Source organism: Larus michahellis, chromosome 4 (assembly GCF_964199755.1).
Source record: "Larus michahellis chromosome 4, bLarMic1.1, whole genome shotgun sequence".
Lineage (NCBI taxonomy): Eukaryota > Metazoa > Chordata > Aves > Charadriiformes > Laridae > Larus > Larus michahellis.
In genome coordinates, this window is record NC_133899.1 from 8,526,633 (window position 1) to 8,814,990 (window position 288,358).

Genomic DNA, 288,358 nt, shown 5'->3' on the forward strand with positions numbered 1-288,358 from the left:
TTCACAGCAGCCATCTCCCCACAGTGTGTTACCCCACAGGGTAACATGGCCAACTCCACAGTTTCTGAGGGAGAGAAACTGCAGGACACACCAGGCTGAGAAAACAAAGAGCCAACAAAACACCGAGCACAGTTACACCGGCACCGAGTGACCGGCTCGTCAAAGGCCCTTGAGAAACCAGAGCGTTCACCGCCCGCACAGCAACAGCCGCCACCAGCTGCTCCCTCTCCTACCGAGCTTCCAGAACATTCTCGGTTGCTAGGCGGACTTCACCTCAGAGACACCCCCGCCCACGGCGCGTGCAGTCTTCAGCCAATCCCGCTCGGGTTGGAGGGCGCGTTTTTTTTCGATTGGTGCATTCGGACCCTTCCTTTCTCGTGCCTCACAGCCGCCCCGCTGCGGGCTTCCCACCCCTATCCAGCGGCTTTACCGGCCCTACGGGGAGGGGAGCCCTCGGCTGCTCTTTCTCCGCTTTTCTACATCCCCGCAGGTGAGGCAGAGGAAGAGGGGGAGGAAGGGGCCGTAGATATGTGGGGGAGGAAGGTATGGAAGCCCCTTTTTCCCACCAGGAGGAGCAGAATATGGAGCAGGGACAGCCTTTGTCCCTCAGCCATTTTCCTGTCGTGTCAGCCTGCCATCCCGCTATGAGGGAGCACAGTGCTAGAGGACAGTGAACGTGCCCGGCTGTCGTGGGTCTCTTCTGCTGTGGCTTTTCTCTATGGCGTTTTTGGGGCAAAGAATTTTTAATTTATGGAAAATTCATGCAAATGTTAAGATTCCAATGGTATCTCCTAGACGAGAAAGGAGGAAATATCCAGTCCACGTATAAGAAAACTTTCAAAGCAAAAGATTGCCTTTTGTCCCTCAACACAGGCAAAAGCAAGAGCCTGCTTTCGGAGCTGCTTGATAAATCTTTTGTCCTGTCTTGTCTCCCACTCTTCTCTCATCCCCCAAATCAGAGAGAAACATCCAAGCTGGAAACCTTTTAACTTATGTAATTGAAACTTGCTGAAGTCAGAATCAAATCGAAGTAGTTTCTGGTAGAGAACAGTGTCAGAAAACTTTAATGGTCAGTGACTCTGTCTTTCCCTGAAGTAGATTTCATCCTGCTGAAAGATCTAGCAGGTATGACAAGTGTCCAATTCTCTTAAAGACTTAGAAGTATTACTCAGATCAGTGAGGAAAAAAGTTGAGAGAAGGATAAATAGAGAAGATAGAGCAAAATCAGCAGTTGTTAGGGTTCACTTGAGGGGATTGTAACTTCTTGGCCTCTAAATGAAACTTAAAGGGATTTCCAAGGCATTGGTCCTGGTTTTTATATTTGCCTATGCGACATAAGCTAAATAGATCGTGAAGAAAGGAAGCAGAGAGGCTGCCAAACTTTTTTTTCTATTGGAACAGCAACAGTGGTGATAAAAGATCAGTACAGATTTGGGTGGAAACATGGAATTTATGAAACTAGAGGAATTTAAAACCTCAAGTGAAGTGAATGATTTTTGTCAAATATGCCAGTGCACAAGGTATTATTAAGGTAGGGCTTGATCAGGCAATGTGCAGCTCAAGAATGAGGAGATGGCCAGGCCACTTCTTGGCTGCTGCTAGGTGCTCACAGGACTGGAAGGTAGACATCTACTCCAAGTTAAGTCAGCCTTCAGACAAAGATGAAATCTGATTTCCATCATTGGGCAAACATACAGCTCTGGGGGTTCAGTCTGGCCTGTCCATATTTATATTGCCTGTAGTTGAATAGTTCAGAGCCATAGAAAAGGGCTCAGTGTAGAGCCATAAGAAGGGGCTCGGTTTCACAGGTGGACTTTTCCTGAAAATTAACAGGGATTAAGCAATACTAATAGATAGGTAATTGTGTAGTTACAATGGAATCAGCTAATTAAAGTGATGCCAAATGGGAAATATCCACTGTTCTGTTTTGGCAGGCAACACAGAAAAAATTACCCACTGCTTGTGTGTATGCCTGAGCCATTTATATCGCTAATTCCAGACCTTTTCTCTGACTGAGTTAAGGATTAAAATCTCTTATGAAAACAGTGTTAACAGGAGAAAAGCAAACAGGAAAGCTTAGTTTTGAGATGACAGTTACATTCTGAAATTACGGTCTGGAAAGTGGTATCCTCCCATCCTGATCAAATTTGATCTTTACAGTTCTTCAGCACATGTTTGTTTGTGGCAAAGCCAAAGTTTCTTTTCACTAAACAGTGAAATCAGAAACCAAGTTAGAATAAATTAATTTTTAATCGCTTTTTATGGTGTTAGCCTTCTAAAACAAGTATGGAGGAGCAAATGGGATTCTGTCCCATCTTCAGACTCAGTATCAAACATTTACTGAATCAGCTATACAATTTGTTGAGGATTACTGAAGACGCAAAAAAAAAAAAAAGTAAATTTATTTTGTCCTTTTGCTACTTAGAGAATATTTGGGACGAGCATGGTACATCCTACTTTCATAGAAAAACAGAAATGGTTTGGCTGGAAAACAGTTCCAGTCTCTGGGCCGTGCTTCCTGCCTGCCCCCACTGGTGTGAAAGATGGAGGAAAGACAGAATAGATGAGAAAGCAAAAAATTAAAGAAATTTATTCAGTAGGTTCACTCATTTCTATGAAATGTGGTCTTTTTTATGAAAATGTGTGTTGGCATGCAACAAATATGAAGTATGATTTTTTTCATCACTTTTGTGAAGGGGAAAGGGAGTCATCACTGTCTGTTTTAACCTGTAGAGTTTTTAGCAGCAAGAACAGTCTCTAGAAATAATAGGATTATATAATTATAATAATATTAAAAAGTCTTTTAGTGGAAGCAGAAGGTGTAGGGAAAACGTTGAAGAAATACTGGAAATCCATTTTCTCAAACTTTTTAAAGGTAGCCAGACAAGCCATTAGTAAAACTAATGTAAGGCATAATCCTACAATAGCAAAAATGACTACATGACTTAATGCATCCTTTCCTTTTTTCTGTCTCCCACAATTCTTTTGATAATCTTATCATTGTGTAACCATCACAAGCAGCATCACCAGAAGTAATGGTTAGCTATTCTCAGACCACTTTTAAATTATTCACAGCAGCTATGTTTCCATTTTTCTGACTCATTCTTTTAGAAATAACAGGAAGTAGAAAACATGGAAATGTAAGAGTTATGACATTACATTTTTAGAAAAACAGAAAGCTAAAAATTATCCAGTCTGTTATTTCTTTTCTCAGCATTGCAAGAAACGTTGTCATCTTACTGAACAATGACCCACTGAAGCACTGAAAAAAACCCCCAACATCAGAACTTGCTCAATGCTGGACAGATCCATAGGTTCTTTTCTGCTACTTTTACAAGGAAAGGGATGCAAGTAAGTACGAAGCTTTGCTAGGATAGAAACAAGATTTGGGTGCTTTTGGGTTTGTTTTTTTTTTTTTTTTTTAAATTTTAATATTAATGAACCTCTATGGTAAGAGTAGCCCCAAAAGGACAATCTTGGCAGACACCCTTTAGTGCATCTTGCACAAGAATGCTTTTAAATGTCACACCCCTTCTGCCCTCCCCAAATACTTCAATACTACTTTCTGGTTTAAAAAGAAAAAAAAAGTTATCAAAAAAAGAATAGTCATTTCAACTTAGGCTTTTTATCAGAGATCATCAAGTAATTTACAAAGGTCAGTTTAATTATCCTTATTTTGTGGAAGAGAAGTCTGGGGCACAAAGAAAAGAGTCTTGGCAAAGAGTTACAGGCAAAGAAACAGAATTGAGGTCTGAACCCCAAAAGCCTACACACCAGCTCTCGCTACCATCTGGAAACTGGGCGGGTTTAAAAAGAGAACAAGTTCTCCACAGGGCATTTCACTGTCCTCATTATTTTTAATTCTTTTTGATAGTATTATAAAACAAAACTCTAACAAATAAGTAAGTAAATTGTTATTTCTAGAAGGTGTAAGAGAGGGCGAAGACAACAAACATGACAAGGGGATGGCCACTCTACAGCCCTTGTCTGCCACAAGAGTATTCCTCTGTTGGAAGAACTCCTCTAAACATTTTGTAAATTGGCTTCAGGGCTGCTCCCTTATACAGAAATACAGAAAAATGCAAGGGAAAAGCTTCTAAAAGGATGATCTGGCTCAAGATATCTATGGTAATAAACTATTGGACAGAATGTCTTACACAATCTTCCAAAAGCAATTCAAAATTACTTGGAAACAAGCCAGCTGGACTGGAAGCCGGCTGAAGAACTGCAAACAAATGGTGATGTTACACAGTAATGTATCAAGTTGTCCGCTCAGACACCAGAAAGAGCAGTGTTCTGTCAGGTCTTATTTAAGGCATTGCTCTGCACTGGAAAGTGACAAGATAAAATGGCACCTTCTTTCTCAACAAGTCTGATCTATGTATGTATCCAGTCATATCTAATTAGTGACAAAAGTTTATTGCTATTACTCCTGCAGAGCTAAAATAGTTTAGAGTTAACCTGAAGGGTATTGCTGCCAGTACCTCATTGAAATAGTTTTGTAGGTTCAAGTCAGTTATAGCTGTACAATAGGGGATACAGAGGTGCCATTATTTTTATTATTCTATTATTATTTACTATTTCCTTATTTATTATTATTTTCATTAAAGTAGTTTAGTTCTTTTTCTGAACTTGCAAATCTCCTTATCTCTTCCTCTCCTTTCTTTGGAGAGGGGGCAGGGAGGGCCATCTGTCCTTCTTATTGGCCAATCCGTCCAAAACCATGACAATGCTTTAACTGCAATTATCTCAAGTGATAAAAAAGAATATACATTGTGATTGGGCACTCTTTCTTAGCCACAATGCTAGTGAATGTCTTGGAAACAGTACCAAATTCAGCAGGTGGTATTGATCTATCTTAAAATAAACTAAGCTAAATAATAAAATAGTCTAAGGTAAACACATGCAATATACTACAACATAGCATACCACATATAATGGATTTCTTGTGGTTCGTGAGTAAGCGTCAAGTATTGACTGCTCATAATAGAATCTAGCACAAATTAGGGATACAGGAGTCTCGGCAGAGACACAAAACTTCCTTACAAAAGAATGAAAAAAAGAACGAGAAATAAAGAGAACAGTGCTTTCTGGTAGATTTTGATGTAATGACTGATTCATTTTTATTAATAAGCAGAAGATTGACCCACCCAATTCTGGATGATACAAGAATACTGTTTCTAGCAAATACGCAGGAAACAGGAATGCAGCCTAAATTGTTTTTTCCCTTATCCTGCCACAATTACTACTACAGAAAGTCACATGTAATCCTTTGCAAAATGTGCCTGGCAAAAGGACTTGCTTGGTGTTTGCATTTTGAGATGCACATTTGCTAGGAGAAGGCCTTACGGATGGCTTCTGTCCTATGGCCAACATTAAGAGAGCATGTCACATATCCTTAATTTGCCCTTACACTCCCCAAATGTGAGACAAACTGTTTCTACAGCAACCAAAGACTAAAACACAAAACCAAAAACAACAGTCAAAACCAAAACCAAACATCCCTTACTTAGTCATATGAAAACTTAGCAATACAACTGAGTTGTTCCCCATACTGTAGGATGTTTTCATAAAAAAAAAAAAAAAAAAATCACAGTTCATCACACAGAAAACCCTCTGAATACAAACTTCATTGTTTCTTGCAGAAATTAACTGGTGTTAACTTTCACCATTTTTCATACATTTCAGCATGTTCATACTACTCCAAACTTTGGAATTCATTCCATTTTTCATTGTGACCTGCAAAATGAGACTGAGGCCTAAAGGTTACTACCATGTAGGATTATAAAAAGAGGCTCAATAGCAATATCAGCAGTTTAATTAAAGATATTATTTCTTCCAGCACACCTCAGTTCTCTTACATTCTTACACCAACTCTCAGTGTGACTGCTGCACACTTTTAAAAAGTTATGCATCTGCTTAGAATAGCCATATGGCTGAATTCTGCATTTTAAGTTGTGACATGCTTACTTCTATTACTTCAAAATTAGTCCTAAACCCAAGATCTTCTTTCAGGAATCCAAAAGACACTGCCACCTTATTCTAAGGGACACAGATTTTCTTGATTATAACTGAAGCCCAGTAAACTTCACCTTATTCTCTCACTTTGTTGCTTGTCAGTGCCCATGATGAGTTGTTGTCACTAAAAAATGTGACTAAACAAATGGTGAAATGGGTAAAGAAACTGGCATTTTTATAACTACTTGTGAAGTGAAATCACACTTTGGAACACCTTATAGTGGTGTTTTAAATATTTACATACATGTACTTCCATTGCCTAATTTTTCTCATTGTTAAGGATTTTTTTTCCCTAATGTCTGATTTAAATGTTTTCTTTTATGCAGTAATTTCACGCTATTGCTCCTTATTATGCCAGTTTTAGCCACTGTCAATAACACAACAGGGATTCTTACTGCTCAATTATTTGTAGACATTTATGTCCCTATCATAGTCCCCCCTTTGACTCCTTTTCTCCTGGTTGTGCATATCAAAGTGTGGTTCTGTCTGCAAAGTGTAAAGTGCATATAATGGGATATGGTGTTTATCATCCATCATTTGCCTTTGTACCAAAATGATACAAAATTTGCATGTCAAAAGCGTTTCTCCCACTTCTCCAACTGCTTGAGCAGCAAACTCAGTCTGGGATCTGAAAGTCAAGCTGTGTTCCTTCTGCTTCATACATCATCTTTCTAATAAAAGTTCTGCAGTGAGACCCAGCTGCAATTCTGCTGATGACGCATGCAACAAAATACATAGCAGCTCGTAGTACCGTTGGCTTGACAGTCATAACAGAAGTAAAAACTAGATGCCACTCAAGTGATTTGTGAGTGACTTGAATTAATCACCTGGAACAGAGTGATGTCAGTAGCATATGCCCAATATCTAAGCAAATGTCTTTCATTTAGATGTAAATTCTGAAGTCTAGCATTGTGTACAAAATACTATCATTCCAGAATATGAAGTACATAATCTTAAAACGTTTTCACAGGTTTAAAGTAGTGATTCATATTTCACTATTTTCTATCAAGTTGTTTTCCAAAAGTCCTTAACTGTCATTAAATGTAGTTTCTTCTTTAACGTGAACTCTCACTGCAGGATCTAGATAATGTTCTACTGACATGTGAGGGGAAAAAAAGAAAATCGAAAGCTAATTTTGAGTTTCAGCTGCATAACAGCTTGTTTAATTTAATCCATTTGAGAGCTATCCAGAATTAAATCCTACAGTATAGGACACAGGTCCTTGCATAATCTTTCTACCAGGGTGAAAGTTGCCAGCAGTCATCCACAGCTAGTGTTCAACCCATGGCAAAATGGTGTTTCACTTCTGTAGGTTTTACGGGCCCTACGTTACCTCCCAAATTGTCCCTTGCACATTAGTGAATTAAAGAACTAGACCTCCTGTCCATTCTGTGAGAAACTGACCTGAATAGACGATTGGGAATTTGGTAATTTTTGAGATTGTCTGATCCATGCTAAGATACATCAGAAGGTAGGTACAGACCATACCCTTCTTGCAGAGAAAAATCCATGTCCTCGTTTGCTTCTTGCCAGTCTGAACTTAGATTTGCCTTTTCATAGAAGCCCAGAAAAAAGTCATAACCTTTGCGGAGCCACTACCTTGACAAAAGCTCTTGCTGCAAATAAGTGGGCTTACATTCATGTTGTGTGATGAATTAGAGTAGTTTTATGTAACATCGTATGTCCCACAGGGCATTTTTTGTATGTTTACCATGAATTTAAGCATAATGTCAGGATTTAGGCCTGATGTTGATAGTGCTATTGGTTACAGAGTCACCAGACTTCTCAGAAACCACTGGCTTTTATTAGATTTGTGAAGTTAGTCTGCCATTGATTAAGGTCATAAAGGAAGTAAGTTACTTAAAGTTTGCCAACTTGATTGGACTATGGCACAGAGACTTTAATGCAGATTTCACAAATTACATTTAGTTCTTTTGAAAAGAGCATCGTTTCACTTGAATTTACAGTATCGGGGTTTGCTCTCTCCTACCCACCAATATCTAGCAATATAGACTGAAGTGGGGAAAAGTTTATGGGGTTTTGTAGATTTTTTTATTTTGTTTCCAAGTAAACACCTGACTCTCAATTCTGTTTATTTCTTTTCCGGAAACAATTGACTGTACAGAGTTCAGAAGTCCTGAAAGCAGCTTTCTATGTCTCTGCCTATCCATATGCAGTGTAAAGAGAGGCCAGAACAAGCACAGAGAACAGTGAGTAGCAGAAGCAGCTTTTCTTTGGAGTTGTTTTGATACAAGTGTTTCTCAGGCAAAAATGAGGTATTGGAACAAGGGAAAATGATAAATTGGGACTGTACTATGTTTCTTTTGTAAGGACAATATTAAAAAAGAACGCACAGAACTGAGGTAAGCTGAAACACACAATGGAGCAATGACAGAGTTCTGAAAGCAAGCAGCAATTTGAATCAAAACAGAACAATTAATAGACTTGGTATGAGAAGACTAATACTTAAGACTGAAATACTTGAAAAGATTAATACAAAACAGCAAAACATGTAAAATGCCGAGTCCCTGTGATTGTAACTAGAGTGCTTGTACACTTGTTAGTGCAAAACAGCATCATTAGGCATGCTAGAAATCTGGTCTACTTTAAGAACATTGGACATATGATGTCACAATGTATTTATTTATTACATCACACCATGCTCAGGCTGACAGATTATTTGAAACAATACTACTATTTTCAAAATGCAGAGATGGAAACCTTTCTTAAAGTTGTCTTCTCAGGTTATTGCTTTTTAAATATATTTAATAAAAAACATTAGTTAATGGAGACTGTAAATGCACTACTGTGCTACTCTCTATTTGTGGTATTTTAAATTTGATTGAAAACAATTAGCAGATGAGAGAGATGCCTGTGAGCATTCATTAAAATGAGGCTTGTGGATTGTGACTGCTGAATTTCACTGTGCATCTGGAGCTGTTTACACTGATGGCACAGTTTTCCATCATAATAAAAGAGGGACTGTTCCCTATAAAGGTTATGCTGGCAAAAAATAAAGTGTATTAAATTTTTCCAAAACTTCCCATTGAAAAAGCAGCAGCTTGTCACCCAAGGGGAATTTCTATATCGGATGACGATGCTCATGGACAATTTAATTTGTTGTTTAGTTTAACAGCTTGTAAATCCCTCTCCGATAAATAACATGCAGTTGTAAACGCTGACTGCTAATGAGATCATTGACCCTAAAGGTCATACTGGCAGAATCCCTCATTGTTTGCTTAAGGATATAATTTTCATTTCATCGAACTGAAAACTGACATTCAAGCATAATGTGATGAGAAATTAAACAAAAATATTGCATTACTAGAAAAACTGTGCTATTGTTTTATCTTTGAGAAAAAAAATTGTGAGGTTGGACTGAAATGCTACTAAGGCAGTCAGCTGATGAATATGTGGCTGTCAAATGGACTGTAGGAAGAAATGAATATGCTGAAAAATATCATACTGAAAGTGAGCATGTTCTGAACTTGAACATTCAATTTTGTTTTTCATTAAAAACTGGTTGAAATCCAAAACTCATCTGAAAGTGAGGTGAGTGGGGTAAGGAGTGGTTTTATTAAGGTTTTGCTTTTTATATATTAGAAAATTTTGTTGCTGCCTGCTTTTTTAATATTGAATGGATAGAAGAATCCTAGGCATGATTTAAACTTAATGCACTGGAGGACAAATAATATGGAAAACAGTCGTAACATAAAAACAGCCAATATGGTAAAAATCTTTAGACTTGCTTAACCCATTCTACATACCCAGTAGTCTGAAAAAAGCACAGAATTAAGTATGAGGCTGCTGTGTTACCGTTTACTTTCTCAGTATGTCGTAGTAGATGTGCTCCTATTTTATTCTTTCTCTGCACCGAGTGAAATTCGTGCAAAAAAACTCCAAATTAGTCTAACATTGATTAGCTTCTACCAGCTGTATATCATCTTCAGTGTTACTTGTGTGATTTCAACTACACACAACTCAACAACTGGAGTTGTGAAGGATCAAAAAAGAACACTAACAAAGTTAGCTCTTGGGGCAAGATCAAGATCCCTCTTTGACTTAGATTAGCAATAGGAGTTGTCAAAAATTCTAGACATGCAGTAACGTGTCATTACAAAATAACTACTTGGAGAAGTCTGGAGTTCAACTTATTTGCTCAGCCCTATCCTTAGTTTTCATACAGTTTAGTTATCATTTACGTACAAGGAATATTTTGAGCTTCTGTGTCAATGTGTGTCTTGAATCATGAATTACTTGGTTAATGTCCAACAGTATACCCAAAAGTGAAATATTTAACAAATACAGGAGAGAACATGCATTACTCATCTGAGTTAATCCAGGAAGATAAATAATGTAAATGAAGTACACAATACATTATAATTTTCAACACATTAATTTGGGATAATCATGGTGATTACATAACCAGCTATCTGATCAAGACACACATGAACAGATCTGTAATGATACCTCAGATACATCAAATATATTGATGGATATCTCAGTACCTTTGTAAACATCTGATAATCTACTGAGGAAAGTATTTCCACAAGAAATACTAGTAGTTATTCATATATTGTTATTATGAAAACATTAGTTATATAAAAAGCTCTAAATCATAGACCGCTTGGCAAAAGTACACAAGATTGTACACAAGATAACTCTTTGCACTACTACAGCTTTTGCATACACATTTGAAAATTCAAGGTACTTTAAAAGGGCAATCTCTGCCATTTAGTTCATAGGAAATGTAACATGTACTAACAAAAAGACTAAAATTAGCACTAATACTCACAAATCAATCTGAAGAAAATTATAGGCTGTATGTAGGTAGATGATACCTCATTTTTATATTTATGCATATTCAAAACTGAATAAGAGCCATGTGCTCTGCATGTCCCATTTACATCTCTAAAGGTTCAAGAACAGGGTATTCAGGAATTCCAAGGTCTCCATGGCAATGCTGTGGGTTGAGCATCTGTTCCCTCTGAATAAAAAGTGATGACCATATTTTTATTCTACTTGGCATTGGTTATCTTTAAGTATAGTCACAGCTCTGCTTTTTATGAGATCTTCACATGCCATCATATTTTCCCCTATTCTTAAAGGAGAATTTGAGAGATCATAGTAATCGATAGGAATGAAAAACAAAGGTTGCTTGCTGGACAGAAGAAAAAGTGAGGATTACAAGTTTTCAGAAAAGACCTGGTTATACCCTTGCATTTCTAATTTAAAAATAATGAAATATTCAAATATCTTTAAGTTTCTTTTTAATTTGGAGCCCTGCACTGTCAGGCAAGCAGTGTAAGCAAGAAGGAGTTGTTATCTGCTTAATGTCCCATTCTTAAACCATTTTACCTGTCTTTTTTTTTTTAATTTTAAATAAAAGCCAAATATGCTGCTCTGCAGACATCAAACTACTATTCAAGAATTTAGTTTTCAGTGTATATCAGGGCATTTACTATATCATCACCTGGTTTTACTCCATGTTCTTTTTAGCCTACAGCACAGACTTGTACCATCTTAGTTAACATGGATTCAAACAACACCATTTTCTAGTGTAGGGAAGCTGTCGCAGAACAATGAGGTAAACATCATTTATCTACTATAGACCACACTGTTTGTAAGTTTAATGAAATGGGGACTTTTTCAAAGAAGTAAAAGAAAGGTAAGTTTTGTGATGTAAAAAATCCCAAAAGAAGAAATTAAATGTTAAGCAACAAACACCCAGCCACACAAAAAGCAATAAAGCATCGCAGTGGTAATTCTAATTACAGATGCTTCAGGATTTGCCAGATTCCTGTATACAAATACAGTGTTTAGAGGTTACCCATCTAGAATCACTCTATTTTCTTGTCTGTTGATCAGCAGCAGGGCTGCAGATTTCCACTGGTATGTTCTCCACATTGGCATTTTGTTTACAAAGTCTGTAGAAATGCCTTGAATAGTCATAAGGCTATTATATTAAATGTACTTCCCAGACCCTCTTGTCAGTTTTCTTCTTAGCTTCCTGGTGTCATGCACAGCCAAGATCACTCATTGTCCTTCTGTTTAGGGCATTACGATTCCCTCTCTGAAGACTGCTGCTTATGATTAGCTAGCTAGCACTGGAGCATCCATTGCTGTTTTATACTAAAACGGCTAAATTTTTACTCCTCAATCACCAAAGAAAGCCACAATCCAAAAACTACACCTTGGGCTTTGCATGAACAAAGGCTTCACTGCAATGTTTTCAACAGCCAGCATCCATACAGGAAGATGTCATGCTGTCCACGCAACAAAGCTGGAGCTAAATGACAAGCTCCATCATCCAGGCAACATTTCACATTACCACTTGATATATCCAGCCTTTATATAGAATTACTTTGCTGATACAAGAGGTAAAATAGTGTTTCTCCATCCTCTTTTTCTTCCTCGTTAATAAATTGAAAACTTCCTTATTTAATCCTTTAAAGAAAAAAAAGTGAAGATGACAAGGAGTTGAGGAGGTTAAGTGCATGAAATTTGTATTTCGCAGCTTAAAACTGGTGAAAAAGAAATTGAATATTTTTTATTTCCTTAGAATTTGTCACAGTTGACACTTTCAGTGCTGCGGAAACATGAATACAAGGTTTTGTGGACTTTTGTCTTGGGGGGAAGTAAAGAGCAGCAGGTGAAAGTATTGCAGGCATATATACAGGTTTTCACAAAAGAGTAAAATCTGGCACTTCTTCTTTACTGCCATTTGACTTACAAGAAGCTTTGTGTTTTCTATCAAAAAGCTAAAAAGCTTCAACTTTGAACAAATTTCTGTAACTTCACTTATTAATTTTAATGAAACACCGCTAGTAGTTTCTGTTCCTCTGCTATTGTGAATATTCCATATACATGCCACTTTTTATTCCCTAGCCACTTAATTAAGTCTCTGCATGTGTGTTTGGAGCGATGAACATGGATGATTGCATTTATGCTAGTACAGGAAACAACATATAGTATGTTTCTTTACACTATTTATGAAACCACAAACTTCTATACATTGTATTTATGGCAGAGACTTATGACTCAACAAAGTGACTGTAAACAATACTTAAATATCTTCAATAAAGAGCAATTGAAATCTTTACATGACAAGAAATAATTGTTTAATGTTACTGGAGAACCCAGAAGAATTAGCAACTTGCATGTAGACCTAATTGTTTAATACATGTGAGAGATGGCAAGGTGCAACGAGAAAGAATTGAATACTGGATTATTATGACATACTGGCTTTATGATTCTTTACAGTACCAAGAATTTACATGAAATTCCAAGTCACCAGTTTCTCTTTATCCTCCAAAATGGAAACTAACTCACCTTTAAGTTCTCTATCCAGTGTGTATCTGAAGATGCTCCCATGTCTTAATCATACCAGCGCCTTCCTAGCAAACGCACCTCAGCAGTTTCATATGGCAGCACTTATAGACAGGAGTATATGAACAGAAGGACAATAGAAATTTCTCTCATATCACAACTGTAGGAATATGATTTCCTCATGTAAAAGCAAGTCAGATCAAGATGGGGTCATATACCAGCTTTGTAGGCACATTGACAGTAGGTAGAAGAACCCATCTAGTAAGTTGAGCTTATTTTAGTCACTCCATTCCTACCAGTTGGAGGTGCTGCTTTGGCTTATAAGAACTCAGTAGACGGGACAATTTTAGATGCTGAAGTGCAACATCGCTATGTAAATTCTGTGAACTGTTCACAGAGCTGTTCTTTGCTTTCTTCAGAAAGAAAAGCATCTACCAGTTAAATCATACTGGCCATGGTCTTTTGGGAGCAAAAGCTGTCCAGCTGTTAGCACTTTTTAGAGTACACACTGTTAACTGCTTTATCCCTGCTGGGGAATGCATGATCATTCTCAGGTCAGGGCTTGGATTTCTAGATCAGAATTGAATACTGAGAAACCTAAAGAACACAATAATGGCATTTAAGGCTCGACTATTGTGTATCAATGAGAAAATAAGCGTCTGTGGCTAGAATAATTTTACTTTATTCATAGGCTGGCAATGCAGGGTAGTATTCTGTCTGAAAGAATTGCACAAAGGATTTTATTGGACTAATCAGAGCCCCTGGTGAACAGACCTAATTACTAAACTGCCATGGAAACATCAGCACAGTTCCAGGTGATTGATAACTTTTGTTATTTCCAAAATGCAGAGAACAGGGAGAAGGAAATATTTAGATAACAAATAATGCATAAATGTAGAGGGTAATGTCATACCTTTAAAGTACGTGGCTCTTTTATGGAACTACTGTTATCTCATCCTTTTATCCATAATCATCATAAAAAGCAAAACAGAAGTCATTTGCAGACATTCTCTTCAGGCCTACTTTTTTTCCTTAAAACACTGAAGGGAAAAATGCCTATGATCTCTTATCATATGGGATAAATAAAATAGCAAACAAGATGAAAGCAAAATTTCTAATGGGAATTGTTATACAGATGTTACCTAGGAGCAATGTCCGTATGTGGGCATGATTAGTAGAAATCGAGAAGCAGGATATTAGGCAAACCCAGTGATGTCAGTCCTTTTCACGGGCTTCATCTGACTGTGGATTACCACTTCACGGAAATTACTGCAGATTCACATTGGTGTAAAAAATGATTAGATGGAGGGTTTATGGAATGTCATTACCTTCTGGATCATAACTATCACTAAAAAGCTCACCTGCCTAGAAAGCCACCTGTTTGTTTAGTTGACAGCCTGACATATTGTAATAAAAAGGAAGAGTAACAGGGTTCTGAAGCGTACTGCATTTCAAGGATTTGAATGAGAAATCTGCAAACTTTCTTCCAGTTTTACAGAGAATGCGTTATTTCCTTTCACAAGATGCACCCTTCCATTTTTTCCCCAAGATAAGTTCCCCTGTGTTTCTTCCTTGCAATCTAGCTGAGAACAGACGATAGTGGCCATTTGTCCAAGATCTCCACATGTCAAAGACACTCATTCAGAACCTCGTGTGAAGAGTAGCACCTTGCTGTGTATGCCTGTCAACTTCAGAGCATATGCTCAGCATGGCCAAACTACCCAAGGATGCACCACACTTACAGTGCGTGCAGTATAGAGCTAAGCTAAACATCACCGACGTTCACAATCCTCTCCTCCAGTCCCAGCTCCCTCAGGAACATGAACAACAAACCCATAATAAGCACTTTTATTCCCTAGCTTGCCGACAGCACATTCTGGATTCAGGGCATGCTCAAATCACTACTTATCTCTATCTGCTTAGATCTAGAAATACAAACATATAATTGAAATGTAAAATTTCTGAGCATGGGAACAGCAGCCTGTGCCACATGATCTCCACTGAGATTGCTGTAGAGTGAATAAAAGCCAAATTCAAACTAATGTCAGAAAGAAATAATTTTAAACAGAGCAACCTTCATCTTTATTTCATCTCACTGATGTGATACAGAAAAGGCCTTTTATGAGGGAGGGATGATTCTAAAATTTTTGAAGGTTCATTTCAAAAGCCTTTTGAATGATTATCCAAAGCATCCCTTTGGTATAAAAAGCAGACTGGAGTAATTTTTCATCTCTTGAGACTACTCTCCCTATTTGGACTACTCAGAAATGTCTTTCCCCACATAGTACTTCCATTCTACTCATAGGTACCTCACAGGAGTGCAGAGACAGACATGCAAATTATTAATTTACAGACCAAAAACCCACAGGATTTTGAACTGAGTAAGAAATTCTAGTTCTGTCCATTTAAAAAGATTTTATAAAAAACTAAGGAATGAGGCAGCTCACTCATCTGAATGTTGACAAATCATTAGTTGCTCAGTTGGTCACACTGACATTAGACCCAAGGGAAGGTTCTTGTTTACTTCAGTAAAAGCTGAACAACATCACAACTACGTTAAGAGATTGCAATCAAACAACAGAAACATGAAATCTGGTATTTTCTATTACACTTTCTTCAGTAATAGTGTATTCTGTTAATTTGTCTAAGCTACTGTATAGTCTGCTGTAATACAAAGAGGAAAGAGGGCTATCCTGGTCTGAGAGGATGTGCATAGGCTTTAGGTTAAGGTTCCTGTTTATTACATTTTCTGTGTGACCCTACACAAGTCCTTTAGCATCTCTGTTTCAGTTCCTTAATTTGCGGAAGGTGGTTAATAGCATATTGTTACAACATACATGTGTTCTAACTGTTAAAAATGGCAAGGCATTCAGCTACTACAGTAATGGAAACATTTAATAATGTACATCAAACAGACAGAAGTATATACCTCCTCTTCAATTCTCTTAGACTCTTGATGGAATCAATCTCTCCAAGAAAAAATTCTTAGTGTCTTGAAGTCCTAGAGTCTCTAAAGTCTGGCTATTAATTAAACTATTAATGTGTTCTTTCTCTGCTCCACTATGGAGGCAAATAACCAGGCTAATGCTTTAGGAACCTCGTGTGAATAGCAGCAGGTTTTTTTTAATTTCCATTATAATTCTGTCTCTCACCAATACATTCGCTCCTTTTTTCCTTCTTTCCTACCTTTCCACTAACCTCAGGCAATATAAGGGCAAATTGTTCCTGTTCTTTCTTTATTGATGAGATAGACTTCAGGAATTATCTAGCTTGAATGTCACATTTTAATTTTTTTCAGAGACCCTGTAATTTAAAACAAGTTCATCTTCTGTTCTTTTCACACAGATATCCATAAACACAGTACGAGTTCCTGAAAGATACGCTTTTTTGGCACGTAACACGCCCGTTTAAATGAATGAAGTTATGATTAAAAAAATCACTTATTACCCAGAATTCAAACACACCTCAAAACATGCGATGAACATACAATTCATCTATACCATTCCAAAGGGGGTTATAATTAAAAAAAAATAACTGACTAAATGACATTCACCTTAGTAAAATACATCTACTTTCATGTCAGAAAACAGAGAGGAGCTGGGAGAGAAGAGACTTGGCAGAAGGGTTGATTTTTTTTTTCTGGTCATCCCACATCAAATAAAAAGTTTGGCATGCAACACGTTCCACAGGAACATCATCAGCAAAGCACACAGACATAAGTCAGGAATATTTTTTGAGAGAATAGCACATAAAATAAGACAGGCACAGAGTAAAGGGTAATGAGAAATTGACCATTGTTCTGAAGTATCTGCTTGGGAACTATATAAATCCTCTTTATTGATCCATGTATTACAATGACAATTCCTACTCAAAAATTCAAGTTATTTATAGTATCATATGACTTCTTTAAGCTTATTGCATATTTTTACAAAACAAGTCCTTTTTTCTGCTCTCAAGAGGAATTATTCTTACAGGGAACTAGATATTTTATGTCTAATCTTCATATTTTGTGGGTTTGATTCTAAAGCCTTTCTTTACTCACACTTAGTAATATGTTCAGTATTACCATGAAAGAGCAAAAAAGTCATACTCTGATCCTCTGATGAGACAGAATAACACTTTCTGATAAACCTGAGCTCATTTAGGCTACACCTAAATAGATAGTCCCAGGAATGCATCCAAAGCATACGTCGACATATAGTGTTTCCTCATATACTGGTTTTCATGGAAAGACATTCCAGACTCAAAGGGGAAAGGAAACCACTACAAATCTTGGACTTATTTAGAACTTCTACCAGCAGGGGAGCAGATCTCTAAATATTTCTCAGCATCTTTCAGTACCTCTCCTCACATTTATTTGAGGTGCAGTCTTCATGAAATTTCTTAGTTAATTGATTCTTACTGTGCTTTTTTAAATACATGGATAATAACAGTCAGATATAGCCAGCTGATCCAGAAATATTGGGGGGGGGGGGTGTTAGTGATTTGTTGTGTTGGGGTTTGTGGGTTTTTTTGTTTGTTTGTTTGTTTTTTCTTTTACGTTCAACTTAAAAAAAAAAAAAGCTAAATGCTGAAGTCAGCCCATGGCTGCAATCACTGAAGCTCTCATGGACTTCAACTTAGCATATTGGTTTATGCCAACATCCACCCCAGGGTCTTTACCATTTCTATTATGAATATTCTTTCCTTCTATCCACTCAGAATTGCCTTTGTTGCAAGTTGTGGTCATTGACTCTTACCCTTTCCCTGGGTGCTTTTGGGAAGAGTCCGACTCTCTCTTTCGTTATTATCCCCCTTCAGGTATTTGAAGACTCCCACTAGGTTCCCCATTATCCATCTCTTTTCCAGACTAAACAAACAATCCTTTTCATTCTCTAGCGCAGTTTAGGCTTGTTACTTTTCACAGCAAACATAATAATTTTTCAGAAATATGGAACTAAAAAGGATGTGTAGATGGTTAGATGCACAGAGAGGCTATGGAATTTCCATCCTTGGATACTTTCAGAATTTAATTGTACAAAGACCTGCACAACGTTGTCTGCTTTTGAAGTTAGGGCTTTGAGAATGAGGTTGGACTAGAGACCTCAGGAGGTGTACTCCAAACTATTTTTTTCTATGATTCTGTGGAAAATATGAGACTGCTGTCTGGCGTCATGCCTGTGTGATATTCACTGCCTGCTAGACAGCTGTGCAGAGTGTATGCTCATTCCCAGCTCAGTCAGTATTGGCCACAGTGTGTGTATCACACTGAAGGATTGACTGGCAATCAAATTCAGGCTTAAACCTGTGACTTCAAGAAGAACTTCTGAGTTATTTAGCTCTTTTTTAACATCAATACTAACATCATTGGGATCACTGCAGTTCTCTCCCTAATACACGTACAAATTAGTGGTGATGGGCAAATCCATTTGTTTTGGAAAATGGTCTCTAAAGAAAAAAAAAAATTACTATGTTCCTTTGTTGCTGTGAAATTCTACTGAATCCGATGCTGTTTCTCTGAAATTGACCTGGATGGTTCCTTTTTGTAAAAAGATGATGACCTCACATATCTTTCCTTCAGTTAGCAATAGGCAAAGGAGCTGTATAAACATCATCCAATCAAAGAGATGAAATATTGCAACACCAGAAAGAAATACTGTAAGATGTTTGATTGTCTTTCACCTTTAGGTGAAAGGCAATCTGAAATAAGAAATTTTATTTAAGGCATAGTGAAATGATGAGACATATATTATTGCTCAGATCATGGGACTCTGATGAAGATTCCTTTTATAACAAGAAAAAATAAAGTTGCTTGTGTTGCAGATAAGAGTAATGAAAAAAATAACCTGAGTAGATGTATAAGTTTTCTAAAAGTTATCTCACCACAGTAGACATGCTTGAGAACTGTATAAAATAGACCATTAATCCTTTTTATAAAGACTTGACTTTCAGGGAGTTAAATATCCATTGCAGACTGTTTTTCAAAATTTTGATAATTTTGTTGTCATTCTCTCCCATACTTCACACACATACTCTGTCTCATGTTTATAATGTATTTGGGAGAAAGAAATTCTGGGTTTTTTTATTCTCATTTGTACTGCTTTCTGCTTTGCTACTCATCCCAGAAATCACTACATTCCCAATCTGATTTGGGGTTTACTGCATACATACTAAAAATAATTATACTCAGGCTCAGATTGCAACACAGTGATTTGATTATAAGTGACACTTTATGTTTTAGCTACTCATTCACTTTCAACTCTTGTACATTATTTGAATTCTCACCAGCTGACTGGTACAATTTTGAACGTTTTCAGCTTACACTGCACTACGGAATTGTAAAGCCATTGGGTACAGGCATGAAAGTTACAATGATGTATGAGACTGCCAACATAATGGCAATAGCCTGCAAGTTTGAAGCCTATTCTCTATGTTTGTGTCCTCAGAGAAAATCACTGCGGTGCTGAGGGCCATATTTTGTGGGTTTAAGTGTTAATTAAGTGGTATATAGGTCTCCCTCTAGTTCCCTGCACAGGGGAAGCTTTTACCCTTTGAGCTAGGTGAACTATTCACAGCAGCAATTTTTTTTCTTTTTTCAGCTGTACCCCTTTTTCATCATTAGCCCTTCACAACTTCTAGAAACTTGTTTGAATGTTTTACATAAAGCACCAAGTGCTATGAACATAAATGACATTCTATAAGTACTTCTAAATATTCATAATTTGAATTTCAGCTTTCAAAGAAAAAAATATTTGGGTTCCTAGGACGAATACAAAAATGATTGCTATACACTTACCTGCTCAGGTATTAGGTTAGATGAGGATGTGTTGTATTACATCTGACTTAGTGCCTCAGTTTGTTTCTTCCTTGTTTTTTTGTGCTTCTCCTTCCACCTAAAAGCAATCAGAAACAAATGCCAAAACAGAAATAGCCAATTAGCCCTTCTCAGTCTACAGCATTCACACCTGGTGCAGCAGCCACTTGCTAGGACTAAGCAGGTCATTACCCCTTTAGTGAATAGTACGTTCCTTACTCACAAAAATCTCTACAATAACGTATCGCACTGTATGGAGCCTCACACACTTCCTTCTCTACCTTAGCCTACTGTATAACAAAAGGGTTGCTTACTTTCCAACCAAAGTTTGTATGGCTAGGTCCAGTCTCGGAAATGCTTTCTACTGTTTCTACTGTTTTCTAGTCTCATATGAGAACAAAAAATTAGGATGAGGAAGCATTTAACAGCATAGCGCTAAAACCTGGAACACAACTTCTGTCTTCCTAACAACTTTTCTTACACTGTGTAAGCCTCCTGTTCACTCTGAAGTTCTCACATTGAATGTATGCAAGCTCTTCATGAGGACTACCGCTCCCATAATTCCTTGTTGAAAACTCAAGAGATATCAGGCCATCAATTTTCATGATCCACATGAAAGGACCACTTGCAGCAATAATGTGTCTTCTCTTAATAGAAATAATTTTTCTATGACTGTCAGCATATGTATTTGTTTCCACAAAATAGTCCACAAAGCACTGAAAATATTACTGAAATAAAATGTTACAGCTACTGCTCAGTTTTTCATAAGGACAAACAATAGATTTCAGTTTGCCAAAGTTCCGTGTATATTGGTACTTAGAATCAGGCTTGAATGATGTAGGAAGAACCCAAGAATGTTCAGCAGTGGAGACAGAGTTTTCAATGGAAAATGTAACTTTCTATCAAAAAAACACATTATATCAATTCCTGAGTGGAGAATAAGGATTTTATCCATGTACTGTAAACAACGTAAACATTCAGAGTAGCATTTCCTGGGGCTAAATCCAGCCCCCTTTGTCATGCAAAGCTAGCTGGCAGATGTTGATTTCAGTGCAAGTACCTTTAAGTACCTTTGGGGATTATTAGAATCCATATGTGGTAAATGAAAATTAAAGCTGGACTGAATCACTTCGAAAATTTAGGAAAAGATATCTGGATTTATTTTTTTAATTTTAAATGTCTTTCTTTTTTGTTTCTATTCTCAACTAGAAGTTGGTTTGTGACAACAAAACTTTCCCATCATTGTGTACTCATTTGACCATCATGATAAGTAGATTCTCAAAATTAATAAATTCTGTTTGTGTCACATTAAGGTTGCAAAAACCTCAATCACCTAATTCGTTTATGCATCTTTAAATGATAAAATATATTCGGCAACAGAAACTGTGGAAAAACTTGAAAAGCAGTTATTAAGGCAATCACAGGTTCATAAGATAATACTTTTCTTCTCTAAGCTGACATTAGCACACTACCTGAAAGGAAAGCGTTCTTTCTTGAGTCAAAAAGCTCTCAAACAAGCTGCCACAGGGACAAGACCAGACACAATGCTAAATTTAATTAATTAATTAATTAAACAAGCCAAAAGGATTCATGAGGATGGGACAGAAAGAAGAGGGTAATGTAGTCTTCTGCTCTGGTCATATATTAGGCTGAGTCTATGCAATCATGGGCTGAAAATTTCCTGTTTGTTTTCTAAATTATAAAAAAGAACCAGCAGACATTATGACAGTTTAAATAAAGCCCCTTTATCATCAGCTGTTACTTTTATTTAAGGAAGAAGTATTATATACAATAAAATAAATGGCTGCTGTTTCTTGTGAAATAAGAGGGTTGGAAAATATCCATTAAAACCCTGCAGCATTTGATGATTCATACTTGACCTTTTTCTGCAAGGATTAATTGTATCTCCTGCTCAGTGTTGCAATGACATTTTACCTAACAATACCCTGCCTTTATTTGGTATAACAGGTTATACTGGGTTGCTACGGCTTGAAACAGTTAAGACCTGAACCTGCAGAAATTGAAAAGAAGCCAGTGCTGACTGGAAGACTGTAAAAGCTCTTGTAATACAAAGACTATAAAGCTACATCTACCGTTCTGTAGATGACAGGCTCTTGGCCACCTGCCCCACTTTGCCATGGAACTTACCTGGCAGGAGGCTGGGATAACCCTGTGCCTCGGGTAACCTGTGAAATACCCATGTGCTTGATAGGTGCAACAAGACCCCTTGGTTGTGTGAAGGAGGGAGGTCATATCTATTGCCGAAATAATCTGTTACTTACCTCTAATCAGCTCTCCACTTGCCTGTATCTCACAGGTGAGATACTGGACCAGGACTTTGAATTCAGCTCTGGGTTCTATTTGTGCATGTGTTTTTGAGCATAAAAAACCTATTCTTTCCTTGTTCATAGGTTTAAGTCATTACATACTTTTTTTGATAAAATATAGGAAGCTTAACCTTCAACAGTATCTAAAGAGACTGAGGTATTCCCTTGCATGTAAAACTCATACCAACTGCATGTGAATACAGGTATGCCAGTGGATTTGCCAATGACTCCAAAAGTGGTCACATCTGTGTCTGGGAATGTGGGACTGTTGGAGTTTATTTTAAAGGTGATTCAACTGGTTGTGCATTGCTTCCAATTACATAAATCATATTTCAGTTTTTAAGAATGTACATCTTTTATTTTCATATTAATTGTTAAAACTGTCAGCTTGTGAAATTTAGCAGAATGAACTGTGTCAATGTTGCCATCAGTGAAAGTTCCATTGACAAAGAAAGAAATGACAAAAAGACCCCCTACACCTTCCCCCCAAACATAAGACCTGATTTATAATTCAAAAACCAAGTTGTTAGGAAGAGCAGGGAATTGACTTTTTTCTGTTAAAAAAATATTTTGAAGGTAAAAAACAAAGGTTAGACCTAGACAACATGAAAATCCAAGTAAGGTACAAACTCAGGACCCATTCTATAAATACCCATTTTTTTTTTAACCATCAGTTATCCATGCTGTGTGCCTTCCGTCTTACTGGCTGGTTATATATAAACTTCACAAATCAGAACCTTTCCACATCAGTAAAGAAACAAATCTATGTGTTCATAAGCACCATGGAGTGAGTCTGTATATAGGTATCTACCACAGAATAGATGGCCTGCGTTCGTTTGATGAATAAGAATTTGAGATGCCGGTATCAGACTTTAAGTAGTTCGTTGGGGATGCATAGAAGAAAGAACAGTTTGATTTTGTACAGATTGAGGAGGATCTTTCCCTGGATTATATGTGGGGTGATGAGAATGCACTAGGGGAACATCTGCAACATTTTTGTTTTTACGAGAATTGAGGAGAGGGTACTGCTGTCCTCAGACCATAAACGCTTCCTCCGTTCATGTAATGAAACAGGTAGCCTCTACTCATCCCCTCTGTCTGCCTGTTATCATCATACAGGCTTCATTTAAGCCAGCATCTGAAATAGTGGAATGAGAAGAAAGAGAATTTTGTCAATTACTATATATCCCCTCTGAAGAGAAGGCTGAAATTTTCATTTTGATCATTTTGCTGGTTTAATTTTTGCAAGGGGGGGTGGTGGGGAGGAGGAAAATAAGGAGTAGTTGTGCTGCAATGCTAATGAGCACATTTACAAGGCTCTGCCAGAAACTCTGTGTTTCAGCTTGCTTTTATTAGCTGTTTTGGAAGATGTCTTAGTTGCAGTTGCACAAAAAGCATTGTCAGGGCTTTTATATTTTCTCGTTTAGAATACTATGACATTATTTGGAGAGGGACTAGTTCTGCAGCACATAAGCCAGTATCAGTATTGTATAATACAGCAGCTAGACTCATTTTGCAGTGTGATTACAAAACCCATCACAGTGAATTATACAGCAAGTTAAATTGGTTTCCACCTTCTGCAAAGCCAGAATATTATCTTGCACAAATAGTGTACAAATGTAGAAATAATACAAGTCCAACTTATCTGAACGATAGACTACAGAACGCTTCCACCGCTCGCTCACTCCGTCAATGCTCTCTATTTCTCTCTGCTGCTAATGACACCTGATCCATTGTGAAAGCAAACTCTAATAATGGTGAATACTCCCACTTTTTTTTTTCCCTTTTACTAAGCTTTAATTTGCTAGGACATCCTGCCACTGCTAAAAAATTTCCAAATCTGAAAAGTATTTTTTTTTGTGTAAGTGCTTTTCACTTCTTTTGATCAGAAATACTTGTGAATATGTGTCCCATTTCTAGGATTCAATGACCATGCAGGCTGTTAAAAAAAATTGCCACATGTACATGTAACTGTATGGATATAGTATAATCAATTATTTTTCTCTGTGTATTAAAATCAGCCGAGCCATCCCTAGCAGAGCTGTACAAAAAAAGTTATTTCAGACATACTATTTTGCAGATATTCTGTCTGTTTGCCAGATTGAGAATTGTTACTGCTGCGCTGCAACATAGTTGATGGTATTTGGAGTTGCCATAGTGTTAAATGTTTCTCCTGTGATCAGCAACTGCTGATTTAAATGAAAATCTTCAGCCATTTTTTCTCCAGTATATTTCACAGTTATTTCAAATTCATCATAGACAAAAAGGTACAAATGATATCAGGTGAAAATGAGCTTTCCATGATTTGATTTCAAGGTCATAGCACACAAATAGCATATGCTTTCAGCTACTGTCAAGGACAGAACATGTTGAAGACCTTTAGTCATCTGAGTTATAATTAGTAAACATGTACACACATTCACTTCACATTACTTGCATATTTAAATGTGTGAGCTGAATTTTGTGACTGGACGACATCCAGGCCAAAAAATTAGAATTCCAGCTTTTATGTGTGGGATGATTTACTTTAGCAGTTCTGACAAATGAGTATGAGACATAGCTAGGTGAAGGCAAGCCAGAATCAATGGGACTCTAAGGCGCTTGGCACTTGTAAAAGATTTTGAGAATTTAATTCTCAAATTTATCAGTATTAATAATTCTAATTTAATGCATTTTCCTTGTCACTTACAATGAGTCAATTGCTAATTAAATGTTGTTGAAAAAGATGAATTACCATTTTTACATGCTTAAAAAGAATGTCGCTAATATGTCTAAATCTAGATGTGAAATGTAGAACGATATGATTCTAATCCCCCTAAATACCGTTGTTATCCAGAACAATTTTATACCGAGTTAATTTCATTGTCAAAAAAAGGAGCAAGTCCTGTAAAACTGAATGATCAACATTTAACCCTCTAACATGTATTGGTAGAAATTTTATATTCAAATTACACAGAATAACTTTGTAGAATGAATCATTTCCCTTTGGTGGAGCAGCAATGACTGCAAGAAATAGCACATTGCTATTGACAGATCACAAATTCATTATTTTTTTCTCCCCTTTGCATTGTAGATATTCATGTTTAAAACCTGTATAAATGCACAATTTACAGCTATGCCCAGCAGTAGTAGCTACCAGCTCTTTTTGACTGACAATGATGAGATTTCTGTCATGCTTTGCCTCTCCTACAGTGCCAGTGATGGGATTTTTTTTCCTGAAAATCTTATTACTGAATGCGCTGTCGTGGTCTCAGATGGAACTTTCAATCAAAAAGGCAATCAGAAGGTTATCCATTTGTGAGTTTTCCTACAAAAGAGCTTTGCAAACCTCTACAGTACAAACTATAACTCATAGTCAGAGCTACTTGCCCTAAACGCTTATGTGACTATAGACAATAATGTGATCCATATCTCACAGCACCTTCCTTTGCTCCCAGGAGTGGGATGTAGACTAGAAATTGGCTCAGTCTAAGTTTCGAATCAGACTTTTGCATTTACACTACTATTAGATTTGGCATGGCAATTCAGAACACCCTGGCACTTGGTGCAAGTGATTAGTAAGAATGTGTTTCACTGTCACTACAGACTGTTACATAAATATGTTTGATTTCATTGAATCTTGATGACTGCTTCTTTTCTATCTTAAGATAACTTCACTGTTTAGTTTATAGTATCACCAAAATTACTAGATAAAGTTATTCAGAGGCATTTTTTTTAATGCAGTGTAACTTAAATGAACTGGATACTTCATTAATTTCAATAAAATTTTTATAATACATATAGAAGTGGTCTTACCATATTAGTTGTCCACAAACTACAATCATTAAAACCAGCCATGCCACAGCTAAAGCAAAGTAAATGTTTCCATTTTGAAATACAAGCAAAATTGGGGGTGATGTATTAAGACATTTTTGTTTGTAGAACAAACATTACTGAGGAGCTTAAAGAGAGGGGATTGTTTTTTCTAGCAATACTTCAACAAAAAAAGTGTGAGGTTATTTTTCAGCATGGCGCAGTGAATTAGACACACATAACTGCTGTGGTCACAGGCTGCTGCATATCTAATTCTGCAAACGCTATCAAAAAATGCTTCCAGAATTATCCTTTTTTATTTTGACTGCATTCAACTAATAAATAAATGATTTTGAAGGAACTACATTCCTCAACAAACTATGAAGTTATTCAGGCAGATTCCTTTCTGCAGTGTACAGGTAAAACTGAAAGAAAAGCAATAACAAGAAAAGTATTTATAAAAATATATTTCACAAAGTAGGAAACAATACAGGAGTTTCTCTGAATACAATACATGGAGTAAATAAACAAACAATAATATAGCTTCAAAACAAAGTAGAAAATTAAAATGATTTGCATGTAATACGTAGTTTTATTATACAATTGCTACTTCTAAATGGCAAGTTTGCATTACAAATTGAGTATGCTTGCAGCTTCTAGTGTTGTTCTTTCTCTGTGTGCAAGAGCCCTGGTGCATCACTATGAATATTATAGAAAAGAAACGCTAATAACATAAGCAGTAAAATTATGTACACACTGGTTCCTGCTCTAATACAGTGGAGAACTATAAGCATGTTTTTTACTGTACTGTGTTATGTGTGGATTTCTAAAAGTCTATAGTTTAAATATTCACATGAACCAGTTTACTTCCAGCTGTTTGTGCTTGTATTAAAAACACCAGGTACTAGATTTATGAAGAAGATATAAAACTGTCAAAAGTTTTCTCTGGGAAAGTTTTATTCTTGCCAGCATTCTCTTAAAATTCAGCTACTGCAAATGGATAGGTTACTGCTTTAATCTGCAACAATTTGTCATTTTTCTTTTCAAAATGTACATGTATTAAACATTCATTATATATAGAAAAAAATCTAACGGATATAATTTAGTTTTCTTCATAATCTTACTCTATAGATTATCAGTCTTAATAAATAAAAGCAGTAATGGACATCAATAAAATATTTATTTCAAAGATTAAACAAATAAATTCGATCTTTAGCAATAAAATCAGCCATTCTTTCATATATGTAAGTCCATCCCCCTTTCACAGTTTTTTCTTTCCTTTCAGAAGACGAAGCACAGGATTGATCCTTCTTCTAGAAAAGATCCTTTTGTAAAGCAAGGTTTTGTAGCCCTGCCTCTGAATCTCTGCACATTAGTAGGATTTATTACCCATCACTGGAATGGATTAAGAACATGTGAATATTTTAAGGCTTGACACAATATTTAAGGATGATATTCAGTCTGTGGTTACGTGGCCAACAATTACTGTATGTACAATGTATGGTCACTGCACAGTAGAAGCCAGTAGGAATTTACAATGCTATTTCTATTCAGCATTGCTAAGAAGACCAAGATATTGCTTTTAACATTTCTGTGGTGGGATCTTTGTTGGCAATGCAGAAACAAACCATTAGCTTTACACATACTGGCAGGAGCTACTGTTCAACAGCAAAATCCCTGCAAGTCCATTTTCTAAGAAAGCACCAATTTCTTTTTATTCTTTTCACTCACTGAAGATAATCAAAGATCCAAATCTCCATCTTCAGAGTGGTCAAGTGAATATCAAATATCCAAAGACTTCTGGACACTCCACATACTTTACTTCACACTCCACAAGACTTAACCTCCTAACATATACTTTTTTTTTTTTTGGTTCAACATTACAATGTAGTTGATTTTATAGATGACTGGCGCTAAACTTGCCTCTAAAACAAAAAGCCACATTAGTTTTAACTAACAGCAGTGGCCCTAGAATATTACATGATCATTAAGTCAACAGTGAAAAAGTTTGTAATCCACTGTCAAGTTTCTTTGTCACTTTCTCCAACTGAGTAAAGTTCTCCAAGTCTTTTAAAGCGAGGACCCCATTCACTGAGGTAGTCAAAATTCTGATCTGAGTCTGATGTAGAGGACTCCAATGAGCTAAGGGAACCAGCCGCTGACCCTCTTCCTTCATAGCCATAAATCTGGATAGAGTCATATGGTGGAGCCGTGGGATCATTATCGGCTTCATGAAGCCTTACATTAATAAATTCATCAACATCAACACCATTAGGAACAGGTGCAAGACCCTGCCTGGGCATAAATTGAAGATCAGGCTTAATATCCTTACGAGGCAAAAATCCATTAATTCCATCTGGATTTTGCAAAGTTGCAATGTCAAAAGCTTCTGTGTCTTCTTCTCCACCTCCTTCATCATCATAGCGAATAATATTTTCCCTCACATCTTCATCATCTTTGATGATTAGAGGCTCATTCTTGTGTCTTCTTAGTGTTACAAACAGCACCACAATGACTGCAAAGAAAGCATCACAGGCTGATTAGGTGAAATTTTCCAATCAAAGCACTACATGTTAAGCACAGTTGTGGAAGGTGTTAGTTGCTTTTTGTGAAAATAAGAGTAATAAGGGGAGTGAGAACCTGAAAGACCTACAACTTCAAGCCAAATCAAGTGATGCAAATTTGTTTAGAAGCTCTTGTTAGTCCTCTAGTTTTCTATTATCAGCTCATATTTACATCGGAAATTCAATTTTATATCAGCAATAAGATTTCACGTACTTCCATTTTTAAGCCTCAAATTTAGACAACTTTTCCCTTTGGAAAAGTTACAAACCTAGGTGAAGTCAAGCTATTGTGATTCATTGAACATAGTCTATAATGATCTACATTATGGATGGAGTTCTCCAAAATCAGAGGATGTTTCTTCTGAAAACATAGCCTTGGTGACAGAAGGAAATTGGTTTCTTTTTTTTCACGTTTTGCAACAGGCTCACACAATATAACTGAAAAGAGAACGAGACAGTAAGGGAGAAAGAAAGAGCTTAGATACGTCAGTTTTAGAATCATGGACAGATGCATAAGAAGCTCTAAATTGGTTACGCTGTTGTTTTTGCAGCTTAATGCTGAAATCTCAGTTACTGATGTAAATCTCAGTTACAAAGTGAAGCTGCAAAGCGCAGAAATAGGCCTCTTCCTTCATTGTTCTCTCCCCTACTTGCTTGATGTCGTATACAAATTTTGTATGTTTTATTAAAATATACAGTGCTTCTTATCTTGTAAAACTGTAATGTCTCTTATGCCATTACAATCCAGAGCAAACTCATACAAGTCTTACAAGATATAACAAATCCATTTTCCATCACGCGCAGTATATACTGTGTTCACCTTGCTGCTTAACATACCTGATTTGATTTCCTGTTTTATATTCCATACCTGTTTACTATGTACCTTGTGTGTAAGACTACTCAGGATTGGGACTTTGCTTTATATGATTTTGTTCTTAGTACAGCAGGGATGCAGTCCTAACAGTAATGCAGATTACATTCTGTTCGATTTTATGTCCTTCTGTGTGACTTCCTTGCTTACTTACAGCCACACAGGAAATGAGAAAAATTTTGAACACCAGGCTGTGAAATGAATACATACCTAGCAGCAAAATGATGCACGCTAATATTGCAATTAGGGCCCCCATACTGAGTCCAATGGGAAGTACGTATGCTTCAACGTTACAGGACTGGACAATACCATCACTGCTGCAACCACAGACTCGAATAGTGAGAGTGCTAGTGCTGCTCATGGGAGGATTCCCACTATCGCTTATTACGATTGGCAGTAGATATACTTCTTGCTTCTGCCGGCTGAATCCACTATGCTTTGCCAATATGCTGAGAGTATTATCTGAAAAAGGGAAAATGTGCATTGTTTCACCACATAGAATAACTGCTAAAACCATAGCTTTTTCTTAATGTGTTCAAAAAGCCTCTATACAAACACATACATACTTTATTATACTAAAATGCCAGGTGCATGTGACACAAAAATCCTTCCCCTTTCTGACTGGCTGCCCATGCCCCAGTTGAAGGGGTGCAATGTACGCATTTTCTCGTGTTACGTGGTATGATCGTAATGGCAACCCCTCACTTTCTTCTCTGCATACATCCCTATAGTTGCCTTCCCGTCATGATTCATTACTGTTTTTCAAGTCACACAGTCATAAAAATTCAACCAGTACAACAAAGAGAGAAATGAAATTAATGTTAAAGTAACCCAAACTTAATAAAGCACGTTCATCAATTAAAACAAATGTTCCATGCATTATAAGCACAAATTGCACAATATTTTGCCAGCTATAAAAGGTTCTTTTTTTTTATTGGTGAGCAATATGAAGACAAAGAAAGGAAAAGCTGAATGTATTAAAATTTGTAGGCCTAATTTTCAGCATTCTAAATGTTTATTTGGCCTCAATGATGAAAACAGAACAAACCAAAACAGAATGTGTCTCCTATGAAGGCAGCCAGTGAAAATGAGTCTAGGACATTCTTACCTCTGCACACAGATGCAGATACTTAACTTCAGAAACATATAGAGGCATATGACTGCATGATATCTACCCAGACATAACATTACACAGTTAAACCTCTTATAGTTGCCCTGTTTACTTAGAGTAATCATATAAATTCTATTGTGTATTGTTGCAAAAATTATAGCTTTTAGCCATCTAACATCATATGACTGTCAAATATCAATGATCTTCTATGTGCCAGAATGCTCAGGTATAAACAATGGTTAGTGAAATCTGCAGAACACTTTAATTTATTTACATACTTAAATATTCACTATAGCTTTTAACTGCTTTATTCTGTGGAATAAAAAAAGATTAATTCAGTATTATAAGTTATATACTAACAGAGTGCATATTGACTTGGTACTAGTTTGGGTTTGTGTTCTTTCATCAAAAATAACACCAAAAGTTAATAAAAAGATTCTGGCACACACAAAATAGGAATGTGTGTGTTACTGAAGAATCCAATGACAAATTAAAAATAAAGCTGCACATCAGATTCCAGAGAAGGAGACTGTAGCTCCTTTCATTAATCTCTCTTCTCCTGTGCTAACAAAGTTAATTTTGCTCAAGTATTGCGAACAAAAGTAAGCCTCCTGATATTTTAGATATGATAAAGACCCAATTATTGAGTTTAATTCAAAAAAAGGTATCCGAGTGCATGACAACATGTATACGCATATACATGTATTGACTGTAAGAAAGCTTTGTATCTACTTTGATTTTGGTATCGGTCAGGTGCTCAATCAAAAGCATGAAACAGTTTAGAAATGTTTAATTTGTACTAACTGTGATCACCAGGAACATTTCTGGTGGCTCATGGTATTTGTGCAGCATGTATCACTGCCCCAACATAAAAGACATGTATATGTTCAAAATAGCTGGCAGTCTATGAAGTATAAAAGCCAGAGAAAGTTGCAGGGAAGGACAAAGAGGAAAATGTTAATGAAGTGAATACTGTAAAGGCATTTTTCACATCCAAAAAAAAAAATTTAAAACACAGTATTTTATTATTGAAGTCCTTCGTAGTAAGGAGCCATACTGATATGGAATAAAGGTAGTTACAGAGTATAATGATTACAGAATGAAATATCATTAAACTTTATGATGTACTGAACCTATATCAAGATATCAATCAGTAGATAAACTCCTATAGTTAATTCATTCCTGCCATAAAACAAAAGATGAAGAAAGATTATTTTATATTTAAGCACATGGGGTAATTGTCTCCTACAAGAGCACAAACGCAGCTTGTTTTCCCATTCAGTGACTAAGAAACTGAACTTCAAGCAGGCTCTTCCTGAAGTTCAGGGTCTTTGATTTTGCAGTCTTACTGTATCCCTTCCGTGGTGGAATCACCTACCAATCACACTTCTGCAGCCTAGACATGTTCTTACTATAATTTATATTGCAGTTTATGTAATCATTTCAGCATTTTTCAAAGCATTTCGAGTATGTAACACATGAAGATCAACCCAAAAATGAATTACTTTATAAAGCAGCATAAATATGGTCACTTGATAATATCTTTGAAGAACAAAAAGGATTTCTAATGATTTTTCGTTCCAGGAATCCTGAGTTTTTATCTATTCAAGTTGGAAACAGTCACATCAAAACTGATGGCACCCTGGAGCTAAATAAATAGTCTAGTCCTTCCTTGTGCCCTTTTTAAAATTAAAGGAAGCATATGTGTTTACTGAAGATAAATTTCAGATATAAGCTCTTAAGAATTCTGACAACTCAAACAGGACCAAACTCCTTGATGATACCCAGTGTTAGATGTGCCACTATGATGCAGTGGAAAAGTCAAGTATGTTTTAAATCAACAATTAGCACACCTTTAGAATTAAGCAAAAACTGCACTCCTCCTCCTTGGTTGAATGTGTAAGAGATTTAAACCCACACGTGTACAAGTTAAACCACTTCACACTTGCTCTCTAGCTGAACTGCAAGGAACAAAGGGAAATATTATGTGAGTAAAATAATATTGTACCTAGTTTTCCTGGATGTTGGTGTGTATAGCTTTACCAAAGTAAGAGTGACTACCACACGTATTGTAACATGTAAAAGGTACTTTTTTTTATCTGATAGCATTCTTTTCCTCCTCCGCACCACACCATTTTCAAATACTGAAAAATAAATTTTTATGTACATTTGACTTTTTCCTGCAAAATTAAAAATATCTCAGCATAAATTGCATCCTTAATCCTTTTGCTTTAACCTTTCAAAGGAGAAAATATATGTGGGGCTCAGTTTCCAGCTCTTTCTGTCTTTGAGGCAAATCCCACTCAGAAGCGTCACATCTGTAATCAGTTATTCAGAACTCCAGAGACTTTTACAGTTATATTATTACATAGTGACTTCTTGTGCTCTAGAAATCTGTACTGATACAGCCTGTTCCTTCCTATAAGCCTGGTACAGTCCTCTGTCCAAGCTGGAGGAGGGACTGATATGCTGAGCCCTAGCATCCCTGCCCTTTACAGAAATGCAAAAGAGGTAAGGCGCCTGCTTTAGGAAGAAATGAAGAAAAGAAGCTGCTCTTGTTGGTGACAACTTCGTATCCCTTCCATCTTTCTGACACACTGCTACTCTGCCTAGTTCAGAAAATTCTAATAAACCAGAATCAGAAAGTAAAACAAAGTAAAAAAGGAAGAGTACTATAAAGAGACAAATGGAAGAGGGCAGAAAAAAACAAGAGGAAGGAGGGATGGAGAAAATAAAGTGCCCGTTTCTGCCAATCAGTGAAGCTACTGTGAGTGTAAGAAACCAGTAATGGTTATTAATTCAAGTTCAAAAGAAATGAGATAAGGTAAAAGATAAGCAATGTATGTGGGACATTTAGCTGAACTATTTAAGTGTAAAAGGAATTGAAATGGCTGAATAATTAGTACTATGTAAGAAATGCAAGACAAGGAGAGAAGAGAATAACCTTTCCTTTTTTACACAGGGTTGTTTTTTTGTTAAAAACTGCTGTGTTAGACTAAAGTTGAATTTGTCGTGCCTGAGAAGAAACTGGCAATCAAAAGTAGTCAACAGGAAAAGCAAAGTGAAGTGGCCGAATGGTTTTGCCAATGGATGGCAAGTACTCAGTTTTGCCCTGGGAATTTTGTTTAGCAAGAAATTCCTTTCCCTTCTTTGCTATGTCCTAAAATAAATACACCTTGGTATTCCTGGAGATGTAACTCTTGAGTGAAGAACAATGACTCCCTAACTGATGTTTTAGTTGGTTCCGACAACTTGGAAATAAATCTTAGCAGCTGATTAGCAATAAAGTCTGTTTATCTCATTGCTTTCTCCTCTCTGTGGACATTCTCTTTACCGGTAGCTGACAAAACAGCAGGAATCTCCTCCAGGAACAACCTCCAGCACGGCTGCATGAATTAACTTGGCAGCAGGTGCTCAGCAGGAGACGGGACAATCACTTTCCACTCATCTTTCCAATTAACCCACTGATCCTCCATTATAGCGCTGTTCAGGTTATTTATTTATTCATGTTACTTTTAGCAAAACAAGGAAAATTAAATGCAGAAAAAAACCCAACCCTCTCTGTTAATAAAGCTCTGAGGTAACATGCCACAGGCAAAGAGGGACATTAAATCTTTACCTCCAGTGAGATATATTCAGGAGATCCTCTGGCACGCTCAATCAAAATGAGCCTCCCTGAATTCTGTACCCTTCTGTGTGAGGAAGGGATTGAAATTAATTGAAATGCCAGAACCCTATTAAAAACCATTTCACTGATGATGTACCAACTACACGGGATGGACTAGGAGCTATATTCTGTCCTGCAGGCTTAAGGAACAGTATAAAATAAGTGATCTTATTAATTATGTTAACTCATCACAAATTTTTGCATCAGTGTAAAGTCAGAGTAACACAGCCACAGGAATACGTAACTACAATGTAGATATAGAGTTCATTTTTACCTATTTTTAAACATAAGACGAAACCAGTCATTCAGATCACCACATGACTCTCAGTTTCTGAAGTTTACAAGCAGATTTGCAAAACAACCATAAAAAAGACTGTTATGGGAATATCTTCCTCACAGCTGGAACAAGGAATGACAATGCAGAAGGTCTTTACAAGACAAAAGTAGTTTGAATAACCACAACTGAGGACATGGTTACCACAGGGCTAAGGGCTTCCTGCAGATTCCCAACTTTTCCCAAGACCCCCTCATCTCGTTTCAGACTCTTGGATAAAAGATTTTGAGAAAAAGTAAATGTAGTAATTTTAATACAAAGCTACTTTTGGATTTGCTGGACATGAGTGACTTTAATGGCCATCAACATCAATCTGGATGTGAAATTAGCAGACAGGAATCAACGTCATCTTCCACTTTGTACAAGAATGCATGTTGCAATTTTAAGTCAAACAATAAAACGCCGGAACAAAAGTAAAAATCAGAAGCAGTAAGTTTACATCCAAGTGTCATTTTCTCAGCACATACTATTGGAATTCTTTAATTCCCTCACGGTCTCTGATATTTTGAGATCAGTGAACTTCCCTGCTGTGTAACCTTACACCTACATAGCTCTTTTTCTGTATTTCTTTTTCTATCCCTTTTATAATGTTCTTAGAAAGATCAAATCATTAATGGTATTAAAGACTTTGTGGTAGAAATTGTTATCTATGCTGGATATGTTACTTATGTGAAGGAAGAATTTTAATTGGAAACTTTACAGCTGGAAACACTAGAATAACAGAAATATATATTTCTTCATGTTTATTAGAGCTATCTTTTTGTGTACACTTTTTAGCCTTAAACAGATTATCTGTGATAGAGAGTCCTTTGACACAAATAGAAGAGCAGCAAGAATATCCTTATTGTGATACTCCCTGCTTTTTTTGATAATGAAAAGACAAGGACAGCTTATTCATTTCCTTTCTTAGTTCATAAATGGCATCTGTTCTCACATAAAAACTTTAAATAACTGAGTAATTAAGTTATTATCATCAAGGTTTCAGTGGAAACTACCAAAGTACAGGCAGAAAAAACAAAACGTAAGACATTATAAGAAATGTTAGTTATATAGTACTTTGCAGTCATCTGCAAATGCACTAGAAGGGAACATTCAAGAGAATGCTAAGATAGCATTTCAGCTCTTTGCTGATGCGCTGATCCAGCTCTGTGCTGGATGCACACCAAATACATTTTTATGTGAATTCATATATGTATATATGTTAATATATATATATAAATATATAGATATATATGCAACTGTGTCATGTGTAATATTTTACACATGTACCAGATTGTCCTTGATGAATGAATGTCTCAAACAAAATCCTGTGGAACCGCAGTTTACAAGAAAGATGACCCTTTGCCTAATCTGTATGGTAAAGACATGAATGTTCTATTCAAGTAGAAGGCTTATAATACGAAAATAGAGAGAGACCATTTTTATAGTATATTTTGTCTGATTTATGATAGCCAAACCATATGGGCACTGAAGCATTCACAGGTATTTCAAACTGACCTGCTTTTCATGAATGTCAAAAATTTGTGATGTCTTCAAAAAAGCAGATTGATGACTGCTATCAAATTTGATAGCAGACATCAGGTTCAAAAGAAAAAAGTTTTTGCGCTATAAAAATTCAGCTGACTGATCAAACTGTCTCTCCTGCACCATAGTAAGTCACATGCCATACTGCCATATATAATGGCAATTCACAAAACATTCCTGTGACACATTAGCAAACACTTGAATGAATTTTTGTTTTTCTAGAGACTTGGATTTTCTGGAATCCCTTAAAACACCAAAAAGAACATACGAAAAATGTATTTCATGGGCAAAAATGTACTGATGAGGAGAAGAACTGGAAAATGTCACATATTTTGTATCTTTGATTATTTTTTTCTTTAACAGTCGGACTAAATAATAATAGCTTATGCCAGAATTGAACTGCTGAATCAGCTAATCAATAAAAAAACTAAACAAGTTTCCAAGTCTTGTATTCCTTTGCAGAAATAAAAAGTGCTGCTGGGAATTTTGAATCATGAGCAAAGTAATAATGTAAAAGAATACATCATTCTCATATGTAAAACTTCTTGGAAATGGGAATAATCATGTTAATACTACTGTGATACCAAACTTGTAGTAAATACATTCTTGACAGAATAAAAACACACGAATTAACAACGAAGTGATGGAATAAGCATTTCCTCCTACCTTTTTCCTTTGAAAAACGTGAACTTTAGATAATAGTCTGTGTAATTTCTAGTTCTATTCCTTTGGAAAAGTCTGAACTTTAGATAATTGTCTCTTAAGTATTCTAAAACTTTCCTTTGACCTTTAGTCCAGCAGAGCTATAATCAAACATAGCTATATGGTCACTTACAGTCTAGCAGCAACTCTTATCTTTTGTACCTTGGGGTTTTAACCCATTGAAGGAAGGATAGAAAATCCCTGCTGAAGAAATAATAACGTAGAAGGATGTATTGAGTCTGAAATAACAGTAGTTTTATTGTTAACAGGGTAGAGAAATAATTAGGACATACTACCTCTCTCTTTTTAATTTACAGATAATTTCTGCAAGTCAAACCAGGAAACTTTGGGCTCTGGATCTGTTTAAGCTATGCTGTTACCACAGTTGTCTGAACTGTACCCAACATACCTGATTTTAATCTCACCCGCTGTGATGTTATGCCCGTTTATCTCTCTTGAATCCCATGGTGCCGGTTATGATTGACATTCCCATAATCTCAAGTAAATTCAGGCCAGTGAAGATGTAAGATATGCTAAAACAGCACTGGCTCTTGCCTCTCATTTTTCTCTTCTGTATTCAACAAGCCAGCCACAAACTTGTTTACTAATAATCACATTGCTTTGACATGCTTTACTTTATTCGGATCACATCACTACATGGCATGTGCATTGAATGTTACATCTGTAAAGTGTAAGAATTAATGCAGGTTGCCAAGCTCTAGTTTAGAAGGAGAGATGAAATGGCTGTCAAATGTGCTTAGCATTAAAAATACATTATTAACACAGCAATTTGCATAGACTGATGGATCATTTTTGAAATCTACATATTCTAGTTAATTCTATTATCTTGTTATTTTAACCAAAAAGTTTCAGAAAGTAATACTGTGTTTTGTAATACTTTGATAATGTAATGGCTATATTTTGCATTTGAACCAAGATATTTCCATTATAATGTTACCAGATTCCAAGAAAATGCTGCAAAGATAAATAAAAAGCTGAAACATCCAAGGCTTTGCCATCTGTATTTCTCTTTATGGATAATGGATTCTTATTCTTTCTATGAATGCGTACTTACTCGTGCAGTCTAGAAGGTGAAACTGATGAAAGATGGGTACCTAAACCCCTTAGGTCACTGTGAGATTTACAGTTTTACGCATTACATTGATTTGGGGTTCTCTTATGTGTAAAGCTAAATCTCAAGCAGATTCAGTGAATTTTATAGTACTTTTGTTAGGTGATGGAAGAGTTCCAAGAATTCCGTGCTATGTTATTCACCCTCCTCACTTCACAAACATCCTACAGTTCTCACTTCAGTGGCTTACTTCTAGGGTCTGGAAAAGTTCAGAGTCTTCACAACTATGAAGACAATCACAGATGTCTGAAGTGAATCTTTCTTTCTCGAATGTAAACTATGAATACCATAGTAAGAAAAAACAGACTTAAGCAGGAACATTTTAGTTTTAAAATGTGATGTGTTCTTGGCATTTAAATGAGTTTCACACTCAGCAACTTAACATCCAATTCACCATGCCATGATAATTGTCTTTTCTGTTCCAATACCATATGGAACATATACACACACGCGCTAAGAATTTAAAGCTATTTACCAGTAGATCATATAACAGTCCTTTAAAACTGAATCTGGAATCAGACATATCAACCATATTGAAGTTTTGTTACAACAGCTAGAGAGCCAAATTCAAGCCATGCCAGTGTATTTCTAATAACTGCGATTTTTTTTTAATAATGTTCACTTTGAAATAGAGTGGCAGAAAGCAACAGTGTCAGAAATCAACCGCCAGACTACCACAACAACCAACCAGTGTTTATTTGAATGCCACCTATTTGTACTGGTGTAATAAAGGTTCTTGTCAGCACTTCTATTAGAAAATGCCAGTTTTCAGGGGTTTATAACTCTGACATAGCAACTTACTACGAGAAGAAATTCAGAATGTGTACTGTCTGCCAAAGAGCATTGAAAGTTAAGTACAACGTACATTGGCTGAGGCATTTTAAGTCAGAAAATAAATTAAAAAAAAATTTGACTTAACATTTTCTTGAGCTGGTGCCACTTAAGAAAAAAATGAGGCTTTGATTTTAAAAAGTGATGGATCCTGCTGTTCTTATATATGCAGAATTCCCTTTAACTTCACTGAGAATAATTTCTGTGAGAGAACTGAAAGGAGTGCCATTATACATTTTTGTAAATGTCATCAAGAGTTATATTAGCTTTTTGTAATTTGAAAGACTGAAATGCTATGGTATAAGATTGCCCCTGGGCACACAGGCAGCATGATAATGACTTTTTGAAGACATTCTTATATGCAGATTACATATAACAATAACAATTTGTTATCATCAGGCCATTAATGGCAGTAATTTATGCCTCTGTCTTACACCCAAAGTATACACATAATGTCTTATTATATGCACACCTCTCAATGAAGATGTCTCTCCTATGGTGAAGACTAATGGTCATTTGAAATGCAGGGAACAGCAAAATGCATCCAGAGAAGGAATTTCAGTAAGTGAAAAAAAAACAATTACCTGTCTATAGAGTGGAATAGATTGTATAAAGTTTTCCCAGATACTCTTGGGAATATTTCTGCACACCACGGAAACATTACATAGAGAAAACTTGGCATAGCCAGAAGTTCCAAACTAGCATACACAGTCAGGTTACTAAGAGTCAAAGCAGGTCTACAGGAACACACGTGCATATCCATTTAAATTTCAAGACTGGGACATACTGCAAGACCCTAACTTTGCTATATATGCTCCGTGACACAACACATAGCTTGGAAAGAAGCAGTACCCAGGGAAAGATGTTGACATTTGAAGTCTGCCTCACTGCTGTAGAGATATTACAAGGTCAATGCTTATATTAGTAAATATCTTGCAAACTATAGAATCAGTTCATAAGATGTTTTAGAATTTTCATAGAATCACAGAATGTTGAGGTTGGAAGGAACATCTGGAGGTCATCTGGTCTACTCCCCTGCTCAAGCACAGCTACCTAGAGAGCCCAGGACCATGTCCAGGCAGCTTTGGAATATCTCCAAGGATGGAGATTCTGCACATAGTAAAACATTTGTTAGTCACAAGTGAAATACGTGTGTGACAAAACAGAAGATGCCTTATTCATTCATTCTCTTCATATGAAGTGGAGAAGTTGTAAGGTACAAATACAGAATGCATAGCTATACTAAGAGAAAAACTTGCATATCACAGTGAAATTGTCCCTGTTGTCTTCTAATTCACGATGAAGAGTCTGACAAAGTACAAATTAAGCGTATAGGCAGAAGCTGCAAAAAAATCTGAAGCAGGATCAAGTAAAAGTATTACAGGAGACTAGGCAATTCTACTGGAAAAGGAGAATGAATCTTAATATACCAAGAAAACCCTCAAGATCATGAAAGAATACCTAAATAGTCAAAAAAGAGTCCAGAAACAAACACTTTGAGAAAGATACATGTTTCCTCACTGGGAAAAAGAAAAGAAAAAAGATTAAGAAAAACAATTTTAGTCTAGAAAAAGCTAAGTTCTTTATACAAAGTTTTGAAGCAAGTAGTTCTGCTAGACAGACTGCATTAGAATTCTATAAAGTTTTTAGCAAATACATCTTTTGGTCTTGCATGTTAACAGACGACAAGCACAAAATAAGGGAAAGTCAATTTGTTATAAAAAATATTTTTCTAATTTTGAAATAAAAAATAGTAGTAGAGACAGAAGTTGTAATGTTGTGGGATAGATAAAGATGATATAGAAGGAGACGTACGGTGTAGAATTGAGTCTAAACTACCTTCCTCTATACTTAGTATTCCAGGTTGTATCAAAGATACAACAATGCTTTAGCTACAGCTGTCATTAGAGTGGGCTCCACCACTTCCTTCCCTGAGCTACAGAATAACTTCTACTTTTTTTCTAACTGGGAGTTTCAGAAGAATCCAAAGAGACACTGTAATGTACTCTTGAAAATCTCAGTCTTTACTAATCTATAGGGAGCTGCTAATAGGTACCATTAATGTCAAATGTGAGTATCAGATGAATGTTTTAAAGGAACATCTGCAGTGTATGCACGGCACAATGACAGGCACAGCAATTAAATGACTTGTCCAAAATCATACAGGAAACCTGTAACCAAGCTATACAAAACTATTCCGAACCCCAGAACAGTTCTTTAACCAAAAAAACCCAGTACTCCTGTAGAGTGCTCTGTCCGATTTTCAGCTGGGATAGAGTTAATTTTCTTTCTACTGGTTGCTGTGTTTTCAGATTTGGTATGAAAGCAATGTCCATAATACATATTGGTGTAGTTGTCGCTAGGTGATGTTTATACTATTCAAATACTTTTTTCAGCTTCCCATAGAAGCTGAGAAGGAGCAGAGACAGAACAACTGAATGGCTAATGTAATATTCTATACCACAGACGTCATGCTTGGTATATAAATGGGGGTTGGCTTGGTGGGGGAAGGATCTGTAATCACTGCTTGGGATGAGCTGGGCAACCAATTAATCAGCTGGTGAGAGTGACTTGTGTTGTATTACTTTACCTTGTCTTGTATATTCTTTTACCATTATTATTGTTATTCTCCTTTTTCTATTATTGTTCTATTAAACTGTCTTTATCTCAACCCATGAGGCTGGGTTGATTTTTTTTCCTTTCCTTTCCCCTCCTTTTCTCCCTCTTCTCCCTGCCCTTCTTGGGGGAAGGGGGAGAAGGCGCGAGCGGCTGTATGGTCCTGGCTGCTGGCTGGGGTTAAACCACGACATGCTTTTAGTTCACAAGGTCTTAATCTTCAGTGGGGTGAACACTGTATAATTTACAGAAGGGTCATATATAATGGATGAAAACATTATAGAAAGTGACATGACAGAGTTAAGCGACAAGTTCAAAAAGGCTACACGAAACATTTTAATCTTATTTCTTAATATTTCCTATAACCTAGATTTTAGCTTTAATTTTAGGTTAGACTGAATCAAAGTTTCCTAATAAAACACAAACAACCCCAAAAACTTCTATGTGTTTTTATGAGAGCAATTTGAAACTTATGTCATTTATTACATTCTAAAAATTAAAGAGAAGAAAAAAAGTCAGTGTTCGTATTCAAGAGAGTCCAACGTTCTACAGAATACAACAGAGTACTTTCATCAACATATCTTAATATATAGCTACCACGACTCTGCTGATTCACTGCAATCTACTCCGCATCCATCCATGGTACCTTCGAAGGACCCCACTAGCTCTCCCTCTTCAACACCATCAAGCAGACATCTGGTCCTTTTCTTGAAGTTCTTCTATTTATCTCTCCCTAACAAGCTGGCTTATTATCTCACTTCAAACAGGGGGCCATCTTCACTCCCTCTATAATCAGCACTGATTACCAAGTATGCACATCCTATCATTTGAGGATATGCAAACTCTTTCCCCACACTAGACAGGTCAACTTACGCGTTTCATTTATTTTGTACATTTGGCTCAATATATAAGATCTTTGGGTTCAGTAAAATCATGTACTCTACCACTTTTAGGCCTCTGAATGGATTGCTTTCTAGGCATATTTATTATATAAAGTACTAATAATTACATAAATATATCCCTAATTAGTGGATGCTTGCCAAACAGAATACATCCTCATTAGACAGAATTAAATGAAGACCAACAAAGTGATTTATTTTACAACAAGGCCACCCATACAAATTACAAAATCAGAAGTTGATGGGAAAATACCATAAGTGGTACAAAAAAACCCCCAACCAACAGAATAAAAGCTTTGTCTCCCCTATTCTTTAAAGCATGATGTGAGAAGTTCTGGTCAAAATGATTAAAAATTTCAGATTTCCTTCATTTTGCTCTTGCCAGGGAAATACAGCCCATTCTTGAACAGTCATCTTCTTAAAAGAAGTAAGGAGGAAATGAAAGGGTACGGAATAAATGTGACCACACCAGACAGCTTCAGGAGAATGTATAGACACAGAGCTCACATAATAATCAATGTAATGGTCACATTGTAGGAAGAATGACTGAGATACCAAAAATAATTACTTCCTTCCCATACACCACTTGTGTAATTGGTTCAAAACAAGATGCAAATTGGAACATGGTATTTGTCTTTTTAATTCACATTATAATGTTAGTTGTGCAATAGTTTATCAGACGAGCCTTGAGGCTAAGTGTGAAAAATTAATACCGTCTATTTTAATGGAGGAACCATGTACAAATAGTCTGTATACTTTATATCTGTTATAATGACAAAAGGAGATTTTTTACTAATCAAAGGAAAATTTAACAGCTAATATGTGATGATTCCTGCTTATATTGTTTTCATTTTTAGCCTGTTCAGATTCTTCCTCTAGTAGAAGCGTTGGTGTTCTTTTAATCTTTACAAATGAAACTTTAAAATGGGACTCCCATCTAATTTCTCATTAATTGACAAAAGTACAATTAGAGCAACTAATAAATTAATTGTTATTCCCCCTCAAAAGATTGTACTTAGAAAGCAATAAACCAAAGAAACATTCCATAATGACAGCAACCAATAAATTCACAAGATGCAAAAAAATGAAGAAAAACTGTCCTGTGCCATAATTACCCATTAGGTTCTTAGAGAGAAAATCCAAATATTTGAAACAAACCAAAACCTACCAATGAGGTCAAAAGAGGGGGACTTCTTAAGATGCAATATGTCTCCGTTGGGTAATATATTGAGGTGATGAAGAGGTAGAGGCCCTACCAGAACCTTCAGCTCTAAGACATCATTCCTCCTACTTTAATTAATTTAATTAAACCCACTTAGAAGAAATCAAACATAGTCAGTGCGTTGGCCATGAACACTTCCACTACAGGAACTGTTTCTTGCAGAAAACCTGGAGGAATTAGAATCACCCATGAAAACAGAACTGGTACTTTGACAGAAATCTCTTAACATATTTTCAGAAGATTGTTGATTAAAAATCTGGAAACTTGTATCCAAATATTCTATATTCACTTAGTTATAAATACTACTATGAAATAATTTTAAAGTCCTAGAATATAATTATCATGGGTGCTGTTGACATTCAAGGAGTTATGGTTTTTAAAGCACCTGGGGAACCTTTGAAAATTAAAGGGCTACTGGAGCAATGTTTAATTGGAAGACAAATTCCAGAGAGACGCTACTGCGGATCTTACTGTTGTCCTTATAGCACTTAGTTGAGAAGTTTTTTACTCATTAAGAACAACGCCTTTCTGTCTGCTAAGCAGTTCAGTTTTGAGACCCTGATTTAATGTTTATTTTCCCCATTATGTGTCTGAAATGAAGTCACACTGAAGATTCAATTTGTTCTTATCTCTGTTATTTCTTTCATCCACATTCCATATTATTACTAAAATAAATTTATTTTCATGCTAATTTGCTGAACAAATTCTTTTCCTCTTCTGTTTTGTTGTCATAACCTTTTATCCCTTACTTAGTCTTTTAAAGTCATGGCAGTGTTGCTCCTTTTTTCTTTAGTTTTATTATGAAATTAAAGAAATAAAGGGGAAAAAGATAAGTATGTTACACTATCTGAGCATGATGAAAGTCCTACAGCAGGAAAATTCACAGCTGTCCAATCCATCTCCTCATCATGAGTAAGCACTGTCGTACATATGGTGCGCAACACTGACCTCAGACCTTTTTCACTCAGATTGCATCTGGTTCTTAATTAGTTTGATTTATAAAATGAAACATAATTGACGCCTTGGCAACATTATGTTGCTAGCAGCACAAATAAAAAATTAAGGAGGAGTGAAGTAAAAGCCTCTTTGGTCATGTATGCATAATGGCATGCTGCGTCTATACTGTATTATCCTGTATTTCATCACTACATTTCGTGTTGTTTTGGGCTGGGTCATGTTTACATAAATGTCCTGAAAGAGCTATGTAATTGTGATTGATTCATATGGTTAAAAAAAAGGCGCTCTCTGCAAGGATGCGATGCTGTGGAAATTAGTCTTATTTTCCAACATGCATATATAACTGTTCTGTAGTTGTCTGAAAGTTTTTATTTGTAAGGCTTTGAAAAGAATTGTCATCACAGAGCTAAACTAAAACAGGACTGAAAGGTTAAACAGCATTTGGAACAGAAGCGCTCCCAGAGAAACGCTTTGCCAGCTACAAAACTATAAAAAGTACAGACGTGCTGGGGAGCACGGCAGAGCTGAAGAAGAGCCTAAAGATGCCTAAAAGAGGACAATCAGCTTACCAGATGGCCCCCTCCTTGCCGGTTCATTCATCAGGTTGGCCTGTCCAGTCGAATGAAGACTTGATGGATGACATCTGGCTTAGGGCGGAGGAGAGAGGGAATCTGTCTGGAGCCCTGCATCCTGAATACAGGAGAGGAGTGAGTAAGGTTTCAGATGGACAGAACAGACAGAATGGTCAAAGCGTGGAGGAGCTTGGTAGCTGAGTTAGCCTTTGAAGAGCTGATTCTATTTCTCTGACATTCAGTTTCAGCTAGAGCAGCTACGTGCACCAAGAAGGATGCAACTTTTTAGCCTTCGAAGTGGTGAAAAGCACATAACCATTGTAAGAAGGTGTAAATCATCCAGATAGGGTTAAAAAGTACGTTTGCAGAGGAACTGCACTTAGTCTTCACCTGTTCTATGGTACTAATTAGAAGGGAGTCCAGAAAGAGCAGTGATCTGCATGCAAGAAGAAAGATGGGAAAGACAGCAGAAGCAGGTGTCAGTGAAGGAAGTGGCACACAAAGGACCGGAGTGGAAAAATGCTGGTTTCCCATCTACATTCATGTAATCTTCACTTCAGAAAATAACATCACATCCTTCTACACCAAGGAAGTAGTTTTAAATCGCACTCAACTGATATTCAACATCAAGGAAAAACAGAACATCAGGGAGTAACAGAACATACTCAATAGTGATGATAGTAAAGAAAGAAGGGGGAAAGGAAGCAGAAAGGTATAAGGTATGAAAGATATATACTGAGAATATTATTTTCACTGACGTTCTCGGACTAGATGGGACTAACACTACACTGCTGTACCATGGAAAAGTGTAACTTTGCTAGGACCACAAAATGGTATAGTAGAAAGAAACTGAATATATTACTTCAACTGCAATGTGAAATCGTACAATGGAAATGGAAATGCATTCAGTGCCGGGCAAGACAGAACTTCTGACCGTTACTGGAATGTATTGGGGTTCCTCGGTAACATCATTAACTTAAAATGCTAACAGTCTTCTAGAATTTAAGACTAAAGATCTGCAGCACCAGTTTCCACCTCACGTTGCTTATCACTTTGTCACTAGCAGAAAGGACGGCTCTTTTTGAGTCTTTAGACACAACCTGTTAGTTCACAGGATGAGATTACATTTTAGAATTCTGTCAGATATGTAAATAAGAAAATTGATTACTTTTCTTACGCAGAATGATCTAACATATTTTCTCATCCAAAGCATTTTCAATCAGGTCAATTGTCTAAGGACGAAGGATGAAGGAACCCAAGTATAATAAGTAAGAAACTGTATTTCCTCTGTTACAAAAAAAAAAATTATTTCAGGGACGCGACACTTACCACCTAATGCATAACCACTTGCTCCAGGAAAAGTATTTGCACTGCGTGAATACTTTTTTGCATATTATTCTAGAGGAAGCTAGAATCTGTCCTTTCCTTTTTAAGGCCCTGATACCCCTGCCTGCCTGCTCCAATCATGAGGGAGGAAAGGTAGCGTAGTGTTCTCTTATCCACACGGCTGGACCAGAATTCTTACGTGCTTCCCAGCACACAGACCAGGACACACTGGAGACGTCTCGGATCCAGCAGTGCAATATAACTTGTAGATCATAAGTAGAAAGTGGTAGTTCAGGCCTGTAAATCCCATTTTGTTTTTAACTGAGAAAGGTAAAAATACATCCAAAACATAATTAATGGTTTTCTGAAACATGATTTCATGTCAGAATAGTCTAAATCCATAGAACTAAACCATTTCATGGAGCTTAGCTACCTTAACTATCACATGATTTATTTTGATAAAACTTAGACCTTTCTACTCAGCAAAATATCATCTTTATGCTTTCTTGTTTTAACTTCTGTAACTTACAATCTATAACATAAGCAAAAAAGAACTTATTGAACAAAATCTTTCAACCACATTAAAAGGGAAATATTTCAATAATTTTATATTAACAATTTCATTATTAACTATGTCATTCATTAAAAAAATCAATAATCTGAGGTTGTTCTGGTATCCTCAGTTTATAAGAATGTTGAACTTTGCTATTTAAACAGCTCCACTTTTAATGCCATGCTGAGAAAAAGATTGATAGTATGATATTTATAATACGTTTTTTCACACTATGAACACTCCTGGAGAAACATGATGTGTGCTTGTGGATGGCAGATTTTGGGGACATAAGTGCCAGATTATAGGTTAGGTTGTGTTTGTTGTTTTTTAATACATTGGAATACTTTATTTTTAACTCTACTACTTTCACACTGAATGCACCTTGCTATGCAAGGATTCCCTCTGATTTCTGGTGACAAAACCATGCCTATTAAGACAGATGCTGATCAATGCTGTTTTCTAGATTATGCAGTATATTCTTTTACAATTTTAGATGCAGTCTTCTAGATGTTATTCCATACCACTAATATTGGCAGACATGATAGAAAAATATTTATTTACAGGCTGCAAGACACATCTCTGATCATATCACTTACTTTTACTTTTCAAGAAAACTACTAACAAGGATGTGATTTGGTATGTTTTAGAATTGTACTTTGAAAGTCTAATTATTGATATATAAAAGAAATGAGGATGTTAATTAAACACATTAGAAGTATATAAGCATGTGCTTTCCCTCGAGAATTGCCATTGTGAAACACCCTCTGGCGTAGATGGCAGCTGGGCCACAACATTTCCCGAGGCTCTTGAAAAATTGCACGAAACTGCAAAAATGAATGAGGATTTACTGCTCATATCCAAGGGACCATATGGGTGCTGTTATTCTAGATGTTCATTGTACATCCATCAAGAAATGATGGGTTTAATGATGTCCTTGCTAAGGCAATTTGTACCTGAGGTCAGTGGGTTAACTTTGAAATTGGGCAAACTGGAAGGAGGGCAATGAAATAGCAGTGCCACCTCTTAGCTCTCTGAGGTATATATTTGGAAAGAAAAGTCAATCAAAACACAGAAGGAGCTTTAGCTGGCAGCTGAGACAATGGCAGAGCGACTTATCAGGAAATGCCAAAAGAAAGTGATTCAGGGAAAGAAACTCATTTTAACACATGAGAGTTACTCTTGTGGGAACAAAAGACTCACCCTCCAGGTATGCATTTGACAGATGCTGCTAAAAATATTTTTCAGGAAAAAGATGTGGAAAAAATCTACATTAAAGACACAGTGACACAGAAGTACTTTCAGAAATGAAGTAGTGATGATCGTTTGTTTTTATTATTTGGGATATCTAAAAGAGAGGTTGCATGTAATTATCTTCTCTGGCTATTTCTAAATAGTTTAGAAATATTTGTTTATTAATGGTAAAGAGGTGATAATAAATAGCAAATATTTAAAAATAAGATGTGCAATAGTATACAAAGGCATGCAAGCCAGTTTGTGACTGAAGTGGTTATACCAGGCTATTTTCTTTTGAATACATGACACATTGCCTACACTTTCAAGGCAGCACAATGAGGACATAAGTGACAGATTAAACTTGCTAGATGGAAATAACAGAAGAAATGGACATTTAAACATGAACATTCTTGGAGCCATTATAGGTATCATAGGTATAATAGACTAAGCGTGGCTGAGAATAAATATGAAGTTCATTATAGAGAACCAACAGAACAGTTCATCACTGAAGTACATATAATGCTTCAAGTTAAAAAGAAAAAAAACCTCTTTACCATACACTCACTAAAATCCGTTTGGCCCAAATTCAGAGCTCAAATCACCAGATGGACATTGAATATTCTGGGGAGAGAAGAGGCTGGTTACTTGTAGGGCTACTGGGCTTCTGCAGGGATATGACCGCAAGCCATTAAGATGGTTCTGTTAACCTAAAGATGAGGCCTGCCCATGTTCTGTCAGCTCGGGGATTGCTTCTACTCCATAAGCCCTAGTAAGAGGGATGTAATATCACATCGATACAGTAGAGATGCACCATTTCTTCTGGCAGAAGAGTTACTGCATCCAAAGGCACTGTAGAACATTTGATTCGGGGTTTATTCCATCAGGAAACAGAATTTGGCAAAAGAATAATGGAATCGCAACGGAAACACCTTTTGGGAAAAACTTTAAGTCTCTACTTTACAGCAAAGATGTGTTTGCTAGTTTTTGAAAGTAAAAATTGCACTGGCAGCATATCAGAAGGTTTACATCTGTGAAAATGCTTTTATCACAAAATTCTGTTCTCACTTGAACAACCTAAGGAAACCATAAGAACATCAGGAATTCAATGCTGAAAACAAGTATTGCTGCGAGCGTATTGTTTGGGATGCAGGAGACGACCCATGTACTGGCATTAGATTTTAGGTAACGCTTTGTGAAGATCACTCACCTGAGAAAAGACTGTCAACAAATGCTAATTCCATTTCCAGAGGCCTCATTTCAATTTACTGATGCCATGACAGTACAAAATCCTTATCGGTTGTCTAAATTCCTGTCAGCTTTTTGTCATTTATTGTGATCCTACAGCTTTTTGGAACGGTTAATTCCATTCAGCTAAGGAATCTACGACACATTGCTGGAGTGTATCAACACCTGCCTAAACACCAGATATTTTCATCTGAAGTTTTAGGGTTTTTCTGGTTTGAAGTTTGTCAGAAAACATTACACAAAACATTTATTTTCATTTTTCACGTTTCTGCTCTTCTGCACAAAGACATGAGAAAGGGAAGTGAACGCACAGCCAGCCTGTATGAGTTTATGCAGTCAAGGATTTGTTATGTCATGGAGCCACAGGCTTAGTCACCTGGACTAACGCAGAAAACATTACCTGATTTTCGTGTTGCATTAACTTCTTCTATTTTTATTACATAATTTGTTTATTTCTCTTGTGAAGGGATAAACGTTTATGCATCTGGCAATCTAAATGATCAGTATTCCTTGCATTACAGTTTGAGAGAGTAGGATAGCTGTACTTCAGATTATCAGTGGCTGCTGATTTAGCCAAGGCATGAAGCCTAAGGAAAACCACTCAGTAACAGAAATTTGAGCTCAGAAAAGAACAGAAAGAACAGATCAGGGAATATGAAGAACGAAGATTTCTAAAGAGATGATCTAAAGACATTCAGTGAGATGCATGATGACATTTAAATTTACATTTTTACATTATTTACATCAGAAAGGCACTACAGCCTCTACAGTTTTGGGCATCTTTTGGGCAATCAGAAGGGACTGTGAATATGCAAAGTTAACAGACCAAACAAATAAAGGATACTAGTATATCATTTCAAGGAACAGATTCTGCTAAGATCACAGGATAATTTCTATAATATATAATATAATATTAGGAGAAGTGGAGCTTTTTGTGGTTTCTGATGAAGATAACACCATTGTGTCACTCAGTTAAACGTATTTGGCAATAACAACGTAGCCGATCATAATATTTGTAGTATATTTTGGGCAACACAGTTAATTACTGAAGTATCATGTGAACTTCCCTTAGGGCAATCTGGAAAGTTCAAACAATAGAATTAGCCTGTATGCAGCAAACTAAATTAATTAATGGTTATGCTTATGTTCCATATAGGAAGAGAAAATTCCCGTATACATGCATCTTTTATATTCCTTATTATAAGGGAGAGAAACAGAACATCACCATCTTCACATGGCAGATGCCAAACTGGGTTGTTTGCATACTAGTGCCACCAGATCAGTGGTGTCACTAGTCATTACTTCGTGAAGTAGAGAAGTAATTGCCAAATGCTACAATCTTACCTAAAGCACAAAAGAACCCCAAAGGGTAATATAATTTCACAAACGCTCTTGAGGAGGGGTACTTTCGTTTATCGCTGCACTTGAGAGAATTTTGGAGAAAGGCAAGATATCAAAAATCATGTAAATAAAGAAAAAAATAATTGCTAGTTCTAGCAAATAAAAGATTGGGTTTCTATATTAGGTTTCCTGAGAAAATGAAATCCATTTATAATATCCATAAAAGGATAGCGTCTCTTCAGCAGCCATCAAGGCAGTCTCTGCTGCCTTGAAAAATTTGTCAGGGCCAAGAATATGGGAGGGAGCTGAGGCTGAGGTCACCGGCAGGAAGGTGTCTGTGATTTTGCCCACCAGTATGAGGAAAAGGTTTTCTGTTCCAAGCCTAAGTGGGTTGTGCACCTATCTGAAACAGGATTCTCCAGAAAGTAGGGTTTGTTATAGGCATTTTCTTACATTGCTTCTAATAAACCACACCAAACTGGCTTTTGGACAGCCCAGACACTCATTAGTACAACTAAGGAGAAATTCGTCTTGCAAGTTCAGTTTTTCTAGGAATACTGGAGTTTTTTCAACAAGAACAATCACTCGTGCTTATCTAGCTGATATATGCAAGACAAAGTCATGGTCAAGTTCATTGTTTAAGTGGCATAACTAAATAAAGACTTACTAAAGATTTATGATGTTTAAATGACACGAAACCTCACCTCAACCAGATTATACCCTGATTTTGGCTTTGACAGGAATATTTGCTTCCCGTGGGAGATCATGTTCTAGCATCAACCACCGACTGCATCGCTGGCTGAGCAATCTTGATAGAAAAGGATGGTATGCATAGTTGGAATTTTATTCTTGGATACTGCAAGATTAAATCAAAAAAGTCTCTTCACGTGGCTTTTTAATTTCAAGAGATTTCAGTTGTTTTTTTAAGAGGATTTAGACATTTAACTGATGCCTTCAAAACTGTAAAACTGAGTAGCGACGTTGTAACAAAATTGGACCTATTTTTCTAAAACATGTTATAACGAAAGGTTCCTCACTCCCGTTTAGAACAGGAATCATTTGCCATTGGCTGTGACTAGGAGTAAGAGTGGGTCTTAAAAGGGTAACAGATTGGAAGGACAAGGCAAATCAGTGATGTGACCTAAGTATTTAAACATGAAGAGAAATGCTAAGACCTTTTTTACATTGTCATGCTGTGCAAAGCAAACCACCTCACGTTTAGGATGTTTAATTCAATTTGTGTTACACTACTGATGATTATGAAACGCATTTTGAAGAGATTTGGTTTATCTTCTCCTGTGAGTGCAGAAAACGTACAGAGACGTATTTTCTACATGAAAGTACAAATATAAGTAGAGACACACTTCATGAATGCTATAAGAGAAAAACATATATAACGAAAAGAAAAATTCAGGATATATTTAAGCAGATTTAAGAATTTAGGTTTTTATAGTATCATTTAACAAAACAGTGGCAACATTCTTCTTGGTTGGAACAGCTAGAATAAAAAATGAAAACAGCATTTTCCCTTTATTTGACATTTCATGTGTTACTTTTATACTCATGCACATACATCGCACACATACATCTTCCTATTAGTAATGGACTAAATAGGGATATCCTTCATTATCATTCAAATAAGAGAAATAAGAGACTGAATTTGACTAAAATTCCTGACAGGGTAGTGTTTTATTAAAAAGCCAAGTTGGGAAAACTTTGTTGAATATTCAAGTAAGTGCAAACACATAAAGCACTACTTAGAGCATTCTTGTGGTCATTCCTAGCTCTTTCTCACATGACCTTCAAATATATCTGTGTGCCAAAGAAAAGGATCAGGGTAAATTTATCGCTCAACGCTATTTAATGGGTCTTTTTTCCCCATCACGCATCAAATTCCATTTCTATAGTACTACAAAATGACATTATGCCCTTCCAGAAGTGCTCTAAAGCTTAGTGATACAAAGTGCCCTTCTGGGCTTTGCTGACCTAGCAGATTTCGCTTTCTAGTAGAAGTGCCTAACTGGAATACTTTGGAACCTTTATAGACACAACAAACAAGCTTAAAAGGTGTTTCCTTTGGGGGATTTAGTAGATACTTGATTTTATGCTCCCATCTGTGTACAGTCAATGTAGGATCAACATTTATTTATCAACATAGTTTCAGATTTTCATCTTACAGCATGTCTCTGGAATTTCAAATTAATAGAAATAAAGCAGGCAGTAAATCCATCCTTTCATTTTATTTAAGCCAGTGAGCTGTCTTCAGGATCTAAAAATCAGTATTCGTTTTACTTTCTTCTTATCTACTGTAAAGATATTGGAAATAGCTTAAGAGAAATATTGAAGGTACCATTAAACATACTATTTACATTGTAATTGCTAAGGGACAAACTGTTAAAGTAACTGGAAGTCAACAAAGCAATTCAAAACTAAGTTGTTCAGATACATATTTTATATTTACCTTCATTTTTCTTGATGGTGAAATTTGGATTGTTGACCATTTCAGGAAGAAGACTGTACAGGAAATAATGCCCATTTTTAGGATCATCTTTGTCAATGGCACTGACAATCTGAATTACCTGCAACAGAAAACACTCTCATTAAGTATTCACACTCCTGATAAACATACAGTATAGAAAAACCCATTCCATTCTATCGGACATATTCTCATTTGTCTACATGCCAGACTAAAAATGCTGATTTATAATCTTGCAAGGCTTTTACAGACCTTAGACTGAAAGTCCAGGGAACAGGGACTGCATCTGGCCCATTTAGACTGTTTCCAGAACAAGGAGGCAGAGAATAAGGAGAGACAGGTACATAAGAGAGGCCAGTAAAAACTGCTGATGATTTAGGCAAGTAATAAGTAATCGTTCAGCAATAAAGACGAAGGAAAACTGTTTCAGAAACACTTATGATGTCTATGGTAGCCTTCCATTCATACAGCCATGCTTCTCACTGGACCAAAATGTATAATCGATCTTTAATAATTTCTCCTTTCCTCCACCACCATTGTTAACTTCATTAAATAACTTTTTTTTTAAATTCAACTTTTTGTGTGAAGTTTTATATGATAAATAATCTAATCTGAAAAAAAAAATATTTGGATTTTTTCCTTGATCTTAATGAAACCTCAGTTATTCCTGTACTAGGAACATAGGTTTGTTTTAAAATACCATTATTAACAAATGATTTCCAGAATAATGCAGGATACCAAAGTTAGAAGACAAGAGGGTGTTTGATTATCTGGGTAACTTTGAATAATCAAATAACTTTGTATGAAGCACCTCATATGATTTACATGACCAACTACAGTATCTGCAGCGTATTTACCTCCATTTACCTCTGTTACTTCCAACATAACTCAGAAAGATACTGCAGTTGATCATCTTCAAATCATACAGAGCTGCATAAGAATATGAAAAAAGGAAACATTATTTTAAAATAATGTGGAGGTCTGAAGGTTTAAAAAAATATTTGGTGCAATTTTGATTTCAAGTATTTTCCAGAGAAGTAGAAACAAAGACAACTATGGATCCAGATCCTGCACTCAGAGTTGAATTTCAGTGGTAGTTAGTTTATGCTAGATGAGGTTTGTAAGAAATTTAATGAGATTTATTGACCTTTCCCATGCCCATTGAATTCAGTAATATTTTTGTATTAGGTGGTTATTTTTGTAATGCCTAAAGCAACTGACCAATAATTTCTTGGACAATTAAATTCAAATTAGGAATCACTACAAATTTCATTTTTAAACAGTACAGTAAAAAACGAAAACAGGGTCTGAAGCTGTCCAAATTCAGAGACTTATACTTTAAATTTTCAAAGTTTCACTAACAAAATGTTAGTAACTAATATTTTATACTGTAAGAGAAAGGACTATCAATCTGTGTATGTTACGTATATGATCACAGTCAATATTCCATTCTTTCTTCTGTGTTCTTCAAGAGTCAAAGAAAGAATAAAATCTTACTAGATAACCACAAGGAGCAACATAAAAACATAAATATTTGAAATTATGTATGTAAAAAGATGTTTGAGCAGGTATTGATACAGGCATACATAAGACTACCCACGAAGGAATTTGAGACAATTAATTCCTTGCCTAATCATATTCTGGATAGGTCAGATTTATTATCAAAAATCTACTGGAAAAGGTTTTAGATAGTTTAAGTACCACTTTTATGTGGTATTATTTTTTTTGGTAACAAGGTGGAAACCTTGATTGATAGCATTTCAAACAAGAAGTATGGTATTGGAAGAAAGGGACAAGAAAAGGCCTAACATAGATTTTGCTTAAAGAAGCAGGTCTCTAATTTAATAGCTGCATAATGGATCCTAGAGTGCTACACAGTGTGAGAAAATATAAACAGCTGAAAAATATTTAAGCAGATGTTATCTATCCCACTGCAGAGATAGTCCCGTTTACAGATGTGGAACATTTTCAGCTTCCTCTTTGCAGAGGTGAAGGTGGCACAGCAGCTACATGCGTTGGGTGCAGGGCTGGAGTAGGTACTAGTAATTCTGCATCACAGCTAAGTGCAATTTCGAATGGAATCCCGAACAATTATCTTTAAACAGATATATTTTATGATCGTTCCTTTTTTGAAACGCTGCTACAACAGGAAAGCAATAGGGGAAAGGCATAACGGCACAGTGAAGTCTGGAAGGCCAACTGGTGCAGTTTACCAGATGGTTACGCAATTTTGTCTCTACTGGCTACAAAACTGTTAATTCTTTCCACTATTATGTAAGAGAGTTGACTGTAAAAATTCACTGCACTGTCTCTAGGTTTTCAATTAATATACCTGAAAGCCAGTAGCCAAGATCATTAGTAATATGGGTTTTCAGCTCACAGAAATTTTATGAAATAAGCTTAGAATATCACCTAGATTGGAAATTTTCAACAAATAGAAACTGCGAATTTTTTGTCCTTCCCCCCGCCCCCAGGAACTATAGATACCTCTTAACATCCTGTAGAATTATATGAAAAAAATTACATTTCAGTTCTTTCCATCCATTCCTTCCATTGTTTACCAAATCACTCTTTCTCTGAAAATGCACTGAAAATTATATGCAAAAGACAGGCTCAGTGGAATACTACATTTGTTGTGTTACACGCACACATCAAGGAATTAAGAGTGTTCCCATAGCAACCTTATTTCTTTGTGCGTTAGCATTAAAATAAGCTCTTTAAAAAAAAAAAGAAAAGGCATAACATATATACAGTGCTACAAAGATGCTGTATCTTTTACTCCATAGGGGTGAAAAAAGTCCAGTAATTCTCATTACCACATTTTTATTAGTTTGCTGATGAGCATACCTTATTGCGCAGTGTTGTGTGATCATGTAATGGAACACTATTGAAGTCATTCTCCAACTCTGAATTTGTGGCTTATAACATGGTAGAGAATCTTCCAGGGCTGACCTGCCTTACCTACCACTAGAGATATTTTTTCTTTCCCAGTAATAACATGCATAACAAAGGTGTTCCATGTAACAAAATTGGTCAATAGTAGTAATAAAGGAAACAAGAACTGATTTTTTTTCACTGCGTATCCATAAGCACAACAGTGAAAGTTAATAACCCTTTGGGTGTTCAATCTTGAAATTTCTGAAATTCTTCCATGTAAAATTTCAACTTTGATGTTGTATTAAAAATTCATGCATATATTTGATTCTGTACATACACTTAGTAGACACATAGTAGTAAATCAGCATATTTTGCATAACAGGCAGCTCTGGACTGAAATGAATTGTTAAATGATCCCCTAGGACAACTTGGCATTATCGTCTGCAGGTTTGTATTGTATTGTTACAAAGCCACATATGACTGAAAGAGTATTTATATTTTATAAAAGATTACCAGTGTAATCATAATGAACGATGTAGAAGGATAAACAGCAAAACAAAGTTCTCATCAATGTATCAGAGCTTTATGTGTGGGATTTTAATATACAATACTGTTTACAAGTCTTTCCCTGCAATGCAACTTGGTAACCTAACTCGGAATGGTTCCTTATCGTTAGCAAGGATATTAGTAAGTTCTGTTCTTCCAACTCTGAACAAAACTTATGCAGTTACACTGATGTTCCTGGTTATTTCTGAAATACTTTGCAGACTCATAATACCATAAGCAGTAGACTCATCACAGCACAATTTTAACTTTGCCTTTTCAGCTTAAGCCAGCCCTTTACTGCTAGAACCTGCATTTTGCCATTGGAATGAGCTTTGGCTCTCCAGAGAGACAGACATCTAGCTGAAGATTTCTTCCTTTAGAAAAAGCTGATTCTGTTAGTAGAACTGAATAAAATAGAGACAAATTGTGAGAGACTGGAGGAACACTGTACTCAGTTTTATATTGCTCTAGTTTGAACACTGGCTTGAGCACTGATACGTCATTGTCTGCACTACTTAACCGTTTGAAATTTTGTAGCTTTGTTTTGAGCCAACAGCATTTCACTGGAAGTCTGGGTACGGACTGGGGAACAGTGAGCGAGGCACTTTTCTTACTCAGCAAAGCACATGTTCTGTTCTAGGAATACAGGAAAATAGTTTAGCTGGGCTGCAGAACAATCAACTCTACAGCTATAGCCAGCAAAACCATGAACGTTCTAGCTCTAGTAAGTGGAATTATGTGAAAAAAAGGAATAATAGGGAAAAGCATGAGCTGATTTAAGGTTAACTTAGAGGTACTGTAACACTACATTCAAATCTTTTTTTTTTTTTTCCCCCTTTAAAACTGACAAAAAACATTTCCAGCAACTTTCTGTTGTGTGTAAAGATGTGCAAGGAGCACATAAATATGTGCATGGACAAATACATTTCCTCCTCCTCTCCCTTTCCTACTAGCTAGCTGTAGTACCTCTACTGTTAGAGGTAGGTTAAAGCAAAGAAAATGCATCTGGCAATGTTATACATCAACAGTTTTTAATATAGTCTGTCACATCACCAGCAGCTGCACTTGCCACTTGCAATTATATCAGAACCCAAAATAGAACACTTAGAAACTGAACTGGAATAGATGGTTCAATGTATTTAGGGGCTGCAAATAAGGTTTCATAAAAGGTTCAAATGTAATCTCCCTTATGGTAATTCAAATTTGATTTAAACTTAGATTTAAGTTGAACTGCAAATGTAAATAGATTGGAATATCATAACACAATTGCACCTTTCCTGCACATGTAACATTCAGGTTTAAACTTTGGAGAACTATCCAAATTAGGCTTTTACCATTACATAAGAGAGTAGCGTCTTTCTCATATTAGCTTTTTCGTAGCTGAGACATACTTAATTTTTTAAATTCTACATCTTGACAGATTAATATGATTTATTCCAAAATTTGAATTTAGAATAATAAGCATAAGAAAACCCAATCAGGTAGTGTAGATACTAACATCTTTACAGGAGCAGATAATTTTTGAATGACGACTTAAATTTAGAACCTAACCTTGGTGATCATTCTGGACTGGTTACTGTTCCAATAATATTATTTGTTTAAAACACAGAATAAATTGCAGGATCAGTGCCACCTCATCCATGCTGGCAGTCAAATATTTAATAACCATCTGTAAAGTTCACACAGGGATTCATGCTCAAGAGTGACATCTGCCATCAGATCAAGAGTGTAAAAGGTGATGGTAAGATGAAGAATATCATGGTTTAATGAAAGTTTTCCATAAGTGCTAAAAAAAAGCCTCTTTTACCGGCTGAGTCTTAATCATCTCATTTATTGCTTTAGTCCAAAATGAAATGCGAACATTTTTCACCATCTCTTAAACCACCTGAAATTTGATAGGAATATATAGATACGTATGTTCAGAAAACACTGTGCAACACGGCTTCCTGATTTCAGGGAAGCTTACTGAGCCCTGGATAAAGGTATACTCATTAGAATTTAATATATCCTCGAAAATGTAACTACTCAGTATCTGAAATCCACCCTGAGCTAAACAGAAATCCATTCTGAGCTAGAAGAACTTAAATACCAACAGTAACATAACTGTCTGCCCATAAGGGCACATTTCAGTAATCTGTTCTTCATCAGTTAGAGAGAATTCTCACTTCTGAAATGACACATTTTTGACACCTTTTTAATAAACAAAAAGGGGTGCTAGAAGTCAAATCATCTTCTGTAATAATCTAGTCATGGCAGAAGTAGGTTGTCATATTCTACTATATAGGTTGTCATTTAAATACTACTAAAGGAAAATGATTTCTAGTTCTATTGTCAGGTAACCTTCTTTGGAGAATAGCGAATTTAATGCCTAACACCCACATGAGACACAGGCATAGTTGGATTAACAAGACTAGTGTCATGCTGTCAGCTGCTGTTTATTTAAATAAAATGTCACAATCTAGAAATAAATTAGAAAGTTTAAAAACAGTGAATTGTTGTAACATACAGTGTTTCTCAGGCTAGTTAAAAAGTTAAATCTCATTTACACTGCATTACTTTCTAAAAGTCTGGACATTTTCTTGAATCTTTATCCTGTCATTTATGTGGCGTATGAGATATTCTTCCCTATTTCTGTACATTTGTGCTTCAAAATGGATGCCTTTTAAGAAATCTGTTTAATTGTCTTTGAAAAATGCTACACAGGTTAAATCTTGCTTCTGATATCTTGCTGTGTTTAGTTCACCTTGTAGAGTGTTGTGTAAATTACTTTGACAACCCCTTTATTTCATTAAATCAAGAAGCAAATAACCTGTTAAGTCTTTTTTTTTTTTTTTTGGTGAAGTATAATGAAAACTCGAACTCCCCTTCTCCAACACCCCATCCCTCTTTAGATATTTCACATGCAGTTACAATTCACTTGACTTTCCATCAAGCTCTGGTTTGCTTTCTTGTTTTTTCACAATTGTCATAGAAAAGTGAGTAAGAACTAAATAGATAGAGGTTATAACTGAGGTATGGGTAAGGGGTAATGGTTTTATTGTTTTAAGTATTTCTTCTAAATTATACCTGGGACCAGCTGCAGTATAGTTCAATAACTGAACTGGATTTTAAATTGGATTATACTATTTACGTTGGATTATACTTTTACCTGTGAAGTGATGAGCTCCGTCAGAGCGGAAGCAGTGGGAGCTTAGAGACACTCAGCATTTTTTCTGGATATTGTCCCAAGATACCTACCTTTACAACCTATACTTCAAATATATATATGTATGTCCATATAGAGACAGACGTACCACAGAATACGATCAAAGGTTTATCTTAAATGAATGTTAAGAGTCGTTAGCATGAACATAGGCACATATTTTGAGAATAAGGATAAGATGGCAGGGAGAAACTGCTCCCCACTCACACACCAGAGTACACAACATAAAACCACGGAGATACGTACTTGTCCAGGCTTCCCATTCTCACATAAAAAGGCTTCGTGCTCTGATGCAAACTCAGGAGCATTATCATTTACATCAAGAACTTTGATAGCAACAGGCACCCGGGACACTTGACTGTGGTTCCCTAAGAAAAGAAATCAGAGCATAAAAGGTAAACATATTTAATGCGGGACTGATACATAAATGCTTACAGAGTAACCATACTCTTCCTGTCTTCTGTCCTTGCTTAATTGGGTTGTCTTATCGGTAATGGATCGTAGAGTTGGAGCACAAGATAAAGAAGGATGGCCAGTATTTTATGGTTGAAAACAATAAATAGATCCCTATTGCAAACAGCATTTGTTGGAGATTAGCTCAATGAAGACCTTTCTTGGACTAAATTGGTGAGATTTTTCTTTGATGAAGTTTGTATTGTTTTATTGATAAAGTCCATTATACATGGAAAAGGGAAGGCTGTAAACAACATAGATTTATTTCTTTGTTTATCTTTGGCAGAGCAGAGAGTATTTTACTCTATTAGTTGTTCTGACTGCACATCTATTATTTCTTCATTACAAATACGATTAATGCGGAGACCCACATTGTGAGAAAGACAGATGGTAGACTGACATAGGCAAAACTAGATAGTACCTTGGACTATTAAAGCACTTTGATTCATCTGCGACTGACCAAAAGTATGACTTGTGAACTTCTTTCTTCACCAAAGTAAAGCCTTATTATTTTAGAGCTATTTTGCATGAAAGTGTTTATCACTGTAAAGAATAGAATAACCTGGTTAATCTGTAAGGAAAGAAAAGCTAAACCAACAGTTCTCAATCTACATCGAGTAGATTTCACAGTCAGTTTCTAGCGTCTTTCCTTCTATTTAGTACAGCTAATATACTTTAAGAGATTATTCATAAATATTATATAAATATTTTTCCCCAAAAGTGAATAATTTTTCCCAAAAAGTGAAAACATGAATTCAGTTTAAACTGAGGTGACCAGCTGACCTGAAGAGTTTAAAACACTGTTCTATAGCACGTGCATACCTCTACAAGTAACTCCATACTAGTTTCAAAATCCATCTCTTAGTAAGTATTATTTTACAACCATAGTGTTTTATCTTGTTATTTCATCAACAATTTGAAGAACTGCACACTGTGCAAATTAAACTCTGGATCTGACTTGTAATTGAACTACGTGCTTTTGCCTGAATTATTACTGCAGGCAAGAAAGCTGCTACCGTAAGTCAGGGTATCAACTTACTCACAGGTGTGAGAGCTTAGCAGCTGCCCAGAGCTGTCGTCAGCCCATGTGGGTTCTGTTCTCTGGCAACAGAGAACTGGCTTAGGGGAAGGTAAGACAAAAGTTCCTATTGCCTGGTATTCAATGTACCTCCTGTAACAAATGTCTACAAAGTAGAAGTAGGTCGTGCTCCACCAGTGGGCAGGTAGCTCCTGATGGCAGCCATATAAGTAGAAGAGATGATTAAAGGAAGAACATACACTGTTATTTTGTGTGGTTTCCATCAAAGTTATTGTTTTGTGGCCTAATCAAACTCTACCTCTTGCATCCTTTTTTTTTTAACTTGTATGTGTAAATTTCAATTGCTCTACTAACATTAATTTGAAAGTTACTATTTCGAAAGACACAAAACCAGGCTATCACCAAATGTACTAGTGCTATAAACGAAGGCTTATGTTTGCTGAGATATTAAAATTCCACCCGATTAGGATATAAGATTACAAGACATCAGACTTTAAAAGCTTCCTATTTGAAGCAGTCAAAAGTTTTAGTTCAGAAAGATGTTACAAAAGAAAAAGAAATCTCCACCAAAATAATGTAAGAGTAATATTCATGTCCATTTTGAATCATATGATCTTCCTTATTAACAGGTGAGTTGAACACTTATGCCATGAAATAATAATGTATTTGAAATCAAATAAAAGTTAATACGCAAATCATGAATCCCAAACATTTTAAACACTTTTTTTATCTTAACTTGATAAAAATACAGACAATGAATCTTGAGCTTATCAGAATTCTTAGCACTAGTGTCATATTTAAACACTAAAGATTTACTTTTATCTAAATTAATGAAATGATGGCAGTTCAAATTTTAAAGACATTACAGAGAAATGTAATTAATTAGATAAGCTTCTAAAGAAATTATTCATGTCCCTTGTGACTGTCCCCAAAATGTTTGTCTTTCATCAGAAATACAAACATTACATTTAAAGATATTATAATTAGAAACTTGATGAGAATTCATTTAAAAAATTAATTTACTAAACACAAGAGGGACCCAACTGGTTCGGAAATCTCCAAACAAGGGGATACCCACCGCCTATTAGGGTTCTTGTGACTATGCTGAAAGTTATTGTTGAGAAAGAGAGAGAGAGATGGAGAGGGAATTTTATCTACTGCTTTACTGCCCACCACGCTGAATACATTGCATTATTTTGTCATTGCAAACTTTTCAATTAAATTTCACTTTATGCTTTTTCCCTGTAAATAAAAATCAGCCTAAGCACACCTATTCACAACCAAAGTAATGAATTGCAAGCAATTGAATTGCAATTGAATGAACTAAGCAAATGCAGGTTTCACTCATGGATGAAAACTCTGTCAAGATAGAGGAGTTTCCTCTGTCTGTTTTCACACTTCTAATGTCTGCAGACTTCTCAGTGGTAAAACACACACACAGAGGATGTCCCTCTCAAGTTTAAATCCACCTCTGTTAGCAATGCCCCATATCCTTGAACTTAAAGTAGAAAGTGGTGGAAGTGGATCCCCTCTGATCCACGGAGTGCACAAACTGTTACATTTGCACGGGCAACTGTCCTTCATACAGCTGGTCTTCGTACTGATTAGTATTCAGCATTCAGAATTCTTCCTCATTTGCATGAATGGAGAGTCAGTTCTTTCTAAACTAGTGACGAAACTGAGTTTTAATCACTGAGGGGTTTTGTTTGTTTTCGGTTTTTTTTCCCCCGCTGAACCACCCAGTCAACAGAATTACGGGAGACTGAGTCTTCTTGCATGTACCACACAGATAGTGAGACTGATTGATTACATTCCAATCAATTATTTTATGCAAAATCATACAAGACTGTAAGGTTAGAGACTCTCTAAGGAACTAAACAAATTTCTAAAAGCTTCACCACGTGTATCTATTGTGACACACAGTATAAAAAGACCTACCTTGAATTTTGCAATACAAGTATATCATTAGGACTGTCACTTGAGAAACAACGGCTTGGTTTGAAAATTTAGCACGTTGAGGTGCAAGATTAAAAAAAATTGAGAAAATTTCCACTAGTCTAGTTTACTGAAATTCTTTTCAGAATAAGGCTGCACAGAAGAGTTTTGAATTTCAAATACATTCAATTGGTCATTTGTGGACACCACTGCCACAGCAGAGCGCGTAGCTATAACACACACATGCAAATTGTGCACATAATTTCCTAGAAGTAGAGCTCTTTTCTGTCTCTGCTGAAGTCTCAATTACTGCCCACAGTTCTCAGATCCACCAGCCTGCTGCAGATGAGCACAGCACACACACAAAGAAAGGAACATCTAGACAGACAGAAGCAGAGGATGTCTCAATAAAAATAACTAGTGGAACTTACTAGGGATGGTAAATAAATTTCCAAAAATAATGGGAAGTCCAGCTGAGTTTAGAAGTGCATACTGAAAGTTTAGAAGAATTGTAAGGATCTAAAAAGCTCTTCTGCTTTTCTCCCCAGTTTTCAAGATTCTATTGGAACATTAGATTCTTGAAATACACACTTGCTGCACTCAAGTAACGTACCCACTGAAACTTACTCAGGATTTAAAAAGGCTGCAGAATCTCATTCAAAAATGAAGAGGTAGATGAGATAATCAAAGTCAAATTTAAAAAATCCCATTATAAGGCTATTTAGTGTCTCCAAACATGAACTTCTGGAGGCTACAGACCCATGCTGTTGGGATCAACTCGTTCCTTCCTTCCTGGAAAAACCCTACATGTCTGAGACGCGTGCGTATCATTGGAAATTTGTAAAGCAAAGCACCAAGCATTGTTACCGTTGATACTGCAAGGCAGCAAGAAATACTAGGAGTAACTAGAGATTATAAATCAAATTTTTGGTCTTGTGCCATAACTAGCAGAACATAAACTCCCATAAACACTTAAACACTTCATAAACATGCTTAAAACACTTCTCCACTCTCTTTCCTTGGCAAATGGACATAGAAGTGGTCTTAAAGAGCAGTGGTCTTTAGGAAAGAGGATCATTGGCTGCACAAAATTAAGTTAATCTAATCCAAAGAAATCCAGTTTAACCCAGTTTTTATTTAATTAAAGAATCCAAAATCACTTCAAGGTTCTAAAGTACTCAGTACCTGAATAGAAAGTAGACTCCTAGAAAATAAGACATCTTTTATTATTATCATCATCACCACATGGCTTGGAAATAGCTATTTCAAGCTTCTCTGATTCAGTGAAATTCCTACTATAATAATATTTTAAATTAGAAGTAGAGGAAGTCCTAGTTCTAACAGAGAAATCAAAACAAAATCTGAATCACTGACTTAATAAAAACAACAGCATTTGTTTTACATCCCTTATATTTCAAACTTATTAAGTTGTATTTTAACAGATCCAATCCCCATGACTTTATCAAGATTTTATCTGATGACTTTACTAAGATAATCCACATGCAGGACAATTTTATTTCTTCCCTTAGGGTTTATGTTGTTGTTTACTTTGTGCAATCCTTTACCTGAACAACAACACAGTTTATAACAATTTTTTTTGCCATGTAAAACTGACAAATCGAATTTCAAGAATCCCGAGAAAGAGAAATGCTATTGTGAAACTGAAATTTTATTTATGTTGACGTTTAAGTATAGAGATCACATACTGCAGCAAGTACCATGTTCATTTGTCTGAAGTGTTATGTCATGATCTGATTCAAGAGAGACCGAGTGCCTGAAACGGACTCTGAAGTTGTCAGGAAAAGCCATCAGTAACTGGCAATATTTCTGTTGAACATAACAGAACATAAGCTATTTCTGAATTAGGATAAAATTCAACCAACCAAACAAAAAACCCCAACAGGACTGGTCATCATGGACATTTAGATCCCCCTTGAAATTCTTGTATCTTTAAAGGATGAGAAAATACTAAGAGTTGTGGAATATCTATACAGTAATATAAAAGTTATAAATAAATAAGTAAATAAATAAGTAAATATAAAGCATAGCAGAAAGGCTTTTGTGCAAGTTGCGAGGACAAGAAACAAACACTGCTTCAAAACTAATGTTCCATTTATATTTATTTCAGCACACTGGAACATATTAGAGGAGTACAGATTGTGGCAAGTCTCTGCGTGCACATGTGTGTGGGAGGCAGGCAGAAAGAAAAAGATGTGAAACGTATTTCTCAGGTTTGTTCCTTAAGTCATTCTTTGGGAGAAAAATACTAACGGAGTTGAAAAGTTTTGTCTCCTTTCAGTAGATCACTCGCTGTATTTGATTATGGTCTCCAGAAGAAAGATGAACAAGTCAAGAGCAAAGATACGTTACGTTCTATTTTTATTTCCTCACTGATAGACTGTCACGAGTTTAACCAAGGACTTGCTCAACATCTTCCACCTCTTTCATTCTTGTCCACTTTTCTACCTCTCATTGCCATGAAAAAGATGTCAGACTCTTGCAAAACGCATGCTGCCACAGGCATGGACAAATGCAGAAGAACCATACGTACCCGCTAACCAGGTGGAGTGCGAGGAGGGAATTTCCACTGCGTATCCTGGAAAGGAGGAGGGGAAACTGAGGACAGACTACATTTTCAAGTCCTTGATTTCAAAGCTGAATTTTTAGTTAAGAGGTTTCCACGGTTTAGCAACTCCATCTGTAAAGAGGTGACTAAGAGAGGCCACATACACCTACCATATATACCATAAACCACCCATACAGAAGATGTATAGCTTGAGACTAAAGGACAGATTCTACTTCCAGGTTGCTGACAAAACCAAAAGAAAAAACAGAGTAAAATTCCTGTGACAGACACACAACTATGCCAGAAAATGTTAATTAAATAAAGCTATATTCTTCAGGCCCTGTTCAGACAGTTTTCACTCGCCTTCATTTTCTGTTGGGTTTTCTTTGTTTTTTTGCATTAGTGCATGTAAGACTTAAGATTTGCTTAATGTAGCCCAGAACCAATAAGAACTTTGAATCAATCACCTAAAATTTGCAGAAAAATGAAACACACCTGCAAAAAGACCAAATGGGTGATTTTTTTCATCAGTGACATTCCACCCTGCCCTGCCCCGAGTTCTTCGCTTGCCATTGTAGTAGCAAAGGACCGTAACCAGACCGTGTTGGGCTGCACTTCCCTTCTCTTCAGGGCCTGATTCACCTTCTACTGAGGTTAGTCAGATCTCTTCTACCCTGGAAGTTTAATTTAGTCCCTGACCTTACAAATTTAAGATTTAAAATGTAAATGTAATTTAAATTAAAACAGGGGGACTTCAACTGGGTACTTTGTTAACTTTACAGTATTAACATTGGTTTATAAAACTTGATAATCAAATTTTATTTTTAAAAAGTTAGTATATTCCTTTAATACAGATACAATACTTATTGATGGAATCAGCCTTCATTTTGCTTATCTGAGGGCAGGCTATAACTTGACGTTCAAATGCAACCTCTTTGTTATTTTTCATACCATTAAGCCGTGCAGTTATTCAGCAGTCTAACGAATAGCTACTCTGTAATTACCTCTGATACTCTGTGAATTGGAAGATCCGTTTGCAAAACTGGGAAATGTTTGTAATTTTTTGCAGAAGTATCATATTTTGTTTGGTGTATATGCATGATATTGTCTTGTCTGAATGCACAGACAGATCAAAAGGGCTTGGAAAGGCAAAACTACATCGGAAAAGCAAAACATCCCCTCAAACGTAGTTTACAGCTGCGAAGAGGGTCTCTTCTACCATAACCCTGCTTATAAGGGGAAATCAAAAGACACTGTTTTGTTTAAATTTAGCCATGCATGACAAGAGAGGAAAAGTTATCTGCTGCTACAATGTGATTGAGAACAGTAAGCGAGCTGCAGTTTTGTCCTTGAGGGAGTAGAGGATGCTGAAACTAATTTGTCTCCACCTCAGAGCTGGAGGGGCATGGGAAGCACAGGCCATCCCCACCCCTCGCGCCACCCTCCCAAAACCCAACAACCCAGAAACAGAAGTGTTTCTGGTTGTTATAAATCACTTTGAATGACGGTCTCCCTTTAATCGCAATGTTAATGTTTCGAAAAATCCACCTTAGTGTCACAACCTCCTACTCATTTTCATGGAGCCCCAAAAGAAAACGCTAGGAGATAGAGCAGATACCAGATGTACTGGGTGCCACAGGCGTGCTCACCACATGTAACCTACATATTGCTTAAGGAGTGATGAACCTGCATAGGAGGAAACAGAAGGGGATATTAAGGTAGGGGGAACAAAGAGATGGGATGAGGCTTGAAAAGAGCTAGAAGGGGCGTCTGAATCATAAACTGTAGCGCTTTTCAATTATTGAGTAGCGATTACAGGTACTTGTCTCTTGTCAGAAGCTCTGGATGCAAACAGCATGTCCCTAGAGACTGTTCTGCGTATCTAATTTTGACCACAGTGAGCTTTATATTCATCGTGACACATAATCAAGATATATGTGACACATCAATATTGAGTAAACAAATACATAATTCAAAATAAATTATTAGTATAGCTGCTTGAGCAGGTTGTATTGGAAGCTGCTATAGTCACGTCAGGTTTATGACAATGAAAACAATTCTGTTTTATTCACAGATCCTAAATAAATCCTTAGGGGAAAAAAAAGAAAAAAGTGCATTGCCAACATCTTTCCACCCACACATCTACCCAGAGACCAAAGTGAAATAAATGCTGACAGAAAACAACCTGTATTTCTGATACAGTACTGTGTAATTGAGCCTTATTTGTCCCTAACGAGGATGCAAGTCAGGCCGTAGTTTGCAGTTATGTCCCTTTCAATAAAGGAACCGTGTTACGTATTTCACTGGTGTACTGTTATGAATGCAAAAATTAAAAATATGGTTTCAGTTTTAGCAACTAATAGCAGTGGACTTATAAACTATAAAGAACGGCAAGCTAGAAATGTCTGAAGTTAGACAGTTACATTTTTTGCAATAAACAATGCAAATTAAAAGAAAAAAGTTATACCTAACTTCAAGGATAAGCAAGAACAAAACAGCATTTGCAATCTCTGTAAGCAGCTGCAACTAGGAAGCACTATTCTACAGAGCCATCATTTTAGCAAAAGTCAGAATCTACTAAAAGCTTTTGAAAAAAGTTTCTTCCACATCCTTGTGGCAGCTACCAATAAGAAGGGAAAAAGAGTTAAGAAACATGGAACCACAGAAAACCACAGGGAACCACATCTTTCTGTTACCTTTGTTATTATTGCTAGTGTATGTAATAGTGTGATGAAATGCTGCTACACCTTTACTTCTTGTGGATTCCAGATTTTCTGGGGCACCGTAATGCCTTACTCGTTGCGAGGAAGTAACAGGTTTTCATCTTTAAGTATAACAATGAGAAAAAGTTTCCAGAAAATAAGATGGTGCTATTAAGTGACAGAAAAGGATTTGCCTTAAAAAATAAACCAGTGAACAGGCATGAAAAAAACTGACTGAAGACAAGTTTTAGGACACAACCAATATACCGGGACATGATTTGCTGCTGTGTTGCTCAATTCCAGCTTAATCGAGGGAGTTGCACTAGCATAAAACAGTCAGGAATCTGGCCCACACTTTAAAGCAATTATATTGTTAATATGCTAATACATCATGCATATTAAAATGTTATAAAATATTGACTTAGATATGCAAGGTCTTATTGTCAATTATAATTAGCAATGAAATTTTATAATGACTAGCAGCAATAATAACAACAAGCAGACCGATTGAGGATAAGATGCCTGAATTATTTTGATTTTTTTATTTTAAATGATTTCGTGATCGAAATAAAATACTTAATAGCTCAAATGAAATCCCTCTCTTCCTTACTGATAGAAAAAACATCAAAATGCTTTAATAAAACTTTTATTAAACACAAATTTATTATAGAAACATTCAAATGTCACTCACTTTATGGCTCATTTCTTTTCTGGGACTGGTTTTCTTAATATTGCAATTTAATTACTCTTATGTTTCCTTCACAGATAAAATATTGCCGGATATGCTGGATTTGAATCAGATTCTATGAGTTTAGCATCAAACCATTCTTACTTGCATGCCTTCCACAAGACTCAAAAAGATGTCCCCGATATATCAGTATGTACCTTTAAAAAATTCTCTATGTTTTTTAGCCAGAAAATACTGTCATTCTTTGCTATCCAACAACTCTACCAGAAGCTCAAAGCGTGCTGCTCTGAGTAGACTCGTTAGTCTAGGAAGTAATGTGCTTGAAGAAGATTGACTCAAATGATACTCAGTTACAAACCTCTTCTCTGACCTACTCTCCTGCTTCAGCCTCACGGAACAAACAGCCGAGATTTCAGATAGTCACATTCTGCTTAGAAGTCCATGAATTCTATTTATCAAACTCGATGAATACTACACAGCATTTTTAAGATCAATCACATTTTCTTCAGAAATTCTAATTCGAATGTTCCAAGTGCAGATGGCCAGATGTTAGTTGTTCAGTTTAACAATGCACTCACTTTGCTAATACAACATGTATATATGCCTCCGGTTTTCTCAAAGTAATTAACAAACATGCTTCACATGAATTAGTCAAGTACATTTTCACTAATGACCCCTGTATTCCTTACTTGAATCCTTATCTGTTTGGTGCCCCAGGAAGCCTTATTCCCTTCTAAAAGACCAACTAGTATTTGTGTTTTAACCTTTTAACAGTGTTCTCAATTCCAGTATGTTTTTGTGAAATCAACATTTGTAAACCCAGAACTAAGATGTCTGTAATGCTTTAGAATGCCCTGAAACCGGAAATAAAAGACAACTGTTCACGCATAGCTCTCTCATTTTGCTTGCAATTATTATGTTTATTACCTCCTCTGACTTTTTTTGCACTGAATTACCCAAATGCTGTATGCGCAGCTGCCTTACATGCTTTCCTCCAAAATCAGAGGTTGCTAACTTCCATTCAGCATCCCATACCTGAATTTCAATGCCTGCTCCTGAACTACCGAGACCATTTTATCTAGAGATTGTTTCATAAGAACGTTCCATTGAGCTGTGAAAAACACTAATGAGAATGTTTGTGATATGTCTGAATGCACTTTCCCAGCTGAGAGCTGCAAACGGGCCTTACGGGATATACCAGCCCTCCACTGCCCAATGGCAAATGCTCTGCGACCCGTTAGAATCTATGGACTTCCACATTACCCCGTATTTATGAGCAAATGAATAAGAACCACCTTACTAAATTCTGTGTTTCTGTGCAAAAATGATGGACTATCTAGTTTGAGTTCCACTAAGCCTGAGAAAAAAGGGTCAAGAGAAAAAGTTCATATTCCTGAGCTTTTCCTGTTTAAACCTCCATAAAGGCTTATTTCCTTCTCTTTCTAAAACTTTGTGAAATTTACTCAGCCCTAAATTAGAGGTAATTATATGATGCACCAACATATCTTCCTAAAATGTTAGAATTACTGCTAATAATGCCTATAGTCATTTTTACAATAAAAGGCTAAATAAAATTAAATAAATGAAAGCATGAGCAAAGGTATTCATAGCATTAAAAAGCACAGTGTAGCTGAAGGCTTATTCTGAAGAGTAATTATGGCGCTCTTCCTTTTTAATTAGTGTCCTTGTATTTTTTAAAGGAATATACAATATAGATAACTTTAGTAGAGCATGTGCCGAGTGATGATTCAATTATTGTATTTATACTCTTGGTAAACCATAAAGAGTCTTTCTGGCTTTATGCCCTTTCCCATTAGGTGATAAAATTGCCTCATACTTCTTCATTTCTGAAGAATGCAATTGGTATGGGTAATTACCTTTGTCAGATAGAGCCCACAGCTTTGTCCTTGAGATTCCTATGCTCTATGCCTGGAAAATATTTCTGGTCGTCAAATCAGCATTTCCATTTCAAGATCTTGTCTATATTTTCATCTGTTGCTTTGACTAGTCATTCACGCGAATTTCTACTAGTCATGGCAGTTCTGGTACTTTCCCACGTACTCGCGCAGGGGGGTTAGCTAGCCACTGGTATGTTTTTTCCTTTAGCAAGTGAAGCTGAGTACCAAGAATCATTTGATAAAGCAGTCAATCAAAATGAAAACACTAGCTCCATGACTGCAGTGCCTGGACAATAAGGAAAACAGGAATTCCCTTAAAACCCTTCATTCAGAGATTTAAAGCTTGGCTAAAAGCACTGCTGTAGGCTAAGAGAAATACCCTCTCCCAGGCAGTCCTGCACTGGCTCTGGAATTCCCCAGCGGAATGATTTCTTGCATGTCTCTGCATGTGATGCAGAGTGTGAGAAGAGGGAGAGGTTTTAGAAGAGCCTTCTGCAGCCTGACGCGACAGGGCACACGGATGGACACTCCATCTCCCTAGTTCCCGTGTGTCTGAAAAGGCTTGAGTCTATGCTCATTATAAAAGAGCCTGCCTGTGCTTGAATATGCTCACCGTAGTGCCTCACAAACCGCAACCGACATTCCACCTGACTGCAGTCTGAGGAATCCAGTGCTGCACATGGGCATAGGAAGAAAATATAAATCCTGAGTACCTCACTCAATGTTATGTCAGGTGAAAGAAAGCTTGGGGACTTTTAAGGGATCATCATTTATCGTCTTTAAAGTTTATGAGCCGTGGTTTCTGTTATTTGCTGGTGTGTTTTTCACAAATCTCAGAGGCTGCCAAGTGGAACATGTTTAGCAGTTCTTTCTTGTTGAAATCTATGGTATGTATGGTATGATTCAATGAATTTTTACTATGTAATACCCATAGTCTTGAGAAAAGGATTACCGCACTTTTTTAAAAGAGAATTCCAGATAAGCATTGCTAATAGTGAATGCTTTCTGTTTTCAAGTATACTTTTGTTTTCAAAGAATTCACTAGAATCCTCAATCTCAAGCAGATCTCAGGTACAGTTTAGGAGGGACGAATATGCAAATATCAGGATATTCATATTTCAATTGGAGGAATGTTATGCAGTTAAATTATGTTGCTAATACACTTCTTTCTTGCCTAAGTTAAAAGAGCTTTTCTGAGATAAGTCTTTGCTTTGGTTTCAAACTACGTAGTTCTCCATTTATTACTGCTTTTGTTATATCAATTAACCAGCAATGACTGAAGTATAGGGCATTTCCTTAGTATTAATGAGGCACGAAGTGAGGATGCTGGAGAAATATCTGCAATGTGGCTGTTACGGCCATTAGAAGATGGAAATGGAAATCCATGGTGCTGGGGGCAGAAAGAAGATAGAGTTTAATTATTATATACCTTACACGTGTACGACAATCTGATAGCTTGAATGATCCGTGATTCTGGACTCCAGTCAGAACCTGTGCAAACTGTAGCAAAAACGTTCTAATAAATAAATGATGGCTGTTTGATTTTCTTTGAGTAGCTGAGTAGCATTAACAACACGTAACTCAGTAAGTACCGCAAAACCTGTGGGGGGAACAGAGAATCCTGAGGAGGTTAGCCCAGCCTGCACTCTGCTCTGCTTCACTGCCCAGCAAAATTGCTAACCAGGTAATGCCAGCAACACAAGCATGCCAATGCGAACAGTACTTAAAGCTATAAATGTAACTTATACAAACTAAAAAAGGTATTTGTGTGTTCAGATGAATGGGATCACGTTATGACTGAAAGGATCCTGACTTTACTAGATTTTACTGAATGGCAGAAAATTCCATTTCAAAAAAGTACCAAAGAACCAAAGACGTGATGAGCCTTTGTACACACAAAAATAGATGCACCAAAAGAATGTCTGTAAGTTAATCATTCATTCTTACTGTGCTGCAATCCGGGCTCGCAGAGAATACTTGCATATGCCCCCAGATTCCTTTCCTGTTCAGGACACAGCTCCAGACAGCCCAAACCTACGAGCAGCACAATCAGGCTCGACTTACAAAGCAAACCTATATCCGCCCCCGTTCTCTCAAGCATCCAGTTAAAATAAACCTCCCAACCTTGGCATACAATTTTAAGCTCATGTAAGTCTCAACTACATAACAAAACAATGAGAAATCTCAGTAGCGTAGTATTTAAAGTCCAGCATCAGTAACAGAAAACAAAGTTCACGCTTTATACCCTCAGACCAAAAGGTACGTTCTCAGGGAAAGGTCATTTTGCCAGTGATGCTGCTTCCTCCAGCCTGTAATCACCTACGTGTTCCTGCTCCTGACTCGTTCAGCACGGCAAACTTGGATGTATGGCAATGTAGAAAGAAAATTTAAGAATCAATTCATAAGCGCAATAACTTTCAGTATCCCCCTTGCCATGAGTGTCAACACACTTATTTCTTCTGTGAATCCTACGCCTGTGTTTCAGAGTGATCTTTCAAAGAGGTCAAAGCTCTTTGTAATATTCTTTTCTCTTGAAAATCCATGGGACAGAATTCATCAACGTGGAGGAGGCACCACATGAACAGCGAGGAAAAAAGTGGAACAACAAAGAAGCAAAAATTCATTTGACAATAAAAGAAAGAAGTATAAGAAATCACACAATAGAAAAAAATGTGTAAGAAGAATGGAACATTTAAGAGTAGACAGATTTAAGGGTAGTATTTGAGAGGATCAAAGCTGCAGAATGAAGTTATCTACTGGTTTTTCATTAAATTCATGGAAAATATGTAACAATCTGAAATAGTGAAACTGTCACCTAATTATCAGCTGTACCATGTTAATCACTTGCAGTCCAGTCGTCGTCACTGATTGCTCTTTGCATTGTTTCATCTTTAGTAACCAAAAAAAAAGATTCACATGGATGAGATATTTGAAGAATTATCTTTAGGGGGCATGAAACATAGTTACTGTGATTTAAACAGAAGGCATAAAACTATGCAACTTGCTTATGTATTTTGAGAACCAGAACATAAAGGCAATACAAAAGTTTGGGCAACAGCCTGAGGGAGAGCCACTCGAGGCAACTTTTCCTTAGCCTGCCCGGCTAGTTATCCACCCGAGGAGAAAGCAGGGAAATGACAACCTCCAAAACGTCTCACCTGGCACAGGGCTCAGAATATGGTAGTAATGCTATTTGTCACCAATAGCACGAATTTGTTCTAAATTAGAAGTAGCCAGACACTTGCCTGTGAATAGGAAAAGAAAAAGTCCTTCGAAAAAACCCCACCAAACCGGTCTTTTGTCTGTGAAGTGCTTACAGAAAAGTCACAGTGCCCACTGGTCATGCGTTTGTGTTTCTCCTCCCAGTTTTGCTAGACATTAAATGATCGAGTTCACATTTTGGGGCACTCAGATTACAATAAAGAAGTAGCATGTTTAAAATTATCAACACACATTCTAAATCTGATCACTTCCCAGAAGATCAGCCAGACTAAATCTACATATCTTCATCCTCAAGCCCAGTGAAAATGCAAGAGTAGTTATGCTCAACTCAGCCAGACCAATCTTGTCTTGGAAGGTTCCCACCCGAGAGACTGGCTGAGGAGCAATACAAAAGAATAATTTTGTCATGGTGGCAGCAGAAAACTGCTGAAAATACCTGTGCTTAAGGCACAAATTTAGCTGCAGGTAACTTACCAGCATAAAGTTCTGAAATAGTGATGCATGTTTTGGGAAAACTTGGTGTTCATATATGAGAGTGTTGATAAATTGGGGTATATTTAGGATCTACCATGCTCGGAATCAAGAAGAAAAATACCAATGTCATGGCTTAACATCGGTAAGGAAGTGTAATGGCAATGAAATGGTCCCATCCTTGCCCCACAGGAACAGAGGTGAGCCTCGAACTGAACCCGGGGAGCAGCTAGCCTGGGAAGAGAAAACGTTCCTGGACAATCGAAGCTGAACTATTTATTTTTACAGGAGAGATCAGCAGTCCAGTAATATTACTGTCAGTGAAAGCATCATAATGACACATTTTGTATTTTCATTTGCTGCTTGTGTCTGCCTCCAACAGATTTCTGTTATTTTTATAACAGAGATCTTGCTTATTATTGTGTTGGGAAAAAAAAAAATGCCCATTTTACCCTGCCTGACAGTTCTATGGACACATTTAGTTTCTGGATGAAGAGTTTAAAAATAATTTCTCTTAAATAAGGAAAGATAGCAGTCTATGAAATTAAGCTCTTGTTTTATGTAAATTAGGAATTTAAAAAAAAAGCCATCAGTAGGAACACAAAAGCTTAGAATGAGATTTGCATTCTTCTTTTCCTAGCCAGCCTGATAAGATGCAATTTTACAATAGTGATCGATGCTGAGGCTCCCATGAAGTCTAATCACAAGGATAATTTCTGAGAAAATTCCTGAGCATAATTACGTTTTAAAAATCTGAAGATGCAACAGGCAGACTTGATCCTGATGTGGCTTTGTAAAGTGGGCTTCTGTTACCTCTGCTCTGACACACACAGATAAGGGAGATAAAAACACAAATTGGAGGGGTTTCTTGAAAAAAAAATATTCTTTTTGCTTTATTCTTTTTCAATGTGCTGGAGGAAACAAAATGTAAAATTACTTCCCTTTCATATCTTACTGATCCAATGTCTGAAAACTTTGGATCACAAACTATCATACCTTCCCACGCCCCTGGTGAATCTCATATCTGACATTCCTCATGTCTTGAGAAAATCAGTATGAAAATTTTATATCTTTCTCATTTAAAAACATCAAAATTATTAATTGGTTTGGTATTAACCTGGTCAAAATATGCCCCATGGAACCAGAGCTTGCTTTCTTTCCTTATGTCGTTTGATTCCCTCTGTTGGCTTGGCTCTTGCACTTACCAAAGTAGTGTTTGCGGCAAGATTTAACAGTAATTAACAGGGCACTGTTGGCACTACTGCACTACTGGCAATGAAATACACAAATTATTAAGGTAGGTCATTAGAATACAGTTTATAAGCGTTGTAAGTTGAGAGCTTAGTTTATGCTCAGGCCTACCTTACTCATTTGTGTACGCCATTTTACTTACTGTCACGTTTGGTTTTGAAAACAAGTACCATAGAAAAACACTGGACAACAAAAATGGGCCAAACAAGCATCTTTTACCCTCCCATTCATTATATTCATACCTACAGTATTATGAAACTGAGCACTGAAAGTTCTCCATCATAATACTATATCCTTTAAAAAAGATACTCTGGGGGAAAAGCAAGCATTAACATCGCCCTGTTTTCTATATGCAAGAATTAGCAGTGCTGATCATCCGGCTTCAAAGACAAATATTCTTATGACAATGCGTCAAGTGTGTATGCACGGATGGGAATTCTGCATATTCATTGATCGCAGAATAGACGCATCAGCAGAAACATTTTCTTCGTTGGTGTTTCAGTTAAGATGATGACATGGGATGACAGGCCTATGTGCTGAATCTGTTCTCTCGCTGCAGTATGTTTATGTCAAATGTATAGTCTAAAATACAGTATAATTTATTATAAATATTAGCACTGTCATATGTGACCCTGTCAGCAGCGCTTACAATTCCAAATTAATCAAGAATTCTTCTTGATTAAAATCTAGGAACCATATTCCCAGACTGGGCAACAATCCTGGCTCCCAATGACTTAGGTGTACGGATAATCCCAATAGTTTTGCGGATCTGAACAATCCATGTCCTTGTCTATAGCTGTATATGAGTAAATTTATTCATATGTATCCAACAGGACTGCTTTCGTGCAACATTACGCACGTGCTTAGTCATTTATGGTACTGAAACAAAATATCACTCAGCGTTAAGAACTTCTGGGTTGAGTCTATGATTTACTTCTACAATAGCAAAGCTTTATTTTGTCTGTCTTAATGTAACTAACTAAACGTAAGGCTTTGGTTTTGGGGTTTTTTTTAAACATTTTTTAATTTATCCTATATACCTGTACAAATGTACTCAAGTATTTCTTCAATATCTGTGCTACTGCATTCACTGAAAAAAAAGCAGTTTTGAAAGCGAAAAGAAATGGAACTTCAGCAGAAATCAAGTTTTCTTTCAAAAATTCTGTACCTTAAAAATTCAACGTGTTTTTCTTTTTCCTGAATTATATACAGTTTCCACTTCACACGCTGTTAAAAGTAATTAGAAACCCAAGAGAACTAAAAGTCGGTATATACAAATACTTACTAGTTTCAGTAGCTACAATAGTTATGTTGTGCCACATATTTGTTTCTCTGTCCAGGGGCGTTGCCAAAGTTATTTTCCCATCTTCTGCGTTAATGTTGAACTGTCGCTCAAGGTCAGTGTGCCGATCGATGGAAAACCTGCAAAACAGACATCCCTGTAATCTACTTGACGAGGCTGGTGTAATCCATACAATCACAAGACAATTTAGGGAGCCCTCTGAGAGCTGCAGTTTTATAGCCAAATGGATGGAGAAGCTCAATAGCATAATAATTTATAAGACAAAATGACAAACTGAGACTAAAAAAACTTATTAATTATTGCCCAAGGAGTAATTAGCTGTATACCCAGTGTGAAGGTCATAAAATGCCCTCAGGTTCACTGGGTAACATCTTTGAAAAACGGTGCTGATCAAGAGTTAATTACACAATCCATCACGTTTATTAGACAGTTTCTATGGTATTTCACAGTAACCGCTGATAATTTCAACTGTAATGTATTAAGCACACAAAAATGGTGGGCTTCATGGTTATTTTAGAAAGGGATGAATAATATTATTTTACCAATAAATTTCAGATTAATCAAGCATAAGCTATTCACCAAGCCCATTATTTGGTTATGGTTCAAGCAGCTCCATGGGCAGAACGCAGCTAGTGAATCACCGTTCTCCTATAAAACGCTTCAAACTCTGAAGGACGGATTGTTTTATGGATTGACACTGCTGATTTTTAACAAAACACGTTTCATCTGACAGGTAGTCAGAGTTTGCAAGTGTGACTGCCCAGGTAAATTGTGCCGCCCAAACAGAGCCGGCCTGACAACACGAGCGAGCTGCAGTAGATCGCTCCAGCAGCGCATTAAGCAGGATGATGATTTAAAGCTCAGAACAGGATCTCCGGGAAAGCTTTTATGTTTGTCCATTTTCACAGAGCTATTCTATTAATGTACTGTTCGCAAAAAAGAAATTAAATCACAAAATTAAGCCTTCCAATTTTTTGACAGGAAAGGTACGGAACGAGAGAGTTTAGTGATAAACTATTGATATGGTTCAACAAAAATTGACTTCAAGGGGTTTTACTGAATCCTAATTGTGGATTTATATAAAAGCCTTTTAAGCCTTTGTGCCTATGTATTACAGAACCTAACAGCATGCACTGACAGTTTTTACATCTGTTCTGCATTATATCTAGGCATAATAGGGCGAGTTAGGATACAGTATCAGACTGGATTACATTCTAGAGTGGTCAGAAAAGTGACTCAGACTGTCAGTTTCTCATTTCTACTTTTTGCAAATATGCTGTTAAATTCACTGATAAAAGAACAGGAGCGTATTTTGCTACAGTGACAATGGCAGAGTTATCTGAAAATCAGTTATTCCATTCTGGTTTATGCTTTATCATAACCAATTGCCAAAAAAACCTTCTCATTCGGAAGTTCTTTTATATGCTACAATAAACATATTCTGATGAACTCAAACTCATCCCAGCATAGCACGATTGATTTTGGTAGACACAGAATTAGGATCTGATTTCAAAGTTTAGGATTATAGCTTTCATCTTTTTTGTTTCAGTGTCGGATACTTTCACATTTAGAACAAAAGATACATTGCAATTAGATTGCTTGTGCAACGCATTCAGTAAGATACAGTTAACTTTCAAAAATTTAGCTCTCAATTATGAAAATTTATCAAAATCTTAACATTTAAACGTTTAAATGTATTACTAAAGATCAAGGCTAGCAGGATCACATTTGGAAGGTACTTAACAACTAAATGGACTTAAGAGTGAAAGCTCCTGTTTAACTAGGAAATGGGATTTGTTAGACATTTAAGTTTTCTGTTTTTAAACTCTGAGAACTAATTTTACTAACTTAAAAATGAATAGCTTGGTTAAGAAGAGTACCAGAAAAAAAATAAAGTAAAACTCCAAATATACGTGCCTAAAGCTAGGCACATGCATCTATATTTGGACATTTAAGTAAACTGATTTTCTAGTGAGCTCCACATACCCAGTTCTCACTGGTTTAACGGGAATTGCACTATCCTCAGCATTTCTGAAAATCAGGTCATTTGTGTGGAAGAATAACGCTGTAGGTGCCTAACTTCAGGCAATCATTTCTGAGAATGTATCTTAACCTTATTTGATGTCTCCCTAGTTCCAATTAAAGTATTAGAAGTAAAATTCTGGTACAAGTGAAGTTAGTAAAAAACATCTTACAGAGTTTCACAGGCTTAAGACTTCACTCAAGAAAATAGGAGAAAGAGAGCAATGAAGATAACGTTTTTAAGATGTCATCACTTAAAACTAGACCTTTTAATTCTTCATGTTTATGTAATGATGCAGAAAGAACTCTTCTGATATCAAACATTTATGAAATTTTTACTGTCCACAAATGAAATAAAATACAAAATGCTCATATGCTATTTAATGTTTAGTTGACCTCAGCTTGACATAAATTCCACCGAGACAAGACACAGTTTTTCCCTAAGGATGAATCCTTTTTTAAACTTCCATATAGAGCCTTCCTGCAGTACATTTTTTGAAGTTATAGAAGTGGGAGCGTAACATCTGTGAGTTTATTGTATTGCATTTCATCTCACCCCAACAGTATTTATTCACAATGCAAAACCAGCATTCAAATTGAAACATTTTTAACGTAAGTTACATGGCTTTACAAGACTACAAAGAGGTAAAACCCTCTCCTGATTCTAATTTGATAAATATTTGGTACAAAATAAAAAATAAAATCTGCAGCGTCATATAATAGTACATTTGCAGTTTCCTTTTCGTGATAATGGTATTGTAACTCTCTCTAATGGGAATGCATAGTCAGATCCATCAGCTGTACATAAAACATACACTTCTCTAAAAACGAGAAAAGAATATCTTGGGAAATAATATCTTTTGAAATTGCCATAAAGCCAGCACAGGTTATTGGGAAGTTTTGGTTAGTTTATAGGTCTACTATGGCAATTACAGGAACAACCCCACAGTGGTTTAACATAAGACTTAAAATTATTCTCCGTCCTGCTCCTGCACTATTGATATTGCCGTTATGACTTAATTTCATCTATGCTTTATTTGCACCAATGTAAATAAGAGCAGAAATCCTTTTTTGCTGCACCTGCTGAGATTTGAATCGTAGTACTGATACCTCATCAGTGGTAAATCACCATTGTTTATTAATGCCAGGCAGATTGGACATGCTACTTAGTGACAGATAAACGGCTGTACCATTAGGGAGGCAGAAAATATCGTATCTAGGTTTTTAAGGCCTGCTGTGAATTAAGAAAATGATCAACTGCTGCCAAAGATGAAATCTCTGTCGATATGAATGGGGAAAACCTGCCACAGTGAAGCTTATCTCTCCTCAGAGAAAGACACTGAAGGGCAGTGATTTATAGGAGGGCAGAGACAGTAGAGAAAGAAAGATTATTGCCCATGCTTTTTCCTATGCGCTTGGATCATGCTTTATCCAAGATAATTTACTGCAGATAAATAGACCATGGTTATAAAATAACAACAGAAACATGAAATAAGTACTACTGGAATCAATAGATTTGTATGCTAATAATGATCTTTCAAGCCTAATTATACTGTAAGCCAGAACGTACCACCCTTACTAAATAAACTACAGTAAAGCTTTACAACTAGCTTAGCTGAATTCACTGGGTCCCCTTCCCAAGGGAGATGCACGCGGTCCAGACGTGGTAAGGTGTGAGCCTCCGCCGCACGCGTCTGAAACGACTAGGCTAGAATAAGACAAGCTACTGACCATTATTTACAATTACTACCCAAATTTGTAAATCCTTTTCACCATCAGGCTTCAAAGTGAGCCAGGCCCTTAAGCAACATGCAGAACAGAATAGCAAATAAAGATGGAGGAGAAATTTTGCTGCTTATTTTAAAAATACAGGGTTATGAAAGACAATGACATAGTTAGACTAACCTACCAACTGATATGAAGAGATAGTTCATTTTCATTGGAGAACCAGATAATGAATAATTCAGCTGATTCTCACTTTATCACTTAGCCATTCAAAGATGCCTCTGCTCATCCACAATTTGGGCTCAACAACAACAACAAGAACAGTCCCATACAACATATGCATCCTTCAGTCCCACCCAGCTAAACGTGTCTAAATGTCTTTGTCTGGTCCAGAGATTTCAGACTAATAACCAGTGCCAAATCTCTGCATTTGACACAAGACTTTTTAAATAACCCTCTTCAGGTAAATCCGTGAGGTGGGCACATTCAGAACCAGGCTGGTAACCCATTGATGGACCCGCTTGTAAATCTATGGTAGGCTTCGTGCCTTTTGGATCAAGTGATGGAAAGATTCAGAGAATACATTTCGTCTCTTCTAAGCAAGCATAAAAAACAAAGTACTGTTCCATTGGATAGAAATGAGGTTAAACTTTTGTTTAAAAAAAAAAAGAAAACATAGGAGAAGTTTCTTTCCAGGCTGTTTTCTAGAATAATTTTTCTAAATTCTTTAACGTTTTGTCTCATGACTCAATTATCAGACTATTTCTATGTTCAGAGATATCCAAGTTTTATTTCGTTTACAGTACCGCAATACTCTGAGTTTACTGAGTCTTTGTGTAAGACTAACGTGCAGCAGACGTGGTACTGCTAGCACATGAGGTGATTCGTATTTCTTTTGTGTTGATAGAGTTTTTATAACAAACGCACACAAATGCTCTGCCTAACCAAAATACTGACAGAACTGTTATCTATTGAATTGAAATGCAATTGGTCATTGTCTCCTAAAATTCTGTTTTTTAAAAAAAAAAAGAATTAAAAATGCCCAGGCAGTATTAAAACAGTCCATTATTTTTAGAACAGAAAGTTTTCATTCTGCTTTTCTATTTTTTAACTTATGTTTAATATTTTTGAAAGTATACCATAGAACATATACATAAAATTTATGCCATATACCTGATGCAATAACAGAATAAATGTTTAAAATGCACAAACAATATGAAACGTTCCAATCCAACAAAACAACGCTCCCACATATTTTTGTTAGAACCTGACATGTTCCAATTTTGTTCCAAATTGGAAAGGAAGTAACTGCATTTCTGCTCCCTGATATTCTTCCTCTAGCAGTAGAATTAATAACATGAAATCTCTTTATTTGTCTTAAAATATTTTTCATGCAAAAAAAATGAAAAAAGGAATTTGCACTTTCCAGAGCTACCCCAGACAAAGCCAAATTAATCAGGTGAACAAACAAGAAAAAAAATTGTATAGGAAATAGAGCTTTAAATATTCCTTAATTAGCTATCAAGCCAATATTGTAGAAAAATTCAGTCCAGTACTGCATATAATATTTTTAAAGAAGATATAAATCACACTAATTACTTACACTTTTGTTTAAATGTAATGACTTTTGGCCAATTCTGTTTCATATATATCTATTGTTTCTATATGACTTGATAAACAATAACATTCTAATGCAGTTTGCATATATAAAATATTTTTGCTTTTAAATGTTTAAAAATATCTCGATCTATAAAACGATGAAAAAATAGAAATGAAGGAAACATTTTACTCAGTTCAATTTTTCAGGCTTGGACAGAATAAAGAGGCTCAAGTTTAGGACGTAGATGGGCTTCTAGCTGGTCCAAATTATTAGGAGTTTGGGGCAGGGCTAGAAAAGTATTCCAAGGAATCAGAACAAGACTGGAAAAACAGCCAAGGTAAAACAGAAGCAGAGTTGAAGCCAGGCTGAGACAAGGAACAAACGGGACACAATCAAGAGGCAGAGGAGCACAGGAGCCAGCCAAGAGCAAAGCAGAACAGGGCAGAGGGAAGGAACTAAGGTTAAACTGAAAGAGAAATTGCTATCGAGCTGGAGGAAAGGGAAGAAAGCCAACTTGCTGCCACCATGCCTGGCTTCACGCACCCTTTAGAGGACCCTGTCTTTGTAGTGGCAGCGCAAGCCCTTTTTCCAGATGCCAGTGGACCGCAGTAATAAAATCAGGGGTGGAGTCACTGCTTCAGTTGTGATAGATCACACTAGGTGCATTTTATATTGCTTTTTTCTGTTTAAGCAACATTTTTCTAACCTGGGTAACTCCCTTCAATTTCCCATTTCTATGATCAGATTACCATCTTTGTTCCTCCTGACAGCTCCTCTGGTAAGAAAATAAATTCTGTGTCTATTAACACTGTCTGGGTTGTATACTGCAGTAGAAAACATATTAATCAACTAATTTGTAAGGAAATCTGTGATAGTTAACGCTACATTTAGCTCACTTTGAAAGGATGATTTAGAAACAAGAGACTCCAACGTACTCTCCAACATCTTCATACACAAGTTCTAACACATTCAAACTTGTCAGAAATTTTGAAATTCTAATTCTAAAAATACTAAAATATGATATGCAACCCTAAATAAAGGTTTAAAGTTTGGCTCTGCAACAAACCTGATGTGACAATGATAAGAAAATAGTCTTGAAAACTGCTAGTGTAGCTTAAATTCCCTAAGGCAGTAATGTACAGTCATGATTACCATTAGACTCCCGCCAAATACACCTTTACTATGAATTTGACATTTTGGTGTTTGTTTTCATAACACTTTTGCTAATACACGTAGCAAAATGTGTTCTGGGAACACTCGCTTCATACCATACTAACCACTACAAAAGGGAGGGGAAGATGTGGTCTCCTCAAAATGAGATAGAAAACACTGATCTGATGAAATAACAGATTTTGTTCAAGTTAGATCAGAAAACGAAAACATTGTAAATCAAAGACACACAAGTCAGACGGGCATAATCATCTCTGCATTTCTATCTTAAAACCAGGACTGGGTTTAGCCAAAGGAATACAAAATATGTTTTGACAACCTTATAACTACGTGGGACAAACTGAGTATTGTTAGTGCAGAAACTAGCGGATTATTTACAATAACTGCAGAGATACGCACTGATGACTCAACCCCATCAGACCTCATACGCCCTATTTCTCATGTTCATTGCCTTCCTACTGTTTCATGAGACTACTCATGTGGCAAGGAGTATTTTTGTGATTTTGAAAATGATCTAAACTGATAAATCTAACATCATAAAATAAAACCTTTACAAGTATTTCTGTAGAAATAAAACGGCACGAAAAAAGTATCATACAACATATAGGAAAATACACTTGGCATTCTGCCAGCAGTTTCTTCAAAGAGAAGGTTAAAGCAGCACTACCTTATAGGGCTGGAAGACACGTCGGGGTCATGGGCAGCCACCTGACCAATCACAGAGTTAATGGCAGCATTTTCATGCACTTCCAGTAGGTAAGTAGGCGATGAAAAGACTGGTGGCTCATCAGCATCCTCTACTACGATTTTTACTGTTGCTGTATCCTTGAATGGTCCTCCACTGATGAAGCGAGGATCAATATGAACGTTGGCTGCTTCTACCTTCAGAGTATAGGATTTTTTGGTCTCAAAGTCCAGTGGCTGTTAAGAATGACAAAGACAAATGTCTTCTACTAATGGCCACAGAGTAAGAACAAATGAATATAATGCTGATGGATGAAAGTTATGTGCGTTTAAGTACATTCAGTGAGTTTTAATGCAATCGCTTCCCACTCCCAGAAATCCAACCTGCAATTTTTCTAGGCATATATTGATATCTGTTTATTAACCAGCCTCAGAGAAAACAAGACTCTTTGTTTCCTTGCTTTTCACAAGAAATTTACCAAAATATTCTCTCATGAATTATACCATTACAATTACATAACAGATAAATACTACAAATTTGTTGGCGCTGACGACTTGCATACTAATCATGCACTTAATCAGTGCTTTGTTAGTTGGAGATAAGAAAAAAAAAATACTAGCTCCACAAAGAATAAATATTTTATTACTTCCAGAACAATGTGAGAAATGCAAACAACTAGCAATTATTATTTGTTGGATATTATGTGGAAAAATGTAGAGCTAATCATATAAGAAAATACTTCAATATTATTGCACTTCAGGTAACTGCATTTCTGTTTATAGGGGTAAATGAGGTAGACATCTCTCAGGAATTTCTCAAAACTGTAGCAATTCCTATTTCTGTATCTTATTTTTTTTTCAGAGAGAGAAACACGAAACCGATTACTTTATTCTATCAATATACCTGCCATGTCACCATTGTTTTTACTACTTTACAGTTCCATATTAAAACGTAAAAGATGAAAACACAGGGGATTTAAAAGAATGAAATACCAAATAAAAACCAAATCTGTGACACTTTTGAGTATTAGAATTTTTCATTATAGGAGATTCAAGTTTGTGTCTTGAAGCACATCAGTATATTCACTATATAATTCTCTTGTGTCTCACAATGATTCAGATTTCAAAGATGCAAATTGCCAAGTATTGGAAAGATATTAAGATTTGCATTACAATGTCCCAGGGATAAAAAGAAAAGGACATAGAAACTCGGAATCTGCAATGCAAATATCGGCAAGAGCGCAAATAGGGACCTTCAGGAAGTCTGTCAAAGCCTTCAATATGTACATTTTCAAATTTTGTTGAATTTTTTCAGGTATGAATCAAGGTCTAATGGGATTTGCTCTTTCTCACAAATTCTAGTAAACACGAGAAAACCTTGCTTCTTTAGCAGCTCTTAAATTAGGAAGCTTTTGTAATTATGAATGGTGATTTATAAATCAGCATATTCACAATTTGCCAATCATAGCTCCTATATAATTTTTTTCAGTTGCTTTTCATATGCTTTACAGAAATGACAGCACCCCAATACATTTAGTCACGCTTAATCAGAATATCGTATTGAAAATTTACTCTGCATTGTCTGAAGCCCGTGAATTTATGCTGCAGGAAATCTGTTGGTGAACAGTACCCTCCGTGCATCGTCTACTGTAGTAGAAACAAAGTGATTATTGCTGTCAAAATGAATATATGAAACAACATCATGTTAGAGACTCAGTTATGAAATAAAGCCTAGGGAACTGGGGCAAAAGGCTAATTGCCTTAGTTTACGAAAGAGGCCACAACATACAATAAATAACAGTAAGGAAGATCAAGGATGTATATCATAATTTTCTCTTTAGGAAAACAGATCTCAATTTAGATAAATATACATCATTTTATTATGTATCTACAGTGCTGACCTACTCACTGAGAAACAGAAAATTGAAACTTTGGATAGGTACTCTGCCTGACCTCTTTAATTACAGGTACAAGTTGCATATTAATTACCTGTACTCACTGGAATGTAATGGTTTGTTTTTTTGGTCTTTGTTTTATTTTTTTTTTAAAAACGCAAACCAAAGATTCATTTAGAGTGCTCTATGCTACATATTTAAAACCCTCTATGCCAGTGTTATAAGTTATATTCACATCCTTTTTCGGAACACAGCGTGAGAATCAGCTCTCTTCTCCTTCCCCAGAAAATAATAAAAATTAAGTCTGCAATTAGCTTTTCATTGACTTTAAAAGCCAAGTTCTGTTCTAGATATGCTGTCTCTCCCCATGTTTCTGTTTATAACTAAGTGGTCCTTCTGCTGTGTACATGCAAATACCTCATCTTGCATACACCAAGACTGTCCAAGCATAGAAAAGGTAATGGATTCATAGTCTTCTTTAGGGCCTGAATTTGGCACTTCTCATGGGAAACAGTGCTGGTGTCCTTGATAAGGTTCAGTGAAATCACTATTCATTGAGCGAAGAGTTCAACATGAGAAAAGGTGGACAACGAAGCCTCTCACACATCAGGTCCTTTAAATAATATGCTGTGATAATTTTTTTCTCTAAACAGTATTTGACCAGCTATACAGCAAATCAAATAATAGAGAAAATTTATTTGATGAATACTGAGCCAAGATTTTATGGAAGTTTATACCACCACCAAAGCAAATTCCCATCTACTCTTCTCCTTTGGAAACAAGGAAGCAAAACCTTTTGATTTGACCACATGGAAGCCCAGATAAGATTTTAACACATGCCCAGCACAGAAAATACTTCCATGGACATCTCTCCAGTTGTCGCCTAAATGACAATTTTGAGGGACATGGCTAATATGTCCCTTTTTTATCACTTCGCTGGCTTGACACCTCATCCATAGATAAAAGAATCCTTGGAAAACCCGCATTTTCTCACAAAGTACAGTCTGGCTGGGTAGTCGTATGTACAATAAACATTTTTTTTTTTTTTTTTCAAACAGAAATATCATTTACCTTTCTCACTCTAATAATGCCGTCCTGAGTTTGGGCATCTGTAGTAATTTCAAATATATCCATTCCATCTCCTTCAATAATATCATAGGATGATTTAGCATTTTCTCCAATATCCAGGTCATTCGCTTTCACCCTTCCTATCGGTTCACCAAGAGCAACATCTTCCATTACTGAGAAGTGATACAGACCTTACAAATAAGAGGAAAAGACTAAACATTACACCCAATTCCAGTACCTCTGGTGTGCTCTTCATTTGTTTATACTTCCCCAATGCAAACTTTTGAGATGTGCAACAGATACAAAGCACATTTACACAAGTTATTTACAAGTTATTTTCATTACAGGAGTATCCTGCTTCTTCCTTGCAGGGATGCTTAGTGTTGGCAAACATAAATATTAACCTTCTTCCAACACTGGAAATCTGCAACGTTCTCTACTGCAGGCACTGTTGAACTTACCGTTTTATTTACACACATGCAGTTATATTTTTTATAGAATTCAGCTGTGAAACTTTGTCTTTTACTCTGTAGAAAACTAGTCTAATACTTTAAAGACACCTTATACAATTTCAGATCTTAACTACTTTTTTGGCTCTTCTAGTTTGATTCGGTTTTGGTTTTTTAACCCCTTCCACCTCCCTTTTGCGATAAGAAACTAATTAAGAAACATTCAAGGAAACTTCCAAAATTTATGTTTTAAAGGAAATAATAACTTTTCCTAACAATCATCGCTGTATTTATTATTTGTTTGTAGGGTTAGACTAAAACCCACTAGAAAAGTGCTATTCAAATTGTCAATATTTTTATTTTTTGCAATACTTGCTTCAAACCTTCTAACCTAACAAGTGTCAAAAATCTATTTAGAACTTGCAATATATTGTTTTAGGTAAGCATTTTATCAAGAGAAAAAAATCTAAATACCCGTTTTCTATTATAACTCACAGTTCTTAACTGTATTCTGAAAAACAGAGGACATGTGCATGCTTTAGCTCAAACATTCTTTATTGGGTGCCTATTTTTTTACCTCTTGGTAATTTACACTTATTGAAGCTACAGTTAATACGTGATCTAATTAACTGCAGTGCTACTTAGTAATTAAAATCGTCAAAAGGAATTCAAGGTTAGCAGACAAGACCTTTAAAATGGTTTTTGACAAAGGGTTCTGGATTTGGTCTTTTCTATCCTCACAGTTGTTCTAAGAAAATGTGTGATTTTGACTGTTATGTGCAGCTAGTAGTTTTCTAAAAACAAAATGTTCGGAAGTTACTGCTTTAACTGTTTGTCGGCTGACTGCAGTCGCAACATTTGAACGTAGGAAGGAAATTGTGAGGAATCCACAAGTACATATATTAGCTATACATACAGTCTGTCCCAAAGTCAAAGATTTTTTTTTTCTTTAATGTTTCTAGGCTAAATTATTAGAGAGAATTTGGAGATCATCAAGATTCCTCAAGAATATTCATAATGGCTCACAAACAATGAGCAGCCAAAGCAATCAAGTGCCTCAGGAGACTAAATTATGTGTTCATAATTTATACTGCCGTCCACACTTTGTGGTTTGAATCTCCAGACACAGCTGATTGCATTTTTAAGTTGGTATTTTTCTCTCTGATTTATTAAGATAGTTTACAAAATATTGTAAAAAAAATTATTATGATGCAGCTGACGCTTTTACACAAATTGCTCTCAAGCATTATGAATCGCCCTGTCAAGATGTCCTAGCACAGAGCTGACCAAAAATCCACATTACGTATCTTTCAAAACCCTTGGTTTTCACGGCAGTGCATGGTTCTTCTCAACAACATTGTATGGTAAATTGCCAGGTTAAAAACTTCTGTGACATGAAAAGCCTCTAAAATTATTTCAAAGAGATCACAGAAGTAGTGAAAGTTCATCTTTTTCATTTCTAAAACCCAGGAGGCTAACACTCTTTGAAATCAAACCATAAATATACATTTCTGTCCTGCCTGGAAACAATAAACCGATAAAACACACCGCTTTCTGAGTTCATTACAATTTATTGTGAAAGCAGCATGTATTACAACATGAATTTCTATTTCATTTTGGTTAGGCTCTATTGTAAGTTTGATCCTTTCTTATTCTCCTTTCTGGGCAAATGCAAACTGCGCTTCAACGGTGTAAAAAAAGACTCAATCAGCTCTTCTGGAAGGCCAGAGTCATGACTAATCTGTAATGCTAGGCAGCATACTATCAATGCTTTGTTTTAAGAGAAAGAATTTGTAATAATATCCAGTTACAATGCTTACTGTGGCTCATCCTCCTTAAATGCAATATATATATAATACAAAGTTACAGTAGATGCAGTTTTTGTCTAATGGTAATGGTCAGAGCTATAACAGGGCGGTTATTCCTAGATGGTAGCTTGAATTCTGCACGGGAATGCACCAGCTATAGTGGCTTCAAAGACAACAACTCACTCTTCGTTGTAGGAAAACTAATCTACATTTTCCACATAAGAAGTCTGCGTCAGGGATCTGTGATGCTGTCTTCCTCACGCGACCCGGCCCGGGTGCCGCTGTGTCCAGACGAGGGGAGCACAGACAAGAGGCAGCAGTTCCATCCCCCTGCGCCTTCACTCCTGCTGCCCGCCGACACCACCAGCAGAACCACCAGTTAGTACCCCTTGTGTGCCTCATTTTCTGATCTGCTTTTCTCACGCTGGCACTCAAAGGCTTTTTGAGACAGAAAGCGCTGATACAAATACAACGGCCAGGTAAGCTGGGAAAAGCAGATCTGTATTCACAGAGTTAGAGCTGCGGCACACGGCAGGTATAAAAGAAATGCCCCTCTGCATTCTGGCGATACGGTTCAGCCAGGACTCTCATCTACAGAAGTTTACATTATTAGAGAAACTGTCATCCTATTTTGGAAAACACCACTACACAAGTGCAAGCAATGCAATGTGATATGAAGTAAAAAATTGATGCATTTCTTATTTTATAATGAGAAAACCTTTTATTGTGCACAGAGTGCTTATCTGTTAAAAACCACTAAGATGAGGTAATAAAATATATATTTTGCAAACAAGCTTTTACCTCTGCTTATTTATATTTTTTCCTCTCTATCTTTCTGTATATGAATTTTCTAGACTACAGGAGAGTGTTTATCACACACTGAGTACTAGGACAAACCCATTTCACTCTTTGTGTCTTCAGAACAGGGCAAAATGGATTTCAAGTCATACACATGTGGAAAAGAATTAATCTTACACTGGGTGCATAAGTACCTTGTTAGAAAAACATGCTTCTAATAAAGTAAAAATGCTAAAAAGTCTAGACGTGAACATTCTCTAACCCTAAATAGACTCTTAATACCTTACAACTTCAGTTTTTCAGAACAAGCTGGATAAAACGATAAGCATTAGATTGCACCTGTTCCAAATAAAATCAATCCATTCATTATGCTCTTCCCTCTTCTTTTTTCTTTTTCTCTTCATCTTTGAAATAGACTACAAAGCTTGTAGAGAACCTCAGCAGGATGGCAAATCATTTTAACCTAGCCCAGCAAGACACCATTGGAACCACAGCAGTAAATATAGATTTTGAATTAAAGATCAACAATTATCTAGACTCAGACTTATTTTCTTTGTTTTTTTCACTATTACCTGATTAGTCAAACCTTTATTACTTTTGTCAGTATATATGTCTTTTGCTGGTAGCGTCACTTGTCTGCATGAGATGGAAGCACATACAACAGCAACTAAAACTAGCACTTAGAAACAACTGCACTGAAAGCAAAGAAGTATATATCAAAAAAAGTCCCCAAGCCTTTTTGTGTGGATGTAAGAGGGGTAACACGGAAGACAGAGAGCTGTGTGCACTGTTGTAGACGTAATTCCCTCTTTCCTAAGCTCTTAATCAGGCAGAGGACTATTAATGTTTCTCTGGTAGCAGCTACATATTTTTAAATTACATTACAAACCCAGGCAATATGATTAAATAAAAAAAAAAAAAGAGCTTGATAAAGAAACGCCAGCGCCATATAACTTTCTTATATAGGAGAACACATACACGTAAGGGCACTTACTCTGTGCAAACTTAGGAGGATTGTCATTAACATCTGTGAGTGTAATTGTCACTGTTGTAGTTCCAGAGAGTCCGCCCATATGTCCTCCCATGTCCTTTGCTTGGATGACCACAAAGTATTCTTCTTTGGCTTCTCTGTCCATGTTGGGAAGAGCCGTTTTAATTATAGCTACAATAATGGGAGGGAAAAAAAGTCAGGTACAGAACCAAATTCAGTTTTGCAGCTATTTTTACAGATATATGTATTGGTATAAAAATTGAATTGCTAAAGGTGCAGTTAAATTGCATCTTAATACCAAGGCTAAAGAAGAATTTCAGATATTCAAAAAAGTATATTAGAGGTGACCTACCTTGATTTAATTAAACGTGCAATGAAATTGTGGTCCAAAACCCAAGAATTAATCGTACCTGTGATACCAAACTTTTTGGTTTCTGTTCTACTTCCCACAGAAATCCATCCATTGCCCACAGAATTCACAAACAGAAGGCAACCACATCGTAAACTTAATCTGTAAACACTGTTAACCGTATCTGTCAGATTAACTGTTTCAAATATTTTAAACCCAAACCCATTATTTAATCTGCTCTTGTATATCAGGCAGGCTACGGTTGTTCCCTTAAGTCCTAAATCAAGCACCTGAACTTCTACTGGAGAACGCCAGCATGTCTTTCAGCGTGTCTCCCAGCATAGTCACCGCTACTGCAAACTCCCCAAGTCACTCCGTTGTCCCCACTCAAGGTGGGCCGCTTGCTGGATGATGATCTCAGTAAGCTGCTATCACCTATGCTATTAGGTTAGAAATTTTTAAAGATAGAGAAGTTAAATAATCTGCAGTATATCAAAAAATAGAGTGTCAGCGGGCTAGCAGGAAGGTCTCTGCAAGGGACAGACCAATTAAATACAGGGCCAGATCCACTGCAACCTCCTATAGATTTCATGGACAGAAGAAATAATAAAATATTTTTTTCTTTCCAAAACTTCTCCACCTGTAATGTGCTATTATATTCATAACACTCAGTATGGAAAGTGCAATACTAAGGGGTAATTACTAAATGGTAAATTTAAATAATGTTCATCACAGTCTAATAATGTCCACCGTAATAAAAAGATAATAATCATCTAACGATGTCCCATTAAACATAGGGAAAACAACTCTAAATGTTAAATGGAAATATGGTGTTTTTTTCCTTTTAATCCTGTTTTTTAATTTTTTTTTTTTTTTAAAAATCATTTGTCTGTGAAAAGAGAGCACAAAGTTCAAGTTCCTGAATGATCTTAGTGGTTAAGTGAAGGGTAAGAGTGCCGAGGGGGACTGAATCCACCATTGCAGCCGTTCCTTTAAGCCATGGTGCTTGAGGGTTCTTCTCAGGCATAAAGAAGAGCCTCCCTTTTCACAGGCCTGGACTTCCAGAGCTGAAGAACACAGTTTATGGGCAGACATTAACAGTAACTCAGCAAGTCTTCGGAATTCATTAAAAAAAGAAGGTAAGAATTCTATTTTGTACTGTATGTTTGTTAAGATTCGCATGTTGAATAGAGTGGCCAAGTTCCCACCCGGGATCACACATACCTGTTACTGGGCCTGATCATATCTTTCATTAGCTCTCACACCGTTTGGGGTTTTTTTTTAACCCATTCTTTGTTAAGTCTTGTCAGGAGTTTTTAGATGTCAATCAATACTTATTGCAAATCTGTTAGTTTTGATTTCTCTATTTAGACTAATGTAGCTGTGGAGATTTCAAATGCTTTTTTTCTTTCACATGTGATAGTTTCTATGAAATAAGCTCCTTGGAAATGGCACTGGCTGAAATGCCAAGATTATCTATTCCTGTGTTTATAGTGGATAAAGAAATATTCCTGGTCTTATCCTTATTGGCAAAGGAGCAGACCTCGGGCGCAGCCAGCTACACTTCTAAACTTCAACAACGAAACTCCTTGAAGGAGGTGGTGCTCTGGACCCTGAGAAGCACAATGTGAGCTGGTGCTTGTAAAACCAGCGACGCAGCCTTGAAGTACAACATTCGTGTAATTTAACTATGTTATACCATCTACAGGAGGGGACAGAAGTTATTCTGCAAAACATTGAAGAATATGCTTTCTGTTAAATTTTCTGAATGAAAACAGGGGAAGAGTAAAACCCAGAAGATAATAATAAAGGTTTATCAGATGTGATAGGTGCAAAACACATTCAGTAGAAGAGTAGGGACATTTCCTCCATAGCAGCCTGGGTAAGCAGAGTAAATGACATTTATTTTTAAAAGCATTTGACAGTTGTGACTGGTTTGAACTGATTGGTTTACTATTTAGGAATAATATGATGCATTCTGTGAATAATTCTACTGTTATAAATGAGATGACTCATACAGAAGATGCTAAAGCAAACTTAGTGTACCAGAATTTGGTCCACATCAATTTTTTTCACTAGCAGAACCAAACCAAAGATCAGCGAAACCGTATTTCAATGGGTTTTCTATTAAGCCTACTGTAACTTTTCCTCCACTATTATTTTTCAGACAGAGTTTCCCTCGGGCTGTTTTTTTTTGTTTGTTTATTGTTTTTAACCTTGATTTAGATAGTTAAGTCTAGCCTACAGATGACTTGTATAAGATGCCACATTTTGTATTCTGTAGTTTCCTCTGAGACAATTAATTATTTCAATAAAGTGATGATTTTTCCTAGATGTATTTTAACTTGTCTCTTAATGTATGGAACAGTCGCCCTTGTCTATGGTTTGAAAGATATCAGGAAGATTAAAATACCTTAAAAAGTGCCTAAATTAGAATTACCGTTTCTGACTTTTAAGACATAAAAATTTGGGGGTTTTTCTGTATAAAGATACTAACACAACCTGTTATTTCAATAGTTTTATACCTGTCTCTAGCTGCTGTCTCAGCCCATAAACCATTTGCCAGAAGCTAAGAGTCAAAGACAAAGTCAAGTTTCAATTTCAAACACAATAAAAAGCTAAAAAAAGTTTACTGTTTGAATTACTACAAGAGGAGCTGAAGGTTTTTAAACATCAAATGAATCCCAATTACACAGGCTGATTGTTACCAACAGTATTTCTATATTCAGAATGTATAGAATGAGGTCAGTGAAAGACAAGTGTCGGTATCTCTTATGAGGCAAATTAATATACACAAAAAGGCTCCATCCTCACCTAAATAACATGATCAAGACAATCTAAGAGACTTAGGCATAGAGAATTTCATGGATATTTATTTGTTCTTTTGCTTCATTCACCAGTTCTCAGGCTGGGCTCACAGGAAGTACTGAAACTTTCAATCTATTTTTAGAAAACAATTCAGGCTCACCAAATCCTAATACGCATACAGCACACAGAACATTAACTCACTGAGCCTTCAACCTCCTCTACTTCAATTCAACCCAGAAACAAATCGAGAATAAAAACATAATCACTTTCAGCATGCTATGATGGATGAAAATGATATGTGCCAAACAGGAGAGCAGTTTAAAAGCGGGGAATGAGAATTACCGTAAACTAATGTAAGGCAGGTAGATGCTTGTTGGAAGACTGTATTCAGAACAGTTATCAATGGCTCACTGTCAAAGTGGATAGATGGATGGGGTGGTTCACAGGGTTTGTTCTGCTTCTAGCATCATTCAATATTTCCTGAATGACAGAGGACAGGAAGAACTTATCAAGCCTTTCAGATGACACAAAGTTGGGAGCCACTGCAAGTACTGGAAGAACAGGATTAGAGTTCAGAACAATTTTGACAAATTGGAAAGTCTAAATAAGAAGGATGCAACCCAATTTGGCAAGTAAAAAGTATTCTGTGTGGGTGAAACAATTAACTTCACAATTACAATAGAGCAGATGACTCACAAGACAGAAAAGAATGTGGAGTCAAAATGAGATTAATATGAGTCAACAGCATTTGGCTGATAAAAACGCTCAACCGTCTCCTGGTATATTATCTAGTGTGTTATATGGAAGAACTGTGGAATAATCCTTCCAGTTCACTCATACTGGTAAGGCTGCAGCTGCAACGGTGTGTCCAGTTTTGAAAAAAATTGGTTTATACAGTTAGGGAAGTATGAGGAAAGACTTCACAGCCCAATATGTAAAAATTACTGGGAGCTACTCTCCTTTTCCACTGGGGATAAGAGAAGAAATGATGGGCCTGAAACATAAACCACAAAATGGGTTTAAATTGCAGCAAGAGAGCTTTCAGTTAAACATTAGGGGAACACTTTCTAAAAGAGAAAGTAAGTACAGACAGAAGGCTGCCTGTAGAATTTGTAGTATTTCCATTGGTGAAAGTTTTTAAGAACCTACCAGACAAATGAGAATGAAAAGGGATAAACCTGATTCTTTTCTGGGGCAAGGGCGCTCACCGTGTTCTCGCTTGAGGTCCCTTCCCTCCACATTGTCTATGATAAGGCTTTATCTCTATGTATTCTATAATATTTCACAGACCTTCATCCTGTGGAAACCTTCAATGGACATGCAGTACAACCAGCAAACAGATACCTGCATCCCAATTTGGCTACAGAACCTCTGACTAAAGCTGGAAACATCAAAAGAGGGCTGGAAGGTAAAGTAATCTATTTCTTCAAAGAATGAAAAACACCCCCAATATTGGAAGTACTTTTTTTATTATTTTTTGGCTGAGTTGCTTTTCCTAAACAGCTATTGGTGTCACACTGCTCAATAGCAAATAAAACAGCTGCAAAACGGGGTTTACTTTTACAGTGGTCCTAAATGCACACACTGAGCAATTTGCACAATCTGCCTCACAACTTGAATCGGTTAAAATGCACCCCTGTGGACTACTTTCAAAAACCTATTTGGAAGAATATACACTGTCTCGCACTGAAAAAGATCAGGGGAAAAGAAGCAATGTGTCAGAGGCCAGAGCTGATGAAGAGAAAGAAGAGAAGGAAAAGGAACAATAGAAGTAAGGATCTGGTTTTCACTTTTCACTTTCCTCTCCCTTTTTTTAAGGATCTCTTTATGGTACCACTATAAAACTACACATAATAGTAATTGAGAACATGGAACAAAACTAAGCAAGCACTACGCAGAACTGGAACCCGGCCCTGAAAAGCCTTTCTCAAGCACCTCATTCATCTCACACATTTTGATGAAGACTTCCTGCTATTTCAACTTGCTTCCTTGGAACTTTCCCTTCTTCATTTTGGAAGAGCTAAGTAATTGCTTTGATCTTCCTTCCGTGCTAAAATCTTAGTGGAGATTCTTATTAAATATAGCAGTCATTTAGGGCCCAAACTTCTGAAAAATCAATCTTGTAATTTCTTCAGAGAGCCGTGAGATGCATTCGTTGTATTCCCATGAAGCACACTCACTTCAGTGATGCTTTAACAGTCCATAAAAAAGGTTCACTTGGACATCTGTGGAAAACCCATACAATAATTCCTAAAAAATTAATAGATCACGACTAACTTTCTTGAAAATTAAAAAAAGTCTAGTACTTCGATGATGTTATACAGGCATACTGATCCACTATTTCTAATTCAATTTACCCTTCATAAAAATCATATTTTAAATAAAAATGATCAAATATTCTCCTTTCTTATTTAGTTGTAATGCCTTAGGATTTTTATTTTAGCAAGACAAGAAAAATAACTGCAGTCTCTATCAAAGTTGGTTGACTTTCTAGTAAAATTATCAAATTACAGAAGTTGTCTGAACTACATTCAAATGTAGATACATTTCAAATCAAAGACTTCAGCCACAGTAAAAATAATCACTAGGTGAGGAACCGAATACTGTGGAATACTATTTTACGTGGAGGGATTCTGTGCCATTTTTGTATTTTTAAGAGAGAAGCTAACAGTGTACATATTTTATTACCATGTTTATTTTTTAAAATTGTGTGGGGAAGATGGCACTGCCTGCCTCTCTGTTAAACTGTGAGATGAAGATCGAATATTGTTTTATTAATTCTCTTGTTTCTTGAGCAACCTACAATTCATTGTATTTTCAGCCCACATTACTTCAATTTTTGTGTTTTCTGATCATGCTTTCCTTCTGAAGTAGACCTTGCAAGTTTGCCACTGTGCATAGATTAACACTACCTATCTTTCGCTATATGTATTCTGCTTGAAGAATATCATAGAGGATATGATTGGATAACACCTATTATAATACCGCCTTTTTAACTCAGATGAACTTTTATTTGGGTTTTATCGTATGGGTAAAAAGCCTTCATCTCTACTTCCCAGCCTTTCTCTTTTCCCTGGGACCAAGTTTTGCTGGCATAGTGAAAGGACCGCCCTCTCTCCAACGGAGAATTAATGCAGTAAATAAATATTTTGCACTGCATTGATGACCTTGCTTCCTTAGGATTTTATTTGTAACGATCCTCTCATACCTATAATTATATTAGACACTTTACAGAAAGTAGCCTTACATTCTTTTCCAGATGCTTTCCAAACCTAGCTGTGTAGTTCAAATTTCTCCAATTCAGTCTCTTGAAGCACAACTTTATTTAGATACGCAGCCCCTGTTTTCCTACTCAGCATGAGGAACGTGGTTAAGTCCTAACTATCTCACTAGCTTTCAAAAATGATAGAGGCATTGCTCTGAAATACAAGAAATGTGTGGTATCAGCTTTTTTGTTACTACTATTATTAGATAAACTCTAGAAGCAGAATTCACTTTTTTTCAAATGCCAATCTGTCTTGATCTGAAGCCGCTCATCTTTTAGCAACTATAGACCATCATAACTGTTTTCAAATGTCTCTGCAGTGATTTTATACTTCCTTTATTAATCAGAAAAGACAGCTCTTGCTGCTCCTGAAGGACCCAATCCCACATACCTCATCTGTAATAGTTGCATTATACTTCTAAGTAAAAAGCAGGAAGGGTAGGACTGACCCTCAGGGTCTGCTGCACTCGCGGTTTGTCAGTACAACTCCCTCTCCTAATGGGCTGTCACCAAGACAACTCTCAGAATCACCAAAGAATCCCTGTACAAACACCTTAACGCAACTCCTAAGGTTGCACAGCGTACTTAGTACACAATGACAAGAAAAGGCTTATACTGGTTTGAAAATAGACTCTATTTTCAGCACCGGGCCTAAGTGCATCAAATGCTGTCAAGACAGAGCTGAAGGTGCTGTAACGGAATCGACCACATATAAACTGCAGAAAGCCTTCCATGCGCTGGAGCCGATCCTGCCATCTCAGGAATGCTGCTCTCCGGGCTGCACGGACCTACCTCTGTACGCTGCCTTCTCCTCTAGGAAAGGAGTTCCTACACCTCACTTGCTGAGACAGAACAACACCTACCCACCCCAGTTCTTAAACTGATTTCAGTTAAAAAGATTAGTTAACTTTAAATCTGTAGTAACTGGCAAGGATATCACAGCAGCAGTAGTTAATACATCGAGGTAGAAAACAGCAGCTTAACCCAGGCTCCGACTAATGTTGAACAAATTCTTTCTCTACAATAATCCCATGAGGGTTTAAATCTAAACTATTTAGACACCGAACTATTTAGAAAGGCTCTGTTGAACATGAGTTAGTTCTGTTCCTAGCAGCTCATTACTTTCCCCTTACAGTTGCAGATTATTTCCTGTATCAAAATTGTTTTCCCATCTCTCTCTGGTTTGAAAATGCTACCTTGTCATTTTGTCATGAGTAATTACAGAAACAGTCCCCATGCCTCTCTTTTATTAACACCTCTCAAATATTTGTGCAGTGATTTCATATCCTCCTTTAATCACCTCTTATCCAGTTTATACAAATTAAGTTCAATCATTCTTTCATTATAAGTAATATCCTTCTCACCTTAGCTACCCTGCTTTGAACTTTCTTCAGCATTTCAGTAGTCTTTTTTATGATGATGGGTCTCACCAGTACTACATGCTATATTCTGAGGGCAGTTTGTGCTATCATTGACACGTACCATAACTAATAACATTAACAACCAGATAGAAGAAATAGTCTGTAACATCACAAAAATGTCTGCAAGTCAAAAGTTGCTGTCATTTCTCCTCTGGCTGCCTCACTGGTTTTCATTCTGCTGGACTGTATTTCAAGGCCTAGATGGAGGAAGATAATAAAGACTGCAAATTAAAATAAAAGATTCAAACCTGACTTCTGCTGAATGCCATTTTCATTCCTCCTAGGCCTACTCATTTATGTTCCTATTTCAGAACCACAGGGTTCAATACCGTGGTCCAGAGAGGGCCATATACTAAATCATTAAAAAGTCTGTTGATTAAAGCACGTGCACTATCACCTGGAAATTAAAGCTATGTAGAGAAGAAAAAAATTAATTATTCACTCTCCAAAGAAATACCCACATTCTATCAGGAGAGTCTTTATTTTCTAGGTCTCCTGACTCTTCTGTTCATCTCAGCTTTACTGACTTGAACTTTGTCTTTGTACCAAATGACTATATCCAAGATGTCAGCGTTTAAAATCTATTCTTTTTCAGATACAACAAGGGTTTATGCTTGAATAATACAGTATGTTTTCCAGTGCAGTAGGGCTTTTGGCGTAATTTACCTTGTTCATGTAACTATATTTCAGGTACGTGTAGGAGTGACATTACTTAAGTTCATGTGAAATGTAAATAAGTCAGACACAGCTGAAAATGTATTTTCTCTGCCATTCCTATATTGTAGAACACAGTGTCACTTCGTATTACGTTCCATTATGATAATCTTATTTTAAAGCTGACAGTCATGATTTAATATTCTTGAAAAAGCTTAAAAGTGAGAAGTGTACTTTAGCTACTTTTAGCAGTCTTAAGGAACTCCCTTCCCCAGCATTTTGATTGTCATTATTTGGATTATGAGAGAATACATACAACTTCTGTACCTTTATAAATAATACACACGAGTCAGGAAACCTGTCATCAGTTAGTCAGACGTAACGATAACGATTTACGGAATATATTTTAGTCCACTGTGAGTTTTGTTACTAATCTGATGTCATCACATTGTAAATTTAGCCACTCATAGAAAATCTGAATCTGTATCTTTGTGATGTATTATTTATGTTTACTCTTTATCCATTAAACCAGTGGTCATATTAAAATTCACCAATGAAAAGCGAAAAATATTCAGAGCAAGCCATCAAAAAAGCATTTACCCTAAGCCATATTCGGAGCACTGAATGAAAAATAACTCCTGAATTACCTTCTTTCATGTGTCTATAACTCAAACAGAAGAACTCGTGAAGCAGACCTGCAGAATACATGCATTTTTCATCTAGCATAATGGAAAATTATTGTTTTATGGGTCACTTACCAGTACTTATTTCTGTGCACCCAGCATTATAGAATTGTTTCAGCAAGGAGTCTCAACCAAGAGCGCGATTCAGATAAGGACTACACCTAGTTAAGTTATTAGGAATAAAAAAGCAGAAGAGTAAGCAACTGCTTTCCTCAGGTTTACCTTTAGGCGTAGCGACCCCTTCTACCGCAGGCACAGAGCCATATCCCACACCTTTGCTCCCTCTTTTCATTCAGAGTGCTACAGAAGGGAGAGGAAATCAGGAGGCGTGACCGGGATTATCCCTGATGGTCAGCTCTCAGCATACCATTAAAACAAAGCAGCAAGGTCAGACAATCTTTAGTCTGAGCCAGGAAAAGGAAAAAATTATAGGCCCCAGTGCTGGCAGCTGCACAGACCTAAATCTAGTCTGAATTTCTAATAAACAAAGCTAATAAAAGGCCAGTCATCTAGAATAACAGTAAGCAGATCAGCTCTAAGTAGCTATACGTTTGATAACATTTGATATGCTCCTATGAGTAACAGAAAATATTTACATTCTTAAATGGATCACTTTAACATAGTCCATTTCTTAAAAGAGTGATTCCATTTTGGGAAAGACAAAAATCCAGACACAATATCTGTGTTCAGAAACAATTCTGTTTCAAACAAATTGGAAAGGCTTTCAACTTAGCAGGGGCGCTAATGACATGTAACTACAGAGACAGCATAGCTATGCACAGGCTCCCCCCGCCCCCTCTCCCCCCCAAAATCCCCAACCTCTAAAACATCCACCACGCTCAAAGGGTCACCTTCAGGCCTGATTTGTTTTGGATAAGACATTACTCCACCTGGCTGTTCTGCTGTGATTTGTACACTGCTGCCATGGTACCCAAACGTCTTCCCACACGACAACTTTCACTGCGGTTCCCGGGTACATACAAATGTGTAAGAAAACACGTTTTCCTGGCCTAGTTACTGAGAGGGAACAAGTATTAGTTGTGATGGTTCACATTGCTAAGGCTGGATAAATATAAAGAAAAAATTAACAACCCATAAAACTCTCTCTGGCAGGTAATAAAGATTACCATACCCTTGCTCCAAACTTCCGGTATTGCCAAGAAAATCTGCCGCCTAGTTCCTTACATTTTCTGAAAGCAACACTTCTCTTCAGAAGAACCTCAACTATAAGGCTGCTGGGGTTTAGAGCAATCTTTTTCACCCTGTATAACATACGGCTGTAGTTTCTACATGACTACCTGCATCTGCTTTGCTAAATGACTAGACTTTTATGTATATTTATTGTTTTCATATTCTAAACAAATGCACGCTGGAGGGCTCTACACAATTTGATATTCACTACGGCTAAGATTTCTCTAAGTGAATGAAGACACATCTCAGACACAAGAACAAATTCTGCAAATTTTAAAACATTACAAGCAATGGAGAGATCCAACTAATAGCATAGAAACAACCCCGGATTTAACAAACTATTTGGTGGGAAGCTGTAAGAGCAGTATGGTAGCTACACTACAGGTGAAGGCCATTACATAGAGATGGAAAAGAAACAGGCGGACGGCCCGAGTACATAAACTCATTCAGTTGTAATGGTTGTAACTGATGTGCTCCACAGATCTAGAAAAATAAGGAATCTTGAAACCACTTACTCATGCAGAAGCAGCTCCATAATATGAAGCCACTTACTCAGGGACTGTGGCAAAGCCACAGTTGAATTCTTTATGATTAAATTCCCTTTAGAAACTAACATGTCATTTTCATGGTAACTGAATTGCTACTCAAAGGAATATTTGTAACTGGAAATGAAGGAGGGGGAATTTAATGCGAGTGAAAAAGGAGAAAAATCATGATTTTCAGGTTCACCAAAAAGCTTTGGAGTTTTCTCTGGCTTTCATGATAATGGAAGTCACTTTCCTAGGAGATGAACAGTTACTTCATTGGATTAAGCATAAGGTTTTAATGCAATAGATATAACAAACCTGAGTAAAATTAAACAATTTTTTACATTTGGAATATTTCTTTCAGACTGGTTTTGCGCGAAAGAAGTGGAAAATCTTCTGTGTAGGTGGAGAATACACTTCCCAGCTCCCCCGCTAAAGCGCTAACTTTCCCTAGTAGAAACTGAGAACGAGCCCACAGCTAATCCCCCTCTAATTAGAACAGCTAACTCAAGTCATTACCGCATGCAATAATCTGTAATATTAAAGAAAACAGAGTCATACTTTCTGATACTTGACTGTCAGGGGCCTGTTCAGAGTTTTGTTTCCATATGACTTGTAACAAATCAGCCAGCATTAACTAAGGGGCTTGACTAATAACACCTTCTTGACATCCTTATTTTTGAAACAAGCTCCTGTTCTTCCATCATGCTGTGTTAGTTATTCTTTGTAAAACTCTATTTTACATGTAGCATAACATAAAATACTGAATCACATTCCAGAGACTGTTTTCACACTTAGGACAGCTGTCCTTCAACCAGAAGAAAACCCTTTAATCTACTAATCCATTAATCTATTAATATTTATCGACCTACACTATGTACTGAATGTCCCTGCAAGTTAGGGCATTTCTAGGACAGGGAAATAACTTTTCCCATGCATTCTCAACAGAAAGAATTAAAGAACTTCCAGACTTTGAAGAGTCTAAGAGTGCTCTGTTTAATGTTGGTGAGAAAACTTAGCACACTTGATCTAGCAAAAGCATCCTTTAATAATTTCTCCTAGCATTTATTTCACAATTTTGCTAATCTGCATGAGGACAAGAATTTTTACTCCTCCTTTAATCCTTTATGGTCATATAAATTCAGGTGGGTTTTTGTATGTTTTAAAACGAGTTATAGTTTTGTTCTCCTCAAGAGATCACAGCTGCTTGACTCAGTGATTAAAAAAAACCCTTCTAGTAACAGGTGAAAGAATGTAAGAAATAATACCAAATCACTTTAAAAAACACTTCTCAGTTGTAACTAAATGAATTTGCTGTAAATACGACACATGTACAGAAAACAAGAGGAAATGGATTTATTGGCACTTCTTTCAGATGACTTTCAAGACTTTAAAAACCACAGAGAAATAAAGTCACCTTAAACGCACATTAATAAAACTTCATACCAACACTCAGTGTCGTGTTCTTTCTTTCTCCTGATCCATCCAATCAAGAAAGAAAAACAACTTTTAATGAAAACATCCAATACAGTCACTAAAATTCACAAGTTAAACTGTACTTTCTTTAACTGGAAATACTACAGTCTCATTGAAAATTACGTTATACTCATTAAATTCCTCAGGCCAAGTCTTTCAATCCCTAATCAGTTATAAGTCACACGGCATTGCCACTGCCTTCGGTTTTGCTTCAGTAACTTCTGTAATATTAGCATCACCATCACTTGCATTATCATTAACATAGATTTTTCTTTGTCTTTTCACATGATCAGACTCCGATGGAATACAAGTGAGATGTTACAACTCAGTAACACTGACAGACATCTACTTACGCTCCTTGTTTAAGTATATTATATACTCAAGAGAGATGGTCACTTGTGTAAATCTAACCCAGGGATTCACACTCAGAGTCACCTACCTGTATGTGGCTCAATAGAAAAATAAGGCTGTCCTTCCAGAATGCTATAAACCAGCTTGGCACTATTTCCATAAACTGGATCATCTGCATCTGTAGCTGTGACTTTAGTTACAAAGGTGCCTAAATAAAAAAAATATATACAATTAATGTTTATTAACTTACTAGAAACGTGCATAACTTATTCAAAAAAATAATCAGAAACAAAAAATAACTTCCTTGAAACTCTAAAGAAATCTCTGAGGTATATGACAATAATAAAAGAAGAAAAAAAACATCAGTAACAACTTAAAATATTACTTGCGGAACACAAACAAAACATTTTCCTTCAACATGATATATGCCAGCAGACTGGATTTCTGGGTAAAGGAAAAACCTTTTTAGCAGCTGTATTATTTAAGGTTTCTTTGTAAAATGCATTTAAAGCTACCTGATAGATCTGTGTAGACTTCAAGCATTTGCAAAGGAATCATATCAAAGGGATACGAAATACAAGGTTAATAATACAATATAATATGTTGCATTTAAGATTCGCAAAATCACATTTGAAAGAACCTTGCCAAGTTACAGAGACTGCATAGAAAAGCAATAATAAAAAGGGTTCTTTTTTCTCCTCTTGGCTCGCAGACATAATAACGGTTTGATGTGTCCACAGTGAGAGAGTCAGGACAACATCTATTGTCTCTGAAATGAGTCTCTGCTACTGAGGGGGCCATTGTCTAGCCAGAGGTATAAATTCCATACTCTCTCCAAAAAAAAGTAAGAAAAAATTAAGGAAATTGCCCTTTTTATTTCTTAGGCAACACAGCACTTTCCATTTCTGTAAGAAGCAAAACTGAATGAAATTCAGTAGGTTACATTAAGCTTGCTACAGAGAGGGCTTTTTGGATGACTTATAATGATGACATTAATTAGGCTAACTATAAAGACACTATCTACAGAGTGAGAGAAAGCAAGAGTAGGAGAGAGGTTAAGGGCTGAATTATGTTTCTTATGTTCAGAAAGGAAAATTACAGCATCCACCAAAATACCCCCTTTCTGAATATGCCAATAAAACCAGCCTCCTCTTCCCTCTCACACCTTGTGTGCTGCTGAATCCAAATTCCATCACACTTCAGGACAGGAACAGCAAGGGGGGAGGAGAACCCTTTGGCATGTCCTTGGACTGTGCTCTTTTTTCTTCTTTCTCTGTACAGCGCATCACTGCCACGGCTTTGGGCAGTTTTCTGCATTACAATACATGCAAATTATTTAGAGGAATATTTGCATATTTAGAGATAATTTGCATATCACCCAACAGCTTCCATTTCAGCCTTTCCCACCTGGCCACTTCCAGGACCAGGGCAAGCTATGGGGCTGGCAGGATTTGGGAGCGTCTCGAGGGATGGATAACACCTCATTCTTGGAGTGGAGGCTCTGCGGTGCTTGAAGTTGTGGAGGATTTGGTGCACGGGAATAGCCAGACAATTCCCAGGCAAGGGAATGTGGGTTGCAGAAATACATCACACTAGAGGAAAAAAATGCCTATGGCTTGTACTGGTCATTTATTTTGGCTACTGAATTAAATTTATCCATTCTTACATGGGGAGAACATCAAAAGAGGGAAGCAGATCAGGTGGCAGTCATGCAAGCTCTATCTACCATGGCTCCATTTGGCAGGAAAGTGTCCCACCAGCCTCTCCTGCTGCTCCGCAGGGTCCAAAAGAATCCGCACGCCTGCACTGATTTGCACCACAAGAAGAGGAACGCGATGCTGATCAATATTACGTTGCATCTATCTTTGACAGATGCTCGCTGAACCTGTTCTTGTAAAACGTGTAAACCGTACATGTTTTGAAGCATACCTGGTTTTGATGTTGAAAGGTGATCTTATACCTAGCCTTTAACATAATAATCTTAAACCAGCCACTGGGCAGGAGGAATGGACTTTATCCTCAACTTGATGGTTGGTTTGTAAGCAATTAAGATGGGAAATTTGTTGTCTGACTAATTACAAATTTTGCTGTATACCCCGGCACTAACAGACAATGCCTGGCAGCTTTGAGTGAAAATGATAAAGGGGACAGATGACACGAATGTGGTCCCCAGCCTTGTAGCAAGTACAGCAGCCCCAGCCTACGGATGATATCCTGAATGACCTCCTTCACATACAGGAGAACAAAAACAGTAACAGGGAAGCAACCATGGGGCACGTTCAGAGGCCACGGCATATGCTACAGAAAATAAATGAAATAGGGAACAACGACGAGGAAGCATGCAGGAAGCTTGAGTTTGGATGTTGCAGGAACAGAGGAACAAAAGAACCCTTTGTGGCTTGCCCACAGTAGTTACAGAGCACGAAAAGATGTAGCTGTTAGAACTGTCTCACGTATTTAAGTTTTGTTGCCTTGCCTTCTCTAACTCCTACACCAGTTGCACGTTCTCTGTTTTGTGGTTCCCACAGAAAGCAATCTCTTAGCCAAGCTGTACCGCCCCTCCGGCAGAATTCAGGCTACAGCCCCGCCACCCCAGCAGGACATTCCCTGCAGTTCACAGCTGCTGTCCCACGCCTCAGACCAAACACGAACATAGAGGTCAGGGCTTTCTGCAGCTGGACTCAAACCAAAATATACGTGTAGGTTACTGTGGGAGAGGCTGCTGCCATAAAACTCCTGTTTTGCAACCTTCTAAGACAGAAGCGGTTTGTGCAGAACATCATACAACGGGACAGGGCTGGAATCAGATAAGGCTCATCGCAGAACACTGACAATTTTTGTAAGAGTATTTTATCTAGGCTGTTTCATTTCGTTTCCACAATATATTTTATACACAAAGGAAAATAAAGTGGAACTGTTGACTTCTTTGAGATTGTGTTTGATTTGCCTAGCTGGCTCTCATTTCAAAGGACTTCAGAAATAATTACATTGCTTGTTTAGAAAGATTTGATATATAACGTCTATTCTTTTCTTATTTCACTTGAGAATTCCTGAAGACTTTTACAGATATTTATTTCAAGATTTCAAAACTTAAATGGGTATGCTGATTCTTTGATAAACGCATCCTTTATCCCAAGTGTTCATTAGACGTTAAAGTTGAATATGCCTTAATAAACAGAGGCAATCAGTGTCTAACATTGCTTCCAATCCTGATTCTCAGCTCTCAAGATTTTTTTCTTGTGATATGAAATAATTTAATCACTTATTGAGGCCCCAAATTTATCTGAAATGTATACATACAATAAAAACACATACATAATAGTCAGTATTCCCATTCACTGTTTATATACACAAAAAGAGGGGGAAAATGGCATACCCTCCTTTCTCTTTCTCTTACAGGTCACTGGAAGCGTGACTATAATCTCACTTAATAAAACTAATGAAGGGAACGGAAAAAGAAAATACTCTTCCAGCTCCTAGAAATCAATTTCTTACACTGCCAGTCTCTGCCACCCGGCACTTCATTTCCAACCATCATACACAGTTCTGAGGAGGTCTGTCAGATTCAGTATTTTGCTCCCAGCAATCTTATTGATGAAAATTGTTTATGAAAGATGTAAGCAATCAGGAAACAGAAATTAAAGAAATTACTTCCACTATTGAAATTAGTTATGCTTTTACGTAGTTTAAATGTTATCACCTTGAATTTGAAGTTTTTTTGTTTTATGCCTGGAATCAAATCTTCTGCAGGTGTGAAAGATGCCACATTAATATGTTCGTACTGGCAATAAGAAGTATATAAAGGAGCAAAGCCTGTCCCCTCGGCAGCTGCAGAGGATGTTGCCGCATCAGTGCGGCTCTGGTTCCGCTGCAAGATGCAAAGGGCCCAGAAGAAGCAGCAACTCATCCCACTCCCACAAGCGACAGAGCCCTTTTCAACCAAGCATGAACAAAAGATTTGGAGCACCGGGAGATTTTTTGAGGGTGAAAAGTAATGCAGAAAAAAGGAACTCACAGGCATCATGGCTGTTATTTAGGCAACCTCCCGAATGCAGCAGAACTCTCCGTGCTTTGGTCTGGAGCTTTGGATTAGCAATATTTAAGTAGGATTTTACTCCACTACAGACACGGCAGTTATAAACCACATGTACATAAATATTTTTTACATCCTTAAAGTGCTTAAAGTTTTAAAGATAAAAATTTTGCATTGAAAAAGCAGTAAGAATGCAGGGAAGAGCATTTATTAAGTAAATGCTCTGAAAAACAACATTCTGTGTTCTACCCAGCAAATAAACAGCTAAGGTTTCTGTTTGTGTTTAATTTTGACTGCATTTGGCTTGTGTTTGCTTCTTTGTCAATGCTACAACAAACTCATTTAGCTAGAGACTAGAAATTTGAAATGGTGCCATTTTTATAAGAAAGCCACTATTATAGTCCAAGGCACTGTTGTCCTAATTACAATAATATAGCAGTTTTATATAATCTGGCCCAACAACATAATCACTGTTTCTTTTTTTCTTTATGTACCTAATATTGCCTTATATAAAACAAAACCAATTTTTTTGATAGATGAGGCAAATTTTAAGATGTTCGGTTAAAAAACTTCCTGCGTTTTTTTCTAAGGTACAGGTTTGCAATGCTAATGACCCTGAGATTAAATATGGACTGCAAAGAGATTCAAGAGATTTTAATTAATGAACACTTCTAATGTGATTTAGCCATTAACCATTGCTGATTGTTTTACTCTGTTAGCGTCAGGTTTCATAGTTTCTCTTTGCAACAGGCTAGCAATCAGAGACGCAATTAACAATAAAAGTATTTTTATATGGCAAGCTAAGAAAGCCTGTGTTTGCTGGCAAACTAAGATTAAAAGCCATCATAAAAATAAGAAGTGTGTGCTCAGCTAGTGCTCTTCTGTTGTTCTGGCTGGGTTTTTATGTGCAAGTCAGGGTACAGATTCTGCACATTAGTCAGAAAGAAAAATGCATATGCTGCCAGAGGGAGTAGGAAAGCAAATTTTTTGGTGTGGCAGTGAAGTGTGCGTACTGAAGGAAAAAAAAAATTATATATAAAAAAAAGAAACTTGTGTGTTCTAGAGGAGGTAACGCATAGTCGGTGCCAGAAATTTACATGAATCCATATTCAATGAAGCAACCATTTTGTTGAAAGATTGTAATGGCTGGTAAAAATAAAAAATGTGACCATAATGCAACCTAGTGGGACCGTGTTTTATCATCTTCCCCAAGGACTTCTGGGTTGTTTTGCTTTTCTGATGCCCTTTTTGGTCTCTCTCACTCTCTCCTACTCCTCCCAAATCTTGACATGCCGAAATCTCCACTTAATTCAGAATATCTGATTACCAATCTGACAGGGCGCTAAGAGTATATTTGCATGAAAAAGACCTACCATTATTTACCAACTGTTTTGTTTTTCTAAGAGGATCACTGTGCTTCAGAACCTCCAGCTAGATTTTGAGTTTGGGCTGATAGTAGTGGTGCAGCCAGCAGTGGTCAAAGCAAAGCATTGTTTGTATTCAGCAGGTCAGATAAGCATTCTTTCCAAAATGAAGCCTTTTCTTCTCTGTCCTTCTTTGCTATAATCTCTCAGGTAGCATGACAGTTGTTGTCATGGTAACTATTTTTTATTGAATAAAACTGCAATAATCTCATAAAAACCTGTATAACTTCTTGACATGTAAATCATTACTGCCTCAAAGCTGAAGAAACTTACTCTTATTTATTTTTCATTGTTGCTGATTTTTTTAAATACAAAAAAAATAGTTTTAAGCCTTATCATCCTGTATTATTCCATGGGAGACGATTTCTAAACACAAAGTCTCAGAATTAGAGATTACACTAGCCAAATAAAGAAAACGTATATGGGATAGAAATCTGTGTACTGCACTTCAGAACTTGCTAACCCGTGCAAAAATCACATATAAAATACGACTGCTGGTATCTTAAATTGCATAGCTTGGTGTCTATGCAGATATTCACACATCTATGTGGGTATGTTGTATGAGAGTTTTAGGGCTCTTTTGCAGATTGTACGTTATTTCACTCCTACTATCTACATCAGTACTTGAATGTATTTTTATTATTATTAATAGTTACTTTACTGCCAAAGCTTCAAAAGCCCAATACGTGGATGAGGTCCCACAATGCAAGAAAGCCCTCTCCTCAGAGACTCCAAGAGCTGAGTACCAGGAAAGAGAAATGCAGAGAGAGAACTGCAGAGAGAGGAGGAGAGGACCCAAGGATGGAGACGATGCTGGGACGCAGTGCTGTCGGCACGCTGGGGTGCTGCTGCCAGGTTAGCACAACTGCCCCCAGCGCCTACAGGACCCGGGCATCATGGAAGGGTTTTAAGGACTGCTTTGAGGACAGATGACAGAGGTCTTGGTGTGGGTTTTTCAGATCTTCCCACACTTAAAGGAAAGCATACGAAAAATAGAAATGCACCTGCTTTTTAAGTGTCCAGTGGCCCCCTTTCAGTGTCAAAAAATTAATGTAGGTGGGAGATGACATCCTAAGCAGTGGAAAGGGGTAGAGATATGGGCCAGAATGGTCCACTAAAGGAAAAATGGGCAACTTACGCTTGACATGCTAGAGAGACAGGAAGGCCAGAATGTATTCTACTATATCTATAGTTGAATCCTGTACACAGCCACTCCTAGAGGGAGAAATGAGAAAGAAAATTTGTGTACTTTACAGATGTAATACTGATACGTGGGTGATGAGAACCATACAAATACATAGATAGATACAAGACTTCACTTAATCTTCTGCAAAGAGAAAAACAACAACAAAAGCTTCCTTACAATGAGAAATTGTACAAGGAGGAATAGCTCCCCAAGGGAAATAACAGAATCCTCCTCACTGAAGAGTTCACTCTATTGCACAGGATGCTAGATAATGTATTCTAAGGGAAAACCCTAGAAAGACAGGAAGATTAACTAATAGGGTAATTTGTCTTTCCCAGCTGTAATTTATTTGACTCTAAGTAGTGAAATACTGTGATGCTGCCATGATCTTGTTTGTGATGATTAAGATAAGGAAGAAGGAAAAGAGGGTTATTCATACAACTCAGTTTTAGGCTCAACTGGCTAAATTAGATACCTAGTTGCACTAGCTTTCTGCTCTATCTAAGAGAGGAAGGCAGAATTGTCCTCTCATGGGATCCTTCTTTCTCGGTTGACCAGAGAGGAATCCAAATTAAATTAGCCAGCTAATGTGAATGTTTACATTTCAATCATATGACTACTCTCTTATGTGTGTGTACTCCAAATAGGCCATAGCAGCCTATAATACTAACCCTCCAGGAACTTCAAGCATATACGCTGGCACACCAACATACAGGACAAGTACAAATCTGAAAGAAATTTGGTTTTGTTTACCTTATTTTCCATAAATTTATATGAACACCTATATGCACTTATATACCCATACAGACAACTTCCTTCTGAAGTAAACTACAATTGATATATTTCATACTCTGTTTTTTAAAACTAATCTAAAAGATTACAGTAACAAAGTATTACTTGTTTGTTTTATATAAGGAGTTGTATGCAACATCACTGAAATGCCCAGCAAAAGAGATGTGAGAACCCAATACTCTACAGACCTACAGGAAATGGCAGATGCTGCCCCGAAGAACTGACAGTCTAAACCAAAAGTTTTAACACTTCCGAAATCTGCTTTAATAAAGGGATCTGAAAGAATCAAACAGGAGCAGCTTGGTCAACAGCAGGAAATAGGCACTACAATAAATTCACAAGTGCCATGCTGGAAAATGCAAGAAACTCTTTCCTGTTTCCACCAGGAAAATAATCTTTTCCTATACCTCCGCTATACTGTCAGGTTTAGCTCCATAAGCAGAAAAGGAATCTGAGTTGTTTCTTCCAAATGTTACATATTTCTTAATGCAATTTTTAGAGTAGACAGTTTAGAAAATTAACGAAATCTTTAAAAATTGTTAATATCATGCAGTAATCGTAGGAGTCAAAATCTCCGAACAACTGAATATTCTACCACATGTAACACAACAATGTTTTTAGATTGCTCAAGTGTCATTTTAAGGATTTTTTTTATCATGTGAGGGAAATGGGAAAAACATACTGTATGCAAATGTGTAACTGCAAAGTATGAAAGGTGCTTGCTATGCATAGGAGAAAAATGCCTTCTGTACAGCCCACAGACAATGGAGCAAGCTGGCAGCCTTCAGCATTTACAGCTGTATAATGAGGGCTGTAGGAAGCGTGGCGGTGAAACCTAATGAGCTGCATATTTTACAAATTTTTGTGCATAAACTAATTGTTTTAGAACTCTGATGCTGCCTTTTAAACATGATCTTTTGGCAACAAAACTGTTTTACATCAGAAATATATATTCAGATCTAGTGATATAGATAACTCTCTGGCAATTACCCTTGCTGATGTTACCTACTGCTTGGATTTAGCTTGTGTGAACCTAATAAGGAAGGACAACGCCTTTTCAGTTTTAAGGTTGGCAGTTCTTTCTTGCTACAATTTATAAGATGGTGCCATTAGAGAGCCTGCAGGTATTTCTTTATAAATTCCCCTGGGTGGCTGTTTGTTAGGATTAGAATACAGTTTGTAACATCACAGCCAACAGTAGAAGGGTAAAATATATTTTATGTTTGGCTTAAGGAATTATGTTTTCTTTTCATGTTATTTTTTTATCCTCCCTTTAGATATCACCCTCACTACAGAATATTAATTGATATTTGTGATAGATGTGGGAAATAGCTATTCTTTTGTTCAGGACGTTTTGAAAGACTGCTTGTCTCTAATCAATTGACTATTTCATCAGGATTCATTCTGCGAGATCCCCAGGCAAAGACAGTAAAATTGGATGATCACTGTACACTATATTTCCAAGCAGAAAAAAAAGTACCATAAGGCTTGTTGATTTCGACGGAAGTTTCAGGTTGTGCCCAGGTGTATTGTATAAAAATATAAATAAATAATAAAGTAGCCCCAGCTGTTTACTGCAGAAATTCTTTCATTTGTAACTTTCTGTTGTGAAAACAGCAAATGGCTGGTATAATCTTGTGGCTTTGATGCTCTGCTTGCTTTGTTTGGTAGACTGAAGCCTACATGGCAGCAACCGTAATCCAGGTTGCAACAGCAGACTCTGAAATATTGCCCCCCCAGGCCAGCGCGGAGCCAGCATATGGCAGCAGAGAGCGCTTGGGCCCCGGGGAACGGGGAGAGTTGGATCCGCTGCCCAGCAGTACTCCATCGGCTGATTCACCGAAAGCCGTATCGACAGCAGCTCCACGGGCAATTGCTTATCTGTATTCAGGAAGAAACATTAAGTGCTGCAGATTCAGCAACTAAACAAAGACAGAGGTACCAGTTCGGGGCAGGGTGGGGAATGACCAGTGCCAGACAAAAAATGGATTCTGAATTGGAGCTGAATCTCATTTTCACAAATGTCGAGTGTGTCCATCAAAGAGACGTCTACCACAGCCCATCCGAATTAATCGAGTTTGAGGAGCATTGGTCCCCAGCGTTCTAAAGCTAAATCTTTTGCGTTAGAAGAGTGATATAAGTTATACAAATAAAAATTTATGTGAAAATATTACCACGCTGAATTTTTCTGACCTAGAGCCTTCTACCTCGTGGTTAGAACTTGTCTACATTCCCCACAATTGAAAAAAGAGAGACTATGTTCCAGTCCAGTTGTGGGGCATTTCCCAGAACCTCCATCCAGCAGGAATCTGTACTGGTCTGCCTCCTCTCAGCTGCTGTTTCCTACTCAGGCATCATCCACTGGCCAGCAAACGGGCTCACATCACAAGCGTAGCTGCTTGGAAAAATGAAACGGCATGCTTTCAAAGCCAACAAAACCAAACCCCCGCCACTGGTTTAAACAGTTTTTTCTTCAAAACTTGAAATTTGGGAAAAACTGTGAAAAATTCTTGCTAAGAGTGGATTTAAACTTGCAACCAAAACAGAAGGTATCAGAAACCTGAATGAAAGACTTATTTCCATATAGTCGCAAACAGAAATACAACGACGTGTTTGATATGCACAAATGAAAGCAACGACAAAGGATTTCAGAAGCAGAAAATCTGCAATGAGAACAAGATGTTTGTGACTATGAGATAAGAATCATCTGGAAAAACAACAGCAAGGAAGATTCTTGTAGGACTAGAGAAGCATGCACATAAGACTGTCAGAATTTTCTCTGCTCTGCCCTCGTATTAACAACATAGAGCGATGTCCGTCTGTCCTCATCCTGTGAAAGAGGAACTTCACAGGAAGATGTATTCCTCTATATGGGACTCCATTAGGAACTAAGACTTCAGTTCTGATCCAAAAAGCTTTTTCCTGAGGAGTTTATCTTCACTATATGTCATTTGCACGACGTTCCTTCGTGCAAAGGGAATGCACGTGTGCAAAAAATGAAAAAATTTTTGGTGGAGAGGAAAAAAGGCAGCTTTTGCCTAAAAAACCACTACACATTAATAGCTCCATACTTTGCACAGGGAACTTAGGGCTTGTTTCTAAGAACCAGACAGTATCTTCAGAACCTGAACATTCAAGCACCTGCTGCCATGGGTACCAAGTATTCTGAGCAATTCCACCGATTTTAGCAACTTTGCATAAAGTCAACGAACTAGCTTAGTACATTTAGGACAATGTAGGTCAGTGCAACTAACGGGTCAGGTTATAAACCCCTAAAGAACAGTATCATAACTTCACCCATGGTCCTCGAGCTCATAGTGGTCATTTAAGAATATTTAAGAATAATATAAAAAGACAATGACATTTTCTATCAGGCCTCATGAGAAACTGAAAATACAAAAATAATAGCACATACTCAGAAATATGTCTTATTCGAGACTCAATAACAAGTCAAATAAGGAGAAGACTGTCTTGGGTTTGAATATATCCTAACCAATTACTTAAGGTTACTTATGACTTTGCTTTTGGAACCGCGTCTCAGAGAAGCAGAACATACAGAAGACTTTAAGCACATGCGCACTCACTAAATAAATCTCTCACGTAAAATCTCTGCAGTACCACAGCTAGTGAATTTGATTATGCACAAGAGGAACAAGTGGAGGAACAAGACAACATGAAGATATACATTTTCTAACAGCTGTTACATTGTTGCCATATTTTACAACATCTGCTGGTTTTTTCTTAGCTTTTGCACTCCCTTTGCATTTACCCTTTGGGATAATTTGTAGTTGACCCCAGTAATGTAGTCCTTTTACTCTACAATTTTGTGACAAACTATCATTGATTTAACAGTCGTGCTCAGTGCCTTAAAAATCAATGAAGACATAGGAAAAAAACCCCAGTAAGACAGTGTGGTTGATCTTGATAACATTTCAGGTCAGGTTTTTATCACAACTTTCTAATTTATCAAGTTATTTTATCACTACTCATATCAGACATTGCATGTTGATTTCATATTCAGCAGATTCTGTCCTTTTGCAAACGATTTGTAACTGGAAGAGAACTAATATCTCTGGGAGAACTGGAAAGAAAAGCTACGCTCTGCTTCTACTATACATGGCTATACTAAATAACTCTGTTCTGCTTTTGAAATAAAAATAATAAAATGATTGAATGATTTCTTATTTACAGCGGTGTAATCAAGGGCAAACTTTGATCCAAAGGAAAACATCGCTAAGGAGATGCTGGTGCCAAAATTGGAATCTGATACTCTGACTCAACTGAAAGCCTAAACCCTTTCCAGTAAAGACCTTTTCCCCCCAGTAAATAGTTTTCATGGAAGAGTTTAAGGACAAAAATACTATTCTAAGCTTTTTCACAGTGTTAATACTTTCAAGTATTAAAGGAAAAAGCATTTCTAGAGCAATGGCAGACTGAATTCCACTGTAAGTATTTTAAGATGGAGGGCTTTTTTATGACTGTCAGGGAAATTCTTAATATTTGGAGATTAAAGTTTGTCTGTTTACCTTAATTCAAGCAAACTATGAGAGAATTCTCTTCCCTTATGGCTTTTGTTCTTTTTCCATCTGTGTCCTTTTTCATTTTACCAACACGTTTGTCACTCTACTTCTGTCGTCTTCTGTCTTTCAACATGACACGAGCTGTCTAAACACTCGGCTTCACTAAGAATGAAATCAAGAAATTTCACTCCTCATTCCTCTCCTGAAAAAAAAGATCCTGGAACTATACTGTTGGGAGATACTATCCACTTTTGCTCCCATTATCACCTCTGCAGCACGCTTTCAGGGAATTCACGAATCTGTGTGTAGCTGAGAAGGGCAACACAGAAACAGAACGTACTCTGGGGGGGAAGGTGGGGGTGGTTTGATGTGTTGGTTTTTTTCTTTTTCCTTTTCTTTTCTTTAAACAAGCTACAGGACCAGTTCCAATTACCCTTGTGGATCTTCTACGATTGCTCATTCATTTACATAACATGCTATCTTCACTGCAGGCATATATACAGAGCTCACAGACAAATGGGGGAAAAAAAAACATGAGTCGTGGGGTTCTTCCTCCCAGCAGCTTAGCTGAATCTCTTGTTAAAAGGTTTTAACTAGGTTTCATTCCCAGTGTGTCCCCTTTACATCTAAAAGTGATTAAGCAAGATTTACAGACAAATTAAATTATTTCCTATTTGTGAAATGCAATACTGTCACAATGAAGTGATTCCACAGATTTCACTTTTTGATCTTTAATTCTTTAAGAAAATTAGTATCAGAATTAAAAGATTAAAGTGTGAGTTTCAGCAAAGAACATATTCTCCACATACGTTATTATCTTTCACAAGCAAATTCATTGCTTTTGAGCTGCGGAACAGGGCTCACTATGGTAGCTTATATAGGAATTACATAAAAAAAGAAAGGAACGTAAAGATGAAATAAGGGAAAATTCAATTCAGTTCTCAAAACTTTTTCTGGAACGCGCTCCTCTCTTTCCTCAGAGAGAGAAATAAATTATTTCAAAATAACTCTGAACGTGGTGACGATACACAGCACTCAGTACGTGTGTGGGTGTGTGTTCTGCGAAGACAGCTGAAAAGTGAGCATCATTCCTACCGGAGATAACACAGTGTAATACTAATAGTCGTTGCACCAAGTCGTGGGAGGAAAGCCATGCAAATCCTTTTCTTTTGTTTTTGTAGGGAAGCAGGATTTTCCAGATATCACTGATACCTAACATAAAAATGAAACAGGCTGCATTGTGCCCATATTTGTGCGATAATCACATATACCGGCAAACACACACATTCACACGTACCACATGCAGAAAGGTTGCGCATACACTGCAGTTCTCACGTCCCCACAGCGTACCATTCGCGTTCTAGACAGCCGTGCAAAAATACCACTGACGTTCACATACTACATAAGACCTGTAACTAATGCACCTATTGAAAAAACTGCATTGTGTCAGAACCTCAACTTTACCTTACAGAATAATGAAAGGTTAATGCGTTCATCTGTCCTTTATGCATTTCTTTCCACAGAGGTCCAAAAATAAAATGCCTTGTACTGCATCCTCATTACATAAGTGCTATATATATAGCATATGAGCTCCTCTTCTGTTTCAGAGCAGTCAGGACTGGTATAAGCATTTTGAGGAAAGAAGAGGTTTAGTATAACTTTGTTTTATCCCGAGTAAGAACACTGTCTAGTAATGACTGTGTTGTAGAAATGTCAAGGCTGAAATTAGCCGTGGGTGGAGATCTCTTTTAGGGGAATTAAGTAAGTGGATAATGGAAGTGAAATACTCTTAGTGTGGCAAAAAAAATAAAATAAAAATTTCCTTGAACTCTGAAAGGAGACAGAGCTGTCTTATAACCATTATAGAGGAGTTACAGTAATTTTAAGAGGACTAACAAAACTTAAAGAAAGTTAAAATATTTTACGGAGCATCATTTAGTACAGCTCTTGGTGTTGCTACCTGTGGGTTAAGAGAGGAAGACAGAAGGAAACAGTAACAGCAACATTGGTGAAGGGGTAACGTTCTCATCTTCAGCTTTCCAGCCCTGGAATTTGGTTCCATCAGAGATTAGGATGAGGCTTGACTGTGTATGCTGCACAGATTTCGCAGTCATTCGTGACCCATGTAATGCAATGGCAAACATACTCTGAGTTTTGAAGTGGCAGCTGAGAATTAGGTTTTGTTTTTCAACAAAAGAGCAGGAGTGTACGTTTGTGCTTCTTTAGAGAAACAGCTTGAAAACATGCACTCCCAGGAATGTCACATAAAAGACATGCAAGGTCCAGGGATCATAAGGGATAAACAGGCAAAACTTGTGTCGTTTCAGTAATAAAGGTAATAAGTGGTACACTTCTGATATAATCTATAATGAATTTCTACCTGTATTTGTGTTGTTAGAATAAATTTGTTTTGGAACAAACTCTTCCACGCAGCCTAAGAATACAAAAAATCTGGAACTACATGATTTCAGAGGCAGTTCAGGGAAGAACCACGCTAGGGGAAACAGGTGAAAGAATACCCTCCAAAAGCCAGCCCCTTTCACTATTCCCTGAACTGACGTCCACGTCCAGGCAGTGGTCATTGCTTCTACAATCTTCTACTATAGAGTTTTCCCAGATAACGCTTTATCTTTTTCTTCAACTATCATGACCTTCCTTTACATTTTCCCCTCCTCTTTCACCCTAACACTTTTCTCAATTGTTTCACTTTCCCTCTCTTTTATTAATGTTTTACCTTTTATCCTCTTGCTTCTATTGCACCTTTACCATCTTTTAAACCTCATGTTAACCAATTCACTAAATTTTCATTCATCTGATCTTCTGACTAGTTTCCTGTTAGATGGGTTGGTTTTTTTCCTCATCTTCTTTACAGTGAATACCTCTTGGATAAGGGCGATGTCTTTACTAAGTATTATAAATATCATGCATATGCACAGATATAAATTATTTTTAACAGTAGCCATTGTGATCAGAAACCATCTTTTCTTGTCTGCATATATCTTCATTTTCTTTTTTCCTAGAATACCAGACAAGTCTCATTCATATAAGGATTAAGTGCCTTCAGTTTCCCTTCCTCCTTCTCCTACTCCCTGCTTTTTTCTTTTTTTTTTTTTTTAATTTATTTTATTTAATTAAGCCATTTTCTTGCCTAGAGCTCAGCAAAAATATCTTCTGAAAGCAGGTCCATATTATGTTTCTGCTGCTCTATAATTAAAAGTAACTTAACAAATTAAACCTATATTTTGGTAAAAGAACTGACATGCAGGCTTGAAAATTCATATATCGGTTTTGTCACAAGCAATTCAATGCAACCAAGACATGAAAATCTGTTGGGGAAGTGCTGATAAAAAAAAATGAAGCCTCAGGTATCACCATCTAATCAGCATACCATGGTTACATTTGAAAATGACCTGCTACAACTGGTTGTACTGAATGTGAGAGGATGGTTCTGGCTCCTCGCATTCCTGCTCTTTTAAACTAAATAAGACAGAATGGTGGTTTTGAAACTTTTTGATAGGGTGCTGCTTTATTTTGCAAAGTGCCTGGGCACTCCTTCAATTATCTTGCTTTGACAGATGTAGACAAATTGCTGAAAAGCACATTATCCTCAACCTAATACCAGAAAACACTAGAATTTACTCTGCGTTTCATGGCCAGATGTTGATGTCTTTGCTTATACTGAATTCTTATATTACCCTGAAATTGACTCTTTTGGTTTGGTGGGTTTATTTCCCTTTTGCTTTAGTGACAGCTAAAGATCACCTGCACTGGAGATGTATGTATCAGGGGACGGAGGACCAGAGTACATAAATACGTACCTCTGTAAGTACATACTTATACATTTGCAAATACAGAACAAGGGACAAGCTATGCCAAAAAAAATTAAAAATGTAATATATTAATCCATGAGGAAATACATTCACATTAATCCGACAAAATGAATAAATGTAAGTAAAATCTATCAAGAAGATTATTTCCTACTCCTGTCTTTTTCTCCCCTTTCACACAGTTAATTTCCCTTTTCACCATCTTTTTCCCCGGCTTTCTCTGTTTTCCCCTTCCATCTTCTGCACAAATCCTACGGCTAATTGGTTAAGTCCACTCTAGAGCCTAACCATCAATTCCCAGACACTGCATCTTTCATTTCAATGTTTTTTGGCTGATTACAGTTGCACTTAGAGGAAAACAAATAAGTATGTATCAACATACTGCAAGCGCTACATCTGTGTATGAAAATACACAAACAGATAATTAAACATCAACAAAATATCAATAGGATTAGAGCGTCATGTTGGAACAAATCTTGATAAATCCTTCTCAATAATAATACTCTAACTACAGCATCATAAGGGGAATATAAATTTAGCCCATTAAAGTGTTGTTGGACAAAGAAAGACACATTAATACATCTGTTAGTCATTTCCTTACTACTGAGGGACTCTACTATTGTGCTGCAGATGAAAGCTTTGGCCAAGAAGAGATTTGAAAATATGCAAATTAATGCTAACAACATAATAAATATCTTATTATTCATCAACAACTCAATGGCATACTGGCATAGTTTAAACTGTGAGTAATCAAAGTTCGTCCATGTTTAGACATACGTACCTACAATAGACATTTCTGGAACCGTGGCATGATACGGGCCATCAACAAACTCGGGGGCATTGTCGTTGATGTCTTGAACCTTAATAATGAATTCTGAGGGAGGCTCCAGAGGTTTGTTTGTGTCCCTGTCGACCGCTTGAGCTGTTAGAGTGTATTCCGCTTTTTCCTCACGGTCAAGCCTTTTCATTGCGTGAATGTCTCCAGTCTTGTCATTGATCACAAAGATTGTTCCAGCTCCATCTCCTGACAGGATATACTTGATTTTGCTGCTGCCAGGATCCAGGTCTGTGTGTAACTAAAAGGAAAAAAAGCATTTTAGAGACAAAAATTACCCCCAGATTTTTTTTTTGCGTTGGTCTAACCATACATTTTGTCAAGCTATTCTTCTGTACTTTAATCTTAGCACCAGTGATCCATATCTCAGCTGGAATACACAAGGAGAGTCGGGATTTGTATGCATACTAATCAAAAGTGAATGTAATCATAGGCATAATTAGACTTTCTATTTAAAAAGCAGCTGTTATATATATTTTAAATCCCTGTTCTAAAATGTAAACGTCTTCAGAACTATTATCAGCCAAAATGAACAAGCACAAAATGTCCTTAACCTATTAGATCATAGGGCGAATGAAGGATTAACAATAATATATATTTTAATCTAGCTTCTTATTTTTAGTTATTACTTTCAGCTTATTTTCAGGTGACTGAAAATGGCTGAACACTGGCATCTATGTAAATGTTGTCAGGGGAAGCATTCACAGAAATTTAGAACCGTATAACTCAGCTGTTAGCAGAACTTAACGGGTTCTAAGATCTATATTCTAGAAATATTTTCCCTGAAAAAAAGCTTTGTTAAAGCAAGTTTCCAGGAATACAAGAACCCCTCTTACACACATCTTCCCATTTTCCTTAACGCCCCATTAGAAAAAAACAATATTTAGACTGTACTTTTCAAAAAACAAGATAGGATTATAATAACCTGAAACAGTATGGGAAAACAGGTTTTCTTCTTTACTTTGAATTTTTTTTGTTAATTAAAAGCCTGAACTGACGAACACTAGAGACAAAGGATTTCCTTTTTTTTTTTTGCAGGCTCAGAGCCAAGTAATAAATATCAGATTATCTCCAATAATTTTTAACTTGAGAGGGCGAGCGCACCAATTGGTGAACCATATGTATTAGTGTCAACACATTCAAAAATACGGGATAACTTAAATATACAGTAATAGTGCTTTATAATTCTATTTACTATTAAATCTAAGACACTCAATATGAACAATAATTAGTGGTGAATAACACGTCACTAAAAATGTAACTTACATTCATTATCATCTGCCTCACAAAAAGTCTGAAGGAAATACACGGAACCTGTTGAGGAGAGCTCCAATATGACTTGCAACAACTCCTACCAGACCTGTTCCCATTTGCTCATTTTTGTGCAGAGAGCTTAACAGAAATTGTTGCTGGTTATGCATTTTACTCTTCCATTGGCAGCAGTGGCTGCTAGGGCTGGGTAGCATTATCATTTGAGAAGAGAACCTACATTAGGATATTAAAATAGGTGTGGAAAAACCCCCATGTAACGCTGGCTACAGCCAAGCCAGGAGCAGACTTTTATGTCATACCACAAGTAGGCTCTGCAGGTTCTCCAGTAGATAACTGGTCACACACAGCAAATAAGCTGTTCAGGAACAGGAGCTTAGGAAACTCATTAACAGCACCTTACAAAAAGGAATCTGGAATTGTTGCAATGAGCACAGCAGACAACGGCAGTCGGGTCTGATTTTCCAGTTGATCTGGTTTAATATATGTACAAAATCCCGGGCCACCAGCGTATTCTCTGCTCTGCAATAATAGCAGAACTCCCACTGACTACAAGAGATGTAACTTCATCCTCTGTGTTTTTGCTGGGCAACACATTATTACCACACCAGCTATTACCACACCATTGTTTTAACAACTTTTAAAAAGCACTTTAACTGTCTGTGAATATGAATGACTCAATCCAGTTCACTCTTCCTACCCAACCCACACAAACATACACGCAGACATCAAGTGACAGCTGAGTCTTTTTTCCAAAAACTCAGTCTGGTTGGGGTTTTTTGTAGGTGCCTTCAGCTTTTACTTGAGAACAATCAGCACAATTTACATTGCCTTAATTTAAGATAATAGCACTCTCCTGTTGGTTGGTACTGCAGTTTTGTCTGCTCAGTAAGACATGTTATTACAACTCTTTCTCTTAAAGACTATTATCGCTATGAGCAGGACTATACTCAATCTAGGTATCAGCAATGTAAAAAATTATTTTCAGGGTCCCAGAGACTGGCAAGATCAATCCAGAAACTGTTTGTGTTTTAAACAGATTGTTTATACTTTAAGCATCTGTTTGATCTCTGAATAAAAACTATACATTATTAACATTGCATATGAAGGCTTTAGCAGAATATTCACTGCTGAATTAAGTCATATCAAAACATTGTCTGGACACACACAGCTCAGCAAAGTAATTGGGAACACCTCAGCTCACCCAACTACACAGAGCCCTACAGTGAAAAACTATAATCTGAATTTCTAAAATGCACTAGCTGGATAAACTAGATATCCCACACGGACATCTGAGAATGCGCAAAGATTCTCCGATTTGCTAATAAGTAAGAGAGGCTCTTAGTATAACCTCTAGCGTAAGTTTTACCCGTATTATCCAACAGAAGTTATGGTTCATAAATCAATTCTGACATAAATTAATGTAGAGCTATAAAACCTTTAGTGCTGGTAAGATATCAACAGTTAAAAATGAAAAAAAAAAAAATCTATGATTACTATTAATTGTTTCTTCTAATAACTTAAAGTCATTTGTACCAAAAAAAAAGAAATAGATATTGCTAATTGAAACACTATAAAATGAAAGGCTAAACATTAAACAAGAAGTGGAAGAGCTAGAAGCATTTTATAAACTTAAAGTTGAAACTGCGTCTGATTAGCAGAAGATCATTTTTTTTACCCAAAGATTAACAGTGGCAAAAATGACAGTAATTTGTTTTTAGTTCTTAATAAAAAACAAGCCATAAATATGTTGTTTCATGAAATCATACACACTTCTAATGGTGAGCATCCAGAGAGACAGATTAAAATATCTCCTCTAGGTTTTGAAGCTCTTACACTCTCAATATCAAAATATTATAATAAATGACCTACAGAAGAGCCATTTTTCCAAAATCATTTCAGTGTTTGGATTTAGGATTAAAACATCTTCATCTACTTACAAAGTTAAAACACAGAACTGAAGTGAAATTCTAAGACAGAAAGCCTAGTATTTTTTTCCAAGTAATATTTCCTCTCTTCTACTAGATGTGAATGATAATTTACAGCAATTGTCAAGCTTCAGCAAGCTGTGTTCATGTGAAGGTTAAAGATCATTAAACACATAATTATATAGGGTCTGGGTGAATGATAGAGAGGCATAATGAATACGGTAAATGAATATCGGTTTCTGCTGAAAAGGCCTCACAAATGTTGTAAATGTGAAACTGCTTTCCACACCTGTAGCTTTATTTGTTGCGCCTGTGCTTGAAAGCTGACCTCTTATTTTCCAGAGCAATATTGAGAAATGTAACAAGAATTTCTATTTTAAAAAAAGGAGACATCTATAGCTAGCCCCTATGTCCCACTACTAGACAGCATCCCAGAACAAAAAGAAAACCATGTTTCCTGGAAAACTTAATCACGTTCAGAGTCAAACTCACCTCCTTTATGTGAGATTCAGTTAAATAGACTTCAAAGGAAGTGCAATCATCTTCCCCCACCACTGCCCTGCCTGTGGGACTACAAATTCAAACATCTCTCTCCCTTAAAGTAGCGGATGCAGCCCCATCACCCAGTTCGTGCCTGGTTTTAGGGCAACAGGAGAGGGTGTGGATCCTCTCCTGTTTTAATGGTGATGCAGATGCCCTCTATTAATACCCTGCTAATGGCTCCCATGTAGCCTCAGCACAGGTCTGTTCCTAAAACATGAACTCACTCAAAACGAACCCTCTGAACACCACAGTTACTAATCATTCCTTTGCTATTCTATGTTACAATACAGATGATAGTCAATAAAGCCAGTATTAATTAACAGCACACACAGTGTACTTCCACCAAACTAACGTTATTTTCACTAATAATGAATGCATATCTAAAAGTATTGCCAACACACTATTCAAATATATAACATATATTTATAGTCTTCCACGTACGTGCACTACAAACATGCATAATTACAATCAATGCAAGAGAAATTGCAGAGAGGAAACTCAAAGAGCCTCTACATTCTGTACATGTAGAAGTACTACTCTGCAGTAAAAAACAGATACACGAGCACGTTACTGATATTAAATTCTCCTATTCCATAGATGCTTCGTTCACCACATTTTTAACCATATTTTCTTAGAAATCCTTGGTTCAAAACTACGTATGCAGCCAAGGACTTAATGTATGGACGAAGGCTGCAGAAGCTCCAAGCTAGGTTTGTGAAGTTCTTGTGCAATTCTGAGTACAGAAAGAGATTTATGAGTCTCTTCTGCAGATGGAAACTGTCTCACCTGCGCTCAGTCAGCGACCTGGCAAATCAATGGGAGTCAAAACAACAGCTTGCTCAGCACAATGAATTTCATGTTCGAGCCATGTGTTCACCATCAGGAAAGTACATAAAGCACTTGGGCCGGGTCCACGCCCAGAATTAGCAGGAAGCTGCTGACTGCCTTTGCAGCAGGATTGGGCACTTGAAGTCCTCTCCAGGTGTGGTCTTGATGCACAACTTGATACAGACTAGCCCGTAATGAGATGCATCATCGGAGGCAGGATTTGTAACCCCAATTTCCTCATATTAGTAAAAAAGCATAAATATATCAATAATTCACAAGAGGGGGGAATCTACACATTATGAAAGTGCTCCTGGACATTTTTAATTAAGAAAAGAGAAGAAGGCATTATGTAGTCAAGTTTTTATTTGAGTTTGTTAGAAAGTAATTAATTCATCCTCATGTAATTGCAAGGGAATTACCCCTTACTTGTTTCAAGGGAAAAGGCATAACCTGCCCTTAATAATTCATTTTAACATTTGCATCATTCTTCGCCTTCCTAACTCTGGATTCTTTTTTAAGGGATTAACAAGTGCATCACTGATTTTCACCTGATGTTACACAGATACACACACAACACACCAACACTATCCTAATGTTTCAGGTTCTTCTATTTTTTACCTATGCCTTGCAACAAAATTCCTCATTTATGAGGCAGACCCTGTTTAATGAACTGAGAGACAGAATTTCCAGCTTTTATGACTTTTTTCCAAAACTGCTGGGCTCTAAGAAGCTCTATCCCATTCTGTGAAAGTATGGAAGGATTTCAGTGACGTTTACAAACATTTATACATACCAAGGCTTTCAAAATCTGCAATGTACCTTACTCATCATGTGTTTCTTTCTGTATGTGACTTTGCAGGGTCTTTTTTCCTAAAACTATGAACATCATTAGGTGTTACAGAAGGTTTTTTTGTGTATTGTTGATGTGCTCTGACACACAATGGACAATGAGCATGTTTACTGATGACCCACAGTTTAAAAAAAAAATCACTCATAATTTAACTATTATAGATAGGTTCAATTCATTTGCACACAGCGCAGAATTAATAAAGTGCAATTTCAATTTAATAGAATCTTTCATTTTCTCCATGGATAGGCTGATCCCATCTTTAGTAATGGGAATTACAGCGGCACAATGGGGAAGAGGAAAACCAAATATTCTGCATTATTATCCAGGGTAATGACAAATGGGGACACAGACTTGATGTACCTGACATAATGTCAGTACTTGGAACACTTTCAGAAAGGAAACAGACATGTCCATGGTCAACAAAGGTTTCATTCAAGATACAAGAATCATGTAACTTGAAGCCTCTGGAGTAACTGTCAAAAGACATTACCACTCACACTTCTCAGCTGCAGTTTCATAACCATATTCAAAGAGAATTAAAGCAATAATATCCCTAACACTTTCATTTAAGATCATAATCTCTGCTTTTGTCTGCCTCAGTTTCCTACCATGTCATTTGAGTATCTTTGATTCCAGATGGCTTCTTTTATGTTTCTGTTTATTCTTTGCTACTGCTTTTTTATTCTATTTGATTTTCTAATTTTGCCTCTGTTTATATTCATACTGCAACTGTGCACAAACTGCTTTTCATTGCTTACCTTTTGGCATCATCTTATAATACACTAGAGTGAACTGTTGTTTAAAATCTGGAGACGAGATTGGGATCTAACAATCTGTTTGTTCTAATTCACTGATTATGACCAACTGATGCAAGAAAAGAGCTCTTGAATATGACTGAATCTTGAGCTAAGTCCTTCCTGGTTAGAGCACCATTGGTCCTTTCTGGACGTGTCACGTATCGCCTTCCTCAGCAGGCTGAATGAATCAATTTTAATACCTATTTTTGCTCAATGACTTGGGAGAAAAAAAAAAGATAGCTACACTTGTTTTTACAGATGGAAGGAACAGAGGAAGAGATAAACCCACGTTCAGTCTCACAAAGATCCATGTAAGGAAAAAACATCTAGACCGTAGGACTACCCAAGCCACTCCTAAATAGCTCTACACATTTGTCTCCAGTTAATCACAGTGTTAAATTTAATTAGACTTCTTATGTATTGCTGGTGTTGTTTCGCAGAAGTTGTTCCCCCTGCCAGGGGAGCTCCCTAAGAAGAAGGAAACCATGCCCCCAGATGTAAAGTCTTCCCCAAATCCACAGTCCCATGTTCGCCTTCAGTGGTTGTGATGGCCACAAAGACAAGGTAATTTGTTTCTGCTCTTTGCTATCTTCATTCCGAAGCATGGTCTCAGGTTGATTTTTCTGTATATTTCTTACATACCTTGCTTCTTCTGAATCCTTATGTTAAGCCAGATGATAGCTAAAGCTTTCTGTTTTCCTAGTTCTGGCCTTGGCCCTTTCCATTTGGGAATACCATCTGTCTTCCCTTCTGTCCTGAGAACGACGCCACCACATATGACCTGTGTCCCACCGCAGCTTGGACTGTCGCCTTTAGTCACTGCTTTCTGCAGCTATTTAACGCCCAAGTGTCCTGTGTCAAGTGGCCTCAGATGGCTGGCACCTTTTTGTAGTTGGCTTTCTGCCTAGCTTGGAGTTCATGTGACTATTTCTGAACCCAGACTGCTGTTCCTTCCTTGTGTTCCAGCAGACGTGCTCCTGTAAGAAGGTCTTGATTTTTTTAACCCAAGCGGTTTTGATACTTGGACACGTGCAATGAAATTGTGTCATGTTGCCAAAGAGGAATCCTTTCCCATCTCATTTACTTCTCTATTATTTCATCTATAGAGTACTGCAGTTCACCACAGGAGATCTGAAAGCTGGGTACAGAGAGCCTCAAAAATCACATGCAGTTTTAGTCTTGTAAAACACATTCCCTCTTCTGTGTCTTTATGCGGAAAAAAAGTATCTGTCTCTCATCTCCTACTGTTTGTGGTCAAGCACTTATATTAACAATTCCAGTGCTTCAGGCATTATAATTAACAGTGTCTCCTGCACTTGTCTCTTTTCCCAACTCAGCGAAACAGCAGTAAAGCCATTTACCCTCTCCTCCATCTTGTCAGTCTTGGACACAAACTATGCTGTAGTTTCTACTACCTGTAAGATGCTGTGAGATCTCCAAACATGACTTCAAAGACTGTTCCCTTTTGGCTGTCTGTTTCTGCCGCCAGCAGAGTCCATTGTGCCGCTCCTTCTTCAATACAGACAAAAGATGGGGAAGGCTGTAAAAAACCATAAGCCATGGGAATTTCCCGTTCAAGGCGCTAGCCAGAAGTTCGGCAGTTCCTATGTACCGAGTCCTTCTCTTTTGTTCCTTTAATCATCATCGTCTCATTCACACTGTTCTGAGCTTTTCTTCCATGTTGTTTGAGCTGCATTTTTTCTTTCCTCCTTAAAAGCTTATTATAACTTGCTAGGCTTCATTCTCAGCACAGAGTACATTGCACTTGAGCGCTAAGACCTCTTTGTGTTTTTCAAATCATTTTCTCAAGTGAATGTCAGAGCAATATCTTATAATACATACTCTTAGGATTGCAGAAGAGGAATAAAAAAGTTAATCACTACATGCACACAGCAGTAACTTGACGGCTGCTTACAAAAACTGTCAGACAAGCTACAGCCTAGGTTCAGCAAAGGCAGAAAAAAGTACAATAGGCCAGCATGGTCAAAGGTGACAGGGTATTTCTATTTATTTAAGCATATTTAAGTTGTCACGATTTCACAATCCTTCAAGGCTCTGCTTTCAGCTGCTTTCACCACACCGGCTTCTGATCACGCTTTGCCCACAACGATTAGGAGGCTCCCCGTGATAACATATTTAACCTGTCTTCCTTTTCAACAAAATAATTTCATATCCATGCAGAATGCTTTCTGCTATTTAGTAATAATTAATAAAACAAACCGGAAAGCATTAAATACTTTTTTGAATGTAATTTTTCAAACTTAAGATGACTGCTCAGCATACTTCAGTGTCTGAACATAAGGAAGTAAGCACTGTCTAAAACCACATAATGTGTAAAGCTGGCAGTGCAAATAGAAAGCTCTTTTCTAGCAATTGGCTGTCAAACACATCTACAGTGCAGAAATATAAACATCAGCTATGCAGCCAGCTTTGAGCTAAAATTGAAAACTGCTGAGAAGGTAACTGAGTGAAATAAAGAGAACTGAAAAATTAAATTGCGAGTACTTACATATTGATTATCTTATAAACTATCTGCTTACATGTGATGATATAACTTATTTTTAGCATACTTACACTGACCTGTGAACTGTGCACAAGGGTACAGTAAACATTTTTTCTTACCAAAAATATTTGTCAAGTTCCTTGGAATGCGAAAAAACACAGCTAGGAAAAGCCACAAAGCAAATTCCTGATGAGATGTCAAACAAAACATTACTTCTCCAGAGTTACTATGTTTGCAGTTACACAGTAACATCAGTGTCATGCATCAGAATAAACAGATATAACATGAGGATAATTTGATTATTTTTCCTCATTTCCCTGCCGTTAGATGTTTATTAGGGATAACTCATGCAGAATTGTGTGTTATTCAGAACAACTTGGTTGAAACTAGTTATTACAATTTCATGCAGTTTCGGAAGACATTATTTGCCACATCACTTGTGTGGCTTTCAAAGCTTCCTAATGTAATTTCCCATGCATTTCCACTAAGTCAGGCGTTCCTGTGAATTTCTTACAAACTGACTTGCAAAGGTTATGCCTCTCATAATGCGATCAATTTGCAATACCATTAAATTGGAAATATTTTTTAAACCACTGGAGGCAGATCATAGCTTCTGCTTTTGTTAATGCTTTTCTGGAAGAATTGACAGAGGAGAGGAGAACACAAACCAGTACACAGAGACGATATTAAATGTGCAGAAATACACAGCAGTGCCCACTCCAGCAGGGTTTGATATTTAGTAATGTATTACCTCTGATTCTCCAGCAACTTGTACCGAGTCCTGCAGCCCCTTTCTCAGTACATATGGAGACTAAAGTCTCAGTGACAATTATCACTTTTTTTGGCACATCAGATAACCTGACCTGTTTCCAAGGAGGAAAAAATAGCAGTGCTATGATTATAAGTGTGGGCACTGTTTGGAGTATTTATGTCATTCGCTGTAAACACCTAACCTAGCTGTGATTCAAAACATCCCAAATTTGGGGTCAATGTCCCATCAAAAAAGAAATTCTGGCTCAGCGTGAACACAGACAAATTGTATACAAATCAGTATCACAAAAGCTGTAAGTGTGTAGCATATGCCAATTTCAAAGCAGCCAGAATCCATACAGACTTAGCAACGGTTTAGTCTAGACCTTTATCCAAATCGTCTGAGCTCATGGTGAAGACTACTGTGGGAGGCTGCGGGAGACATCTGTACTAATTTAATGATGGTTGAATCACTGTCGGTTTTCTCTACCCACACAATCTCGGTAGTGCTCATATCACTCTGTGTGCACAGAACAGCCAAACCCCATATGGTCCTCTCCCCATTCAGCTCTTCTCTGCATTTCTCTACCGGGACATTCTTCTTCGAAAGGACAGGTGACCAGCTGTCCTGCACGAACATCTTCTGGGGCTGTGAGTAGCAGAGAAGATGCACAATACACACTAAGAACCAAAGAAACATATTATGATTTCTCAGGACCCCTTTTCAAATGATACGTGTGTTCCCCCTCCTCCGAAGGACTGATTATTAGGTTGCCCACTAGAGAACGTAATGGCCATAAAAGGAACACCAAAGGAGGGAAACAGATTCATAAGGGAGATCCTTGAAGATCTCCAAGGTCTCTGCTGATGTTACTCGAATACAATGAGTTCAGGCAACTTATTGGAAGGGCTCATGAAAAAAAAAAAAAAGAAGAAAAAAAACCCCCACGACTTAAAAAAGATGAGAAATAGGTAGAATATTGGAACTGAAGTTTTTAAAACAAGCTGAATGATACCCTAGATACAAGAATGACACAAAATCCAAATATCTTATGTACATTCCTGCTATTTATCTGAAAGAACTCTACCGAGAGAATAAAATGACAGCTGGTTAGCTGGGCAGCTGACAACGGCAGAGTCAGTACTCATCTATAAATAATGATTATTAATTACTTGTATTACAATAACACATAGAGGTCCTTGTTGACACAAGGGCTCTGTTATACCGTGTGCTGCAACCTTCACTGAGCTTACTTCACTGTCCTCTGCTTACAGTGAAACATCAAATGGCTTTTTTCTCCCCTTTTTCAGAAGAAGAGACAAGGAACAATGAACCCAGAATACGTAATTTTAGAAATGAGTTTCTAAGACATTGGCTAATTTCTACAATTACCACCTATGGATTCAGTACGGCTCAAAGTCACGGAAAAAATGGGGCTGAATTCTGGTATAAACTTATAGTTCTAAAATTATTTTTTAATTATTTTTTTATTTTAATGTGAAGAGTTGCAGGATCTAATATAAGACCCAGGAACTCAGTAGAAGCCTCTCTCTCAAATTTCAAGGGACACTGGACAAAACTCCTTATTTGAAACATACATAGATTTATAAAGAAAGATACAGAAGCAAAGACACCCCCCAAAAAAGAAAAAAAAAAAAAAATCACAACAGACATCTAGTTATTAATTCATATTATGACTCCATAATTCATAGTCCAATTAAACTCAGAATTTACCACTATCCTGCAAGTTTATTTTTTATACTTTTCTGATAACTAATAGACCAGGTGTATCAAACTAGATAAATAATGAGATTAACAATTGTCTGACTGTGAGATAATAAAGTGTTGAAAATAGCAAGACCCTGAAGTAAAATATTTGAGATTATTTATCAAGTCAGTAAAGCTGCCTTTTCACATTTACTCAGGATATGGGAGACGGAATATTTTGTTTGCCTATGGAGATGAGATCATTGGGTATGTAAATGGACATTGATGGCAAAGTTAACCGAAAAGATAACCTGATGTATGATGTCCTTCAACAAAACATTAGCAGTATAAATGCACTGTTGCTCAGTTCTGTCATGGATATTCTAACACAAAAAAACCCCAATACAGTTAACAAATGTATCTTGGCTTATCAAACGTTAACTCTTTTTTGACACAAATTGGGATCATGGCCAGTCAAAAGTCACAATCACAGCATGATTAAACCAAACTCTTTTTTCCACCCATACTGAAATTTCAAAGCCATATTAAATATATCTCCCTCCTGACCACATTTGGTTTCTGAGTTTGTACATGCTTATCAGCTGGACCACAGTTCCCTGTCTCAGCTACGCCAACTCCACTAATGGGTAGCTTTTCTCAGAGAAAGACAGAAGCCCACAGGATGAAAATGCTTGGAGCCATAATTTTCTCATCTGGTGCGTAACTGCTTCTGATTATACAGCATCGATGTTAGCAAGGTGGCTAAGGGAAACCCCACGGGTTCTCCAGTCTCCTTTTCTTTTGCCATATGTGCAAAAATAAAGTACAACATAGTGGTAGAACTGGCTCAAACATTATTTTCAAGAAAAAATAATTAGCCTGAATATAACCCTGCCCTTCCAACCAGCACAAAACCCATACGATCTTAACCTGACAAAGAAAAAACACAGCAGTTTTGGGGGAGTGGAACACTCGCATTTCCTATAATATGATAGAAATTCATAAGAAAAGCAGAGAGCCTGAGCAAGCTATATATTCTGCTTTTGTTACATATATTATTGATATGCAGGTTTAACAAACAGTTCCAAGTCTGTGAAATAATCCAGGAAGACTGAAAAATTCCTCTGTTCGTCAATTGTTACAAATACAGTCCCTTACAGATGAGTCACATTCATGGAGATTGTAGCATGCACAAGTATTCCTAAAAATCACCATTTAAAGACTCACTTCTTGATCTGTGAATATCATGGATTTCTTACAATTGACCTGTAACTTCAAACCTTTGTATGCCATTTGCCAGTACGGGCAGTCTCTACTCAGTCCAATTCTAACTGTTTGGATGAATACTACATTAATTCCAACCATTCTCTAGACCTGAGCAGAATGTAGATTTGTAAGACAGAACAGAAGATAGTAGTGAAGTTGTATTATATACAGTGAACTTACCTTAAAAAAGAAATTACATACTTGTAACTTAACTCTTATACCTTAAAAAGAACTTTAGTATACAAATTAAATAGTTAGAAGTCTGGCATCTGTCCTTTACCAATAAAAAGGAATGAGGTTATGCAGAGCAGGTGATAGATAATAGAGAAAATTTGAAAAGACTGTAAAAGGCCTCTGTCTAAAGTACGCTCCATTGTCACAAGAGAAAAAAACCCTCTTATTTCGGCTTTCTTCCATCTGATGAGATATTGTTCCAAAGGGATGGTGGTAGTGAAAGTCAAAAACCAAACATCAGCCAGTTTGGAGGATGAAAACAAACAAGAAAAAGAAATATCTAAAGTAAACAAAGGGGAGAGCAGGAAGAAACAAAAGGAAGTAAATACCAAGCATATGGCTCCTAAAAAAACACGTAGAAAAAAGTTACATGAATGTTAGGCAATTTAAATCTTGCCACAGAAAATGAAGCTGAGAATATTTAACTTCCAGATGCCAGTTTATTGATTACAAGATGGTTGGGTTTGTTTTTTTCTTTTTTGTTATAAAAGACGAACAAACCACAGCCTTACAAATACCTAAAGCAGAGGAAAAAGGCCCCAACAATCTATGTATGTGTGCGATAATATTCACTTTAAGCATTACCTGGAGAGTTTTGCATTTGATAAATACTTTTTCTTTCCTTTCCCTGCTCTGGTCTACAAGAGATTTGACAATAACAGAATTTTTAAGCCTGTGTGGAGAAACACTGGAGAAGCAGTCCCTCACCATCAAAGGGATGGGAGAGTTGCTTGATGGGAAGGAGCTCTTCCAAGAAATCCACATGAGAAGAAACTAGAATAGCAGCTCGTTAAAAATGAAGGAGAATAGAAGAAATTACATTCCTGAAAGGTGGGCCACAAGTTGTTTGCAAAGACAATATAGATTTCAATAGCTTCTTTGACTGCAGATGATAGCTAAATGAATGGATACAGAATATGAGATCGATAGAAAGCCTCTGAGTTTATCTTTTTTTCCCCAGAAGTAATACCTGATTTGGATCTCATTATATTCAGTAGTGAGTGTATTTCTTTGCTAAGAATACTCACAAATCTTATTTATTCTGCCTGGAATCTTACTGCCAAGCTCATTTCTTCTCACTCCCTGTGGCTAAAGCTCTCTTCTGGCCTGATTCTCTTCTAGAAGTGACACTTTATATTGATAGCCCAAGCAGAGAGAGTCATCATCAAACCAGCCGTGTCATTCAGCCCCGGGGTGCAATGCCGAGAGTGATCACACATCCCGAATACCAGCAGTTCACTCGGAGCTTTGCACAAACCAGAGATAACCTTTTATTTGTCTTCCTGCAATCAAGGTAACGGTTATCGTCATCTAAATATTAATACACGGACATCACATACATTACTCCACAATCTGACTGTATCACTACAGTGACTGAATGAGCCTCACCACACCGCTGCACAGCAAAAAATTAATTTGTCTTCCCATTCTGCTGATGGGGAAACAGAGTCACAGAAACACAATATTCATAAGAACCCGAGCAGCTGAAGGTCCTAAGGAGAGCTGCTCCAGACTGCTAAGGCGGCACCCCCAAAATACCAGCCTTACCCTTGTAGCTGCCTCTGTTTTTTCACCTGTATTTTTCTGGACAAGAATAACGATTCACTGACACTCACTTCAACCATTCACCTGCATATTACTGAAAAGTTGATTTAGGAAACAAATACACGTTTGGGGCAAGACCAATGCAGTATTTTTTTCTGAACATTTCCTGACCAGAATGCTTCAATGTTATTTTACTTTCAAAAAGATTTTATACCTGTATATGCATTAATTTTATTCTTTTAAAGTATTTACCTTTTTTGTATGTAAACGAAATGTTTCCTTTTAAATTAATTTCATTTGTTATTGCATTAGGGGGTTCTTTTTCATATAATAAAAATACTATGCCTAGCTCAAAACCTTTTTTGATATTCCAAAAATTGTATTTGGAGTGACACAAAAGTATCTTTTCTCCCCAACTTTTCAAAACTGCTCATGAAATGAAAATCTGTTACTCGTGCCAGAAGAAGCACTCGAGTTCCAGAATTAAATTCTTATTTGCTTTAAAAGCAAAACCATTTCTGCTGCCTACACAAATCCTCCAATTAAACCTTTACTTCGAACAAAAATAAGGCAATTTCATTCCCTTTGTTTATCATAATTTAATTATTTTCCTTATTAGAACCAGCTTTATTTAAATGTTTTAGTGTGTTATGCTATGACTCATTCTGTAGATATCTGAACAGTTTTCTGCCCTGCCTTTACTTCCGCAGCAACACAAACATAATTAAAACATATTTGCTGTGATTATATTTCAGCATATACAGATCAACATATATTTTGCTCTTAGGTATAGAATCCCTATTGTTCATGTAATTACTATGAAGAAATAATGCAAATGAGCCTGCTGGAGACAATTATTGGACTTTCTTTTTAACTTTATAATCTTATAAACAAGAATTGGCATTCCACTCAGGGGTGGACAGCAAACACTCATTTTATTGAATGCTTTAAAGACTTCAAATTAACAGAAGCCAAGCGACCGTTGTAATCATTCATCTAGTACATACTAGTAACTCCAAAATCAGATCTTAGACGGTGCTCTAGAATTATACGCATCAAGATATCTCTGATTAGTATGTCTTAATGAAGAAAATTAACTATTGTGCTTCTGTGACAAAGAACATCACTTCTATGACATGGCAGCTGCCTGCACAATTTGAATAAGTAATCACAGCAGGACGAGTTAAGACCAGAGTAAAATCCACATTTATAGTACCTACTGAGAGCACTTCTTAACTTGTGTAGGATTTAGAAATACCTTGAAATTATTTAAACTTTTTTTTTGTAGTTTGCAATGAAAGCCATTGAACTATATCACAGGATGATAAACATCCACATACTGTGTTCTCCTGAATTCGTCTCCTCTCACGCCAAGTGCCAGAATTCCCTTACGGTTACTTCGAAATCCACAATCAACACAGAGAAATCTCACCTGTGAAGACAATAATTTTCCTCCAGTAAACAATCTCTTAATCACATACCCATGTTGTCATGGTCCAAAACACCACAGAAGCACAAGACGCTGCAGAAGTCTACCTCTGAAATGGACAGGCAGGATTGACTCCTGCCACCAGCCCAGCTGACAGTGCTCAGAGAAGGGGAGGCGACAGGGTCACCCCACAGTGTCAAAGCCTCAGACGTTCAGTCAAACCAGTCTCTCCATTTTTTCTTTCTCCCCCCCCTTTTTTTTTCCTAGTGTGCTTTTCTTTACACTATTTGGGGTACTGTGCATAAATGAATACCCTGCCGCTTTATCTAATACCCAACTAAAATTCTTGCCGAGTACTCTGCTGACTAGGACGTGCACGCCAGCCGCACCAAAGGAGAAGCTGACAGGGGCCATGCCAGATGAGTGATCCCTTCGACAGGGTCACCACTGGTGACATCGGATTGATCTATGAGGCACTCCAGGCAGTCCCCTGGACTGACTCTCTTTCCTCTGCTCTCATCAGCCCAGGCTGAGTCCACAAATACTACAGGGATCCAATTACTTATTTTTTCCAGGGATCCAAAAATTATATGGTCAAAACATACTCTCATCTTATACAGGATAACATTATGAGAAAAGTAAAGTTTTCATAAACAGAAAATATCATATAGGAGCCTGATAAACTTAACCTAATGCAAAAGGTCAATGCACAAGCACGCCTGAAAGCTGGTGGACTGAGTTTTGGGGAAGAGAGAGACGTGATTAGACCCGGTATCTTCTTAGTTCTTCAACAGTCTCTTCCTAATCGTTTCTTCCTGCTTATCTTTCACAGATCCTAACTTGGCCAAAGGATTTTGGAATACAATTTTTGACGCCCAAACCCGATCATTCCTTTCTGTTATTGCTTTGAATATATTTCACTAGGAAACTAATCCGGGTGACTTCGCTCTGGCTTTGCGAAGTCTCCAGTCCTAATTTTTGAGGCACTTTTTGAAATGATATATTTGTGCTGAGGTCCATATTTTTCCCCTTTCAAAAAGCGCAATCAAAAGAAAGGATAGCAACTCTCCTCTGAACGTGCCGTGATGTCTAGCTGAAGTACAAACTATCAAAAAGGGAGATACAAGCAAAACAAAACCCAAGGTAAAAGAAAAAAGGCATTTTTTTCTGTGCTGCACTAGTCGGCTCTCCAATGTTTTCATATCTCATTATGCTATGTAGTAGCAAATTTTTGTCTATCCCTATGCTGAACAGAAATCCAATGTTATAATTATTCCAACATTCTAAGAATCTCCCCAAATGCCTGTATTGACAAAGTTGCTCTTTAATGCTAAGTTTTGAGTTGTATTTTAGTGATTTCTTTATTTAAAGCAAGGGAATGAGGGAAGAACTCAAATTATATTTGTTCACATGGAAAGAAAAATCATTTTTCAGAAAACTAAAATTAAACTTCAAGAGCTTTTCTTTTTTTTTGTGCCGCCTTGTACTATAAAAACGGAAAGGAATTTTTACTTGATGCATATCTAAACTCCTTCAACTTCTGTAGTACATGAGTTTGAATTAAGTTGGCATTTTTTTCAAAAGGCTAAGAACTGCAACCAGTTTTGCTCTGTTCACCCAAGCAGTGTCCGTGCTTTGAGCTGACAGAAGCCTTAAAGTGCAAAAGCTCAGATAAGCTGATAAAGATGAAACCAGCCACATCTGCAGTTATTTAAATCTAATTCAATTCACCCCTACCATATCACGAATCTCAGCTATTCTTCCGCATTTCAAAACAATATTACTGTGGGGTAGTAAATAATAAGCTTGCACAGATAATGAGATCTCAGACAAAAAGAGAAAAAAAAAAAAAAAGATTATTTCTCGGTTCCTGCTCCCCCAGAATATAAGTTGCTACAACCACAATAAATTCCCAAACGATCACAAAAAAATCCCAAACAATTTTACTGAGTTATTAATTAGAACTTTCCCCTTTAACATGGAAAGGGCTTTCCATTCCCAACATAAAATTAACTGGACAGAACAGCAACATATTTCACACATTACCTTCTTGTTACATTTACGTTTGGCTAAGTGTTGTGGTTTGGGCCAGACTGGCCCCTGAAGCGAACAACAGGACACTAAGATCAAGAAGTTTGGCCGACTTGCACTGTACACACAGGAAAAAGAGCAAAACTGGCACTACCCTGCATTCAGTCCTCCCTATACTAGCAACTCAGATGAAACACGGAACGTGGGCTACTACAAATCATAGTTTAATTTCCAGGAAAAAAAACAGATTGTTGGGTCTTGTTCCCCCACCCCTGAATTTGAAGGTCATTGGAATTAAATACGGTGGTCGGATACCTTCTTTTGGAGAGCTAAAAAGCTCTCTGTGCACAATACTGGAATATAAGCGGAATAGGAAACACGTGTGCCACCTGAGGATTCCCAAACACCAGGGCAATCAGGACAGAAATGAGTCCACACCGCCATACTGGCCCATGGTGGCCAAATCAGTTGAGTGAATGTCTTTTAGCAATCTGTCTGGCATTAACACAGTGCAGCTGCGTTTTACCCTCCTTGTGGGCACAAATGAACAATATCAACTCCAGATGTAATTGGCCCTGCCGTGCCCTTACCAAAGTCAATGCAAGTCTGCAGTGCCAACAAGTTTTGTGACAGCTTTTAATTAAAACAAACAAACAATGAGATTAAAATGTAAATTAAAAAACCCCAAACATTCAGGTAATTGCATGTTGGTTAAACTTTTTTCTGTGTGGCCACCAAAAGCACACAGGTAATTTAGTATTACAAACTGATTTTGCAAATAGATTAGCTGTTAATGTAAAATTGTTAAGCAAATCATTTCAGGAGAAAACCATTCTGGGATACAGTTATGGGAAGAGGTCACATATGCAAAACTAAGCTTTGCCCAATTGATTTCTAATTATAAAATCAGAGGCTCTAGAGTTTGTGGTTAATAGTCCTTCCCTTTAGCCTGAAAAAATAAACTTACAGCAAGCGCTCACACACAAATACACATACACATAAAATGCTTCTCATTGTTTCAATAAGCAAGTATGTGTCCTGGCACTGCTCAGCCCACAATGAATCAGACGCCGCCTCACTGAAGGCCATCCATGGAATTAAGTCTATAATGCCTCACTGATGGCCAGCTGTGCTACAGCAAATTGTTCCTTATAATAAAGCTACAATAATGTCCATTTGGGGAAAAAAAAAAAAGCCATGGGCAGATTCTGCAAGAGCTGAATAAATTTAAATGCCAATATTGTATAATTACATAATTTTATGTTTTCCTTTGTCAAAAGATAGCGGCTAAGAATTTCATATATTTAATGCATTCATTCTTCAGCACCAAGTGTAGATTGCCAGGACATCTGTCTTTTGTTTCTTTTCATCTTTGTATGAAATTGGACAATTCTCGGGATGAAAGAAAGCCAAATACTACAGTTTTATTTATTAAGTGTGCTCAACATAACGATGCTTTCTGAGTACATTCTGCACCTTCATCACAGACTAAAGTGGCATGAAGGTGAGTACACTTTGTCTATAATAGAAACAAATTAGGAAAAGCTTTAGTTAAGATGTGATGTGCAAGAGCATTGGATTCACAGGTCTACCTGTCTATTTTATACCACAGCTGTATGCAGCATACAGGCATTGCGTTTTAGAAATTGATGATTTCTTCTGAGTTCATAATTTTATAATGATAAAATGCTAGCACACTCATAAACACTGTGAATCTTTTTCTTTGGGAATCTAAATTCTGTGCTGTGCTGTGTGATTACTCAAATAATAAATTACTACTCCTCATGACAAGAAGAGAAGAATTGTGATCTATATAACTTGTCATCTCCATCACTGATATTTACAAATGAATGCATTTAATGATTTGGCTGCTAGAAATTTCACCCTGTAATATTTGCTAAAAACTTAGTCATCTTCATTATTTTTCTCTGTATATCTGTAAAAAAAATTTTCACAAGAAAATTACTTTTAAAAAGGAAAAATATTTTCTTATGAATTATTACTTTCAGTTCTGGGCTTGATTTTATGCTGCATGATTTCCCTTGCACATCTATGAGAGTCAGCAGAGCAGAGATGACATTTCTTGAAGAAACAGGCCTTTCCATGCTCTACTCCAGTCCCTTTATCACCCATTCAAAGTTACACACAATAATATAGAAAACAGTGCCACAAATTCAGGTGCATATATCTGAGTAACAGGTTTTTAATCATGTATTGCTGGTAGACCAGCTTGCAAGCCAGCAGTCAAATTTTGTGGTGGCATCACCCACAGATGTTTCACAGAAAGGGAGACACAGGGAGTTGTCAACCCACTGTGAATCAATTTATTCATTCTCACCAACTCTCCAGTCAATTTCATCCTTCAAGGTGCAAATTAGAAATACAGATGTATTCTCTGCAAAGCTTTCCAGAGTCAGGTTTTTAAAAGCAAGTTAAGAGCCTGTTGGCTCTCATCCAGCGCAGTATCGGTTTAACACTGGAGGAATACTTCTGCAGGGAGCCACATCCCCAGCTTTGAAGTGAACTTTATAACACCTATTTATATCAGTTATTATGTCTCTGCAGACCTAAAGTCCTAAGACCTCATAGCCGCAGTCAAGACCTGGCAAAATGCCTTTCAACTTTCAGCCATTTCTACCGAAAACGGAAAGTGAAAGCTTTAAGACCATGCCATTGACTTAAACTACCTGTTTGACATTGGTAGGACTGGGGACAAGAGAGTGGAGGAAAGCAACTACCCAAGACTGCTGTACGAATGAGGGGGAACTTTAGTACTTTTTAGCTACATAGAGCAGTGAGATATCCTGCACTAATTCAAGATATATTCCAGCTGCAATGACCTGGAATAGAAGGTAAAAGGAAACTGGAAGCTGAGTCAATAAACTATACAATAAAGTCATTAGACGTCTGCGATGTGATGAGAGGAACAGCAACAACGGATCAACAGTGGTCCATTACATCCGTCGCATACGCTCTAAGCACTGCTGAGAGGAATTGTGTTCTTGTAACTTGTTACTTGCTGTGGGAACTTGCACGAGTCAACAAATAACCGAAGTCTGACAGGTTGTCTACTACCCTAATATTTAAAGATAGTGATTTTAATAATGGTACAATATTTTGACTGATAGAATGTAGATTGAATTTACTTGCCTAATTATGCCTTACCTTGGCCTAACCATAAGCACTATGAAGAACAGGCAACTAACCCCCGTAGGCTGCTCTGCTGTCCTGGGTTATCAGCTGCAACATTCGTTTCTCTCGATAATATATTTCAGAGGATGAAAGCAGAAGACTATGTAAGGTAAGAAGCAGCAATGGCTACCCTTTTTTATTTAGGTAAGACTGCTTGGAGCAAAATATTTCATTCTATCTCAGAGATACTGCTAAAATTTTTATCAATATGCATTGCTCTTTCTTTTTAAATCTTACAAAATTGATTCTAAAATAATACTATTCTGGATTCTGAAATACGATTATAGCTGAGAAAGTATGATTTTCTACCAGTCACAATGGCAACGCTATCTCCTTGTTTTCATATCCACCCTTTATTTTAATATGCAGGCAGTAATGATCCATAGCTATATAAATGTAAATACCAGAGATTCCATTTTAACCAGGACACATAAAAAAAAAATAACGTATGGAAGCATAGAGACAAAGCAGTACTTCATAGCAGTAAGGCACACACACATACAGTTTACATGTTTGTTATTGCCAGTGAATTCTTGAATTGCTCTTGCAAATAGCTGTAGGATAGTGACTCAGCCAGGGGGGAGCATCAGCCAAAATCCAACCAAAGGAGGAAAAACAATGCATAAATTTTTCATTTTGTTTATGACACAAGAATGAACACCGTACTCTGACCGAGACTCTTTCAGGAGTATGAAGAGTACGTGCTACAAAGGCTTTAAGGTGCTCCATGAATGACTCTTTCCTTTCGAGCTACAGAAAAGCTTGTAATGGACTCTTCTGTCTCTAAGGGAACTTTTAAAAAGCCTAAACAGAATTTCAATAATATTTTGCAGATAGTATGAAACTGTGGCTATAAACCTAACTGCAGATGCACAGATTATATTTAAGCCATATTTTTAGAACAAAGAAGTCAAAAATCAGTTTTGGAGGGGTAAGCTTTTATCCAAATTAATAGGGCAGTGCATGCAGCTGGTTGACTTACGGCTAATGTGGCACTTTTCAGAGCTTTTAACACACTTTGCTGATTGTTTGCTCAAGGCATATGGTTTGAATGAGCTGGGCAGTGCACAGTACAGCTGGCAGACTAGATATCAAAATCTGGCAACAAGCCTTAGAGCTATGTGTGACTAGGTATCAAATTTGCCTGAATTTTATGTTATGATCTTTACCGTATCAGTGGTAAATTTGAAGTTACTTTAGATTCTACTACAGTAGACGCCATTGCTTCCAATCTTGCAGCAATTAGATGTAGCTGACCCACGTTGGGGAGGAATGGTCTTAAAAGGGCAAAAGCTTTTTTTCTAGGGCAAAATAATTATGAAAAGCTTTTATTAAACAAACCCAGTATTTTCAAAATGGGCAAGTATCATTTTCTCTAGTGCACAGATTGGGAAACTGTGACAGGTGCTGTTCCAAATGCACATTCATTTCAATCAAGCAAAGAATGGGAAGGTTTTGGCAGCTTGTCCTGTTTTCACTATTACCTCCCATAACCTGAGTCAATGGTTTCAGCCTCAGCTCTGACATTCAGGAAGGTCTAACAAAACTCTCCAGCAGCATCGGAATACAATTTTTGTATTAATTTAATAAATGAAGCATCATTTTTAGACTCTCAGCATAATAAACTCTCATTTGCACTGAGTAGATTCATAAATTCATGCTGTTAAAAACTGTTTTCATCAGAAATGGGCCAGCCTCCCACGGTGTCCATTCATATTCCAGTTCTGAACTGCAGGAGGGTGTTTGCCAGTCACAAGTGTTCTGTTATTATTACAAAGTTTCCTTTATTGCGGCTTGAAAAGCCAATATAGATACTAAGAGTGACTCTCTCATCTCAGGGTACATACAACTGCGTATTTTTGAGTATATATTCACGGTGTTTTCAGTGAAGTGCATCACATTTTTATGCCACATGAGCTCAATGTAATGAATTAAGATGAATACTAAGAGAAACGGAGAAGCAGCAAGTTCCCTGCTACAGACCTGCATGGCTATGTAAAAGTACTTTGTAATAAAATGTGTGTTGTAATGCAAGTGCTTCAGTGAACTCAAATAGCATTTCAAGAACAATGGACTTTTTCGAGCAAAATAAATAAAACAGCACATAGCCTCTATTCATCTCAAATACTATTCCCTTAAGTTTAGAAAGAAACTAATTTTCAAAAAGTCCTATTTCCAACAGTAGAAGTGTCATAAATTTGTGAGGTTGACTATTAAGTAACAACGAACAGCTAGAAAATTTGTGAAAACGTATTTCAGTAAAAATAAAAATTAATTTCTTTGAAATCTTCCTTTTTGCTATTCCCACAATCCTTTCTTTGCACTCCCTAATCGTTCCTAATGATAATAATATTGAACATGGGGTCAGGGTAAATATGCTATACTTGGACAAACCGCGAGTAAATAGTAAAGCAGGTTTTTGGTTTTTGTTTGTTTTTTTCTTTTTTTTTTTTTTTTTAACACCTCAAACTTCAGTTTCCTTATCAACATAAAGAAATATAGAGAGGGAGAAAAGTATCAGGAAAAAAGGTTGCATATTCTTATAGTAGAAGTACCACCACTAAGTTCTTGAACCTTTTGAAGATGACCCTGTGAATAATGAATAAAACGTCAAAGGACACTGTTTTACAGGACAAAAAGATCCAAACACAATAAAAATGTCAAATATATTGAAGTGAAGTTTGTGAAAGCTCATTTCAGTAGGAATGAAGCACGATACAACTGGAAAAGATGTATAGTACCATTTCTATATCAGCAAATAATACAATGTGCTCGTACAGGTTCATGGAGAAGCTCTTCAGAAAGATGGTACGGCATATGTCCCGACACAGGAAAGTGAGCATGCCACACTCTGACTTCACTGCTGGGGCCTTCAGAGTATCTGTACTCTAAGGCTGACTTTTCATTATTTTTAAATTGTATTTTTAAAACTGAATACATTATCCAGTCCTAAGACTTGACAAAATGTACAGATCTGTATTCCTTTACCTGCAAGGCCTGATTTACAGACGCGCTCAAAGTATATGTGAGCTTCAACAAGAGCAACTGAAGTGCTGAAAAGTATTAAAAGCAGCTATATACAAAATAGACTGAAACACAGTTCAAAGACTGTCGAGAGGGAAGTAAGGAATGTTAGAGGTCATCTCACCTAAAAAGAAGTGTCATCAGAGGAGTACAAAATTTTATTTCCTAAGCAACTCTCAGGTCAATTAGCTACCAGGTCCCTTTCAGGTCAATTATCTAGCAATAATACGGACATTAGCCGATGGCTTCTTAGGTTCACAAAGAGACTTAAAAATCTACCAGCAGCTTTGGGCAACTGTATCTAAACTCTCTCTCTAGCCCTGAAACAAGTAAGTATCGTTTGCCAGGTTTGCGTGAAAGCTGACAGCCGTCAGTTTGCATATATTTCAGCCTTCCACGTCACTTGGATGTAAAAATAGACACACCGCACAGAGGGCCTGGTTTATAGAACCACGCAGCTAACTTTCAGAGAACACAAGAAATATGCTGACAATTTCCTCATCCCACGTTTTATTCACATAATTAGGCAAATATTCGAAAATCCTCTCCCCCAAGATCAGAACACCGAACAGCGGCTTTCACCCCTCTTAATTCCCTTCCCCTAAGTTATACCATTCCTCTTCATCCCTGTTCTTCATTTTGGACATCGATGTTTAATTTCTTGTACAAAGGGAAGAACTTTAAGAACAGACCCACCTCAGATTACCAGGACCCCGTGAATGAAGGCTGTCTCTCTTCTGGAGGGGGAATACTGGCCTGAGCTATGAACCTAGCGCAGGAAAGGACCCACACTGACTCCGCGTTAGAGGTACTTTCTGCCTGGGCTGAAATTCCAAGCAGACACAGGTGATCTGAGTTTGTTCTACCAGCAAACAGACTCAACAGATCATCAAAACTATCAGCCAAGTTACCTCATCTCCATTGCTGTTTTAACTCAGGTTAAAAATGTAACTTTTGTATTGAGGGCTTTTGTTCTCGCCCTTTTTTTTTTTTAAATCATACTTGCGCCAGATTTAAAAAGCCAATTATCCCATTTTTAACGATGTTTTCACAGTAAATTAAGACAATGATTAACAAAGAACTCACAAAGCAAATTATCTTAAAACCCAAGTGTTATAATTGGAAGAACCCTGTAGATATTTTCATGGCAATGCAAAAAAGAAAAATCTTTGTCCAAGAACATTAAAAACCCAAATTCAGACCTCAATTATCAGGCTTTATGTATGTTAGCTATGGAATAATCTGGCCAACTGAAAACAGAATTTTAAATAATCCAAAATTTGGTCCTGGAGAATGAGCATATTCACACCACAAAATTCTTAATTACCAACATAAACATTTAAATATGCAACTAATGAAAAGTCAAACTTTTAAACTAGAACAGGAAAAAAACCTAAAACAACAAACCTCTTCACCGAGTGATCTAGCATCTCCTTTAAAATAAGCACAGTGAAAATGGCAGCTATCTTGCTGGGTCCTACCAGAATCCTGGTAAATTGTTTACAGCTGGAGGGCCACATCATCTTTCAGTATCATTTTTCTCTGGGTTCTGTATTCACAAGAGCCATTGATACCAAAACAAGTGAAAATAGAAATGAGAACATTCAATTCCACAACAAAAATAGAGACTGAAAGATTTCAATTGTAGGTCTACCATATACTATCCTTGAAAGTGTTTGCTCTGCCTGAAACCAGTCCTTAGCTTTGTATCTGTGATTCTGTATGGCTTTCGTTGTCTCCCACTTCAACATGATTTACGTCAGAAGGTTTGGAATAAATTAACTGTTCTACGGTGTATTGCAACCAAGATGATTCTAAAGGCATGCTGATCTCTGTCTTTCTCCTCCCCCCTACACATTTATTTTGCTCAACATAATAAGATAAAACCTGTATCAAGATGTGGTTTTGAGTCCTAAGTGGGGAAAAAATAGAATTATTTAGAAAGGCAGTAAACTGCTATAAGCCAGTGTTTAAATAATATGTTAGAATACCTATATATACACACACCGAGACACACACGCATACACTTAGACTAATATATATATATATTCCCCTGCAGTTTTGTATTAATCAAATGGACTACCCTGTAGGAGAAACACAGTACTAATACCTCAAAATAGCACTTCTGCTCAAGTTGCCTTGTACAAGCTTATTTGAGTTCTAATTGTGTCCTGAAATTCTCTCTTTTAATGCCTAGGTTTATTTGAAGGTTAGCTTTTGGTCCCACGGAGATAAAGGAAAATGTGCCAACATTTGAGAGATTTGATTACCTGTATAAAATTACGCTTGCTCATTTTTCCTAGGCGAGATACTCTTGGGTAAAGTTATATTAAAGAGGGAATAGAAATAGTGTACATCCAAAGAAAATATTTCCCAATTATGCTTCACAAGATGCAGAAAATATTACTTGTGATAGAGGATTATGAATGAGATAATTACTGAAGGCCTAATGTACCTAAAGCTACAATAAAGGACAGAGAAAAACATTAATAAGTGGTTATTGACTGTTCTTCCTGCTCTTTGTAATAAAAGGCCAGAACAGTACCAAGGACAAACCTTTCCACAGTTTTGCTGTGATACATTACATACAAGAATACCTTTCCTACTTACATGCCCCATCATTAATTCCTATATGTGAAACCATATCAGCTTTTATTTAACACCCAAACCACTCTATGCCTCTCGAAACAAGCTCACATACAAAGATTTAGAAATACATAGGATAAATGCTTCCTCTTTTAAATTATTTCATTTCACACATACCTAATGAGCAAGCTGCACTTCCGAAAGAATCCAGGCTAACGTTGGGTTGGTAAGGCACAGAATGGCGACAGACTCTTGACTTTTAGAAATTAAAGCATGTCTTATTATCACTTTTCGATTCCCCAATGAAATACATGATAACTCAATTATGTCTGAGAGGCCCTAGGAAAGAATATTTCAGCTTCCACATACAGTACTTCAATACAGGTCTGATCAATAGGGAAGACTGTAAAAAAGGGATTTTAAGCAGCTGCAGCTCTTTTCCTGCTGCAGAGCAGAACTTGGAATGCCATGCAAAATTACCTTTAGTGCATTTATTTTTTTTATTCAATTTCAGCTCACAATACTGCTGCATCAAGTGTGAAGGTACAGTCACTACAGAAAAGGTTAACGGTATTTCTAAAAGAATGACAGGGGACGTGAACTTTGCAAGGGTCAATCTACATGGAGAGGAAGCTGTGTGAGCGCTGTGGCTTTCTTACGCTCCTACGCTTACTTAATTCCAGAAAGACCAACAGCTTCACTAATGAAACACATGCCTTACGGCTGGATTGTTGTGGTCCCCTCCTCTTAATGGGAATCCTTTGAATATTCTCTTAGATACGCAGTCCAACCTGTGCATACGCCCAATGCACACACACCAGTCTTCATCTCAGTGTAGTCACTGCTTTTTCTCTCATCTCTCCACCTCCACCAGATACTGCATAAACTCTATATAAGGCTTTACAGACTTAATGCCTAGTGACTTTACTAACCCAACTTGGAATGAACTTGACCTATTGGATCTGACACAATTCAAAGTATCTAGAAGGCTGGACCCCTCAAAATTATTATCAACTAAAAGCAGTACTGCAAAGCACACAGATTCACAAAGCAGAAACTCAGGCTCTGTAACAGAACAAATCACAGGCCATAATAAGGACAAGCGACTTATAAATTAAGTGGCTGAGAAAAGAATAAATTAAGGATTAACTATTACTGGATTATTGGTCTCCCTGAGAATTCTCAAACAAATGATCTTGGAGAGATTTCTTTTGATAGTGTCTCATGGGGACAATGAAACACATGAGTGCCTGAAGACCGTATCATGGTTATTACAGCAGGAAGGTCACCAAGAAGAGAGACTCCCGAGGTCGGTTCCTTTCCTATACCACCCAGATCCTCCTGCGCTACCAAGGTTCTCAGAGCTAAATACAAAGTGGACTATTAGATGAGTAGTTGTGTTCTTCCAGGCTGACAACCTGTCTTCCTCTTCCTCTCACAAAGAAACTGCCCTTGGAAACTGAGCCTTAAGACAAAACGGAGCCACGTTTGTGTGTTTTAGAGTGGGGAAAGTCTCCCTCATGTTTTCTGGTCTTTCTATAATTTTGCAGAATTTATACATCTATCCCTGATTCTGCATAGGAGATATCAGTTGGAATAAATAAGGACTTAGTCATACTATGGTTTTTTTTCACTTTACAAGTATGAAACACCTACATTTCATAGCACATTCAAAGCACTGCAGTGAACCTGTTGTCTCAGAGCGGGCCTCCGGCCTGACTAGTAGAGCAAAATTTTGCTTTACTATCCATCAGGCTTTGTCCCACAGAGAGTTGTCTATTACAGTGTTTGTGTAGAGTGCATTTAACTTAGAGAGAAACATTTACTCACAAAAAGTTCCCTTAAAAATCCAAATACTTATTTATGCAAATATAATTCTCAATTCCTAGCATTCCTTTGCTTATCAGAAATTTGCAGTAATTAGCAGGTGGTCTTCTGGAGTGACAGAATTTAGATCAATTACAAAATGATTACCTAATGGGATGATCAGTGCAGTTGCCTTCTACACAGAACGAGACGCCCAATTCCGCCTAACAACTTACATTGTTTGTCATTGTCTTTCTTTATTTTTGAGGTATGGTAACTCCACTGTGTCCATAAGCCTTATGTTCAATATCTTTTAGTGTACATATATTTGCTATTATATCACATTTAAGTTATTAATAAATTGCATAGGACACATCTCTTACAGAACGTCCCTCACACTTGAGAAGTAATCACTTGGTTTCTTAGACGTCCCAGTAACATTCTGTCTCTCCACCTTGCGACACCAGTACTGGCTAGCGGGAGACAGCATTGCCTAAGGAAATTAATTGAAAATCAGAAAGCTTTTCCCCAGCAATGCCATGGACTTCAGACATAATTGTGGACACTGAAAATTCCTTGTCTGCACACACCATCTTTCTGCGTTTACATTTCCTTCCTCAGTCACAGTCTACATATCCAATTTAGACAGTAACAGCTCTGAGGCAGGAATTGCCTCCTACCTAACAAAACCAATAAAAAATTTAGATAAGGCTTCTTAACAAAAATGGCAGCATCAACAGCTTTCACATTTACTGTTACTTGATGTAGCATTCCTCATTTTCTGTAGTTCAGTCTATAAAAATGCCCTCCATGTATGCTTTGAGGGTAGGTACAATGTTTTAAAAATTCACACATGAACCAAGTCCATGCCAAGATTCCCTTAAAAAAAAAAACATGGCTTAAATCTCAATTTGGTCTGTAAATCTTTTCATGCTAAGTAAAATCCTGGTACATGCTTAAAATGATTTAAGTAACTTCTGTTTATTCACATGAAAGCTCAATAAAAAGTAAAAGTCCTTTTACATTTACATCAGCACCTCTTTCTTAGTTAATCAAATATTCTAACAAGCATGTGGGATATCCAACAAAACAATCAAGACCCATTAATTATCAGAAATAAACTAAAAAAAAATTGAAATATTGTGTTGGCATTAAGTCTTGTTTCAGATGATTTTGCACGAAGGAAGAAACACAAACATTTTGCCTCTGGACATTGTGTTTTCTTGTCTGTATGACAAAACAATAGGAATTGAGAAGTGTGCCTTAGACTACACAATAATTAGAGAACAGGTTGCCTGCAAAACAGACAACCTAAGGTAAAAAAAAAAAAAAAAAAAGGAGTGAAAAGGGAACGGCAATGTCAGTAGTTGTATTTAGAAAACTCATTTTGTAAAAATATAGTAGATTTTCATTAAGCTATTTGAGTTGAGTAGTATCAGATTCTGAGACTTTTGTACCATGCTTTAACATACAGGATCATGTTGTATCAATCGTGTTGCAGAGTATCCCAAATTATTTGAAAAAATACATTTTTTTTCCCATTCACTTTACTATCCTGTTTTCTTAGTTTCGGTGTATAACATACCACAGCTCTTAATGATGCTTATAGTTTGATGACCTTAGAAAATAATGCGATAGAAGAGATATGGTTCGGTTCAATTATTCTGTCCTCTGTGTACTTCACATTTGGATGCCCACCACAAGTTCTGCATATACTAAAATTCACCTTTTGTAGCTTGATAACAATACTCCTATTATATGTAAGCAGTTCTCTCAGCAAGGCAAAAGAAAATGAGATAATATGGTTTCTGGATTTAAACCAGCAGATGACTAGGGCACTCTGAACTACTAAGAAATATCTTTAGCTGGTTCTACCTACAGCTGGGCTCCTTGCCTCCAGTGATCCTCTCTGAGTCAGTCTGATTTCACCACGTTCCCTCTCACTGAGGTGATCTGACAGCACCGCGCAGCACAGCAAGTTGAAACACAAACCCTCAGCTTTGCTTCTATTCACCAGGGGCTGGGTGCAAAACAGTGATTGAGCTCACACCCTGAAACAAGAAAAGGGACTTCTTACGTTGCTCCTAATGATTCCTCCGGTTAATTCGGGAATAGCATTGATAGTCTCCAGGGAGAACCACACTTACTTTTTCTTAGCTGCTGGCATGACTGCTATAAAATAAAGGCTTTGAAAGAAATTATGGAAGCGGAATCTTTACACTAATAGAGAGTCCTCAGGAAAAAGGAAAGTTATACTCTACATTGCTACAGGTGTTCCTCAGGGATCACCAAGGGGCTACATAAATATTTGATTAAGTATCTTTAGGAAAATTATCTACGTTTATTTTCAATGCCACATACCCCACACATTGCTTTCAAATAATAGTTACCTATAAACGGTACCTAAAATACTTAATGCTGCAAATTATTTCTGTAATGAAGATAACTGCTTCATATCCAGATTAAAGTGCACAGCATCAACGTCCCTGGCTTTGTCCAAAAAAACCCACCAAAAACGAAAAAACCCTCAGCTGTGAAGTCCTTGGTCTGTTGCACAACACGTTATGCCTTCCTTTTTTTTTGCTTTACTAGAATAGGAAAAAACCCAACTTTTAAAACAGAACTTTCTAGAAACAAAATTTATGAAAATTCTTTCCCATTATTTTCACATGCAAACTAGTTTTTCTTGTGATTACTGTGAATATGTATTTATTACATGCTAAAAATACAGAGCTGTCCACCAGCTACAAAGCCAGCCTTTCTCAGATGTAATTCAGTTCACGAGGTATCACCCACTTCAAGCTCCAGAGCTCTTACTGGAAGCCTGCAGACACTAAAGGAATTAGTCCTAAAGCATTTCTCACGTTAATGCAACATTATTTTTAAGGTTTCCATTACATGAATCCGTGGCAAATTAAGGACCATCATATCAGGACCTGAAAACAATAAAGACACCCTTTCACTTTACTGGCTGAAAGGCAACAACGTTCTGTCACTTTTGGGAAGTCACTACTATCTGATACCTTTTCAGTGGTCTATGGGAAATATGTTTGTCAAGTTCAGAAAGGACAAACTTTTAGCAAAAAAACACCATCACAATTGGCACTAATTGGTAGTTAAATTGACAACTGGAACTGAAGCATCCTGACAGCACCAGGGGTGGGCCCTACAGGTAGAAATTGGAAACCATTTACTAACACAATGTTGGAAAGACTAAACGATCATAGGGCATCTGCAGAATATCATGCGGAAGGCTCTACTTAATTTTTCAAACTGTCACTGCAGCATTTTGCATGCATACTTGGAAAACGTTTCAATTCATTGAGAGAAAGATAAAGTGTTTAGATCATTATATTGAACCAAAGAACACAAGCTTCTAATTCTTCACAAACAAAAAAAATCACAATATTAGGTACTTTTTTTCAGAAAATTAGACACCTTTGTGGCTTTAGAAAAATGTGACAAGGAAATGTAAGCAAATAACATTAAAGTAACATCAGGGGATCCAAATGCCTAAGCACACACAGTGTAATCATGTCCATCATGTATACCATTCTTTTTTACGATAAAAAAAACCCCAACACAACACCAAAGAAAACCCAAACAAAAGTCCCAACCCAAGTCTTTAAAGTTATTCTACACTTATTGTCTATGAAGGTTAAAGTTTAAGATGCAAATCCCACTGCAGAGGTGTTCCCACTTTAGTAAAGAAAATATAGACAGCTCAGAAGATGCCTGGCGTTTTGCAGGCTGGCCCTTTACTATGCAGGATTTATAAATAACTTGACATTATAATGCATTCCTTTAAGTGTTTTCCACATTAGTGGCCCATACTGGCATGTGACACTTTTAAAGTCTATTGTTTTAATAGTATGAAGTAGAAACAGAGGAGGCATCTGATGAAATGCCCCTTTGAAGTTATTACCAGTCAGTTGTATTAGCTGACATACACGTGTTTTAAGTTGTGACTCTACTTAAATTGTGTTTATATCATGCCCCTAGACTGAAATGAGGGAGCATGAAAGTGTTCAACCCTACTCAGTGATACTCCCAGAAATATACAGAAATGACATTTTAGAGTCTGAAGATACATCTTGTTTGTTAACTCTAAGAGAGATCAGTAAAATCATTTTTACACTGTATTGGAAAATGTAGACACTGTAGGCTCACTTCAGTCAAACTGTCCTTCTTTAAATTTCTACGTTGCAAGAAGAAATTTCTTAGAACTTGTACTTAGTTAAAAAGAAACAAATGAAATTTGTGCAGACTCAGGAATATTTGTTTAAAAACCACTGCTTTTATCAGGCTTCTATAAAACGGTGTATACTATGTTTATTGTCTTTGCAGCAATATTTAATTGAGTTTTTCTCAGAGCTACTTATACTCCTGCTTACTAAGCTGATTTAGACCATGTAAACTGGAGCATTCTATGAAGTATGCAGTCATCTCTTCTTCTTCAGAAGCACACAAAAGGCAGGGGGAATTAGCATTTTCCATAACGAATACAGTAGCAAAATAAATGATACATTTCAGCTTCTGGGAGTTTATTAAACATAAGTAGGAAAATTAGTGTATAATTACGGTTGCAAAACAACAACAAAAATCTAGGGCTCAGAAAGCAATGTTGACTTTGCAACATTTCAGATATTGAATATTTTATGGCATGCATTTAAATCATAGATAGCAAAACATACAAGTGTATAGTGGAAGAAAAAGAGGAGAATGTATATAACATGGTGCTCTGATTTCTGTTGTTCCAACTGTGAAAACTTTAACAATGCATTAATGCAGGACCATGTTACACCCTATGAAACCTGTGCTAGGGCTATCTACACCTGTATTTCACAATGATTTCTTCCGTTCAGGGAAAGAGCATGTAATTCATCCCTAAAGTAATGCGAGCCTCAGTTACATACACTCTTGGTTTGTATCACTTGAGTGATTTCAGGCAGCCATTATAATCACAAACTCAATGCAGGAATAAAAAGGAAAACATATGGAAAGAACTTGTTTAATTAAAACCTTGTTTACTTTGCATATATGTATCACTTGTACTTCAACAGAACTATTTATAATTTTAAACAAGTATGATTTTACCATTTCCTTGTTAAGAGGTAAAATGTATGTTGGCAATGAAATCAAAGATTGCATAAAGCATGTATAATGTAGAACATACAGCTTGAAGCTATTTATAAGTGCTCTCTGCATTTCCAGGTTCGTTTTTTACAGTATAGCAGCCTGAAGCACTTAACTGTGAAAACATGATGCCTCTCTACTGCTCCTCCTACAGGAAAATTATTTCTTCTCAAAAGGCCTGAACCTAAGCCCCATGCATCAAGGGAAACATCTCCATTGCTCTAAAAAGCAATAGCTACCTCCCTCCCTCATCCTACAAAGCATAAAAAAAAAATACCTGCATTTAACAGAGTGAAAGACACATACCATGTAAATCAGAATAAAGGAAGAAAAACTCCACAGCCACAGATTAAAAATATCTACCTGAGAGACAGAAACAGCACCCATCTGACTGACCATCTGTGGTTTTTTGCATCTGGACCTAGCTCTGCTGATTCATCTAGTGGTAAGTCAGGGAATAGAAAAAAAAAAAAACAAAAAACCAACAAAACACCACGAAACTTCTGTCACCTTCGTTCCATCTTTGGTTCTCTCCATGCACTGTACTTACAAACGACAACTGTTAACACATTAACTATCCCAGGTTTTTGCTTAAAAACGTCTATTAAACCAGGTCCTATCAATTTAAAACATCACAAACAGCGGAAGCTCCATAAAACAGGAGCTACAATCATATACCGAAAACCTAGTTTCCAAACGCTTTTCAACTCTATTATCTATTTCATTGAGAATTCAGCGCCTGTCTCCTGTGAAAGAACAGTGGCATTTGCTGCACCGCAGATTTCACAGCACATCTGCCACGGTGCTGTAAATGGATGCAGAGGAGACTGAGGAAATGCAGCAGTGGATATCAAGTAAAAGTTCTATCTCCCTAATCAAGTCCGCAGGGACAGCATGCCGTGCCACAAGACGTACCACTCTGCACTTGAATGAGGTTGTCAGCCACTGGGAGGCCTGCAAACTGCTGACAGCAATAGCCAGCGTATGGAGTCTTCTAAAGTAGAGGCAGCAGCTTTGTGAAGTACCTACCTGTTTCCACAGCTGAAGCAAAAAAAATAATAATATGAAAGGGTATTTGTACATCTATCCTTCTGTATTGTACTGCTGTGAACAAAACCAAGCTCACTGGAAATGCGTCACATGAACATGAAAGAGGTTACTTTGTAGGTTTCTCAAAAGGCATATATACATTTCTACATGTACAGGTCAAAACAATATGGAATTTGTTATAATAGCGTGTGTCAAAATAAATGCAATATTCATACAAAAAAGAAAAACTAGAATGTTTGTAGCAGTTCATAGAGAAATCTCATAAATTCAGAAATCACCCTAAGAGATAAGTATTCACACACTTTTTTACAGATCTGTGAGCTCAAGTAGAGCTGCTTATTTTAAGTTTGAGCTTGATCCTACTGAATATAATGACGAAAATTGACATGAAAAGTGCATGTTGTTCAAAGTCATTGTAAAAAGTTCGAGAATGAAAGCAAAAGATTTTCTCCCGTCCCTTACTTCAGTCATTGAAGAAAACCACCACGCTTTAAAAAACAAGTCACATTAAATCCTCGTATTAGTCTCACCCCAGACACATTGGGAGTGTATTCATTAATACGTGTTCATGCAGAACAGCAATGAATAAGTACCTTTGAAGAGCGTGCAGTTGTATTGCAACACTTCAAATTCTAAAGAAGGGTCTTTTTGCCTAGAAGCTGTTTCTCCTGGAAAACTGTGCAGCCTAATAAAAGATATTACCTGTCTTTGTAAATCCTGTCTTGCTAAACTTCCACTGTACTTCAGGAACTTTGGTATGAGATCTTTTTAACTTAAAGAATGAATGCATAGACTTTATATTCAGGCTTTGATTTAGAAAGTGTATTCTTTTTATATTTATTATAATTAATCTCAATTTTCAGTTTTATTTTGCTGATATACATTTCAATTCCACTAGAATCAACTGCTTCTCCTCAGTGCCTTCCCACCCACTGACATGAAAAACATTTTTTGAGTATCAATATTACCCTGAGCAGTTCTTAAGAGCTGAATTTTCAGTGGTCTTTAAAGGTATATTTGAGAACATACGCACATACATCTGCTTGTGTATATATTACTTTTGTTTGAGCAAAAACTTACTTTTACTATCTAGAGCACCTAATTACATGTTTGTATGAATCACATATGACTATGAAGTACCATGTACACTACAAAAGTGTAGAAGGAGACAAAAACTGCACCCACAACCTACATAGTTATATTTGCTTCAAGAATATTCCTTTTGAACCAATTAACTGCCTAATAAGAAATTTTTTTGGAGACGATACTGGTACTTTGAACATGTAAACAGCACATACAAGCAACGTCGCCTCTGTCAAGGCACAAAAGCACATCTATGTCTAAAAAATGCAGCAAATGGGTGGCATATGTGTTTGCTATCATTCTCTCCACAATACTAAGCCTCTCTACATTAATTCACTATATTGTATTTTACGGAGTGCCCTTTATTCAAAGTCTGGGGGGGAAGAAAAACAAAAACAGAAAACCAAGGTAAGTCACAGGGCAAAAAATAGTTGATAAAAGAAAGTCACTGAATGCACGAGATACCTCAAGTGTGCAAATCCTTGGGCAGGGGGCAAAATTGAAAGGTTTGACGAAGAATATAAGTAGAAAAGAGATGAGCAGGAACTAGGTGAGCGCAAATCTACTGTGAGTTCTGAGAAGAAAGTTACTTTTAAATTGCAATGGATAAGAAAAATGAGCGTGACAGAGGACAAACCATAGCCCAACTTCATCGAGAAGAGAATTTTCCTTGGGACATTGTATACACCTTTAAGTTTTGGGAAGAAGGATTGCCAAGAACTGTAATTAAGGGAGTTGCTGCTTTATAGTCAGGAAGGATTAAGAGCAGCTCTGAAAGATGTGGAGTACCTCTGTTCCCACTGACAACAGCAGAGTTTGAAAGTGCACATAGTACTCGTAAACCTTAGGAAAGAAAAGTCAGTGAGAAATGCAGATGATTTTTCTGGAGAGAGTGAAAAAATACCGACAAGAATTACAAGAATATTTTAAGCCATTTTCATGAATAACCCAAGGATTTCTCCCTATGGGAGCAAATTTCACTTCTTGCTCGTTTCCATCTGTATCATGCAGTGTTTTAATTATGCAGCAGCCTCAACAAATAGATTGTCACAGCATTTTAGAGTAGCTAATTCTAATCAAAATGCTAGCAGAAGATAGGATAATGTCTTTATTGATTTGGCTTAGTTTAACCCACACGCTTCTATTCGCTAATGACTTGAACAATTCAGGATATTATATCCACCAAAAAAAAAAAACCCTTATGTTGTGAAAATATTAAGACTTGGATACACCCTGAAAATCAAAGTACTACAAAGTACAAACTCAGGATTCTCCACAGCTATTCAAAAGCAGCTCAAAATAATTTTAAAAGCTTGATCAAAATATTCTAAAAAGAATGGGTTGGATAAAATATTTTAAGATCTGAAATAAGCATATCACTCTCTAGTTGAAATAAATATGTTACTAACCACGGCAAAACAAATGAGAACAGATATATAACACCTGATATAAACATAAATTAACATAGTGCACAAAAGTCACTGGATATAAAGCTCATTACACCTTCTGACCCTACATTTCAACTGGAAAGCAGCTACACTAGGAAAAATTTAGGAATGCACTTGATGTGTGTTCTCTTCAATAACAGATATAGCTATTGTCATTCCCTATACCATACTATATGCTATTAATTTACCCAGAGAATTTCCAAAATTATAATTAAATTAATTGATATCCATAATTTCTGTTCTTCAGGGTTTTTTTTACTCAATTTCAGTAGCCAGGTACTACGACGATAATGTACCTGGTTATTCAAATGGAACTGAACTTTAGTGATAAACAATCAAGATATTTATAACTGCTCACTATAGGCCAAACACGCATTTAGGAGTGGATAATTCTTTTCCAAGAATAATTCTAAAGACAATTCATTCCTGATGAATGCAGCTGGCCCTTGATCTCTTTTTAGAGAAAGTGCAAGGCTGATTCACTGACTGGGAGTAATACACTGAGCTACGGAATAAACTACTGCATGGCAACAATCAAAGGTTTAAGGCACCAGGCAAGCTAGGACACATAGAAAAACATGATCGTTTTCCTTGTGTTATCTTCCTAACTTTGAAAGTAAATTACAAAATCCGTGGCAATGACGTTATTTCATATTTGTGCATATCAGGAGCTCCCTATAAAGTATTACCTTGTAATTTGGTGTATATACCACGATTCACTCCTTGTTTTTGTTTTTAAAAATTCTCAGAGCACAAATAACTTCTGTGTAATCAAGCTGGAGATAGAAAATAACCTACAGGTGTAACAACTTTTTTGAATGAACAAATAGGAACATATTACAAAAAGCTGCTTTGGTGAAATCTGCATCTGACAGAGGTGAAGAGTGGTGACTAACGATGTCAAAGAAAGGACATGTACATGGCTTGTGTATTTTTGTCAAATTGAATATGCATAATTTTGTTGTAGATAGCAAGTTAGCTAATCAACAAACCACACCCTTAAAATGAGATACATGTAAAGCAAAAATGTATAGATTTTAGAGAAGAATTTCAGAATAACAGATCACCTCAAATTTGAATTTCTTAGAAGAGTCCAAATGACTGAAGACCTTCACATGCTATACATTTACATACTCAGAGAAAAAAACAAAACAAAACAAAACAAATCTTGCCTTACCCGGCCAACTAGTATTGGTTCAGGTCCAGAAAATTCTTCTAATACAAACATCTGATTCCAAACCCAGCCTCTCTTGGAACGGTTCAAAACTCTTTGTTCTTCAGTTAGCCTTTTTAGTCCTGTACTAGATCCACTTGGTAGTACTTGAGATTGATTCATTGGAGCCATACAAATGGAAGGAAGGACAGTAATCCATAATATTATTAATGAAGTCCATGTATCCATAAGCATTTCCGTTAGTCTTTCTGGCATTGTACCACAAGCTATGCAAATCACCACAGAAATGAAATTATTATTTTGTTTTCCTCCAAACTGTAGCAATCCAATTCATCATGCAGTACAGAACATTTACTTACAGCTCCTCCATGTGTTTACAGCACAGTCAAGGTAAAAATAGTTTAGATTATAAAAACATGATCCATTGAGTTTTCCAGTCATTAAAGATCCCTGGTGGAAGGAAAAAAAAAAAAAAGAAAAAAAAAGGTCAAATCAGTGACTAAAGAGCTTGGGAAAGCATTCTGAAAGATCTTATTTACTTTTGTGTCATAAACAAGCCATATTAGGTTTTACATTTGTAGTATGTAATACTAGTGCATATTGAATGGGTTAAAAAAAATAAATGATTCTGTGAATTCCTTCATTGCCTGAAATATTGAGAGAAGCCCCAGAGAAATGATTACACACACTCGGGAAAGCGTTTTACTTGCAGTTTGTCTTAGCATCTGAAGAAGCTCCTGGCCTCCTTGCTAGCCTGTACTTTTTATGCAGTCAACTATAAACACTTAACACGTCAAATAATAAAAGTCAAACAAAATAATGTAACTTGCGTACAGACTTACTCTCCTTTCCGCCACAAGAAAAAGAAAAATTACTTCTAATAAGCGTACAAGGCTCCAGCAGTACATTCTCATGTCAGCAATCACCTCGCTGCAGCAGCACACAGCTCAGCAAAACCTTCACAGCCCAGCAGAGGACCAGGACAGGTAAGTCCACTATGAAATCCATCACCCCAAAAACAGACCACAACCAGAACTGAAGGCAGCTCATTTATGCACATCTGCACTACAGGACTCCCAGCGTCTCCCTCTCGCTTTCAGAGAAAACACAGGGTCAGATCTTATTTCAAAGACATTTTCCTTGATGGGCAGTTGAGAGCATTTTGTCTTTCTTTGCCCACCCACTCTTTCATGTATTAGAAGTCCACATCAGGTTTCATCTCAGTGTAAATATTCCTTGAAATGGACAAACAAGTTAATGTAGCAGGGCTTGCTAATGCCACAGTGATTGGCAAAACCTGAAATGCAGCCATGGATCACTTAGAAAGACAGATGGGACATGGCTGGGGGAGAAGGACTGCATTACAGCTACTCTAACGAGGCTGGTGTTTTGTAAAAAGATTCCTGATACATTTTCATCGACTGATTCATTTTCATCGACTGATTCATATCCAAACACTCTCATGAGAAACCACTATATACAAGATAGGTAGAAATGTCTACTCTTAAGCTTATGCTGTGTTTTAGGCTGTTTTTTTTCCACTTTAAAATGAGTTCCTAGTGTTGCACGTCTATGAAAATCTTGGGGGGTTGGGTTTTTTTTGGGAGGTGAGTGGTTTGGTTTTGTTGGTGTTTTTTTTTTTTTTTTGGTTCTTACACACTCATGGAAGAAAATAGCTGAAAACATGAATAACACCAGTAAAAGTCAACTAGTTTTTTTAAAGCAAACAATGTAAAAAGTCATTTTTTTTAAACTTCAGTAATTGCCAAAGCAACTGTGAAATCTGTTGCATGAAAATCTGAAACTGTGAGAAACTTGTCTTGTTAAAAGGGAGAAGAGCTGTTATCAAACTAAAACTCAATATCTCAAATAGCATGGAAGAATGGTAAGCTAATAGCGCAGTGCTTTGACAATGCATCAAGAATGAGGTGAATACCCATTACAGAAGTAACCGTGGCTTAGAAACATCGTTTAGGCCTCGCTGCCGACTGAGACGGAATGAAAGAAATCAGAGAATACAATGTGCTTTTGCAATGAAATTTTGGGAAAAATGTGAGGGAAGCAAGACAGGCCTTCAATCTCTTGGCACTCTCTCAATCCCAGAAAAGGGAAAAGGATAAGGAGGAAACAGTCTAATTGCTTGATGGGAAGGGTCTGTAAAGTCACCCTCTGAAAACCCTCTTTGGTCTAGGGAATTAACTGGAGGTTTCAGCTTCTGCTTTCTGGCACACGTTAAAAAGCTAGATTTCCTGGAGCACGTTTGGTGCTAGAAGAGAGAAACAGCCAAACTTTCAATGCAAACAGTAAAGTTTGTTTGTATGGGATCCTTGTGCATACATGAGTGGACTTGTTCGTGCGTGTCTCTGCCAGGGGACAGATTTTTCTGGTTCCTTCAATGGAGCAAGAATTGAAACACAGGGAAAATAGAACCACTGTAAAACAGAATAATAGACATAATCTTCAAACAATATTCAGGATTAAATTCAAAACCAGAGGCATAAATTGAAAACCCAACTTGAGAGTCCTTTTGTATAGCTGAGAATTTTCAGTGTTTATATACAAAGTGATTTTTGACGCAGAAATACAGGCCCACCAGAAACAGAATAATACATTATACCTTTGCCTAAGGAAGCTTTAAAAAGAACCCAAGTGGGCCGTGACTGACTTTCTTACTCTGCCAGTACAAATTGGTATAGTTCTTTTTACTACAGGACAAATTAATAAAAGTAAAGCACATCTTTTCATATTCAAGAGGCTTTTTGAAAACAATTCCTAATTAATCTACACAGGCTGCCTTCTAAAAGAGATTAAATAAATGAGATAAAACAATACGATGCTCACAGAAACATTTTTGTTTGAAGAAAGAACAGGATATTTGTTTTTCAGACTGCCACTCTGAATCCTTGGCAAGCATTAAGTTCCTTTCAGCGCATCCCTGCTCAGTTCCTCCCCCAGACTCCCCACCTGTTACTCTTCACTTACTCCAATCAAATGTAGGTCCTATCCGCTACCACTAAAGCAGATGATTCATTTTGACTGGATTGTCCTCACGGTAGCTCCCTATTCAGCAATACCTTAAGGCAAACAAGAGTCAAAAGCACACCAAAAATCTTAGTAATGCACATACCATGTCATTAAACCTGATTTAATGAAATAACCCGGTGAAGAGTACAGTTACACAAGCTCAATGAACACAAAACTGCGAGATTCTCAAGTACCAACAGGAAAGTTAGGCAAGTGTTAGTGCAAGGTAAAGAAAAAATCTGATGGGACTTTAGCATGTATCAGTGCGTGACAGTAGAGCTGGATGAATTTCTCTACAGTTCAACCTAGACTCCTGGAGCATGTTGAGATTTATTTGAGAAAGAGACTCTCATTTGTGATTCGCTGCTGTATCAGTGAATCATGGAATTTTCTTTGTGCAACGTATGGAGATTGTCCTCTCCCCAAATTTCTTTACCAAATTTGGAAATGAATTGTCTTCTCCATTCCTGGAAGCGGAACACCATGTATATGGTTGGGAGCTGACGGAAGCCATTATTATATACTCAGCCCTACAACTTTCATATTGGCTAACACAAAAAAATCAAGAAATGCCTGGTAGTTAAATTATAATCCTCTGGATTAGATGCACAGGAGAAATTGATATTGGCAACTGAAACAGGCTACTCTAGCAAGATTAAAAAGCCAGGTGTGGAGGGAGATCTGGCAATGAGGGAAGACTAGCAGGTGAGGCACAGTAGTGTTTTCCTTTCTTGTATTATGCCAGGGTCTAAAGAAGTAGTGAGCATGGAATAACAGCAAGATTATTCCAGTGAAGCCAGAACCACCCTTGACAAGAACATGGCCCTCAAAGAGTATCTTTCCACCCTCATAAAGATTTTGCTCATAGAAGCATAATTTGTGCTTTGAATTTCCAGGTATGGCCCTGAGCTGTTTTCTTTTTAACAAAACTTCACTGTTCCTCTAAGTGGTTTCCCTGTATAGTGTACGATATATACAACTATAGATACAACCCTACTCCAGCAAAGCTGTTCACAAAACAGCTTTAGCTCTCCATGCATCCCTGAGAGGGGAAGTGATATTTAAATACAAAGAATTTCTTTAACGTAGCAAATAGATGAAAGAAAACGTGACACTATGTCAGGTAGCAGAGATTCAGATAACTGCCTTATGTTTCAAAAACAGAAGAGTGGATTCATAAATTTTGTTCTCCATGCACAACCTATAGAGAAATACAGATAAAGCTGAGCGATTTGTTTCCCACTTAGGTATGTGCTGATACACTTTTCGAAAAATACTATTCTATTAAGAGGAACATGCATCTTAGAGCACTACTTGTACAACTCTAGGCCACAGAGTGCGTAAGTTTTATTCAAGTACAACACGGAAAGTGATTACAATGAAGTAGAAGTTTATAACCTAACACTAGAACATAGTGTTTGCATACCAACTACAGAAATTAATGTAATATACATAGCAACCTCTTTTGGAACTAAAAATCTATGTAGGTTACTTGTGCGAGTGAACTGCCTGCATAAAGGTAGAGTCAGGTACGACAGTAGGTAGTTATAGCAGATATACTAACCGACGACAGCTCTCATTTTGTATACGAGTGGTGGAAAGCTTTACGATGGCTAGCATATCCAATGTGACTAATTTTGTTACAATTACTTTAGAATCATCTTGCATCTTTAAAGGGTGAACACTGGAACGCAGCAGATTTGTTAAGATCAATAAAGTTAATAAAACTAGTTCAATATATATTAATAAAACTAGTTTAATATATAAAGTTCTTATTGAAAAAGAAGGAAAAGTAAGATCACAAAAAGCTTTAAAAAAATCAATTTATTTTTAGGTTTCAAACCACAGAATATCTATCTGGTCAAGCAAAACACTTTATTACAATGCTAGTGCATTGATTTACACCGTGATCCTAGGTTAAAAGATTTTAGAGCCACTCTAGTGTTTCTTCATGTAAGGGACACAGAGGGTTGTTGTAACAATTGCAACAAAGTTTTTTTTCTTTCATTCTGTATTTACCTTATCATTTTAGTGATGATACACAACAGCTAAGCCCTTTGACCTCACTATTTCATTAGGGATTTTATCAATTCCTAAACAACTGATGTTGTTCAAGGGCACAGCGACGTGCCCTCGTGGCCAAAAAGGCCAATGGCATCCTGGGGTGCATCAAGAGGATTGTGGCCAGCACATCAAGGGAGGTCATCCTGCCCCTCTACTTTGCCTTGGAGAAGCCGCACCTGGAGTGCTGTGCCCAGTTCTGGGCTCCCCGGTTCAAGAAGGACAGGGAACTGCTGGGGAGGGTGCAGCAAAGGGCTACCAGGATGATTAGGGGACTGGAACACCTCTCTTATGAAGAAAGGCTGAGGGATTTGGGTCTCTTCAGTCTGGAAAAAAGACGCCTGAGGGGGGACCTTATCAACACTTATAAATAGTTAAAGGGTGGGTGTCAGGAGGGTGGGGCCAGGCTCTTTTCAGTGGTGCCCAGGGACAGGACAAGAGGTAATGGACGCAAACTTGAGCATAGGAAGTTCCACCTAAACGTGAGGAGGAACTTCTTTACTTTGAGGGTGCAGAGCACTGGAACAGGCTGCCCAGAGAGGGGGTGGAGTCTCCAACTCTGGAGACGTTCAAAACCCGCCTGGACGCGTTCATGTCCAACCTGCACTAGGTGACCCTGCTCTGGCAGGGGGATTGGACTAGATGATCTCCAGAGGTCCCTTCCAACCCTATGATTCTATGAATTGTTATTAAGGTTAAAAAAACCACAAAAATCCCACCAACTTGAAGTACTGGTTTATTTAAATAAGCTACACTAAAGATGCCAGACAAAAATTAGTGATTTTTGCCTAAAGCAGAGGGTTTGGGTCAGAATTTTCAGGATCTTTTATGTTTTGTACATTAAATAACCTCTTCCACATGCATTCAGAGGACTGATATCAAACTGCCACAATATGAGGAGGTAAACAATACATAAAGGCAATGGAATTCCAGTGAAAACGTTTTAGGTATCTTTATGCATAATCTCTACCTTTGATGCCCACTCCATGTAAGCAAATCCGCATTACAATGCAAGCAGCCTCGAATAATTGATGAGAGGTGTTCATGTACTGATCACCTAGCGAGTTCCAACTGGCACTGTGCGACAGCAGGCAGAGAGCCCCTGCATTCTGCATGCTTCCCGTGGAGCCCTGAGATTCCATGCGACCCACGTGGGCTTTTGGGTCCAGAAGAATGTATTTATTTTAATTTCTGCCAGAAATAAGGACCCTTATTCTGGCAAGCAGAGCTGTGGGCAACAGTTTTATCATAGGTTAGGAGAATAAAATAGGAAAGTTAATCAGGTGGCCTTGACAAGAATTTACATCTTGTGACTTTCTTTATCTGAAATTCCTTAAGCAACAACGAGTTTCTCTTTACGCTATCACAGGTTTCCCATGGCTCATGGTCAGGTATTGTATTTCCCCCGTCAAAGGTCTGCAAACTTGGGATCCATTCTGACAGCCTGTGCACAGGTATACGCATTTTGTACCTTTTGGTGTTTCCTTTGTTAACATACAAGCAAATTCTTTGTTATTGTTTAAGTTACCTCTTTTTTTTTTTCCTTCCCCTCTGGCCCTTTCTCTCCTTCCTGTTTTTTTCTCCCCACAGTAGCTAGAATATCTTTTGGGGTTTTTTTTGGCTTCACACTGTTCTTCCTGTTCCTTAAGCTCTTTGTGTTTACTTTTACTACTGCAGGTATCAGCGATGCCACCACTTGTGCTTACTAGTCCCCTTTCTCAAGGATTCAGACAGGGTCCTTTTCCATCAATAGCAGCAACATGATGCAAAGCCTTCCCACCGTGGGAAGCACAATTATCTTTCCTTCATTGATCCTCTTTTGGCAGCACAATAGGGCCTTAACTTTTCAATAGTAAAAATATAAGGCCTTAGCAATCCAGTCTTAGTTGTAGGAATAATTCTTACTCCTAAGGGAACTGTGGTATGGACTTTAATTTGCCATTAAAGCAGAACAAAACCAAAGTCCCTCAGAATAGAACTATCAAGACACCATAAACAACAAATAATCATGACATCCTTGCCTGCGTAACTTTGCTACACATTCATTGTGTGTCCAGTACATATCCATCATATTGTATCTGAAACTGATTTTAAATTACCTTGGATAAGGCAGCATTCTCATGTTTCTGCTGCAAAGGAATAAGGACTTCTTGCCATAAGGAATAACTATTATTCTTCAGCGGATTACTCACATGTGTAAAGGTTACTCACCCCCAAAAAACTAAAAAGCAATTCTCCACCTTACTGCGAGATGAAGAGGGACTGAGGCTGTAATCAGACATGCAACTACGGCAGTAGCTGAGATGATGCTTACAGTGCCCACTAAGTGCCACTCGCACGCCCTGCTAGACTTCGCTGCCTCTCTCCTCTGCCAGCATAACTGTGTAGTCACTCCCTAACCCAGTTCTGTCAAAATGATCTTGTTAACTTAAACGCTTTTAATAGTAAGGTGTTTTTAAAACCAAATCATTTTGACAGAGCTGGGTTAGGCCATTGCTTATGCTATTCTTCCACCAAGAGCAATTTTAATTTCAGGGTTTTGCCCCCCCCCACCCCCAACATGCCAGCTACATGTTTCCAATAATTCTTCTCCATCCCCATTCCTTTCTTCACCTTCACTGCTGTTTACTATCCCTGCGATTGTGCTATTTGCAAAGCAACACTGCAAGCCAGATGAGTGAAATGTGGGTTTTACAAAAAATTGCAACAAACCCCTGATTCAAGCAGTCCTTTCCTTCAAGTTTATAAGCCAGATGATTGCACTGATCCAGCTTACAGCATGGCTGCACAAGCAGTTGCATCAGCACAACTGAAGAGCCCATAAACTACAGCACAACACCACAAAGTTTTGCAAACAGCTGTGCTGCCCAAGAGCACATGAAGTTTGACTTCACGCTTTAGAGAGCAGTTGGACAAATAGTTGAATCAACAAAACTGAGAGGAGGATAACTTCGGAAAAGAGGAGAGAACAAGCAATTAGGGACCCTGATGGACTCCTAGTATCTAACCATGGCAGTCTGATGCAGCTCCAATCATGGATGCTGGCAGATTTTAGGGATGGAAACCTCTCCCGTCTCAGCCGCAGCCAGGCTGGCGTCGGATGTGCTGCTCTGAGCGCAGCCCCTCTCAGGAGAACTCCCTGGGATCCTGACCACCAGCAGCACCGGCTACCGCACAGCGGAGAGGGGCTGCACGCAGCTGCCAGCCAAGCACCTGAAATTTCCTCCCAGGCACAGCCCCAAATCATAATCATGCTTTGTAGCTGCTCTAAATTTCACTGACTAACAGTGATTTTAAGGGACTGTTATGTCACCCGGAGTTAACCGTAACATCGAAAAGCATTACCCACACGTCCTTTCCTTTGGCCAAGCACCTGAAATTTCAAAGGAAGGAAAATGAGATGGGAAATGTTACGTTAACTCTGTTATAGCAGCAGGGTGACATACACGTGAAGTATACTTTGTGCTGTCAGAGATGTGCAGGAGAGGATCCTGCAATACAAGTGCAAATCAATTGTCCAAGTTCATTTTGATATATTACGTGTGGCAATTTGCTTATGGCTGTCCAGAGAACCAAAGGCAGTTATGTAAAGAATTATTTATTTCAGCAAGAACGGTAACAGACACTACCTCTCTCTCATTTGGTCTTAGATGTTGTGTCCTACACACACACACACAGAGCACCCACTGTGCAAAGCTATGCCACCTTATTTTTTATGCTTAGTCATGCATTGCTGCCCTTTATAGTTAAAGACATCTGGACAGTTTGTTACGTTAAGTTAGTTATTAAGCTTGTATCAAATGCCAAGGGACCGTTTTAAGCACAGTGTTCATCAGTCTTTGCATCAAGCATATGGCTGCTGGAATCCATCTATTTGCACTGAGGTAATAACAGACATGCAGAAATATACATGCCAGCACAGAAATGCAATAGTTTCCTCAGTATTTAGACCATTAACATTTATTGGGAGATTTATTCATCTATCTGTAAGATTATTATTAGCAAAAGCAGGTTACTTCAGTTTTAGGGGCCTGTTTCAGAGGCCGAGGTAAGGAAGGGTTAGAAAGGCTTCTCTAAGATAAAATCTTCTTCCTTAGTTTCCTTACCCCTTTGGTTTCCCTAGGAAACACTGCGACTGGTGTTCTGAAGCAGAGATGAGGCTCCTACAGGATATAGGTCATTACACAACTTGACTAATGCTTTGGGATAAAGAGAAAATGATATGCACATCACATTGAAATATATCTTCTTTAATCAAAGTAATATATTGTAACAAATTGCTCGTTATTCTTTGATTGCTTAACATGATACTTTATCATATCTACAAAGTCTATTTTATGTTACTGACTACCTACATGTTTTTTAAACTTTTTGGCAAAGATGTACTTTCAGGAAATCCTTTTTTTAAAAAACAAAAAACCCTGGCCCTGTGATGTCATGCTGATGTTTAACTTCTATTGGAAACCATACAATTTCTTATTGGGGATATGTTTTTTACTCTTCAATAGTAAATTCAACGTGGGCCAACTTTAAAGCTGCCAGGGCTCAGATACTGGAAAGCTGTCAGTCTTTCCAAAAGCGTTCACTATTTTACAGAACCAGAGTGCATGTAAAAAAATACCGAGTGTGTTGTTAGCACTTTCAAACTATTTTTTTCTACTTTATTTTACTATTACTTGCATTGTGTAGTGCTCAGGAATTCCAGTCCTGAATCCAGCTGTGCCAGACTTTGGACAGGTACAGGACCAAGAGGCAGAATGTGCTCCACTGTCTGTGGCTGAGTAGTATGACTTGTTTGATTGCATTTCCTCTCCAATGAAATTAGTATGTACAACATGTTGGGAGCTTGGGGGGTTTTGTTGGATTTTTTTTTTTTTTTTTTTTAATTTTTCATGACAGCTGATACCAAAAGAATAGGCATTAAAATCATAGAATGGGTTAGGCTGGAAGGGTCCTTATAGCTATTTTAGATCTACTGTAGAACAAAAGGTATCTGCAAACTTCCTTTCAACCTCTTATACTTAAAAAAGAAAAAAAAAAAAAAAAGATTTGTTTTCAGGTTTCCAGAATGTGTGTCAAAACATCAGTTCACCTCACACCCTTGTGCTGAGAAGCTCGTGATGCTGGCTCAAAACAGAGAGGGAAGAAAGTCAAAATCTGTTTGAACAACGAAGGTGGTCCAGAAACTTAAACATGACAAAAATAGCTGTATCCGTATATTGTTTTTGTTCTATAGTAAGAGGAAGAAAGGAACTGAAGTACTTTTTTATTCTCTACAGTCCACTGATTAAAGCGATTTTCCTGTGACTAAAATAGAACTGAATTACATATAGATTTAATAGCTTCAGCTCATGCCAACCTCATCTCTCAAACCGATGCTCATTTTTACGAGGGTGTATTACATAATTTGAAGACCTGTATCACTTTTAAAGGAGAGAGGGGAAGAAAAGCAAGTTGTGCACAACATGAAGAGACCTCATAAAAAGGCAAACAGATTGGCCTGCGACTGAGAATTAGGTGTTAACCATGCTCTGCCTAGGGCATCGTTTATCATGAGAGTTTCAGCAGCTGGGATGTGCTTATCCTGTACTTGCTGAAAAGTGTTTAAATATTAATGGAGGACATAAATATCTTCCTTTCTGGGCTTCTTTTTCAGTCTTTTTTTGATATACAACAGAGCTTTTATTTTCATTGGTTTTCTTCAGAGAGAGTATTAGGTACTTTCTATATAATTAAACAAAAAATAATAATTAAGGAAAAACTCACAAGTTTTCCTGATGTATTCTGATTAAACTAAGAATATAAAATTATGACTGGTCATCATGATTTAGTGAAAGCTATGTAAACTTTTCAGCCATATGCATATTTGTGTGTACATAAAAAAATCTTTAAAAAGTAAAAATGTGAACATAACTGGACGTTTTTAACTACATACGGTACTTCTGCAGTAAAGCTACTGAAATCTTTTTGGCTAAAACACATGAAATTAGAAATGAATTTTGCATCATTAAATTTGATGGCAGTTTTATCATCAACTCATTTGAATTGTTTGGAAAGAATTGGGGTCCTCCAACATGAAACTTCTTTTGCAGTTGCCAGGTTGAGTGGGGTTTTTTGGTGGGGGTTTTTTTCAGTCTAACTTTTGGAAATGTGCAAAAAATAAAGGTCACAGGCTAGAATACAGAATTCAATCCAAACTTCAGCAACATAAGAATTAAGTTCTGATGATCTGTTACTTACATGGCAATCATAGCTGTTCCATTTAATTCAAAAGAGGTTCACATCTAAAGTGTTGCTCAATTGCAAAACTCAACTAATTAATTTCACTACATGTGAATGCATACAGTCCATTTGCATTAGTATTCAGGGGCTTCAATATAATGATTTATATATATGTATTAAAACCCCATAAAAATAATCATATACACGTGTATATTTTATATGATAATCGGTGATTGCAAAGGAAATGAATTTAAATGGTTACCTGAGTTCCTCAAATTAGGCTGAGCATTGGTTCCCTGGAGTAAGCTACTTCGACCGAACGTACACCAAATTAGAGTTGCAACAGTGAACTAATGGCTGCCAAGACTAAGTGCTTTCATAATGTTTTGAACTCCCACATCCAGTTGCAACAAACTGAGCGAGATACTCTGAGAAACACCTTCCTGAGCTTGCCTATGACTTAGGCACCGCAGGGTACAGTAGACACTTCCCATGGAAGGTTTCACTTATTCAGATCTAGGACCAGTTGACATTACTAATTTCAAATCTAAGCCAAGGTGATGATCATTCTCAATGCAAAAGATTTTCACAAGACACATCATGCCCTACAGCTTGGAAAATCAAGTCTATGAGTATTATCATTGCAACCCATGGATACAGGCTAGTCTCATGACTAAGGCAGACAGAAATCAGTCTCCTACCTGGAGTCAGATGCTTTAAACTATCTGTTGGTAACTGAACTGGTTCAGAAATCACCTTTCCTTTTCAGCTTGCACTTATCACTCCAGATACCATCAGTACCCCAATGTTTTTGAACATTTTATTAATATAGTTGAAATGTCACTGTGCTGATGTTATTTACTTGGTTGACAAAATGAAAAACATGCTGAACAGATTCCAGAACAAAGGGCTGGGGAAGTGGGGGGGGAGGGGGGAGAATATATCTATACACGTTTGAAATCTCAAAATGAACTTGATTTTGTTCTGTTTCTATCTACTGCTCAAATAGTTATGTTCAGAAAGCTATGAAGTGAGCCACCTTTTCTATGGCAACAACACTAAGAAAAATGTTGAGTTTCCATCATCTGATTTAATTCTATTGATGCGATCTTATGGTAGCGATGATGTTTAAAATGTTCCAAGCTCAAAATGCCTTAGCATTTCCCTCCCACTGAAAGAATTTAGTTTGTATTATTTTAATCTCATAGTTGAAATATTATGATACAACTATAGTGTATACTGTAAGCATAGAATTGTCATTATTAACAGTATATCCAAAAAGTCAGGCTCTGATAATATCAAAATGGAAAACAGAATAGAAGAGGAATACTGTTAAGATATACAGGATCTTACAGTTATTAGATATGCTATAAAAATATCTGTTCATACTACATAGCATGAGCAGTTGCTTTCTGTTACAGAGTGTGTATAATCACCTTTTTAGAGATAGGCAGCACCAAGAGCTTAAAGTACGCATTCATATTTCCTTCTTGTTCATAAACTTAGAGGTCAGTATTTTTTCTCCTTGAAAGTCTCAAGTTTTGGAAATTAAATTATCTGTATGTATCAAGGGTCAAATGGGTGGGTTCCAGGCCCCTAATTTCAGTAAGTCGCTGAAAAAGTCCCAGCTAAAGTCTGTAGGGCACTTAGGTCTTCTGAAATGAAGATCTTAAAAACTGAAACCGTCAACTGTGTAAGAAATAGAATGAAAAATCAGGAAGTACTTCATGGGGTAATAGACCTAAATCTATACACATGGCAGATTGAGTGTTCTTACTTGTAACAGTTCTATATCCTGAAGAAGGGAGTACCAGTATATTTTTTTTCTAGAGAAGACAATGCAGCCTATGTTAACAATGATACAAATAAAGCGTCCAGGGATCAATTACTTTATTTGGTAAAGGTGCAATATTACTGCAAAAAATTCTGAAGATTACAAATGACAAAGAAAGTGAATTTAAATCTGATTGTGGGACTACTTCCCCCTTTACAACTCTCTTTTGGACTTCAGTAGCAGGAGCTGATGGGAATGACTGGGGTACACTGAAAAAGCACTGAGCGACTTCATCTAAGAAGTACTGTACCTCATCTCACAGAGATGAAAACTGGTGGGTTTTTTTTAAGTGAAAGGTAAAAGGAGTAGATATCCTATACAAGGATACTTCTTACTAAAACCAGCTGCATTTGTTAAGCAGGCACACGTACTTCTTACTTATTTTTTAATATAGAAGAAAATGTCCAAAGTTAGTTTCTTGGCTAGCAGCCTGCTCAGTTAACACATTGCTCACCTGGATAACTTAAGAACCAACTTGCATGAAATGATTCAATCTTCAAGGACACTGAAGGCCCTCAGCTTACAACTAGACACGGAAATCAAAGTTATTTAAAGCCAGCATGCGAGTTTTTAAAAAAGATGGGAGAGGTAGTCAATAGCAAGCCTAGGAAGAAGCTAGCAGAAAGCTGTGCTCATTCCGTATGCACTAAGGTGGAACAATAAGGCTGAATGGATGAAAACCTTAGTCTAGAATATCACATAATAATCACTTCCCTTCCTTGGGTTTTCCTGTTGCAAACATTCATACAATCAGGCTAGGAGGTGAGAATACAGAGAGCTTTGGGGTTTTGATGTTATCACGTTTTATGGTTGTGAAATTTGATAATTTCACAGGTATGCAAAATACTAACTTCTTCTTGCTGCTTTATAATTTTATTTAAGACAGGTAAAACGTACACTAGGGCAATTTTTCAGTCTTCCGAATGTATGTATTATTTACTTATATTTACTGAGAAGCCTATTGTGAAGTCTCTTCATAACAGCCTGGTATCGAACGTAGAAAAAGAATATTGTTCATACGGAAGTACTGCGTATTTCTCTTTATCCTTATTGTAAAGAAACTCTTGAAGAATTTCCAAAAGAGGATGAACGAAGTTAAGAGGATTCTTTATCTATAGCTTTGGTAGTTATCAGCTCTATTCTTTAATTGAAATTGAAGTAAGCAGCTGTTAGCTTCCCTCCCATTAAGCACTAACACGGTAGATTTGAAACAATGAACAGTTAATGCTATTTGATATCTTAAAATCAGCACCCCCCAAAAAACATCTGGCTGCAATAGCCACAGACACAAATGCCAAGTCGTTTATGCGATCAAGTTGCCTGTTCAGAAGCATCAGCTTTTATGAAAGTTGCATGAGTATTTATTCCTACTTTCAGAGGAAAGAAAGAACTGTTTGCATGGAACGGAGCATGTGTGTTTGTGCCCGTCTGAACGAGCAGAGGAGGGAGGGAGAAGTGAGGGTATGGAGTTTGATACCTGTTGGCAACACGAGCAGGTTTGTGTAACGCCGTTATGTGCCAGGTTGGATTGATTCCACTCTATTTAGTCTGGTACTAAACATAAACTGTTTGAATTGAGACAGATTCAAGACATGACTGAACAGCAGTGAACCACAAAGGAATTTCTGCCTATGTTAAGTGGTGTCACCTTCATGGCGGTAGGCAGTGTCTAAATAAGGATTTGAATTAATCTCTTCTATAATATCCACACAGAAGCTGCCACGGGCTTTCTGTGCTGAAGCTTTGCAGTGCCTCCCAGGCTCCCCAGCCAAGCACCGCACACAGGTCTGATACTGTCTAGCAGGGATGCTGTCTGACAGCTCGGGGCTCCCGATTGGGATGCTGCTACCCAGCAGATAGTGTAGCCAAGCAGAATATAAGGATGTGTTACTCCTCTGCCTTCCTCAAAGAGAAGATGAAGCATTTAGTGGAACAGCCTGCTTCAGGGGTCGACAGGCTCCTGCATTTCTTCTCTGGGAGCTCGGCAGTCATACAACTAACGAGCGACTGGAGCTAAGGGGCTTTCTCCCTCTCCAAAGTTTCAAGCGGGTGCATTATCTGTTTAGTCAACCAAAGAAAGGGAAGGAAAACAACTTGTGGGACAGGGATGACTCCTGGCTAGTTATGGCTAGAGATTCATTCCCATCTCCGCTTTTAAGAGGAAGAGCAGTATTTCCAGGATGCTTTCCTCTCTGAAAGTAGGAAAGGAGGCTATCATACCATTCCTATGTATTTATTTATCTAGGGGGTGCAAAGCTTTGTGGGGAGAGAAGACGGTGATAAATCAGGGGGATTTCCCCCCTTCATGGTTCTTCCAGCCTCCTCCTCCCTCATTTACATATCTGGCTGGTGGGTGATTTTTATTCTCAGCACGAAAACTGCAATCTATTTCAATGCATGAATGCAGCCCTGCATCTATTCAACACAGTGAAATAGCCCAGAGATTTATTGTACTAAATAAGAAAACAAGGAAAAGAAACGGGTTCTCCAGCCTTGGAAGCAACCCTCTGTGATCCGAAGTCCTCCCGATCCTTTAACGGGGGTGAAAGAAGGGAAAAAAAACCACCCCAAACCCACCCGAAAAACAAAACAGGAGGGAGAACAGACACACCACCACCTCCTCCCAAGGGAATAATAAAAAAAAAAAAAAATCCTAACTAGCATCCCATGACATTTTCATTATCGGGAATTTCAAAACATCCGACTTAATGAGCCACTACAGTTCAGCCTAATACCATACCTATTAACGAGGAAGGCACTCGCACAGTGCACCTTGCAAGAACACAGACACTAAGTCAAAAAGAAATCTATGGAGAGACAGCCCTCTGCCAGCAAGACATAAATAATATTAATAAAATGAATACTCACTCTTTCAAGGACCAAGGAAACCGCCTGCTGACAGCCACTTCACGCACGGATTGAAAGGGTGAGGTAAAAAACACTAGCCTGTCCCTGTGAACAGGCAGGATTCTCCAGATTTTCTTTTCATGCTTTTTGAGGCTGCTGATGCTGGAGGAGATGCTGGTTACTCAGCGTCTCGGGTTTCTGTGCCTGCATGCTAAAGTGCAGTTATTAATTTCTCCCCTTTGCACAAGCCAGCGGCAGCAGCACGTCTCCGGGAAAGCAGGGATATTCCAAATAAATCCACTAATTCCGGGTCTGAGCGCTCCAACGTGCCTGCCTGCCAAATGTAACTGTGAAGTGATGTGGAAAAGTGAGCTGGGAGCCTCCCCTGACAGCTCTTATTGGGCTGATCTCGGAGGCAGGTCTAGCGCTTGGAAATTCGTGTAAGCAGTTTTGGGTGGTGGTTTTTCCCCCCCCCTCCCCTCTCCCTCTCCCTCCGCACCCCCCCACCCCGCCTTCCACAGGCGAAGCACACAACTTTTCCTCACACCCCGACGCCGCTCCTTCCCCGCCGCCGCCAACTCCGCGCCGGGGCATCTCCCTCAGGCCGGGCGGGAAGGGCGCGGGGAGGCCGGGCTCTGAGACGCCCGCGGGGCCCGGGTCGGCGGAGCAGGACGGCGGGGCCGGGACGCGGCCGCAGCGCCGGCGGAGGGGCAGGAAGAGCGGCGGCGAAGCGCGGCGGGGGCGGGAAGGAGCCCCCCGGGCGCTGAGTCGATGGCCGCCGCCGAGGGGAAGCCGGGGCCGCCGGGAGACGGGCGGGGACGGGGGGACGCGGCGGCGGGAGGGGGCAGGAGCCCGGGGCGGGCGGCGGGGGGATAGTCGTTCGCCTCCCTGACAGGCGGCGCGGGAGAGACGGGCGGGCGCTCCGGGCACAGGGAGGGCATCCTTTAAAAAACCCTTCTACAAACAAGCCCCCAAGAACTGCAGGCGTTTAAATTTTCTCCTCTGCTGTTTTAAAGCTAAGGGTGGCAACCAAAGCATAAGCAGGAGCCTGAACCAGCCTAAACGCAGAACAGAGCCAAGACCTCCACACGGCAAGAGGTAGCTGAAGGGCAACCAAGGCACAGTATGTTGTTGACCATGGCCCCGCTTCCAGACCCTCTTTGTGAGGGACAGTGCTCGTGTCCTCCACGCTTGCGGAGGGCTGGGAAGACCCTGAGCACCAAGCATCCTCAGCTGCCTCCCACTTCCCAGAGCTGGAGCTTGCTCGTCCCCTTCAGAGGGCTCAGCAGGGCTGAGGAACACCCAGCCAGCACCACACCAGAGGTCAAAGTGACCCCTTTACCCACCTTCTTTATTAATGGAGCTTATGAGGTTTCTTCCTTTATATGCTGCATGTATTATCTATTAGAAGATTAAATGTATTATATTTAATAATTGCATGCATCATAGCTCAAAGTGTTACCACCACCTGTATTTTTTTCCCCAGTTTAATGTTTACCAGTAGAGAAGCACAAGGTATGGACACGGGCAGGTACAGACAACAACTCTTAAAATGGAGGACTGATCCAACACGTCACCACTACTGCTGTGGAAGCTTAAGTGCACTTGGTTCCATCCTCTTTCTCCAACTTTCCTTGACCAGTATTATATTGTGTTTAAGATCAGCATTCAGTGTGGTGCTGTATTATTGAAGCTGGCTTGTTTTGCTCAACTTTATTTTTAAATATCTGGTCATCTTAAACTCATTCATATAATCTGAAAACCTTTTAACCTTAAACAAAAAAAAAAAATAAGATGACTACATTGTTGAAGATCTACTAAGATTACAGAACGTGGACCCTAGTATTCCTCTATATAGTAAGAATATCATATAACTTAATTTCATGATTGCTAATCTTATTTTTCATGCTGATACTGTGTGTACGTGCATGCATGCAAGACAGTGAACAAGAAGAAGGGAGAGACCTGCATTTGGAGCTCTTAGGTGCTTCGCTTTATTTTAACTAATGCAAGTTACTGCAGGTAGCAGGTGCATTTCTTCTTGCATAAATATTCATTCTGAAGAGTCTCAAACTTATCAGAATGTAGCAAAACGTACCCAGAATTTGGCATTTTTCAATGGCAAGGAAGACAAACATCTAACTATTTCTTTGCTTCCCTCAGCCCAAACGTTTACTTTCCCAAACTGTGAGCCTGGGATGATTCCTTGGAGAAGGATGGATATAAAATACACAATACTTGGTTGAAGCCGGCAGAGCGCCTTGAGGGAAATACAAAACACTCTGCAGTGCAATAGATAGCATCAGAAATGTGGCTTCCCTTTACCTGGGGTTCCACTGAGGCAAAGGAGTATTTTTCTCCCCCATCCTTACCCCAGCTGAACAACACAGTGAGACTATAGATGCTGCCACAAGGAAGCATGAAGATATTTAGCCTGTCTCTACTCCTGGTGATTAACAGTTTTCAAACTTTTTTTTTTTGGTGGGGGTGGGTGGTGTCAGTAATAGTAGCTGTGCACCTTGTTTTCATTTCTATTAATAATACCTGATGGAAGGAACCAAGAATAAAAATACTTCCTCATAAGAATGTGTCAGATCCCTTATATCTGCGCTTTAAGTAGATCATACAGTTGTCTGTGGGAAGAAAGCTAATGGTAGAGGTTGTACCTCCAAGTACAGCTTAAAAGTTTAGTTTTTGTTTTGATTTCAACCTTTGACTTTTGCCATTTGTTCTATGTGACCTTTCTTACAGTTGGAAATTACTGGGGCAAATGCTATGCTCTTTCATCCTCAAGTTGTTGTAGGAGAGGGTGGTAAGTGTCTTGTTCAAGTAGATTATGTCATCCATGGATTCCCCTGCTGGAAAGCCTTTCAGATGATGGAGTAAGCCTTGACAGAAAGAAATGCATAGATTCATATTTAATTTAAAAATAATCTTGGAATAGCAAAGGAAAATTTACAACTTTCTGCATCCTGTCCAAATTAAATGATTTAATGATATTTATCAGAGAGAGATATACGGACATACACAACATCACGTAGCACTGATGAGTATGCTCGCTAAAAATTGCTTCCTCTTAAATACATATTACAAGGAAGATACTTCTGTCTCCTAAATGGTCATTTCTTTTTCTTTATTTTAAAGCAAAAAGCAGCTCTGACTCCAATTGAAATGGGATCAAGATTTTTAGTTTAGTAACTGTAGTGAAGAAAAATAATCTGCAAAATGTATGTGACTGAATATGTCCTGGATCAAACTGGAATTCAATTTTTCATATTAAATCTTTGTAAGCAGAAAAAAAATTACACAGAACCTTCACAAAATGCATTGGTTTGTGGTGTGGAAGGTTGTTCTTTGTTTATATTTTTTGCCTTATTTTTGTGACTTTTTGTTGTGTGTTTTTTAGTTTCTGTGTTTTTGGAGTGGTTTGGTCCCCCTCATCCCCCTGGGATTTTTTGTTTTGTTTGGTTGTTTTTATTTGTTTCGGTTTGGGGTTTTTTGACTGATTGTGACTGATGGGGGGGGGTGGGGGGCATAAATCAATATCTACTTGGAAGAGAACCTGGAGATTTTCTTCCCTATTTATTTTTATGAGTAAGAAGGATTAAAACCCTAATGTGACTTCTCATTCATACACAGACAGGAGATACCTGTCTGTCATCTAAAAATGTGTGGCATAATGGAATACAAGCATGTTTTCAACCTTTTATGTTTCTGTGAAAACAGTTGTTGATTATCATATAATTCTTTGTTCCTCAGCATTGCAAAGCAGTGCAATAAACTGTTCTCTGAAGACAGAGAATTTAGACCTTACTGCTTAAAAATATTCAATAGAAGTGACTTGAAATGAGCTCTTCAGGGGCAACTCAATCACAACACAGCCTTACAAGGGCTGCTGCTGATGTAAGTGTTCAGCGTCATCTCATTTAAATAACAATGCAAAAGTCAGGAACTTGAAAGGGGTGGGGAGGAGAGTGAAGGGAAGCATGCCTGGAAAAGAAACCACTGTGTTAATTCCTCATATTCAGATTTTATTCCATCACCTAGTAATGAGATATTTCCCTCAAAGTATCAGTAGCTGATTTCAGTTTTTAATATACAATATAGGGCCTGATCCAAAATTACCTGAGGTTAATGAGTCCAGTGTGAATTACCTGATTAAGATAAATGACTTTACTGCAAGCAACTTTTGCTTACAGGGATTACTACTAGCATGCCACTCCAAAGTAATATTAATACAAAATTAATAACTGCTCTGAAAATTACTAAAGCAAGTTTACAGAATAGTGGTGTATCCTACCATTATCCTATTAAAGCTTTAAATTCAATGCTGTTTGCTCAGGCAATATCCAAACGCTCTACCTAGTTTGTACCTTTTGCTCAAGTTATGTGAGGGATTATCCCTAAATTTAATTTGCTTTGAAAGGCTAGAATTCACATTCCATAAACTAAGAAGAAACAAGATAAGTCCAGAACATTTCTGAATAAAATAAGCGCTTTTATCAGTTCAGCATGCCAGTACAGAGGCATAATTACCTTTAGAACATAGGTTCTTATCACTGTCTTACAACCTTTAAAAGCTGCATGTATACTGTTATCACAAGTTGGTTATCATGAAAAATAATGATCCCCTGTGTTTGGGAAGTCACTGACAACACCTGTAACTTTAAAAAGTTCATTACATAATGCTTACAACCCATACTAAGATTAAAACAAAGGAAATTATACAAATGGCCCATGAGATAAAACTATATGTTTGGGGGTAGGCTTTTGTTTTTTTGTACTGACAGAAATTCATGGCTTCATTTTCATTTTAACAGGGAAAGCTAGAAACACTGAGGAACCTAAGTGAGGAATTTGCAGAGGAATGCCAAGTCTTTATAGAGATCAAAACAGGTTAAAATTCTATATCCAACACTGGAACAGAAAGCTTGAAAAACCCCACTGAAGAAAGAACAGACCACAGAGCAGCAGCATCCGTAAGTGACAAAAATTATTCTCAATCACCTAAAAATACTTGCTTTCCAGTCTGGCCTTCTGTCAAAGACATCTAATCAAAGTCCATTCCCTTATTTCTTCTCGTGTATCGAGTAACAAATGCATTGATTTTTGACTAAGTTACCTTTTCTTTGATTGGACAAACATTCTCATAGCCATGCAAATTCCATTTCCAGCCCATGGACTGTCAAACGGAAAGAAAAGGTTTAACCCAACAGCAGCACTGGGGCTTTTGGGCCCTTAGCAAATCCTCTTCTCATCCCAAAATTACTCCATTTAGTAAAATAAAACATAACTAGTTCTGAGCCCCCTTCACTCTCTAGAGATTTTAAAATATAAAACACACAACTACTAATTTGTGTACCATATGCCCCAGTGATATTATGGAGTGCATACAAATAACAACACATTATCAGGTTTTATTATTCCTTGGGTACCGTTTGTAATTTTGATTAGTTGCTGTCAGGTTGACTATTAGAAAAACAAATATTTGTTTTGTACATCAAACTCTAAGATAAGGACAAAAGAAAATTATAGCAAGCAAGGCAATCAACCATTTTTTGTACATTAATGTTCTGGATACAATTTGTAAAGTTAATCTGCTTTTACTTTTCAATATGCCTTGTGAGTGTAGGTAACTGGATTGGTTTCAGAAGCTGTGCAAATATTTTTTGCTCTACCTCAAGTGCCCTCTAGTGTGCAGTAACTAAGCAGGTTAATTTTTTTTTTCTTTTTCCTAACAGCCACTCTTTTAAATCCCAAGCGTAACACTGCTTTTTGTATCAGAGCAAAGAGAAATTCAGTGTTCACTGCATTAATTGTGTGGATATAAATGAGTTGTCTCCTCTATGTAAAATCAAATCATGCTCTTTACTGTCATGTTTTTATTCTTAGAGATATTAGTTAAATAAAGCCCAATAATTCTTCCAGACATTGCACAACTGTTGTTGAGATACAAACAGTTTTCAGTGTTATCAGAATCAAAACAACAGCCTTCCCTATCTGCAAAAGGAAATTAACATATTCATCAGCAAAATGTGACCTTAGTTCAAGATTTAACAACAAACCCCCTAATTATGCTTTTAGAGTTTTGTTGTTTGGTTGTAGGGGGTTTTTTAAATATATTTTTAAAGTGCTGGACACCACTGATAATCTTAGCTTTTAAAGTTATTTTTAGCTGTTCTCAGCAAACACAAACACCCTCTATAAATACACACTAATTTGTGAAAAACTGAAGTACTCATATAGACACATATATCCCATTCTTTAAGGCCTTACTCAATCACTTGCTGATATTAAAAGTGCTTTTTGTCACCATTTTAGAAAACAAGTAATTCTACATGGATATAAATCAAAAAAATGACCGAGGCACACATGTAACAAGTTCTGTGTGTTCTCATCTGTCCTTCTGTTACGCTGATGTGCTCAGTCAAATTCTGACATTACGCAGTGGGACAAGTTGCGTCATGTCTGTCAGCGATATGAAGTTCTGTACAATGCTGCTTTTTGGCTGCAGGAGGCAATGCATGCAGCCAAGCGGTTTTAGGCTGTTTAACTGCTACATCAGCAGGACAGAAGGCAGAGAAAGAAGAAAGGGAGGACAGGAAGAGAGAGGATGTTGGGAGGTAGCAGTTTCGAGACCAGACCAGGTACAGCTCCGAGAACAAAGAATGAAAAATATCCATAAGTACCTGCGAGAGGTAGGTGTTTAACTGAATGGTATTTCTAAGGGGCTCCCCTGTATTTAAAAAAGCAGACTTAACACTTGAGGTACACACCTGACTTTCTCCACTGCGCAAATGAGTTTATTTTGGGGGGAAACCATTGAAGACTTTTTCCATTCCTCATATCATTGTGGTCTGACTTCAGAGCCAAGTACTCACTTTCAAGCGGGATTTACCATAAAATTCTATGATAATAGCAAGCTTAAGCATACTCTAAATAAAACAGATTTCTAATGGACTTCTAACTGAGAGCTGATGTAAGAGGGATGGGTGGATCCCAGGGGAGATGAAATGCTTGCATATACTAGGGATATGCTACAAGGTGAGCGAACTGAATCTTTTATAAGTTCTAAATCAGTAGGACTTCCTACAAGTGGAAAGAGTAATCATGCCTGTATCTTGGCTAGTGCTGTGGTTGTAGGGCTGTGGTTTCCAAGTGAGGTGCTGAGAGAAGCCAACAGGATTGTTTCCTGTTTGCTAGCTTAGACTCCACCCCGCTTGGAGTGTTGGCTCTTTTGAATGTTATTTTTTGTAACTTAAGTATTCCTCACGCATTCCACAGAGAATATAATTTTCTAACATATAGTTTTCTAATAGCCTATCTTAGGTCCATGTGACAATGATAACAGGCAAACAAACTAGAGGTAGTTGTGGTTATTAATAGAAGCAAAAGGAAATGTAGCACAAGCCTCAGGTTTCAGCATATACGACCCGAAGAAACTCCCAGAAAGGTAGTTTTTCATACCCCATAACTCAAATCTAATAGCCACACAAGCCGAAGTTCGGCTGCTAGTCCAAATCACATTTGTCTTTCCATTCTGAATGCAGTGACAGATTAGGAGTATCTGCTTATTTCAGAGTTCTTTTCTCCTGAGATTTCTGTTTTGTTTCTTTAATTAAGAAGGTAAGTCAACACATTGCCCACAAAGTGATTTTTTTCAGCAGATGCTGACATCATAGTTTGGCAGACTGATCTAATAAATAAATAAATATTTTCTGGTGCATATGTAACAAATATTGCTAATGAAGGAGAATATAAATCATTTAAATCCCCGGGTCTTAATGCTGGAGTACTGCTCTTTTTCAGTAAGCAGCTAAAACAGCAGAGTACGTAGAAGAATCATTTTACTGAAAAGAACTAGTGTTAATGCCAGTAATTTAGTGAATCAAGTAAATACCTCCTGAAATATTATTCTACATCTATTTAAGAACTTTGATAGGTGGTGCTTATTGTTAAATAGTAGTAAAATCAAGTGAATAAGTATCTGAGACTGAGGTGCTGGAAATAACGTCCCCCACAGGAAACGACATGAAAATGATTGTTATTTTTTGATCCTCAGCTTCTTTGCAAGCTATTTGAAGTGAAGAGACAGCAGTAAAAGGCAGTGTTCTCCGTGAATTACTTGAGCCAAATAAACCAACTTTGGCGTAACGGAAGCAATAGTGGGGCCCGATTCACTCCTGTGCTAATTTCACTTATTCCAGTTTAATGCTGGAGTAACACTGTGGTAAAAGATGACACATTTTTATTTAAATTAAAATCTCTAATATTAATCAAATATTTATAAGAATATATAACAAATAATTGTGGCAAACATTGCATAATAAAGATGAAAGGGAAATTAACCTTGTGAATTTTTAAGCTGAAGAATAAAGACCATTACATTAATAAGACTTAATTATATCATTAAATATTTAAAATTATGTCCTCTAATAAATGTTTTTATTTAACATATTTCTTTTTTATCTATTACTTTAGTAAAATGCCTTTAAGATATGAACAAAAACTCAGCAGAGCTTTTTTTTTTTTGATAGTCATGCAATTAAAGAAAAAGCAAGAAGGGAGCCATATGTTACCTCTTCAACTCAAGGTCAGCTCAGGGGATAGAACAATCTGTACTTCCAGAAGCCTCAAGCTCCCTGCTTGGATGGGCTGGTGAGGGGCTGCATCTTTGCTAAGCACTTTTTTTCAATTATTCTTTTCTTTTTCTAGGACTAGCTTGGGTCTGTCTGTGCTAATGAACTAAGTTATGCTAGCACAAATAAATTGCCGTCCGTGTTTCCAGCATTCCGTTTAACATGTAACCCTATTAAAAAGGGTATAGAGGACAGCATGTTCAAAGACCCACTGCTAGCCTGCCCTGGTGAGTCCTCCCTTGCTGTCACTGACAGAACACAGGTGGAAAAGCAACAGCTGGAAGCTCTCAGGAAAGCTTCAGGGAAGTCAGCACCTCACAAGCAAGGGAAAGGCTCAGTTTGCTCGCAAAGGATTGGAGGGTACAAGCTTTGCAAGGAATATTACCCACCCCATCATCCCTGTGTCAATTCTTTTCCTTACGTTGATTTATCCCAGTTTATCGTCTTCAGATTTTTACTACAATTCTACAAAACAGAAATCCAAGTAAGAGTTACAGCAAAAAGCTTCAATTCAAACCAAATGCCAGGCAACAATTCAACCCACAACAAGGTTTAGTCCTACCAGAAAGAACTTTTGTCCTCCGGCACGCCTCCAAAACTTTTAATGTCTTTCTATAATTATGGCACTTCAAAGTAACATTTATGTCTCTCCAGTTGTTCTTTCTGCCTCAGCTCTACCTATAAACCCCACACCCAGGTAGCCCACATGTCTCAGCCTTCCCCTGAAAAACTGTGACATGCACTTGCAGAAACACTGATTAAAATCAAATGGCAAAACACCAACAAATCAAATCTAACTCATCAGCATTTCGGATTTATCAGAGGCTACAATTTAATGATGCTCTTCATTTACAAGCACACAAATATGTGGTCCTGTCTGTTTAGCTATTGTGCTTTTTCCAGTTAAGCCAGTCTTTCTGTTTACCACAGTAATACTTTTTCTGATTTAATCCCTGCAAATTCTTGTTTATTTTTGTAATATTCTTTTGACTTGTGTAGATTGTGTGTTTTGTTGCTATGATTGTCTTCCCACTATCCCTCCCCATTTCCCACTCATCTATCCGTCATCACCCATACTGTAATTACAGAAGTGTTATTTGCTGGTAGACAGATGCATAGGGTTGCTGGCGGGAGTACTACCATTATGCAGTGCAAATACTGTGCAGAATATTAAAAATATCATATGAATCAAATCTTAGTGAAAGAGGATTCTTGAGAGTTATCAAAAAGATTGAACTAAGTCTGGTTTGCTTGTTTGCACATTGGACAACTCATCTAGAACTAGGTAACATTTATTTACATTTGGCAGCTAAGGGTGTACTGGAGATACAGTCTTCTAATTAACATGCGTGATGCTGCAAATATAAACAGGGATAAACACATATTCCATTATGTATAGCTGCCAGTCACATTGTTACAGAATTCTTTTCTTTTCAGTGCACAAGTAAAACAATGCTACAAAGCAAACAAGCACCAAGCTTTCACTTCAGTACCTAATGAACAATCTCCTGGAAATAAGATATGCCATTATTTGGAATTGTTACCCAAAAAAAAGCAGTTTCCAGGCAATATCATATCCCACCACTTCATTTAACTAAGGCTCAAGAGGCAGCAGAAATAACAAGTGAGCTTCCACTAGTATGTTTTACTTTGCCATGAAGTTCGCACAAATAAAGCATCTGTTTCTACCTGACAAGGTTTGGAAGAGTGAAAAGTGACATTATGCTTACAAATAAAAAGTTTAATCTGTAGAACAAATAAGGATTGATATATATACTATATATATTAGATCACCACTGAAACCCAAGGTAAAAGTCTTCCTAGGCACCTGTACAAACCAGCACAGCGAGGTGGAACCAGAGCCAAAGATGCTTTCCCATAGTCATTTTGCCTTTCCTCTTAGCGTAAGGGGACAATTCCCAGCGCCCCAAGCGCTCTCCTCAGCTGATACACGTGTGTGCACTTACAGGGGCAAGCATGCACATGTGCTTACATCAGAGAGGTTTACAAATGCTCAGTACAGTGCGAGGTCTCTTCTGAAGGGCAGGTGACTGCTGTCATGGAGGGTAAGACAGGATTTATCATCTGCTTCAGAGTTCAGCCCGAACAAGTTTGGATGGGTGTATGTTTTCCACACAAAGCTCTCTGTTAAAGTGCCTTCAGACAGACTTTTAGTCTCCACACCACAGTTCACTGCACACCCTTACCCTGAGTTGTCTCATATATAATTTAAATGTTTAATGCAAAGTAAAGCTAGTGTTAACAATACATATTTTTGAAGACTGACAGTATAATGCTTTATTTCCTAAAGGAATAACTGGAGTGATCTATAAGCAAATATAAACTCGAGTAACACTGTCTGAACAGATATAAATTGTGCTCATCCTTAAGGAATCTGAGAGTTCACACGTCCCCCTTCCTCCTTCTCCACTAGGCAAAGTGCGATTTACTGTGTGGTTTTCTTTCAGATGAGGTATTAAAAGCTGCAGCGTGCTTTATTCTGTATTGGTATTAATGATACCTTCGGAACTGTGACGTCTTTGATATGTATTGTGCGCCGCTGACTGATGGCTCTTTCTAGCCAGGAAAGGTACTTTGTCTTAGCAGGTTTGTGTGGGCTGAGAGCGGAGGCCACAGGAATATTTTGAAGTTGAGAATTTTAAATTAATATAAAGTATCATATCATTAAAGTTGAGATAATAATACCCTCTAAAGTCACCCTAAACTTTCTTTGTCCATGCAGGAAATTATTAGATATTATCCTATCTTGGTTCGGGTTATTCTTTATTGCTTTTCATTCCCAGAGTCGGTGGATGAGAATCCACACAAGCAAGAGCAGGGACAGCAGAATCATCCTCTTTGTGCACATTCTCTCCCGTACTTGCTGCAAGGGCCTCCACATTCTTTTATAAATGCTCAGAAGCAGCAATTTGGTAATCGTATGACTAATATCTTCATTATCAGAAAGCGGTATCTTTCATATACAACAAATGGGATGATACTAACATTAACACTGAAAAAAGGGGATTTAGGAAAGGGGAATTATTTATCAAAGGGAAAAAAGATAAACTTAACAGATTAATTTGTGGCACGTGTTTTTCTTAACCTGTGTTATAGCCTGCTGTCTATAGTAAACATACATCAAATAAACAACTTGCAAACTGGTTACACATTTTCTTGCCTATTTCTTTTACCATACCAGTAATAGTTAAAATAATTTTGCTTAAGAGAAGACTCATGTTCTGCTATAAGATTTTAATTATGCTATCTGAAGTGTGAGCTGTGGTTCAGAGCACAGAAGGTTGGAGAGAGAAGAAGAAATTTGGCTGGGGTAGGAAATGAGATGGTTTTTAGGAACTGAAAGCTATGAACAACTCAGCTGGTTAGTGATCAGTGCGATTTCTAGTAGAGAACTCTTTACTCTGCAGAACCCCTTTTGCACTAGCACCAAGTGTCAGGCATCTTGCCAGTCTCGGGCAGAAACAGGACTCTGGACTGTGCTGGCTGAGCTCCTCGGTCCCAGGAGCAGCCTCTTGAGGTCAGGTTTGAGAAGCACCAGCCAGGCAACATGGGGAACAATTGGTGCTGCTGCCCACGCTCAACCTGGTCTATGAATAGATACCTTCAATCTCTAGGCTCGTCAATCTGTCACCAAGAAAAAATAGAAAGGAAAATTAAAAGGTTATGATGTTATCTTCTCCCAAAATAGGATTTCAGTCATCCCAGAAGTGCTGCGCTTGGATATTTTCACTGAGGTTCTGCAGTCTGCTGACACGTCCCCACTGTCACCAGGGCTGAGCTTCCTTTTGGTACTGCTAAAGGTCACACAGAGCATGAGGGAGATGGAGGGATACCTCCACTTTAATCCTGAAGACATTTTCTTATGGCCATTTACGTGAAGCAGAAAGAATTGAAACAGTCTTTTTATGTTTTTCTGCTGTTGTTGACAACACTAAAACAAGTAGCACCTTCCGTTATTCAGCATCATCTTAAGTCTATCAAAGACCAAAGGTTAGTTCCTAAAAAAGGATGCCACTGACTGAACTAGTCATTCAGGTAGCCTGGTTTCTTATACTTCTGAGCTAGCACAGAAACCAAAGGACCACAGATTGCACGAGCAGAAAAGACTACTGGAAAACAATCTAAGGAAAACAGAAAACCAACTGGTAAGTCTCAAATATTAACTTTGTGAATGAAGAGAAATTAGTGAATGTTGCTATCCACTTTACTTGGAAAGACAGAGTTCAATGGCATCACTATATATTAGAAGAGAATCCTCTGGTATGAAAGCAAAGTAAGAGACTAATTCAGTTCTCAGGGCAGAGGATAGTAATGGTATGTCTGAGCCCGTATGGTGCCAAATGCCACATGGTTGCCTACAAGCTCAGAGAGCTCAGCACTTCTGAGGGTCAAGCCTTTGGCACTCTGGCATTTGAGATTCAGTCTCTCTGTAGATTGGGATTGATCTCCCCAGCGTCTGGATAAAAAAAAAAACCACAACCAAACTGTAACCTTGAAATCGTCATCCAAACCTGGAGCCCAGCCAAAACAGCAGAGACAGAATCCCCTTGAGAAACAGAACAGCAACCCCAGAGGTCACTATTGATGCATCAAATAGAAACAGTGGGTTTTGATACAGCAAGGCCTTACATAATTTCATTTTTATTCAAAAACTGAAGTGTAATCATATTTTTTTCCCCTGAAATGCAAAATTGCATTCCTCTCCATTTAAACACAGATCCTCAGAGGGTTTTCTTAATATCCTTTTGGAATTGAAAATGCACAGACACGTTTGAAAGCCGTACAGTTAGAGAAGACAATGTTCTTACTCCATGGCAATAGGATAGCATTTTGCTCCCCTCTTTGTTGTTTTTGGGAGCAGAAGGAGTTGCCAGCAGGTTCAAAGCCATACAGAGGAAGCCAGCCGTATTCCAGCTAGCAGTGGCAGCAGTCAGCTCTCCAGAGGAGGGATAACCAGTGCTCAAGCTTTTATAGTCCATTCCAAAACAAATGAGTTTGGATTCTGAGTTTTGGTTTTGTATTTTTTGCTTTACGTGAGGCAATATTCTCGGTTCAAATGAATAAAGAACTCAAGCATGTTGTAGGTTCTGTTTCCTCAAAAGCCTAAAACTCTTACTTCAGATTCACCAAAACCGAGGAAAGCAGAGACCACAGAATATTTCACATGTTTGTACTTAAACATTGCTTGTGTTCCTTGCATATGGTTTCCTTACTTGTAATGGGGCAATACCCAGCAGACCAAGCAAAGGCGTAACCGTACAGAAAGATGCACCCTCCACTCCCAGTGGTTAACCAAATCAAAAATTCCAGACATTTAAACTTCAGACCTGCAGAATATCAATCTAGAAATAAGAAAGGGAATAAAAAAAAGGAAAGTAAATGGGTAACAGTGTACATAATATATAAAAAGAGCTGCGAGAAAGTAAATTAAGAATCCCTCAGATTCAGCCAAGGGAGAAGTACTATATAAAAACAGGAATAAACAGAAAGAAGCAAGTGTTTTGAAGGAAAGTGAAAATAGCTTGATTGCTCTATCAGTGACTACGTTGGTTACACAGTACACCTACCAGGAATGCATTTTATTATCTAATATTTATCACTTTTGACGGTCACAGGTGTTCCTACTTCAAAAAGATTTTAGCAAATGCCCCTAACTGTGTGACATCTGGGTACTGTCATCACACTAACAAGAGGTAACTTTTGCCACTAGGCTCTGCTCTGGCAGATGTGGTTTTACTGCCACTGTTCATTTCCTTCCCTGTTAAAATGCAAAACATTAGCTTTTACTTACAAATAGATATAACCTGTTCTTTTCTACACCATGAAGTTGCTCAGATCCTTCTATACTGTTAGTCCAACCAGAAAAAATAGCAAATAGAAAAAAGTTGTACTTGCTAGAATACTGGGTCAGATTCTCAAGTAATATAAATTAAAGGCCATGGAGCTATTATGATTAACACCTTTTGCTAAGTACCCTTAGCATGTTTTCCATGTTGTTAAAAGACTGTTTAATAAGAAACCTCACAGTAAGGAAATGGGAAGTTTTCCGCAAACCTGCAGAGTGAACAAGCTGCTTTGAGGTGAAGCACAGACAAGCTTAAAATATTTTGCAGAAAATATTTTTCACAAAAACGTCAAAAAAACCTTTGGAAACTCATTGTTTCTGGAACCCTATATGTAGTACTGAGTGAAACTAACATATTGTTAAGTCCCAAAGAGTATGAGTTCCATTCAGCTGCTGCAGCACTCCTAAGGGCCCATGGAGGCATCCCCTGGGGACCTCACGTCTCCCTTTGGATGGGAAGGGCCCTTCGCCAGCTGGCTCTTTATGATGGCTAATTGGTCCTGTGCCAGTGACTTCACGATTTCATTAGCGTTTCATCTCCGCAATAATCTAACACAGGGCAAGATCCCTGAGCTCAGACCCCAGCCACCTCCTGGTCTGCAGAACGCAGCCCATCAGAGGGGGCTACTCACCCAAGAGCTGGGAAATGGGGTGTTTGTGGGGCTCAGGGTGTCCTGGCGAATACTGTCTGGTTTTGAGATTGCCTGGTTGTTGGAAAGCTTTTTCCTGATCAAGTCCGATTTGTTGGGATGAGAATACGATGGAAGACATCTAAAAATTTTTTTGCAGGAGGGTTTTTACCAACTGGTACTTTATTATTATCCCTTGCAGAAGTACCCAAACAGAACCTAGTAGGCTCTAGCAAAAATATGCTTAGCTAAACAGTTATCTGTATTAGATGACTGTCACATTTGTAATATGCACTATGTTTTACTATTAACTGTCAGAAACAGACAATAAAATAACAAGTGTGTGCATATCCAAAGTGAATAAAGAGAAAGAATATTATGAAGTCAGAAAAAATTATAGGATAATGTTTAACTAAAAATACTAAAGTTTGTGTATTACTAAGAAAGGACATAAAATTGCATCTAGACATTTTTGAAAGCGTGAACATCACAGATTCAACGAAATACCACTGGTCTAGGGAAGTTCCACTTTTACATAATGTATTAATATCAATCTATGTCAGACTAGACAACCTACACTGATAGGGATATAAATTCTGTTCTCTGATCCGAGGGGTTTTTGGCATATTAAATTATATAAAACATTCTACACTTATGCCTAATTCCATAGGAAATTAAAACCTATGATTATCAGTTGCCTAACAGCATCAATGTTATAAATTAAAGGCTTTGAATAATGGCCAGCATGCATCTCGGCCATATTTCAAACTTTTAGAAAATAATCCATTTTTGGCAGAAAATCTGACAAGTTCACAACTTTTGATCAAGGCTTATATTATGCATCATCAGTATTCTTTTGTTCATCTCCTACCTATCAATTTCATTCATCAAAACCTAGGGTTGTTTAAAACGTGGAAGAAGTTTGCCATGTTACGTGGGTCATTTATGGAAATCAAGAACATGATTTAACATTAATATACATAAAAATGACTAGAAATTATGCACCACAAATCCAGATCAGTTTGTGGCTTTTTAAACTCCACTGTATAATACAAAGCATTTTTTCAGCTAGAGACAGAAAAATTCATGTGGAAAAAAGATATAATTAAAAATGGAAATCTAGCTTAGTTGAAGCTATGTAGTATATTAATGTTATTCTCATCACAGCAGGATATTGGTAAATAAGACTTACATCTATGAATGTTAATTTTTAAAAGCAAAAACTAGCACCTCTACTTCAAATGCAAGCTAACACCTAAGTGTTTCTGAGTTCTGGTAAAGTTTACTGCAGAACTGTAGCACCACCACGTATGGGATGATCCTTGCTTTTATAAAGAGTGAAGCGAAGAGCAGTCACTACATTAACTGAAAATATATGCAAACACTACAGAAAGTAGTTTTTCAAGAATGCATCACCAGAACAGGCTTGACTGCGTAACATAATGGTGTAGACTAGCCAAGATATTCCTAATTATTAGGGTTTAGTGCCATGCTGTCTTCTGCCACCACTGATTTATCGTAACTGCTTTTGTAGAACATTTTGCAGAGATTTTATTCTCTGACTAAAAAGCAAAGACTTGCATGTGACAATGAACCAGCAGAAAATTAACACAAATTATAGGCTCCTCCCACACCACAATTAGGTGAGAATTCTGCATTTATGAAGATTGTCTGAAGCTAATAAAGTTGAATTTGGACACAAGACAGCACAGCGTATATCGTACTAGGAATAGTAGCCTAGCATTCATTCTGTTGTCTCATTTTATGCTTTCAAAAAAAAACACAGCCAAGTTGTCCCCCTTATTTTCTTCCCATTTCTGCCTTTGTACTTAGCTAACATTAAAAAGCTTGGCGTAAGAGCAGGGGGATGACAAAACAGACACACATACACAAAAATCCATTAACTCAGTACATTTAGGGAGGGGGTTTGGCCCTGCATTATTGCTCCTTCCAGGCTTCCCCAGTGCATCAGTCTCCTACAGCCATTTATCCCTTGTGTGTAACCTGCACTAGCTTTATTGGGCTTTTCTTTTGCATCATTTGCCATACGAACATCTGACTGTACCTCCTTCCCTCCACCTGGGGGCCAACACCAGCACCATGATGAAAACTGAACAGCTGAGGTGCTGCAGCCCAGTTTACCCGCACTTACAACCGGGCTGCTTAAATAAAACGCCTCTCACTTTCTAGGTTTGCATCAGAAGTTTAGCTCAAACGCTATCCTTATCCAAAAAGGATCTCTGCTGCAGCAAAGTCTTGGGCTGTAATGAGATTGCCAAGGAACTGCAAATAGTCTTTTGCAATACTGTTATTACTGAAGTGCAGCCAAAGGCACTGCAGGCCCTGCCAGAGGCTCACAAACACAGGAGCACCCAGAAGGTGACATGCAGCACGTAGGCAACAGCTGCAGGCAGTACCAGCCTTGCGATTGCAAGGGTGTTGCTGCGATTAATTTAACTTAAATTCATGCTGAAGCAGGATGACAAAGAGATTTTGGAGTGAAACTTGTGCTGCTTCCACTGTTCCAGTTGTTCTGACCATGCAGGACAGTGAGATGGTCCTGGGGCCAGTGGGTGGGAGCCTGCAGGCGCTGGGCATCCTGCAAGCAGGGGGTCCCCTACTGAACCTCCTTCCCCAGCCAGGAGTCCCCAGCACGTCACTCAGCATGGGGGGGCTCAGACTGAAGCACCAGGCAAAGGCAGAACAGCTCAATGGCTGCTGCTGCTCTCCCCTGCTGCTCCCTCAAGGGCTTCTTGAAAAACGAGCACCCGATTTGCCGTGTTGGACAGGTACGGCTCCCCTTTTCCTTGGCATCAGAGCTTGCCTACGAGCACAAGGCTAAATTCAGATAAAACTGTAAAGTAGCGTGTAATCCTGCTAATGTCAAAATCAATAGCTTTGCCATTGACATTGCTGTGAATGAAGTCAGCACACTGAAATAACTTTGAAAATGTATTTCCTCAATCACACCTGACGTAGTGATTCAGATTTGCTAATCCACACCGTGTGTGCCCTACATCCTCTTCACTCATAGCACCTCAATTTCACAGACTAGTTCCGATTACAGGAACTTACTGCCCCATATAAGACAACAACAGAAAAAAAAAAGACAAAACTCTCTCAAGGGACAGTGTAATGAAATTCTAGCAACTTATTTTCTGCTCCTTACTTCCCTTTATTTAACTTTTATTTTCCTGCTTCTTGACAGACACTGACTCTGACTCTCTCAGGCTCAGAAGACTAAATTCAGAACTGATACATAGAAGTTGCATATCTTCAAATAGGTACTGAAGTTGGTTTTATCTTTATAAGCAAGTATATGTTATTTAGTACCAAAGTAAAGACACTTTGGAGTGTGTTCTTATGAGTTTGGTACTGATGAAGTTCTTTTTGATAAGATAAAGGATGTTTTACATTGTTGGAGTGTTACACTTCCAATCTTCCTGAAGAGTGCAAAGAACATGTTAATTTGATTATAAATGCTCAACAAAAGAATACAAATCCTAAGTAAAATTATAAAAAAAAAGAAATGGCAAACCATTGTAGATTATTTTCTTGGATGTATTTGCTGTGAGGCTTAAAAAAAATCTGTAGTTTTAATAATATACTAAATTACATTGAAAAAACAACTTTCCTCAAAATGCTGAAATTTGTCTTAGATGGTGGATGTGTGGAGATAGAGAGAAAAAGAAAAAAACCACCATGAATGCTCACTAACTCCTCCAAATTTGATATACTGAAGTTTATAGATTCAGGAACATGAGACATTACCATTTATTTACAAAAACTATGGAGTTTTATTCTGAATTCACTCCTGCTCAAAGATTCTCAGATCTGGGATACGTCATATGTAAAATATACCTCCTTCAACATGAACCATATAGAATGGGGAGGAAAAACATAAGTAATAAAACTATAGAGCTATGTTTTTCGTTTTGTTTTGTAACAGCAAAATGCATTAGCAAGAAATAATCCAGCAGTCTGCTATACTGTCTCTCTTTTATCTATTTTTGTTTAGGTTTTGTTGAAATCAACACCTTCTATCAGGGTAAGAATTTCTGTTTCATTTGTTTGCTCATTAAGAACAAGTGCATAATCCAGAAAGGCTTGATGTACAGATGAAGCTGTCAAGAGCAATACGAATTCTAACAGAGCAGTTCCTCAAATGTGATAATTACTATTTATTTTATAGGCTTACACATGACATCCCATTATTAAAGTAACTCCCACTTCAGCTTTTATTATTAACCACACTTTTCAATCTCTTATCGACCCCAAGCAAAACTGTATTTTTCTGCACAGCAACAACAAAAAGCTAACACTCAATGTTTACTTTACCAGGAATTATTCTCAAAGCTATTTCCACATTTTAAAAGGTGCCTCATTTGAAAATACCGATGGCATCCATTAGAGATTGAAATTGCCCTTTAGAATAGGCTGGATAAATCAAAGTGTAGGGAAAACCAGCAGGACTTTCAGAAGCATTTGGAGCCAGTCCAGCTGAGTTCCCATACAGATCAATGGGGGTTTTAACACCACTTTCAAGGACAATAGGGATCAGAAGGGAAGAGCCACACAGCTACTTCATGCAGAATTCTGCCCCATTACATTGGATAATTATGGGGACTTCACAGGCCACCTAAAAATCCGTACCTGGCACAGTCGGGTCAACCTATGGTTTCATTCAGAAAGGCAGTAAGTAATCTCTCTGTCAATGCTTCGTACAAGCAGACTGCCGTCGGCCATAGGTCCCTACTCAGTATGTTTTGTCTGTCGATCCTCTTTCCAGCCATTGATTGTTACCACCCCCTCTATTATTTATTACTCCATGAGTATGAAGTGATGACCTGTCACAATTTTGGTTTAAGCCAGCGTTCTCCAGAATGGAGTTTACTCCTGAATGTGGAGGCAATACAAATGTTCCACCACCTACGAGCCGGGAAGGCACAGACACCAAACTACTTCACACCAGCAGGATCACACCACCAGATCCCTTTACATCCCTATGCTGATGTAAAGGGATCTGTCACAGAGTACTATGGTAGAGAGCAGGGGAAAAAAAGATTTGAACTTAAGAGATGAAATTGGCAAATTCAGAATAAATTAAAACACCCAATAACCACAACACTAGGAAGAATCTCTTGCAGAGAAGAAGGAAGGAGAAGAAATGGCAATCCCATGGATTGGGGGAGTGAGAAAGAACAATCACAAAAAGGACCAGCAATTCTTAACAACAGGAGGAGAGCAGAAGAGGATGTGCTGGATTGGGTCCAGTGGAAAGCGAGCCATGAAAGAGTTCAAAAAGAGCAGAAAAGTCAAAGAAACTAGTCCACAGACCATACTTGAGCTTTGTAAAAGGGAAGGGTGATGAGATCAGTCTTACAGGTCAGGGGAGATCTCAGTGTCTGTGAAATAAGTGTTCTTCCTCAGTGGTTTTGTATGTATTTGTTACATGGATGGTAGATTTTTGATCATATATGCTTCCAGAGATGCAGTGCCCTGGCAAAGCACACTAGCAAATATCACAACACAACAAGATTGTAGAAAGTATAGGATTTTAGGGGATTTTCACTGAACACCTTCAAAAAAGCACAGCTGACTGAAAACACTGTTGAGATCTATTGGAGAGTCTAATAATAAAGACAGCACATATATACCGCAAAACTCACACTAAGATTTAGAGAGGCTGCTTGCTCCTGACAAGCACTTGGCTTTTTCATTAATAGCCCAACATCAGTCTTCAGGATCCCGCTGCTTTTTTGCTCCCACACATACAGCCCGCAGAGACCGACGCTGCTGTGCTCCTTCATGCCTACAGTTTTGCTAAATGTACCTGTATGTGTGTATGTTCAAATTTTCCCATAATGGTAGAGTTCCCAAACAAAGGAGCAGTAATGAATACGCAAGACCTGCACACTAAGTTAAAAAAAAAATCCCACAAAATTTCACAACAAAAATATGGACACTAACACCTTCAGTTACTGCCAATAACAGGAGAAATGACCAGCATTCAACCACTGACTTTTGTTCATTTCCTTCTTTTTAAAGATTTCCCTGCTACCCTTGTTTTGATATGCTTTTAGTCTGGTCAATTCTGCTCCTTTTTTCAGGAATTGAAAGTCATACTAGAACTTTTAACTATGTTAATCTTTGGTGAAATAACACTTTTTTTTTGGTCTGAATTATTATAATTGTATTCAATACACTCTTTCTTGCAGCCTATCATCCAGATGGCTCTTGTTGAAGAAATGGAAAAGCTAATAGAATATACAAAAATCAAAATTTTCAGTAGATCTGATATTGTTTAAGTGACTGAAGACTTCTGCCCCCCGAGATAAAATGCAGTATTCCTCAAAACCAGCACCCATATTCTACAATACAGAAGCAAGCAGAGATTTGTAAATCCTTAAAAAGCACCTTTGATGTTTATGTTTTTGTATTCCTTTGATCAGTGATTAGTTGCTAAAATGCAGAAAAAGGACAGCTTACTGATACACAATGAACTTTAAGAACCAACGTGAAAAAAGCCCCTAAAATACCAGATTTATTGGCCACCACAGCTGAAATAGAACTCAGTTAAGCATGAATAAGTAGAACACTAATCTATAATTTCACCTAAAACATTTCCTAAATGATCTTTTTTATTTAACTGAAGGGAATATGATAAACAGGTCTCAAATGAGCATTGGCATGTTCTACTATGAATTTCATTATACCATTGAATTCTACTGTTTCAGGAGAGATGTCACAGAGAACTTAATTAACATTCACCAAAAATGGCTACTGCAACAAAATTCAGAATAGGACATAACGGCCATCTTCTCCTGCATTTGTCAGATTGCATTGTCAGACACGCTGGAGTCTGAAAAGTTACACAGAAATTGCAAGAAGGTATCACTTTCAGTTTTAATTCCCCATTTCCTAACTGATTTTAAAAGTATTTTGTTTTTATTTTTTTAAGCAAGACATCCTAACATAAAATCACCATTGTGAGAGATAAATGGTAGCCATTAGGGGACACAGAAGTGGGATGTAACTTCCTAAGATTCAGTTTAAAGGGAATATTGAATTTGCACTTGATAAGTTTTTTTCCCCTGTGTAAAACTAAAATTATCTCCACACACAGAAGTCATTATACAACATTTATACATATAGCTCATGTTTGAACATGTAACTTACCAAGGAATTGTAAAGGCTGGGTTATATTGATTTTTCCAATTATTTCTACCCTCTTTTATATGGTTATCCTATGCGTTCAGGAAGGACACATATGCATCTTACAGAAAATAATTTTATACAGTCATTCAGACCTACATCATGAGATACACGAACACAGAATTGAAAATATACATAGTGGAAAAGAATTGGTTTGTCTTTCCTCAAAAGATATGACTTTGCAATTTTTGCTACGTCATTTTCACAGCAGGAAGGGAATTAGTTATATCCCTTTCTTACTTACAACTATGTTATGTGGCTTGCTTTATTACGGTTGGTAAAGCACTTTAATTTCTTGGATGAAAGCTGCTAAAGAAGTGCAAGTAATTTCTATTTTTAAAGTAATTTCAACCTCAGTGTTATACTTCAAAGATCTCAAAGCTCTTACCCCAAATATCGCTTTAGAAAAACAAGATTGTTGTTCTGCCTTAATTAGTGCCGAGGGTGTCAAAACCAACCACAGATATCATTCAGTTAGGTAATTGCCTACATACAGATTCCTTAACCCCACTGATGACGGCATCAAGGACAGCGCTTTAAGACTCTCCACCCAGTGACCTCTATCAAAGCTCTCCTGCAACACACCACTTCCAGTTTTCTCCTCATTCTTTTACTGGCATGTCAGACTAGCTTGAGGAAGACTGGAAAGGAAAAAAATCTGACAGTTCTAAAATCCAGCTCCCCTCCAGCCTCTATCCTCCATTCAGGTATGAAGAGATGGAAGTTGAACTGTAAGCCTTTAGCTCTCCAGATGGAGCTCTGCCATGGGGAGTGACAGAAATGGAGAGACAGTAATAGAGGCTGCTACTAATTTATCTTTTTTTCCCTCCTGTCTTTCCAGATTCACTGTGAACTACTTGAACAGACTAGCAACTTCAGCGATGTTTCCAGTATGTATGGACAACAGTTACTGATGATTATTCAATTTGACAAGCCTACCATCAAAACAGCTGAGAAGCAAGTGGACTCCAAAACCAAAATCACTTTTCACTTCAACTGATAGGTTTCCTTCCCCACGTTAATAAAATAGAGGAAGGAGGCAGTGATGGGTAGCCATGGAGTAGTACACAACCAATACATAAGAGTCCAAACTGATACTCAGAAACGTTAAGGAAAAAACCAAACCATAAATTGTTTGATCTTTGATATGGGTCTGTAAAGCAGGTTAGCTACAAAGTTTACATTTCACTAATTATGTTGTTCTGTCAAATGGATCTCATCCAGGCTGAACTGAGTGATGTTGCCCTCCACATCATCATCTTGCTAGCTTGATATCCAACTTCATATACCATGACAAGGCAACATTTTTATGAACAAGCCTAGTGTCTGTGATCTGCCTTCGTATGAAATTAGTTTCTTCCCAAATGCCTGTTATTCCAGTTGTTAAATTACTTTAAGTCATGCTCCAAGGCATGTATAGTATACTACAATCAAACAGGAACAACACTTTGCATATCATTAAATGCCAAATTCTTTCTGCCACTCTGGAAGCAGAACTGCAGCCAGAAATGTGTGCTTTCTATGCTTCTTTGCAATTCCAATTGCCAAGTGAACATAGGCTGGGGAAGCAGTTCTGCCAAGTGTCAGCGCTGTGTTAATATTGTTATTATTCTCTAGGAGTGAAGTATATAATGCTATTTTCTCCAAAGGCATTATTGATACCAAGGATTAGCATTACAATTTGTATAATTATTGCAGTGCCCACAGGACTTCATGTCATCAAATATTTATACAACTCAGAGTAGTTGAGTGCAAGTGATTTTAGAAGCCTTGCTGGACTTTTGGAAGAAAAAACTGATCAGATCAGGTAGCTAATTCAAAGGAAATGCATAGCACAGTACTGTCACAGGATGCGTGAGAGAGATTTGGTCTCAGGATAACCTTGGAATCTCTACTACTAGATTATTACTTTTCTTAATCAAGGGCCCTCACCTTCTGTATTGTGGGTTGTTTTTTTTCCTGCTAAGAACCTATCTAGTTTTAAGCAACCACTGTCCTCTTGTCACTTCACATGACCTGGCCCTGCAGTATGCAGTGTCTGCCCGTTCTGCTTTACGCCTCCATCCCACAACTACCTGCTCAGAGCACAGCACAGAACGCCCAGTTATCCAACTGATACTGTCTGCTATCAATGTGTCCTTCGGTGACAGTGTTACTGGTTTACTCTATTTTTTTTTTTAATGGTAACAGCAGGATTGCTGTTTATGAAAAAACACTGATTCATTCTAAGATATATTCTGTCAAATATTTCTAAATTAGGAAACAATGCACTTTGTTCAAAACCCTATATAATTTGAAGTCAAAGGCAAATGTCCCATTTCTTTCTTAAAGAGACACAAGGTAATGCCTTTACCTTTGCCAAGGCTCTGAAACCAAGACAGACTTTAGAACAAATACGTACATAGGGTTAAAAAAAAAAAGTAGTATCAATTAGGCACTTTCTCAGGATAGCTGTTCAATGAACAGGCCTTAGTATGAACTCCTTGCTCTACTATAGATTGCACCAAATTCAAAAGAAGCTCTCAGGTGTACTAACAGGAGCTCAGGATCCAGCATCAGGTGTGTGCAGCTTCCAGCAACAGGATCAGTGTCCAAATCAGTAATAAACTTACGCGCAAAGGAAGGGTCAGAAAAGCTATTTAATATACACTTATTAGTACTCTGAGGATCAGGCCTGATTCACTTTTTTGTGAATGCAGATTTTGTGAGTATTGTGAATATTCACTTTTTCTCTATATTTGTTAGTTTTGAAGAAACAGCTGTACAGAACCTTACGACAAAGCACCAGGTTTCAAATCACAATATGTTTACTACTGCTTATTGGTTGTCAAACTACTACAAAATGAAAGTCTTTGTTAATTGACTAAATTATCGTCAATACAAGCTGCCTTGACATCTGACAGAGAACACTAAATTACATGGTATTCATCTAATAATGCCCTTGAACAGCAGTCCTTCAGTTTTGACTTCTCAGATTGCAAGTGAAAAGAAGGACAACTATAATGCTGCCTCTGAGTGGCTGGTTTTACTATATTTTTAAAAATATTTCTTTCTAAAAATTGAGTTACTCTTGAACTACGAAATACTTAACGTTTCCCAAGTCCTTATATATGCAAGTACAACTGTTCTATCCTGGAAGAGCTCAATGAACAGTAAAGAGTCGTTGATCTTTCCTTTGCTACATTCCTGCCTTTCTTTGGAGGCTTCTCCTTCCCCAGCTCTGGGCGGTCAGCTGGTCCCTCCGCAGTGAGGAGAGCAGAGCCAAAGCTGACAGCATGCTGCTGCGCTCCTTCATGGCTTAGCTTGGCTCATGAGAGGAAAATTGCCCCCTAACGTTTTTTGAAGCAACTAATGACTCTTCAACTAAGTGAGTCTGATGTAAGAACTTCTACTACGTGGCTGATATTTATAAAGCCAAAGCCTCTGGAAATACTAATGATTACAATCTTTTTTCTTCACACTGAAACGCGAGGTGACTATCACAGAACACTCATATACCAGGAACATCCAAAAACTTAATATCGCTTAAAATGATATGAGCCCTTTTTCACTTTTTACACAAATACCACTGCTTAATTTGTTATCTCAAGTTAGACCATAGCTAAAAAAGAGTGTAGCCTCACAATGCTAGGATGAGTATCAGCAAGCTGGACTTTGTGGCAGAGAAAGCAGGACATTCAGAAGCCAATGATAAGTTATTATCACTATATAATGCACGTTGTTCAATAAACATACATGTTACAAACTGAAAGTAGTGTGCAATAGTTAGGCATTACTAGGATAAACCTGGCCACTTTATTTCAGTCTTGAAAAGAATTCCATTTGAGATTGTTTGAATAGGTAATATTGAAGAGATCAAGAGCAGGATCTAGTAAGTAACACCCCATTGAAGATAAAGCAATTAGCAAGTTAGCAAGATACTAGGCAACTACAATTTTAATATCAGCATTGTAGGAGAAACAGTATAATCATGGGTTAGGATGTTAGAAACACCTCGCGTTAAGATTGTCAAAATCTCTATTTTCTTTCCTCAGTGGCTTGTATTTGGTCTCCTCTAAGTATAGGCAACATTACTTCTACAGATATCTACAGTGTTCTGAAAACTTGTCTTTTAATTTTGCAGCTAGAAAAAGGTCTGCACATTAAAAATAATCCAAATACAGTATATGCTGCCTTGTATTTTCAATGTTTTTTTTTCCCCTCAAAGTATAGTCTATTTGTAACAAAAATTCTGGAATTGGAAACGTTGCAATGGAAGCAGTACTACGCTCCTGCAAAAACAAAGTTAAAAAAACATGAGGGACTAGGTGGTACATGATCTCGCTTCTATTAAGTGGGTTCCTATTCAAACCAGATCAGGGCTTTGATGAGTATTTCCTTGGAAAATAATGGGCCCTGAAAGTCACTTTGGAAGCAGCATAACTAGTAAATTTTCCAACTCCAGTGAGGTCAAATCAAGTAAAGTGAAGCAGAGAACATGGCCCACAGCTTCACCACACTGAAATATTGTCTGTGTCAGAAAATTCAGGCGATTGATTTAGTTTTAGGTAAACATCCAAACTTAATTCCCTAAGACATCTCATAGATACCCTTCAACTAAATTACACTAATAATAGCAACTACTAAATAAGAGGATCACTAGTTTCTAGCTCAAGTTTCCTTTTAGCTTGTCTTAACCAAAGTTGTATCACAGTAATTGCAAATGACTTTCCTATCATTAACATTACTAAACCTCATGGAGAAAGCAGTCTGCAGGGACATTAAAATAAAAATCAACTTTGCAAAATTAAAAGACTCAACAACTCTTCTTTAAGGCACTGTGATACTAATTAGCAACAATTGCTTTCTGTTTGAGGATTTCTCTTTGTTGTTTAAATCAGAGAAGATGCTACGTTTTGACTTACAGCAGGCAAATTGGCCAACTATGGCTTTTGGGGGAAGAGGGGAAAAAACCAACCAAACACTCCAACAACAACTGGTAAACAATTCAGTTCAATGCAAAAGGTACTGAAATGCCCACCCATCTCATCCAGGAGACAAGCTTTAGACAAAACACTTCCATGTCACACGATAGCAATTAGGGAAGGAAACAAAGTTTCAGAACAGTCTTCTGAGTAAACACCAGCAGCAGTTATCATTCTAGTTTTGTATGAAGTCTTTCCTCACTGATCACAGTTTTGGCTGCTTCTTACATGTGTGTCAAGATCTCTGCCCTTTCTGTAACTGATGCGGAGCTGCACATGGAATGAATGCAGAGAACTTAGGAACAATCAACACTAAGAAAAATAATATATGCTGCAGTTTCACTGTCTTAAATTTTTTAGTTGTTCCCTTGGGACTGAAGAAATACCAGTTTTACATTTTCATGTGAGAAAATGTATTGCCACTATTTGAAAGGAAATTTTTTTTCTTAAGTTTGGAATCATGCTTTAAACTTATTTTTCCTAATTGCAAACCAAACTTCTATCCCCCTTTACTTTTTCTTTACTTTGAGGGTGGCAGAGCACTGGAACAGGCTGCCCAGAGAGGGGGTGGAGTCTCCAACTCTGGAGATGTTCAAAACCCGCCTGGACGCGTTCCTGTGCAACCTGCTCTGGGTGACGCTGCTCTGGCAGGGGGATTGGACTAGATGGTCCCTTCCAATCCTATGACTCTATGATTTAGAAACAGCTGCAATATCCAAGCTCCCCTGAATTCCTTGTTACTATTTTCTACCTATTAGGAAAGAAGAATGATTATGCCAAAAGGAAGGGGACACCTTTGGAAACAGACAGTACCAAAGAGCAGACCTAGAAGGGAGAATGATCCATCAGAACCCAACCCAGAATTCAGACTGTACAGGAGGTTCTCACTCCAGATGAACAAGAGCTATGGAATGAGGCTTAGTATTAATACTAGCTCAATAGATGAATTATGATCACATCTTTATTTAAGTTAAATACAGAAACAAACATGGGACTTACCTAAAAATAAATAGTTATGTTTACTTGTAGGGTGTACATTTTTAGTAATTGATTGAGTGGATACAATAGAGTTTTGCAACTAACAGCAAAGCACTGATTCTTTGGACTATGCTATCATTATAGGATGCATTGCTTTCAGACTAATCTGCTGTGACTTTAGCAGATGGGGATTCTTTGTTTTTAGCTCTTAATGTAGATAAAAAGCAATTAAAGATATGAAGACAGCAATTTCTAGTAAGTACTTATAGCTACATAGCTGGGTTATGGAGATTCTTTAAGTTTAGGGCATATAACACCAAAATCTCACTTGCGCTGAAGAACAGAAAAAAGTTAGGGAAAAATATTTACATAATAGCACATTGTCAAAGGAGGGATATAAAGGAGGGATATTTGACCATTTTCAGTTCTTAATAACAGCACTTAATAGTACCAATAGCATGTTATTATTCAAAAAATAAGGGTTTTTTTGAATGATGGAAAAGTAATAGAAATGCTTAACTGGCTGAGGCTGTATAATCTCTAGGAGACTGACTCAGGTTAAATTCTGATATCCTTTTTAGCTTCTTGACAATAATACAAGTTTCAACAGGATGCTGAAGCAAGTGTTGGAATATACACAGTACAAGTCTGGACCCTGGGCTGCTACTTATTTCAGAGCAGATACCACGACCTCATCTTTTAGGGAGCTATCTTTCATTGTTGCCATGAAACACTTGAAAAGATAACTAAAGCCTAAGACACCCACCTAAGGAGGTGTCAGCTACCATAACTCTGATACATACAGTTTGGTAGTTGGACACAGCCAACTGTAGAATAGGATACAGGGGCCTTACAAATGCAAACCAACATTTCTATTGTATCAGGATGGAAATGGGTCCATTAAAAGAAGGGAAGTTTGTTTTCCATTTGGGTGCCTAGTAGGTGGTCTCCCAAAATAATGTACTTAAATTTAAGGAATGTACTTAAAGCTGACCCAAAGAGAAGTGAGTGACATGTCCTCATGAAGGATCCTTCTGCCTCCAAGAACTCTAGGTTCTCTTTGTACCACCTCACACAGAATTGAGACACAGCCACCTCAGGGTCACCATTGCTCAATCTACTTCACTCCTGAAATTCCTGTCTCACCTGCCCCTCTCCCCCCCAATCATAACCTCCTCTGACCCCTTCAATTCTCCTTATGTCCTGCAACTGTGCACTTTTGAGCCTGCCCTAAACTCCAACGCCCTCTGCAAAAGAACAACTTTTCTTTCCTTTCTCCTCCACACTGTGTATCCTTCCCAGCTACTGAAAAAAAAATAAGAGAGGTAGAGAGCTATAGCCCTCTCTTACTTCAGGAAACAAAAGAGCTCAGAAGAAAGATGTACAACCCAAGGAGCAGTCCCAAAAGATTGGATTTTTCCAATTCATAACTGTAAAGGCAACAACTGAAGTTTGAAGGAGTCGCAAGAGTAGGAAAAGAGATGAGCTGGAAGCAGCCAACTCCAGCCCCTCAGACATCAAATTGATTTGTCCTCCCATCCTGGATTACAACATCCTTTGCATATGCCCTGAGCCTGTTCTGCATGGCTCCTAGCTTCACTTGTTCCGTAGCAAGCAATGTCATTTCTGGAGACTCTGCTAGTTCCTAATGATGTAGAATATAATGTGTCACCACTGAATGCAGTTAAGAAATATGCAAAAGAGAAAATGCTAAACTTTGAAAGAAAATCCTGTCTTAGCATACTATTAGACTAATCGTGTGAAAATGTTTATTTGCTATGAAGTCACAGTTATTAAACAAATTGGTCCATTCTGCAGTGCCACAGTACTCTTACATGGTATTGCGAGATTTCTTTAAAATTACATTGAAAAAGATACATTCAGCTAATGAAATTAATGAGCTTTAATACTCCCTTGAAGTACAGGTTTTCAGCACAAATTTGCTTCATTATCACAGCTCTGTAAGCCTTGTAATGCATAATGGTCACTGATGCTACCCAGAACACAGTGAAACATGGCAAAAGTTTAATTGTACATGCACCTACATTTTAAAGCAAATAAGGCAGTCTCCAAGGCTATTACTGTAACAGACGCCTTTTATAATTAAAGGGATAATGTCCAAAGATTAGCTGGAAAGTATTTTAATTAAAGTTAGTAAATTACTGTTGAAGTCATCATTACATGGAAACTCAATGAAAATTAGATGCTTCATTTTGCAACAGTGCAGGAACGACAGTAAGTTTTCCAACATTTGTGTCACACACAGAACCCCACCTCACACACTGAAACACCTGTTTTGGTACAAGTTTTCCTCATTTGCTTAACACATACTGTGCTGTAAGGGAAGAACCAAGTCTGGTGCACCGTAATATGGACTTTATTTTTCTTCCTGTGTTCTCAAGTAGAAGACTTTTTAAAATCTCATCCAAAAAGAGTAACATTCACATAAAAAGTCATTTTAACGAGTTCATAAAAATATATTCACATAAAACACAATATTAGCACTGGAAAACGCTTTCTGTGGACACCACTTTAATGAGTGGGTAAAGAGGCACAGAAGGACTCAATAACTTTACTGGAGTGCACTGGCAGTACAAATACAAATCCATTACAGGAAGTCTATCTAAAAGCGTATTTCAATAGCTCAATTTAGTAAAGGTTTACAAGGTCTTTGGATGGTAAAAAGTGACTCTGACACGTAGTTAACATAACTAATTATAAGAACACTTTTTTTTGTCTAGACAGAGAAAGGATTACCTCATCTATTCTTTTTTTGTATCAAACTGAATAAGTGCATACACTTTTTGTCTACCTCGTCAATTTTAAGTTATTCAGTGCAGTAATATGTGACATCAGACTGCATTTCTACGGTTTGCTTTCTGTGTCACTAACATATCTAAACTCTCCAGGCCATTCACAGACTGAAAAAGCTCAGTCAAACACAAAGTTTAAGAAAACAGTGACATGGATATAGCCTTTAGAGCACTATGGTGAAAACCCTGAATGAACAGTAACAGGTTTTATGCCCATTGTTCACCAGAAGCCTGAAATTAGATTTGCAGGTGGTACCGCTCAGGAAGCGGTAAATGCCCATGTTTTTGTGCTATTAGTCAGGGTAAGTGACAAGAAAGGGGTTAGAGCGGTAATCACACACATGCCCAGTTGTGGCAGAGGAGCTGTGGAACCTAGAGATGAAGATATCTTTATTTGTTGATTAGAGACCTCCAAGGTAAGAAGGTAAATTTAAAAGCAGGCAAAGACACCGAAGTTGCACAGAAGACACCTGGTGCCAAGGCTGAGTTGGGGTGAAGAAAGGGAAAACATCCAAACAGTTGAGTAACTCCTATCAAGCAAATGCTGCTGCTGAAAGCAAGCACCCAAGAACTTCCTCCTGCAGCCCTGAATTTTACAAGCTCTTCTCTACCCAAATAACTACTGTAAGTCCACACTGGCACAAGAAACAATATTCTTTGTATGTAACTCTCAAAACCAGCACAAGCTGTTTGTGGGAACTATTTTATATTTTATTACTGCATTAACATTCAGCACACTGCACCCCATACTGCACGTTTATCCTGTCTGGTCTGGCACTAGTGAGCCTGTTTGAGAAGTCAGATTCTACCCAGACTGGACAAGTGAGAGACTACTTTTATCATTATTTCCCTTTTACTAACACAGTCACCACAACACTTGCATGAGATACACTGCACTGAATTACACAAAAGAGCCCAGACCAGAGTGACCTTGATCTGTTGGAAAGGTCATTATGATGGCTTTCATGACATGTGGGTGCTGCACAGTTCCCAGGTATCTTCCCTTTATAGTTTCCATTACAAAGGCTTCCCTTACCAGGCTCAATTCATTTGAACAATTGTTATGCGGATTGTACGTGGCAGACATCTTTGGAACTCCAGTAACAGCAAGGAATATGCTTATTACTTGCTCTGTTAATTCACCAGGAGGCAAAGTTTAATTCTGTTAACTCAGCAGGAAAAGCGTTCTGGTGCCCCTGATGCTGGTCAGACAAGTGGTGTTTTCCATATTGGCTTCTAATTGCTATAATGTGGATGAAATGTGTGTTTTAAGAATTGATGTACTAATCACTTTACCTTTCTAAATTAAAATTACTGTTCATGTAACGATAGGCAGAGTAAAGGTTAGACTGCCAAAGCTGGTTGACAAATACAATTCATTTCAAGACACCAGTTTACTGCACAACTTGCACCTCCACAGCACAAATACCTCCTATTGAGTCAAAAGCCGAGATATACCACAGAGATGAGCATACATCTAAATGCAATGTCTGAAGTGTTATTGATTTTTATAGCCAGAATATGTTCAACAAAATTGCTGCTTTTACTGGTTTTGACCAGCTCTGTTGACTCCATTTACAAGAGTGTCTTTGCATTTCAAAAAAGTGTTTAGTGGGGAGACAAGGAGGAATCCATCAGAAAACAGCATACATTAGACTGCTGCAATCAACAACACAGTGTTAATAGCACTGACAATGCTGAAACTGCCTTTCTAGTTTGCTTCAGTCTTAAAAGAATATATTGAAAACTTAAAATTGCCCCTCTCCACTAACTCAGCACTGTATGTATTTTCGTTTTGTAACTAGACTTGCATGGAAATTTCTTACAAGCATTTTTAACCTTTTTGCTATCGAGACTTCTGCCCATACCTTAGTTATACCATTCCCAATCACCCAGTAACTCAGAATTTCTACCAGTGTGAACTTATCTCATGTGCTATATTTCCTGCTTTTTCAATAGCAGGATACTAATTAGCACTTAATAGTTACTTAATACATTCTATTGCAGCAAAATGAATTAGGATCTTTATTAACCCAAACTGAAAGATTATGATATTGTCTATACAATCACTGAGTATATCACTACATTTGTATTGTGTTGGCTTTCTTAGGATTCTACTGTATTTTCCTCATGCTGGGATAATAAGTCTCCTAAATTGCTATCTGCAATAAATTTCTTGTGAAATGGTTCAGTTTCCTCTTCCACTCCTTCATTTTCTGCTCTGAATAGAGAACCCTATAGTGAGATAGAGATTGCTAAGAAAAACAATTCAGAGAACACAAATCACTGGAGAGTTTGGAAAAGGCTAAAACCAACAGGTTGAGGGATTGCAAATGCACCAACTGGTCATTTCAGTTGCATTCACACCAAGTCTTATTCCAAAATTCATTTGATAAGTTTGTCAATAATGTCATTACCTTTTATGTAATTTTTTTTTTTTTGCTTCTCTCCAGGGCTGAATCTGACAGCTGTGTCCTATTGATGCCTTTTGTCAGAAGCACATCACCCATTCTACAACACCAACCCAACCCTCCTCTATCAAGACTCTCTCATTTACTCCCCACTGTGTCTCATCCCCACCTCTGCACCACCACCCCCCCCCCGCCCCTTTTTTTCCCCCCTCAGAGGAAACTGCTACACCTCCTGGGTGCTTTTATTCTCTTCCTTCAAAGTGGGACCATTTTCTTGCGTCTTTGGCAGTTAACTCCTCCTCAAAGTCATGAAGCAAATGAATGTGGGTTTTAGTTCATCAAATTGGTTTGTTTTTTTTTTCCCCTGTAAGAGTCATCTCAAGGAATACAGGTATGACACAGAACTCCTCTGGAGGAAGAAATTAGAAGCCTTGTAAAGGCCTCTCTTCCACACTTAGGTGCTGACATCAACAAGATAATCAGTGGGGAGAGAGACTAACTGGGTAGAACTCTTGTGCAGCTGAATAAGTGCAAAGACCCGATGTCTATTTAAAAGCCTGATATCAAACGAAATAATGTTCTGACAAAGACCAAACAGAAAAAGAAGGCCCAAGAATTTTGTTGTCTTGTTCACTCACCAGAACCAGTTATAACAATATTTTAACAAGTGCCACAGGACCTATGGATTTACAGTAAACTGTTTCATTTAGTCCTGTCTTCTTTCAAACTAAGTTCTATTCAAGTCAGCTTCGTAGCAGCAACACTGGCCTTAACTGCAAGGGGATACATGTAAGACATGTTTATAAAAGGGCTCACCCCAACCACTTTTTTCTTTTTCTTTATTCCAACAATAAACTATTGACTCCAGTTGAACTACTGATCACAGCAATAGTTATATTCATGAGGAAAAATACTCCCAAATAGGCATTTGAGCCTGAGTGTCTGGACTCTCAGACATGGTATAGCAGGGTAAAGTATGCTACAAGTAACTGCTTTTAGGGTCTTAATGTATTTTGCTGTTTCCTACTCCTGCAAGAAAAATTGATATAATCCCCCCCATAGGGTAAGGATGCCTACTTATGCTTAACATCATCACCTTACCTTCTCTTTTCTACTTGGGACAGATCTATCCCATGCTTCATCAGTGGAGTCTGACTACCAATCTCCGTTTCCTTCCCAGCTACAGATATATTCATGCACACCTACCTCTCACTTTAATACTTAGCTTCTGGAACCCACAGTATCCAAGTATTGTCCATCACACTTAACACACAAGTTATGTTTCAAAGCTCAACAACAGAGTTGCATTAATTAATACCAGAATTTGGCTCTTTTAATCTTTGAGAGTGTTTAATTTAAATATGTAGAAGGATCATGCTCTAAATCTAGCTGGCTCATGGAAACGATGATCTACATTAGCTGTCTGCAACTAATTCTGACTTGCCACTCTTTTCTCAGATGGCTCAGTCTCACACCTGTTTCCATCAATAGTCACACCAGCTATCCCCAGGGTGTTCAGCGTCCTGAGCTGGAAGATAAGGATGGAGAGCAGAACAACCCACCCATAATCCAGGAGGAAGCAGTCAATGATCTGCTTCTGCACCTAGACGCACATAAGTCTATGGGGCCAGATGGGATTCACCCACAAGTACTCACGGAGCTGTCGGGAGAGCTCACCAAGCCTCTCGCCATCATTTATCAACAATCCTGGTCAACAGGGCAGGTACCAAATGACTGGAGGGTGGCTAATGTGACACCCATCTACAAGGTGTCAGATTAGGGTCACCTAATCTGTGTCAGACACCTAATAAGTGTCAGACCCTTCTACAGGGTCAGAAGGAGGATCGGGGGAATTACAGGCCTGTCAGCCTGACCTCAGTACCAGGAAAGATCATGGAGAGGATCATCTTGAGTGATCTCTCACGGCAAGTGCAGGGAAGCCAAGGGATCAGGACCAACCAGCATGGGTTTAGGAAGGGGAGGTCCTGCTTAACCAACCTGATCTCTTTCTATGACCATGTGGACCCGCCTTCTGGATGCGGGGAAGGCTGTGGATGTTGTCTATCTGGACTTTGGTAAGGCCTTTGACACCATCCCCCACAGCATTCTCCTGGAGAAGCTGGCGAATCATGGCATAGACAAGTGTACTCTTCGCTGGATTAAAATCTGGCTGGATGGCCGTGCCCAGAGAGTTGTGATTAATGGGGTGAAATCCTCTTGGCGGCCGGTCACCAGTGGCGTCCCTCAGGGCTCAGTTTTGGGGTCAGTTTTAATATCTTTATCAATGATCTGGATGAGGGGATTGAGTGCTCCCTCAGTAAATTTGCAGACGACACCAAACTAGGTGGGAGTGTTGATCTGCTTGAGGGTAGGAAGGCTCTACAGAGGGACCTGGACAGGCTGGATCGATGGGACAAGGCCAACTGTATGAGGTTTAATAAGGCCAAGTGCTGGGTCCTGCATTTTGGTCACAACAACCCCAAGCAACGCTACAGGCTTGGGGAAGAGTGGCTGGAAAGCTGCCCGGCAGAAAAGGACCTGGGGGTGCTGGTGGATGGCCAGCTTAACAGGAGCCAGCAGCGTGCCCAGGTGGCCAACAGCATTCTGGCTTGTATCAGGAATAGCGTGGCCAGCAGGAGCAGGGAAGTGATCGTGCCTCTGTACTCGGCACTGGTGAGGCCTCACCCCGAGTACTGTGTTCAGTTCTGGGCCCCTCTGTACAAGAGGGACACTGAAGTGCTGGAGCGTGTCCAGAGGATTGCTACCAGGCTGGGGAGGGGTCTGGAGACCAGGTCATATGAGGAGAGGCTGAGGGAGCTGGGCATGTTTAGCTTGGAGAAGAGGAGGCTGAGGGGAGACCTCCCTGCCCCCTACAACTACCTGAGAGGAGGCTGGAGAGAGGTGGGTGTTGGCCTCTTCTCCCAGGTGAATAATGACAGGAGCAGGGGAAATGGTCTGAAGTTGTGGCAGGGGAGGTTTAGATTAGATATTAGGAAGAATTACTTTACTGAAAGAGTGGTCAGGCACTGGAACAGCCTGCCCAGGGAGGTGGTTGAATCACCATCCCTGGAGGTATTTAAGAAGTGTGTAGATGTGGCACTTCAGGACATGCTCTAGTGGCAGAGATTGTAGGGGGTTTTTGTGTGTGTATGGTTGGACTCTATCTCAAAGGTCCTTTCCAACCACGAAGATTTATGATTCTATGATTTTTACTGTAGTAATTTACTTTTTATCCCCCACCTGAACTATTGTGTTTTTGAAGCAGATGCATGGCACACTAAATTGCACCAGTTGCATAGTACAAGAACTCAAGACTCCAACACAGATGCATTTCCTTAGTATGAATGACATTATGTGGGAAGGTTAAAACACTAGTCACATCACATTTGTGTGGTGTTTTCTAATAACAAGAAAAGTTTAAAAAAGTTTAGCAAATATATACCAGTTATTTATGAAATTAGTCATAAATCTTGGAGCCACTAGAGGCTCAATAGTGCTCTGAAGGCTTCTGATCTTTTAATTCCTTGAGAGCCATATATCACCATCAATGTTGTTAGCCCTTAAAATGTACTGTCCAATTATCTTCATCATGAAGGAAAAAAAACCCAAACACTTATGTCTCTCTCCTAAGTTCTTTAAGAATGCTGTTTTACTTTTAGGCCTAATTAACTACTTTTCCCCTCTACTTAATGACAGCTCTTTAGATAACATTATATATATGCCACAAAGAATTGCTGGGCACAGAGAACAAGTTATCCAAACATTATGAATTCAATTTTTGGGGTTGTTTTGGGTTTTTTGTTATTGTTGTTGTTTTTTTTCCCCAGAAAGTACAGATAATAAAAGGTGTCTAGCTTCATTCACACAATCAAATAGACTTAAAAACAAATTCATTTATGATAAAAGGCAAAAATAATTGATCCCTAATCACCTTTCCAACCCAATTATCTTTTTTTAAAGATAGTTACCAATAAAAACTTGTTTGGTGATGTTTACTTTAGTAATACAGCCTATGTTCTCTTAACCACTATGTTCTCTTTTTTTTGTTGTTGTTTTTTTCTTTTACAGGAGATTCAGGTGATAAACTCCATCTTTTCTTCAGAAAGAGATCAAATCAAACACAAGGAAATCTCTGAAGATACAAGGATTCAGATGTATTGTTTGCAAATGTGCTAAAGAGAATCAATTTAATGAAGCTTTTCCCAATACTAATCGATTTCACCATCCTTAACGATTACTGCTGGAAGATAAAATCCAACAGTAAAGAAAATAAAAAGTTGGATAAAATCCATTTAAAAGCACTTTTGAGAACTCCAGGATCTCAACCACAGAGAGGCTGATCATGGAGGCCCTGCAGTATGATTTTGGAGCAAGACACCTAAGCTTCACCCACATATTCTTTTAACCTTCTAGACCTTTTCCTTGCCCCTGTGCTATTTATAATGCATAAGTAATTTTGAGCTTTAAAATTCAAACTGTGACTGCTCTTCCTTCTTGAGCCACAGTATGTAGAGGCAGACAGAATTCCCTGAGGATCCAATGCTCTCCATCATATAAACCCCTCTATAAACTTATATAGTTCTTTTATTGTAACAAAAAAGAACTTAAAAGAGGACTTAAATAGTATCAGGGTAAGAGAGAAAGAAGAACAAAGAACCAATTAACTTCGCACAATATAAAAGTATATCTGATTATGTATATTCAAGCAACAACTCCTTCTCTACTGTCCCCATTTTGCTCCAAAAAAAAAAGACATTGTTAAAAGACAACAGTTCTGAGAATACACTAAGAAAGACCCTTACATACAACTATTAATTCACAGATGGTTTTCTGCTTTTTATGGCTAACGAAGTCATTTGTAGAGTTACTTTGATTTGAAATACTGCATTAATAAGTAAGGTTACTTAAAACATGACGCTTCAATAAAGTTTAGTTATAAAGTAAAATGACTTAAAGTTTACCTCATCTTACTTTATCTTAAAGGATGAGCAGAATGGCATTGGATATTTGATCACATTTTTTATTAGTAGGGTTATTTCCCTCCCCCCTCCCCCCAAAAAAAGAATTAAGAAGCCTGTACAGTCTGAGTCAGCATTCCAGATCATTAAAAGAATTCAACACATCAGGACATGTTTCTTATTCCATGTTACTTTTTACTTGCTTGATGTAGAGTGTTCTGCTAGATTCCCCGCCCCCCTCCTCCCCCAAGATTCATCACCATGTGGCTCTTTGCCTTGTTTTTGCTTGGGCTTTTGCTGAGCAAAAGAATCAATATCTGTATAAGGCAATTTTTAATTAAACAAGCTGCTCTTATACAGACATTTTCCTGTTTTTAATATTTATATACATACACACAAAAAATGTCTAATTATACACTATAAGCCACATTCAAAGCTTTCTGAAGTAAATAGAATGACTTTCCATTTCCTTGAGCTTTTGAATTAAGTCCTAGAAGCAAGCATCACCAGAGATCTTATTCAGCCAAGTGGAAGAAAAGAGATCAATGTTCTTTTCTCCCTCAGTTGGTCCTGCCTGACTGCAACAGGAAGAAAATCAAATGCTAAAGAAACAGATGCTCTGATTTATTCAGCGAGTGCTGTGGAAAATTATCTGTCCAAAATTTTAGATTAAGACTTAGTTAAGACTAAAGACTAAAAAAGACTCGAGTTTTACAGCAGATTTTGAAGTCTCAAAGAGATTTAAAATGTTAGAATTGAAGATGTTGTCTCTGACAGAAGGCACAAGACAGAGTGCAGAGGAAGTGAAATATGAACACCAAATGCAGTTAGGAAGTACTCCTTTCCCCCTCAAGTTTCCTTTGCTCTCATCTTTAATACACACTGAATGAACTGGCTCAGAATTTGGGATGCAATAAGATAGAATTCTGTGCAAGTATGTAAGACTATTACCGAACTGATGTACTTTATTTTAAGGGTAGCCTGTGCAAGAGCATTGCTTGAAGAATAATTGCATTTTCAAATAGTAGACCATCAGGTGCTTCTATGGTGTGAAACACAGGCATAGAGTTACAACTATTCATGTAGAATACCAAGAACAGGGTGGGCAATCAGACTGAGGAAGATCCAGCAGAATAAAAAAAGCGCAAGTCTTGCAGTTATCTTCAAGATTAACATGTGCTGTAAGCACTGCAGTCATACCGCTTCCCAAAAGAAGTAAGGAATGAGCAACAACAGTCCTATGAACTGTGGTTTCCCTAAAAATATTGGTGTAATCTCATCACTAGCTGGTACAGTCCTCAAAAAGGACTTCCATCAGCATATTCTCCTCAGAGGCAGAAAAATATTTCCAAACCACACGTCAAGAAAGTGAGCGGTGCTATAGAAAAGAAGCTGCCATAATCTGCTTTGCTTCTTGCAGTGTCTGCCGTCACACTGGACTCAGCAGTTAGATCCTTACCTCAGGTCTGTTCCCTGCCACAGGAGATTTAAACCCACCTGCTTTGGTCTTACCCTCAGGCTGTGGGGAGTGAAACACCGAACATATGAAATTCCACCTCTGCGCAAAAAGTTTAAGGTCAGAATTCGAGCTCCCTATGCAGCTTTGGTGCACGTACAGGGTAAGCAACAAGTGATTCTTCAGCATTACAAGTTTTGACTTGGGCAAAAACATAGCTTCTGGTTTAGGATGCTGCATCCCGTTTCTATGGAGAAATCCAATGGCAGGGCACAGCTCTGCATGGCATTCTGCAAAGGGGCTCAAATCAGGATCTAGTATGCAGAATTTAAAACTGTCTTTCTATCAAATTTTCTCCTTAAGACATACTGTGCAATGGAAGGGAAATAGTTCTGTGTCAATTTACACAGGATTCAATAAAAGCAAATAAAGAAGTTGTTTCCTATTAAAATCTACATAAGTTTTCTATTATCATGAGTATTATTAACTGGAGATATATATGCTAGATCTTCTTTTAATTACAGGCATATAACTTACACAAAAAGAAGTCATATCTTCCAAGTAATTACAGGCAGCTCTAAAGTATATTACTGTATCATTAAATTAAAAAAATCCACTGGTAAGATCAGAAATTAAATATGGAATCACCCAGCATTCAAAGAAATAGTAGCCGTAGATAGAAGTGAAATAAGCTAGATTATTCAGATTTAAAATACAATTTCCACACAGAAAAGAATTATATGCAGCAGCAGTGTTTTGCTACAGTTTTCTAAGTCAGATGTAGCTACCAGCAAACTATTCAGCTCTCATTAAAACGAGCAAAGAAGTAAAGCCAGTTTATCCTGAAGAGCAGTCACAGAACATTTCCCCCCCCCGCCAGTGAAATCATTTCCAGAAAGATCCCCCATGCCTAGTAAGATGAGGAAAATGAACAACAGCATCATACAATCAGAGCATAGTGCATTAAGCAATATTGTCTAGCCTCAGTTCTTCAGAACTTGTACATATCTATTTGATTTATGCCCTCTTTTTCCAGCTAAGAACTCAGAATCCCTTATACTGTCCAATGGTAGCAAGGCAAAGTCCTGAAGAAAGAGGCACAGGCTTTACTCCAGATGGATTAAACCTGCAAAGCCCTCATTTTTAAGATACCAACAGTCCAAGTCTGAATATTTTATCCATGTCTTTGTTCAGCCCTCAGGAGACAAGTCTGGCTGTGTGATGGCCACAGATGACTTACAACTCCCTGAAGTCATGCTTCTTCATTTACCTTAGTCTAAACTGCCCCATAAATTGTACTATCCAGTCATAAACCAGTTCAGCTTTCATTCCACTCTAAGTCAGCAATGCTCACCCTGAATTAATAATGAGCCTTAATAAGATGGAAAATAATACAGATTAAAAAGGATCATAATACATAAAACTGCATTTTGAGGTTGAGCTGGATATGGACTTTAAGCTAGCGCTTACATATTTTACAGTAGATTTAGAGCAGGATAACCAGGAAGCATTTTCAAAGCTACTTCTAAGAGCCATTACGATGTGACCATGGGGAGGCAAACAAGTTCAGTAAAATCAGTGCCTGTACTAGATACAGATATTTAAAGCATACATTTCTTTACGCCTACAACAAATGTTTAAGGTCCAAAATATTGAAGTGTTGTCTCCTTCTTCCTCTATTAGTGTCCTGTAGCAAACAGAACCAAAACTGCCAAAACACTGCATGAAAGATTATTTTCAGATTTCCCTTCTGGCTTTGCATGCTCAAAAAGGTCTAGAAATTTGTGGTAAGTTCTGAACATCTGGATGCTTGTTTTAGCTGAACTCAAAGCAACCCCTTGTGAAATCTGCCCCACTACACTTGCGTTCCAGTAAGATCACAACTTGGCTACTGCATCAGAGGCTAAACCAAAGTCTGGCTACACATGTGAAGTGCTGAAGATCTGCCTTAATGTTCTGCAGCTTGCATGAGCGCCTCTTAACTTTGTATTTTTATAAGCCACTGCCACTGGTGAGTTTTGTCATGATTTTGTAATCATTGCCTTTTTTTTAGATTCCTTTTCCTGTTAATGTATAGTACTCCTATAAAATAAAGTAGAACATTTTCTCTCCCTACATGTCAATAGCACACATGTGAATGCTTTTTTTGTTGATTTTTCCCCATCATCTTGATACAGAGGAGTAAAAACTCCAAACAAAAAGGCCCAAGAGGTTATTCAGTATTAAAATATATGAGAACCTTTGCAATTTTAAACAAGTATCAACTACATTCATAGCAAGATTAAAAAAAAGTTTTATTAGTAATCTTAGGAAGTACTCTGCTAATATGAAGGCCATTAATTTTTATAAGACAGTAACACCCTAGAAAGTGCTTGAAATGTCTGTCCACCCCCCAATGACTAAGCTGCCTTTGGCCACATCTCAGTAGGGAAATACACAACACAGTAGTTGGACTACATAAGACAAGGAGTGCGCTGGTTTCAAGCTCTTACTGCATAAGCGTTTTTATTCTGCCTAATTCAAAGTGTCATCAGAGTGGATTAAAGACAGAAGGAAAGAAAAAGAGCACGGGAGAGAAGGTGAATTAATTCCTCCATACCAGAAAGCCAACTTTCAGTCTGCTTTTCCCTGGATGTTTGTATCTGCAAGCCTACTGAGGATTCCAGCAGAAGAAAGTCTATTAATTTTCCATGTACTTGTTGACGAAAAAGCTATCAGGATTATGGGTTGAATATTTCTAGAGTAGGGAAAGTAAGGGATGCAATTAATCTCTGTGAACTAAAATATACCTCTTTTCATTAATCTTTTATTGTAAATGAGCAAAGTAATTGAACCAGTACCACACTGTCAGAATAAATGCAATACCAGTGGGATATGCATGAGAGAGCACATACTGATTGAGTATTAAATATCTAACGGCAATAATTTATGGTTCATTACCTCTTTTTGGAGTTCCTTAGTTGCAGAGTGCTTGAATTTTAAGTAGACAGACTTTCAGCAGAAACTGCTTTCAAATGCTGAACATAGCAAGTGTGCAAAACCCTCAATCTACTTCATTTTAAGAGTTTTGTACTTAGTTGAGCCAAACTCCATGCCACCAGAAACATGGAAGCTATCTGCGACTTCAATTAATGCAATTGAAAATGCAGTGATGAATACTTCAAGGATTATATACAAAATGAAAATTAGAGATTACGAACAGAATCATAACAGGCCTCATGTAAAAATGGTCAAATACCTTGTTATATGTTTTCATATAAGGCAACTTCAAAAGGCTAAATTCTAGAATTTAGAGCACGGCCACTTAAATGACTATGTTACATGGTATAATTTAGTTACTAAATTAAGAGTAATTACTCCAACTCTTCAAGGGGAAAAAAGTCAGACACCCACTTGTATAATTTTATGTATAAATAATGTTAGCTCTTTATTATGACTTGAGTATTCCTGACAGCATCAGTTTTAGAGAAAATTGTGGCAACGGTTAGATCTAGTAAGAATTTGGCCTCTCGCCTCCCTACCCCTTTCGCAGACTCCAAGCAGAATCACTTGCAGGGAAGATGTCACTTTTGCTAAATTGACACACCACGACCTCCTTTACCAACAGGCCTCCTGACAGATTCCAACTGTCCTGCTTTGACAGAACCTTTCAAGGATCAAAGAGAAGATCAAACTGAAAGTGGAAATAAATGCCCCAGTGTTTTTACACCCTCTTCATACTGACTTCATACAAGCGTAACTGAATAAGTCTGAGGCAAACCAGACAGGAGTCAGACCACACACACAGATTTTAATCCTCTTTCTGAATTTTACTCCTCCTGCTGCCTACTGGAATTGGTCCTGGAATGGGTGCAAGGCTTTGTGGACTCCTGAGCCTATCTGTTCCTTGTGAATTCTGCTCATTTGTTGAAAATTAAACTGTCCTATTCAGGCATTGCTCACTTGGCAGCAGACTGCTCTATGTTTACTGTTTATTGATTTTTGTTAACTGGGACTATAGAGAAGCAGCATTTCAGTTTCAAAGTCGTCCCAGAGGACACTGGCAGGTTACAATCACTTATACCGTAAAAAAGCTTCATGTTAATTAACTCTATATTTACATATTATGAATGCATATTTTAATCTGTTTTACATGAATAAGTCCTCCACAATGAAGATTTCATTTCCTTTTTTAAAACAACATAACTACTTGCCTTATTTGAAGAGGCAAATCTCTTCTAAATTGTTTTGACCTTTCCTAGTGTCCTTTCTTAAAGTGGAAGTTGTATCTGCCTTCTCAGTTCAGGAATTTCTTATCTTAAAAGCAAAGGGATGAACCCAACTTCAAACCGAAACTATTCCATTGTACTCTTTCTAGTTTGGCAAGTCACCCTATCTGTCTATATTTGAAACAGACAAATTCTTGACGAGCTCAACTAAATTATTTTTAGTCACAATAGACAAAAGGCTAAGAATAGGCCAGCTTCAGCAATAGACTGGAAAAGGTTTCTGGTCAAAACCAGAAAGACATGGAGATATCCTGGACTAATAAAATAGGAAGGTCAGGACATTAACCTTGTCTAGAGCAGAACCGACTGAATATGGCACTCGTACATCTCAGAGGCACCCTCACCTGCTGAGGGTCCTGCTATTGCTGTTTAATATTTTGTCCTCAACCTTGGCAAAATTTCATTCTCCTCCTGTACAAATCTTTTGTTTGAAAGTTTCAAAGACAATCTGCATTTAGAAGAAACACCTGCTTAACCAGCTCTAATTTCGTCATCATCCTATCAAGTCTCAGCCAAGACAAAACCAAGACATCAGTAAAATAATATCCACTTGCTCAGCACAGTCTCTGGCCTCAATGCTTCATTTTTAGGCACAGAAAATTTTTAGTAGTAGTCACCTCCTCTACCGTCCCCCAAATATTTATCTATGCTCTGCTGTTTTCCAAGACCACAGGAAATATTAAAAGCCAGCTGTGCTAGGCTCTGAAAAGAGAGCAGGACAAAGCTGTCCTCAAAGTACCTGACTTCCTTTGCATAGCAGCCATGCATTTTCCTGAAGTATTAGCTCATACAAAGCATTGCTACTAGCAAAGATAAATGCCTCCATCTTAAGGCTTCAGGCGAAGCTCCAATAAGGAAGCATCTTATACATTTCTATTTGTCATGCGCCACATTTAAAGCATTGCAATAAAACAATTAAGCATATTCACAGATGAGAATGCTGCAGCCCTGAGTGTTATTATTCCATTTCTTTATTCTCAAATCACTCTCATATTCCTTTAGTAAATATGTATACTCTAGGGGCTTATCTGTTACTGTTCTGTATCTTTCCATCACCTTTGTAGCAATATTCTTCTGTGTTCTGAATTACACCCTGCACAAATTGCTTCCTGCCACTGAGACAGACCAATTCATTTCATTACTACAAATCTATATGAATGTCTTTTCTATAGTATTTAACAATGCAAGTCCTTCCACTTGTTACTCTTGAGCATATCAAGGCCTGTCTTTCTGGAGACAGTAGTATACGCAAAGTTCATAGCAGTTTTTATTGCAATTAGAAGCTACCTGATGTTCCCATGATCAATACAGTGAAAACATATGTGCATTAAATTAAAAAGTTAAATATAGGCAAACAAACAAAAAAACTAGTGACAAGCAAATGCAATGGAACAGTTACAAAGAAATAGTTACAGTTTATATTTTTAATCTAAAAGCCATTCTAACATCATAGCAGCATCACAACAGAATATAGTAGCAGAGTGCATATGGAATTTAATTTTGAATGGTATTGAAAGGTCAGCGCAGAATTGCTCAGCTCATATTTTTGTGAAGATAACATGTGTGAACTAGTTATTTCCTCCTTTTAACATATAATGACCTTGTCCATTGATTTAATGAGAAAATTATACATGCTGCACTCAGATTTAACAAACTCTTTAGAATTAAAGATATACCAAAGGAAGACAAAAAATAAAAAAGGAAGGAGATTGAGACCTCACACTTGCAACCCAACCATCTGGCAGAAGAAAGCCCAGAGATACCAACACAATGACCTGTGGAGCCTTCGTTATGACACATGCTGGAGCAGAGAGGGGAAAAGCTGTGCAATAGCTCGTTCTACCTCAGGTGCACTGACCTCATTAATGGGATATAATGTGAACAATGCATACAGTTAAAGTGCCAAGTCACACATGTGCTGCTGGCTGCAAGGAATCGAAAAAAGATGACACTGGCTAAAACACTGAACTGTAATCGTAACTTGAGATGACTTTTATGTTCTTAATTACACTCAAGTTGCTTAACCCTTGCTAGGGTCACATGACTCAATTCCAAAGGTTCCAGTAGAATCCCTTGTCAAAGGAACATTCATTTGTTCATTAAAAAAATCTTATTTAAATTGCCAATGAATTTTAGCATTTAAATTGATCTCCTCAATTCCTATAACAAATATTGAGACCTGACACCATTAAAGAATCTCTTCTAATGCTTAAGTGGAGTGAATAAGAATTAATTTTCTATCTCTGTTATAGCCACTTCATAACCCTGACTATGTTTCTTTTATTCTCTATGCCTTTAGGCATCTGCAAATCGTCAGCATTCCAAAGATTTGAAATTTGTGTGATTAGCATCTCTAGGCCCTGTAAGACAGAACTAAATACTGTAACAATGCAATGATCTGCACTTGCTTTCCACTGCTTCCTAGTCGCAGCTGAAGAAATCAGGTTTGAGACACAGACATTTAAACAGATTGCTAATTGCTTGAGTATTACTTTTCTTGCTGATGAGATAAATCAGCAGTTAGGACATGGGAGAGAAACGCTTCCAGATTAAAAAAGGCAGAAAACTAGTTACGGTGCCCTCACTAAAGGTTATGTTTCTAAAGTGCCCTCACTAAAGGGTATGTTTCTAAAGTTTGGTCCTTTTGTTTTATTTTGGAACAGACATGATCAGGCTGCCTCATCTACTAGCGATCTACCAGAATGTCCTCATATGGCAAAGACACAGCCCTGGATCAAAGGACATCTGCACTCAAGTGACAGAGGTCACGGTCCCCGTGGCTGATACACCATGCCAAGGTAGAACAGGGCGATGTCTGTGCCAGAGCATGGCCTCGAGACAGCATGGGCCTTGTTCCCAAACCAGGCGCTGCTTAACAGGCACGGGCTGACTACTCTCTGGCTTGGGCAACAGATACTTAAAGAAGCAGCTTTAAAACAGTGATCTGTCTTTCCCATTCCAGCTTATTTTTTTGATTATGTGCAGGTTTTTAATTTCACAAGCACATTGAGGTGATAGACAGATGAGATCAGAAATGGGCTTCTGAAGAACAGTTCTACAGGGATCCCCTAAGGGAATCCATTAGAGGCCCTAATGGCAGATAGGTTTTTGAACAATGAGCTAAAGGAAGTATTTAATGAATATTAGATTATATTAAATATAGAGATTAAACCTGAAGCCTGAAAAACAACTGGATATTGAAAATTTTTTCCAAAGCAAAATAAATTAAAACAAGAACAAACTTCAGACTACTGAATTTATGTTGGTTCTCATGATATTCCCCTCCACTTACTTCAGAGCAAGTTTCTCACAAGAATATGAAAATCTCCCTAAGAAAAATGCTGGATTCAGTGAAATAAGAAAGAAAAACAGGAGTCAGTCATCTTAATACTCTTCATAGCTATCAGCCTTACACAAATCTGTCTCATCTAAGAGATTAACAAGGACCAAAGCTCTGTACTGTGGTTTTAGGGGTCCACAGATGAGTTTCTTGTTTAGGATCTATCTTCCAAATATCCACAGTGTGGCAGTGTGGCATTCCAACTGCAAATGTGCATTTACTTCCCTAGAGCCAGACAACAGCTAATGGAAAAAAAACCCCACCAAAACAGAAAAGCACATATGGTGGATGACAGGTCCTCTAAAACAACTGTTTTGTTCTACAGCTCTGCTTCCATCAGTCTACATCACTTGCAATCATGGACATGCCCAGGCTCCCATTCTAGAGTCTCCTGGGGTCCCATTTTGCATGAATGCCTGTGAAAGCAAGGGTGCAATACCCAGTGCTGGGTTACTGACAAAAGCTCCTGAGGTCCAAGTTTTGGGATTGTGGAAAGGGAATAAAGAAGGCAGCTTCTCTTCAGTTCTGAAAAAATCCATCCTAGCACTAACATTTTGTATTCAGTGAAAGACTTTTGACAAACCAATATTTTCTATCAGAAAAAACCAAGTAAAATATCAGAGCTCCACCCTCAACATCCACATGTGACACGAAAAAATCCTGGCCTACTCCCATGAATATTTCTGTATCATTGCAAAACATTTCACAAGGGGACCTTTAAGTCTGGAGCAAATTTGTACTTGAAGGTCATGGGATGAAACAAAACAATTAAAATCCACAAAGCATTTAAAAAAATATATTTAATCCATCAAGACTGCAAGAAACTGTTTAGATATAGGAAGTGCTACAGAGGTTTATTGACTGGTGTTTAATCAAACCTTCCAAAGTTGTTTTTTTTCCATCTTAAAATAATATAAGACCATGAAAGGCTGTAGCAGCTCAGTCCCTCTCTCAGAAGGTAGCATGAATTGCCTTTCAGCTCTCCTGGGGCCTGTCACCAGCACTACTTCATGCTTCTCATAGCTTTCAATTGAAACACTGATCAAGTCTGGCCCTACTGAATTTGTACAATTAAAGTTTCAAGGTGATATGCTATGGCATAACATTAAGCATAGATTTCATTTGTCCTTCATTAATAATCAACCTTACAGTCAAATATCCATTAACATGAACTGCATAATAAAATCAACAACAATTTCAAATGAATTCCCATATGAACAAAACATTTCAAATGCTTAATATTTCACACTCCTCTCTCACCAGATACAGTTCAGTAGCAATCTAGGTCTTTGAAATCTTCATAATGCTTTTTATCTTTAAAATGAAACATTTTCCTTAAGCTTTCATATCATCCTTATTACTTTACATCAGTGCCAAGTCAATTCCCTTTCTGGATTACATCTGTCCTCTCATATCTCCTTTATCATTTAGCAAACAAAATCCTTCCTCTGGATCTTCTCTGGGTATTTACTCACAAGAAACCTGACACTGTTCTAAACTAAATTAGCAGAATCAGAGACAAAGGCAGCCCTCCTCTGCTTCATAGGCTGGCATGTACAATAAGTAAAAATTGAGAGAAAATGCATGAAACAAGCAAAATAGCTTGTGTTGGCCAGGTAGGCCCTTTAGTATCACCCATTGGTGTATTGAATTGTTATGAAAATAATCATTCAACAATGTAAATTTATGTCTCTTTTCACTGTCCTTTAGAGGTTTTTTTTTTTCCTAAGAAAGCAAAATTTGATCTGGTATGCACATGTAACCTGGTGCTATTCTGTTCAGAAACATTAAGCTCCAAAGAACAAAACTCTCAGCCATAATCAGTATTAATACAGAAAATTTTACCAATTGTGACTGGAACATCTCAAGATTTCAGATTTAACTACTTTCATGGATGTGAACAGTGTGATTGCTTATATTCTGCAGAGTAGAGGTGACTTTGTCATGCTCAAAATCTGTGCTTTTTGATGTTAACTAATTTCCTATGAAATCCTGTGAACGTAAGATAAGGAGGCTTTTACCTGAGAGCAGCTAAGTCTGATAAGTGAGGTGTTTGATTAAGCTCAACTAAGATTAGGAGAAAGTTACTGATGCCTTATCTCAAAAGGACTATACAGTTAGATAGCTACCTTAGTAAGAAGCCCTCCTTTTCCTGAACTTCTGACAAAGCCAGAATCTAACCATTTTTAATCCAGTCCACTTGGAGAATTCAGACAATACTATTCGTTTACTATAGCTCAAGTTGCAACATTTCTATGTTAGATTAGAGACAATATTTGTGACAGGATCCAGGACGGTACATATGGAATTCTCAAGCATTAAATATTTTAGACAATAAAGACTTCCTAACATTTCTTCATCTTGAGACGAAAACCCCTGACTTCTAAAGTACTGTTGCCATTACATAATATTGCTCTGAACATAATGCAGAGCAATTTCCCAGTACTTTATGAAATCTATTCGTTTAGGCTACCATTTACATCCTAGGAACTACAGTGCCATATCAGGCTATTTGCATGGAGAGCATTAATATTTAAAGTGGAACATAGTTAGAACTTAAGCAGTTGAAAAATCTGCCATCATAGAACACACATCCCCCCTTCCCATATGCCATTTTGCAGTGGAAATGGCCATGCATCCCCTTTCCCCACTGTTGGTTTTTGGGGGGCAAGGTGGTGTGGTTGTTTTTTATTTTAAGTTTGAAAGCCTCCTGTTTGCCTAGACAGCACAAGCAATACCTGGAGATACGAGTCCAGGATCCTAGAACTGTTTTGTGAAAATATTGACACTGTTGGGAATGGAGAACAGAACAGAGTAAAAGACCTTTAACCACTGTGTTGTGTGACCTCTCCTCCCTGCAGCCCACGGTGCCCTAAAAATGGATCTGAGAAGTGGTCTGCTCACCTCCGTGCTCAGCATTCCTTCCTTGCTGCATCCCTGCCTCTCCAGCTCCCTGCTCAGGGTATCCGAGTGTTGCATCTCTCATACCGAGGTGCCCAGTTCTCAAAATATTGCTGATCTAATGAGCAGTTCTTGACTGCAGACTTTAGTATGTGTGTCAGCGGCCCCAAACTTCTAGGGAACTTGATTTATTGTTGTTGGACTGATGCGAGACCACTCTTGGACTTTTACTGAATTTGACCTTTTCTCTCTCCTTCTGTAAATTGCCTGACACACTGCTGTAAGTATACAGACGTAGTCAAGAAATTGCAATTATCGAAATGCATGAAACTGGAGATATAATTTGCACTTGTTCATCACACCATTTCATTTCCACACAGTTTTATTTTCTTCTCATTTTAATTGAGTTACTATGCTGCAAATTAGAGTTACATAGCATTCCTGCTTTGTTGTCCTTGCTTAAAGCAATCATCTATGAGGTATCCCACTGAAATAGCTAAATTCTTCCTGTAAGGGATATTTAACTTTTCTTGCTAATCCCAACTGCATTAACCAAATTAACAAAGGTTTAGCATTGGTTCTGCATTATTTTCCAGACCATGCCTACTTCCAACATACAAAAATGAATGTTAAAAAATACCCTGATATTTTATCTATCTGTTCCGAATAGACTTTTGAGATCGTAATGACAGGTACAAAAATACAGGTATGATCTCTGGAAGTTGTGCAGGTAACCAAACTAAACAAAGCTAGGGAGTGCTGCATTTAATCTAGCACAAATATGTATGTTCTCAAATATAAAAAGAAAGTATTGATTTGCTACCATTACAAGATCTGTTTCCTCCAAACACTACCAGCTTAAAGCCCTTTCTGGAGTATACTATTGTTGATCATCAGATACAGCACATTCCTACATCAGCAGCGTAGGAGGTAAGATTATTCCTCTGAGAATTACTGTATTCAAGAGGCAAGTGATAAAATCATCACAAAACAGACAAGTTACGTTTAAAATGAAACAAAATAACGCACCAGAGGCTTCTGCACCTAATGTTTTTTTTTATTTCCCTTGTCTCCTACTGGATCAGGCAGAAGAGTGTTTTACTCCCATGAATTTTTAATTTGACTATCAAAACTGTGGTGAATTCTTCCTACCTCTTTCCTACGCAGACTTAAAAACAGCTTTCTGAATTTGTACAGCTGACAGAGGCTCAAAACTCCAGATGAAAGCATCTATTTTATCTGTCAGTAAATAGGCATGCTTTGCTTAGAGCTCATATTTTGGCAAGTCAGGAAATTCACTTGTTTGCAAATTTCATTCAGTTGTTTCATTCATTTCTTAAGAGTTTGTAGGGCTCACATTCTAGCAACCTTAAGCCTTGAAGTAAGAAAAAAAAATCACCCACTCACCCACAAACCACTTTACCATTACTAAAAATCTGCACTACATCCAGATCATCAACTTCACACGTAGTATTAGAGTTGCACATCTCTAGGCATTCTCCAAGAAATGGTCATTCTGAACAGCATATTTTTCATTCTTACGCACTGAGATGACTTTGTTTCCTGATACAAAGCTTATAAATAAAGCAACCATTCTTCTGGCAGAATCACTGCAGGGACAGTTTCCACTGTGAGTACTACCAGAGACCTTCAGTACCACCCTGCACTGTGTAGAAACTCGAGTACTGTAAAGAATGCAAGAAATTTCTGTACCACTTATCTGATGAATACAGTTTAGGCTTAATTTCTCCACTCATTCTTTTCTCTGAAGAAGTTAATTCATTTTGCATGCAAGCAGTAGCCACTTTGGTCAGTATGAAGAAACTATTTTGGACTGTCAACTTGCATCTATGGGAGCCTTGAGATAGAATGGAAGACAAATTGACCAAACATTGATTTATAACAACAGTCAGCCAAAGCAGGCAGAAATGTGAAAACAGTGCAAGCAGAGTGTGAAATAAAAACCTGAACTGTCAGGGAACTGAAAGAATAACCAGATGCTTTCTGCAGTGACATAAATTGAAGTTGAAGTCACCAGGCACAGACACAAGCAATACTACCACAACAACACGTAAATAATCTGACTTACTCTAAAAGAGTTGTTCTGTGGAGCTGAAACCAACTGCTGGTTGCATAAATCACATCCACTCTCAGACGCTAACATGCATTCTTCAGAGAACGGAAACTACGTGGCAGAGGTGGAGTATTCTCTCCTGCTACAAATGCAATCTAGAACAAAGAAATTGTCATATTTAAGGCTGGAAACAGCGCCCATGGATTAGAGAGTAGCTGTTGCTGGCACTACCCTTTCAATTTATCCCCAAGTATCACATCAGCATCACTGTTAGTGCTTTCTTTCTGCATTAAGAGATGAAGAAATTGGTTATGTACTAAGAGACCAACTAGAGACCATTCAAACAAATAAGCAGGCTAAAAACTACAGAAGCAGTAACTCTTTAGTGAACATACCACAGTGTTACACGATGCATAGATTTATACTGAATTCCACAGATGACGAATTTTATTGTTCCTGTAAGTCAACAGGTAGTCATTAATTAATAATCAGTTAAAATAGCCACAATTTTCTTGGTTTCAAAGCATAGAATTGATATATTCTGTGTACATATCACATTGCTATTTAATCCTTTTCATTGATGTTTATATAAAAGCACCTTATGAAGTTTATTCTGAAATAATGGTATCACTACTAAATACTCAAGATCAAAGCTTTCAAGTATGTGAACACTGATTTTGAAAAGAATATCTCCAAAAGCCAAGATCTACATCAAACAATTCCAGAGGTCACCATGAACTAATTAAGTCTACTTAACCTCACCTACAGGGCTGGTTTGTTGTTTTTTTTGTTTTGTTTTGGGTTTTTTTAAAAGAAATTTATCTTTGATATTGTGAAACGTTAACATCTCAAATGAACATAAAAATATGATCCCAAAGCTCTTTACAAAGGACAGTATACGCTAATTAAGTAAATTAGCTATCACATTTGCGTGTAACAAGGCAAAGGCAAAAAACCCACTCATTTTCTTCAATTCAAACTTTGAGAAAGGCATTGGACTCTGCTGGGAAATGTCTTCTCTCAAAGCAAATACCAGTTCAATCAACAAGAGAGAGGAGTAACATAATACTTGGATGTGTCTCATTTTCTTTTCCACTTTTTAAGTTTGTCTATGCTTTAATGCAAGAAATAAAGATACTTCCTCTATACACCTTTTTTCGTATAAAAATACAAATACATACAAAGCATTACTGGAAAAAAGAACATACTGCAATCTAAGTGCATTTTAGCAGTATAGAACCTTTTTCACCTTGCCAAAAAATATACACTTGATAGAGACATGAAGATGGGGGGGGGGGGTAAAAAAGGGTACCGTATTGAGGTGAGAGACAAAGATCAGTATATCACATGAACATTCTTATGTCAAGACTCAGTCAGAGTCACAGGGTAAATTACTCTGTATCCCACATAGTGTCTACAGAAAGTTGTTTAGAGATTCAAACCCTGTACAAACTAGTCTGCTGGAAGAGGGTGGAAATCAAACTACGAACTGAATCACTCCTAAATAGATAATGATAAAAAAATTCCCAACATAAAGCTTGAAAACATTCACCAACAGAAATGTAAAAAGCACATGTTCATTTTGTCCACATTTCTATAAGCAACCATTCAATATGCACAAAACTTACTGGAACGTTTTCCACTGAATGGAAGTTTTTCAGAACAATCATATCGGAAACCAAAGGCCTCTCTACCCTACCACCCCAAACTAAAAATAACTCCACCAACTTCTGAGACAGCTTTGCACTGTCTCCTCTGTTCCTTGTTGTCTGCTTGACTGCTTCAATTTTGTCATCAGGTTTGTTCTGGCAGGTAGATCCATTACAACTTTGACAATAGTTTGCACTGTTTTGTTCTCTTCCCCTTTCTCAATATGTTGAAAGATTTGCCTTTAAAAAATGCTTTATGACAGCATAAAAAGGTGATCTTACTCTAACACTCAAAAGGGATGAAAGGCTAGTACAACATGCCTTAACCTGAAATCCAGCACAGAAAAAAAAATGATTATAAAAAGCAGCAGAAATCCAGGCTTTTTGTCACTTTCCCTTCATCACCATTTTGCCTTTCATGTTTTATGCCAATCTTTCAGGAATCAGGGTAACAGAAGACTAAACCAACTGCACTTAACACACATTCCAAGACAAGACTAGGTAAACAAAATGGCATTGATTGATAAATCATAGTTTCAGTGTCCACACATGCACACAAACTGCATCAAGAATAAATATTTTTGACAGATCAGCTGGGAAATATTGCAACATTACTACATTTTCTAGGAATAACTGAGCATCTGAGGTTTCAAGAGACAACGGAACATACCAAGGCTAGAAAGACCTCATAAACATTTCCTGTTTTTAAAGGAGTAAGGATAATTTGAAACAATGCAAAGAACAGAATTTCAGCTTCTGTTACTTTCAGAAGCACAAGATGGAATTTGCTTTGTAGTATTAACATGAGAGAAGCAGAACTCCCAGTAGATATTTGTGACTTTGTCACTATAAAAGAAAATGTCAGGATTTCGGATTCATGACACTGAAAAACACACATAGTATAAAGGTGCTCTTTGCAAAGTGGTTAAATATATAAGAGACAGCAGTTGAGATGCAGGAATTTATCTCCTAAGCAAGCCTATGAGATCTTCATGCATTACTCCAAACCCTACATCTCCACACAAAATGAAAGGGTCAGCGATGCTAATTGCTTCTCTGTTTCTTTTCTTATCACCTTCTTGACCACTACAGCATCCAAGCTGTTACTCAGAAATTTACTGCAAGACATACAAAGTCCCATCAACGCCCATCCTTCATGATTTCTTGTTGTTTGACCATCAAAGAAATTACTTAAAAATGCAAAGATCAGTGGATTGTGCGATTTAAACAGCACCAGATCATACTGCACTGGAAAGTGCTTCAGGAACATGCAGGAGCTACTTCATATCACCTCAACTACGACAGCTGTCTGTCTGGATGCTCTTAGTCTATACGAAGTATACAGTAAATCAGCTCAGCTTAGCCTGAAGTGAATGACTTCTTCTACATGAAAGTTTTCTTGCAGCTGATAGTAGCAGGAAGTATCAAGCATGACAGGGACAATTATCTTAGGTCAACACAGAAGCTGTGTGTATTAGCTGTAACTCATTTCACAGAAAGACATCAATCTAGAAGCCAAAGGGCTTTTGGAAAAAAGTAACAGAAAACAGACTTTTCTGAATACTTTTCTTCACATCTTAAGCAGCTTTCAAGGATACAAATGACTCTGCTAATGGAAAGCTAAGAACTATCTGCCAATTTACTGAGAAAACACTATTACTTGTACAGTCTCATTCTTTCTTTGCCTCAGCAAAGTGATTTTTATGTTACTGACAAAAAAAAGATGATGTTTTAGGCTTTTACATCAATACTGATAGTTATATCCAATCCATACTTCAGCACGGCCTTCAGAAAACTCCTAGCTCTGTTCAGTTTTCTCTGTAACACGTGGTAAGAACCTGTTGCATTGCAGGTTTATTAAACGTATACTTATTTTAGATTAAGGGTAATAAGCTCTATTTCAGTAAATAATCCTTTTATCTTGAAAATACAGTTCATATATTTTTTGCTTCATAGCTCGTAAATGAATTTCATTAAAAGAGGTGGGGGTTTTGTTTGTTTCGTGGGGTTGTTTTTTTAATAACTTGTTCAGAATTATGACTAAATGATTACAATTGAAGTAATTCTGGAGCCTCAATTTTTATTCCCCAGACTACAAGACCTGCCATTTAACTGAGAGCTGGAATATTATTTATGAACTTACAAGAAGTGTGAACTTACAAGAAGTATGAACTTTGTGCAAGGATAAACAACATGGACAGCAATGAAGGGATGTAAGCAATGATCTGTAAGTGGAAAGAAGGGGATTTAAACAGTCTCCCGCATTTCACTCAAGAAAAGAATGATTTCACAAAACCCCTTATTGTTATTGGTTACAGAATTTTTTATAGAATGACTTATTCTGACTATGATTTTAATTAGTCTTAACTGATCATCCAGATTGAAAGGCTGATGTTAATTTCACTCATCTATTTAACAGAAAATTATCATGTATATATATAAAAAATCATATGTATCATATAAACAATTATCGTTGTTTATTCTGTGAAAACATAATATTCACAAAAAATAGGGTAAAGGAAAACCCAGGGGGTTCATTTTTTAGAGCAGACAGAACGTTGCTCTGCTTCCCTACATACTAGCCTCTTGTGGTAGTTCTTTTCTTTCTGCACAGTGATGACAACAAGATTCCATATGCCCCTATACTGGCAAATTCATTCTTGCACTCTAATGAAAAATATCTCAAGTTTATACTTTTATCTGCCTGTATTGTTGTCAACACCAATTTATATTCCCATTGTGCATAGCTAATTGTTCTTCATTCCCTTGACGGTAATCCAGGTTGTTCATGCAGAGCACTACGGACAAGATTACACAGACTTCACTTACAACGCTTAACATCTTAATCCACAGCAACCCTCTCGAAAAGAAATACAACTACTCAGAGCAGCTACTTCTCAATTTTTCTAAGTTTTTTCTAATTTCTTGTATCTCTTTTCCTTGCTCCCCAAACATAGTAACATATTTCACCAACTAACATTAAGTACTATGCTTTCTATTGTCCCTTCACCAGTTTCCTCACTTTGCATTAAAAAAATATTTGACTGATCTAGCTTTTGGTACATACCCATAATTTACACCAAGCAGATCCAGATCATTTAAATTACGTATCTTCACTCTGAAAAGTTACTTGGAAGTCTTACACAACCTTTTATTAGATTTCTACTACTGAAATAAAGTTGGGTCTGAAATGCTTTCACTACCATTGCTTTCTCATTTACCCTTATGATTTCTATTCCCTGTTTTACTTCAGCATTTACTACTTTAAAAAAAATAATGAACAATTTTGTGAATCTTAGAAATTGCAAATTTGAAAGTTCTTTCTAATCTACACATTACACCTAGGAACGGATTCAAAACCACCTCAGTGAATCTTAACTGCAAAATTTGAACACAGATTTCAAATTCTTTAAATTTCAGTGTTGCTCTGGCTTGTTTAAAATCAGGAAATCAGAAATGCAGTACCTGTTCATATGCAAAGGTTTTTCTTTTTTTTAACTACTTCATTATTTTAAAATAAAGCACCTGGATAAGCACTAACAATGGAAGAATAATTTTGATCTCAGTTACTCAAAACACTAAAAATAAACATTTTGCCTGAAGTCAATTATGTAAGATTACAAATAGATACACATTCAGAACCTTCTAACTGCAGCTAATCAAGGAAATTGGAAAGGTATGATGCTTCTCAACTAGTGAAATCAAAACTCATAAAAAAAGAGATGGAAGCATAAGATCTCATAATAAATCAGTTTTCCCCACATTCCGAGTTCTTACAGACTAACAGCTCCAGACAGCAAGAGCAAATCAGGCCACGGGGCTCCAGAAACTGGAACCTTTTTATCAATGGACTTTTGTTTGAGTAAAAGGAGGCACTGTGGTTAAGCATTTCAGATATTTTTGTTGCATTATATATACACTTTTCAGTGATCTCAAGAAAAAAAAATGTTTCCTCCTAGAACTTGGTTTCTTTAGCCTGCTATATGATGCTTTCAGTCTTTCTCTGCCTTAGGGCATTCCCTCCTGTTGGTCTTCAAACAGAAAAACAGCCTGCTGTAGAACCAAGCATCCTAGTCTGAATGAGATCATTAGCAGAATCACCTTGGGAAAGCTGAATTAAATCAGGATAAAAAGAAACCACTATTTCCCTTCACATGCATACCATTGATTTGTGAACCCATAAAGCTGTTGAAAATCCAGGGAGATACAATCTCTTCTGAAGATTTTTTGCCTATATCACCTGTGTAAAAGCACCACAAGTCTATTCCATGGACAAATGTCTATAAAAATAACTAATTATAAGGATGCTAGGACATTCGAAGTAGTTACTCAGTCACCCATCAGCAAAATTAAAAATAAATTCACATATGCAATTGTAGATATCATCATAACTTCTCTACCATTCTATAAAACACACAAATCTTCTTATCCTTGCTTATTCTGCAGTTAAAGCAATTTTCTCATTTTGGAACTAGGCTGTTGGTCAAACAGCTTGCATTTAGAAACCCAAACTTTGGAAAAGTTATTTTAAGCTGAATCCTATTTAACAATGTAATTTTTAAAAAACTTTTTTTGAAGTACCATGTGTCCATACAAGCTGCAATCATCACAACCGCTCATCCTGCCTGATGCCCTGGAAAGGGCACCCTATGCCTCCTATACATCATTAACTCCTTCAACAGTGCAGTCATGGCTAACGCACTCATACTCCCTTACTGCTTTCTTCTGCCATGAACTTCTAATTGCTACATAATCACACATTTTCAGAAACAGCTGTTTGGGGTATCCCAGATGATTGCATATGAAGTCTATAGGTTAGAAAACCTACATTTAGATATCTTCAGTGTAAGGAATCAAAATTTACCAGCAAGAATGTTGCTTTAGCAGCAAGCAGCCTAACCAATATAACATTACATACAGTATGGCATCACATAAAAGATGAAATTGCTGTAATTTAAGAAAGAAAATGGTGATGCTCAATTCTTTCACATGTTTTTCAGGCATTTACTTTTAGGAGAAAGCTACAGACCTGGTAAAAGTCTAATCTAGGCTCCAGAAGTGATAAGAGTCAAGATTTACTGCCATCCGTAGCTGGCTGTGGGGCTGCTACCAGAGGGCAGTTTATAGATTGCCCTCTAGAAGCAACCAGCTCCCCCATCCCACGGTAAAGGAAGCAAGACTCCCAACCCCACACCACTACGTCCACCTCAGGCAGCAACTGCCAGGAAGCTACTGGAATTCCCCTTACCCCCAGGCTGAGCTCAGATGTCTACATGGACCCATGTCTTAATGGGAAATACTTTTCTGAATTACAGCCTCCACGGTCAAGTACAAAAACCTGATTAAAGTTGTGTGATGGTTTCGGTTCTCTTGACATGCACAGAGCAGATACATGCCATGGGGAAAGTGTGCTGTATTCACCTTTTATTTACTGCTTCAAATAAAAACTATGAAAACTTAGAACAGTTGTTCATTGCAAAACCTTACCCCTTTCAGAAATCTAAATACAATACTTGAAATAGCACAAAATTTTTTAAATTTAACAAGAGAAAGAAAAGAGACTTGTAAGTTTTTTTCCTGTATCAGCGCATAGTTAATTCTAACAAAGAATGACATTTATTTCAGGGATAAAACCTTTTAGCAATAATAATAACACAACAATAAAACCTCACCAGTCCCAACTCTAGTTTCAGATAGAGGAATATAAACAAATCAAGTAACTTCACTAAAGTCAATTGGATAAAAATAAAAATAGAAGCACATTCAAAGTCTTCCCAATCAGTCTCTGTTATTAAGATTAGCATGCTTGTGTAACAGAGCCAGCACCTCTTCTTTACATGACTTTCTAAAGCAGATCCATCTTATTCTTACTGACATTTTTATTTAATACTGAAAACAAATACTAAATTAATATCAAGACACCAACAGAAGGCATCAAGCCTTTGGGTTTAGATTTTTAGAGCATAGCTATTTAGCCCCCCTCTCCACTTAGTTTCCCTGTAGAGCCCAAAGGCATACTCTGAAGAATCAGAAGGACTCAAGAAAATTTACTGTATCCAAAACACATTTTAGACATAGGTGTAGAGAAAGAAAAGCTACTTGAGTGAATTCTCCTCTTACAGATTACTTTTTCTAAGGGAAAAATCTTTTTTAATTCAATAGTTATCAGCAATTGATTTTAAATTCAATAATCTAATTCTAATGAAGATTAATTTACTTTTCACTTCTGTAGGCTTTTTGGATGCAAATCTTGCTTCCAGTGGAAGCCAGTTGCCAAGACTGTCACAAATTAGACAACGGAGAAGTAAGCAGCAAGTTTGTTAATTAGTAGGATTAATTTAATGAACTTACTCTCATTAAGCTTTATAAGCCATGCTGTCTATAGGAGTGTGTGAAAGTCCACAACATAATACAGTGATGTCATGAGGCAATTAAGGACACCGATGAGAAATTTTGTAAAGGGGGAAACAGCAAGGCAAATGTTTCATGGAAAACAGCATTATTACACAAAGTTAAAACCAGCTAACTGAAAGAATCAAATAAAGGTAATTTTAGTCCCAACAAGTTATCAAGAAAGTATATTCTCTTCTGAAAGCAAACGAGCATACACTTCAGCCATAGGGTTACATGGCAGCCCGTGTTGTGTCCATGCCATTCCTTGGGTAAGAAATTCCATAACGAAGTCTTCCCACACCTCAGTCTAATTACTACTGATACCTAGCTACTAGCCTTTCCTTCGGATATCAGGGTGAAGCCAGCATTCATAGAAAAATATTACTAAGGGTACATCATTTAATAAAACCCCACAATACAACATTGCTTTCAAGCACTTTGGAGTTTAGAAATATGTGAATTTATAAAGTTATAAAGTATCACTCATAAAACAAACCCTACTTCTCACAATTAATCAAACTTACACCAGAAAAGACCAACACAGGTTGAAATTGTTACAATTACACAAGGCTGAAAGACAGTTTTTTTTCATCTTTAAGGAAGGTTACGTTACAACCTCCAAAACCTCTAAGCTCCAGACAATTGGATTTGATGTACCAGAGGAACTTCCAGCTTCCCAAAAATATTTCAAAAACACCAATATTTCTAGAAGAAATAACACCACCCTACCCTCTCCAGAGAAAACACCTCAAGCACATCAGCAGTTTAAAAGCAAACAGGAACAACTGTGAACATACCTATGCTCCGAGGGCAGCAGCAAGGCCATCCAATGCACTCCCATACCCTGCCTCAAGCTGAAGACCTCCACTCTACCATTGCTTTTACCCCTCAAAACAACAAAACCTCTGCAAATCCCTCCTGGCACAGCTTTATAGTTTGGAGTGCAGCTACATTAATCTACTCCAGCTGTGAGCCTGGCTTCAGCTGCAACGCATAACCAGTTAACACACACGTGCAGTAGGTCACCAGCAAGGTCTGGGTGCGGGGGTCTGCAGGGTGGGCTCTGGGAGCAGAGGGTGGGGCTGCTCCCAGATGGACACAGCTGGTTCCCTAATGAACCTGTCACAGCTGAGCCAATTAGCAAAGCCAGTGATGCCTCTGGGAAAATGTATTTAAGGAAGGGTGAAAGAGTGTTCAGGTAGTGAGGAAATAGCCTTGTAAGCACTAAGGTTGTGGGGGAGAGGCTTGCTATACTGAAGCAGAAGTTCCCCTATAGAGAGGACTAGCATGGTGCAAAATTTCCCTGCAAGCAGTAGAAACGATTTTTGGAGTAGATATCTATGCTGCAGCCTGTAGAAGGCCCTGTCCCAGAGCAAGTGGGTGTTACCTGAAGGAACTATGGCCTCTGGGGAGCCCAGGAGGGAGCAGGCTCCTCCTGAAGGACCACAGTGTGTGAAAGGACCCATGCTGGAGCAGGAGAAAGGAGCAGTGAGCACTAGCTGTTACGGAGTGGCTGCAGCCCCTGTTTTCTGTCCTCCTGTGATACTTGGTGTGGACCTGAGGACCTGGGAGTGAGGGACCAAAACAGCCTAGGAAAAGGAGGGGTGGGGTAGGATATGTTTTTGGTTTAGCCTCTGTTTCTCACCATCCAAATCTAGTTTAACTAGTAATATGATGAGTTATCCCTGAGTCTGTTTTGCCTGTGAAAGTAACTGTAAGTCATCTCCCTGTCTTTAGCTTGACCTGTAAGCTTTTTTGTCTTATGTTTTCCTCACATCTTCTTGTGGTGGGAATGTTGAGAGCAGCTGCATGGACATCTATCAGCCTGCCAAGGTCAACCCACCACAAACTATGTACTATGACACAAGTGCAATATTCTTCCCTCAGTCGTATGGGATACACTAAATACATTGTGGGTTATGTATGTAGCTAATGGGTATGCTCACCACAAATTTAAAAAGAAAATAGTTCTAATACTGTGACTAATTATCATTTGCAGTAGCAATTATTATGTGGAAATTACACACAAAACCTATGTATTCCATTTTCTTGAAAAGCCATTTCTCATTATTTATAAAGCTTTCAGAATCCTTTTTTTCTTCTAGGGAGAGTATTTTGATGAAAGTAAAAAGGTATGTTTTCTAACTTCTCCCTTTAAATAATTAAGGCTTGATATTAATGTTTGGATACGTAAGGTTTGCTATTCTCTTAACTAAGACATAGCAGATATTCTATCTTATACTGCTTTTTGTGAGCTTATGGTATGAGCATATTGGTACTGATTAGGTTGAACACAGTAGGAAGAAGAAGTGTTTTTAGTATGAATACAAGAAAATGAGTGGGTGTTGGAGAATAAATCTTTAAAATTTCTACCCTTGGGTAAGAAATAGAAGTACAGCAGCATTTTTCTATTTGTCTAACATACGGTATAGATAAATGTCTGATGCTGTTAGTGAAAGTGCACTGATTCCCTACAGAAGAGTGCTATCTGTAGCTTTGATCAGTACACAAATATTCAGATATTAAATACTAACAAGAAAAAAATGGACATGACAAGTGCTACTTTTGATGTTATTTAAATACATAACTTCATGAAGTTACATAATTTCAAATAAAAAGTGTTTTCCAGTTTTACAGATAACTAATAATTAGCTACTCAAATACATTTAGAGAGCGTGGTATCTTCTTCCTTCTCCATAAATTATTCTATAGCTGTGTTGGATTCCAGTAGGGCTTTTTAAAGTATTTTTTTAAAAATGCAAATCTAATTTCTTTGCTGCTTTGAGCTTCTGCTAGATGTGTGGGTGGAATTGAGGTGGACATATCCCAAAGAGCATTATTTTTTTAAACGTTAAAGTTATTACGGAAAAAAAGCCCTGGTCTATCCCAGACTGTTTACATGTTAAGTTTTGATTCTGCTGTAACTCAAAGAAAACACCCTTTTAGATGATTATACAAGTGAAATAGTACATTCATTTTAAAGTTTTAATGTCATAATTACTATGATAATCACATTTTCTCTGGTAAAAATACAAAAATAGCTGGGTACAGCACTTGAGGATAACACTAAGAGCATATATTTCAAATAAGTAGGTAACAGTACTGGAATCTCTTTCAAACTGAATTCCTTCATGCCGTGTATTTTACCACAGCCAGCCCAGCTTGAAAGGGGTGGACAGGCTCAAAGGCACTTCGCGTGCTTCCTCCAGCACTGCCTCTCAGTACCGGCAGGAGGCTAAATTTCTGCTATTACTTGTTACACACTTGAACAAAATGTCTGTGTCTCTGTCAGAGCAAAAGGCAGTTTCTAGTGTTTCATCTTTGTTACAGTGCGTTATACTGTTAATTAATGAGGAAAAACACACAAGTAAAAATAAAATACAGGTCCAGACACTTATACTTCTGGGGTGAAATCCTGTAGCTCCTCAAAGCTGATGGGGTTTCTGCCTGTGGGTCAGTGAAGCTGTGAACTCTGTAATTTTTCACTCCACATGTATCTGTTAATCTGAGTGTGTAAGTGTACACTTGTGTATATATATGTAAAAATGAAGAAATACTATGGACTGTTTTTTCCCTCAGTCATGCTCCTGAGAAGGATATTAGGTATTAGTATATTCACAACCAATATGAACAAGATCAAAAGGGATATGGGGTCAAAACCCTGTCCGTAATAGTTCAAAGCAATCCTTGGCACAGTGGAAAGATGAACATGACCGCACCTTTCCTCCCTCCAGATGCTGGTGTGTTGAAAGGCCAATACTAGAGGAAGCCTGTGAATTTTTTATTTGTAACATCCTGGAAGAAACAAACTGCCATCTCTAATTTGAGCTGAAACAGAAAATGACATTTTTCCCAATCTGTAGTGAAAGGCGGCTGGTGGAAAACAAAAGGCTATCGGTAGATGTGTGTACGCATTTTCTTATAGACATACTTTTAAAAAATAATATTTAAAAATAGTTCCATACACTAGAACTTCTGTACTAGCCATAGGTACACTCTGAGTCTATCCATTCAGCTGCGATGTTATTCTTGCTTTCTATGAAAATCCTGTGCCTCTAATAAAAAATAATTATCTAACATTATTTAATGAGTCATGCCAATCCTGGTAATTGTCTCAGCAAAAGGTTAGTGTGGTGATTTATTCCTACTCTTTTACTGCTGCTCTGAAACTCAGGTGTATTGCAAGTGTTTGATGACAGAAATGCTTCTTTATGAAAATAATTTGTGTGTGTACTTATATATGTGTACATTCTGAAACTGTCAGAATTATAACGAAGGACTTAGTTTTTAAAGGCTTGATGGGTTTCTGCGCAGCTGCATCCTCCACTTCCCATCGTACTAGCAGATGTCACACTACCTCGTAGGAATTTCCACATCACGATTAATGCAATGATTTTTTTGTGTGAGGAAAATTTCCCGTTTTTTGAAAATAATTACAACATAAAATGAAAGGGTAGGAGATACTGCTTGTTTGTTTGCATATGTTAAGTAGTACTCATCTTCCCCAAAATCACTTCAAATCCAATATAAAATTGTCTCCTCAAACAGAAGTTACTTTCAGGACTGCTAATATAATTATGATTTTAAAACTTCTAAGACTCACATCCTCACCTAGAACCGTAAGTCCTTAAAGGCATGGAATTACAAAAAAGTACCTAAAACTCTTCCTTGGTAATTAAAGATATTTTGCCTGTCTGATGCTGAGCACAACTTCCACTGAAAACATGAACAAAATCTTCACAGTGCTACAGCCTCAGTGTTTAAGATCCGTCCCAGGAATGCTGAAAAAAGTGATGACTTTAGAGAGAAAATGTAGTTAGGATGACAGAAAACAGCACTGCAGAAATATTTAGTAATAAGCTTTAGATAAGGAGCTTCAGTAAAATGGGGACAAAGCTGACAAGTCCTCGATTTTAAAACACCTTATGTGGAAGTGGATGAAATGGCTCTTAATTTACTTGTGTACCAACACCTAACTTGAACGTGTTATTTATTTATTTATAGAGCTTTTAGTAACACAAACATTAAAAGAAGTAAAATGGCTATAGACAATAGCTGCCTATTCAACTGATACATTAACTATCTGTTTGCTAAGGAAGGTATGAAGAAAAATATGTAGAATTTCAAGACTAGATTTTCAAGAAATTGAACTAATGTTTAATAGGTCATTTTCCATTCATCCTGTTTTTTCAGGATGGCCTCTTAGGAGTACAAATTGGCTTTTGTGATATATAATGGTGCCTTAGACTTTACAATGTCATGAAGTCATTAGGATAAGTAAATGAAATGGGCAGAGAGACAATATTCTCCTAAGAAATAACAAGATTGTTTTTTTTAAGGGAAAATCACCTTTTATCTAACATTTTGCAGTAGTTTACATGGACATAAGGATAAAAATATTTAAGACTGTAGTAGAATTTGTGGGAAAACAGGTAGCAAGTACAGAAAATAAATATCACAATGAATATATTTTAGAGAGAGGAAGTACCAAAAAAGCATTTTAGTGTGGTCCTGCTCAAATGTTAAATAGAAAAGATCTGGAAACTCAGAATATTATTACTCTAAGAAGATCAACCATGGGGCTTTTTTATTATTATTATTATTGCTCTGCCTATCTACGAAAGTGTTCCAATAAACAGTCCAGCGGTGGAAAACCCCTAGTTATTCAGCGTTGTATTGCTCCTCCACAACACAGGGGACAGAACTGTCACAAATTAAATTTCTTTTTTGATCCCTTATGTGTCAGTACAGTATGGAATAAAAACTTCCAATAAGATACAAAAGGAAAAGTAAAATGCGTCAGAGAGTGGACTATCCAAGTAAAGACAAAACAAGTTAATCTGAGACAAACGAATGACAAATCAATAGTACCCTTCCATTGTACGCTTTATGTTTGGATTTGCTAACAAAATGGCACTGAATACTTTTGTAAATGATTGGCTTTAAACAGGTACTTGAACCATAATTTTATCTTTTTTTAAGTGTGTGTAATGATTACTGACTCAAAATCATAAAAAGTATTTAAGAATAAAGAAGTCTGGTGCTGCTACATTTTGCCTTCATTTTGAGAAGAATTTTTAATTGTTTAATTTGGTCTATTTTTAATGTATTTATTACTTTTAGCTCCCTTTCTACAGTAACAGTAATGGTACTTCTCACAGAAGTGTAATGATAATTATTTCTGAGAAAAAAATTTCATCAACTAATTAAAGATTAACAATAAGAAAAAAATATTCTCAGCTGAGATCTATTTTTCTTTTCTGAAATTCTGTTTTGTTACTTACACTGTAGTGCAACAAAAATAACTCAGAGAATGGGTTTTCAAGTGTAAGGAATATAGGATCATTGGTTTTGAATCACACCTTTCAAATCTTTCCCCATCCCCATATCAGATGGATATAATAGTTCAAATAAAAGTTATTTTCTGGTTATGAGCCAAATTAGCCATCATGGCAGAGAATAAAAAGTGTCAATTAAATTCACAAGAAGGTTTGTCTTTTTACATTTCCAGAGAAGGTTTTCATATTTAGGTTACTTTTTGCACTGTCACCTGAACTTTTCCAAGCTTCTCTCAATTAAAACATTAAATCTTTCAACATTGATTCATTAATAACTAGCATGCCTATGACATAACCTCCTTTCCAGTATTGTTGCTGTTACTGTCCTGCCCTTTGTATTGACCATCCTGCCTTGGATTTATTTCCTCAGCATATTTCTTTGCCTTACTACGCATTTTTTTCTTCCAAATTATTTATAAGGTAAATCAGCCAATACATCTGAAAACAGGTTAGGAACCTGATCTTTTGTGCACCTGCATTTATATCTCTCATTCCTAAAGTCTTGTCATTCATATTTGCCCTCTGTCACTGAGATCCAATCAAGTTCTGCATCTATTTGAGCTGGTCTTATTTTGTAACTTACTGATCTTGCTGATTAGTCTTTTGAATTTTTAGATTGAATTAGATTAGTCTTGACTATTTTCACCACATATAAAAAATGATTTCTTAAATGCCCCAGTAAATTGCAGCTAGGGATTTCCCACTCAATGCTTTTCGAAAGAAGAATTTTTAAAATGTGTTGCAGTGATTTCTCTTTGATAAATGTATCCAGATGATCCATAATCAAATAACAACCCTCCATAGCTTTTCTTACCATAATATCTGATAAACCTTTCTACTCTTTATTGTATCCAAACTCAGCCTTTCTTACCTGGTCCTTTTATATATAAAAAAGGAATGTTCTCATTTTTCCTCACAATTTTTAATTTTATTTTTTAATTTTATAGCTTTAAATTTTAAAAAAAATTTTAATTTTTAATTTTATAGCTTCTCTTACTTGTGTCCGGACCTAGGAACAAATTTTGCAATGCAGACTTCCATTGATTCTTGAAAGGGCAAAGTGATTGGGCTAGGAGATCTGGATTAAGAGAAAGTAATTTTGACACCTTATTTTTCTTGTAATAGGATATGCATTTTCTTTAGGTAATGAAAAACCCGCCTGAGACACTACTATTAGAAATGACATCTACTTCCCATTCATGCTAACACCTATGAAAGTAACATGGCCTTTTGTTACGGTTGTTCTGAGTCACTTCAAGCTTTGTTACTGTCAGCCTTCCCCAGGCTGACAGGGTGGCCTAGTAATGTGAAGCATCTTTCAAATGATTGCATTTTTAGCTCTTTGCTGCTTGTTCATCATTCTCATCCAAAATGCCTGACCTCATTCAGGAATATCTCCTAACACCTACTAAATTACAAGAATAGAGTAACATTCCAATGGCAATTTTGCTCAGGGCACTATGACTTTGTGCCACCAACTCTAAGTAACAATCTTGCACTTATGGTGAACAACTTATGACAGGTGACACAGCAGTGATATTAATCTGCCAACCCAATAGTCAAAGCAATCTTGACTCAGTGGCCCATCAAAAAATCAACTGTACAGTTGATAATCTTGTGGAACAATGACTGTGACCAGAGTGGGCCTGTTTTTATCACCTCTATATGTGCTCTGCACATAATGTAAATGTGAAAAACGTAAATATCAAATTCAACAAAAATTAAGATAAAGGGAGATAAAAAGGAACAGAAATCCAACTACCTATTTGGTCTCGCTTATCAAGGTGCACAAATCCATGGGACCTGATGAGATTCATCTGCGGTCCTGAGGGAACTGGCAGACAAAGTTGCTAAGCCACTATCCATCATATTTGAGAAGTCGTGGCAGTCCGGTGAAGTTCCCACTGACTGGAAAAGGGGAAACATAACCCCCACTTTTAAAAAGGGCAAAAAGGAAGACCCGGGGAACTACAGGCTGGCCAATCGCTCAGTCTCACCTCTGTGCCCGTCAAGATCATGGAGCGAATCCTCCTGGAAGCTCTGCTAAGGCACATGGAAAATAAGGAGGTGACTGGTGACAGTCAACATGGCTTCACTAAAGGAAAATCGTGCCTGACAAATTTGGTGGTCTTTATGATGGGGTTACAGCATTGGTGGATAAGGGAAGAGCAAAAGATGTCATCTACCTAGACTTATGCAAAGTGTTTGACACTGTCCTGCAGTGGGACCAGTGCTGTTTAACATCTTTGTTGGCAACATGGACAACGGGATTGAGTACACCCTCAGCAAGTTTGCTGACGACACCAAGTTGTGTGGAGCAGTTGACACGCTGGAGGGAAGGGATGCCATCCAGAGGGACCTGGACAGGCTTGAGAGGTCGGCCCATACACTTCTCATCAAGTTCAAGAAGGCCAAGTGCAAGGTCCTGCACATGGGCTGGGGCAATCCCAACCATAAATACAGGCCGGGTGGAGAATGGCTTGAGAGCAGCCCTGAGGAGAAAGACTTGGGGGTGTTGGTTGATGGGAAGCTCAACATGAGCCATCACTGTGTGCCTGCAGGCCAGAAACCCCCGGCATCCTGGCTGCACCCCCAGCAGCATGGGTGGCAGGGCGAGGGGGGGATTCTGCCCCTCTGCTCCACTCTGGGGAGACCCCCCTGCAGTGCTGCCTGCAGCTCTGCGGCCCCCAACATAAGAAGGACATGGACCTGTTGGAGCAAGTCCAGAGGAGGCCAAGAAGATGCTCAGAGTGCTGGAGCACCTCTCTTATGAAGACAGGCTGAGAGAGTTGGGGTCGTTCAGGCTGGAGAAAAGGCGGCTCTGGGGAGACTTTACAGTAGCCTTCCAGTACCTAAAGGGGGTCTACAGGAAAGCTGGGGAGGGACTCTTGATCAGGGAGTGTAGTGATAGGACGAGGAGTAATGGTTTTAAACTGAAAGAGGGGAGATTTAGATGAGATATTAGGAAGAAATTCTGTACTCTGAGGGTGGTGAGACACTGGCCCAGGTTGCTCAGAGAAGCTGTGGCTGCCCCATCCCTGGAGGTGTTTAAGGCCAGGTTGGACGGGGCTTTGTGTAACGTGGTCCCAGGTCTAGTGGGAGCTGTTCCTGCCCATGCCAGGGTGGTTGGAACTAGATGATCTTTAACATCCCTTCCAACTCTAACTGTTCTATGATTACTTATCTAGTTTCACTTGCCTTCAACGCAGTGCTGGACCAGATAACCTACAGAGCTTCTTTCCAAACAAAATTATTCTATACTTCTACTAGAAAGTGATAACCTTCACTCTGAAGATGGTGGAAGAAACTGTTGCTAAAAATGAAAGAAAGCTTACAGACAACCAGAACACTGCTGACTGCATCATTCCCTTCTCCCTTATTATTAAAATATACTAATACTAGTAATATTAACTCATCACAAGTGAAAAGAGAGAAAAGGACATAGAATTGCCTAAGCAATTCTTATTTTCTCACAGTTCATTATATTTTAAAATAACACATGCTTCCCTTCAGGACCTTTAAACCATTTTTATCACAGCTCAAATGTTCTACACTAACAACTCCAATGTTCACCCTGAAAACAAGAACTTTGGTTCTTCTTTTTTCCCAGTCTGTTTAAAATTAAAAAACAAACAAAAATACAGGCAAAGTTTAATAGAGGCAAAAATGAACATGTTCTAAGACAGTTTGAATTTCAAAGAATCTTCTGTTCAAACTGTTTTCTTGCTAATTTTGTAATTTAAAAAATCTTTTTTTTTTCTTGAAAGACGGCTATTTACAAGAACTGTCCTGAATTGTGAAGTAGAAAGGCAAGCTCTTTTGCTCGTGTACATAGCAGTCTCATCAATGGGTGTATGCACAGATGCAGGTGTTAGTCTGCAATACGCATCACACAGCTGGAAGTACTGAATATTAATCTCATTTTTATTGCATATATTTAATAACCTAGTTACTTAATTGATGGATCCTATCCTGCAAACTGTGAGGGCATGGAGCATCATCTGAAATGAGAGGGAATACATGTGTACACATGTCACAATTTGCCCAATATTTGTTAAGCTAATGTCATATTATAACTGTCCAGAAAGAAATTCACTAATTCAGAGAGTGCAATCATAATGCCAGTAACACTTGATAATTACTCAAAGGTCACGCAAAACAGCAAGTTTTAAATCAAACTTAAAATATTCCTTCCTGAAGCACATGCCATCTGGAAAAAAAACAAAAGGAAAGATGGAAACTGGAACTGAAAGAACCAACACACTAAACCACTGAGAGACCTGTTACAGGAACAGGAAACTTCTGGTTTCACTTAGCATAAGCCATACATGTACTCCATCAGTTCTGTTTTTTCTCCAATATTTTTACCAAATTTAGGGGTTTTTTTATATTTTTCCTCCCAATAAAACATGACAATCACTTTTAAAAAAATCTGATTATTACCAGTACCAGTGCCTGTTTACATTTCCTGATCAGTACTACTTCTCTCATGGTGCTAAACTTTAACTTGACCATCACTGCTGCTGTTGTATCACTAGCCCAACTGAGGTCATCCATTCAGTTTGGGCATCAGGTAACTAGCACAGGATAAATGAGAAAATTAATTACTATCTGCTGTCTATTCTGTGTAATTTCATGGATGAAAATCTGTACTCAATTGTGAATATGATTCTTTTATTTTTTCCAAAATAGTCTCACATTTCCAAAACCATTGATTGTGTCCTTAAAAAAGTATCTGCACAACACCTCAAAGATACTCATTAAAAGTCTGTATGACAATTTTAGGAAAAATGTTTCTTACCCTCTTTAGATGACCATTTTTGCAGTTGAATAGTGTCATTGCAAAAGTCATTCCAGTTTGCTAGAGTATGAACATCGGAGAAAGTTTAATCCTTTAGTAAACAGATACCTATTCTCAATGATTCCTATGTCCTTTTGTCCTTTATAAAATATCTGAGAATGTATATATAACCATGATTTTTCTCATGCCCAATTTTTCCAGTACATATATTTTTCACTGAGCTAACAGCAGTGTCCATTTCTATCGCAATTTCAGCCACTGTTACCTTTCTGTTTTCAAGTACCAAATATTCAAATCCACACACACTGATTTTCAACAAAGCTGTCCTATGCAGTTCTTGTCCTCCTGGACTCCTTTACATATGATTATGTGCTTTCTCCTTTCCCTGGATAGTATGAAAATGCTTAATTCATGTCCACTAATTCAGCTCCAAAACAATAAACTTGAGCTAAATGACGTTCTTTAATATCGAATTTCTTAAGCCAAATTCTCCTGAGAAACAGCTCTTTCTGCTTTTGTGGTCTATTTCTGTTCCATCCTAGAAAAAGCGTAAGCCTATTCTTAAACCAGTGCTCAGATAGGTTCTGACATATTTTACCCATCACTGATCAAGCACTTCATCTAATTAGCTCTCTAATAAGCTACTCAATTGCAAAGCTACAGGTATGCTCGATCTTTTCTCTAAACTACTCAATAGGAAGCCTTTTAAAATATACCCCACAAGTAACAAAATTCCTTTTTTTTTTCTCTGTCTGTTACTGTCTATAGGGATGTGTAGTTCTCCAGGTTTAGCTGACCCTCTCTCCTCTTACACAAGCCCCTGTTTTTGTAAAATCTAGCTGTATGTCTGAACAGCCTCTGTCTACAACGGAGGGGCAGATATAGAACAGAAGTTATAAACTGGATTAAAGTAGGTAAGATAAATAGCAGTTTCTTTGCCTGCTATTGAACTGGGGCAAGGAAATGTTATGTGTGATCATTCAAAGTTGGCATTTTATGTGCTTTGTGTACAGCTCTGCAAAGGACTTGATTCCTCAGCTTCTTCAGTAATCACTTCTTTTTGTTGTACTTTATACCAAACCTTTAGACCGGCAACAACAAAGGTTAGAGATAAAACGTCTAAACTCCACACTTCAATGGAAGACCATTAAACTGTAGCACACTAGTAGACTTTACCATTTCACACAAATCATGTCTTGCAAAATACATCTGGCTTGCACCATCATCAGCTTACCCAATGAGTTCTGATGGGCTGTTAGCTGACCTGCAAGGAGTCGGCTAAGCTGTCCTTTGCATATCTGACTTCTCGTGTCCGCCAAACTACATTATCCATCTGGCTGGGCAGACTTCTCTGTGCATCCTGTTTGACACACAAAGGCAATAGGTCTTCCGCAGAACAGCTACAGTCAACTTTTCTAATAAGAAAAAATAAAATCGTGAGCATCACCAGTTGCTATGAAAGCTGAGAAGTACTCAGAGTTTCTGAGGAACAGGCTATTATTTAAAATTCTAAGCATGAATTTCAGAGTCTGACTTCTGGCTCCTTTCTAAATACCTTATTTTTTAGAATACTAATAGAAAAAACTGGCCAAAACATCAGAATGTAGGAGTATTATTTAGGTGATTAATACCATGGAACAGTGCAAAAAGCCAGTCAATGGCAGCTATAAAGCACACGACATGCTTAACAAGAAGCCACAGGCAAGCTTTGAGCGCAAATCCCCTAATCCTATTGATCCTGCTTCAGAAAAAAGTGAAGCTCTTCTGTGACTCAGAAGGGTGACAATATACAGTAAGTGCAGACGGCAAGCAATGTATGCTTCAGGAAACTTAATCACGTAACCTTCTTCATTACTTGAAAAATCACTTCTGTCAATACTCAAGCCACATCCTGACTGACTGCAGCTGTTTAAGATGCTGTCAATCTTCCTATATGATTTTGTGAACCAAATAAATTCCAAGTCCTTTAAAGGTGTTATTATCTCTGCTGATAACATTACCCCATTCAGGAGTTGCGGAAATAGGAAAATAAAACTTATTTCAATCCTTTTGTTCTGGCAGTTTCTCAGTCTCATAACATAAAACCAAAAGGTTTCAACCTAGAATTGGAGACTGAGTAAGTATTTAAACATATTCTCATAGACATAAATCTGCTTATAGCATTCAACCAGGAATATATTTCTATTATAAATCAAAGAAAAGGTTATTTATTTTTTTCCTTTATAGATGCAATTATCTTTGAAAGCAGGCATTTCATTCATACAGATTACCTGACATGCTGGAACAACCCGTTTGGTTAATTTTTCTGTAGATTTTACCACTTGGGTTTATACACATTTCCCAGAAGAATGCAAATTCTCCTCCCTAAAGTGATTGTTATTACTTATGTCGGAGATTACTATCGCTTTACATGGTTTGATATATCACTCAAACCACAAAGCCATAAAAAAATTTATTGCTGATTCTGATTTGATTAAAAGCGTGTTCAAAAACTTCTCCCGTTGTGAGAAGAGTTTTATCAAAAGCTTTTTTCCACCTGTATGGTACTGGTTTTGTTTTTCAAAACTTCAGCAATGCAAAATACTTATCAAAATGGAGGCTGGAATTACTGTGTTAATGGCAATTTCAGTTTTTATTCTGGCTCAACTGGCAAGCTATCAGCAATAATCTAGATTCCTAAGTGTCTGTTTCAGAAAATAAGTCAATTTTTAGTTTATGGAGGAAATCTAGGCAAGAGATTGTAAATGCATTCTGGGCCTTGAATAAGAAGCAAGAATTATCTTGTCATAACAGCAAGGAAGCAATGAAATGTGATTTTGATAATCATAAAATATCCTTAGCTCTGTAACTCTCAGAGAAAATAATCTGCCCTTGTGTTGCATTTTCTTAATTCTTTGAGTCGAAGTCAAGACGGGTGTAAAAAATAAAAGGAAAAAAAAATCTCTGCCCTTTCACATCTCTCTAACTACAATAAACACATACCAAAATAAAGTAAAAAAAATGTAGTAACAACGAGATACTTTTTATGCCAGGTATACTGTGAGTAACTATTTGAATATTCAGCAAAGAAATTGTGCAATTAATTATTCTCACTTACTGTTCTGGAAAGAACAGAGAATCATGAAAAATAAGGAGCGGAAAAATTTGAGATGATGGTTCATCTGTTTCTTGACTCAATGCACAATCAACGACTGGCAAGCAACAATATAAAATATGCATAAAACAACACGACTAAAATTATTGCTCGTCTTGTTGCTGCGTGTTCTTTTTTACCTTGCATTAATTTTAACTATAATTTAAATAAATATAAAATGCATAAAAAGTATCTGCTTGATACAGTGGGAAGATACAAATTCAGTTGCAGGAATGGCGAAGAAACTGCAGTCTGCAAAATAAATGTGTGGTAGCTATGGTTATTGTACACTGAGAGAAATGGATCCAGAATCAAATCTCATGGGTGAAAGATGCTGTCATTAGAGATTGGTGGGAATCCAGGCTACAGAAACATCATCAAGTTCCCAGAAGATGGAAGGTTTTCAAAGAAAACATCAAGTGGCAATCTTCCATGACACCTCACTATTCTCTGGAGCAGGCATTGCATCACCCTTCCCTGGAAGATTTGATCTGCTGAAGTCAGATGTATAGATACAAAATTCAATTAGTAATTTCGGCCTATTCTGAAAAGGCACCAGCATCTTGCTCCAGTGAATCTCACATAGTCCCAGTGTTCACCTACACTGATGGTAATAAGGAAGTGTTAGTGCTTGAAGGACAGAAATCCAAAATGCAAAGGCAAGGGATCATGAATGTTTGACAGCACAAGAAAGATTAACATCTTGGAGATATCCTTCCCATCCTTTTCATTTTAGATGTGAATAAAATATGTAGACCTTTTTTTCTACATTTCCTTGTTTCTGTATTTCTCATATAATCATATTGATGATTAGTTAAGCCTGTAAAATTGGGTTACAATGCCCTTGAGCAACTGAGGACCTTCATTCACCACCACTGTGCTGCCTCGTCCAGAGTGGAACATAACAACTGCAGCACCACAGAAAATATCACGTAAAATAAATGCTAGAGATATTCTGGGTAAGTAGGCAACTACTGGAGTTGGATAATTTGTAAAAAACAATCACTTAGGCAAATTTAACCTGTTTTCAAGCCTAATATTTTTCACTGGTTTGCAATAATTGATCATTTTTTTAGCAAAGCTGCAAATTACAACAGAAGATACACTGCAAACAGAAATTAAGTCTTACAAAACAAAGTTTAAAATTTGACATTTAATGGGCATTCTAATAAAGTTTGAGTGCAAGGATGCTTCTAGACATTTATTCAAAAAGGTCATAAAAACCAGTCATAAATTTGCTTTGAAATTTAAATGAAAATTCACAGCTTTATTTTTGCACTGTTCACTCTCCGGTTGTTAATGCTTTTAATCACTGGACATGAACTTTGGCTATGACACTCTGGCTAACAGTCAGACTCTTAGAACAAGAGTTCAGTGAAAGCTCCAGTGCCTGCAAGTGGCTGTTAGTTTAATGTCCCGTTGGAAAGGCAGCGCCTTCCTTGCCCTCTAATGCCAGGGTGAGACACGCTCTTCAGAGTTAAATACGGCACTTAGTGAACTACCAGTACTATTTTCGATAGTCTATTTAATGACTATTCCCTGCACAGATTTCACTTTTGTTTGGCAGTGATGGATCGAGTGTCTTAGAAATGCCCCCTTGCGCACTCCACAGAAACTCCGTATGTAGTGGAGCTCTACATGAAGAAACAGGTTTGAGCTGAGATGGGCCAGAAGGTGACTCAGTGAGAAAGACCAAAAGTATCATCTGCAACATCTCATTTTAGTCCTGTACAGTTTTGTTGGGTTTTTTCTTTTGTTTTCTTTTTTCTTTTGTTAAAAGACTGTCCCAGGCGAGTTGGACGTTTCTGTAACCATTTCAGAGTGCTCGGTAAAGCTGCTCGTTGGAGCCGAGGCTGAAGCCTAACTATGCAGTAATCACTTCAGTATCAGCACTGAAATGTTTTTGAAAACTCTCTTTGCAATTCCTTTATACTAAAACTAAAGCAACTATACTAAGGTAAAGGAAAGAAAATGGAAAAACAGTGGTTCACCAGAAAATGCATGGATTTCGGGTTTCTTTTATTTGCTGCTCTATTTCATTTTCAAAAGATCACTCCCTTACTTAGTCTTTCTAAACTAAGCTTCACCCTAAGTGGAATTTCCAGAGGAGTTATAAACCCCTGAAAAATGGGGTTTATAACAGAAATGTTGACAGCTGGCTCTTAACAGTAGCGGAGTTACCCGTGTCTGCTATAAAATAGTAGTCTCTAACTACTCTAATTCTGATGAAAAGTTACTGTAATGTGACTCCCTATCTATACTAGGCCACGTCATTTTTCTTCTTTATGGGCCTCATTATGGTAAGGAAAATGCATGCCCCCCTAGAGAAAGCCAGTAAAAGAGGATCTAAGTACTTATAAGCTATGTTTCTTTTACATCGGTGCCTGAATATAAGGCTAGAAGATCTAATGTGCTTACCGTAATGAGAAACATTAGCAACACTCCTCAGAAAATGCAGACTTAGATATGGTACAGAATTTTAACATAAGTTAATCTACAGTGCCTTTTATCTTCAAGGATTCTTAGGTGATTTAACGAATAGCGTCGCAGGGCAACTTTCACTCATCCCCCACAAAATAGCCGCCTGTGGGATGGACAAAGCATCCTTTCTCCATCTTCAATACTACAACTTTCTTCATGCTCACAGAGGAGAAGGGAAACAGAAAATAGGTTCTCGGTTGAACACAAAGCTTTACATAGAATGTATTCCTAAAATTAACTACCAAGTGGGAGGCACAACAGTTTTGCATCAAATCGTCTCCAGATACTTCTTATAGGTACATCAAATAATTCTTTATAGTGAGCCAACTGCATAATTATTTTTATTAGAAAACAGAATTGCTGGTGTTTATTCTATTACCCTTGCTATGGAACAGCACTACAATCACACAATGCCTCTGTTCTAACTGTGCAGTTGCACTTACTATCTTTTGTGCTACCGGGGGGAAAAAAAGTGAAAGGATGCAGATATTATTTTGCAAAATCTAAAAAAGAAAAGATATATTTTACACTAACATTTCCAATATGTTTAAGTGCTCTTTCTCCATGCTTGTATTTTTCCAGTATTAAACTAGAGATTTTTGATGTAATGTTTATGTTCATGAATACTATGTGTTTATATGTGTTAGAGGGAGGGAGAATTTATGCACATAAACTGTCATTTCAAGGTCAGATTGTGAAATGCAATTGCTATTAATGACAGTAAACAACAGAGGTGGATAAATATGGGTAGCTTTTAGCAGATGAGCAGCTTAGACCATTGCTTAATATTTTTTAGAACAGACAAAAGTTTTTGATATGCAGTAGAAAACAGAAACAAAGACAGAGCAAAGTCAAAGCTATAATCAGAATGTACTGTGATTAAAAAGGAATGAATCAGATGGATGTAGGAGATTATGACCATCTGTACATTTCTGCCTCACACGTCACTCTTACCCTTGCTTAAGGCACCAAAAAATTTCATCCCCAACATATTTGCCTAGGAATATATCCCATGTCAACCTTGGGTAACTCCCATTCAACAAAACATACAGCTCCAAAAAAGGTTAATCAATAGTAATAGCTAGTCAAAGAAGGAGATGGAAGGTGCCTTTTTTCTATAGTACAGCACCTTGCAAAATCCCCTTTTGCATGAGGTGAAACTTTCTTAAACATGAACTATCCGATAGCATATCTGTAACTCACCGGTCTGGCCTGGTCAAAAACATGTCACAGTACTTGGTCAATACTCAGACGTTCGTATCTACCACAGAACATGGTGACTACCTGTACAATTCAAACAGTGAGATGTAACTATAACACTAATTCTATTTGTACACAATATGTGTTAATTATTCATTCTGGCCGAGAACCAAATTTTTGCCAATAGTAAAGCAAACACAACTATTAATTTTTTTTTTGTCTTGCTCTGAAAATGGAGCTAAAAGCAACCTAACTCTGTCTTTCCATCCACTCGATAGTGCTGTTTCCAAAATACATACTACATAGTGAAAGAGAAAACGAATAAATGAAATCCATAACTTATTTTACTCCTATAAAATATGGTGAATAACGAACCAATTTTCTTACAGTCTGCTTTAGATACAAAAGCTACAACATTCTATCATTCCAGTGTTTCCTGCATTTTCAATTAAATGCAGCAATTTTTTTACCCTCTCCCAAAGTATGACCAAATCTTTTAATCTTTTCTTAATCGCATAGCCATGTGACACTGTCAGTAAGGTCACTTGCATAATTAGGATGACTCATCTAACAAAGTTTGGCAGATCAGCATTTTGAATGGAAGATGTGAATTTTTTGCCAGAAAAGGAGACTGCAAATTTAGACCCTGATCTTCAGCGACTTGAGAACTTTCATATGCACCCTCTACTTATGCAAAGGATCAAACCATGCACATTTGGGTTGTGTCTACATTTGGGGTGTATCAGTGGCCAGCTAAAAGTATTAAGGATATAAGACTACATAATGTCAGCAGGGCACATCACTGGTGCAGTCAAATAGATTATCTAAGTAGGATGTATTATGCAGCAGAATCAGGAGGCTTATATCGGAAACCATGCTGTAATAAAACACATCCAATGAGCTAGAATTAATACAATGTAATGTACACATGCACAGCGTAATGGGTTCTTGCAGAGATCCAAAAAAAATTTGTTGTGATTCCTAGCAATAGAATTACTCCCCACAGATTTTTCTATAGCACAAGTAAAAAACTCAGGTACTTAAATTACTGAAAGTTTGATATGAAGGACCACATACAATATTGCTCCTTCTAAATAAAATCACGCAAAAATATTTTTAGATCTTGGGTACTTTACATTTATTAATAAATATTTTATGGAGTTCCACCAAGATGCTATTTAAACATGTGATAAGCCTGAATAATTAGTCTGCAGCAGATATCACGAATAAAAGAGATTACTTGGGAAAAAACAGCAAAAATGCCAGGCTTGCCTAAGACACAAAATGAGGATCTGAGATGAGGTACTGAAATGACATTAACCTTGATTAAGGTTACTGCCTAAATCTGATTGTCAACACAAGATCTTTCAATGCACTACTCTTATTCCTGTTCTTGTATTTCATCTTAATCTGAATGAAATTTTAATGCCCTTTTAAAAAACACGTTAATAATTACATGGCAAAAAAAAGTGTCAGAATCAAATATAAATTCTTCACATGGTAATTTTCTCTTCACATTTCTGTCCCCTCTGCAGTGGCTTTATTCCATTAAAGCAGGACTTGTCCATAACTGTCAGGCTACGTACAACAATTTCAGGAAGAGTTTTTTGGGTCACTCAGCTTTGACCATCTTGGATCTTGTTGTTTTGTCTGAGAGCTGAGTATCTGACAGGCTGACATGATTACTGCAGTGTTTTCTTCTGCCTTTTTTAAGCTTATCTGCACGATACACTGGCTCTGAGACCCTGCCCTGCTAACATCAGCCTGACAAAATCCATCCTGTTAGTGTCTGATTACCCTCCCTGCCAGGCTGAAGTGATCAATGAGCGGATGGACTTGTCAGACAGTTCTTTAGAGATCTCTGTGGCAGGGTCTGTAGCAAGTGTAACAGTGAAAACAAAACCAATCTAGGGACCTGCTCCTTCTCTTCTAACGTGCACGTGTGGTCTTTTATGCCTTCAGAGCCAGCAGCTCTTCAACCTGTCTGGAGAAGTGGCTTTAGATCTTTGCACTTTAGAATGCAAGTTTATGCAGTAACTTTGTAGATGCACACAAAACTTAAACTTAAATGCATTACAAATCTGTTTAGCAACCAGAAAGTACAAGCCCATATGTTCATAACCTTGTGCAACTGCATTACTACTTTAGTTTTAATCACGACTGCACTTTTGAAGCCCATCTCCCAGGAGCCTTCATTTACCATGGACCATGGGAGCAGTCATGGAGAGGACAAACTTGATTCCTGTCATTTGTACTCCTGGACTGCATTAGATGCAACCGCTAATGAATATTTAGTCCATGGAACCAAATGAAAACTAGTCTGAAATAAGCCTGCTTGAAATTCCCATAATGTGGATCAAGCTCTTAGCACCAACCATTTGACTTCACAGATAGGGCTGTGTTGGGTCACACAACTTGCTAATGTAGCTATAGAGAATGTGTGGCTACTGCTGTGGATTAAAAAGGGAAAGAAAAACTGAAAGAAGGAGTAAAAGGACAGAAAAAGTAAAACTGGTTGTAATAAAAGATGTACAATTATGTTACATCAAAGTAATTTTCAAGCAATGAACACCGAGGGGAGAAACTCAAGGAATTCATTACTAAAGATTTTTTTGTGTAACAGCCAAGGTCTTTAACACTTTTGTTGATGTTGGTGGATAATATTTTACATGAGTAAGATAATCTATGATGTTTAGATTATATTAACTTTTATAAATATGCAAAGTGTTTGTTGATAAGTGTCTGAGCAACCACGCCGTTGCTACAAACACACTACAACTAAGTTTCCTGGCAGCTAACAAATTGACAAAGCTATATGGCAAACTTAGAACTGTAAGTATCTTCTTGTTGTTGTTTTGCTGTATTTTGGTAGTACCTGGAGACCATAAACAGGTCTTGAAATGTAAATTGAGAAGAGACAAGACTATTTAAGAAACACCACATAATCCCCATTCCACAGGGTACTTGAGGCACAAAGAAATTTATTGACATGCCTGAGTGCGCACAGGCAGTTGAAAATAGTGAACAACTGCAGAGAGTTCCAGGTCAAATCATTGCAAATCACAAGTCTGAATTCACACCGGGGGTCTGGTACTGATGTGACAAAGACATGTCCTAAATGTAAAAAAGAATACATATGCTGGTCCATATCTCAACTAGTGCATTATCCTTCTCAGAAATAAGGTGCAGTTGTGGTTTAACTGTGGCCAAATTTTAATGTTAAAGTATATTGAGAATTATGCCATTGAATCCTGAATACAAAATCATTGGCAACCAGATGGTGAAAATGTTAACTAGGTTAAACAATGTTAACTAATAAGACAACCATGGAAAAATACTAGCTTTGTTATTCAACAAATATTACATTACAGGGTTGATATAATCCAGTTTTGTATTTACACTGTAAACCTCACGACCACTTCAAAAGAGAACTAAGCATAACTCTTGCACAGCACATCAGTTTTGCACTAGCAGATGGTAAAACGAGAGTTCCAACTGGAGATGCGGATGCCAAACAAGTGGTACAGATTCCTCAGCAGAAAGAACTTTGTTGAAATCAAGTAAGAACAAAAGGATAGTGCTGCAGTAAAGAAGAATTGCTCTGTCTCTTTATCCAGAGTTGTCACCTAGATATACTTAAAATACTTCACTGTAAATGTCTGCAGAACTACAGTGCTACAAAAGCTACGGGCTTGCCAGATGTTGATAAAAAGGAAGACATGTAAGAACAGGACTAAGGACATGTTAATTGTAGTACTAGTAAAGAAATCAAGCAGTGAAAAAATTGGATTTGACTTTGTGATAAATAGTGAAGCCTTAAACACTGGCAGAATTGCAAAAATAGTACAGTAAATTGGGCATATTATTACAAAACGTAAGGCTTTCTCTGTGAGGATAACTGATGGTATGTGATTTTCTTTTATGAACAAAGTGTAAAAGCTATCAGAAAAAATCCAAGCATTTTGAAAACAGTTAGAAAGGAAAAAAGGATATAACCTTGTGTCTGCAAGTAGTCCTTCTAGAAACATCTTTAAACATTTATAATACATGGATATGAAAATATCCTTTTTTTTTTTTTGGTGCTATTCTGCTGGAAAAGACTCATATCTTTGCTAACAACTTTCACAAAAACTTAAGCATCATTTAAACCCTTCTTTAGCCCTGAAAATAGGACATAAGTAGAACAGTCACTTTGCGGGTCCTCCACACAGAAATTAATTTAATCCATTTTTTTTTCTTAATCTTAAATTAAAGCAACAGAATTAGTACTTAACATGAAGAAATGAAGTCTGTACAAATACTGTAATCAACAAATTCGGTCTTGTTTTTCTCTCAGAAGTCCTTGAATAGATCATAGATTTACTCTTTAAAGCATCTTGATGACATATTTCAACATTAGCATTTGGGTTGTGGCTTGATAGTCTTGTTTTGGTTTTAGAACTTTGAGATTTATTGCTTAGATGTGATTATCCATTATATCTGGCCTATAGGAGAGCACAGTGGCTGAGACAGTGATAATTAAGCTGTATGCAGTAATATGAAGCAGTAGATCCTAAATTAAAAAAAAAAAAAAGAAAAAAAAATAGACCTCTTGTTTTGTAGTTTATTGCTATTTTGTTTTAGGTTTTTTATATGGTTTTTGGTTTTAATGCCTAGTCTTTCAGTTTATACTGCTGACATTCCTAGAACTGTTTGATATTTGTTAGTACGGCAGATAAAAAGTATCTCTGGCTACGAAGACAGGGCAAGCAACCCCACAGTACGGTCAGTACAAGGATGTGCTGGGGCTACACATAGCGTCTCTGGGACATCGTCAGAATACTTCAGATGAAATGACAAACTGGAGATGCCTAGAGCATAACAGAATGATATCCCATGGATTATAAGGTTCCTTTTGAGGAGCTCTGGATAAAACTGTGTGTCCTGTCAATGGCTCTGGCACAGCTGGAATGAATTACATTCAGTATACAATTAAAATGTCATTACAGATGAATGAAGCAGATAATCTATAAACTCACAAACTACCCAAATAACAATAGATGCAATGGGCATGTCAATGCCAGACGGCTTTGGCCACAGATTTATGGGAGTCTGGTAAACCCATTGACTGCTGGATTAGGATGGGAGCCTGGAAACAGGAATCCAATATCTCCTAGTCCTATAAGTGGAGACTCTGAGATGAAACAACAGGATGGTAAAGATCAATGTCTGGGTATTTTATTTTATGTGGTTTGAAATGAAATAAGGGTTCCATAGTTAAATACACTCATTCTGTCAAGACTACTCCAGGTTCACTTTCTTCTTCATGACTGTAAAAAGATTCGATTTCCACTATGAAGTCTGGAAACTTATATCAACTACCAGGGTAGTATTAGACCTGATAGAAACTTGGTGATCTTAAAGAATACAAGATATATCCATCTTTCATTATAAGAAGATTTTAGCTTTCCACTGGGCTTACTAATTTTTGCACTGCTATTGTACTGTATTCTATCTGTTTTTAATAAATAGTCTAACGAAAGACCTTTATTGCAAATGCACATGTACATGTTTATTTCTTGACTCATTGTTGCATTTATTTTTAGCTTCCTGATGAATTTAGCTTTTTTATAAAATGTACAGAGAAATAAAGGATACAAAAACCCACGGTACCCTGTAGAGAGGTAAAGGAAAGAATAAATACATTCATTGCCTTCCTCAAAAGAAATGTATTGTGCAGCTCCCGAGGAATACAATATTGAGATGAAAATGAAGCTGCAATGGAAATGGAATGAGAAATAGGTATTTGCTTCTGTGTGAACACAACAAACCTATCAGCAACATAGTTAAAAAGCAGCAGCCCGATCACACCAATTTCTGATGACTAAATAAACTACAGGTAAAAGGACAGGGGAATAAGACAGAAGGAAAGAAGGGAAATGAAGCTGCCAAATGAAAGAGAAGTGTTTCTGCAAAGGTCAGTAAGGGATGAGATTAGTTTGGAGTAAGCCAATACTACAGTGTAATTTGCAATATTTTCAAACACTTCAGAATAAGCATTCCTTGCTATTTTTAATACAGGCTTTGAGCCATGACTATCTAAATAGACAGAGCAGGCATTAAAAGTTCATAGGGCTTGATATTGCCTGTAAAGAGGGAGCCCCTACAGAATTTTATTTTATTACTAACCTTTATTAGCCTTGTAGCCAATGCTGATTAAAGTGTTGTGGCATATCTGTCAGCATGCATGAATGCATGGAGATTATTAGCAACTGCATTTAAAAGTCTAAGAGCCAAGAGGTAGAGCCACAAGCCTGGAATACTAATGCCTATTTTATTCAGTGTAAACAGTCAAAGGGATGGATAATAGCTTACTTGTCTCCTTTTATTGGCATGTTTATCTATCCTTTTGCTCTTCTCCCTCAGCATGTAACTAAGACAACAGAAAATAATACTAAATATGAGGTATCTACAAGTATGGGTCAAATTGATTTCAATGCAGAATATCCAAATTTGACTGGTCAAAAGTAACCACTTCTAGCCCCTATATGCTAACACTTCATGTAACTTCAAGTATCTCCAGTCAAGCTGCTCACAGGCAGATCCTGACTAAATGTTAAAGGAAAATATGTATTCAGCAAAGGTAGCCTTTTAGCATGTAGACACATTCCAGACCTTTACTGAAGTATTTTGCTGATTGTGTGATGAATCTTTTGAAGACATAACTTCTAACCCAGTTGACTCAAATTTCTTCACTAAGAATATTTGGAATCCACAATTCAAATTGAGGTGCGTGAGTAGTTACTTGAGTCACACTGCATTCTTTTGTCTTGGGACTTAAACTTAATAAATTACTTAATAATTTAAGAAATTTAACCCCATATTCATTTTTGTGATGCCCAAAGGAATTTTTTTCCATTACTAACTGTGTTTTAGGTATAGCAACAGCCTATTCTAGTCAACGTTCAAATTAACTTAATTTTTTTAGTATGACTCCAAACAGAACATGAATAATGAAGTTAACAACCTGGTTTGATGGAAAGGGCTAAATGTTTATGAATAATATCTTTCAATATTTATGAAATCCATTCAATGCTACAGTTCAGAAAATCCTGAGACAAGTTTGGCAAAATTAGACAGAGTTCTACTGATGGTTGAGGAAAACTGTCTGAGTACGGTTCAAGTAATAGAATCTCTGTTGATGTACACCACAGTGAAAAGTCTTGGAAAGATTTATCTTTCCTCCTTATGACAGGAAAACTCTCCTGTCTGGCACAGAACTAAAACCAGAGGATCATAAACCACTGCTGAGCATTAATTTTAATGAACAATGGGATGGCTTCTACCCGAGACAAGCCAGTTACTCAAATGTGAATCATAAGAATAACTAGAGATCACCAATGATGCTTTTGCATTTTTTTGATAGAAAACATTTTGATGAGGCTGAGCATGAGAGTCTGGTAGAAAGATCCCAAAGTTTTAAATAAGTAATCACTCACATCCTCTTTAAAAATAACATAGAGAAAAAGTAATCTTAGGTATAATTGTAACACTGTTTGTGGACTGTAAATATAAATATAATGTAATCTTAATTAATTAAATCAATTAATCAAGACAATATGCTGAGTTATCAAAGGTATACATTAGAATTTTAATAATCATAATAGAAAGTGTCTTTGAAGGTAATCAAAAAAGCCAAGTTTTGTCTACCAAAGTGTCTGACAATCTTGTCCAGTTTAAAATTTGTATGAATGAATGTACTTGCCTCTAAGTATTTTTTAATAAGTTTTGGTAATTTAACATGCTTTGCTTCTTTATCACGTAATATGTCTGTCTAGATAATGCTTGCAATTCCAAAGCAAAGTTGTATTTCACCATGTTTCCGTAGTTAAAGATTTTTTGTTACCTGTACTCCAAGAGCCCCTAAAGACTCTAGCTAAGATGATACTCTACCGTAAGCATAAGAGATCTGATCAATGCCTGTTACCATCTCAGTGATCTCTGGGATCCAGCCGTTAAACATGGTGGTAGACCTGAATAGGCTACCCAACCAATACTCACGGTAGTATCTAGAGATATTGAATCTCACTTCCTAAACCTTAAACATCCTAATATGTCAAAGGAATTAATATAATGAATCACTGTTATTTCTCTACTGAAGCAAAAAGTAGTTGAATTAAATTTCCCCAGTGTTTTCCAATCCTCTGTAGCATCCGTATTATGCTCTCTAATATGGATTACTGTAATTTTTCTGCTATCTCTAAAAAGAGTCATCTGCATTAGAGTTTTTCATCTGCTCCTTCCCTTTATGCTGTACTATTTAGGGACCCCCTTGTCAGCTCTTCATGAAACTTATTGTAAAGCACAGATTTACAGTTACTGTGATTCACGTTTTCAATGCAGGAAGCCCTGAATATCTAATTCTACCCCACTCTGACTAATGATGTTATTCTTGTAGTAATATTGTCTTGTCACGAAGTATGAAGACTTTATTTCATGCTTTTGTTTATTTGTCTGATGTTGTTTGCAGTTCTATTCATCACCTATTGTTTTTATTCTTCTGTTTTACTTCTTTTGGACCAATTTCCTAATGGCCTTGCCACCTGGTCTGATCTGATAATCTGATGGTATATACTGTAAATGTTGGTCTAAGATTAACTTTTCCTAAGATAGATGTACCATTTTTGTTCAGTTGGTCAATGTTGCTTTCATAAATATTCCGCATTTAAACTGTTGCAGAACTATGTTTGTCAAAAATTAAACAAATGAATTTATATGAAGATGAATACCAAACCAGAAGGTTAAGTAGGCTTTAATTAACACATGTTGATTCACCAGTCTGTCAACTATTTCAGTTTGGGTACAGTAACTAGGAATTTAGAGGAAGCATTGATGTAGATTAGCCCACAAAACTCATAGTTGCAAAATATTTTCTATATTGCAAAAATTCATGTTAGCCTATTAGTTTTGTCTGACAAAACATGTGAAATTCTGAACCCATTTCAGTGCGCAGAATAATGGCAAAGATCATGTCTATTTTCCTCTCCATACCAGGTAAATGGAAGTTTTATTTACCTGCTTTAGGTTCACCTAGCCATTGGTGTTTAACCAAGACTTTCTGGTAAAGTTTGTTTAGCCTGCAAAAAAAAAAAAAAAAAAAAAAAATCTTTGGTTTACTGAGAAACAGAAATTTTATTTACTTAAAAAGAGAAAAACTAGCATTTTGATAAGCACAAGCTTCCACCAGAGCGTACTCTTACAGAGGACATCGAAACTTTTCCAACAGCGACTTACTCTCTAAATCCTGTACCAAAACCTTCACTTACATTTAAGTAAAATAACCCATGAAGTTACCTTTAATAACATTTGGAGATGGAGGTCTATTTCCAGTCATGTCTGTCTTTGGTTGAGTGGTAAACAAGGATTTTCTTCTTCCGCAGTTCTTAAACCAGAGCTGAATCTATACTCAGTGCTGTTCTAACTGGGTCTCTTTAAAGCACTTATCTCAATTCTAAATGCAATTTCTAGGAATTAATCACATTTGCTACATTGCCAGCATGCAAGTGTTAACGATCATAAGCACTGTCCTTCCACCATAAAGTTTTCTGAGCATTAGCTATAGTAAAATAATGCAACACTTGAATTTGGTCTCTTCTGTGAAGTTAGACATTTAGAAACAGAATATGCCAATGGTTTTAGTGTGCTTCAGTTCTCAGCTTTTGTCTTTAGTTGAGTGACTAATAAAGCAAAAGAAGAGACTTGTACAATTCTTCCTCTGTCTACTAAGCTTCTGAAAGGCATGTCCTCTCCTTTGTTCAGTTAAGCAATTTGGTGGCTTCCTAGGTTACAACAAACTCCATATGTTTCCTTACCAGCTCTTAGCAGAAGTCCTCCTCTGTGTCTGAGGCCTGGGTTCTGTATCAAACTCCTGCTCTTTTCAGCCACCCCCCTGCCCACCTCATGTTCCTCTGCAAGGTAACCATGCAGCTTCTTCCTCCATGACCAGACCAGTGCTTATTTCATAGAACACGAAGTACCCAGATGTAAAACAACAAACAAACAACACTATCATCTGTCAGTGCTCTAATAGCTTTCAGTAAAAGACTTAATTGCTCCTGAACCTGATGAAAATATTGTTCTGACTAAGCACAGCCTAGGCCGTGTTCTGTCCCTGGTCACTACAGTACAACTGCACTCAAGGGCAATAGCAGTTAGACCCACACAGAAAATAACCTTCTTTGGGTATCTTTCTCCTGATCCTCCAAGGCTTTGGCTGTTACCTTGACAAATCTCTTACATATTTCTGAAAATCTTGAGTATGAGGTTAATCAAAGCTGAAATGGCTCCCAGAGGCATTAAGGAGGGAAACAAACTAATTTTTTATCTCCCGGTGGCACCTTGTGAGAAAATTCTAGGCCAGTTAACATCCACAATGTACGACTTTGTTATGTGCTAAATTACTTAATGAAGGCCTAAATCTACAGTGGGCAAGAATGAAGAAGGCTCAGTATGCCAGAATAGTCATCACTGCAGCTGTAAAGTACCTTGGAACACAAACGCACACACATACATATTTATAATGACAACAAGTCTGGGTTCAATTTACCTTCTATAACACCTCAGAGTAGAATGTCTCTACTTTGTTAACTGGGGAAAAACAGATGAGGGAAAATATATTTGGTTTTCAAATATATTGAAGTTACTGTGAATGTCTAAAAGCTTTCATCATTACTTTTCTACTAAATGGTGAAATTAGCAACAGGGTTGTTAACATCAATGGCCATATTAAGAACTGCCACAAATCTGAGGTTACTTTTTTACATCAGAGATCAGCAATTTGAAAGCAGCAGAAGGCAGACCTGTTTAAAATGATGATCTAATTTCATAATCTGCAACAGATCCGCAGTTGAAGAAAAAACAACTAAGGGTATATCATTCTGACATTCCAACTCACTGCCAACATTTGTTAAATTTATTCACTTTTTGTACTATTTGTTAACTGTTTTTAATATTGCATAGTGCTTTCATGTTCAAACTGCAGTTTTGTCTGAGAATTGCATAGAAACTGTGTAGACTGTATCACTACCTCCTCTCTTCAGAATATAAGGAAAAATGTGTTTGCACTTTGCTGAGGGTTCTTATCACAGCACATGCAGATGAAGAATCCACGCAATGTAAGATGCAAGAATTCCGCACAAGAATTTCAGAGACTCTTAGCCTTTAAATATTTCATAAAAACAGAAGATGGTTTTCTTCCATTTGTTTGGACTCCATATTTTATAAGGAATGTTTCAACTATAACATTTAGGTTCTCGTACAGAATTATAATTCATGCAGCATTTATACAGTACAATTCCTAGAGCACTATAGTTAGCCCTACTGATATTTGTGTATAGAATGAAAATTTACATATCTATAGACAAATGTAAATTGGACCATGTATTAAAAGTGGATTAAAAATAGAAATATAATTATGCTAGCACATCCTTGAAGATGATTGCTTCTATTCACTTTAAAAACACATGACATGACAACATAATGTGCACTTTATCTGGCTGTTGTGAGAACAGCTGTCATTTAAGAGACCTAATAAGAACATATATGAAACAGGTTTTTTTATGAGAGTAGCTCACGTGTATATAACATTATTTTTTAAAAAAATTTTGTTTCTGATATTTGACTTTACTCAAATAAGAAAAGATTCTTCTCAACCTGAGGCAGATAGTAAAATTAGATTTTATTGCTACTGTGACATCAAATCTGAGATGTACTGATGTAGTTCTTGTGTTGGAGCTTTATCAGTAGCTTCAGTATCCACCTTCTGTGTTTGTTAATGCTCTAATATCTATAGCTGTGTGTTGACAAGGAACTTCCACAAAGTTTGTAATGATGTATTTGTTAACATCAGAGTTAATTTGCCATTCTGCTCTTTACCATGGTTATGACCTCTTCATATGCTTTCCTGGACAAGATGAACCTCAACAGATTTGTTTCCCGTTCAGCTGCCGCTCCATGTAATACATTAAACATTGGTTTAAACTGGAACATAATCTTAGTATTAAGTTGTTTGTTCTGTGAAATTCTCCTCAGTTATTTGCTTTAAGGCATGGAGTAAATGCATGTCACGTTTAGGTACCTGATGTCACATCTACTTTTACTGGGAGAGGCAGAACCGAGAGGCTGTAATTATGGAACATTTATAGCTGAACAATTTATTTCTTTTTTTAATTAAAAAAATAAAGATTCTGCTAAACAGACAGATTTAACCTTTTTCTTGGAAAACTGGATTCAGAAGACAAATAACTATTACTGTTTTATCCACAAAACCCAATGAGCCAGAAATGAAAAACTACTAGCACTGCTGCAGAGTGTTTTACCAGGTGTCTTAATGTACTGTCAGGAGACAGAAGCTAAACAGGACATTCAGGGCAGGGCGACTGTTTGAAAAATATACCAGAAATGTGCAGCCCACTGCAAAGAGAACTCTCGATACTATACATTTGTATTTGCATATTTTATATAGACATACATATAACTGTATATACATAGTGTATCACAACCCTGGGTCAAAATTCTCCAACCTGCTCCAAGGAGCTCATGTTAGATTTCCATATTTTAAGTATAGTTGTTGTCCCTCTGTGACAGTGTGCTCCCCCCTAAACTGACCTTTATCTCCTGTAACCCTGCCCAAGGGATAACCACCTTTGGTGGCCGTAATGGCTGCGTCTGGTCGTGATGGCTGCATCCGTCTCAAAGTGGATTTGAGGGAGAGAGATAACACAATGGCCAAGGGCTAACTTGATCTATGTCCCCACCTAACCACAGTACCGACCCTGTGGTCAATATGCAAATATGACTGTAAGTCATTCATCTTACCCCTATAAATAGTGAACATCCCAAGAGCCCTTCTAACTCTCCTGAACAACAGTGGCCTGCATGCCAGGATCTCCCCTTGAGTAGGGATCCCTCTGAAGGTTACTCCTTGAGGTTGAGAGATTCCTTGCCACAACAGATTCTTGGCAAGTGATTAATAGCACGATAAACTTTGAAATCTTAGCTAAGTGATATAAAGGATTGATTGTGCATATCTGGTCCTTTAGACGTAAACCGTTGACCAAGTCTGGGACTAAGATTGGATCCAGCCATGCCTACACTCCTCCCTGAGAAGAAGTTTAGAAAGCAAAGTGGTCCTTTCTGAACCTCATGACTCAATGGGAGGGTCTCCCAGACAGCTTTGCCCAACTCTGTCCTTTATGCAGTAAATAACCAAGTATACCTTGCCATCAAATCTTGTTAAACCACTGCCGTATTTACTATCAAACTTTGTTAAATTGCTGTTTTATATCAATAAATGTATTGCTGCTTCTCTTTTACGAGCGCATCACTCCATCTGCGACACTCTCTCCAAGTGCTTCTTGTCCTTAAACAGACAAGTTTTCCTCTGAAGTTCAGTAGGAATTTGTCTTGATGTAAGTCAGCATTTGAACATGTTGCACAGAATACATTTTAGTATTGAGAGATTCCTCACATTTCACATAAGCAATAGGACAAATGACATTTTCCAACCATGGAGCTTAGATCCAATCTCTAGTTATTTGAGTAAAGGAAAATACACATTTTGGTTACCTTCCTCCCTTTGACAAACACTTGTTTGTTCCTTAGGTTTTCAAGTCTGTGTCCCACCAGCTGATCTATATGGGTAAGCAGATTTTCGACTCCAAAGTTAGATTTTCAGAAACTGAGATTCAGAAGTCAATTTTATATGCTCTGCAACTACTAAACATGTACATCTAATGACTCCTCGTAACTTCAAATACCACTGAGGACTCCATACGCCTCTGCAGTCAGTAAATAGCTGAAAAACCCATCCGTACAGAGTACTTTAACATTGTCAAGTGGCTGGCCTGCATTTGATTACAACCTACCATTATTCGCAGGCTCCTCGTTATTACTCCCACTGCTCAAGAAGCAAATGTCTGCTGAACCATATAGTGGTTGGCAGGGTTGCATGTGAGAGAATTTCTGCTTTGAAAGTAGAGAAAACTTTAACCCTAACATTCAGCTTTTCATTAATGGAGTTACATAAAAAGAGGTTTTCAAATAGGTTTAATTCCAGCACTTCTGAACTCGCTGACTGTCTTTGTAACCTGAACTTTCTTCTAGCATAGTGGACAGGGCTGTGTTCTCTACACGAAAAAGAGTACTTCTAAAAACACTCCATCTTTCTTTTTTCTTGGATTGGCACCTGAACAACTCAGACCACTGTTTCCAATTTGCACAGACCAGACTTTAAAGTACTGCATTATTACAAAGAAAGGAAAGGATCACTTATTTGTTAACTTAGGAGGATCGTAACACCTGTGAACTGTACACGCTCTGGGACATGATGTATCTTGGGGCAAGGGGGAAGGGGGCTGGAATAAAAAAAGTACCTGTGAAGTTCGCCTTTTCTGCAAGGCTGCAGAATATTTAAGCCACTCTAGCCTTTATACCTTTTTTTATCGAATACAGATTTTTTAGATCACAAAGTCTTAAGTCTAAAACTGGAAGTGGACTACAGAAATATTAATTCCCAGATCTCTTAGGCCAACAATTAATTATGTTCCAGGAAAATCCTACTTTGAGCACAAATGGATTAATATGTATAATGGCATGCTCCTGCTCTAAAAACTTTAATATGGAAAGTGCTGTGCTAAGCCATAGTCTACTTAAAAATAGACATTATGATGAAAGAGCTTCGGTTGTAGATGTACATTTCCAAAAATCTGTTTAATGCACTTGTTGCAGGGTTTCACAGTAAACAGCTGGCGATTTTTATATCCCATGAACATACTTGCCCTATTTTAAAAAATGGTGTATGGATGAACTACTGGATGCACTATGTAAATAAATATCAGAGCACAGTTTTCCACCGAAAGGTAACACTGGTATCGCTTTTAAACAACCCTCATATTTATCCCTACAGCCTTATACTGATAACTTACGTGGAAGAAAACTAAATACTTATCTTAACACCAACTGATTAAGAGAATGAAAAGACATTTTCTGGAAGACTAATTGTTTATTTCCCATCTTCTAATGTAGATGATTTGGAATATTTCATTTTATTTTTAAAGTATGTGTTTGAAAACGCAAAGCGAGAAACTGCCCTACAATTTGTCTACAATGAATGGATGAGAACAGAAGATGCAGTATCAGTGTTGCTACAATGCATATAATTATGCAAGGTTATGCAGAGTTTTAGACAACAGTAGTGTTTAACGAATTTCCTGGTGGGTTTAATATATAAATACACCTAAGTCTTGAAACAATAAGTAAGAAAATACAATCATGATTTAGAAAGTAATAACATACTCATTGATAATACAAGAAGTCCAGGAACTGATTCTAATATTGATCAGTTGTTTCTGAATCATTTGTTGTTCCATCAATAGTTATAAAAGAGGGCGAGAATTGATCAAATGCTGTACAATATGAGAATGTCTTGGGAAATATATACACACAGATCCATTTTTAATTTTAGAGATACTGTAATCTATTTTTATGTCAGTACACAATATGTTGATGGTAGGTTGCAAGAAAAAATGCTATTAGGATTACTTGTTCATGCAATTTTCCTCAGTTAAATAAATTGATTTTCCTACTTATTTGATTTGTGACTTTAGAGTTCTCTGTGGTTTGTTCAAGAACGTAATCTCCAAATTTCACAGAAAATTTGGCACTTGGAATGACAGTGAAAATAATGAAAAGCAACAAAACTTTTCCCAGCATAGTTTTGATGGATAACATAATTACTTTTCCTTGTAGTACTCTTACTCATCTAAAGACATTCCTAAGCCTTGTTTCAGTGTTCTCTTAAATGAATCTTCAGATATAGGAGGACTAGGATTCCAATCCAAGTAATCTCCAGGCTTACCAATGTATTGGGTAATTACGACCATGGTATCTGAGAGTTACAGGGATGGGCATAAAAGCAGAATTTCTTATTTATTATCATTGATCCTCTGGCATCATTTCCAAATTCTTTGCTTTAAGAACGAACAAAATGTATTTCACAAGGATGACTTAAGGCTAAAAATGTACCAATTAAAAGGAAAAATCTCTTGGTAGATTTTTAGCACATTTAATTTCTCTAGAAAAATCTGAATTCACATCACTATAATAACTTGATTGTAAAATTTTCCATAGCAATCCAAAAGTCTTAGGAATTTATTGCATTTATTACTGAGCAATAAGCACTAGTTTTGAGTCTTCACAATATTCCTCGCAATCACTACTCCAAAAGCAGCAATTTGAAATTGGAGGTTAAAATAACTGCTTTGAAGGAAAGGATTTTTTTTACCTCTGAAGAAAAAGAAGCTAAAATTACCTTCTGTCCTCCAAGGTGCTAGCCTTCTTTATGAAAGCTTGAAAATTACTAAAGCTGAAGCCAATATTGTCAATTACACATAAATGTTCTGATCAGATTATATTAAGTACAACTGAATCCTCATTAGTGTCCACAGTCATTGCAATCAGGGCCCGGAACAACGTGCAGAGATTCTGCAACGCCTTCTCCTCCAAGTGGACTTTAGCTGCCTGCCTTCAAGGCCAGCTCTCATATAGTGCTGCAGTGTAATCTTTGATCAGACTTCCATGAAAAGGTGAGAAAAAGCTCTAAGAAGTCTTGCTGGGGGACCACAATTAATCTCAGGCCTCCACCATGGTCCCTTGTCAAGCTACAACAGCAGTATGTCTGTGCTTGGCCATGCACGATGCTGATCACGACACGGACCTGCTGACTTGACTTCAAACCCACCTCATCATGCCAGACGCATTTGGCAGACACTGGCCTGTCGGCCGACCTTGCCAGGCCAGTCTTTTTTGGGCCTTTTTGCGGCTGTGTGTGACTGAGCCTCTGGGCGGTGACCACTGGCCCTGCCTGCTCCTGCTGCAGCCCTCAGCTCCCTGCTTGCCTTTCCTTGCAGAGCAGCCCACGCTTTCGCTGCCTCCCAGACACTTGGTGAAAAGCTATTGTGGTATACCTACATTCTGCCCAAAATGGGTCACTACTTCACAGACAGTAGTACTACACATTACACTGGTTTGTAGTTTCCAAAACAGTAAGAACTGGAGAGGATGAGACTCTATTCGCTGTTGTTTTTGGGGGACAGAGCGGTGTTTGTTGTTCTTGGGTTTTTAAGGCCTTGGCGCCATGCAAGTGTTACAGTTACAGCACGGAGGTCAATTTGTTTTGAATGAGTAGCAGGAAACTTCAAAGCAAGTTCCTGCCCTAATTGCAGCTTATGGGGAAAATCATCTTGGACAAAACCTCTGGATGTTGTGTAAATACTGAAATTGCTGAGCACAGCCAGCAAGTACTCAGCTGTTCTGCAGAGCATAGGAGTTCTTTGACGTCTTTGTTCTTAAAGAACAGCGTTTGGGCAACAAAGAAACACCACAGCAATCAGCACATCGACTCTGACAGTACCCATACGTGTTTGTGGGCACCTGTTTGTGTTGAGAGGGCGTGTGTGTAACAAGGGTGACAATGAGGAGGACCTCACTATCTAGAGTCCAACCAGTAAAGCCTCTATTATGAGCCACCTCTTACAGAATTGCAGACGGGAAATGATAAATTGGAAAAAAAAAATCAAAACAAAACACCAGAAGACAAAAACATAAAGGTATTACCAAGTCAAGTGAAACGGCAGACTTTCCTCCCACAGCTAATTTCAGTTAATGATTCTGTTACGTTTGGAACAGTCCTTATGACCTTCTATAAATTGCTATGTTGTACTGGAATTGCCACATTTCTTTGGGAAACCAACCAATCCCTCCCCAAAAACAGATTCTTATGCTCTGGATGCCAACAGTGATCTTATTTACACAATATACACCACAATTTATCTGCAGATTCCAAACACAAATTAATCAACTCTAATGGCACCCCTCTTCAATAATCTTCTTCTATTTTAAACACCTAGTAGTTATACAGTGTGTAAGCCGCATGCTGTAGAATAATAAATTCTTTGATCTGAATGTAGTCTCTTACAAAATAGGAACAGAAGAAGCTACCCCACTAAGGGGAAAAAAGTTAAGGTCATTTTGTTACTTTATATTTCATCATTTCTAATGTCTGAGTTACTTTTACAGAAAGACTATGTATGTCCTTGTCTCTCTTTAATGGATGCATCATAGCTCCTGCAAATTGTATTGTCAACCTTAACAAATTTTTCTGTTCTTGGAAATACATATTTTAATACACAGGAATAGAAATGCAAATGATTGTATTGATTTAAGAATTGCATTTAAGCAGAAACCTGAGTCTATCCCTTAATCCAAACCTGTCAATGTCGGATATAAAACCGTGCTGGTGAGTGCTCTGAGGCAAATGCAGGAATGCCAGCATGAAAGCTTGCATTTGTGCTATCTTTTTGTGTGAGATGAAATACACACCCAGAGAGAACATGAGCCATTATCACATGCCCACATCGTATGTTTGATAGCTGGGGACAGACAGTTCCCAAAAACGCCCGAGAGACATTTCTTATAAAGGCTACCAGCATATCTCACTTGTAGGTGGGGCACACAACATCGTAACTCACGTTCAGGATGTCCTTACAAACTACAGGTGACACAAAGTCCAGGCATTTTCTATCCAGGCAGAGTGACATAGAACTAGACTGCTGTCAGCTGAAGCTGACCCTGCTAAAATGCCATGCAGATATATGTGGAATACAAAATGCAGATTTCTACCTGTTGTAAGCTTATGTATCTGGTAGAAATTCAATTTGGACCCTTCTCTAGCTATCTTTTGCCTTCACTTCTAACTTTACGTTTTTACCTTCACCTCGTGGTCTTAAACACAGTAATAAACACACATCAACGCAGAAACAGGAAAGAAACAGGCATTGTGACTTTAGCAACCTCGGCTAGGTCATGTTTGTAGTTCATTATTCTTGGAATTCTGTAATTTATTAAGCAACGTCCAGAGAGATTTAGTGAGTTTTCACATAGCTAACACAATTAAATATTAAAGGAAAATATTATCTCATCCAGCTGAAATAAGTTAACTTATTGACATCCAAAACACATGTTAACATTCTACTTGCTATTTTTCAGTGAATAAAAGTTGACTTACCTCTACACTAACACACAAATGTATAAAAGGGCACCACATTCCAATAATGACATAAATGAATTTGGAAAACAGTTTGTTAGTAAAATGTTATCACTAGCTACATAGACAGTACACTTCTCTGCAGAAAGATTAATGGGAGAAGCAGAAGACCTGCTACAGACATTTGGAGAGGAAAATGATCATGAGGCAACGTAAAAAGCTGTTCTGAGATACCTTTGCATATACATCATCAAGAGGGAATTTAATTTAGATGTTCAATATAAGTGTCAAGCTCTGAGAAGCTCTTTGGATCACAACAGCAGCAATTAACAAATATACTGTTGGCAGTCAAATTCATCCCACAGGGCATGAGTTCAGAAAAAGCACAAATCTCCCAGCTGTTTTACATTTCAGTTTTAGTGACCTAATTTTTAAAACATGCTTTGATTTGTAGCTGGGTTTTTCTTTTTCACCTAGGAAAGCCTCTGTACCAAGTTTGGAAAGTGTAGGTCTGCAAAATCTGTAAATCACAACATTTTCATTTGTCCGACACTGCAGTTTTGGCAGGTCTCAATAGGTACCTTCTCTTAGGTCACATTAAGATCAACAATTGCATATTGAGCTTAACTAGTCTGCAAGTGCTCCTATCTACATTAACTACCGGGACTTTTATTGTCTAAACGCTACAACGAAGCTATAGAGTTTTGCTGACATATCCAGCATAGTGAATATTCAACAACTTTAGAAAGTACTGGTATAGCTCCAGTTTTGGTGCCTGGGATACAGTAAGTGTCACGAGTAGCCAGTTTTCTCTCACAGTTACTGATTATATATTGTTTGATACATCAGTCCTACTCAATTAATTCTAGTTATTCTGTCATTTCAACTAAGATGCTATAGACATTTTTAGCTTGCTCTTTTAAATTTTAATCAACAAAAACTTAAGCTTCAAAGGTTTCTTTCAGTTCCTTCTTCCCCCTTACACTAAAATAAACGAAAATAGAAAATGATAACATTGTTATAGTAATTTTCCAGTCATACTGCTGGGAAAAAAAGATCAATACTCCTAAAAATTTTAAATTACTTTTCCTTATATTTTTAGATAATAAAAAAGCCCTACATACTGGGAAAGGACAACTGGTAAAAGCAGTTAAGTCCATTATTTCAGAAGTTTATTTTTCCTAAATCAGTCTTTAATTGGAAAATTAACATTTAGGCAATTTTGTTTTTGCAAAAACAATCAAAGGTCTTTGTATTCCATGAAAAAAGAAAAAAATGGAAAAATTCCAAAAGCTGCTGCTAAATTGAAATATTCTCTGAATTTCTCTGCTGATAAAGGAGAAGCAGTCATTTTGACTCAAACAGGATCATGACGAGATGCTTTGGAAGGGAAAACACATTAATGGTACTAACACAAATTTGTTCATTTCTGAGGTTTTGAAGCTTTATGTTTGAAGAAAAACCTTGTTCTGCATCCCGGCATTACATTTTCTTTGGGCACTTTTTTACAACCCTATGTGACACGGCAGGTCAAGAAGGGAAAAGAAAAGCTACCTGAATTAAATTAGTACAGCCAATTATGTCTCTTCTTAGAGTATAAATAATGAAATTGCTGGAAAAAAAATATCGTATTCTGGTAATGCTTTATTAGCAGGCTCAGGTCCTCTGTTAATTACCAGAATCACTCACCTAAAATATGTGTGTTTATTTCTCCCACAAGTCTGAGAAAAAAGGGAGGAAATAATAATATTTCCTGGAGTTGTCAATGGGACTTCTGCCCAGCAGTGGAAGAATAACTCCCTGCAAGGCTTCATCTTTCCTATAAACACATGACTCCCGCTCTTTTTGTCAGAACTGATATTTACCCTGTCAGACTTCTTTTAACATTTCAGTGATAAATTAAAGGCCCTAATTATTGCTTTCCATTCTGTTCCTAAGATCAGGACTTTATGTACACCACTTCAAAAGACAATACTGAACTCTGTTGGGTATTCATGTGTTATTTGTTGCACCCTTCTACTGTGGCAGTAATTGTACCTGCTGTTTCTTTGTGGCTATGACCTTTCAGTTATCCAAAATTAGTCTAGATAAGGCTGTGCCTCTGGCACAAACAGTACTTTGGCTAACCCCTTCGAAAAGGGCAGTGCCAAGCTAAGACGCAGCCATGACAAGCTTGGAAGAAGCCACAAGCAGAACAGGCTTTTTAATAGGTGAGAGCTGACGAATTGATATATCTTAATCTGGGCAGACTGTAGAAGAAACATTTTTGATGAGTAGTGATTCAGGAACTGAAAAGTTGTGGGAAATTCCTTAACAATAGAAAAAGAAATAATATGCAAAATTATGACCATTTTACATATTAGTTGCTTTAATCCACAGTATCTGACATAACCAGTAATTAATTACCTTCATAAATAATAATTAAGTTAAAATCACCTGCGCCTCGGTGTTTTTTGCTTTTAATGTCAGGGCTCTTAATGTTGCAGTTCTCCTCACTAGAAAGGGGTTTGTGTTTACCAGTAGGAGTTGTCGTATTCAAATTGTTTTCTTATCAGGAGTTTTGGGAGAACTTGTACATCCAGTGCTTTAGTCTAACAGTTCAGATATTGTTTAACTTATTTATATTGTCTATTTTTCTTTCACGATTTGTTATCATGACAGAGGAAAATCATGAGAATGAAAAATAAAATCCTTTCTTTCCCCAAAACAATGGTCTCCAATTACTACCTTTTTGCATTTCTTTGAAATACCAGAGGACAAATTAATGTAGCAAGACATCTAGATGAAGTACTGTGAAGGTGCTCTTGATACCTGGTTGGGCTGCCAGAGGCCATGGAAAAGAACTCTGCAACTCAATAATGCATCTTTGAATGTCTCAGCACCTCAGGTACATACCCATTGCTTTACTTGGTCCTTATCTAGAATTTATGCAGTCTAATGCTTCTAAATTTAGTTCACTGGTTCTGATTTGTCTAACTGGTGTGTGGGAATTGTCCCATGCTGACTCAAACTACAATTGTGAAAGTTACATATTAAGGAGATACTACTCTTGTCTTGAGAAAGTAAATTGCAAAAACAACAGAAAATTTACGTTGATGAATACTCCGGGCACATGAAAAGCAATGTAATGGGATGGAGAGAATGCACAGTAGATGAAATATTTAAAAAACTAGAGGTTTTTGTGGTTGTGATACTAAGCTTATACTGTAAAGAGACAAACCAGGACAATGGCAAACCTCAGTACTTATGCAACAGACAACTCCCAAACCACTTCATATAACAATGAGAAGAATGCCCATTGAAGAAACATGTACTCTGTTTCTGTCTACCTGAAATACTGCAATGAGATACTCTTCTTCTCAGTATTCTCTTCTCTAAGCTAAACAAGCACAGCTCCCTATACCTCCCCTCATATGCCACATACTTCAGCCCCCTAAACATCTTAGTGGCCGTCCACGGGACTTGCTCTTACTCACTTGGGCACCTTCCCATTACTCACTTGGGCACCTACTCATTTGGCACCTTCCCCAATTGCCAAAACCTTTCAACAATGATAAACTCTTGCAAGCCAAGGAAAACCAAATCTTCCCTTAGAAAGACAAAGAGGTTTACTAACACTAATTTTGGTCTTAATGCATAAAGAATTGCCTTCCACCATCTGTTTTGCTTAACACATGATATTAAAGCGAACAGTCCACATCTGTAGCTTAATGCAACTCAAATTCTATTCACCTCATGTAGAACACACTCATTTACAGAGCCTCAATTAGACAAACTAGCCTTGGAATTTAGGTTCTAGCTCTTCATCATTCCATATGTGTCAAGACGATGACGGTTTGCTGTGCATGAAAATTCTGAGCTTGAAGTGACTGGGATCAAAATCTGAACTCTTTTGTTCTGGATAGGAATACAAAAGCGGGACTGCTAGCTAGTAGGCTGAGCCCTCTGCAGTAACTCATTTAATGATGACAGTACTTTCGTAACTCATTTTTAGTACATGTTGCCAGGATTTAATCCTTCTGCATGTTCTTCTGGATTATTTTTCTGTCTTCTTAATGGCAAGACCCTTTGAAGTAGGCTTTTCAGTTGTAAAGATGAGAATTTCCAAGATTGTGATTAAAGAAATAGATCAAAAGCAAAAATGGGGGGAGGAAGGAAGGTGAAGGTTGCATTTAAAAAAAAAAAATTGTCTTCAGCTTTTGTTTTGAATACTTTCAAGTCTTTCAGTTGTCTTAACTTTCTTTCCTCTTAACCCCAGACTCTTTCCCACTGCATATATTTATATTTTGAAATGTTGTTAAGTAAGAGGAAAGAAGATTAGAATCTTTACAGCAAAATGCCTATTTTAAGAAATAAATCAAGCACTAGTTCTGAATTACTAGTTACATAAAGCTGGATGAAATCCGCTGGTGCTGCTTCAAGAAAACTGGTATTAGAGCGGTCTGAAATGGTAAGGGCTGAAGAAGATGGAGTATAATAAACCATTTAGTTTCTTTTTATTAATTCTTTTCTATTAATGACTGCAAAACTGGAAAATATAATCATTTAGTTGTACTTCTATAGTGCTGAACTACAACACAATACTTTCACTGTGGAAAAACGGATTTGAAGTGTGTGAGTGTTTATATACTCACAGGTGCACAAATACACACACATAATTATTGATTATAAAAATTCTAGTTGAGACCATGCAAACGCTAACTTCATTTTTCTAGTCTTAAGTCATTAAAATATGCATGAATGCAATTGCCAGGGATGCGCATGTATATATGTCCAAAACAGTGCTCATACATTATATCAACAAACAGAAAGACAGGATGTGGGCTGTATTTTTAGACTAATGGACATCATAAAAGGTTAGGTCTTTTGTTATATTTCTTCTGAAATATGCAATTTGTTACAACTTATATTGTCTGTGAAAAGAATCTCTACTGCAACTCTAATGTGTTTTTTTAGTATCAAAAACATAAAAGCACATCAGAACACATCATGTGCAAACCATGGCATTAAACAGATTAGAAAACTAAATGTCATACTGTAACATGACCGGGTTTTTTGCAGTTAATTTACAAGAAAGGCAGAAGAGCTCTGCAGGAAGCACTTTCTCCAAATATGCACCCTGCGGCTAAAATACCTCATCTACCTTATTGTTCTTACAGGGGGAGGAAAAAAAAGGAAAAAAAACCAACCTTGACTAACGTGATAAATTTAAAGCTTATGTGAATTTTTAAGATGACTAAAAGAATTCCATGTGAGATTGTGTATTGCAAGCAAATAACAAAAAATCACAGCAGTCCTAGCTATAAAATACTTTTGTAATCTACCATTCAATTGTTTGCACTGCGGTTGTACTGAAATATTTGTAATTTTATGAATGCTTCAATTATCAGTAAACTTCTAATTCAATTCCTGTTTAATTGTATTTTCTTCTATGCCCCTCTGTGACACCGCATTTCAGTTAGTACCCTTGAGAAAGCAGACAGCGGTACAGTCCACTGTAGCCACAAAGATGCTGTTTTATTTACTAACAAACATGTTGGAATTTCAAATATGGTTTGCTACCAGATCTGGAGGAGTTAAAACAGGATTCTGTACACTCTTGAAGAGGCTTAAGCAAAAGGCCATCAGTCTTCTTAATTAAGGCTTTTCATATAAGCACTGCCTGAAATCACCTTAGCTGCCTTTTCAAGCTCTCACCTGATTCTAATTAAGCTCCTTGGAACATTAACCTGGCTTTTTCCTCATGATTCATCTCATTAAGAAAAAAAGGTAAATGACTCGCTTTTATATGCTACTTTATATAGTGGCCTTCTACTGGAGTAGGTGAAATCCTTTGTCAGTGACTTAATAGGACTAGGATTATTTCCTTGGAAATTAAGTGATCAACATGTTTAAGCAATTTCCTAATGAAAAAGAATATTCCCCTACAGAAATTCATTGCATAGTAACAGTGGCCACTCCATTTTACCTTTGGACAATCAGCCATGTCAACAATTTCAATAGACTGATGGCCTAGTTGAGCAGTTACCAGTATACTGTAATTCTAACTTAGGTACTTAAGACTTCCTGCGGAAGACTTACACTCCCAATACAAAATCAAATATTTGGAACTTACAGTAATATGACCTGGAATACACACTGCCCTGGTAGGCTAATACAGAGCATACATCTACATTCTGAGGAATAGCCTTCTCAAAGCTCAAAGGAACAGGAGCATCAAACTGTATTGTGTCATGGACATGAGATACACTCGTTTTTTCCTACTTCCTTGCATGACTATGCAAACACTGGGAACAAGCTAAAACTTATATATATTCATATGTTGTTGCGTTTTTCTGAGTTTGTTCCATTAAAATTTTACTTCCTTTAGAGACTTCTTGAACAATAACCATTTAGCCAGCAAAATGATAAAACATAATTACTTACAGCTGTTGCAAAAGAAGAAATCATAGTCAATCTGAAGAAAAAAATTAAAGAAAACTTTTGTACCTCTTCAAAATACAATAATTTTCAGAGCTGAATGAACACTACTCTTTAGTTTGATAGCTGAACAAAAGAAACAAAATATAAATTAGTTGGGCCAAGCTGAAATAAATCTTGCTTTTTCCATCAGTAAATTTGTTTCAGGTCTAATGGACGTGATAGTGGACTCAAAAGGGTCTGCTTTGTTTTCACACAAAAAAACCCTTTAGATAAAAAGGATGCTGTAGTACTTTTCTTTCCCCATCACCTGTACAGAATATTTGCTCTAACACAAGACATGTGAATGTATACCATTCACCTGAAAGTTCTGTTTTTAATTGGGGAAAGGGTAGATTGGAAGCAAAAGCCTTTCACCTTGTTCCTAATTCTAAGGAAGTTCTCCTTACTATCAGGTGATGAAGCCATTCTGTCATGTCAACAAGTGAAATCAGCAGAACAAACTAGGAACAGTCTACCCAAAGGTATTTTACAGCACAACTAGCAGATGGTTAGGACATTCTGCACTGAAAAAAAGGTAAGTTCAAAAGACACAAGTGGAATTTCTTGCATCCATTTGTAAGTTGGTACATAAACGGAAAACCACCGAGCCCCTTGGTGTGACACTTATTTTTACAAAATATTTGAGTAGTCTCAGATACCCTAAAATTCTGTTTATTGGGGATTAAATGGTTTGCCCCCAGTCTTCAACTGGTTTACTTGCAAGTGAAAAAACTGTTCAGTTTTTCCATTGAAAAAGATTTAACAGATAAATCACCATTCTCAGACTAATCTATTAATGCTGGGGGTAGCTGCGATACAGCTGTTAGAATTTTTAGAAATTTGTCGATGAACATCTTGGTTATACACATCTTGGTTTATACCAGGTATTTATCAGCCTGCCAGGAGCTCCTGATTACAAGGATACCAGCAATCTCTTTACTTCTTATGTTCAAATAATCTTTGTTTTACTACTTCAGAGAGTGTTCTAAACCTTCCCCGAGAAGAAATGGAGAAGAATATCTACTCTTGGAGGTAATTTTACCACCTCTCAGAACAGTCTATCTGAGACCCAAGAGCAGTGCAGAGCTGACAGTAGTGAAAATGATTATTTGTTTAACAAATTCCAAACACTGTTTCTCAAATGTAAACTAGCATTATTGGAGACTAAATCTCTGGCTGTTTTGTGTTTCTTCTGTGGTATGGTATGCTCCAACCACCATTTCTGTTTCTTTGTTTTCCCGGGTCTCCTTTGTACTTAGTTCTTTTTCAATGAACGTGTTCTTTCAGTGTAAAGTGCTGAGTAAGTTTAGAACAGATTAGAACATAAGTGAAACTTATTTCCACTTTTCCTTAAGTATTCCTTCCTAAGGAGAAAGTATGATAAACATTCTTGTATTAAAAAGAGCTGCCACTGCTATTTAAAACTTTTTGTTCTGATTCTGAGACAGTAACATGAAAAATGCTGCTAGTAGTTCTCACACAAAAAACCTCATTCCTATTTTTTCTTAAGTATTATGAATTCTACTGACCAGTGTAATATATCACCTAATAGCTGCTATACCTGAACGTGAATAATCAAAAGTTGACAAACACATGTATTCATAGTTATACTCATCACTATGAAGCCTTGAATATAATGCTTTTTCTGTATGAAACCTTCCTGAAATTAAGATCAGACGGCATCAGATGTGACACTTGCTTTTGTTTTTACCTTCCCTCAAAAATCAAGCTGTAAAACAGGGTGAGAGAACTATACTTCTTTAATTCTATCAAAGCCAAAACCCTTCTCTAATTTGATTTGGTGGAAAAATAGACTGACCCCTTCAATCACACAGTATAAACAAACTAGTAACATAGTATCTTGTGTGTAAGCAGAATTCACGTAACGAAGTAATAGGAAAAGATAATAAACCACAAAAATTTAGTTCAGGCTTATAAATATATCAAAACCCAGAGGTCTGTAAAATATTTGGTTCTTGTGCATAGAGGAATTTTTAGAAACAGGCAGGTATCTAGCTGATGAGTATTTCTTTCTCTTCATGAACAGGACTCCTGCATGTCATCTTGGTGAAACTGGATTCTGAGCTTTTTGGACAAAAATAGTCTGGATGTTGCATTAAACTTCAGCAAAATAGTAAAGCGGGATAACCAGACCACAAATAAAAGCATCACATAATTTCAACTTTAATCTTCACCTTGCTTCCTTCAACAGGGCAATATTAATTAGAGTTATTGCAACTACCGACATTTTGCAAACGCCAGCTTGACTGAACACTGTGATCATGACTGAAAATTGTATTCAAGTGCTACGCCAATGCCAGAAGCAGCAGAATAAAGCACTGCACTTTTGTGGGATAACAGTTTATGAGTGGAAGAAGCGTCCAAGGCATAGCCAAGCCAGCTGCGATCCATTTGTTCACACACCCTTTAGAGTAAGAGGCTAGGGCTTAGGGTGCAGAATCTTTTAGGGTATTTGGGTACAGACCATTCTTGTATTTTGAACATCTTCACTAACTCCTTATGCTCTTACTGTAACTCTCATTCTACTAAATTTTATTGTGACACCGAATGATGAGACTGAAAATTCGTAAGCTACCCACCATGTACGTGCCATGAGCAGTTGAAAGTTCTCGCTCTATGTCCTTGTGTAAATAGCTCTTGCTTAAGTACAGACCAGTTTATCCAATCTAGCTGTACAGTGATTATCACCCTCAGCTGTAGTTACTATCACATTCTATGAACATTTAGTCTTCCCCCAGATTTAAATACAACCTAGCCAACTTCTGAAATTTTTCTGAAAATCTCAGCTTGAAAGATCCATCAATACCTGCACCCCTTACTTGTCTAAGGATTAAAATCATAGCTATATCAAAGTAATTTCTAAAAGTCGTTCTAGTTCTTATTGATGCCTTAACGTATCTGGAGTATTCTAATGAACTTTAAAGTGTTTCAAATTATTCTCACATCTTTATGGGGATGTCTCAATTGATAAGAGGTATTTCCTCACTTTACAGTTTCTGAAAGGGCAACAGCAAAGTAATTCAGAGATGCCAGATGAGTAAGTGAAGATTTAGTTCACAATCAAACATGAAACAGAACTCCTAACTCATTACATGAGATGTCTTCACTTGGATATGGTTCTCAATGTTGAACTAATAAAAAAAAAAAACCAACAAAGAACAAACCAACCACCTAGATGATTTGCTACTCAAATTTACTTTAACTCTACGTTAAACTTGCTCCTTCAGGTTTCTTGATTGTAATTTCAGGAACATCTATGCATAAACACTTGTAAGATGAAACTGTTATTTGCATGTTTTTTATACAATAGTTTTGGGGGGGAAGTTCTAAAATAAAAAGAAATTATTTGTATCTCTGAGTTGAGAGTGGGCAAATAAGAAAGTGTTTCTACAACTCATTAAGCATGTCAATCCAACTGGAGGCTGTGTTGCAAAGGAATAAATACTTAAGCTGTTCCCCAGGCCAAACTTGAGTTTCCAGGTTTTTTTTCCCTTTTTATCTCTTGTTATGACTGACAGCCAAGAAATGCAAAGCAAGGATTTAAGGTGCTGCACTTCGTGAAATTCATACAACACTTGTGTATAATTTCTCCATTATTTCCAAAGAAACCCTCCCTGGGGACACTATGAGGTAGACTTTTAACTTAAAGATGACCTTATGTGATTCATGGGATCCACTATTTATTTTATGTTCATAAATGGGGAACTCAGACCTTCAGAGATGGAACTTGCAGTTCCAAACACAGTTAAAAAAATAGTAGATATTTTGTATTTTCTACAGCTAATTTACACCAGTAGATAATATCCATATAAAAATACATACATATGTATTTATACATATCTTACGCTTGATATGTTTATTAAAATATATCGTGAACGTATATATATATATCTAAATAAAAGTCCTAGGGCAGAAGTCTGGCAACAAAAATACAACAATCCCTTGCTAGAAGCAGCTGCTTATTCATTTGTTCTTACAAAAACTATGTATTTAGCATGGCTATCTCTGCAAACCATAGTAGTTTGAGCACTTCTGGGATAGAGGATTTTCTTACAGAAATAAATATACAGTGATACGTGTAATTGTTGAAACATTTTCAAGGCAAGATTTGACGTTCTTCTCTCAGGGATGGCTTAGAGCCGATGTAGTCTCCTCTGCCACAATGCAGTACGGGAAGGCAATCTCTGCCAATTAGGACCAGGCAGGATGCCAGCAGGGAAACAGAAAATGCTATGAAGATTTTGCTGGTCTGAAAAGTCTTACCACTGTTCATCATGTTGAGCGTTTTTTTCGGTCTGCTGTGTATTTTAAAATCTACAAGCATGAAAACTTGGAGAAGCAGGGGAATCCTCAAAGTGCCTGAATGAAATCAGAGATTCACTTCCTCACAAATCGATGCCTGCAAACTGCAGGGTTCACTCTCTGTTATTTCCTACCCCAAAAGACACTTATTTGTAACGCCTCATTGTTAGTATACATTTATATAATCTGTACATTATCTGAAACAGGGTTCAGCTGACAATTTAATTAAAGCAAATGTGCAGAAGTGAGAGAGAAATCTGATTAACTCACTAAGGTTCCAGTCTGAGTGATTATGAGCCAACAACATAAAATTGCCATATTGCAGCTAGTGAATCTCTAATTTAAGGGAATCCCTGCAGCCGTATCTGAAACTTTACAGCATTTGCTTCTGATTTAAAATATCCATTAGTTAATGCTTGTAAAAAAAACATAGGAAGAGCATTGTGTAAATACTAAGCACTGCTATTATTTGAATATAAGTGTGTTTTAAGAATGTTAATGATTACCACAATGAAAACTAAGAGGAATATCAGCATAATATCCTTTCTTCCGGGAAGCAGGTCTTGCATCTGCTGAGTCAAAGTACTTTGGGCAATACTGGTTGGAGTATGTTCATGTTGAATACATGGGTAGAGATTATTTTAATTTTTGTCATATGGAAATCAATGGATTGTTTTACTGACTCAAGTAGGAATCAAATCATCCGTCATGTGGCAGAAATGTCCAAATCTCTCTCCTTAGCACAAGTAAAATGGAGGTAAAAATCAGTGCAAGAAATCTGATCCTGATCACTTATGCCTGTCTCATATTCCCACTCTATTTCTTTCCTTCATCTCTATCAGAGGAAGATTCATTGTTGGTTTTGAACAGATGTCTGGAGCGCTAAACAATCTTCATTTCCATAACTTAAAATGCACCTGTGTAATATTCTGAAGATAAACAAAAGTGTTGAACTAATATAATCCATTTTGTGGCAATAATAGCTACTCTCTTCTTGGCAGTTTTACAAACAGTTGAGATGCCTGATTTATTTATTATTTTTTTTATTAAGAAGTCCTTCACTTGTTAAGCTTTGATCTGTCTTCTCTTTCCCTTGCTTTGTCCTTTGCACTCAGCTTGGTCTCTTGCGTGAATCATTCTTCACCTGCAGTCGTCTTATTCAGTGCGTCTTTAAAGTCACTGCAAGTCATTCAAAACCCAAAAGGAACATGTGTCTCAAGTTTTGCTTTAAGAAGCAATCTAAGCCTGCAGTGCTGTTGTATATGAAACATACTTTGGTAACCACAGCTTCCCAGTGTTTCTTTATCTGCTTAGTTTCGAGCCTGTGGTGCCAAGAGTTGATCTAACCTGTGCCATTGTCTATAAGACAGTAATTTTTCTCATGATGCTACGTAGCTTTTTGTGATAAAAGAAATATGAAGTGTTCAGTAATGTGTAGGGTTGGAGCCTGGAATTCCAGTGGTTTAACCCTGCTCCAAAGCAAAGCCTAAAAAAGTGGGTGGATGAAAAAAGATGAGATGCCCAAAAGGCTGTAGAAGTTATGAATCTTTTTATCAAAAACCTGTTTCTTTATTTCGCCAGTGCATTCAACTCAGCTTCCTTGTAATCTGGATTATGCCACTCTCAGAAACCACTGCTAGAGGAACTGAATTACCATATCCTAGGTAGAAATTTTGAAAAACTTTACAACACTTTCTCAAGCTTAGTGAAGACTCAAAATCCATGTTAGCAATGGTAGCCACTTCTCCATTCAGACTTGACCATTGACCTAGACTTTTAATTCCATAAAAATATACATGAATTAAAATGAGATAAATTAATGCTATCAAAAGAATGGAAAGAAGCCAGACAGAGTTGATATAAAAACAGAAAAGCAGCCATTCATTTTTTCCTCTTCCATTAATTTCCAAATTTTTCCTCCTAACTTTTCAATCTTACATTAGTTTGTAATCCTGTATCCAAGTTCTAGGTTCATTTTGCATTTCTTCATTTATCATTTAGCAAAATCAAATCATCCTCTTTCACCATGCTGACTACCGAAACTTTAAGTTTCCCATAATTTCTGGGATATTGCATGAGCTTCTGAAGGCTACAAGTTTTTCCAGGTAACACTGAGAAGAAAGCAAGGATTTTGCCCAAATCTTGACTTCAACTTTTTTGCTGAAAATGACCAATTAAAAAACCCATAAAATAATATATATATATTTACACAAAATAGACAATGTTTATGAGTGGTTCTGCTGTTTCCAGCTGCTCATGATTTTGCTTATAAAGTTGGATACAATTTCTTTTTTACACTCACCTCTAGATTCTGGACAAAATGAGAACTAGAAGTGTTGCAGTAGACTAAAGGTGGCTGCTGCTTTCTCTCAGGTCTGAATCCAGAAGCCAGTTGGCAATGAAGTTTCAGTTCACCAGCCACAAGAAATTTCACGCAATCTCTACTGATGCAACTCCATGGCTAGCTGAAAGAGAAAGGAGGGGGTTATCATACATTTCTCCCCTCTGAATCCAAACTCACCCCTTCTAGAAGTTGCTCATAATCTCAGTGTTTCTGCTGTTGCTCAAAGGAAAAGTTTATCAGTCTGGCTAGATTGCTGTATTATTTCCACTGTCATGTCAAGCTGATCTGCTTCACTTATTTTTCTCAGATATTCTCCATAAAAGTACATGTTTAAAATTACTATTTTCAGTTAGTTGATAATAATAGTTGATAATTTCAGGAAAAAAAGGATAAAGGAAGCACTGAACACAATCATTTTAGTGCGAAAACTTGAATGGCTACAAATGTAGCACTAAAAATTTCTCTGAAGAAGTAAGGATACACAACATTTTATTTTTGGTGCGATGTTAGTCTTATACCTGTTGCTGAACTGATTTGAGTTGTAAGCAAAGATTTCCAGGATCAGAGAAAGCAATATCTTTTTAAAAATATATAGTAACTTAAGAAGAATCATAAAAGCCAGCAGTGGTACATCTCTAATATATAACAAGTGAAAAGATCCCAACATTCACTTTGAATATAGCTCTTATTCCTCCTTTTCCTGCTTCAGATAACAGAACACAGCGTCTGATCTAAAATGATATACATTTAGAGCACTAAAATGGCATATTTCTGAAACAGTCCAGAGAAAGACTTTTATAAGCTCTATGTTCTTCTGTGAACTCTTCACCTTGAAAACTTTTGATTGCATAAATAATTTCTGTACATGATTACAGTGAATATCCAATGATAAATAACAGTGAAAAGAATTACTTTCTTTATTTAATAGGTAATCATGAAAATCGAGGATCAAACATTGGAACAAACACTTTGAAATACATGCAGAAGCTAAGAAGGATCCATGAAAAGCTGAACTGGAAATACCACTGTGTTGTTAGAACAGGCACTGGGGTAACTATTTTTTTTGGTAATTATTTGATCATGCATATAAAAGCAGAGTAATTTCTTATTTTGAAGGCATTTTAATGGTTGGTCAAGTTGAAAACTTGCTTTCTGAGAAAATAATGGTGGAATTGCTAAATACAATTTTATAATTTAAAATTTATTTTAAGTTTCACCATCAGGCCAAATGTGTTAAAAATTGCAAGAACATCCTCTGCCTTTACCTGCTTACAGTCAAAAGCGAACTATACAATGTAGGAGAGATGAAACAGTATTAATTTTTGAAAGGATGAAAGGGAAAATCCCTAAACTGAATTTTCTGAAAACCCACTGAGGTAAAATTTTGAAAGCGTTCATTTTGAAAACTGTTCTTTCTGCTTTCAAATAAAAGTTATTTTGTGTCACCATTACCTCAAAGAGAAATTTCAAGTTTCCATACCCAGCTCCCTGTCAGATATAGCAACGATGAATAATCATGTACAAAGCAGCCCAGATTTACTCTGCTGAACTAAAAAAACCCTACCACTAATAAAGTTGAGTGATACACTTTCTTTAAAGTAGAAGGACAGAGGAAATGAAAAAAAAAACAATCTAATATCTGGGTTCATGCTGCCTGGAAAAAAAATTCATAATGAAAAGCTATATGGAAAAGAATGAACTAAAAGAGTAATGAAAGGTGAAAAAGATGCGTATGTCAGATAGAGCACATCACTTAGAAGGAGGAATAACACAGAATAAACGTGCAAGTTTGAAAAATGATTACAGCATGGGTAGCAATGAAATGTAGATTGCACTACAGGATAAAATTAAACAGAAAAAAATTAAACTACAATACATAAAAAAATAAGAGATCAGGGAAGAAGTCAGAAAGGTTTTCAACTGGGGCTAAGGACATCTTTCTAACAAAGGTAATCTTGTAAAAGAAACACCTCAAATAAGAAAAAAACACAGAGAAACCAATATAACAATTACAGAGATCAAATACGAGAGGACAAACACAGCCACCTGAATGAAGGTTAATCCTATTTTAATGTGAAAAGAAATACAGCATCTTTGGTACTATTTTTTATAGAAATCAGCATTCCGCAGCATCCTCTGATTAAATACTTTCTGCATGACAGCAACTAATGACCTGATGAGAACCACCGATGTTCACAACTTTCTTAGATAAATTCAAGAAATAACTTGAGTATGACAAGAATCATGATACTTGCTTGGAGGGGGTGGAGCAGAAGAAGAAAGCTGAAGGTAAAATTAATGGAGTTCTTATTAATCTCTCCAGTAAACATTGT

At 37.3% G+C, this 288,358-nt stretch overlaps 1 protein-coding gene and 1 long non-coding RNA gene across 7 annotated transcripts; one reads left to right on the plus strand and one right to left on the minus strand.

Annotated features, from left to right (window-relative positions):
* Positions 1-26,711: 26,711 nt before the first annotated feature.
* On the minus strand, positions 26,712-236,747 carry CDH8 (cadherin 8). Of its 5 annotated transcripts, XR_012586483.1 has the most exons (15): positions 175,330-175,706; positions 159,680-159,770; positions 159,324-159,586; positions 121,087-121,381; positions 104,612-104,731; positions 91,802-91,969; positions 87,756-87,943; positions 84,773-85,026; positions 77,571-77,707; positions 66,039-66,083; positions 60,307-60,428; positions 53,421-53,538; positions 45,259-45,379; positions 29,905-30,156; positions 26,712-28,774 (listed from the first exon to the last, which is right to left on the minus strand). XR_012586483.1 is itself a non-coding variant. In XM_074582880.1 (14 exons), the coding sequence occupies exons 2-14, from the start codon at positions 159,759-159,761 to the stop codon at positions 28,281-28,283; spliced, it is 2,538 nt and encodes an 845-aa protein (XP_074438981.1). In that variant the 5' UTR covers positions 159,762-159,770; positions 236,660-236,747; the 3' UTR covers positions 26,712-28,280. The 5 variants fall into 5 exon arrangements, 3 of the variants coding, with proteins under 3 accessions (XP_074438981.1, XP_074438980.1, XP_074438982.1); XR_012586484.1 differs by lacking the exon at positions 66,039-66,083; XM_074582880.1 differs by lacking the exons at positions 45,259-45,379; positions 175,330-175,706 and adding an exon at positions 236,660-236,747.
* Positions 236,748-275,024: 38,277 nt separating this feature from the next.
* On the plus strand, positions 275,025-282,843 carry LOC141743141 (uncharacterized). Of its 2 annotated transcripts, none has more exons than XR_012586962.1 (5): positions 275,025-275,106; positions 275,650-275,783; positions 279,772-279,893; positions 280,336-280,390; positions 281,406-282,843. It is a non-coding gene; the product is annotated as an uncharacterized LOC141743141 (long non-coding RNA). The 2 variants fall into 2 exon arrangements; XR_012586961.1 differs by having other exon boundaries at positions 275,030-275,106; positions 280,243-280,390.
* The last annotated feature ends 5,515 nt before the right edge of the window (positions 282,844-288,358 follow it).

Coding starts and splice junctions, on each gene's coding strand:
- CDH8 (XM_074582880.1), bottom strand. CDS start 159,761: ATGACTGGAAAACTCAATGGATCATGTTTTTATAATCTAAACTATTTT. Junction 66,084..77,570: donor TATTGTAGCTACTGAAACTA/GTAAGTATTTGT, acceptor CCTCCTTTCCAG/GATACGCAGTGGAAATTCCC. Junction 60,429..66,038: donor GCACTCCACCTGGTTAGCGG/GTACGTATGGTT, acceptor TTCTTTTCTTAG/GGAACCACAGTCAAGTGTCC.